Raw genomic sequence first — 286,071 nt, forward strand, 5'->3', positions numbered from 1 at the left:
CATACCCAGCTGCCGTGTTGATTACACCCCCTTCCTGTTTCCCTGAACTCCTTCTTTGGCTAATGCTCTCAGTGAAGCCCTTGTACACATAAGCAACCACAATCAGTTTCAGCAAGAGATGGGCAGGAAAACTGAAGGCCACCATCCATCAGTACCCCAAGTCCAGACAGTCACCAAGAAAGAAGTGGAGTTCGCATGCCCAGGGAATAGGCTTACATAAAATTATAAGGAATTAGAAAAACCAGGTCAGGTAAAGATAAGTGGTGATTACAAAATCTATAGAGATCAAATTATTCAGTTGTAAGGAAAAATGAAATTTGTAAGAAATAGGTGGGCCTGGAAACATAATATTAAGGGAGGCAGACACAAACTGAGACAGGGATAAACAAGACAAAAACCACATGTTCACCCTCATAAGTGGCTCTTGGCTTATAATGGAAACACATTTGCTTGTAAACAATTTTAAGTGTAGATATGGTATTACATTTAACAAGGAGACCAAGAGAGGGGAACAGAATGTAGCCAAAAGGACACATTAGTCATGAAAAAGGATGTAAAGCTAAGATTTCCTACTTACAACTCTGTCATAGTTTTTTTTGTTTGTTTGTTTGTTTTGTCTTGTTTTTCTTATGGTGGATGAGAATTTAACTTCTGGACATTAAAGCAGCAAGGGTCAGTTTTGCATCCACAAGAATCCAGTATGTGTTATTCTTCCAGCAGTGACGGTGGAGGTTGGGCCTTCTTTCTCTTTCTGTTGACCATTAATTAGTATGCTAGGAATGAGAAACCATTGGTCACTAAATGCATTTTTTTATATTGGCCCATTCAGAAAAATTGGCTTTTTAAAAAGTTTTTTTGGAGGAAGGAGTTTTGTAACCCTGAAAATTTTTTTCAGGTTTTTGTAAAACCTGAAAATTTTCCATTTTTGTAACCTATTTAAAAATTATATTATAGTGTTATTTAATTTGTAAAATATTCTCAATATATAAAACAAAATGTTTGTAATTTTATAAGAAAATGAATTTAAATATTATAAAGGAAATCTTGTTTAAAACTTGAAGCATAAAGATGTCTAGAGAGTGTAATAACCTTGAAAAATCATGACCGTGTTAGGGTCAGGGATCATCAGGACCTCCATAACTCAGTCCTAGAATTGGAAAGAGATGCCAGGTCCTCTGGCCAGGAGAATTGGCCCTGCCCATGATTTGCACTGGAATGTTCATCCCTGAAGAATATTGTCCAGCAAATAAAGTGTCAAGGGACAGCAGGTTCCCCTCCCTCCTTGTGACGACAAAGGAGCACAGGAGGTAGCTTAGAAGCTCAACTAGCCAGAGGAAGTAGGTGGTGTTGTCATGACATCTGGGAATCTGGACCTCCCCAAGGAAGGAAACAGGCTGTGGCCTAAGTGAATGAGGCTTGGGTAAGGTTTGAAGAAGGGTGGGCTAGGGGTGGGGCTTGCTTTGCAAACTCGAGGACACTGAGTTTGAGGCTCAGAACCTGCTCTAGGAAGAAGCCACCTTTGGTGCTGGGCTCATCCCAGGGCTGGGCTCAGTGGGTAGCCAGCCTGAACTACTCCATGATCCAGGCCAGTGAAAGTCTGTCTCAAATAAATACAAATAAAAATAAATTAAAATGTAAAAATTAAGAAGGTGGGTGGCATCTAAGGAACAACACTCAAAGCTGTCTTCTGGATCCTCTGTATATACACACAGAAGATGTAGAAGCTGAATAAAAACTAAACTCTTAACCACATGGTCCAAGGTACCCTAGATGAGAGGAAACCTGTTGCTCCTCCCATTGTCCCAGCAAGCCACACCCCAGTTCTCCAGAGATACTCATGAGCCTTTGGACCTTTCAGGTTAACATTGCATGCTAATTGCTCTACAGGTGTATAACCCTGGGGAAAAGAACTTGGTTGAATTACAGGTTCCGCCTTTAGTTTGGTTCTCTTTCTTCTCCTTTTAAGAGGAGCAATGTGGTGCCCTGCACACTTGAAGACTTCCTCTCCCAACTAACCTTATTTGTTGCCTTTCAATTATGTTTTCATAAAATACTAGGATGTTGACATAATTCAACCGAGTTCTTTCCTCCTTTGTAAGAAAGGCGGCCTTTCCGATAGACCCCCTAAGATGCCCCTCGCTATGGACCAGGAGTGCCTCAGACTGGCTGTTTCCTCACATTGCAGTCCAGCATTCTGTCACAAGCAGTTAGATAATCTCTGAGGAGGAAATGACTTCCTACAGGTGCCACCAGAGCCCCCTTCCCACCCCTATCTTGATAATTTAGGCTTTTTCTAGCATGTGGAATTGCAGAACACGGAGAATCGCACAAGGTTTTATAAAAGTAGCTTGGAAGTTACTACTATCACAACAAGGTATCCTGCTGAGCACAGTGTATCTGTGCCAGGCTCTACCCAGGACCTGTTTCCAAAGAGATTTGTCATAGCAACATCCCACTTCTCTGGCAACATCTCTATTGCATCTTAATTTGTTTGCACTGCTGTAACAAAATTAAGAAGACTGGGCAGTGTAGAACAAAGAAAAACTCATTTTCTAACAGTTCTGGTGATTGAGAAGTCCAAGATCATGGTCCTGGTGGGGCTAGTGTCCCACACTATGGTTGCATTCCCCAAAAGAATGAACCCCATGTCGTCATGGGTAGTGGGAACTGAAAGAAAATGAACTCTCTGTTTCCTCCAGCTCTACCATAATGTAGTAATGCAAGACCTCCACTCAATACCAGCATAAGGGTGTGTGTGTGTGTGTGTGTGTGTGTGTGTGTGTGTGTGTGTGTGTCCCCGCATCGTTGTGTGTGTGTCCCCGCATCGTTGTGCAGTGTGATTTATTTAGGCCAAATTAAAGGTGACAGAAACGATTGTGTGTAAATCTGTGCCTAGGCTTCAGGGAAACACAAATGCTTCTACTCGCTCTTTTGTATGTCTCTGGCTTTGCCATAAGAATGGTATGCTTGCCTGTATCCTCTGTCCTACAATAACAGACTATCCCTAGATCAGAGTACACCCAACACAAAGATGCAGAGTGATTCCAAAGGGGGCCAGACAATCCACAAATAAACGCATCACAGTAATGGATGCTTCTTGTTTTAGCCCCTGAGGTTTGGGATGACTTGTTACTCAGCAGAGGCTGACAGACACAAAGCAGAGTCAAATCCTCAGAATTTAAGATTGTAGCTCATATTCAGATTCCTGTAACTTTCAATAACTCCAAATTACTGCACCTCTGTCCATCCAAATCCCGAGACAAATGGCTGGATGGAGCAGTGTCTCAGGGGACTTAAATCTCTTGGTGCTCAAGGCAGAAAGCTTCCAAGAGGATAGCTGCCACCACTGGACCATCTGTCCAGGACATAGATGGGGAGAAACTCCATGGTAAACCTGCACCTCTTTGTACTACTGGGTATTAAACACAGCACTTGGCACCAAACGTGATGTCAGCAATCCAGAAGATGAGGTGATAATCAAATAAAGGTGCTGTCCTCGTGGCTACTTTCATTTCACCTCTGATGAAATCCTTTGTGCTGTGCTCCCCACTCAGCACAGCTGTCATCAGTGGTCCTCATTAACGGCTGCCTCTCTGTGCAAGCTGGTGCCAACCCTTTTCTACCCAGGAAACAGGTGCTCTCTGTCTCTGGATCCTAACTGTCCAGTAAAGACTCAAGCCGTGCCCTGTGTGCTACATGGGGGTTCCCCATGGGGTCCTCCAGGTGCTTTCAAAATACAGACAAACCATATCCCCTGAGTCCTCTTCATCCCCACTTTTGTTTACCCTTTCTGAGAATTTAATAACTAGAATAACTTCCCTTCAGGAAAAGGTCTGTGGTGATTATCTTCTGCTTTCGCTGCTACTATGAGGTTTTGAAATAATACCTGAAAATAGCTTTCATAGTGCTTCGAGGGAATTAACCACTCCATCATTGGGCGGTCACTGTCTTCTGTTTGTAAAGATGAACTCATTTGGGCTCTTTGGATGCCTGAGGTGATGGTATTTTTAATATATATATATATATACATTTATATTTATATTATATATGTTAAATATATATACATTTATATTTATATTTATATTTAGTATGCTGTGTGTAGGGGGTGCTGGTACATGTCAGAGGGTAATTTGTAGAAGTCAGTTCTTTCCTGTCAGTAGTTTCCTGAGTTTTAACACACAACGTCAGACCCAGTGGCCTTTACACACTGAACCATCTCGTCAGCACACTTTCTTTTTAAAAATATTTATTTATTTTGGGGTATGTGTATGTGGTGCGCACGCATGTGCATGTGTGTGTGTGTGTGTGTGTGTGTGTGTGTGTGTGTGTGCACGCATATGTGTATATAAGGGTGTGGGTGTACCATATCACACATGTGAAAGTCAGAGAACAATCTTGGGTGTCAGTCCTCACTTTCCACCTCACTCAAGGCAGGACCTGTCTTGGGCATGCAGCAGGCCAGCTGGTCCATGAGTGTCCAGGAGATTCTTCTGTACCCAGCTCTCGTATCTCTGGTGGAGAGCTGGGACTGTACACATGCACCATGTGTATAATAACCCTGCCACCCGGTTAAACTGGATGAAAGAACCACACTGAGCTTCTGGGGCACTGCAGCTGCTCCATCAGAGCTCTGCCAGTCCCAAGTTTGCTGTGTGTCTGTGTGTCTGTCCTTTCTTCATTTCCTCTCTGCCCCAGTCAGGTCAATCCCTGAAGCCATGCAGGACACAGCAGGACATAATATTAAACCAGCTCCTTGTGACTTACTGTTATACCCATAGGTCAATGCATCTCTCAACCCCTTATCTGAGAAGCTTCTATTTCCAGTAGATTGTGACTAACACGGTGACACATAACTACCCAGGGTACAGAGGACAAGTGTGATGGTAAGAATAGGAATGGCCCCCATTGGCACATATATTTGAGTGCTTATTTACCAGGCAGTGGAACTGTTTGAAAGGATTGGAAGGATTAGGAGATGTGTTCTTTTTGGAGTAGGTGTGGTATTTTTGGAGGAAGTGTGTTACTGGAGGTGGGTTTTGAGGTTTCAAAAGCCCAAATCAGGCACAGTCTCTCTCTGTCTGTCTGTCTCTGTCTGTCTGTCTCTGTCTGTCTGTCTCTGTCTCTCTGTCTCTCTGTCTCTGTCTCTCTCTGTCTCTCTCTGTCTCTTTCTCTCTCTGTCTCTCTGTCTCTCTCTGTCTCTCTCTGTCTCTGTCTCTCTGTCTCTGTCTGTCTGTCTGTCTGTCTCTCTCTCTCAGCCTGTGGACCAGAATGTAGCTCTTAGCCACTTCCCTAGTATCATACATGCTGCCATGCTCTTTGCCATGACGATGACAGACAAAGCCTTTGAAACTGTAAACAAGCCCCCAATTAAATATTTTCTTTTATAAGAGTTGCCGTGGTCATGGTGTCTCTTCACAGCAATAGAACATTGACTAAGACAGTAAGAGACTGTGAAATACTCGGCCCTAAAGGAAACATATATACTGCAATCCCCCACCCCAAGGCTTGTGGATCGCTGTGGAAGAGGGGAAGAAACAGTATGGGAGCCTGAGGTGGGAGCTGACTCTAAGGGGATAGTGTTCCGTAGACACAGCGGGGCAGCGACACGTGAGTTCACCGTGCTTGTGACAGCGTGTAGAAAACCTGTGCAATCCTAAGCTGGATCAAATCCCAACCTCGACGGAGAGCCAGGCACACACCACCCCTAGCTGTGGAACTTTTACCAACTGTTGGCTGCTGGGAGAAGGAGAGGCCATTTTTTCTTTCTGAGAGTGAAGCCTCTGGGAAGTCGACCACACATCCAAGAATATTTGGGCAGCACAAACTGTCTTGAAGGTTTTGCAAACAAAGCACCCAAGTTGGGTTGGTAGGAAGGGGGACAGATGTGGGAGAACTGAGGGAGGAGTGTGAATACAATTAAAACGGGCTGTATAAAACTCTCAAAGAACTAACTTTTAAAATGGAAAAAATACCTTCTGTAATAAACTGAGCCCACATTATTTTGTCTGTATTTGCATGCTTCCTTTTCAACATTTGCAGTCTAATGCACACATCTGCAGTATGCAACATGCTTCAAGGCATTCACATATTGAGCTAATAGTTAGTCCCAAAGATACTTTTCAGCTTTACATTTTTAAGTTTAGTTTGACTTCGGGATGGCCATGAGCCCATGCAGGGTTGAAGTGTGTCTAATCTCAAGTACAGAACGAAGAATATGTACTTAAAGCCTAACTCATTCATGTTAGTCCTTCATTAAGGTGGGCACCTTGGTTGCATATGGCTTTTCACCTGGTAGACTGAGACCAACACCTTTATTCTCGCAAGGGCCTTGCCCATTAGTAAACCTGTCTGGACTGCTGCAAATGTCCATTAACTTTAACTACAGGACAAGATAATGCTAAGAGAATCCCTGAAAGGCCTGCTATTCCAGACACAGTCTTCCTGACTCCACCATGGAGTTTCCCTTTGGTCATCAGGACTGGCCACTCCAGACAACGCAGTAGTAACCCTTCTTTGCCTATTGGTTCAGAAGCTTAAGGAGCCCAGAGTGGTCAGGCAGAAACCTTAGTTCCTAGTTCAATAAAATGTAAAAGCATTACTATATTTAAAACTAAGTCCCCAAAGATAGGACAATATGTATTAGTTACTTTTCTTACTGGAACAAGATATACAATGAAAGGCAGGAAGGGTGTATTTGTGTCTAAGGTCTGAGAATCCACCATGGAGAGGAAGGTGCACAGACAGGCATGTGACAAACCTACAGGCAGAAAGCAGAAAGGGATGAATGCTGCACTCCACTCCTTTGCATTCCGCTAAGGACTCTGCTCATGGGACGATGCCACCTCCATTCAGAGTGAGTCTTCCCTCTCTAGTTAAACTTTCTAGAATCTCCCTTAAAAATATGCCCAGAGGTGATCCCCAACCTAGTCACATTGACAGTGAACATTAAACCATCACAGAGCATGAGGCTGAAGGAACGGCAAACAAAGCACGCTAGTGGTTACTAGGGGGTGACTGGTGCCACTCCCATCTCCAGTCCTCGATTCCGGGCCATGAAATTCAAGCATGTACAGCCTTCTTACAGCCTTGTCCTGGCCTTGTAAGGTATTTCCATCTAGTTGGTACCATAGCTGAGGCCTCCAAAAGCCATACCATAGTTCAGGCCTTGACCTGGTGCACAACCTTCCCTTGCATGGGTACAACTCAAAACTAGCATGTTTTGAGTCATTTGGTAGATGGGCTGGACTAATAGATCTAACTCAGGAATGTATTGCCTTCCACATCTACAGAGGCCCAATAACAATATGGTTCTTTCTTGACTTTCAGAAGGAGACACAGCAACTTATCTTCCACCACAGAAGAGATACCTCTACATTGCCCACACCACTGGCACCTGAGAAGATTACTTACCAAGATAAACCTGGTCCCACCCACTGCTGGGTGTGCAATCTTGCTAGCAGCAGAGAACAAACCTACGTTCTCAGTGTGGTATCACTGCTGAGTGTGACAATCTAGCTTCTAAGCCAGATTACACTGGACCAATTTCACCATGAAAGGAACAACATTTTATAGACACTAATTGCAGACTTACCTTTTCTGAGAGCAATATGTCCATTATCTCTGGGCTTTCAATTCCAGGGGCCTGTAATCTTTGTGGCGTTTCTATCTCACCCTCTGGAACACAAATGCTAACAGTTGCTGCTTTGGACTCACAAGATCCAAACAGCATGAAGTCATCAATGTAATAAATCCATGTAGCATATGTGAAAAGGAGAAGTGATCAAGATACCTTCAAGCTAAAGCATGTCACAGGACTGGACAGTCAGTGCACCTTGAGATGGGATAGATACTGCTGGCCTTTCCAGATTAAAACAAACTGTTTTGATAGACTGTATTAGTAGGGATGATAAAAATGCAGAGGCAGTGAGATCAGAAGTTTAAGTTCATCCTGGACTACATAATGAGCTTGAGGTCAGCCTACTCTATATGAGACTCTGTCTCAAAAAAATAAGAATAGATTTATCAGAAGAAAAGGTATTTGTCAGATGAGTAACTCCGTGCTGTCTAGCTGAGGTCGTGTTCATTTGCTCAAGCAATGGACCTGCCTCTGGTAGGAGCTGTGCTATAGTTGGAGAGTATCCTCTCCAATATTCGGGTGTGCCAAGTGATAGTGAGTGGCAGTTAGGTCATGGGAGCCCCTTCCTCAAGAATAGGACAAAGGCTCTCTCAGAATAGCTTTATGCAAGATTCACTTGGCCATCTGTCTCCCACATGTGAGAGCTCCAGTGGATGTGGCCATGAGGGCCATCTTAGAAGCAGAGAATAGCCCTCACCAGACAACTAAAACTATAGGTGCCATGATCTTGGAACTATAGTTGTCTTGATGTTGGAACTCCCAGCCTTCTTGACTATGAGAAATAAATTTCCGTTCTTTGTAAGTTAGCCAATTTGTGGTATTGTTATAAATACATACCAATACTAAGAAACTGAAATTGGGGCCAACAATTGGATTAGTTTAGGATGGTCTAACACTGTTCTCTGGGGTCTGTCTGTATTCTTCACAGGCCACCCATGCTGTGGATATGGCTATATATAAATAAACTCTGATTGGCCAATAGCCAGACAGGAAGTATAGGCGGGACTAACAGAGAAGAGAATTGAGGGAACAGGAAGGGAAGGGAGAGACTGCCTGGAGCTGCTGCCAGGACAAGGAAGATGTAAAGTACCGGTAAGCCATGAGCCACGTGGCAAAGTAAAGATTAATAGAAATGGGCTGAATATAAGAGTAAGAGCTAGACAATGACAGGCCTGAGCTAATGGCCAAGCAGTTTAAATAATGTAAGAGTCTGTGTGTTTATTTTATAAGTGGGCTCTGGGACTGGCGGGACTTGGTGGCGGGAGCTGGAGAGAAATTCTCCAGCTACACACCCAAGAAAGTTGACAGTGGATATCTGTGAGTCAGCACTAACACATCATCTGGGTCCTCCTTAGTGGCACTGAACTCTGCGCTCCCCCTTGAACTCTGCGCTCCCCCTAGAAATGCGATGTTGATTGAATAGTTTCCTAGGAATAAACACTTGCAGAGGCTTCCACTACCCTCAGCTCTAAGAGTGTGATACCCAGTGTGGGGACTCTGCCAGCTTCTGCTCACATTCATTACCAGATGAATTCTAGAACTGGGAAAGCAACTGCAGGATTGACTCAGGTGGGCAATGAGCTCACTGTGACACATATCTGAGCTGATCTCTATGGGCTACCTGACTTCCAGTGGCATGCCACAAACACAGTGGTACTTGGAGTCCCAGGATTCATGTCGCTCCAGATCCAGTGTCACAGGGCATCTCATTTCCCCTTTCCCCAAATGTAAATTTATCCTAGTTAGAGTCCATAGTCTCCTCTGGGATATGAGATAGATTAATCATGAACATTCTGAGCAATGTTTTGGAGTCTTTTCTCAAGGGACCCAGTGTCTGCTTCTGTATACTTGTTAAAGGCTGAGAATTAAATGAAGAGTTTAACTTTGCTTTTATAATTCAGAATTTAATTGACTTAACCTAAAACTTTTATGCTTAGACAGATTAAGTAAAACTTGAGTAGGGTTCATATCTACCTTCTGAGAATAGTGTTCTAATTATATCTCTGTTGCCATGGTAAACATTCTACCCAACAGCAACTCTGGGAAGGAAAAGGTATATTTTCTCTTACAGGTTTCAACTCACCATTGAAAGAAGTCAAGGCAGGAACTTGCAGGCAGGCCTATTTGACATTCCATGCCATTACCTCTCACCAGGTAACTCAACATAGCCAAGGAAACACAGTAGAACCCATGGAGAAATGTTGCTTGATGGCTCACTTGCAGGCTTGTGCTTAGTTAGCTTTCTTATACATCCCAAGACCATTCTCCCAGGGAATGGTGCCTCTGACAGTGGACTGGGTCTTCTTTATATCACTTGATAATCAAGACAACTCCCCACAGACATGCTCATAGGCCAAACTGATCTGGGAAACCCCTCAGTTAAGACTCCCTTCTCAGATGATTTAGGCCGTGTCAAGATGACCATTGAAGCCAGCTAGAACAAAGACCATGGTTAATGGACCATCAGCATAGATCTTTAGAGGCCAGTCCGTGATGACTGTTGCTTTTGTTCTCACAGGTTATCTTCCCAGGTAAACATGACCTCCTGGCCTTTGGTCTCTGCATCTCTGGGATCCAATGAACCCAACCACTGAAATCTTCACTATAAGACAAGGCCTATAGTGAAGTGACCATGGAAATCTTTGAGGGTGCAAATTTAGTTCACAAAGTACTGTTGGAAGGTATGTCTGACAAACCCCTTCATGTAGATGTATCTTAAATGACAAGTATACTTCCACATTCCAATCTCTCAGCTTTTGAATCCATTCCTCTACACTCAAGCAGAGCATGTCTGGCATTTCTAATTCTCTCTTGGTGATATACCTGTGGTCAAGTTTTAATCAGTCATAAATTTCATTAGAGCCCTTTCTAGCTTCAGTTTCAATATTGAATACAGAGTTTTTGCTTAGTGAGCTCCTATCAGTTAATCCAGCTTGGTCCAATATTACGTTTCTCTTACCTTTATCCCACACCTTCACTGTCTACTTCCAAACATGTTTCCAGATTTGTCTGTATAAATTAGAAAACTGTACTAGTTTTTCTTTCATTTTGAGAGTAGAGTTTACTTCCTCCTGGGTCACAATTTGTACCTTATCTTGATGAGCCTGGGAAATAGTCAAGTTACAGCTGTAGATAAAAAGAATTTCTTTATTGACACACCCTTAAATAATGTTAACCAAACATCTGGGTACTACACAGACATTGAAGTTTACACATAAAATTACTCATCACCAATTGCTGGAGAAATGGCTCAGCAGTTAGCAGCATTCATTGCTCTTACAGAGGACCTGAGTTTGGTTCCCAGCATCCACAGGGTGGATCACAACTGTTGGTAACTCCAGCTTCAGGGGATCCAACAACCTCCACTGGCATCTATGGACACTGCACTCACATAAACACACAGACACATAGAAAATTAAAAATAAAACAATCTTTAAAAAGAAACTGTTTGTTCCCTCCTTATTTCCTGATCCTCGGAGAGCTCCTGCACCATGGATCCTGGGTTTCTGTCTTTTGTGCTTTGCCATATGTATTGTATCGGTGTCCTGTAAAATAAACTTATGCACTGGTAGCTTCATTTGTCCAAAACATCCTGTCAGACCTGTACATGTTTCTAAAGTCAATATGAATTTGAATTTCTTCTCTGCCATTAGGCCTTGGGCAACAAAACCTTTTCATCAATCAATTTCTTTGTCTGAGAAACACAGATAATAGTGCCTAGCTCACTAGATAGTGGTGAAAACTAAATGTTTATTTCAAGCTGAAGCATTCAAAGGAGAATCAGGCATATCTAATAAGGTTTAATAGATGTTAAGTATTATTCATAAAAAGTAAAATGTGTCAACATAAATACACAGTGAGTTTGGTTTAAACTGAATAACAAGACCTTCAAATCATATTTTGCATCAATCACAAATTTTTGCCAGAAAAATTACTGAATCAAACAAAATTTAAATATGTACCAAAGAAAAACATTTAGGTGCTTTTGCCTAAGCATTATTAGGCTAATTTTAAAAACTGGGGTATAGACTTGAAGAGCTCATTGTTTTCATAACCTATAGAAGTATTTATAGCTGAGGAAGAGTAATTATAAACCACACTGCATCATACATTTTAATTTGCTTTGATAAAATGTACAAGAGTAAGTTTCTAGGTGAACTATTTGTTAAGTACATGTCTTTTCAGTTATTTCTAATATTTTGCTTATAATTTGAATGGATTAATTTTTACCGAAGAAAAAAATGTATGGCAATTGTTTTTTCCAGTAGAAATATTAAAAATAATAGTGGACAATTCTTCCTACAAATAAATCCTAGTCCAACAGGTGTCCTTGTTACTTTCTGGTTACATATCCATGGCTGTTTCTTCACACACACACAAAGACACACATGCATACACACAAAAAAAACATACACACTTGTATTTAAGCACATACAGTCACACAAGCTCCAGAGTCTGTACACGTGTATGTGTGTGGTGTGTTTAAGAATCTGTTAATCTTTCTATCTGTGTCTCTTTCTGGCCTTCTCTCTTTAATTCTCTTATTCTACTCTACCTCAGTCCACTCTTCTCATGCTCTTCTCTCTGAGTTAATGCACAAATAAAACAGCTCATTAATTTTCCAAGATGATGTTTCTAAGAGGGAAGAAGCAAGAAAGAAAACTCAAGAGTTCACATGTGTAAAGAAAGCATGCCAACCACTACCAGCAGAGCAGGGCAAGAGTTTTCTCACACAATGACCTGGGACATTGAATGGAAGCTTAAGTCGTGCTAGTTATGTGTTTATCTACATGTTCAGCAGTGCTGGGGGCTGAGCAGTGCTTTGCACCTGTTAGACAAGAGCGCCCCCTCCTGAGAAACTTCCCAAGACTTTGCCTATTCTTTACTTGGAGACAAGGTCTCACCAAATTCAAGTCTAGCCTTGATTAGTGGTCTCAAAGCCTCTGCCTGTAGTTGGAATGACAGACCTACACCACTGGGCCTGACGGATGTTTATCTGGGGGTGAAATATAAGATGAAAATATTCAGATGTCTATGAGTAGCCATTTATCTGTGATCACCATCATGGTGTAATCATGGTAGGATCCACCATTCATCACTCAACACACTCACTTGTAATGAGAGAAAAAGTAGTCAAGCCCATTGCATGGAATGACAGAACATTCAGGAAATAGAGTTTTACTAGTTCTTCTGTAGGGAGATTAATTGGTTGTTGGCGTGACATCTACATCTTAATAAATGTATATTGAATGAATTTGATTCTTTTATACCATGTCAGTCATCTCCAATATACCCATGTTATCACAAAACTGTACAATTTATTAATGGATACTAATGGCTTTAGTGAAGGCAGAAAGCAGCAAAGAGCACAAATAACAGATTACCAGTGGTGCTTTCCTAATTCTCTAGTCTTGCTCAAATCTTAGCCTATATTGACTTACTAGCTGTGTTTATCTTTATAAAATGACAAATATGCATGCACAGGTCTGTTTAATGTGGACTGGTGTCTAGTATTCTGTCCAAAGAGATCTAAATGACAAAGGTGCAATTGTGAGAGACTTGGTGACCTCAACAGTAAGGTCTAGAACAGAGTGAACGCACCTCAGGCACTGCCTCTTGGCCTGTGTCAGGCCTTTCCAAGCCCCTGGACTCTGCACATATGCTTCTCTCTGCTTTTGGATGCTCTTTCACACATACCTGCATAGCTCTTTGCTCAGTTGTCATTAGAAAAGGCACTCAAACATCAACAGCATCCCCTGTCTCTTCCATTCCCGCTTCACATTTCCATTGGGCTGGACCATATCTATTTTGTTTATTATCACCTGTCTTCTCCATGAGAATTTACTTGTTCCCTTTGTGTATGTTTGTACATCTGTGTGTGCTCCTGTGAGTGTGGGAGCCAGAAACCAACCTTGAGTGTCATTACTCAGCAGCTAGCCACCTTGATTTTTGAGACAGAGTCCCTCATTCTCATTAGCCTGGAGCTTGACAAGTAGGCTAAGCCATCTGGCTAGCAAATTCTAGGGATTCTTGCCTCTGCCTCCCTAGTGATGGGACTGCAAGAATATATCATGATTCCAGGCTTTTATAGCATTGGTTCTGGGGATCAAACTTAGGTTGTCCTGCTTCTGAAGCCACATTTTACTGCTGGGTTATCTGCCCCCCCCCCCAAGCTTTACAGGATCCTTTTGTTTACTGCTTTCCATAGCCCAAGAAGAGTATCTGGCTGGAATTCCATAAATGTTTCTTGCTTGATTAGTAGTTAATTATAAAACATTAGCATCATTTATTGAGACTAATATTATCTCAGTATCATAGAAGGTCATTTTCTGAAAAGAAAGGTAGGTTTTTCCTGCAGATATGTATCATCTATTTGGTGAGATGAGCTCATCACATATTAGTTTCCCATTGATGTACAGCAAATGAACCCCTGACAATAGTGGCTTAAGTGGCATTTATTAACTAACAGGGCTCCTGAGGGTCAGAAATCTGAAAGTAGATGCTGAGGGATTCTGGCTCAGCCTCTTTTAGGTGCTTGCATCAGGATGTCAGCCTGAGATCTTGTCATATGAAGACTTGACTGTGGCTGGCTGATGGCCTTCCCCAAAAGCAAACCACATGGCTCTCCAATGGTACTGACTAGGAGCAGGAGGCCTCTGTTTCCCCGACATGGACCTCTCTATATAGAATGGCTCACATGTACTGCTGTTGTGACAGCTGAATTACTCAAAGGCAAACACAGTGGAAGCCAGCAACAATGCCCTTTATGACTAAGCATTGGAGACTACCTGGCCATGTCTTCCATATCTTAATGGTTTGTGAAAGTCAGTGTTATTCACTGTGAAAGGAAATTGATTGAACATAGCATGATATAAATACCAGAAGGTGAGAAACACTAAGGAGACTGGCCATGCTGCACTAGACTAAGGAATGAGTCACAGAGGACCACATGCAGGTAAGAACTAAGTTGCAAACAGCTCAAGGTTTAAGCACTGCTGAGAACTTGAACTTTTATAACTGGGGCCCCTGAGTTGATGAGATTCAACCATTGTTTGTAGTACAACATCTATTCCAAGAATCAATAACAGAGACTGTATTTGTTCATTTATTCAATGATTCTAAAATTACACAGTCCATAAAGTGAACCACCTGACCGGAAGGGAGCAAATCTGTATTAGTCAGTGTTCTCTAGAGTCACAGAATTTATGGAATGAATCTCTCTCTCTCTCTCTCTCTCTCTCTCTCTCTCTCTCTCTCTCTCTCTCTCCCTCTCTCTCTCTCTCTCTCTCTCTCTTCTCTCTCTCTTCTCTCTCTCTCTTCTCTCTCTCTGTCATATATATGACATATATAAAATATATAATGTGTGTGTGTTTGTTCGTGTGTGTGTGTGTGTGTGTATGTCTGAAGATATGTGTGTCTGTGTGTATGTGTGTGTATGGGGATTTATTGGAATGACATACAGACTGCAGTCCAGCTATTCCAACAATGGCTAGCTATGAATGGAAAGTCCAAGACACAGTCCCACAAGGCTGTGTGTCTCAGCTGGTCTTCTATATATGCTGGAATCCCAAAGAAGCAGGCTTCAATGCCAGTGAAGGAATGCATGTGCTGGCAAGACAAAGACAAGCAGGCAAAGAGAAAAACTCCCTTCTTCCACGTCCTTATATAGGTTTCCAGCAGAAGGTGTAGCCCAGATTAAAGGTGGGTCTTCCTGCCTCAAGATCTGGATCAACAATGTTTTTGAAAAACACTTAAATACTGGGCAAGGAATGGGACTGTGCCTCAGAAAATAAAACCCCCAGATGAAGGCTTGTGTGGTGGTTTGAATAAGAATAGCTCCATGGGCTCATGGGAATGCTTAGTTGCCAAGGAATGGAACTGTTTGAAGGAATAAGAAGGATTAAGAGGTGTGGCCTTGTTAGAGTAGTTGTGGCCTTGTCGGAGGAAGTATGTCACTGGGAGTAAGCTTGGAGGGTTCAAAACCCAAGTCAGACCCAGTCTCTCTCCTCTCTCCTTTCTCTCTCTCTACCTGAAGATCAAGATGTAGCTCTCAATGACTGCTCCAGCACCACGTTCCCTGCAATGGTGATAATGAACTAAGCTTCTGAAGCTATAAGAAGACTCCAATTAAATGCTTTCTTTTATAAGAGTTGCCTTGGTCAAGGTGTCTCCTCCCAGCAATAGAGCAGTGATGAAGAGAGCTTGGGAAGCAGCCCCAGAAGTAAAGTGCTTCTCTGACCTTCTCCTGAACCCATCTCTTATGTCTTGTTTTCCCTCCATGTAAACAGCAGAAACCAGAATCCCTCTTCCCAGAGTGGACCTGAATGCCTTCTCCTCAAAGGCAACTACAAGCTTTAAAAATATTATCCCAACCACCTCTGTTCTCTGTGGAAGAGGTAGCCATGAAAACCTTTCTGGAGTAGGTTATGACACTTCTACTCTAGAAAAGGCCCTGCCTCAAACCCAGAAGACTGCTCAGAGAGGCCACGAAGTGTCTATACAGAGGTTTGCTGTAACCCCCAATGCAGCCATTACCACTAGATCACATACCTGTCTAACCATGTTTCTACATTTGGCATTCTTCACTAGATCTAACCATAAAAAGTAGTTTTCCCAGAACTTTGGCTCTTCATTATGGAAGCTCCTTGGTCACATAAAACTGTGACTAAATACACAAGTTGTGTTCTTCTCCTGCCAGCTTGCCTTTGCTATTGGGGGTGTTGGCCATGGTTTTCACAGTCAGGAGAGGGGTCATACCTTCCAACGCCAAAAAAGGAATAGATCACTCAAAGCCAGGCCTTACGAATAGAAACTACAAAAACACTAAACAAGCATGTACATGGATGGAAGAACAGATGTCACACTTCATTATAAAAACTAGCAATGTAACCCAGAAAAGGTGGAATTTAATATAAAACACTCATTGATTAGGCTCATGCAGGAGAAAAGCTGCATAATCACCTGAGTCAAAGGAGTCAGTAGAGTGATGTGACTCTCTAAAGTGCTACTTCCCTATCTATACCTGTTGTTCAAATCTTAGATGGTCTTATAATTAAAAAAAAAAAAACAGAGCCAGATATCAGGGTGAAAGCTGAAAGATCAGAGAAGCAGAACAGCCAGCCACTAGTTCTTACCTCTGTGAAATTCTCAGCCTAAAGAGAGTGAGTTCCTGTTTCCTCATGCCTTATAAACCTTTCTCTGCCCTGCCATATTACTTCCTGGGATTAAAGGCATGTGTGCTTCCCAAGCAAAGGCATGAGATCTCAAGTGCTGGGATCAAAGGTGTGTGCCACCACTGACTGACCTCTATGTCTAATCTAGTGGCTGGCTCTGTCCTCTGATCCTTAGGCAAGTTTACTAGGGTACACAATATATCACCACATACACCCAAATGGAAAGATTACAAAATTCAATCATTCCACCAAAATGTTTCACAGAGCAATGACTCTCCACTAATATTTCTTCACAATGACTTACTGAAAATGCATGTCAGAACTAAAACAAGAGACATATCGTTTCTGCTAATATTTCATTTCATCCCTGTTGACCATCTAACATACTAATCTTATATCACGTATTTTTCTCTGAGCTATGCTGATGCTCATTTTTGGTCCATTTTGACCACTCTTTAGGGAATTAGCAACAACAACAAAACCTCCACCCACCTCATAAGTAATCACTTTGTTCAGAAACAGATGAACCCATGTACATCTGATTTAGCTAATAAAACACTGGTGGACACAAATAATCCTAAAATTGTACATTGGTACTGGCCTATCAATTTCTTTTGCAAGAAAGACTAGGAAAACTGTGTAGATGCATGCAAGGATTAAATGGCAGATTTTTGTGCAAAAGTGGTTTATAATTGTGAAAATATAGAAACAATTTGAATTTCCACTAAGAGGCTAATTCATTGTGTGAAAATAAATAGAATAAAATACCAAGCAATTAGTAAAATCATGTTGCAGGACAATTTTATAGTATGCAAATATTCACATTAACAACTAGGAAGCAAAAGAAAAGGCAATGGAGATTTATTTGGCTATCAATTCATAAATGTTTTTTAAAAATCAATATTTACTTGAAATTAAGTTTGCAAGGATTTTTCAAATATCAACAGCAATTTATCTACTGTTCATAAGACTGCAAGTGACTTTCATTTTCATATTTAAACAGTCTCCTCTTTAATGAGCTGAGTGGCAGGTGGTCTACCTATATCTGTATCCATGCTCTTTGGTGGCACGTTTCCATTTGACTGGTATGAGCTTTGTGACTTGATTTGAACAAAGGGATGTCAGTAAAGAGGATGCAAGCAGAAGCTTCCTTCCTTGTCTGATGCTGTCACTGGGATCTTTCTCTGGACTCTTCCCAAACTCCTGATCTTTGTGCTCTTTATAATCCAGACAGGATTCAGTGTTATGTAGAATATATGTAGAAGTTGGATCAGAGTAACTTGAACACATTCTTGAGGAGTAAGAGTGGATGTGGTGGTCTGAAAGAAAATGACTCCCAAAGGGAGTGGCACTATTAAGTGGTATGGCCTTGTCAGAGGAAGTATGTCACTGAGAGGGTAGGCTTTGAGGTCTCTTTTGCTCAAGCTTCTTTCATTGACAGTCAGTTGACTTCTTTTTCCCTCAAGCCAAGATGTAGCTAGCACCATATCTGCCTGTGTGCCACCATGCTCCTGCCATGATGATAAGGGACTGAACTTCTGAAACTGTAAGCAAGCCCTCAATTAAATGTTTTCCTTATAAGAGTTGCCATGGTCATGGTGTCTCTTCACAGCAATAAAAACCCTAAGACAGTGAACAATGGCCAAGGGACCACTGTGCTGATCTACATCTGAGGCAGGTTTTATATTACTTCTAAGGTCTCTAGAATAAGCAACTCTTAGGGAATATAACTTTGTCCTGGTGATTGACAGGCCCATTTGGATTGATTCTAACAGGAAGAGAAATTATCATATGTCCTTGAATCAGAAAGCCCACTGCTAGATGGAAAGCTTGTAAGATGTGGGATGTGGGGGCCGGGCGGTGGTGGCACACACCTTTAATCCTAGCACTGGGGAGGCAGAGGCAGGTGGATCTCTGTGAGTTCGAGGCCAGCCTGGGCTACAGAGTGAGTTCTAGGAAAGGCACAAAGCTACATAGAGAAACCCTGTCTCGAAAAACAAAAAAAGATGTGGGGCTCCAGAGCCAGGTTTAGTTATCTATTAATGACCTTCTGGGCAGCTGAGGATGTCACACCTCCTCCCAGGGCCCAAGACAGCAATTAGAACTCTGCTGCTCCAGTCCTTGGCTTTATACATTCTGCATGTTATGAGGGAAAGGGGTCTACCCTCTGTCCTCCAAGCCTGTTAATATCTTATCATCTGTCTCACAGTGAGGCTCTTTCTTGCTCTGGTTGCTCTGATGCCTCCATGAGGACAAGGCTGGGCTAGCCTAGGTCAAAAGGAAAAGTGAAACATGAAGCAGAGTCAAATTCAGACTTCCCCACCTAGGATGCTCTGGGTCACCAAGAATCTGTCTGCTTTCCAGACAAGTGAGGGAGCCTAGAAAGATCAATGGAGCCATGGCCAAGCAGATTTGAAGCTGACCACAGACAAAAGTGAGACTCACTGAAATTGGCCAAACAAACAAACACCACAGGTTCACACTCAAGGTGACAGAAGTACACAAAGTGCCAATGTTCCTGCTAGATTGTCAGAAAACGTCAAATCAAGATGAAAGTGATAACTGTCAACATTCAAGTCAGGGACTCTGCTATAGCCTAGGCAGGGAGGTCATAAAGTGGAAACACACATAGCCCTCACCTCTAGGAACCTACACAAAGAATGGGGTTTCCTGCCACAGCCACTGCTCTCAGACAGTTAGCAGCAGCTGTCTGGATGTACTACAGACCAGGCCTTTCAGTTGCTTGAGCTGGTTAAAAATGCATTAGCTCCTCACCAACAGGATTCTGAGAGCAGATAGAATAAAGGAAGCTGCTCCAGCCACCCGATGAACTTGAAGTAATGAGGTCTATAAGTTGACTTGAACAGACGGAAATGATATTAAGCTTTCATTGAGGACAAATGAAAGTATCTACCTGTAACATCCCTGACATGCAGAGACCCTTTGCCATTTAAAACTTTGCTGCTGTGGTACATTATTCCCAGGCAGCTGAGAGTTTAATAAGACTTTGTGCAGACACCTAACCTGCCAGTTCTGGCTGCCTGCTGGCAACCCTGAGGCTCTTGATGTGGAAGCTGACAATCTGAGGTAACATCAGGGCAATGATTCCCTGAGACACAGGGGCACAGGCTGGCACAGTAACGTCTGTCTGCTGCCCTCTCATGCATGCCAGTCTCAGAACGATCTGATTCCAAGTCAGCTTGGGTGTTTAACTCTACACACACTGAATCTCCTGCACATAGAGTGCTTCCCTTTGCTGTGATGTCAAGGTCTTCCTTGAACAAATCTTGCCTGCTTTGTCCAGCCTTAACTCCCTTCATCCCCACCCACCCACCCCCACACCCCCACCATGGCCCTCCACTTACTAAGGTTACTTACCTGCTCCCATTTCTCTCACTGAAGGGCTACAGCCCTTCAGCACTTCCTTTTCTCTGTCTCAGAGTCAGGCCACACCCTCCCTGAAGTTCTCTCTAGAAGAGTTGAGAACAAGGCAGGCTGTGCTGTGGCCTTGTAGTCTCCCTCCCACTAGCAGCGGAGAGCAGGCTCAGCTCCCACTTCCTAGACCAGGGACAACCTTAAGTCACAGTTAGTCTATATCAGAGCTTCTTGGTTTGTCCCACACAGGATAGGTCAGACAGAATCACAGGGATGAAACCTACCCACCTGTCTTAGCATCTATGAGTCAGAAGCCTTTGTCCTCTGGTCCTGATGGGTCTGTCTGTCTGTCCTTTCAGAGTTTATTGTGTGACCATGCAGCTACTTTCCCAGGACTTTCCCTCTTCAAGGCCTGCTCACGGTTGCCCATGGTTTGAGGCTCTCTCCTAACAAAGCTCATTCTGAGGGTAATTTTGTGTCAGCTCTTTTCTGTGAACCTACATTACATTTCTAACACCCACCTCTGTGTTGCTCTGTGGCTTTTATCTTCTCAGGTGGCCCACCATTTTATCTTCAAATACAGCCAGCCACTGAAACTGTTCATGGGATCCTATCCTTGAGGCATGATGCACATTTTACTCCTCTACAGCACTGGGTATTTCATACAGAAGAAGTTTAACTTCTCTTGCTGTACTTTGAGTTACATGCTCCAACCTCACCTATAGAGATACTGAGCCAATAGGGAAGTGTCCAGGACTCTAATATTCCAAAGATCCAGAGATGCTGCTGTTTGGGAACCATGTTGAATAATAATACCTGTTTCTAATACAATGAGACAACTGACATTTTTGTCTTTTAAGAATTCTCAAACTTTATTATATGACTATTTTTTAAATATTTCCTTATAACTTAAAATATTCTAGACAACTACAAAAACACTTTCCACATGTGTTACATTTAAGTTCTCTCTGAGACTGGTAACAGAACAGGCAGCCATTTTAAGAGTCACATTTGAAGAAGGGCCTAAACACTTATTGTACAGCACCTGTTTATGAGATAAGTTTCATAAAGAATTCTAAAAATCAAGCAAACAAAAAAGTCTACAATACAAAAATCAAGACTTTAAAATTCTACAATTTTAACACCCTAACTTAAATGTCACTTGATAGGCTCCCAAAGCCATGGGCATTCACAAAGTATAAATTTATAACAAATGTCAGTTTTTAATGCCTCTTTCACTAATGTTTGACAGGAAAATATAAAGATTTCTAGTGTTTTTATAATTAACTTTTGGAAATACTTGAGTAACATCCTAAAATTCAGATATTAGGGCATCTATCTTTTTTAAATTGTTAGTTATGTTCTCAATACATTCTCCAGCTTTTAGTCCTGTCTCATGGTAGCTCTGAATACAGTCTTCTTCATGGTAGCTCTGAAATGGACTGCCTGTGGGGGCTTCCAGGCTGCATTGAGACAACTGCAAAAAGAGCCATACAGTTCATCACAACTACAGAAGGTCTGCTATACAGTTCATCACAACTGCAGAATTCACTATGCAGTTCCTCACAACTACAGAAGGTCTGCTATACAGTTCATCACAACTGCAGAATTCACTATGCAGTTCCTCACAACTACAGAAGACCCGCTTGGTTACTGAGAAGGTTAGTTCTCCTCCAGCAGAGCGGTACACATGGTTTCCTCCACAGGTGGTCAGGGGATAAGATTTTCATGTAGTATGATGTCTATTAAATATACTTGTGTAAGGCTAAGTGGTTGCTTAGGTTCTGTCTCTTTTCTCCAATGCCACCTACTTACATTTCTAAGTTTATACCTTGGGACAGTATATTGGTTTGTTTTTGTAAAAAAAACTATTATATGGAATATATATTGAAATAGTTTCAGTCTAATAATCTGTGGTCAGTCTTTTATAACTATCTACATTATCCACACACACACACAAAAAAAAATCCTTTCTGTAGCTTAGATGGGATGGGCAGTAGTGAAACATTGTGCCCACATACATAATAACATGAGTTTCACTTTCAAGGTTCACTATAGCTAAACCATCTTCTCATGCATTTGAGAGACAAGAATATGCATGTAGTTCAAAATAAAATATGTACCTTTTAATCCAAATACTTATATAGTAAACCTCCTAATTTGCATATGAATTATCTATTTAAAAATGAGGTGGATTTATAAAAATCTGATTAATGTCTCCATTGTTGCCAAATCAGACATGGCCTGTAAATGGTGCTAATATTAGCTAAAGAAGAGTATGCTTGGGAAGGGGACTCAGGTGAGGAGACCCATCTGCCAGAGCACATAGGAATGAGTTTTGACGTCTGTGAGTGTGTGCTCTTTCCATCTTCATCACTGCCATAAGTACTCAAGAAATCATCAGAAATCTGACAGGCAGCAATGAAGGGAACAGCAAACTTACACCTCTGAAAAAGGGTTCACACAGTATCTGCTCAGAGTCAACCTAGTCTGGATTTAAAATTATCTGTTGACTCTCTTTGGTATGTTTAGCTTATCAGAGGGCACCTTCTATACACACACACACACACACACACACACACACACACACACACACACATTATACCTCCAGTGTTAAGTTGAAGTCATATTAATTCTTTGCAGAAACACTGAAAGAAAAAAAGAAGGAAAAACAAAGACCCCGTGGTGTGTGTGATTATCTCTTTGCTTTTAAGGAGGAAGTTGCTACCGCTTCAACGGCTGGTTTCATGGCTGCTCTAGTTATTAACAGTGACCATGCCCTAAGCATCCCGGGCCTGTCAGGAGCTACTTGTAAGCAGCCTGGAGGAGGCACTCACCTGGCAGTAAATTAAAACAAGTTAACTTCCACAGTTCCTAAACACCTTTTGAAAGCACAGAACAATACAAGAGTCTAAAACAAAAAGAAGGCTACCTTGGGCTGTATTAAAACTGTATATTTTATCATAAGAAATAAAAACCAAAAGTGATTCCTATTCCATCAAGACACTAATTCTAATGACAAACCAGAAGCCAATTCCGTGGCTATAAAAACTTCAGGATGTCACTATAAACACAGCCAGGCTGTATTTTTGAAACAACAAACTGCTAATACTGCTAGGGCTGAGAGAGAGAGAGAGAGAGAGAGAGAGAGAGAGAGAGAGAGAGAGAGAGAGAGAGAGAGAGAGAAGAAGAAGAAGAAGAAGAAGAAGAAGAAGAAGAAGAAGAAGAAGAAGAAGAAGAAGAAGAAGAAGAAAAGAGAAGAGAAGAGAAGAGAAGAGAAGAGAAGAGAAGAGAAGAGAAGAGAAGAGAAGAGAAGGAAATCAACCAACCACAAAACACATTGCATAACTTTAGACTGACAGCTGTGGAACCTGCATGGGCCCAGACTAGACCCTTGCAATTGGGAGACAGTTGTGCAGCTGGGTCTGTTTGAGGGGCCCCTGGCAGTGTGATCAGGATATATCTCTAGTGCATAAGCTGTCTTTTTAGATCACATTACCTATGGTTGGGCACCTTGCTCACACTTGAGGCGGGGGTTAGGGGCTTGGTTCTACCTCTACTGAATGTACCAGGCTTTGCTGTCCCACCATGGGAGAACTTACTTTCTTAGAGGAGGGGATGAAGGGTTGGTAAGGGAGGGAGTTAGGCAAGGATGGGGTGCAGGAGCAGGGATGAGTGGGGGATCTATGTTTGGTATGTAAAATGAATAAAATTTTTGTTTTAAATAAAAAAATTAAGAGATAATCTTAAACACATTGCATAAAACCATGCAGTGTTCAACTAAGCACATAATTGCTAGAAAGGAATAATTTTTATATTAATTATACATATGTAAGACCCATGTGACCAACCTATACAACTTGTTCTACAAGCACAGCCCATACATGGGAAGAACTTATCTATAAAGAAGCTGCAGTGGAGAAATGGCATTTCTAAGCTGATTCCTAACCCTGTAGGTCCAGGCAGAGTTGTGCTGTTGGAGGTGATTGAGAATACTTCCCATACTTTCCAACTCAGAAAGAGCTGATGTTCATTCCCTCTAACACATTAATCTCTAGGATGATAAATTCTGTATGCTTTCCTTAATTTTTTGATTCATCTTTAGCTGGGCATGGTGTTGAACACCTACAACTCTAGCACTCGGGAGTTAGAGCTGAGGCAGGTGGATTAATGTTTGAGGCCAGCCTCTACTACACAGACAACCTATATTACCAAGGGAGACCCTATCTCAATAACAGATCCATATCTTCAAACGTGCTAAGGATCTAAATGAAACTGGCAGGCTGACAAAATGTATAAACTACCTGCCCATTTCTAAACCTATCTCTGAGAGAAGAGATGTACTATCACTGGTGGGGATGTAGTGGCCTTAAGAGAGACTGTGGGAAACAAGAGATGAACTCTTAGAAGAGTTCATTTTCTCTTTAAACTACTACTGCCCATTGTCACCTCTGACACATAGCCCCATTTGTCTTATCTAATTCTTAAACAGTCTTCTAGATCGGGAGATGAACAACTGCCAAGTGACACAAGTCCTCAGTAGCAGAACCGGCATTTACATTAAGTTTATGTTATTTTTTTTAAAGGAGCTCTGGTAAAGTTTTATTAAAGAAACTTTCCTGGTTTACTTTTCACCAGTCTGTTCTGGCATGCTTCTAATAATACCAGAATCACCTGGGTCAATGATAGCCAGTGTGCATACTCTGTAGTATTTTCCACATGCTGTGCCCAATTCAATGTTATTGCCACTGTAGTGATGAACACCAGTTTTAGCCAACATGGCATAGTATTCTATTTCAGATTTCCTCAAAGCTGGACAGTTGTTGGCGAGGATAACCAATTTCGCTTTGCCCTGTCTGATCATCTTCAGAGTCTGTTTGTACCCCAGCACATACTTTCCACTTTTCATAACAAGTTGGAGCCTAGAGTTGATTGACTTCAGAGACTTTTTCGTCTTCTTTGAGGCCACCATCTTCCTGCCTTAGGTGCGGGACAGCTCCCAACCAAGACCAGCCGCCAAAATCAAGTTTATGTTATTAATAAATAATAATAAAGCAATGAAAATTCAGATGATTACATTGGGGATTCAGTTGGTGTGCTCTCTGACTCTGGGCACACTATGTATTTGAATGAACTAATGAAACCTATGTAACGTCTAGCTGCCATTTATGTTCTAAATACTTAGGGAACAACTATACCACAGGTTAAAGTGTCTGCCCTGAGATGATTTTTATCACACTCATTGACCCCATGCTTCCCTTTATAAATGGCCTGAGCTTTCTTTCACAAACCCTCACTTCATTTATGCAGATATTGAACAGTAAGAACATATGGCTTTCTGAGTCTAAGAGCTAAAAACAGGAGCTCTAGCTCTGCTCTCTCAACACTGAGGTTTTGCCTTACAGTAGTGAAGACAGGCACCTGTCTCAGTGCATGGACTGAACAGGGGAGGGTCTCATCAAACTGCTCCCCTTTCTGGGGACCTGCTCCTATTGTGCTCCACTTCTTTTACCTGGAAAGATCGCAAGCATGGGAGAAGTCTGTTGCTGTTAAATTGTCAACTTTGCTGAATTAAGAAACCACCATAGAATTAATGACATTTAGAAAGCAGGTGTGTCAGCTTGGGCATTCCTAGGGACAGTTAGATCATGGGGGCTCTGAGCTAACCAACAGATAAGTACTATGACAGACTCATAACACAGTTGACCTGATCAGGTCAGAATCCAAAGGTGCTATTGGGAGGTAGTTACACGTAGGAGGTGAGGCCTAGCTGTAGGAAGTAGGTCACTAGGAGCATGTCCATAGGGCTCTATCTTGCCCTGGCTACTCCCTGCATTCTCTTTCCTCTGTTTCCTGTCTCACCAGGCTATGAAGTGATCTGAACCACCAAGACCTCTGTGCCATGATGACCTGGTCTCTCTTTTGGTTATGTCTTTCAGGTACTTAGTCACAATGGCCAATATAAGGTCTCTCTACAGTGGTCCACCTCAGCCACAGGAAGCCTCTCCATCCTCCATCCCAACCTAAAGACCTGAAATTAAAGACCATCTCTGCTTAAACACAAACTTCTCCCAGGAAAGCATGTATTCTGACAGCTCAACAGCTACTAGTTTGTTAGCATCATGACAATCAATGGCTCAAATTTCAGATGTGAGAAAAGGTACCTTATGTAATTAAGCTGTATAGCCAGTTACAGACCCTGAAGCTGTGAAATGGTAACTCTTCATACCAACCTGTTCTCGCCCTGGTTCTTCAGCTCTTGCTGTGGGCTCTTGTACTTGCTGCAGCATTTTCTCCAGTTCTTTCAGTAAACACTCCGTCTCAGAGACAACTAAAATCATGAATACAGTCAAAGCTACATCTTTAATTAATTTCATCTAATTCATAATCTTAACCACTCAGAAAGAACTCTTCTAAATACTACAGGATTAAAAATAAAAAATAAACTTTCATATTTTTAAAAAAATTTTTAACTTTAGTTTACGTAAAAATAACAGATTTCTTCATGGTTTTTTCTTACATACTTAGTTTTTGTTATCATATGGGTTTTATATATGAATTCTATTATGAATTTCCAGGTGAAATTTTCATAATTCTTTGAAAGGAATAGGTAATTTTCTTGATATGTATAGAGTATAAAATACCTTTGAAATATAAGAAGCTCATTAGAAGTTGTTGCATGCTTTTTCTTAATTGGGTCCTGTAGTGGTATTTGCTCCGCCCATAACCTTGGGCTATACAACCAGAAGGAGGCGGTGCTTCTTTATGTTGTAGTTGTACCTGACCTCTTAAAAAGAAAGGGAGAGGGGTCATGAGGCCCCTTTTCCCTGTTTCCTGCTGCCTGGGGTGACCGAAGTGTGTGGTGGATTTGCTCCCAGTCAGGTCAGAGGATGACTTCAGCTGTCTACTCGGTTCTGTATTCATGAGCGTATTTCCTCAATTGATATCCTAATAAATTCTCCAGTATTCCTTAAGCAGACTCCCATGAATTTCTTGCTTTAGGGTCTCTCAATTTTGTTTGTAAAGCAGACATCACAACCAAGATGTTGCTGGAGAATTTCTCTCCAGCTCCCGCCACCAAGTCCCACCAGTCCCAGAGCCCACTTATAAAATAAACACACAGACTCTTACATTATTTAAACTGCTTGGCCATTAGCTCAGGCCTGTTATTGTCTAGCTCTTACTCTTATATTTAGCCCATTTCTATTAATCTTTACTTTGCCACATGGCTCATGGCTTACTGGTACCTTACATCTTCCTTGTCCTGATGGCGGATCGCAGTGTCTCTCTCTCAGCCTTCCTCTTCCCAGAATTCTTTTCCTTGTCCCGCCTATACTTCCTGCCTAGCCAATGGCCAATCAGTGATTTATTTACTGACCAATCAGCAACACACTTGACATACAGACCATCCCACAGCACCAAGGGGCTATGGACAGTTGATAGAAGAAGTAAGTTTCCTTTAAAGGGTGTGGCCCTATAGGTCCACCATGCTCCTGTAAATGGCACCACACCCATCAGCATTTGGCCTGGACTACTGGATTGTTAAAAAAAAAAAAAGGACACAAAGTTAGGAGAGCAGGGACATAGGGAATGTGGTGATGAAGATGACTGAAATGTCTACTAAAGAAAAAGCCATATTAAGGGGCAGGGCTGAATGCAGACTCCTCCTTCTTTTCCTTCTCTTTTTCCACTTTCCTGTGTGTGGGGCCCTGTGAGGGAGGGACCACCTCTCTGGGGTGAGCATGCACTCCTGTGGGTGCCTGTGGAGGTCTGAGGTTGGTATCAGGAGTCATCTTCCACTGCTCTTTTACAGTATTCATTGAGAAAGGCTCTCTCAAGTCAAGCCCAGAGCTCCCTGATAAAGCTACTCTTACTAGCCAGCTTGAGGCCCAGGGACATTTTTCATGGTTTCCAGGGATCCCTTTGCTACTCACACTTGCATGGCAATTAACCACTGAGCCCCACACGGTTCATCCATTCCTAATCCAAATATGTTAATTGTCTAGTCTGATTTTAAAAAGAAAGCACTATGCTTATAAATGTCTTTTTTATATTACTATGAAATAAGTAGGAAAGGTGTTTTTACTTCATTGAATATATTGAGATTAAAATAATGACCCTACCACCACTTAAGAAAGACAGCCTAAGATAAGGATAGAATTGAGTTCTAATGAACAATATGTATTTGAATTCTCCACCTAAATAAAACGGCGTTTTTACTTGACACAGAGTCTTGCTGAAGCAAAGATCAAAGAAAACAGTACACAAGTAGCTTGCTGCATGGCACCAGAGACAGATGAGCCATCTGAGAAGCCTGTCCAAAGACAGCATTACCTGGAGGAAATGCCATGTCCCTCACCTTCCACTCTGACCCCTGCATCTGACATACCACCTTCTATTCTCTGTCATTTTGACAGGTCACCAACAGTCACACCACCCAGCACAGCTGGTATTTCAAGGAACATTTAAATGTACCCAGGCAGGATATAAGAAAGGGAATTTTAAATCCTGATAAAGCACTACTTTGTTCTGTTTTATTTTGTTTTGTTTTTCCAGACACCGGTTCCTCTGTGTAACAGCTCTGGCTGTCTTGGAACTCTCTCTGTAGACCAGTTTAGGCTGGCCTCGAACTCACAGAGATCCATGATAAAGCACTATTAATAGCAGTACTGATTGATGTCATGGCAGTAAGGAAACAGAAAATCTTCCTGTTGTTGTTGCTACAACACAGAAAAATCACTTTTCCTTTTACATTTTCCACATTACAATCTGCAGGAATATGCTGGCCAGCATCTCTTTGCCTATGCATCTTTGTGTTCAATCAACACATTACTTACAGTGAATCTATTGTGAAGCAGGAACTCAGCAGAGTCAGTATAGACCAAGGAGCCTCCTCACCATGACCTCTGCCCAGCCAACCTTAAGTTGACCAGTCACAAAACTAGTCTTGAAACAACCTGAAAGAAGCTCCTCCCACAGTTGATTAGCTTGAACTGTTTGGGAGGCATCCAGGCAGTGGGGCTGGGACCTGTGTCCCTCATGTCCTCAGTGCATGAGCTGGCTGTTTGGAACCTGGGGCTTATGCAGGGACACTTAGCTCAGCCTGGGAGGAGGGGACTGGACCTGCCTGAACTGAATCTACCAGGTTGAACTCAATCCCCAGGGGAGTCTGCCTTGGAGGAGATGGGAATGGGGGTGGGCTGGGGGGAAGGGTTTGGGGGGGGGCGGGAGGGGGGAGGACAAGGGAATCCTTGGCTGATATGTAAAATTAAATTAAATTATAAAAGAAAAAAAAAGAAGCTCCTCCCACCCTCGGGAGTAAGTTCTCTGCTTAAAAGCAAAACAAACAGAAACTGCAACTGACATGTTAGTTACCTCCCTAGATCACCTGTTTTCTTTAGTAATCGCTGAAGACAATGGAATGTTCCATTCTGGGTCAGAGTACTCAAGAGTTTGGTGAGCCTAAGAATCACCTGGGTAATTCACTGAAACATAGATACACCATGTTTACTGCACCCAAACTAGAGGAATTTCTAGAGGAATGTATGCTTGTACCGAAGCTTTTCGAATGGAATTAACATCCAATGTTAATATGTATTTTTTCTTTTTTTCCCATTTATATTTACGTGTATGTGTGTGCACACGCACGCGCATAGGCTCACAGGTGCACTCAAGCACACAAGTGCAGGTATACCAGTGCCACAGTGTGCATGTAGAGGTCAGAGGACACCTTGCAGGAGGTGCTCCTCTCCTGCCTGGTTGAAGCAGGGTCTCCACTGTTGTTTGTGCATGCAGCAAACTCTAGGCTAGCCTCACTCTCCTGTCTGTACCTGAGTCTCTCAGTGGGAATGCTGTGATTCCTGATGTGCACCATCTCCTCCAACTTTTACTGGGTTCTGGGAACTCAACTCATGTTGTCAGGCTTGAGCCACAGTGCTCCTGCCCATGGAGTTACCTCCACAGCTCCAATGTTGGTAGATTTCTTTTTCATAACCTGTTCATTCATGGGTAACTAATTGTGGTTACCCTTAGACTGACTCTCTAGTTCCCCTCACAGTTTTTTTTTTCTATTTTACATTTTGAGTCTATGGAAACTGACATTGAAATGTAAGGTCCTGTTGAAAAGATGGATTTTAAGCTATGCTATAAAGGAAAATGGCAAACAAACCTCTTTGTAGTTCTAACATTAGACTAAAGCCCAGTCAGGTTATGATGAGGTGAGTCACTGCCAAGTTCACTATGATCTCTGTTTGCAAGCAATCTGGAAAAGTGTCTGCACTGCCTTTTGATCAAAGGGTTGACAGAGTAATGGAGGACCTCATCAATTGGCCAGGACGCTTAACAGCTTGACAGATGTTGATTTCTACTTCCAAACAACAGGAGGCTTGCTTTTCTATAAGTATTCCTATACTGTAAGCTGAAATTCAAAAATAATTCTCATGAAATGGCAGTTCCTGTAATCTACAGACTCAGTTATCAGAATTGGTCAATGATATCCTCCAAAGCTGGAGACAGAATGAATGCCTTCGCTAACTGTGCAACCAATCATCTCCTATCTGTGATGACTATCCTGTAGTTTCCTGACTTGTTTCAATTTACTGTTGAGAATAGAAAGGGAGAAGGAGGGAGATGGGGATAGGGAAGGAGGGAGGGATAAAGAAAGGAAGGGAGGGAGGGAGGGAGGGAGGGAGGAAGGGAGAGAGGGAAAGAGAGAGAAAGAGAGAGAGAGAGAGAGAGAGAGAGAGAGAGAGAGAGAGAGAGAGAGAGAGAGAGAGAGAGAGAGAGAGATCCTATCTAGAATAGTACATCTGAAGCAGGAAGATAAGCAATTGTATCATTTGAGTGTGCAAGACAATTGAGGCCAAGAACTCGGGCACAGGTTACCTTCTAGTATAAAAGCAGGACTGACCCCACCCTTACTGAAAGCCACTGCAACAGTGGCTCCCTTGCACTTGGCACTGTGCAAGGTTATTTCTCTTCCCTTTGCTTGACATCTTCTAAAGAGAAGTCACACTGAAATGACTAAATGGGCAGAGACTTGCTAGCTTTAGAGAGAATATAAGGATTGTATGTCCACAATTAAGGTGTTAGCTATTAAATAATCCTCTACATTAATAGACCCCAGAAGCCTGGTTTCTTCAGATTACACCACACTATGAAATGATCCTCCTTGTTCTTTAGTTCTATGGATCAAGTAACACAAAGCCTGTCACTTGCTATGAAGCTTAATTTGTAGAAAAGAATGACTAGCTATGGAGCAAAAGGAAGTAGCTCCAGAAGGCCAAGGACCAGTAATGCACCAGCTAGGGAAGAAAAAAGGAGACATGTACCCTTGAACGAGAGGCCACTTGGTATCAGAAGACAGCCGTCACAGGAGCGCACTGGCCCATCTTGCCCTCTCTAATAAAAGCTCTGTGTATATCTGAGTTCTCTAAGTGGATGCTTTGATGCTGGAATACCTTGATATTTATGGATTGGCCCTTGAATAAACGTGATTTTATTTCCCTCCAGTTCTCGTTTCTGAAGAATTGGCTTTCAAGCAACAAGTACTAGACCTGAGATCCATAATACTATAAAGAAATGGGATATGGATGTTTGGAAAGAGAGGTTGCTCTAAAGTGTTATCCTTTGAACCAAACTGTTGCAATATTCATGGGATCATCATGCCTTCTTATAAGAGTCTATCACTATGAAGCCTGTTGATGTTGGCACTCCCTCTGGAAGGAGGGGTGGGACGGGCCATTGGATCTTAACTTGAGTGTCCAGCCATTCCATCCAGGCATTTCTACATAATGCTGCCCTAACTTCACATGACCCTGGAGTCTCAGTATATAGGCTGGAGAAAGACCAAGGGTGGCCATCCTCAGTGTGTCCAGGATGACAGCTTTGGAGTCACCCATGCTCCCATCAGTAACCCCTTACCCATGCTCTGTATGAAAGCTCAGTCAATGCATTTCTTTCCCGGGGTGAATTAGACTTTGATTTGTTAAGACCTTTGGAGGCAGGAGTAGCATTGTTCACATTACACTCACAACAAGGGAAGGAATTTTAGCAATAGGGATCCACAGAAATATTGATAGAAACTAAAGTTTGAAAAGTATTTTGTTGTTCCTTGCTTGCTATTGGGTATTTATTTTTATTTGCTCATTTTTTCTCATTTTCATTTGTTCTTTGAGAATTTTGTACAATGTGTTTTGATATAATCCACTGCCTCCCCACTCTGTACAAATCTATCTCACCTTTCTACCTACCCAACTTGCCATCTTTCTTTCTCTTTTTTTAACCAATTGCTGCCTATATGCTCTGGTTTGTGTAGCCTTCACTAGAGGATGGTGTCTACCCACCCTGGCCACACCCTTAATGAAAACTGAATCTCTCCCTCCCAGAGCTGTCAGTTGTTAGAGCTTCTTAGCTAGGAGTGAGACTTCATGCCTCCCTTCCCTCTACATTCTGGAATTTTGTCTGTCATGAACCTGTACTTGTCTATGCATGATGTCTCAAACTGCTGTGAATTCGTAAGTCTAACTATAGGTGGAGGTTTCTGTGTCCCTGAAGTTGCTCCCAAATAACAAGAGACTTGATATAAATTATCAATGCTTGGCCCATAGCTCAGGCTTATTATTAACTAGCTCTTATAACTTAAATTAACCCATTTCTATTAATCTATGTATTGCCATGTGGCTCACAACTTTACCTGTCCTCCAGCATGTCTTGCTTCCCCTGTGTCTACTGGCAACTCCTCTGACTCTGCCCTTCCTCTTCCCATCATTCTCAGTTTGGCTTTCCCACCTAAATTTATCCTGTTCAGCTATTGACCACTTAGATTGTTTATTAAACCAATCATAGTGACATATATTCACACAGTGTAAAAGAATATTATTAGTCAATGAGAGTAACACATATTCACAGTGTACAGAAGGATTATTCCACATGTAACTGCCCAGCTTTATCCAGGAAAGTTTCCTTGTAGTCATCCAGCACCTCTGGCTCTTGGGATTTTTCTGTCCCCTCTTCCACCATGATCCCTAAGCCTTTCTTTCATGCATGGGTGTGGTAAAGATCTCAGTTAGGGTTGGGCATTCCACAGTCTCTTAAGGTTCTTTTTTTTCAATGGGTGGTGATTACTCAGGTTTTGACACAGGGTCTCATGTATCCTTGGCTTTCTCAAACTCCCTATGTAGCTGAGGATGACCTTAGAGGCATGTGCCACCATATCAAGCTTATGCTGGGCATGGAATCCTGGGCTTCATGATTGGTAGGTGAACACTCCACTAATGGAGCCATATTCCCAATCCCAAGGAATGTTAACAATGAGAAGGAACCACTGTTTGCTGAGAAAGAGCAAACGGACTGGTCTAGCGATTAATGCTCTTAATTGTTGATGATGAGATGAAGGAATAAAATGGATTAGTTGAGTGTTTTCACATCTTTACAGGGAAATCATGCCTGATAGTGTTAACTTAGCCAACTACCATGGCTACTGAGGTCCTGGATCTTAGAGGAGAAATTACTATTACTACTTTCCTCAACCAATATAATTCCTAACTACATTCTAATACTTATCCCTATATCCACAGATAAGGGTACCTCTCAGTGGTATAAAAAGAAGCTTTCTTGATGACAAGACTGAGCCTTATCTTAAAAGTGATGCCTCCCAAGACCCATACAGAATGTCTAGGATGGTCATGACTGGAGCAAAGCCTTCCTGGTGTCAGCAGCCATGTTCCCTGTTGCTAGAGTGAAATGTTACTCATGATGCTGGTGGAGGATTTTGAAGTAACTGGGCTGTCTTAGAGGCCATCTGGTTGACTGCCAAGGCGATATCTGGCTGGCAGTTCCCACTTGAGAAGGGACCTGACAACTGTTACTTGGATTAATTTTTTTATTGTTGTGACATCATGCCCGACAACAACACCTTATGGAGCAGAATTCAGCTCCTGCTTGCTTGGCCTGGTGCTTGGTAAAACATCACAGCAACTGAGGGATGCTGCAGGACACACATGCTCACTGCAGGGCCGAGCAGGGATCAGAGTGGGACTAGGACTTGGAAGCTAGTACAACCTTCCAGGGCACATCCTATGGCTCTACTTCCTCCAGATGTACCCTCCCCAAAAACTTTCCACAACCTTCCAAAACAGCACTACCAACTGAGGCTCAGCATTGGAAACATTAGCCTCTAGGGCCATTCCATATTCAAGCATAGCATTACTCCAGTGCTTGAGTAACTTGTTCAGAGAAAAAAAAAACTTATTAATGTGTGTGTGTGTATGTGAAGGACTTACCATGAAATTAACATCCTTTATAGTGCTTAATGGAGTTTCTTTTGACAAATGGCCCTAGGAAGGGCTGGGTTTCTCTAAGCCTTCTTCAATTCATATCCCAATTTGCATCCAAAATAAAAGTTGGTTGTCACTGACATTTTTCTATATTTTCACATTTATAGTACAAATATTGCTTCTACTTGTCCTGTTACAATCCCCACTGTCAAGCCTTCATTCTGTCTCTGTTTAGGCTGCTTAGTGTTGGGTGGAGGTGAAGCTGTGGATTTGAGAATGGAAGGTCTTGACGTGATGAGCTCTAAACAGGACTGCAAGTAAGCATCATCCAGCCTTTGAAAACTCAAGAAGATGGAAGAATCAATCAGCAGCATGAGAGCCAAACTCTCTGCTTGCCTTCCACATCCACTCTAATGTATCTAATACTGTGGTGGCTTGAATGGGAATGACCCCACAGGCTCATGTATTTTAAATCTTCATCCCTAGTTGGTGGAACTGTTTGGGAAAGATTAGGTATGACCTTGTTGGAGATGGTGTGACAGTGGAGGTGGACTTTGAGGTTTCAAAAGACTCTGTGATTCAAAAGACTCTCTCTGCCTCCTGGTTGTAGATCAAGATGTGAGCTCTCAACTGTCCTTTGCTCCACTATCATAGACTCTAATTCTCTGAAACTATAAGCGAAATTAAACACTTTGCCTTGGCCATAGTGTTTTATCATAGCAATAGAAAAGTAACAAAGGCAATTAATTCAGCCTAGGCCCCAGGCTGATACTATGTCCATTCCACCCCCCTTTCTTTGGATTCCAATAGATTTGGGATGAAGAGGTCTGGGTTGATGCACAGTTGCTAGCATTTTCTTCTACAGCTATTAGTACTTTATTGTAAAACATTAAATATCGGGCAATTTCAGAGAAATTTTAATTAAAGTGACAGAAACTTAAAGAAAATTGAAAAGTTCCCATTTGACACCAAAAAAACCTTAACCTTTTACTCATATACATGTATAATAGCTTTTTTTAAAAGCAGCCAACTATACTTTTTATTCTTTCTCTTATATAATATATCCTGATCGCAGCTTCCCCTCCTAGCTCCCAGTGCCTTCCCACCTCTCCTTTCTTCCAGGTCCATTCCTCCAGCCTGTCTCCCCCTAGAAAAGAGCAGGCCTCCCAGGGACACCAACCAAACATGGAACAAGATACAAGAAGACCAGGCACAACCCTCACATCAAGGCAAGGTGAGGGAACCCAGTAAGAGGAAAGGGGCTCCAAGCGCAGGCCAAAGAGTCAAAGACACCCCCGCCCCCACTGTCAGGAGTTCCACAAAAACACCAAGCCAATAACCATAACATAGGTATATAGGACCTAGTACAGTCCTATGCAGGCTCCCTGATTTTTACTTTAGTCTCTCTAAGACCCCATGAGTCCTACTTAGAACTACACTTTTTGAAATTATATCCAGGCAAAGAAACTAAAACTATCCCAGGCCTTCACATACCCATGTTTTCCTTTGATAAGGCTTCATCAGAACAAACATTTTCAACAGAACATTTTAAAGCAGCATTCCTGAAAAAGATTTTGACAGATTTAGTTTCAAACAAGTGACCCCATGCATAAGGATATGCACATACACATACAGAGGCATAAATATGCATGCAAGCATATATGCACATACAAACACATGTATACATTTTACTGTACATATACAAACTTGTATCTCTTGGTAACTGAATTCTGTGACTGTATGTCTCAGTCTTCTGGTGTTTTTCCTTGATTGTCTCACAAAGCACAATTCGGTGCAGAAAACAGGGAACAAATACGACCTGCGCTCTAAGTAGCTACAAAGCACCGAGAAGCTAATCCAACAAGTACTTGGTCAGGTAATCTTCATGTAATTATTTTCCAAAAACATATCAAGTAATTTCTGTTCTCATTATGTAAAGAAGTTGAGGAACTGGAGCTACAAGAGGAAATTAGAAGTTTGGCAGCATAGGTAAACCGCTGACCATGACAGAACCTGTTCTGTCATATGGCAAAGCCATACTTCCCCATCACACTGTGCTCCCAACAAGAGACAGAAAACATCTGTTGCCAATCAAAAGTTCCCAAGCCATGACTCGTCATCTCTTAAATGGGGATAACTGTAAATGCCCTAAATGTGTGTGACATGATTACTGTGGTGTATGACTGAGATAGGGAAATCAAAGTCCATTTTTAATTAGTTATCTAGCCAGGTAATGGTGGTGTGCACACCTTTAATCCCAGCACTCAGGAGGCAGAGGCAGGCGGATCTTTGTGAGATCTAGGACAGCCTGGTCTACATGGAGAGCTCCGAAACAGCCAGAGCTACACAGAGAAACCCTGTCTTGAAAATCTAAAAAAAGAATCAGTTATCTAGTGGGTGGAGATACTTTTGCATAGGAATGACAATCTGAGCTCATTACCAAGACCCTATAAGGTGGCAAGAGAGAACTGACTCCTAACACTTGTCCTCTGACCTCCACACATGTACTACGAATGCACATGCCCCACATACATCATACATACAAAACAAAACAAAATGAAATAAATACGTAAATAAATAATTTTAAAAGTGGCTTTCTTTTGCAAAGACATGACAAGAGGAGGACTATTAGTGTTAGTCTTTATCTGTGAATGGGAATCCTAGTACAGTCCCAGTCACATACTGAAAAACACATGTGAAGGCTAGTTCAATGAGAAGCATTGAAAGTTATTATCACTTTATCATGGAGAGTTGACCCTGGCTTGTCTTACCTATTTTAAGCTAAAAACCATTTTTTACATGGCTGTTCAAATAATAATAATCTCTAAAAGTTCTGGGTTAACATGTTTATAGGACTATTAACACTTCCTCAGCCAAGTACAGTAGCTGTAATCCCAGCATCTGAGAGGCTGAGTTAGGAGGGTTGTAAGTTTGAACTTAGCCGAGGCCACATAGTGAAACCCTGTTGGAAAACCAGACCAAGCAAAATAAAGCATAACTTTCTCTGTACTTCTAACTTACTAATTCTTTCAAAAATGTTTAAGCACAATGTTTACCCAATGAAGAAAAAAATCAAGGAAAATGTCATACAATAATTAAATATAATTTATACATCTTAATTGTATCCTAATACTTTTAATTTCACAAAACATACCTTTTCCTCTTTCTAACCTTGGGCTTTTTCTTATTATTTTTGGAATAATATTTTTCAATATTATTTTTGGAAACTTGCATCTATAAAGAAACATCAAAAATGAATTAGTTCATTGCTCTAGATCTGTTCAATATACTAAAATGGGTTTTATGTGGTTTAATAATTTAGCTGAAGAGAAACTTTGGCCTATATCCCTAAACAAGACCATTCTGTCTCACCCTCCATTGCACAGTCTCTGTAAAGGCATTAATCTGCCAGCCTCCAGGAATAGTAGGATGGCCAGACAAGGAGCTGCTAGTTTAAATATTCTTATATGCACCTTTACCCAACCATAAAAATAATAGGATCTTTTTTTTAAAAAAAAAACTTTTACAAACATCTAGGTTTAAGGAAAACAGAAGTATGTAGAACGCAAAGGTGCATGGGTGGGAACTGATGTAGTAAAACCCCTGCCCCAACAATTTGTAGTAAGGCACCACTGGGGAAACACGGCTGGCTTTTTATGGCTAGGCAAAGACAAATCCTGTGCTCTGCTGTGTCATGGTCAGATAGGGCCTGGAGACAACAGGATTTTTCTCACTATCAACAGAAACAGGCGAACTTTCCTCAACAGAGCACAAATGCAGGTGTCATAGACCTGGCCTGCCGGATGAGATGGCAAAAGCAGTGATCCTGAAATAAAGAGAACATCCAGCTGAACCACTGAAGTAGAAATCCAAAGGTATGTCTCTGAGAATGGGTTTCCAAATCAAATACTCAACACAAAGATTCTCCTAGGATTCCCAAACTAGGAAAGGCAAGAGCAATTGATGTAAAGACTCACACAGGATCTCATACACACATTCACTAGTCAAGAATAACTAAAACTGAAAGCATGCACAGGAAAAGTAAACCCTGTAAAACAATGCTTTCAACATTTAGTTCAGTTGATGCGAAGCTCAAAAGCAAGCAAAATGAATGGACAGGCCTAGAAATCAAGACAGCGTCTGCTCTTGGAGTACTGACGATCAGCAGCAATAGATGCCTTATCAAAGAGCAGTGCACAGAAAAGTTTTATCAATTAAGTTACACCCCAAACTAGTATGACACAAGTTGGAGGCTGGGTCTATGTTGGCTGAGGCTATTGAAATAATTCAGCAAGGAAACTTTGGAATTGTTTGCTTTTATCAGTTGTTGAGTTCCCTAATTATCAGAAAATCATTAAAACTTTCAAAATAAAAGGGAATTTAAAAAATACAATTCTTGTGAAGGAGCTACTAAACGAAATGCTACAGAAAAGATTTAACCTAAAAGAAAAACCAAAAATGAGTGAAGATAAGCAAATTACTAAACATGATCTACATGTAAATAAACTCAAGACCCATGCAGGCTTGAGCTAGACAGACCCCAGCACAGAGAGGGGAAGAAGGCAAGAAGTCCCCCTTCCACATGACGAGCTGTGTGCAATCAGTGGAAGGCCACACATCCGAGTGTATACACACATACCAACTTGATGGTTTAACAAAATCCACAGTGACAAATAAAAGAGGGCAAAAAATTGCACAGGCAGATAAGGAGTTGATATGGGAGGAGTTGAGGAAGGGGTGAATATGATCAAAACAAATCATATAGAAATTTTCAAAGTACTAATAAAAAAAAGGAGAAAATAAATATATTAACCATGATCCCTCCTCCCTGCAAAGCCCAATTGAGGCTGGGTATAGAGCTCAAAACTAGAGTTTTTATACAGCAGACACAAGACCTGAGTTGGATTCCTAGCACTGAGAAAGATTTTAAAAGAAAAAAACCACTAATTTGTATAGAAGTGAAAAACAAAGAATATTCACAATCCAAGATAATAAAATGGAAGAGGGAAAGGAATCAGACCAGGGTGAAAAGTAAATAAATGATATTGAATTATTCACAAAGAAAGAGATATAATTAGGACATTTATGACCAACAGAAGAATTTTAAAAATAGCAATACAGGAGCTCCAGAAAAGTAATTGAAAATTAATATGTTCACACATAAGAATAACCCTCCAAAGAAGAGGACTGCATTATATAACATCTAGATTAGTTGGAAGAAAAAGAGGGAATTTCAAAAACATACAATCTGATAGAACCTAGGAAGAGACACAGAGAAGAAAAAGGGAAAAAGCATTGTAAACAGAAAATGTAAATTAGATCTTATCCAGACACATTTCTAATAAGAAGTGATACAAAGAGATTCAAATTCTTAGACTGCTTTAGAACAAATGCATACAATTTAAGCTAAAGGGCTCTAAGACATACAGCATGCCCGTCAAAATGCTGAGTACTTTTCTGGACAGAAATCAATCATCAAAAACCTTAAGTGGAAATGTGAGGTGGTATAAAACAGTCAAAATGGTCTTGTAAAAGAACCAATTTGGTCACATTGTCTGATTTCAAAACTTATGATAAGATCCCACATTCAGGACATGACCAATGGAATGTAGTAAGAAGTTCAGAAATGAACTCTTATATTAATAGTCAACTGATTTTCAGCAATCAGGCTAATGAGTCTGCAAGAAAAACTGTCCTTTCTGCAAATGGAACCAGCTGAGTACCCACATATAAAATAATGAAGTTCAACCCCTACTCACATCACATATAAAAACTAATTTTAAATGGATTAAAGGTTTAAATGCAAGAGACATCACCTTTAAAAAGCTTGGAAGAAAACACAGAAGTAAATCTTTATAGCTTTGGTGTCTTCGTTATTTTTTTATTGTTGTGAAGAGACACTAGGACCAAGGCAACTTATAAAAGAAAGCATTTAATTGGGGGCTTGCTTACAATTTCAGAGGGTGAGTCTGTGACCACCATGGCAGGAAACATGACAGCAGGCAGGCAGATACGACACTTGAGCAGTAGCTGAGAGCTTACATCTGATCCACAACCATGAGGAAGAACAAACTGGGAATGGCTTAGGTTTTTGAAACTTCAAACTCCTTGCTCCAGTGACATACCACCTACAGCAAGGCCACACCCCCTAATCCTTCCTAAACAGTAATCTACTAATTAGAGACCCAGTAATCAAACGTATGAGCTATCGGGGCCATTCTCATTCAAATCACCCACTGATTTTAGTTGGTAGTGTTATATGTAACATTAAAAACATAAACAACTAAAGAAAGAATAAAAAGGATGCTATCAAGGTTAATGACTTCTGTGATTTTAAAGGACACTACCAATAAAGAGAAGATAGCTCATAAGATTAGAGAAGATATTTTCAAATTATGTATATAATAATCGAACAATAAGAAGACAAGTCAATCAAATGTGTACAACATTTGAATGGACATTTCTTTAAGGAAATACAGGAATGGGCAATAAGAACATGAAGAGATGGTTAATAACATTAGTCATCAGAGACATTAAAACCAAAATCACAATGAGATACCACTTCATGTTCAGTAGGACAGCTAGAAAGAAAGACCTACCCAAAGGTTGACAAGTGTGTGGTGAGAGATGGAAAACTAGCTGGCTGTGAATTGTGAAGGTGTGCAACAACTGTTGAATAGTTTGAAAATCCCTCAACCTCATGAATAAAGTTACTTAGCAAGCAGTTCTACTCAAGAAAAATAAAGGCATTCATCTTCCCAAGAATTTATACACAATGTTTCTAGCTCCATTATTCACAACAAAGTAGAAATAATCCAAACGTCCATCAACAAATGAGAAAAGTGTGATATGCTAGTGTTTTCCTTTATTCATAACTTTGCTTTCTGAAGTTTCACAGTAACTAGTCTGAAACTATTACATGGAAAATTTTAGAAGTAACTTATAAATTGGTATAACTTTTATTACATAAGGTTGTTTCGATTTTTCTATCTTATTTATGTTCTTACTCATGTTCTTTTGTGGCAAATTTATAAATTAAACTTTATCATAGGTATTCAGGTATAGAAAAAACATAGCTATCTTGAGTACTATACTATCTATAACTTGAGTCTTTCACTAGGGTCTCAGAATATATTGCCAATAAATAAGGAGGGATGGGGGAGACTACTATATATCCATATAACAGAATACTATCCAGCCACTAAAAATGATAAAGTACAAATACTATGTGAATGAATTTCAAACCATTACACTAAGTGAAAAGTGAGAAGCCAGACAAAACTGCTATAATGCTATTTGCCACCTTTTATCTGAAATGTTCAGAGATGGAAAATCCAGAGACAAACAGTTGATGAGTGACTGCTGGGAAATGTCAAAAGCAGAAGATGGACAGACTGCTAATGTCAATGGGGCTTTAGGGATGAAAATCAGTCTAAAATTACATAGCATTGTTGATTACACAACTGTAAATATATGAAAAACCACTGCATTTACACTTGTAAATAGTGACTGATATGGCATATAAAGTATAAATTAACAAACATATAACTACAAAATTCACGTCATGGAAAAGTTGAAAGGAGCTAGAATATAATATATTCATAATTATTAATATTGCCCAATTTGGTGATATTAATGCCAGGACAAAAGTAGATGTGAATTCAAAAAGCATAATTTAAGGAGAAAGTTTATTACTCAATGTTAAAAGAAAATCTCAGTTTTAAAAATCTTAGCTTCAAAAAACACAAAGTAAAACCATACAAAATTAAGTAGGATTTAAGTTGTTCTAAAAATAGAAAAAGGGTGTGGTGGCACATGTCTTTAGTCCCAGCACTGGCAAGCAGAGGCAGCTGGGTCCCTGCAACTTCCAGGCCAGCCAGAGCTGCATAGAGGATCTCTTTCTCAACAACAACAAAACCAAAATTAAATAATTAATTAAAAACACATAATGGGAAAAAATAACAAAGAAACAGAAGAAATCAAAACAGAAATAATTTTAATCAAGTTCAAACATGTTGAACCTAACATTGTAAGGAATATATACTGTTTGCAAATCAAAAACATCTACAAATTTGACTACTAAGTCAAAAGGAAATGATCAAAAAATAAATAGAAATCTCTATTTTACACATGTATTTCACTGAGTAAAACTGATATATGAAAGCAAATCCTGCATGGCAACTAATAAAATATTCAACTGGTAAGTAGAGGAGGGGTCATTCTCTCGTGAACCTTTCTATAACAAGCTGTCTGTCATCTATGTCATTGGATCACATAGTCTAGTGATTTGCACACCAGGCTTTTCCTCTTATTAGATAATACAGACTTCCTGCCATGCCTTGCAAGCTTATAGATATGAAATAAATTAGTAAATAAAGGTTAGAAGAAAAGTAGCATAAACATGAGCATCAGTACAAGAACAGGAAGGCTAGTGATACTGCAGCTTTAGAGATACCTTTTTTTAGCTGTTGGTATAGCTCAGTGGTAGCACATATGCTTAGTATGTGCAAGGCACTAGGTTAAATGCCCAGCAACTTTCCTAATTCAACTTGGCCAGATGTGGTGGTGCATGCCTTTAATCCCTACACTAGAGAGGTATCTGGGTCTACACAATGAGTTCCAAGACAGCCAGGGCTACAGAGGGAGACTCTGTCTCCCCAAATAATAATAATAAGATAAGTATTTTTGATTTGGCCACTTAATGTACTTCATGAAATTGACCTTAAACTGCTGTGCAGAACTTCAAAGTGGTTCTCTCTTGAAATGTTTGTTGGCATCTTTGCTTCTTGGCTTTTCTCTTTGATCTGTCAGTATGAGCAGCGTCTTAGACCATATTGTCTATTCCATTCACTGTTTCGCCAACTTTGATTTTACTGATTTTAAATCAACTGCAAGAATAGATCAATTTTAAAATCATACACTAATTGTTTGGCATCTAGAGGTACCATTTACATTGAGCATATAAAAGCATTAGTTGTAATAAATGAAGATTTAATTAAAATAAGTCTGAAAGTACTATTAGGTAGCTCAAATGAGTTAGTAATCACTCAAGGCAACTTGACAGAGGACCTGGGGAGTTCACAGGACAATGTTAAAGGGCAAGGGGTCTCCTCACAGTAATATTCAAACATTCATTCCAATACTCTGCTACCTAAGTTATTGATCTGCATCTTCAAAGACACCATAGAAGTGTTATTTAATGAGACTATTATCAGCTTAAATTATCTATATTTGAATATGAAATAAAGAGGTTACTGCAAGAGTAAATAAGACTACTGTAACAAAATAAAACTACTCTATAGGCATCAATAGGAAGAAATCCCATTAACCAGCTACCACAAAGTAGGAAGGTTTGTGTTAGAGATAGTAAATTGCTTTCCCACTTTAGTAAGTGCTCCACAGCACTGTCTTACTTCCTCTTCTTATTGCTCTGAGTATCTGACAAAGCAATTTAAAGGAGGAAGGGCTTGTTTTCTTTCATGATTTGAGGGGTAGAGTCCTTCACATCATTCACAGCAGGGTGGTCATGATGGCAAGTGGCTCCATGTCAGCAAGAATATGGAGCTGGGACTCCTGATCCCCTCATATTTCCGGCAGAACAGAAAGCAGAAACTTAAGAGCCCTTCCTTCCCCGTTGAACCACTTCCTCCAGCAAAGCTGTACAAACTAAGGTTCCTCAATCTCTTGACACAGTGTCACCAGTTGGGGACCAAGTGTTCAAACATATGAGCCTATGGGAGACATAACACATTCAGACTCTAAACCGAACTTACTTCTGGTGAGCCTCTTGGCCACTCTGATATCTAGTTAACATCTGACAGTGTCATCCGTTCAAATTTTACTTTGAAATGGTAACTCTGCATGTGGGGGAAGATTAAATCAAATCACATGTCAGCAATTATTTACCAACTGAACTTTCCAGTTACTCAAATATTTAACATTAGGCAAGGCTCTGAATTTTATCGCCTTTGTTTATAGAATAGAACTGAAGGAACTTAGCATTGCAGTGTGGTGGGTCTGAGGGCAGCAGTATAGTTTCCCAAGGCTATTGCCACCAAAGTTGGTAAAGCAACAAAAGTCTGGTAGTTTGGTCTGTAGGATACAAGTTCCTCTCCTCTGAGGACACTCATCATTACATTTAGATATTACCTAATCCCAAGATCCTTTCTGTAATTACCCCCAAACAGGTCCCATTCTGTTGCTCTGGGTAGATGAATCTTTGGAGGCCTCTATTCAAGACACTAGAAATAAACACTGAAATATTTATGTATCCTGTCTCTTCTATTTCTGTCTCCACTGTTGGACTGCTAGTCCTCTTGTTGTACAGACTTGTGATATTTAGAGTAAAGGACACAATGGCACTGAGATAGCAACACCTGAGAGCTTGTTACAAGTATACAAATCTCATACCCATTTAGGCCTATTAAATCAGAAACCTTGTTTAAATAAACCTTAAGGACTCAAAAAAAACCCACCCACTAAAATGTAAAGTACATAAGTGCCAATGACTTTAAATAAGCTGAGGTATTAATTCTTTTCTTGCTGTATATAAAAAAACAAGTAAATATATGCATACAAAGAATATGAGCTAAATACTAAAAAAGAAAAAAAAAACCCGAATATCTGTCCACAGATACACAATTAGATTTGTTAACTAGAATGGGAAATGGTAGAACTGCCTTTAACTCTAAATGGAAGAAAATTCTTATGAATTGTGCTTACATTAACTTTATATACTCTGACTCAACACTGTCCATTTCGCTAAGCCATTTGACATCTAAATGAAAATTTGTTAGCTACCTTAAGTCTGAAGGTGTAAAGCATAGATCTAACGTTTCGTTCTTATAGGAGGCATAAGTATGTATTACAACCTTCTCTTGAGGGTAACTGTCAGTCAGTAATCAATCACTAAAGAGCTAGCTACCTTGACAGACCTCCCAAAGGTGCATCTGCAAGCTTTGAATAATGTAAACAAACTTTTTCCAAAGATATCCTATAGAAGTTTGCAAAGCCAGCATGCCCATTTCCCTTTGGAAAAGATGCCAGGGAGGTCTGCATGGAGGAAGGATGAAAACCAGCTTCCTGAAGCAGGTCTAAATGAGGGTCATAGCTGAACCTGAGTATCTGCAGGGCACAGCTAATACATTCCAGTCTACACAGACTACCCTTAGCATTTCCTTGAGAGGGAAGAGGACTGAAATCTCATTTTCTGTCCCTATTTTAGATGCTACACTCTTAAAGTATATGATTCTATTGTTTTCTACATATACATTACTCAGTTATCATATGCTAGCCAGTCAATTTTCAGTAGAGTTTGGAATTCCCATGACCTCTGGAAGGAATCAGAACCCAGTGCTTGGCAGTGTGACACATCAATACCTTACTGCCTCTGCTCTCTGCAGCTGCAGTTAAGCTCTGTAGATTTCCTTGGTTGGGGGTCTTACCAGAAGGAACACTAGAATGCATATCCAAGCAGTGAACAGAGGCACAGAAGGGAATCCTCTCTAAAAATAGAAGCTGGCTACCGGTCCCCCTTGAACAGAAGCCATGAAGGATTTTCTATTAGCATCTCCAACTGTGGCTAAGAATGAGACTGGCATAAAACTTTTATGATTCAGTGTTTCACTCAGAGATTTTAAAGTCTGTATTTAAATTTTCTAAAAGGTCTGTTCAGGCACTGAACACAAAAATTCAGGGTGACTTTTCATTCGTATTTCACTCACATCTATAAAACACTTAGGAGTGCTAAGGGTTAATCCCAACAAGGCACCCAGGGAGGAAAGAAAGCCATGGAAGCTGGATTTGTGGCACAGCTGCTCAGCTGACAATGGAGCCAAAGATCAGACTGTCTGACCTCTGGCTGGAGGTTCTGTGCAAATCCAAGTCAGCTGCAAATACTTCCTGTTTCTGTGCAGTGTTTTTCTAAAACCATTGGCCATTTCAGCAAGGAATGCTGGGAGAGGGGGGCATGATGTTGGCAGAGGACACTGTTTCTAGGGAAACTTCCTGAAATCTACACATTAAATTGAATTGTTAAAACCTGATGTATAGAAAACATTTAACAGTTATAGTAGAGTATTATACTTCATTATGAACAAAGAAATGAATGTTCAAAATATCATTAGGTGTTTCACCATTTTTTTCTACTATTAACCTGAACAGTAAGAATATTCAGTAATTCCTCAACCTGTGGAGAGATCACTGTCAAGTATTCTAAGCCTAAACCCCACCTTAATATAGAAGAACTTTTTTGGGGAGAAAGGAATAGACAGAATCTCTCCAATTACACAATAAAAAGACACAGTCTTAATCATTTTGTGAGGATCAAATACTTACATGCAACTCTCTGATAATCCAGAGAGGGTACTCTGCACATGAGTTTATGAGAGGGCATGATTCCCTGTGGTTTGGTGACTGTGTTCTCCAGTGTACACTGGTGCAGGGATTTCTGCTGTGTACCTTATATGAGAAAATTATTTTTGAAACATTTGAACACCTTAAATATATAATTAAAAAGAAAAATGGTACCTCAAAGTTATTAGTAGACTTATACAGAAGCCAAATGTTTATAAACCAGAATATATTATAAACATGAATTCTGTAATAAGTCAGTTCTATTAATTTTCACTGACATTGAACAGTAGTTGCTAAATTGAGCACAAAAAGATCATTTAATATCTAGGGACATAGCTACAATCTATGAAACATAAACTCATTACTCAAATTTCTATTTTATGTTTTGCTAATAACCATTATTGATTTCAGTTTTGATGGGATGATGCTGAGGAAGGAGGTGGTAAATAGAAGTATCCCCAACAGACAAATTAAAAAATATTTTCTACCTATAGCTAGTTCAAGCCATGAATGCAAAATTCACAAATTTACAGGGTAAATTTTATTAATTTACTCAAATTATAAGTGAAGCAATAAGTAAATCTTTAAGTGAGTATTATACAGAGAAGAACAAAAGTAAAAAGGAAGTTATTCTTATTATGAAGGTGATTTTCAAAAAGAAAACTTTTTTATTAGTAATAAGGACTAAAACAGTTTTTACAGGCAGAACCTGGTGTAGTCCTGGCTGGGCTCAAACTCGCTATGTAGCCAAGGATAACCTTGAACTTCTGACCCTCCTGCCCTGCCTCCCAAGGCTGGGATTACAGGTATGTCTACCTTGCCCAGTTTAGGCAGTGCTGGGAAATAAATCCAGGGCTTCATGCATGCTAGGCAAGCACTCTACCACCTGAGCTTCATCCTCAGTGCCAAGGCTGAAAACAGTTCTTAAAAGAGAAAATTACTGATAGCTGAACATTTATTTCTTTTTTTCATAGGCCAGATCCACAGAACTAAACCCTGGACTCTCTCAGTGCTGCACTAAGACAAACTTTAGTTTAAGACAATAATATATGATGCATCTCCATCTCCATCTCCTATAGCAGCTCACATATGTGCAACCTGAACCACAAATGGCAGCACAACAGCCTAGGAAAGAAACTGCCCCTGATAGCCAGCTGCTGCCACAAACCCTTTTCACCTGTGTACTTGAAGAATGGCATGGCTCTTAGGCTCACTAACTGCCACCTGTCTCCAGGGAAGAAAAACAGGAATTGTCACCATTCTGCTCTCCCACTGCCCAACTCGTCTCAGTTCCACTCACCCACTCCAGTCACCCAAAGAGAATTAGAAGAAAGACAGAACCATGGGCTGAAAGTCAAATGTAAGCAAAGGTTAAATATGTATAAAAGAATCCAAGAAGATATTTTTAAAATTTTAAAATGGCAAATATCATCATTGAAACCAGGCATGGGTATTTTGAGGCAGCAAATTTTTGCCTGCCACATTGGGCTTAAAAGGCTTTGGAATCTGAGAATAATTAGTATGTTGTCTAATCTTAATATTTTACTACTAATTATTATTCTATAGAATTCCTGTAGAGAAGCCACACATCTTGCAACACTTAACCAGGTTTCATTATTGAGGCACTAAGAGTATCCTGTCCAATAATCACTCCTCTAGAAGGCTGTTTAACACTGACTGCCAGTGCTGTAGACAAGGACTGAGGTCAGTATGAGCCTATTAAAGCTTCACTGATGACTTAGAGTGACAAGAACACAATTTTCTAATAATACATATTTGTTTTTATATGTGTTTAGAAAAAGTAAGTGCACATCTGATGGGCAATGTTGTTCTGTATGCTGTGAATATGTGTTGCTCTGATTGGTTGGTAAATAAAGCTGTTTGGCCAATGGTGAGGCAGAATAAGGTTAGGTGAGACATTCTAACTAGAGAGAGAGAAAGGAGAAAGACAGAGAAGAGGAGACGCTATTAGCCACAACCAGATGAAGCAAGATGTAAAGTACTAGTAAGCCACATGCCATGTGGCAAAGTATAGATTTATAAAAATGGGTTAATTTAAGATGTAAGAGCTAGCTAGTGAAAAGCCTGAGCCATTAGGCCATACAGTTTGTAATTAATATAAGCCTCTGTGTGTTTATTTGGGCCCAAGTGGCTGTGGAATTGTGGGGCTAGGGGAGCCAGGTAGGACCAGAGAAAACTTCCAGCTACATTTGGCATACCAAAGCAGGGCTCTCAAATTTCTATAAGGCCTAAAAGAGTTTAAAAAGGGCTTCTAAACACACAATAATGGAGCCAAATTCAGCTTTCTACTTCATGTCTCATATGGGCTGAGATATAGAGATGCCCGTATGGTGTGTGGATTTGAGCTTACAGTATGGCAGATTTACAGCATATGTATGAGCTTGAGTGCTGTGCAGTGCACTGCGTGGTGGATTTAGCTTTTGCTAGTACAGACCAAAAAAAAAAAAAGGGAGTTTTGGGCTACACACTGCTTTAATGGAGGCACAGACCCACTGCTTCCAAGAGTTGACGGTACACATGGCCCAGAGCTGGAAGTGAATTACCTCCACCATGTTGAAAAGCTAAAATGGGTGGAATCAGCAGCCAAGGCTGCTGCTTTTTGTCCTGGTCACACAGTTTAGCAGTTTAAAGTCTCTCCTGGCCAGAGAAGGATTATAGATTCAGAATAAGACAGATTCAGATGGGATAAACCCTAAACAGTTTACAGTGTGTGTAAAAATGTACACAGGCTTGGAAGAGACAGGAAAAGGAATATAGACAGTTACATAAAGAAATAGAAAGTTTTAAAAAATAAAGTCTTTCAAGAGAAAGTAAAAGTAATATAAAAAATAAGCCACATAAAGATGGATATCACACAGAGAGTCTGGATTATGTTGTCTTTAGGATTTTTAACTGCAGAGAGACATTTGATTGTAAAAGCTGCTGGGTTAAATCAATATATATTTTAAAAATATCTTGATTTCAAAATCTATGTCTAAGGATATGTTGCTTTGGAAAAGAGGTTCTGCTTTTGTTTCCACAAAAGATGAGAACCTATGAATTGCTTCCAGGCTAATATGATTTGATCAAGGAAGACCCCCTTGAGAGGCCCAGATGATCCAACATCCAAACAGCTTCAAAGAAACTGGCTCAAAAAATACATCACTGACTATTCCAGTCAGGACTTGACCATAATTCTTAATTTTCTTAGGCTCCCCATAATAATACAGCACCCTTTATCAGCAGGAAGTAGCCCAGAAAACTATGTCCACACTCCCAAAAAAATGGATTATGGATGTTTGTCTTTGTTTAGGTTGTTGGTTACAAACTGTTATTGGTCATAGTCAATATCTTTCAAAAAAGGGGGGATATGATATGGAAATATAGGATATAGATATGATAGGATTAAAGGGTAGATTGTTGAACCTACTTTTAAAGAGCAACTTGTTTAAAATGTTTTACATTGGTATAGATTTTAGTTTATTGATACAAATTTAAAGTTAATTTTGTCATACTGAATGCATATTTCTACTCTTGTTTAAGGTATTATGTTCGTGCAGTTCATTTAAATTGTAATGGATAATTAAGAAATACAGATTAATAATTAGTTTTCTATAATAGTCAAACTTATAGTCATGTTAAATTTTCTAGGTATACATAGATATATTTCAATTAGGTAGATAATCTTCAAACACTTCAAAGACCTACAGATATGTCATTTAAAGTATTTTAAAAACTTAGACTTTTCCGGACAATGAGACACATCTGCTCCTGGCAGCAGCGATTTACTTCAGACAGAAAGATGGGCGTCAAACACACTCCATATGGAGTTTATCTTCCTCTTGGCAAAAATAGCCATTTGGGCAAGAAACTGTTCTTGCCTGGACTGCTTGACAAAATGTTGTATCGAATGGAAATGCAGGACCCAAAGGAAGGTGACCACTGAACTTTGCAAGGCAAAATGGTCCTTCAGGTTCCTGCTTCACAGAAACTGTCAGACATTCCACAGGACATAGGAAGAAGTGATTGAAAGACTCTAGGCCTGTAGGCTGAAGAATGGATGACCCAACATCACAGAGAAACCTTGGGTGATTGTCTAGGCAGCCAGCTATCTCTGTCATTCTAGATTTTTGGAAGTTGCTTACAATGTATTTCCTGTTTACTTAGGTAATATTATATCCTTCTAGGGGCTTTGATGCAGTTGAAGACTAGATAGTTATAATTATGGTTTTCCTTTGTTATGATAAGAGATAAGGTAGATATGAAACCTTAGACTCACAAGTATAGGATAGATAGGATATCTTCTTTAATTTTGCCAAACACAAATAGAGTAGATAGTATAACTATAACTCTTGCTTGATAACTGTTTTGTTATATGTAATTTTACTATGATGAAGTTAAAACCTTCCTTTTGAATAGAAAGGGGAAATGATAGGTGATATCATTCTGTATACTGTGAATATGTATTGCTCTGATTGGTTGATAAATAAAGCTGTTTGGCCAATGGTGAGGCAGAATAAGGTTAGGTGAGACATTCTAACTAGAGAGAGAGAAAGGTGTAGCTGGAGAACTTCTCTCCAGGTCCCACCAAGCCCTGGCATTCCAACAGCCCACTTATAAAATAAACACACAGACGCTTATATTATTTAAACTGTTTGGCCTAATGGCTCAGGCTTCTAGCTATCTAGTTCTTATATCTTAAATTAATCCATTTCTATAAATCTATACCTTGCCACGTGGCTTGTGGCTTACCAGCGTCTTCACGTGCTGCTTGTCATGGCGGTGGCTGGCAGTGTCTCCTCTCACCTTCCTGTTCTCTCAATTCTCCTCTCTGTTAGTCCTGCCTATACTTCCTGCCTGGCCACTGGCCAATCTGTGTTTTATTTATTGACCAATCAGAGCAATTTGACATACAGACCATCCCACAGCAGAAAGGAGAAAGACAGAGGAGACGCTGTTAGCCACAGCCAGAAGAAGCAAGATGTAAAGTACTGGTAAGTCACATGCCACGTGGCAAAGTATAGATTTATAAAAATGAGTTAATTTAAGATGTAAGAGCTAGCTAGCAAAAATCCTGAGCCATTAGGCCATATAGTTCATAATAAATATAAGCCTCTGTGTGTTTATTTGGGTCTCAGTGGCTGCAGACCAAGCAGGACCCAGGAAAACTTTCAGCTACACACATCAAACATGCATACTTATGCTTTAAAACTCCCCTTGAGAAACCTTCTGGAGTAAAAGATCAGTCTCCATTTTTGACTGGGATTGTGACAGTGTCCATCTGAAAGGTTCCCCACAAGTCCATGTCTTTGAGATTCAGCTCCCATTTGTGGTACCATTTTGAAGGCAGTGAAGCTTTTAGGAAGTAGAGCCCAGCTGGAATGGGCCTTTGAGGGTGGAAACTGCTTGGGGTTCTATCTGCCCCCTCAGCTTCCTGTTAGTCACCAATGGACAAGCCTCCCTGGACAGAGCAGCTTACTCTGCATCTCTCCTGAAACAATGGACCAACAGTAAATCTTCTCTTCCTTAAGTTGTTCCTGATACGAATAAGTAATACAGTAGTTAGGTAGATGCACTTCTGTTTGTTTCATTGTTGTAGTTGGTTGTTTTCTTATTCTTTTGGCCCTTTGCCCTTTGGGGACCCACCACACACACACACACACACACACACACACACAGGCTTATTCTTATTTATAAATGCCTGGCCTTAGCTTGCTTATTTCTAGCCAGCTTTTCTTAAATTATCCTGTCTACCTTTGCCTCTGGGTTTTTCCCTTTTCTTACTTCTGTAATCTTACTTTCACTCTTACGCCATGGCTGGCTGGGTGGTTGGCACCTTCTTTTCCCACTTCCTTCTATTTATTATTTCTGCCTGCCAGCCCTGCCTATTTCTCTCTCCTGCATCACTATTGGCCATGCAGCTTTTTATTAGACCAATCAGATGTTTTAGACAGGCAACGAAACACAACTTCATAAGAGTTAAACAAATGCAACATATAAGAATACAACACATCTTTGCATCATTAAAGCAAATGTTCCACAGCATAAACAAATGTAACAAATCTTAAAATAATATTCCACAACATTTCCCCCTTTTGTCTAAATAAAAATGAAAGGTTTTAACTTTAACATAGTTTATGTTATATAACAGTATATAACATGTTTATATACAATAAAAACAATTATCAAGAATTACATTTACAATAATCAGTCCATTTATATTTAGCAAATTCAGAAAAAACACTCCATTATCTATCCCATCTTACTGAGTCCAAAGTTTTATATCTAATTTACTTTCTATCATAATCAAGGAAAACTGCAACTATAATGATCTAGTCTTCAACTCCATCCAAGACCCTAGAAGGATATAATATTACCTGAGTGTAGTGGGTAGCTATTATCACCATTCCCTGAAGCACCTCCCCTAGTGAGGTAGCAGGTAACTGTTACACCTGCCAATGACCCTGAAGCACATGCCCCTGGGGTGTGACTGTGGGGCCCCTTAAGACCTGGGATGCATGTATGCAGCTTTCTCTTCACTACCTTGTGGTTTTGGATGCTGGGACAGACCAGGGAAGATTTCACCAGAGAACAGCATTGGACAGTGCCTCACCCTTCCAGGGTCCTGTGACAAATTACTTTATTCTGTCTTGTGAGTTAACCCTCAAATAAATTCCTTTCCTTATTAAGCAGGCTCCATGGATTGCTAGAGATAGAATCACAATACCTGAGTAAACAGGAAGTGCTTTGCAAGAAATTTCAAAATTCTAGAAATGACAGAGACATTTGGCTGCCTGGATAAACATCCAAAGCTCCTCTGCAATACTGGGGCATCCATCTTCAGCCTACATGTCTAGAGTATCTGGCAAACTTTTCAGTGAAGCAGGAAATTTGAAGGACTGTCTTGTCTTGTACTAGCAAAGTTCATCAGTTGCTTTCCTCTGCATCCTGTAAAATGTCTGGCAGACTCTTCTATGAAGCATGAATCTCAAAGGACTGTTCTACTTTATTTTGGCAAAGTTCAATAGTCACTTTCCTATTGGTCCTGTACGTCCAATCTGCACAGCACACAGTCAAGCAGTCAAGGTAAAGGCAACTTCTTGCCCAAATGGCTAATCTTGCCACAGTGAAAGCAAATGCCTATGGAGTTTCTTCCATGCCCATCATCCTTTATGAAGTATATTGATGCTGCCGGGAGCAGATGTCTCTCATTGTCATGACCTTATGTTATTAAATAGCTTAAAGCCATATTCTGTAGATCTTTGAAGCATTTGAAAATCATCTATTGCAAACCAATCATCCCCTGAGGCACCAGTGACTACCAGAGCCATAACCTCACCCTGTACAGATTGGGAACAAGTAAAGGCCCATCTCTGGACTGGGCAGACCAGGTCTCTAGCCCCTAGGCCCCAGGGGCACATTTTGTGTCCCTCCTCCCATTCACTGGAGCACCAGGGACCAGGAAGCTGCCTCCTCCCCTGGCCCCTCTCCAAGACAACCATTCCCTGAGACACCAGTGACCACCAGAGCCCATAAGCCCACCTTGTAGTGATTGGGAACAGCCAACCATCCCCTGGGGTACCAGTGACCACCAGAGTCATGAGCCCACCCTGTACCAATTAAGAGCAGTGACCACTAGAGCCATAAGCCCATCCTGCACCCATTGGGATTAGCTGCTCCCTGAGACAGAGCCCATCAGCGCCAACTGGACTAAGATCTGCTCCCTGAGACACAGAGTCTATCAGCACCAATTGGACCAAGAGCCCCAATTAGACCAAGAGCTCCCATAGGACCAAGAGTATCAATCAGACAAAGAGAGGCTCCCTGAGACACAGACACTGCTTGTACCGAATGGAGAAAGAGATGGGTAGACGCCAGTGCAAAAATACAGTCAACAACATAAATACCAATATGGTACCATCAAAACCTAGTGGTTCTACATCAGCAAGACCTGAACATCCCAACACAGAAGCAGAAGAAATTGACCTTAAAAATGATAGAGGCCTTTAAGGAGGAAATGAAAAATTGCCTTAAAGATATTGAGGAAAAGACAAACAAAAAATTGGAAGAAATCAATAAATCCCTTAAAGAAAGCAAAGAAAACCAAGAAAAACCAATCAAACAGGTGAAGGAAACAGTTCAAGACTTGAAAACTGAAATAGAGGTAATAAAGACGACACAAATTGAGGGAATGCTGGAAATGGAACTACAAATGCAAGCATAACCATGCAAGAGATGGAAGAGAGAATCTCTGGTGTTGAAGATACAAAAGAGGAAATAGATACATCAATCAACGAAAACACTAAAACCAACAAAGTCATAACACAAAACATCTAGGAAATTTGGGACACAATGAAAACACTAAACCTAAAAATAATAGGGATAGAAGAAGGAGAAGAATACCAACTCAAAGGCACAGAAAATATATTCAACAAAATCATATAAGAAAACTTTTCCAACCTAAAGAAGGAAATGCCTATGAAGAAACAAGAAGCTTACAGAACACAAAATAGACTGGATCCAAAGTCCCCTCTCCACATAATAATCAAACCACTAAACATACAGAATAAGTAAAAAAATATTAAGAGCTGCAAAGGAAAAAAGCCAAGTAACATATAAAGGCAGACCCATCAGAATAACACCTGATTTCTCAATGGAGACTCTGAAAGCCAGAAGGTCCTGGACAGGCGTTATGCAGACACTAACAGACCATTGATGTCAACACAGACTATTATACCCAGCAAAACTCTCAATCACCATAGATGGAGTAAACAAAACATTCCATGATAAAGCCAGATTTAAACAATACCTATACACAAATGCAGCCCTACAGAAAGCACTAGAAGGAAAAATCCACCCATGAAAACACAGGCAATAGATAATCCCGCACTAACAAATACCAAAGAATGGAAACACACAATGCTACCAACAAAAAATAACAGGAATTAACAATCACTGGTCATTAATATCCATTAATATCAATGGTCTCAATTCACCTATAAAAAGATATAGGCTAACAGAATTGGTATGAAAACAGGATCCAACCTTCTGCTGCATACAAGAAACACACCTCATCTTCAAATACAGACACTATCTCAGAGTGAAAGGCTGGGAAAAGACTTTCCAATCAAATGGACTTAAGAAGAAATCTGGTATAGCTATCCTAATATCTAATAAAATGGACTTCAAACTAAAATCAATCGAAAGAAATTGGGAAGAACATTACATATTTATTACAGGGAAAATCCACCAAGATGAAGTCTCAATTCTGAACATTTATGACCCGAATACAAGGGCACCTACATTTGTAAAAGAAACATTACTAAAGCTTAAATCCTACATTAAACCCCATACACTAGTAGTGGGAGATTTCAACACCCCACTCTCACCAATGGACAGGTCTGCCAGACAGCAACTTAACAGAGAAATAAGGGAACTAACAGACATGACTCAAATGGAATTAATAGGTATTTACAGACATTCCACCCTAACACAAAAGAACACACCTTCTTCTCAGCACCCCATGGAACCTTCTCTAAAATTGACCACAGGCTCAGTCACAAAGTAAATCTCAACAGATACAAAAAAAAATTGGAATAACCTCCTGTATATTATTGGACCACCATGTCTTAAAGTTAGATTTCAACAACAACAAAAATTACAGAATATCTACAATCTCATAGAAACTGAAAAATGCCCAACTGAGTCACCAATGTGTCAAGGAAAAAATAAAAAAAAATTAAAGATTTCCTAGAATTCAATGAAAATGAAAGTACAAAATACCCAAACTATGGAACACCATGAAAGTAGTGCTAAGAGGAAAATTCATAGCACTAAATGCCCACATAAAGAAAATAGAGAGATCTCACACTAGTGACTTAAGAGCACACCTGAAAGCTCTAGAACAAAAAGGAGCAAACTCACCCAGGAGGATAGATACCAGGAAATAATTGAATTGAGGGCTGAAATCAATAAAATAGAAACAAAGAGAACAATACAAAGAATCGATGAAACAAAGAATTGATTCTTTGAGAAAAATCAAGAAGATAGACAAGCCCTTATCCAAATTAACCAAAAGGCAGAGAGAGAGAGAGAGAGAGAGAGAGAGAGAGAGAGAGAGAGAATCCAAATCAACAAAATCCGAAATGAAAAGGGAGATATAACAACAGACAATGAAGAAATTCAGAGAATCATCAGGTCATACTTCAAAAACCTGTACTCCACAAAATTGGAAATTCTGAAAGAAATGGACAATTTTCTTTATAGGTATCACAAACCAAAGTTAAATCAAGACCAGATAAACTATTTAAACAGACCAATAACCCCCAAGGAAAGAGAAATAGTCATTAAAAGGCTCCCAACCAAAAAAAGCCCAGGACCAGATGGTTTCATCATAGAATTCTACCAGATTCTCAAAGAAGAGCTAAGTCCAATACTCTTCAAATTGTTCCACACAATAGAAACAGAAGGAACAATCACCAAACTCTTTTTATGAGGCTACAGATACCTGATACTGAAAGACAAAGATGCAACAAACAAAGAGAATTACAGACCAATCTCCCTTATGAACATTGATGCAAAAATATTCAACAAAATATTGGCAAACCGAATCCAAGAACATATCAAAAAAAATTATCCACCATGACCAAGTAAGCTTCATCCCAGGGAGGCAAAGGTGGTTCAACATACAACAATCTGTCAATGTAATACACTATATAAACTGAAAGAAAAAAATGACATGATCATCTCATTAGATGCTGAAAAGCCTTTGAAAAAATCCAACACTCCTTCATGATAAAGGTCCTTGAGAGATCAGGAATATAAGGAACATACCTAAACATAATAAAGGCAAATTACAGCAAGCCGACAGCCAACATCAAATTAAATGGAGAGAAACTCAAAGTGATTCCACTATAATAAGGAACAAGACAAGGCTGTCCACTCTCCCCATATTTATTCAATATAGTACTTGAAGTTCTAGCTAGAGCAATAAGACAACAAAAGGAGATCAAAGGGATATAAATGGAAAGGAAGAAGTCAAACTTTCACTATTTGCAGATGACATGATAGTATACATAAGTGACCCCAAAAATTCTACCAGGAAACTCCTACAGCTGATAAACTCCTTCAGTAATGTGGTAGGATACAAGATTAACTCAAAAAATCAGTAGCCCTCCTATATACAAATGATAAATGGGCTGAGAATGAAATCACAGAAACATCACCATTTATAATAGCCACAAATAATATAAAATGCCTTGGGGTAACTGTAACTAAGCAAGTGAAGGACCTGTATGATAAGAACTTTAAATCTCTGGAGAAAGAATTGAAGAAGATATCAGAAAATGGAAGATCTCTCATGCTCATGAATAGGTAGGATTAACAGTAAAAATGGCAATCTTACCAAAAGCATTCTACAGATTCAATGCAATCACCATCAAAATCCCAACACAATTCTTCACAGACTTAGAAAGAGCAATACTCAACTTCATATGGGTAAACAAAAAAACCAGGATAGCTAAAACAATCCTTTACAATAAAGCAACCTCTGGAGGCATCATGATCCCTGACTTCAACCTCTACTATAGAGCTATAGTAATAAAAACAGCTTGGGACTGGCATATAAAACAACATACAGACCAATGGAATTGAATTGAAGACCCTGACATTAATCTGCACACCTATGAACACCTAATTTTTGACAAAGAAGCCAAAATTGTACAATGGAAAAAAGAAAGCATCTTCAACAAATGGTGCTGGCATAACTGAATGTCAACATATAGAAGATTTCAAATAGATCCCTATCTGTCACTATGCACAAGACTCAAGTCCAAGTGGATCAAAGACCTCAACATAAATCCAGTTATACTGAACTTGATAGAAGAGAAAATAGGAAGTAGTCTTGAACTCATTGGCACAGGAGACCACTTCCTAAATATAACATCAGTAGCACAGTTACTGAGAGCAACAACTAATAAATGGGACCTCCTAAAACTGAGAAGCTTTTGTACATCAAAGGACACGGTCAATAAGACAAAACTACAGACTACAGAATGGGAAAAGATCTTCACTAACCCCACATCTGACAGAGGGCTGATCTCTAAAATATATAATTCAAGAAATTAGACATCAAAATACTGAACAATCCAATTAAAAAATGGGCTACAGAGCTAAACAGAGAATTCTCAAAAGAAGAATCTCAAATGGCCGAAAGACATTTAAGGAATTGCTCAATATCCTTAGTCATCAGGGAAATGCAAATCAAAACAACTCTGAGATACCATCTTACACCTGTCAGAACAGCTATGATCAAAACCCCTGATGACATCTTAGTTTGGAGAGGATGTGGAACAAGGGGAACACTCAGCCACTGTTGGTGGGAATGCAAACTTGTACAGCCACTCTGGAAATCAGTATGGTGGTTTTTCAGAAAATTGAGAATAAGTCTTCCTCAAGACCCAGCTATAACACTCTTGGGCATATACCCAAGGAATGCTCACTCATACCACAAGGACGCATACTCACCTATGTTCAAAGCAGCATTATTTGTAATAGCCAGAACCTGAAACAACCTAGATGCCCCTCAACCAAAGAATGGATAAAGAAAATGTGGCACATATACACAATGGAGTACTACTCAGCAGGAAAAAAAATGATATCATGAAATTTGCAGGCAAATGGATGGAACTAGAAATATCATCCTGAGTGAGGTAACCCAGACTCAGAAGGACAAACACGGTATGTACTCACCCATAAGTGGATACTAGGTGTAAAGCAAAGGATAACCAAACTACAACCCACAACTCCAGAGAAGCTATCTAACAAGAAGGACCCTAAGAAAGATGCATAGATTACCCAGCAAAGGAGAAATAGATGAGATCTACTTGAGCAAACTGGGGGTGAGGGGGGTAATGGAGGGCAAGGAATGGGGGATGAGAACATAGAGAAGCTGGAGGTTTGAGCTAGAATAGGGACAGAGTGGGAAAGCAAGGAAAGAGATACCATGATAAATGAAGACATCATGGAAATAGGGAGAAACAGGGTGCTAGGGAAGTTCCCAGGAATCTACAGGATGACCCCACCTTAGACTACTAGCAATAGTCGAGAAGACGTCTGAACTGGCCTACTCCAGTAATCAGATTAGTAAATACTCTGTCATCACAGAGCTCTCCATCCAGTGACTGATGGAGGAAGATGCAGAGATCCATGGCCAGGTGTCAGCCCGAGCTCCAGGAGTTTAATCAATGAGAGAGAGGAAGGAATCCATGAGCAAGGGACATCAAGATCATGATGGGAAAATATACAAAGATGGCCAGCCAAACTAGTGTAAACACATGAACTGTGGACCAATAGCTGAGGAGCCCCCACGGTACTGGACTAGGTCATCTGAATAGGTGAGACAGTTTTTAGCTTGAACTGTTTGGGGAGCACCCAGGCAGTGGGATCAGCATCCATCCCTGGTGCATGAGAGGGCTTTTTGGAGCCTAGTGCCTATGGTGGGACACTTTGCTCAACTTTGGTGCCGGGAGTAGGGGCTTGGACCTGCCTCAACTGAATGTACCAGGCTCTGCTGACTCCCCATGGGAGACCCTGCACTGGAGGAGGTTGAAATGAGGGGTGGATTGTGGGGGAAGGCTGGGGGATGGGAGGAGGGAGGAGAGGGGAATCTGTGGTTGGTATGTAAAATGAATAGAAAATTTCTTAATAAAAAAAGAACTGGAAAAAAAGAAAATCATTTATCTATCTAAAATATACCTATTTAACCTTGAAAACATACTTAATATGACTACAAGTTTGGTTATTTTAGATTAACTACTAACCTCATTCCTTAACTATACATTGCATTTTTAAATGAGCTGCATAAGCACAATACCCCAAACAGGAATAGAAACATATTCAGTGTAACAAAATTAACTTTAAATTTGTATCAGCATTCTAAAATCAACACCAATGCAAAATATCTGAGATTAATAGTTGTCTTTTTGCTGGGTGGTGGTGGCGCACACCTTTAATCCCAGCACGTGGGAAACAGAGGCAGGTAGATCTCTGTGAATTCAAGGCCAACCTGGGCTACAGAGTGAGTTCCAGGAAAGGTGCCAAAGCTATACAGAGAAACTCTGTCTCTAAAAACAAAAAAAAATGTTGTCTTTTTATCCTATATTCTTATATTCCTCTAAATTATAACAAACATCCATAATCCCCCAAATAACCAACAGCCACCCACACCATTTATTGGGAATGTGAATGTCATTTTCTTTAGACTGCTTCCTGTTGTCTGTGGGTGAAGCATCTTTAAGGGTCCCTGAGATAATTTGAGATAATGGCCAAGTCCTGGGAAGACCAGCTATAATATTTGTTGATAGATATCACCTTCAAGATTCAGAAGGTCTCCCCTTATCAAACCTAATCCATCTCATTCCTCAAGGAATTCACAGTCTCTCATCTCCTGTGGGAACAAAAGCAAAACCCCTTCTCCAAAGCATTTTTGATTTCCCTTTGACAAATGCATTTTTTAAATTATTTTTTAAAGTTAAAATAGCCTTAAAGTATCGAGGTTGATTCAATTTTGCATTCCTGTCCACAATCCCATGTCTGTCTGCAACTGTCTCTTGCCCATCAGCAATCAAAAAATTCAAATCAACACAATACTATACAGGATTCAGACTCCCTGTGTATCTCCCACCCTATGTGGCTTTTTTCTTTTATATTACTCTTACTCTCTCTTTAAAGACATTATTTTTTAAACTATTTCTTTCTATGATTGCCCATATGTTTAGAGGTTTTCTCCATCTGGATCTCTTTTACTGCCTATCTTCTAGCCTTTTTTGACTACCCAAGCAAACTTTAGACTGCTAAGCTACAACTTGTATATAAATTACAACTCAATAAGAATTAAAAATAAATTAAAGATCAATCAAAGGTTAAAAAAAATTCCTGTGTGACCATTTTTTGTGGACTGAGTTCCTTCACTAGCCTCCAAAGAACAGATCAAACCAGCAGGTGTGGCATCACTTGTGAGAGGAGCCATATAGCATGCTGAAGAAGCCCCCCGCTGCTTAACCACACAAGGAAGACAACTTTTAGAGTCTGGGGCTGACCAGACTGGGAGACAAGTGGGATCATTCTGTCACACACAGATGACATGCTGACTGGCTCAAGGATCATTAATGAAAGACAATTAGATCTTCAAACTCAATTTGTTGAAAAATTGTCTTTTAACAACTAAAAGAAAACTATAGTAAGCAATAATGCAGAATAAAATAGTGACAGGACACCCCAAATAGCAAAGCTTAGGAAACAATGATCTATGGAAAAGTGTACACTGTGCACCAAGTAGAACAATAAACAAACTGCGTAAGGTTTAAAGGCTGACTGTGCCTGCACAGGCTCACTGCTTGGTGCTGCTCATCTGGAGATCTTCCTCTGGCTGAGACTAGATGCCAGCAGTGAGTACTGGTCATGATATTTGTCTCTGGGGGGAGATTCACAGAAAGCTAAGTAAATGCAGTGAGTTGTAGTGCACAGATTCCACATTAACAACTATGAGCTTAGCAAGTCCCATGCAGGGTCAGGGATATAGTCATAAAGTGTTTCAGGTTGTCTTACTAACCAGGCTGATGCAGAGTGTCTGATTTTTAGGGAGAATTTTGGAACAGGTTTGGGAAATTTTCTTCATCAGGAAATGCATAGCCTAAATTATTTCATTATGTATGTATCAGAAGAGAATGGTCATTAGCTTTTTCTCAAATTATTCAAGTTAAATTCTTAGTATTAAGTATTAGGAAAAATACCCACATGCCTAATGTCTGTATGTAAACAAAAAAGAAAGAAAGAAAAGACATTGGTAGAGGGGATAAAGTGAAAAGGAAATTCTTTCCAACCAGTAAAACTTAGGTGGTTTCAAGTTAATTAGGAGCATAAGACTATTCGTTGGAAACTAGAGAAAGCTGAATGAGACAAGTTAGTTTCTACACGAATGGGTTTTGTACAGTAAACACACTTTCTCCACAATAGCACATATGATTTTTCTACAATACCAATCACCATCTCAATAGGATTCCTCTGACTAATTCTTGGCAAAATAATTTTAAGGTTCATCTGAAAAGTCAACAGGCAAGAATAATAAAAATTTTTGAAAAACTGGGGTAATAAAAGGTCACTACTAGTTCACATATCAAAGAAAAGACAGAGAATAAAGCAGTTTGGAACTTGCTTAATGAATATAAAGAATAGGTATAGAAATATATATTTTAACATATCAAATGCCTGTGTTAAAAAGAAGACAGGTCATGAAAGTGGAGAATGGAAAAACTGCTTACAATCCAATCAGAGCATTGGGATAGCTGATTAGGAAGCTGCAGATAGCATTTTGTACCCTGTGTTCACACAACATGTGAAAATAAATTCATGTTCCCTTAGCAGCTAGCATCTACGAAGCATTACCCTCACTCAAACCACTGGATGGTGAAGTAACACAGTCAAAGAAACTGCTCTGCAATACTTTCATTCTCACGTAAGAAGAAACCAGGAGATTAGAGAATTAAGCAGCAAATATGGCTCACTCTGCCAGCAAGCGATAAGACTTGGAATTTGTAACTCATAGTTTAACTCTAGATGCCATTGCTATCCTTCCCACCATGCTATCCCCAATGCATTTTAATAGTGTAGTAATCAAAGTTGAGAGCACACGTGTCCACATACAAAGGTTCACTATTTACACTTCTAGGAAGGAAAAGCATGTGATACAATAGAGCAAAATCTGAGAAAAAGCGAATACCTTTATTGTTAATATATAGACAGTTCATGTAAATTTGTATAAAAAATACTAAGAAGTCAAAAGCAACTAACTTTGGAGAAATGCAAATTAGAACAACAAAATATGACAAACGGGCAAAGCCATCTTTGTTATGCTATTTGTTGGTGACAGTTGTGGCATTTGCTGGTGAGAAAGAACAACATGGCATTTCCCCAGGAGTCTCTAATTGTCCTAAAGGAAGTGGCCTGGACATGAGGCAGCAGGGGAAGCAGTACTGGTATGTGCCTCCTCATTGTGGCTAGAGCAACAGAAGAAAAACAAAGTCAAGCACAAAATGTGGTTTGTGCAAATGAAGTGACAATATTTCAAAGCAGGCCACAAAAGCCTGGAGATTTCAAGACAAGAAAATTACCTGAACTGCTAACTGTTTTGACGAACAATTGAAAAACTAATAACACACTGATAAACTATTGATAACTAATGAGTGAATCCATGTTTACAAATCAATTAGGAATAATATAAATCATGGGGAGAGAGGAAGTGGGTAAAGATACAGATAAAGTTTTCTGAAGAAATATGATGTCTAATAAATATATGAAAAATAAGTAACAATAATTAAAATGGAAATGATAGTGACAAAGATGAGATTGAGGATATCTAAAGGGAGCCAGAGCTTGAGAAAGAAGTACTCAGGGCCAGTGAGACGGGTCAGTGGGTAAAGATGCTTGCTGCCAAGCCTGACTGATGACCTGCATTTGATCCAGTTGAATATGTAGCTGAAAATGTTACAGTATATTGAGGAAAGCAAACCTTTCAATAACTTCACGAATAATGTCTAGTCTATGTTAGTTTCTCTTTCCATAAAAACACTTCTAAGCACTTTGTCTGTTGATGTAATATAAGAAGTTTCAGTACTATTTTATTAGTACACTATGTACATTTTGAAGTTTGGCCATCCACAAGTCAGTCCAAGTGTTAGGCACTTCATGCATAGTCTGTTCCATGCAATTCAGTGTCTAATGCTCCAGGCTCTTCCCAATAAACTTCCTTGTATTCTTTAAAACTAATATAACCCAAAGTACCTACAAAAATTCCTAATATCTCCAATTTTGCTTGAACTAGTATTTCTTCTTTGCTTGTCTGTGATTTATGCTTTTATAAAGGGGATTTTCTGAGAAAAATAAAAGTTTTAAAAGCCGTCAACAGACAAAAATGGCATCTTTCCTGGGTCTGAATTGTAAAGAGCAGATTAATGGAAAGGGCCTGGGGTGAGCCTCTAGAGACCTGGGGATGGAACCCAGTGAGATGCTGAAGCTGTCACAGACACCTGTGAGCCTCAGCTCATAAGGTTTTCCACCTGAAAGGGCCTTAGAAAGAGCCCCGCCTACCTATTTCAAGAGGCTTGAGAAACAAGAGGAGGAGGGAATGATATATTCATCATATGTGCTGAGCAAGCACTAGCATCACGACCATGCAGGGGCTGGCAACTGCTCAGAGGAAGCATGTAACTGGTAGCATGGGAAATACTCCCTGTCAGTCCTGTAAAAGGGAGTCTGCAACATGGAACTAACCAGACGTCCACCCCAGAGCCCAGCCTTCAATCCTCATCAGGAAAAGTGGATGGAGGAGTCAGAGCACTGGGTAAAGCAGGAACTGACTCATTTGGCCTTTCGAGACAGACATTACATTTTTCTCCTGGTTTACTTTTTATCATTTGTTTTTTATTAATAATGTTTTAATTTTATAAGATTTATTATTAAAACCTGCAAATAAGTAAAAACATTACACACTAAAATGAACCAGTCCCAAGGCATCTGAACAGAAGCTGTAGAGCCTCACACTAAATTTATATTTTCAGTATCAAATAAGTTTTATGTACTTATCCGTGTTTTCAAGACATTTTACTAGTTAGTTGGATGAGATAATGTGTTTCATTTTTTCACTCATATTTATAATGAGTGGTATTTACCTAAGTCTAATGTTGCCCTTCTGGGGATAATGCTAAATGTAAATTATACACAGAAATAGTTAATGTCTTTATAACCTTTTATTCTATATGTGCATTAGAAGACACTGAAATAACTAATTCTGTCCACACATGCAGTGACAAGGCTGCACTGCCTTACACACTCTGCCAACCCACAGTGTGCACACAGGACCTTCCCTGGACTCTTACAGATGGCAGCTTTGTCTTCTGTGACACCAAAGTCCTTCCTGCACAGAAGTAGCAGACTTGCTTTACATGCAAAGACAAGATCCCTCTTATAGGCCCAAAAGCAAAAGGATAACAATTTTAAAATGTAACAGGGTGAGGTATTACACCCCTCTAATTCCAGCACTAAGGAATAAGAAGCAGGAGTTCCAGGCCAATGAGTCTGGGGCCAGCCTGAGCTATCTACCAAGACCCTGCCTAAAAACAAAAACCAAACCATGAACATTGATGAAAAAATCAAAATCTGATCTTCCAATAATTCCTCTCTCTCCCTCTCTCTCTCTCTCTCTCTCTCTCTCTCTCTCTCTCTCTCTCTCTCTCTCTCTCTCTCTCCCTCCCTCCCTCCCTCTCTTTCCCTCTCTCTCTCTCTCTCTCTCTCTCTCTCTCTCTCTCTCTCTCTCTCTCTCTCTCTCTCTCACACACACACACACACATACACACACTTTAAAAGTGATACTCATCTCATAGACAAATGATCTCTAGACTCATGCAGAATAACCCTTTCTGTCCTACCAGAGTCCACTTGGCTATCTCTGATCTGCCCTCTCTGAGCTCAACCACGAACCCAGGCAATCACAGCACAGGCTCTTCTTTCTGATTTCTTATGTCACTGATGCATTATGTGTCCAAGTGTACATTTAAGCATCCTCTCATTTTCTACTTCAGGGATGTCCTTTAATTGGACACTGTCATCTGAGAATGCCAATATCTTAATCATATTTTGCACAGTAAACAGAGTTCAACACTATTCCACATATAACATTCAAAATAATGTATATTTTTAAATGTACTTGGCTTTAAAGCTTCCATCAAAATATTCTATCCACAACTTATTTATTTCTTCAATGTTTTTCTCTACTTAAGTTTAAGCCATATTAAGTTATAGACTTTAACTGTTTAAACTTTCTAGAAGAAAATTAATTTTCTCATGTGTTACAGTAACACAATATATATAAAACATTGTTATGAGTGTATATGTGAAATATGATTTAAATAAAAGTATTTTCTCCTTTGTCCATTTGTGTTTTTATTGCCCTAATTCCATAAAATTAACGGAAATCATCACAAATATTGTTTATGGTCAGCCTAAGAAAGCAAATGCATATTCAACTAAACTTTAGAATAAAAAATCAGATTACATATGATTTTTCTTTTTAGTAATTTATCTTTCTTTGAAAAACAGAATTTGAAGTTAACTTTGAAACATGGGCTTACCCTTTTCTTGGCCACCACAGCAGCTTTAGCCCCTGCTTTGGCTCTATCTGTAAGATAACACAATATGTCTACTTTAAAAAAGAACTCAGCCTTCTGTTAGAATAGGTACACAAGTACAAAACTAGAGTTTTCTACTTTGTCACACATTAGTAACAGGACTGTTTCAGTGGCCCTTTGAACTAAATACTAATAAATTTACCTCCTCAGAGGTGAGGACAGCTCAGTAATCCAAAAGCCATAAAATGAAGAAGGAACTCTTATCTGATGAATGTCCTTTAAATTTTATTAGCTAGCATCCAGTCTGCCTAATTTCTGGTTTCTGGTCATTCTGTGCATTCTAGAGTACATAGACTCTAGAATTAAGTCCATGGTATCTCTACTTGCATACCTGTTATATGCTGGATACTGGATAAGAGTATCATATAAACTGTATATAACATTTAAAGGCATGCAGTCCATGTTCCTTGTACAACTGAGGAAATCAATACCCAGCACACTGCCTGTGGTTGCATTGGCAGAGTAGACCCATTTGATTACAAGCCCTTATTCTGCCCAGGGTGTCTGTTGCCTCCATTTGGGACCACTGAGGTACCAGCACTGCATCAGCTAGGATTCTACAAGAAAGTGAACATTGGTACCATTTCTCAGACTACCACTGAAATCAGAATATTTAGTAGCCAACTAGCTCATGAAAAATATTCCAGGATGTTATTTTGGTATATACAATATACATGTAGTCCTAATATTAGGACTACAGAATGTATGTGCATATGTTGGTAAAAACCTGACAGAGAATCATTCTTCTCTGAATATGTGGCCACTGGGAGGTTTCCTATGCCCCGTGGATGGCCTACACCCATGCACTTATGGGCAGCACTAATTGGACATAGTGGGCCATTAAAGGAAACATGTTAAAGGAGAGAGATGTTGGGACATACAGGGGCAGTTGGAGGGGGAAATAGGGAATGTATGTGTCATGTATCATTGTACACATGTATGAAGTTATCAGAGAATATTAAGAACTGGCAGAAAATAAACACCCAGGGAAGTATGTTGTATTTATACGTACCACTGGCTTCCACATGTGAAATGCCCTCTTTCCTGTATCCCCTAACGCTTATGATAACTCTCCTCCAACAAACACCATTTTCCTTCATTTAAAAACACACAGGCTGGGTGGTGGCGCACGCCTTTAATCCCAGCACTTGGGAGGCAGAGCCAGGTGGATCTTTGTGAGTTCAAGGCCAGCCTGGTCTACAGAGTGAGATCCAGGAAAGGCGCAAAGCTACACAAAGAAACCCTGTCTCGAAAAACCAAAAAAAAAAAAAAAGAACACACAGACTATTTATTCACCATTACAGGCAACTCCTCCAACTAGGAGGAATCTCCACCTTTTTCTGATATTTTGCATATGCCTAAACGTCATGCAAAATGGGGCTAGTCATCAAAGTTAATAATAAAGTTTATATGCAGTGGCTGTTTAATACCATCCATGACCTTTATAAAATTGTGACTCTAAGCTTCTTTAAGTGTGGCAGCTGAAAGTGCCTTCTTCCAAAGGTGAAAGACAGGCCAGCTTCTGGTCAGGCACATAAGGAACGTAAAAGTTGCTACACCTCATTATGTTAAGGGCTAACTGAAAATCCATAATTAGATACATGAAAGAAGAGAGGTTCTTGGGGCATACTTTTGCTCCCAAATCTGGGAGAAACAGATCAATGTAGAGAATTAGGATTTACCTGAGCAGAAACATGTAGACAGAATGTTACATGACAATCAGTCTAGGGATAAGAAAATCTGAACCCTAATTGGCACAGCCCTGGAGACTAAATGTGGACAAAGCTGTGAAACAAAACCCATCACGGACAGGGTAGGAGGAACTCTTCTGTGAGTTCTTCCTCCTGGAGAGCCACCAAGATCTCATGGAGAAAGCTGGAGAAAACTCACCCAGATATCTGGCAGATGTTCTTAACAAGATATGCCCACAAAAGAAGCTATCTTCCTACTGTCCAATGCATTTGAATGTTTTCAGAGCCTCACTCATTGTGGGGGAAGTAAAATACACAACTGTAGCCCTCTGTAGTTGTCCTCTACCACATAATGAATGAAGAAGAAAAACACGGGGAAGAGTCTTGTCAAGTTCATAGCCTAGAACTGAGACTTAATACTAGGACTACAGAATGCTCCCTCAACCCCCACACCTCAGCACTGTCCAAGTGACTAAAGGCCAAGCTTAAAGTTCCTGTTATACAGTATACCACACTCACCTTTCAATAAAAGATTACAGGTCATGCTTAAAGTCAAAAAACTAACAACTTTGAAGAGAGATTAAGAAATGGATGGATAGATAGACAGAGAGGCAGGCAGATAGAACCTATATGGTCGGTGTGGTAGAGTTATCAGATGATTAATGTGAAATAATTATGTTTATCATGCTAAGAAATCTAATGTTAAGAGCTAAAGCAGCAAAAGCAGATGGTGATACAAAGAAACTTCTAAGAGTCAAAAAGAAATGCTAAAGGATGGAAGGCACCGCGACAGGATGAAGAATGTCTTTGTTGCTTGATCAGTAAAGAGGGTGCAGTCTAGGGAATGAAGCTCTAGGCTTGAGACTATATTAAGAGAAACTAACCAAAGTGAAGAAAGACAAGAAATAAAAAAGGAAGGGAGGGGTGGGAGGAAGGTTAGGTGGGCTGGGCATGGTGCTGCCTTCCTATAACCCCTACATTTGGAGGCTAAGGCTGAAAGATTGCCATATAAATAAATAACCAATGGCCAAAAGACCTGAAAAGACACTTCAGCAAAGAAAACACAAAGGAACAAATATGTATATGACAGTATTGAGCACCAGTGAAAACCAGGACCCTCAAAAACCACATGAGATGAGACCCACTTCAGAGAATGTCAATTGTAACACAGTGCTGAGAGTATGCAGAGCAAGAGGGATTTTTCAGTCACTGCTAACACAGCGTTGAAAACAGCACGTTTTCAACACAGTATCAGCAACCATGCTTCTTATTATTTATTAAAGGGGGTTGAAGTTTCATGGCCACCAAAAATTACATTTATCAGTAATTACTGAGACTTGAAGCAATCCTGGTGTTTCTAGGTAGATGAATGGTGGAAACTGTAGTATATATAGAAGTAGAATATTACTCCACACCAAAAGGAATGAGTTACAGACTCATGCAAAGACGAAACAAGGGTATGTTACTATAGGAAGGAAGCCAATGTGGAAAGGTGATTTACTTATGATTCCAATCATGAGACATTCTGGAAAAGGCAAAATTGTGGAGACAGTGATAGGAAAAGTGGCTGAGTGTTGGCAGGGAGAAGAGATGAATAGCTAGGACACCAGGATCTTTAAGGCCATGAAATTATCGTGTGCAGTAGGACAATGATGGACACATGAGACTATAGCAGTCAAACAGAGTGTAAACCTGGAGTGAACCCTCAGGTACACTATGAACTCTGGAGATAACTAGGATGTGTCAAGGTAAGTTCACTAATTACAACAAATCACAGAGTGTGGGGTGTAACTGGGAGAGAGACTGAATTCTGAGTGGACAGAAGGTATAGGAAACTGTACTTACACCCAATTTTTGTGAGCCCAAGGCACTCTAAACATGAAAGTCTATTTTGTAAAAACATGAGTAATTCTGGGGGGAAACTTAGAAATAGGCAAATTCACTCCCAAATGTAGAGCACAGGGCTAAGCAGGTAATGTACTGGTAGTATTTACAGTTGCTAGGTAGTGCCTAGCAAATGTGAGTCTTTCGGTATTTGATTTACTCAGAGAGAGAGAGAGAGAGAGAGAGAGAGAGAGAGAGAGAGAGAGAGAGAGAGAGAGAGAGAGAGAGGGAGGGAGGGAGGGAGGGAGGGAGGGAGGGAGGGAGAGAGGGAGAGAGGGAGAGAGAAAGAGAGAAAGAGAGAAAGAGAGAGGGAGAGAGGGAGAGGAGACAATCATCAAGTTTTCAAGCTTCAGTAAAAGAATTACTAAGTTGGAGTGTTAGTTAAATAAAACAAACAAACAACAACAAAGGGGGCAATTAAATCAGAACCTTAAATTCACTGTCTGAGTCCTTACACATCATCTAATGACCATGAACATTTTAAATAAAGAAGCTGCATCAAAAACTATAGAGTGCCAATTGTTACAGATCAAAAGAACATAGATTATTTAAAATAATTAGTTCTAGGTTAAAGTATAAACTGTCAGAGGAAAGTCTCCAAGTGGCCTCTAAGCTACTTCCCATAGTGAAATACCTAAATGTTGGCTAACCTCTGAAAACTGTTTCTGGATACAATAAGAAGTTAAATACTATACCCAACTCCACACTGGGTGCTAAGCAAAATCAGAGATTGAATCAACTATTTTTGAGTTGAGGCTGCAAGTTTAGAAGAGCAATCCTGTGTTGGCAAAGACATAACCCTTAGATATCTGTCTCTACCTCCTGCACTGGCTCCTTCAAGGACAAAAAGGGGTCCTAAGGTCATGGCTCTCAAAAGTCAGGCTGAATTACATCAAATTCTGCATATAAAAGTTATGAGACTTTTAGCAAGAGAATTCATTTTTGCTACAGAACAAACCAGAGAATTATTGTTCTTGAGGCTCTTGGGACAGGGGAAATGTCAAAGAGCAGGAAACAAGTACCCAGCATACTGATGACCAAGACAGTCCATCCCACCAAGATAGCACGGTAGCGCTAGTGGAAGAGATGCAATCCTCCTTCCGTTAAGTGACTATGTTATTTAAGGATAAAATGTTTTCGAAGCCTGTGTGGTTGAACAAGAAAACTGACTGCACAGGGGTAGGGCTGTACTTTGACAACACAGCGAGTTGACCTGTGCTGTTGGCAAATGGCATTTTCAGTGTAAGGAATGAGTCATGTCTGCAGAAGTCAGTGTCTCTTCTGGTCTGATAATGAACTGGATGACTTTAAAACCTAAACTTAGGTGGTTTAGCTTCCCATACAAGTTTACTGAGCATATACATGAAGCTTTTCCAATGGAGAAAAAGCTTCATGATTACTGTAGGGTTCAGTTGAAGGTCTGATCTTCCTACAAAGGACCCTGCTTTCAAACTTAAGGTAATAGACACAAGGCTGTGGGGAGTATAAAATTACTGCAATCACTGGACAAAAAATATTTTAAAACATATTTGAGTTTATTATAATTATTTTATGGAACAATCATAATCTTAAGTTAAGTGTGCCATGCCAACTGAGCCCTCACATGAGTGAGTTTAAAGGCTATGCAGATAAACCATAACATCTATGATTCAAGAACATTTCCTGAAAATTGAAAGCATTAGAATTATGCTTATAATATAATTTTTAAAGCAGTTTGAGGAGGCTATTGCCACTGCCCTTGGTTGCTCACCAGAAGTTGATGGTAAGAATCTATGGCAGAAAATGCCACATGCTTTGGTCACAGGCTGGTATCAACCTAGAAGCCTCCCTCCTTAAGGCCAGCTTTTCATAGTGCTATGAGGTGCTAGGCTGTAAGATAAAAGTTACCAACAGTCTTGCCCAGTTGTGAACCTGTGGGCTCCTCTGGCAAGTTATACCCATTGGCATAATTGCAGCATGAATGTCTTAGGGGATAACAAACAGCTATCTAATTGGATTTAAGGACTGATCAACAGAAGGAAACTCACACCTGGTACAGTAAACCTGGCCCAAAACTTGCAGCTTGAGAGGTCACAGATCCTAGGGGAGAACCTACTACTGTCATCTTGCTAAACTGATACAGAATCTAACTGCCTTCTAAACACTTCCACTCATAGGTAGTCCAGCTCAGTCCTCCATCATCAGAGAAGCTCCTTTTTGCAAACGACTTAGGTTAACAGAAAAAACACAAATGATGTAAACAGTAACTACTGTGGACTCCTTATCCCTAAATGAGACATCTATGTCACTGCTCCTCCCCCAAAGTTCTGAGAACATAATGGCCAAGGGGGCAGAGGTAAAAAGATTTTAAGAGGACTGTTACAAAATAGTGTCTTCTGGATGTGACAGGCAGCTGTACTCATAAACTCTAAACAGCTGTGAACCTGCACAAGATCAACCTAGCATGAAGTGGGTTGATCACAAGGCCCTACTCTTAGTTGAGAAGCTACAGGTAGCTGACAGATGCCAGGGGAGATAAAATTAGTTTTTGTCAAGGGCAGAGACCCTACAATGGATAGCCCTAAATCTCTGTGTATGTGGGCAGCACTGACTGACTGAGTAGGTATATAGATAGATAGATAGATAGATAGATAGATAGATAGATAGATAGATAGATAGATAGATAGATAGATATAGATATATATTATGATATATATATCATATAAAAATACATATAAAATCATAAAGTTGGGAGGGGAATGGGAAGGAGAGACCTGGAAGGAGTTCGATCAGATGAGTGAGGAGGGATTTTCATAAAAGTAATATGCAGTTATGTATGAGGAGAAAATCATTTTAATTAAAAAATGCTTGTGAGCCTGTGACATGGTTCAACCAGTAAAGACACTTGCCTTTTGAACTGAGTTGGATTGATCCTTAGGACGCAACTTGCTGTAGATATCGCTCTATATAAATAAAGCACTGATTGGCCAGTGACCAGGCAGGAAGTATAGGCGGGACAAGGAGAGAGGAGAATTGAGGAAGGAGGAAGGAAAGAGAGACCAGCTGGAGCCACTGCCAAGACAAGGAAGATGTAAAGTACCGGTAAGCCACAAGCCACGTGGCAAGGTAAAGATTAATAGAAATGGGCTGAATATAAGAGTGAGAGCTAGACAATGATAGGCCTGAGCTAATGGCCAAGCAGTTTAAATAATGTAAGAGTCTCTGTGTTTATTTTATAAGTGGGCTCTAGGACTGGCGGGACTTGGCGGTGGGAGCTGGAGAGAAATCCTCCAGCTACACAACTGATAAATAAGTTAACTGATTCTCTCAAGTTGTTCTCTGACTTCCACAAGCACACCATGGTCTGTCCATAATAGATAATGAAAAATAGAATAAAAACAATTTTTAAATTGTGAGTATATAGCTCACCCCTGCTTTGAATTTATTTTAAAATCAAGCATTTTGAAAACACTGTATTGTCAAAAACAAAACAAAATAATAGAAAACCCAGCATACCCATGTAAAATTATCATACTGGGAATACATTTTAAATCTATGGTTCCTAATTTTTGAATTATATGTTTTGAAATAATGGCCTATTGCTGTGGGATGGTCTGTATGTCAAATGTGTTGCTGATTGGTCAATAAATAAATCACTGATTGACCAGTGGCCAGGCAGGAAGTATAGGCGGGACTAACAGAGAGGAGAATTGAGAGAACAGGAAGCTGGGTGAGAGAGACACTGCCAGCCGCCACCATGACAAGCCGCATGAGAATATCCCGGTAAGCCACGAGCCATGTGGCAAGGTATAGATTAATGGAAATGGATTAATTTAAGATATAAGAACAGTTAGCAAGAAGCCTGCCACGGCCATACAGTTTGTAACTAATATAAGTCTCTGTGTTTACTTGATCAGGTCTGAGTGGCTGTGGGACTGGCGGGTGAAAGAGATTTGCCCTGACCGTGGGCCAGGCATGAATTCTAAGAGTAAATAAAATACCAGGATGCACTAATTACAGTGCCTGTGTTTAAACAGAGCTTAGTCACAGGGAATAATTTTGGAGGACAAGATATCGCTGTTAATTCATTTGAAAATTCTTTTACAATGAACGGAAACAACATTTGTATTTGAAGAAAAGACATGGATTTTTAAATGTGCAAACATGTCTTAGAATACATACATCTAGGAGTTCTGACTGGATGGTAAGAAAGAAACTGCACATACCCCGTTTTGATAGGCAGCACACCTCTAGTCTTTGCTCAGGAGAATGCCTGTAGAGCTGGTACGCCTCCTCAAGGGCACTTCTATACCACCTCTTCCTATGTGTACATTCTGCCGTCTATATAAATGCATAAATCCAGACAATGAATAATGTTTATTTTTAAATATTAATTTTGTTTTAGAATCTACACTTTATTTAACTATTTGTTGGAACTGAGCCTAATTTGAGCACTGTACAATATTATCACTTTGGCATTGGTATCTGACTATTATTTCATTGTTTTAAAACTTAGCAGTGTTGTGAGAATCTTGCAAGTTAATAACCAGTTTATTAAGATCATATGATGTATCTCACATGCTCCCAAGGTAAGCAGGCAGTCAACATGAACACATCTGACTGAACTAACACTAACCTCACTTTATGTAACAGAATGACACCAGAGTGGTAGAAAATGACAAAGCCATCTTTGCAGTGTAAAAACATGAATTCTGTTTGCATTTGGGCATTGTAGCAGACCTACACACACACACACACACACACACACACACACACACACACACACACACACACTTTTTAAGCTTTTGTACCTCAGCCTCTCCATCTATAATATGTGAATATGAGCAGCTAACACCTGAGTTTTCATGAGTATTAAGTGAGACAATAGATGATGGTTTTTTAGAATAAGAACTCATTGTGTGTTATTCTAATAAGACATATCACATTTCCTAGATGTTTAAAAATAACTGAACAAAAGAATCTGAGTTAAAAATATCAATCATCTAATACAGCAATTTTTCCAAAGTTTCTTAATTGCTAGGAAGGTTTTCACGTCTTTCAATGTTACAATTGATAAAATGCATGACATAATTTTCTTTTTGAAAATGGCATCAAGGGGAATATAGATATTCATTTGACAAATACATATTTACCACTTATGCATAAGGGTCTTAGGCTTGTCTTTGATAAAAGGCATAATGCAGTACTTGCACAGAAATTTCAACCTCTACAACATTGCCTCTCAATTCATAGAATGAAACTGTGTACAAAGCCCTTTTCAAATGTCATATTATTTTGTAGTCCCCAAACTAATATCAACTATCTGTTCCAACTATGCCCAGCATTGTCATTTAATGATTTTTTACATTCTGACATGTGTCATAGTTACATGTGTCCATGACTGTCATAATCAAAGGACCATGAAGACAGTGTATATTTATCTTTGTATCTTACACAGTACCTCTGGCCTGATACCTCACTGAGTATTGTGAACATTCGGAAAATATTTCTCAACTGTGGTTCTGGGCAATTGCTGGTACAGAATTAAAGCAGTAAAAGAATATAATCAAATAAAAATATACTTTCATACACACAATATGTAAATTTCATTCATTTGCTAAGTTATTTCTCAGTTTAAAAAAGATGAAAATGTAGGCAATTCAATTTGCTAACTGTAATCTGTAATGTTTACATTCATGTATTTTGTGTGTGTGAGCCATAGCACATGTGTGGAAGTTGAAGGATGACTTAAAGGGCCTGGTTCTCTCTTCCCACCATGTGAGTTCGGAGGATCGAACGGGTCATCAAGCTTGGAGACAAGCATCTTTACCCACTGAAACATGCTGCTGGCCTTCATACTATAAATTATAAATTAAGAATATCTGGGTGGGCATGGTGACACACAACTTTTACCCCAGGAGGCAGAGGCAGGTGGATCTCTGTGATTTCAAAGTTAGCCTGGTCTACATAGTGAGCTCTAGGCCAGCCAAGACTATGTAGAGGGACCTTGTCTATAATATGTATGCTAGTTTTTTTATAGTTAAGATCTCTCTGCATGATGTTAAGAAGCTGTACAGTGAAGAAAATCTCCACATAAAACTGAACAGATGCTCTATTATCTATAAGGAAATAGCTCAGGATTATTAGTGACAATGAGCTACAGAGAGCTAAGGGAACTGGAAAGCTGTGACGTTGTCAGGGCTTCTTTAAGAGCTTACAGTAGATACAGGACACCTTGTGGCTGAACAAATGAACACTTTTGAAGGTGCTCAATAGCTGAGCCTCAACTTTATGAGGAATTTTTAATTCCAGAATTAGGCTCAACTGTATACTGTACATTTTAACAAAGAAGCAACAGGTTCAGGCTCTAGTGGTTTTGAATGCACCATTCCTCTTATTCTGTGAACTCTTTCTCTAAGTCAACCATGATTAATGCTTCTGCTATTCTTCTACAAGTATAGTATGCACTTACAAGCACTTGAAAAAGTATAGGCATTTATTTTACATTGATTTTATATATATATATATATATAAAACCCCTTTATTTTTCCAATTTTCTCTCTGTGTAATTTATTAATTGATTCAACATAATATAGCCACCTAGAATCTACTAGTGAGTAAACAAAACTCACCAATGATCTGTTGTATGAGAAGGAACACTCCACCACATGAGAGGAGGGAGTAAGGACAATCACCCACACCAAGTGAGAGAGAAAGGACAGTCAGAGGAATGTACTGAAATTTGACTCTTAAAGACTTGAAGGAGGTTGGGGAGTTAGCCTTTAGCTATTCAAGGAAACAAGGTTTCTGGAGGAGATATCTTCTAAAGTAGAATATGGGTATATTCAAGATGCATCAGAGAACCCAGCATGGCTCAGAGACCACAATGAATATTCAGAGTGCCCTAAAATTACTCAGGGCCAGGTTAGGGAGGCCATGAAGCCAGTACAGGTGTCTGGTTAGTATGTACGGTGAAACAGGTGCCACGGTAGAGCTCTCATGGAGTTGTTTCTTTATTTGAATGCCCTCCCCCACATTTTTCCTTTTTGAGACTTAGTCTTACTACATACCTCAGGCTGGCCAGAACTTGCCATCTCTCTGTATCATTCTGAGCACTGGAATTTCATGTACCACCATACCTGGCTTTGTTTCATACCCCCAAACAATCATTCTTACTACTTTGATGAGGTCAGGTTATGCAGAGCTAACTGTAGCCACAGGACAGCTACTTAGCCAGCTACTGCAACAGTCTAGGCAGGAAACTACAGTCATGGGGACCAGGGAAGCCACTTTTGACTGTATGCACTCTACGATTCCATTAATTAAATTCACTTAGTAACAAACTGCTTTGACTATTCAAGCTTTTATCATTTATACCTTGTGTATTTTATGGGCTTAATATCATCACTCTTGATTCCACTTTCCTACAAATACTATAATTCATTTGTGCTGCCTTTTGAATTGAGATTCTGTTAACATTCACTTAAATTGACATCTCCTGAGTTAAACTTCCCATAACAAAAAGTAGATTCTGTATTTTTATTTTCTTGGGTTTATTTTCTATCTTTTTAGTAAGGTCTTGAAGTTTTATTTAGTAGGCTTGATGCATTGCTGATTTACTCTAGGGTATTTTATAGGATTTGGTGTTAGTAAAAATGAGTATAGCAATTCTTATTTTTCAAACTGGTCATTCTTGTATAGCAATCATATTAGCTGAGATGTAACTGAATTTTTCCATTTTTAATATTTTTCTATTATTTATAAAAGCTTTGTTTATAACAGATTTTCCATTTCAGTGCCACTGCTTTGTCAGGCATAGAACCATATCATGTTAACATGATTTTGGAGCTGGAGAGATGGCTCAGTGGTTCGGCAGAGTACTCTATGCTCTTCCAGAGGACCCAAGTGCAATTCCTATCATTCATACAGTTACTCACAACTGTTTATAACTCCAGTTTCTATACACATAAAACACAAATTTAAAAAACATTATTTTGCTTTTTGCTTTTCTGTCTATGCAATTTTGCTTCCCTTTTGGCTAATTACATGAACAACTAGAATATAATAATATTAAATATTAGTATGTAGGAAATTAACATACTTTAAAAAAATATCCCAACTTCCTACACAAATGACTAGTTTCTCCTCTAGTCAAAATACTCAATCAATCATATAAGTTCATGAGCTTTTGAGAACAGGAACTTAATTGAATCACTCTGTAGAGGATTTCATAAATAGTATGTTTGTAACCATCCTTGCAAACCACTCTCCTAGACACTGTTTATAATCATTCACTTGGAATCTTCCAGGCAAAGGCTTCCAGACTGTCAAAAGAGGCTCAGTTTCTAACTAAATTGATTCATTCCACATCCTTGCTTACTAGGTTAAAGTTCATCAAGAATGAATAAACATTTTTTAATGTATTGCAGTCGTAACATTGTGATTCATTTTAATTCAAAAGACTAATATCACTAGTGTGGTGTTATACACCTTTGATTGCAGCACTCAGGAGGCAGAGACAGGTGGAACTCATGAGTTCCACACCAGCTTGATCTACATAAGTCCTAGGCCAGCTAGGGCTACACAAAGCAACCATGTCAAATAAAATGTCCTCCAATTACCATAGCACTCACAAAATTAATCAAAGCAGTGTCCACTTGAGTGCTCAAGAAAATTCAAAATTTCTTTTCAAGTCAGCTCTTGAACTTCACATACAAGAAGCACAGCTCAAGCTACCAGTGGCTCCCCTGGACCTCAGACCTCTCATCTCCCTAAATTTCCTGGTCCTCTGGTATTAAAATGAAATAGAAAAGGAGCTAAAGAAAATAGTTTTTGTTGGTCTGCTAATATGCAATGTTATAGTTGGTACTTTATAGGCTTGAAGAAATTTTATTTTTCATGGTGTTTTATTTTTTAATAAATTTATTTTTGAGATTAATTAAAATAATTACACCTACCCTTTCCTCCCTCCATACCTTCTCAAGTACCCCCCCTTGCTCACTTTCAAATTCATGAACTTTCTATCTTTAATTGTTGTGTGTGTATGTGTGTATGTGTGTGTGTGTGTGTGTGTGTATTTCTAAGTATAGAAATACAACCTGCTTAGCACATACAATGTTACTTTATTTGTAGTATATTTTTGTATATATTTGTAGTATATTTTCAGGGCAGATCATTTGGCATTCAATAACCAATTGGTGTGCTCTTCCCTGGGGAACACTATTTTCCCACTCTCAGCATTCCTTAGTTGTCTGCAGTTCTTTGTCTAGCTTTGAGACCTTGTGAAATCTTCCCTTCTATGTAAGCATGTCTATTTGTGTAATCCTTGTTCAGGTCATATTCTCTGGACTCTGTGTCCAAAGTGCATTATGTCTTTGGCAATAGGGACTTACCTTGAAGGAATTTACTTATTTTTTAATTAATTTTTTTCACAAAATATATTTTGATCATGTTTTTCCATCCCCAACTCTTCCTAGAATCTACCCGCCTAACTTTATGTTCTCTCCCTTTCTCTTTCAAACACACACACACACACACACACACACACACACACACACACACACAAATCAGACCAAACAAGCAAAAGACCAATGAGACAAAATAAAAAATGAAAACAAAAAAAATGAAGTTTGTTTTGTGTTGGCCAACTAGTCATGGGGATGGGGCCTACCCTGGAGTATGGTTGATATACCCAATGTCACTTCATTAGAGAAAAACTAATTTCCCATTTGACCACAGGTAACAATTACAGGTAGCTTTTTGGTTAGGAGTGGAGATCCATGTCCAGTTCCCCATCTCAGTGCTGAGATTCATCTGGGTTGAACCCAGTCTTAAGCATGCTGCCACAGTGTCTGTGAGTTCAGATGTGCAGCATTCTTGTGGAGTCTGGAAGACACTGTTTCCTTGGATCATCGCCTCTGGCATTCAGAATCTTTCTGAGGCCCTCCTCTTCCACATAGTTTCCTGAGCCTTGGGTAGAAGGCAGGAGGGTTTGATGAAAACATCCCATTTAGGACTATGTGTTCCAAAGTCTTTCACTCCCTGCACATTGTCCAGTTGTGCATCTCTGTGTTAATTTCATCTCCTATGAGGAGCTTCTCTGATGAGTATTGAGTGAGAACACTCATCTTTGTGTACAGCAATATGTCATTAGGAGTCATTTTATTGCTATGTTCCTTTAATAAAATAATAGTATCAGGTTTTCCCCTAGGCCCATGACCACTTCAGCAGTGTCAAGTATGGGCTCTATCTCATGGATTAGGCCTTAAGTCCTATTTGTTTAAAGTGGTTGGTTACTCCCATAACATTTGTGCCACTGTTACACTAGTAACATCTTGCAGGTAGGTTACTATTGTAGGTTTTAGGGTTTGTAGCCAGGTGAAATTGATGATTATCTTTCTTCTCCAGTAGTGTGTATAGCATCTTCTAACACCATAAATCAGCTAGTCAGTAGAGATGAAGCTTCTACTTAGGCACAGTTTGACTTCAGTATTTAGTAATGCAAGTAAGTATTATTTGAAAGAATTTTTTGTTGCCAGTGTTTTGTGATGTATTAGTTTTTGTTTGTTTAGCTTTTGTTTGTTGTTGCTTTGGCTTTTGTTTATTTTGACTAGTATGTTTGGTAGCACCTCCCTTGACAGAGTAGTGGCTTCCATTTAGCAGTTGCTATAAACACATATCTCCTGCTATTTTCCCACATCTTTCTACTTGGGTGGCATGGGGACTCTTTGTCACACTTCTGCATCATCATCCCTAAGCACATTCAGAGTACTGACAATTCTCAGTAACTTCATCTCTCTTCAGCTGTGATGACCAGAAACCCTCTCTCTATAGATTTCTCAGGGAACAATGACCAACAGTAAGTAGACTGTTACTCAGGCTCTTGGGTACATGCACTACATATTCAAACAACCAACTTGTATTTTGCATGAGGTAAGGAAAAGCAACCACTCTTCTTTTTCCCTATATGAGGAAAAGAGAGTAGGGAAACTTCCACAGCATTCTGATGGCTTCTCTTATGAAACATCTGCACATGGAATGTCAATTTTTTTAAAGACTTATGTAAACTGAGCTAAGTGTTGGCAGCTCTCTGTGTTCTGCATAATCTCTCTCTCTCTCTCTCTCTCTCTCTCTCTCTCTCTCTCTCTCTCTCTCGGGGGTAGATGCATACATGGTGTATGTGCATGTATGCTATGGGATGGTCTTTCTGTGTGCTGTGAATATGTGTTGTTACCACTGGTTAATAAAGAAGATGCTATGGCCTATGGCAAGATAGGTTATAGCCAGGCAGGAATCCAAGCAGAGATACAGGGAGAAGAAAGATGGAGTCAGAGGAGATGCTGAGGGCTGACCAGGGAAGCAAGATGTAATGCAACACAGATAAGTCACAAGACATGTAGCAATACATAGATTAATAGAAATGGGTTAATTTAAGATTTAAGAGCTAGCTAGTAAGAATCCTGAGCCATAGACCAAATAGTTAGTAATTAATATAAGCCTGTGTGTTTACTTGAGACTGAACAGCTGCGAGACCAGGCAGGACAGAAAACTCTACCTACACATGTATGTGGCAACACGCATGCATGTCTGCAAGTAAAGAAGCCAGAGAAGGATAGGTGTCTTGCTCTGTCACTCTCCACCTTATTCCCTAGAGACAGAGTCTCTCACTGAACCTGGGGCTTGCTTACTTTGGGCTAGGTTGACTGGCCAACAAGCTCCAGCAATCTTTCTGTCTTGGACCCCTATAGTGCTAGGATTACAGGTCCCAATCAGGCTTGATTTGTTCATAGATGCTGAAACCCAAACTCAAGTCATCATTCTTGTGCAGCAAATGCACTTAGTCACAGAACATCTCTCTGGCCAAGTGTGTGTGTGTGTGTGTGTGTGTGTGTGTGTGTGTGTGCATTATTGTGTACTTTTATGCCTCACTTTGTAATGTGGAAATACTATTTTTGTCCTCATTTTATAGTCCTAAAATCTTACACAATTTACTGAAACATGGCTATATATAATGTTTATTTTTAAACTACCTTTGCTTCATAATAACACAATTTTTTTCAAATATTTATTTATACTTTATGTTTACAACTGTTTGCCTTCCCACATGTATGTCAATGAACCATAGGTGTGCTAAATGCCTATGGAAGCCAGAAGGGGATATTAGATCCTGTGGTGATATTGTGTCCCCCAGTATATTGTGCACCCTAATAAACTTATCTGGGGTCAGTGAACAGAACAGCCACTAGACAGACATAGAGGCCAGAAAATGGTGGCACACACACCTTTAATCCTATCACTTGGGAGGCAAAGACCCATCTGGATCTCTGTGAGTTCAAGGCCACACTGGAAACAGCTAGGCATGGTGACACACACCTTTAATCCCAGGAAGTGATGGCAGGAAGCAGAAAAATATATAAGGTGTGAGGACCAGAAACTAGAGGTTTTTAGCTTTTAAACTTTTAGGCTTTTAGCAGCAGTTCAGCTGAGATCCATTCAGGTGAGGACTCAGAAGGTTTCAGTCTGAAGATTCGAGGAAATAAGATCAGCTGAGGAGTTGGTGAGGTGAGGTTGGCTGTGGCTTGTACACTCTCTCTGATCTTTCAGAATTTACCCCAATACCTGGCACCGGGATTTTTATTAATAAGACTGTTTAGTAATTCGTCTTACAAGATCCCCTAGAACTGAAGTTACAGACAGTTGTGAACCACTATGTGGGTGCTGGGAACTGAATCTGTGTCCTTTTAAGAGCATCAAGTGCTCTAAAACAGAGCCATCTCTCCAGCCCTCAAAGACGTGGCTTTTAACATGATGTTTACAAAGGAAATGTTCAAGCTCATAACATGGAGGGTTAAGTCTAGACATGGACTCTAAAAAAATCCCATACCTTTCATTACTTTTGTATTATCCAGGCAGCTGCACTGTCTCAGTCACTGTAATTCAGGGTAGAGAAGGGAAGTGGCACTGGTCACCTTGGGCATAGTGGGTTATGCCTTGTAATTCCAGCTTTTGGAGAATGTAAGACAATAAGACTGCTAGTTGAGGACCAGCACAGACACCTTAGGGAGACTCTATCTCAAAATAAAATTTCAAAACTTAACTCATTAGTTGAGTATTTGCCTAGCAACTATAAGGCCCTGGGTTCAATCTCTAGTATGACAGAAATGAATTAGTAGATATACAAATAATAAAAAGAAGTGGTCACGGAAATAGAAGGGAAACAATTGAAAACTAAGATGATCTTACTAATATAAAGAAGATGGTTCTGAAAAGTTGAGTGTGCATGACAATTTCCAGAGTCAGGAAAAGCTTGAGACTGAACAGACAGATGGACAGGGACAGGCGACACACTATGTCAGAGAAAATTCATAGGTGTATCCAAATTTTAAAAGTTTATAAGCCACTGTCCCATGTAATCTTCTTTCAATCAGGTGCTATTGGCCAACTGAAGGCTTTTTATCACATTCCTCCATTTCCCAAGGCTTTAGGAAGAAGGTAAATGTCCCTTCTTGGTGACATTTAATACACTGAATATGGTTTTGTTTTTTTTTTGCTGTTGCTTTATGCTGATATGAAGGGGAAAACTGAAGGAAGAGATGACATGTGTTTGTCTGCCCAGTATGGTGGGTGGAGTGAATCCTTTAGTCTGGCACAAAGTCAAGTTTCTGTTGCCTTGTATCTTAAAGATCTTTTGTTCACCAAAGAATTAATCAAGCTGTGATAACCTGGAACTCTAAGAAGATAAATCTCACACCTTAGGTTCTGGCTGCAACAGCAGTGTTATATTACCTTATTTTGTGACATGTTTCACCCAACCACAATGGGAAATTTGATCACAGTCATTTTGAGGCCATGTTATACATGAATTGGAAAGACATGCATAGCCTTGCAAAGCCACATCAGGTCATTATCTTCCCCCACCATGGCAATATGAATTCACAGCCCAAATGCTTTTCTGCCACACCTGGACACAAGGATCTTTCCACTGGTCAAGTACCTTTGTGACAGGGGCTCAGCTCCCTGAGTCACTGTGCTATTCTCCAAGGTTCTGCCATTTACCTAGGGCACGGGCAAGACAGTCTTTCATCTTCCTTCAAGTAGAGAACTATGTCCTCTGTCACTGCCCCAGTCTGTCCCTTTCACGGACACTGGACTCTAGTAACAGTTCACCCTGCCCACCAGTGAGGAACTCAGTGAGGAAAATGGGAAAGCCCAAAGTTTGACCCAAGGAACAGAAAATTCATCTGTATAGGAAGACAAAAAAACCTAGTTACTTTTGGGAATGAAGAAGAAGAAAAAATAGAATCCAAACAAGAACTATTACTGACCAATCAGTGGTGCCAGCAGCTGCAGGGAAAAATGCTGTGCTTCTGGGATTTGGACACTCTCACAAGTAAGGCAGGGCTGTGTAGCACGAATCTTAACAGTTCTTATTAATAAAAACAAACCCAGGGCCTGGTATTGGGGTGAATGCTGGAAGGTCAGAAAAGCAGAACAAGCCACAGCTACCTCACCTCACCAATTCCTCAGCTGATCCTGTTTCCTCAGACTGGAAGCCTCTAAGTTCTCATCCAGAATGAATCTCAGCTGAACTGCTACTCAAAAGCCTAAAAGCTTAACCAGGCTCTAGTTCCTCATCCTCACTCCTTAAATACCTTTCTGCTTCCTGCCATCACTATCTGGGATTAAAGGCTCTTGTTACCATGCCTAGCTGTTTCCAGTGTGGCTTTGAACTCACAGAGATCCAGACTCTGGAATGCTAGGATTAAAGGTGTGTGCTATCACCGCCTATCCTCTATGTTTAATATTATGGCTGTTTTGTTCTCCGACCCCCAGATAAGTTTATTAGGGTGTACAATATTTTGGGAACACAATATCACCACAGGGCTGAGTCTTCCTCCCCCTCCTTGGTCCCCTACAACTTTGTATTCCCTTTCTATGGCTGTCCCCTAATTCTTCTCTATTGCACTGATACACAAGTAACACATATCCTTCCCTTATTTGCTTACTGTGTCGTGTCTGCTAATTTAAGTCTCACAGGGGCACTGAATTCATGTTTTATTCAATACCATATCTTTAGGAGTCTTCAGTATGAGAGTTCAGTAAATACTAAGTATTGTAAAGATATATTTTGTTAAAGGTGGCATTGGTAAACCCTGCCCAGATGACCCTGAATGTAAAATAAAAGACAAAAACAAAACAACAACAAAATCTGGTTACATTTTGTCACCTACGAAAGTTAAAAAAAAAATGAAGCAGGATGATGGCATTACTTCTAGATGACACAGAACCTCATTTTCATGTGCACTGCAGACCTACAAAGCACTTTACTGATGACTGATTTACCTCAGGGTCTATGATCTTAGGAGCACTTATTTTTAAAATTTATTTTATTTTATTTTATGTGTATGAATGTTTTGCCTGCATGTGTGTCTGTGCACCACGTGTGTTGTTTGTGCACCCAGAGGTCAGAGTGTCAGAACTCCTGGAACTGGAGTGATGTATGGAGTACCATGTGGGTGCTGAAAATTGAACCCAGCTCCTCTGTAAGAGTAACAAGTGATGTTATCCAGTGAGTCATCTCTTCAGCCCCATTTTTTTTCCTTGTAAAAGGTATTTTTTCAAAAGCTAATGAAAATAGAGTGCATAATTTTAAAACTAAAAAAATGTAATCAATTGCTTTTAATACAATATTTTGGGGCATGGTAGACTCTCATTACAATTCATTAGATACAGTCAGAACCTCTATAATTTTAAAACTATTAATTCAAATCTTATTAATATAAATATTAAAATAACTATAAATATAAGCATCTGAGACTTAGAAAATTTATCCTTCAGACAATAAATAGTAAGTACAGTACTAAAAAATCTGAAAAACTAAAATCATATTAGAAACTGCTTTATTTATCCTCCTAAATTCACCCAAACAACTTTGTTCATTTGTTCACTCATTCATTCATTCATTGAAGTGTTGGGATGGAATCTCAGGTATTGTGAATGCTAGACAAGTGTTCTACAACTGAGCTATATCCTAAAACCTTTGTTTTTGTTTTGTCTTTTGAAATAAGGTCTCATCAAGTTCCTGGGCTGGCCTCAAACTCACTCTGCAGTCCAGGCTCAGTTTAAGCTGCCTATCCTCCAGTCCTAGTAGCCAAGATTACAGGTATACTAACTCATCTGGCTTTGAACATGATTTTATATTATTTCCTATGTATTATAGCTTTAGAAACATACAGATATAAGCCCTAGATTTCACAATCTAAAGAAATACAAGTGGCTTTTTAAAAGGCACCCCTAATAAATATTTGACAGCATTATCACTATTATAAGATGCTGCTTGGCCTGAAAATGAAAGGCAATGCTGCTCCTCACATCCTCAAAGCTGCAGCATAGCTCACTGATGCTAACCATGTGAGGTACCGCTCCACTCCACCACAACTTCCATCCTTCCCTTCTGGTGGACTGACCAGTCGCAATTAAAGCAATCCAGCACAAAGTTAATCACGAGGGGGCCCTGTCTTCCTTAATGGATTTCTACCACAGTGCTGAAGCCTCTGAACAACAGCAGCATTCTTGGTCCTCTGATGTAAACCAGAACACAGTCACATCATCTCATCTCATGTGCTCAGAAGCCACACTGCCGGTCTCCTTAGCTTTCTAGTGATGCCTCCTTCTGTAACCTGCCATCTTTGATGGAAGGTTATTTCATATAATCAAGGCTTCATTGCTTAGAAAGTGTATTTAAGTTATTGGCTAGTTGAAACAATCGTTGCTTGTAAAATCTAATTTACCTGTGTCTTGGTCTAAACATAAACACAAATTTTACTAATTCTGAGTAGGATTTAAAAATCAAACCAATTTATGTTCTTCACTTACATACCATTGCTAAGTGTGAATCGGTTGATAAAAACACCAAGCTGCATTTACTGTGATATTCTATATGAGACTGGGAGATAATGAGGATGCAGTGAGCACTAGAGGATAAATGGAAACAAAATAAGAAAACCTGAGAATACAGTGCGTTTTCATTGTGTGCCTTGAAATACTGAAAATCACACCACCAGGAGATCTCTTTCCCTTCTTTACAAAGTGCTTCCTGTAACATTAGAGGTAGGGCGGAGGAGACAAGCCCTGCAATAGCACACGAGTGGGTACAGGAGACCCCAGCTCCTGGCTGGGTGGTCCTACAACAGTAGAAGTGGAGGTGGAGGAGTAGGAAGGTAATTTAAATAAAATTAACCAAACAGACAGATCAGAAAAACCCCTGGGTACTAGATTTCGTTAATGTAGACTTCAACATACATTTACCCAGTGTTTGGGATACCTTCGAATCTGTCACATCAAGATGAAAGTGACAACTGCTATATGCTATGGTTCTCTGTTCTTAAGAAACCACATCTGACACTACAGGTTGGTCTATCATCTGGAGTGGCATGCTCCAGAAAACAACTTTTATACCAATGCATGACTGCCATTAATTTAACAGACTTGAAAGTGGACTGAAGTGAGAGACAAAGAGATCCCAACTGCACAGTAGGGAGAAAATCAGATTCCTTCATAGAGACAACTATGTTCAGAAGGGGAAGGCAGTCTTTCTTTTCAATTTGCCTAAGTTGTCTGGCTTCTGTAGCCCCAGAGCCTCACAAGCCCATCCACTATTCCACAAAGTTAATACAAGAAACATAACACACACTCATCAATCCTGTCTGCCTGCCTCCATTACACAAATAGAAAAGCTACTTAACATGGGGATTATCTGCTATAAACTGGTTCTTGAGGTTCATTGAGACAGGGGAGAGCCAACCTGGTGAAACTACAGATATGTGCATGAGTCCCTGGGAATCAGGTTCAGGATATCAATTTTGGGAGCTTTAAATGGAACATGGTATACAGAAAGTTTGGAAAACAACTATGAAGAACTATGACAAGCAAACTGTAGTATCAGAACTCCATCACTTGTATTAATAATGACAACTTATTGCTAATATGATATGGAAATTAAATAATTGTGGCAAGCAGCCGCATGTTGATGAAGAGGAATGGTATGCTAAGGGGAAGAATCGGCCTCTCATAACCCTGATTACCTTGGAAAAGGAAACTTAAAGTCCTTAATCAAGTTGACGAAACTAAAAACAACAGACAGATTTGGATTTTTTAGTTGGCAGAGAATAGTTCATTATGAGTTCCATATGCTTATGAAGACTAGCAGATAACACAACACAAATTTCAAGTAGGCTGACAGATTCTGAAAACCTGGAGTTGGTAGTCATCACACCTGGGCTGAGGCCTGGCTGTGCTGCCATGCAGCTTCAGGTAAGGGATCTAGCTAGAGCTTTGGTTACCTTAACAGAGTGAGGATCACAAGAGAAGACAGTTTTAGCCTCTACAGTCCCAAAAAAATGAGACAAGAAATCTTCACACTGGGGAGAAATTGACTGAGTGCATATTTCATTTATAAAGAAGTTCTATTATTTATAGAGCCTATTACTATTTTTTAATTTACTAACCTATCTAAAGCTTATGTAGTTTCACCAAGCACCATCCTAAACACTTCACAAATGACTCATTTAATGAGTCCCTCATAAGCATGTGAGGGATGTATTATTACACTTCAGAGATAAGGAGGCTGAGTTTACAACTTGCCATGTCTGCATAGCTATTAAGACAGAGCTAGAATTAGGATGCAGGCAACCCAGCTCCAATGTCTGTATGCACTACAGAGTGATGGCAGCTCCCTGTGAGCACCTTGTTGCCTTAAAGACAGTGTTGTCGTGTTTTATGAGGAGCTCCTAACATGTGTTATGCAAGATAAGTGGTGCTAGAAATTATAAGATACATGATAAGCTGGAAATTACAAGAAATTACAAGATATATATGATAAGTGTCATATGGTACCTTCCAAACGACGCTTTCATATTCCTAGGGAAAATGTTCTAGGACTATTAATCAGTAGTTAAAAAATTAACCATTGGGCTGCACATTAAATATAGCTAAATTGATAAATTTTATGTTATGTATGTGTTAATACAATTTTAAAGGGAATTTTAAGGCAAGCCAACAAGTCAACTTTAGTGTGTACAGTTTTAAGTATGTTATATACTCAGATTTCAAGTTGTAATGTTTTTATTTTATAAAATTAAATTAAGCCCATAGCAAGAAAGCAATTATAAACATTGCTATATAAACTGATAATAAAGTAGTAGTAATATATTAATGAATGAAGCAGAAAGAAAATCAACACTGGGCCAGTAGGTAATGTTTTTTAAAAATTAGACTTTTATGAGTGTTTTGCCTGCATGTATCTACGCACCACCTGTGCATCTACTGCCCATGGGGGTTAGACCCCTGGAACTGGAATTATGGATGGTTGTGAGCCACCATGTGGGTGCTGGGAATCAAACCTGGATCCTTTGGAAGAACAAGTGTTCTTACTTGCTGAACCATCTCTTCACCTGCTCCCAGGAGGTGATGCTAAAGGCTAGTACCCAGCTAGCCTGAAGCTCTCTCCTGCTGCTGTAGAGGCTGACTGGTTGGCAGGAATGCTGGGTAGAACTGGGTGACATGGAAAGGCTGAAATGAATCCTGAGAACAAGTGTGTGCTCATTTGTTCTGAGTCTTTAAAGAGTCAGGACTGGCCTGACATGACTAAAGTAGCAGGATTATTGGATAGCAAGGTATCGGTCTAAAACAACAGTAACATACACGGCCACTGTTTCCTAACCTACACCAGCTTGGCTTTTTATGAACAATGTATTTCTGGACAAACACCAGTAATAGTTATCACAGACAAGTACTCAGATGGTGTTTAATTAATGACATTCAAAAGAGCAGTGGAGACAGTGAAGAGGACAGTTAACCATGCAATGCATGGACATGTTCTCTGAGCTAAATAGAGAAGTGGTAGTTCTGGCAATTATTTTCAAAATTCATCCAAAGGGCCTTATTTAGGGTTTAAGGATCATAGGTTTTGTTGAATTCATAGATAGATTCCAGTCCTTTGCCAGACTATACCTCAAAAATAAAACCCAGAAGGGAATTAAAGAAAAGAAAGTGAAAAGGATATTAATATATCCAACTGTAACTTAGGGTTACATGAGTTTGGGGCTTCACCACTCCCTAATTGTAGATGAACAGTCTTATTAAATAAGAAACACAGAGCCAAAAGCAGAGTTAAAAGCCCAAGAGGTCAGAGCACTAGCTGAGAGCTGAGAATTAAAACCACCTTCTTACCCTTCCTGCCGCTGCTGTCCTTCCCCTCAGCAAGAGACCTACTTCCTGTGTATCTGTCTTTTTATTGACTTTCTGCTCTGCCTTCTCATTGGTTGTAAACCCAACCACATGACCTCCTTGTCACTGCCTGTCTATACAGACCTCCAGGTCTTCTATGGTTGGTATTGAGATTAAAGGTGTGTGTCTCCATGCTGGCTGTATCCTTGAACACACAGAGATCTGTCTGTCATGTGATCTGGATTAAAGGTGTGTGCACCACCACCGCCCGGCTTCTTCTATGGCTTGCTATTAGCTCTGACCCCCAGGCAACTTTATTTATTAACATACAAATAAAATCACATTTCAGTACAAATAAAATATCACCACACCTAACGAAAGAATGTCTCAATCAGTTAGTTCACAAGTCTTCCTTACTCTAAGAAACCCCCTGGAAGACTCGCTGAAAGGCAGCTTCACTTTACCCATATGGGGTTATAATTCTGAGGGCAATTTAGTGAGCCTTATATATTGGGAAAGGTAGCCATCTGTTCCATACTTTATAAACTTTCTAAACAAAGTTGCTCACATTGCTTGGATTTGAACTTTTAATGCAGTACAAGTTTACAGCTATATTTATCTCCTATTCATAGGAGATAAAGTAGAGAATTTATTATTTCAGCAGACTCAGCACATATAAATATGAGTGAATCAGAAAAACTGAATAGATAGAGAAAAGGAAAGTAGCTTCTCTCAATCACAAAGAAAGTGAGAGACAGTAGTTCTTGTCCCCTTACAAAATCCATCAAACAAGTCCCAATGTCTTTGAGGCATTGCTGATGGTGGCACCTTTCATTCATCATGGAATCAGATTGTGAAGGTTCTAATTTACCTCCTGGTTTCAACAGTTCCTAGCACTCCTGTCTATACTACAGTAGGAATGTGCTGCAGCTATGTCCTCAAAGAAGATCATTAGCTCTATTTCTCTCCATTTTTAATAAAGGGTATTCTCCACCTAATTGTTCCTTCTGTCTCTTTAGAACTTCCTCCATACATACAGGGTTCTATGGAAAGACTGTGCAATTTAACTTCACATTTAACTTGACATTAAAGGAACAGCTAACATTTACTGAGGGTCTACTAGAGGACCAAGTTCTATGCTAAATGCTTTACATACTATCTCAGTTTGTCCCCACCACTACAGTCTTTATTGACTACTCGATTGTCCCAACATGCACCGAAGAGATTAATGAAGCACAACTCTAACTGTGAAGGCATTCCAGAAGGGAGTAACTAATGGAGAAGATCCATTCTGAGCATGAGTAACATTACCCCATAGGCTAGGAACTCAGATGGGGGAAAAAGTGTGTGTGTGGGGGGAGGTAAAAAGCAAAAGCATTCTCCCTGTGTTTCTCGTCCTCTGTGAGACAGTGGTCTGTTACATACTTCTGCCATCAATGATGTTCTGCCTCATGATGGGCCCAGAATCAACAGAGAGAAAACTGTGGTCTGAAACCATGAACCAAACTATTTAAATCAGAATTTTTGTCACAGTGACAAGATGTCTAACCCAGGACAGTGCTATCATAAATCTCTCTTTTACTGATGAGGACCTGGGATTGGTTAGATTTGACTGTTGAGTCAAGTGCTTTGGGCTTGACAGTTAGTGGTTAGCTTCACTGTTTACTCTAGTCCTCCAAAGAAGAACACGGAGCAGCAAGGGAAGAAGAATGAGTTGGCCAAGTACTGCCATCATGCAACATGTACATCAAAATGAAAACGTGAACATTTTCCTCATTGTAGGGCAAATGTGACCAAATATTCAACAATAAAACCAACCACTGCTTGAACATGTGTGAATTGACAGGATGTACAAAGAGAGAAGAATGGGAGCTTTGATTCACACATATCTACACTGTCATTTAGCACTTGGCTGGCCCTGTAGACACAGTCTGAACCTTAGCTCTATAAATCAAGTGCATCAAGCAGTGAGGCTGTCTATGGTTGTTGAAAGACTGCATGTACAAAATGGATGTACTGCTGGGCAGTAATGGCACATGCCTTTAATCCCAGCACTCAGGAGGCAGAGCCAGGCAGATCTCTGTGAGTTTGAGGCCAGCCTGGTCTACAGAGGGAGATCCAGGACAGGCACCACAACTACACAGAGAAACCCTGTCTTGGAAAAACAAAAAACAAAATAAAAGTAAAAAAAAGAAAGAAAATGGATGTACCATTCCTTGTGTAGACATAGTCTCCCCCCCACCTCTATTTCCCTCCCTCCCTCCTACTCTCCCCCTCCTCTTTCTCTCTCCTTATTGGAATTATCATAGTACATGTTGCCATCCGAACACTTGCAGGAGAGCAAGTCACAGAACAAGCTATATTTAGTGCTCCAATCATTTTGGTAGTTTCATTTATAGAATTCTTACTTGATAAATTACTATGGAGTAACAAGCTATGTTTATCGACAGGGAAATTAGAAGCAAACGATGAGTTATTCAGCCAAATTCTGAAGAGATTACAGGAATGGCCTTTGAGAAGCAGTACGATTAATGGTGAATCTCTCATAGTAACCCTGGGAGCTTGACACTATAAATGCCTTTATCTTTTGTGCACTGCGCTGTCCGTTATGTGATGATAGGGAGCTTTAGTTTAATGTAGTCAGGCAGGATCCTGGCCAAGGAGATGGAAAAGCAACACCACTAACATAACCAGTCACTACCACAAGAGCTGTGAGTTCAGTTCCCATATCCAAGGGATCTACGCACTCTTCTGGCTTCTGTGGATGCTCACACTCACACATACCACAAATAAAAGTAATAAAAATAATATTTAAAAAAATTCAGGGGCTGGAGAGATGTCTCAGGGGTTACAAGCACTTGCTATTCTCACAAAAGACCTGAGTTTTCTTCCCAGAATCCCTACTGGGTGGCTCACAACTTCCTGTAACTTCAACTTCAGGGGATCTTATGTCCTCTTCTGGCCTTTTAGGTACTGGAATCATTTTCATCTACCCACACACAGGCGCATACACACATACATAATTAAATAGAATTGGTTTAATGATTTCCTTTCAGGTTGTTTATAGTTAAGTGTATAGAAATGCAACTGACATTTGGAGGTTGAATTTGTGTCCAGCACTTTGCTTAATCCATTGTTTCTTTTTTCTGTTTTTTCTTAGTTTCTTTCTTTTTTTGGTTTTTCAAGACAGGGTTTCTCTGTGTAGCTTTGTACCTTTCCTGGAACTCACTTTGTAGACCAGGCTGGCCTCGAACTCACAGAGATCCGCCTGCCTCTGCCTCCCGAGTGCTGGGATTAAAGGCATACACCACCACTGCCTGGCTTCATTGTTATTTCTAGTGTGTGTGTGTGTGTGTGTGTGTGTGTGTGTGTGTGTGTGTGTGTCCCATGGAAATCTGTATTAATTTCATACCCTCTGTGAACAGAGATGATTTCCCTGTTCCTTTCCAGTTTGGATGTTAACTAGAATGGGTAAAAGAGGACACCAGCCTCCTACTCCTGCCTTTGCAGGAACAGCCTTCAGTCTCATCAGGGAGCATGATGTTTACCACAGTGTTTTCATAAATGACTTCACTATGTGGAGGCAGTCTCCTTCTACTCCTAATTGTTGGGTGTTTTTTATTACAAAGGGTGTGGAACCTTGCCTAATAGTTTTCTGCATCGGTTAAAATTATGTTTCTTCTTCATCCTGTTAATATTGAACACTGCCCTGATGACTGTCATATGTGGATACATCATTGCATTCTGGGATAAATCCTACTTGGATATAATGACTAATTCTGGCAAATGTTCCCTATACACACGGATAAGACAAACCTCAGCAAGTGGTAAACAATATCACACAGGATGAGGATGCGGACTGCCAGGCCATCCACCCTTGCTATTTATCTTTTTAGCTGTTTTCTTTGTGAGTAACATGGAAAGTATATTTAAACCCTGAATTGCGGGAGCTGGAGAAATGGCTCAGAGGCTAAGAACACTTGAGGCTTTTCCAGAGAACCTGGGTTCAGTTCCCAATACCCAGATGGCAGCTCACAACCATCCTTAACTCTAGTTCCAGGGTTTCCAGGACCCTCTTCTGGCCTCTGTGGGCACAAGGTACCCAGACTGTGCACTTATATACATGTGGACAAAACACTCATAAATATAAAACAAAAAATAATTTAAAAATTCTGAGTCCTGAACACCAAAATTTAAATTTACAACAGCCTATCTTTGGCAATACACAAAAGCTTCAATCCTTCAAGGGTTCTACCCCAACCCTTTCGATTCTTGAGGGTATTAAAATTACTTTTTTATTTTAATTCAGTGTAAACAAATTATTCTTTAAGTCAATTAGTCTCTTATGCACATAAAAATGTGAATAAAAATGTTTCATTTGGTTACTGAACTTGTCTGCTCCAGTATTTCCTTTTATGAACAGAAGGCATTACTCATTGGTAGAATACTTTGCCAGCAAGCTTGAGGCTGAGGGTTCTATCAACACCATCATGTATGTCTGCATATGCACAAACATACATGTACACAAAGAGAAAGAGAGACAGAGAGAGAGAAAGCGACTGAGAGAGATTTTGTGTTTGCTTCTTGGTTTTCTATCTCCTTATTGATATTCCCATATACCCATCTCTATGACATTTCATAGACTCAATATCTTCCTTTAGTTCTGTAAGCATCTTCAAGGCAGTTGCTTTATAGCTTGTCTCCTGTGTCTTTCATCAGGTCTTTCTTTGGGGTACTTTTTGTTAATTATTTCTCTTTAAATGGGCCATAGTTCCCTATTTCTTTACAGCCTTAAGAATTTTCGTTGAAAACTGGACATCGAGCTCCTGGGCGATGAAAGCAGTGATGGAGACGAGCTCTGATTCTGGCTTTAGCTCCGGCTCTGTCACAGACTCCCAGTCTGGGTCTACGGTAACCTAGAGACCCAACACGATTTTTTGACTCTCCAGTGGTGTCCTGCCTGCGAACTGGCAACTGTTTTGGAGCGCTTCAAAGAGAGTTCCCGCTACATCCCGCCACCACCTCTTCCCAAGGATCCTGCTCCATGGCTGGCCTGTCCCAGGCAGTTGAAATAAGTTAACAATCATTAGCCTGGGTTGCAACTGCAGGTGGCACTGGAAACTGACTGGTTCCTGGACATGCCCAGTAGAAGGAGAGATCCTAGTGAGCAGCAGCTAAGCCAGTCAGCTTTACCTTCTATACAGACTGGTTGGTGGTGGCTGTGGCAATGGAACAGGCTTGAGAAACAGCAATGGTAGTGCTATTGGCCTTCCAGTCCTACCTATCACAGCCTTAACCACCCCAGGTCCTGTTTGTCATTGCCAAATTCCTGACTAACCAGTAGATTACAGCCTGTTCTTTGAGTTTCTTTTCTTCATCTACCTGCTGATTGTTCTGTTCATTCAGTACATCACCATCTAGAAGACCATGTGGTGGTATCCATCCAATCATCCTGCAGCTTGTACTTCACTGATTATTCTGTTCATTCAGTACACCACCATCTAGAAGACCATGTGGTGGTATCCATACAATCATCCTGCATCTTGTACTTCACTGATTGTTCTGTTCAATCAGTACACCACCATCTAGAAGACTGTGTGGTGGTATCCATACAATCATCCTGCATCTCGTACTTCACTGAATTTTCATTTCATTGATTATCACCTGGTATCATTCATCACAGCAATGTTTGTCATGAGGCTCGTGCCGGCCCTCATTTCAGAGAAAGGATCCCTACCTGAGAAAGACCAGTCATTTTTAAAGACAGCATCTATGATTCACTACACAGCTCTGATACTGGCCTGCTTGGTGCCACTTACTCTGTGTGGATGGGTGCTTTGCTGGACCCTGGTTAATCTCTTCTGAAGCCATTCAGTCCCCAATCTCCTCTTCCTTGGCTATCCATTTGGTGTTTATGTTCCTCTCTGCTGTTTCCACCAAGATAGTAAACCCATCTTCTTCTCACAGACTATGTGGTTCAGCATCAGGCAGTACAGAAAGGTGCTTCCAATGTGGGCAGTTTGGCCACATCCAAAGATTTCCTCTCCTTATTGCTGGAGTCTCTAAAAGAACAGTTTAATAATGCTACACCTATTCCCCACCCACAGCTGTCCCCTATCTCCTGATCTCATTTACAATGAGGTAGAATGTTTGAAAGCAGATTTCAACCACAGAATCAAGGAAGTTCTCTTCAACTCCCTCTTCAGTGCCTACTATGTTGCATTTCTCCTGCTGTGTTTTGTGAAGGGTACCCAGTATTACCACATGCACTAATCATGTGAGCATTTCATTATGGTGTGGATCAATGCTTTTGACATACTCACCATGCAACTGCTACCATCCAAGTACTGTGATTTGCTACATAAATCAGCTGCTCACCTGGGCAAGTGGCAGAAGTTGGAACATGGGTTCTACAGCAATGCTCCACAGTATATTTGGTCAGAAAACACAATATGGCCTCAAGGGGTGTTGGTGCGGCACAGCAGATGTTTATATAGAGTCATGGGACCTTACAACGTGGCATTGCTGTCAGATGTATCCCATGCCCACTTTTATTTCCTGTTTCATTGTCCGTTAAGGCTGTTCAACCTGCTTATCCTCATTGAGGGTAGTGTTGTCTTCTACCAACTCTGTTCCTTGCTGCAGTCAGAGAAGTGGAACCACATACTCTCCATGACACTCATCCTTTTCTGCAACTACTATGTTTTATTTAAGCTCCTCCAGGACAGAATAGTCTTAGGCAGAGCATACTCCTACCCACACCCAACAGTTATGAACTCAAAACAAATTAAGCTGCCTCTCAACATGAGGGAGAACTCAGATAAAAATATCTTCATACAATCTATTTTTTCTTGTGATTTTTATAATATTTAAAATATTTTATATTTTGTATACTATTATGCTATGGATGTTGCTCTATATAAATAAAATGCTGATTGGCCAGTAGCCAGGCAGGAAGTATAGGCAGAACAAGCAGAGAATTGTGGGAACAGGAAGGCTGAAAGGAGATGCTACCAGCATGTGAAGGTGCCAGTGAGTCATGAGCCACATGGCAAGGTATAGATGAATAGAAATGGGTTAATTTAAGATATAAGAACAGATAGCAAGAAACCTGAGCCACATGGCTATACAGTTTGTAAGCAATATAAGTCTCTGTGTTTACTTGGTCAGGTCTGAGCAGCTGAGGGACTGGCAGGTGAGAGAGATTTGTCCTGACTGTGGGCCAGGTAGGACAAGAGAAAACTCCAGCTACACTATTATGTTTTGAAAGTTGGGAAGGGCAAGGGATATTAAATGTATCCATAAACAAAGTGATGTTATCTTTCATGTGTTAGTATATTTGAATATTATACATGAGAGATCACCCCTTCAGTAAAAGATTTTGTTTAAAAAAAAAAAACTAGACATCTGAGAACGATGTAACTCTAGGAACCAAATCCTCTCTTCGTCAGAAGTTGGCTTCTGTCTGTCTGTTTTCAGTTGTGGTAGATGTAGACTTACAATAGCTATTAGGGGAGGATATATTAACAAGGGAGATGCTTGTGTCCCTCCCTCTGCTATTAGACTGTGGAAACAATGGAGCCATGCTGGAGGAAGTGATAAAAGATTGAAGCCCTGGTGTCAGCCAAAGGATGGACCTGCATTCCAGAAAGCAAGTTCACATGCTCTGGGTTCTGACAACTTAAAGTAACATATATATATTTCCTGGCTTTTATTTTGTCTCTTATAAAACTTTAACACTTACATAAGAGGAGAAAAGAAACTAGAAATCTCTCTCCCTAGTTTGGCCAGACTATAAATTAATTTCCTTCATTAATTTGTCTGCTAATTTCTTTTAGGAAGCAGTGAATTCATGAATCTAAGCACCGTTATAACAGGCTTTCTCCCAAAAATTAGCCTTCCAGGCTGGAAAGACAACTCAGCAATTAAAAGCACTGGCTGCTCTTCCAGAGGACCCTGATTCAATCCCAGCACCCACATGGCAGCTCACAACTGTCTGTAACTTCAGTTCCAGGGGATCTGACACCTTCACACAGACATAAGCAGGCAAGACATCAATGCACATAAAATAAAAATAAATTATTTTTTTAAATTAGCTTTCCATTTAACTGCAGGCATTTTCTAACTTCCCTGTATGTGCGGTTGCTCTCTAGAATCTTAGCATTCTTATCTTTAATGTCAGGCCCCTAAAAAGAGAAGGGAAAGGTGGGGTTCTCAAGGTGAGGAACAAAGTGTCTTGATCTCTTACCACACTGGGAGCCACTTCAGCTCAGGAGAAAAGAGACTGCAAAATGGAAGGGGAGCAACCTCAATTGCCATCATCTTTGTTGTATGCAACCTTGTGATCATAGACAATGCTGAAGAGAAAACATCCCCAGTGCTTAGGAACACAGCCTTTTTTGGTCAGCTGACCTTGAGATGTAGTCAAATGATTTCCTGTGCCCACAAATATTTCTCACCCTTCTTACAGGACCCCACAGAGACACTGTTGCCCCCTAAAGAGCAGGAAGTAATTCTAAGAAAACTATGCCCCCTCTTTCAAAGTTTCATTTTTCTCAGGGTTATGAATGGATGGTTATAGGGTTGGGGGTGGAGCAATAAAATTTAGACTCAGTATTCTGTTTTAGAAAAAAAAAGGTGGGGAATAGATAGGTATAGGATATTAAGGTAGATTATTGTATGGACTAGTAAACTGATTTAGCAAACTATCAGTCTTGGATAATTTGCACTGATATGGATTCTTGTATATTTGATACAAATGTAAATTATTCCTATATTCCTATTTAAGATAATTTGTATATTGATATAAATACAAAACTATATTTATTATATTGTACACAGATTCTTACTCCTGTTTGAAATATTTTGTATATTGATACAAATGTAATATTATATTTATCATACTGTATGTATGTTCTATCTCTGTTTAGGATATTTTGCATATTGATATATATCAAGGATATTGTTGTCATTGCATATTGCATTATACATTTCTACCTCTGTTTACAATATTTTGTGTATTGTCACAATTTTAAGGTCATTGTCCTTATACAATATATCTGCTTACGGACTGTTTACCTTGTTAATGTGAAGCCTTAGTCCTTAGGTTATTTAGGTAGATAAGACTTACAGAACTATAGTCACGCATGCTTGTCATTCCTCTAGTTATGTTAGTTAAGTTGTCCAGATTTAAAGAAACATAGGTCAGATGGATAGGTAATCTTCAAACACTTCATAGACCTAGAGAATATGACATTTAAATGTTTTGATAACTTAGAATTCTATTGACATGAAATATGATTGCTCCTGGCAGCATGGATCTGATCCTGAGAGAATGTTGGGCTTCTAGACATTTCTGTTTGGAAGTTTGTCTCCTTCTTGTTTCAAAATGGCCTGCTGGACAAAGAACTGCCCTTGCCTTGACTGAGTACAGATGAACGCTTGTCCAGAAAGGACACAAGGAAAAGCAACTACTGAATTCTGCCAAGACAAGGTAAGATGGTCTTTCAAAATTTCTGCTTCTGAAAATTGTCTGTCAGATATTCTAGGCCTGTAAGCCAAATTGGATGCCCCTACAATGCTGAGAAACTTTAAGTGATTGTCCAGGCTGCCAGCTGTCTCTGTCTATTCTCACAAGAATTTCGGAAATTGCTTGCTTGCATTTTCCGTTTTTCCAGGCATTATTTTCTTTCTCAAGTCTTTGATGGAGTTGAAGACTAGATAGTTACAGTTACAATCTTCTTGCATCTTAGCTAGAACATATTAGTACTAGAGTTAGAATCTTCAAGATAGGACAACTATTGAAGTAATCTCGGTAATTTGCCATTTACCTGTGCTCTGGACATTTCAGGACATTTAGCATTTCTTTCTTGTTTAATGTTATTCCTGTTGGTGGTAGTTCCATTTTTGTTCATGTTATTACCCTTTGTTTTTCCTCGAAAATACTTGATAATCATTCTATTGTATATAGTTTGCATTAAGTTTAGAACCTTCTTTATTAGACAAAAAGGGGAAATGTAGTGGTATTTGCTCCGCCCATGACCTTAGGATAGGGCCCGAAGGAGGTGGTGCTTCCTTCCTTTGTATATGACCTCTCAAAAGGAGAGGGAGAATGGTCACATGCCCTTTCTCCCTGCTCATGGATTCGCTCCTGGTCAGATCAGAGGACTACTTCAGCTGTCTACTCTGTTCTGTATTCGTGAGTGTATTTCCTCAATTTACCTTAATAAATTTCCCTAATACTTCTTAAAACAGATTCCCGTGGATTTATTGCTTTATTGAGGGCTGTGTAAGTTTCTCCAGGAACTGTGTAACAGCTGCCTGATGCAGGGATAGGTAAGGGACCGGTAGCTGCTACTTCACTAAAACCATAAGCTAACTAAAATTAACTCTATATAGCCCAAGCTTTCCTTGGAAGTCACAAATCTTTACTATATGCCAGAGATCAAACTAGTTATACTGGACAGATCGACCATTGTGGTTACTGTCTAGATAAAAACAGACCCTTAATGTCTCCCAGTTCATCATCTCAGAATCTTTTTCCCAAACCCTTAAGAGAAGGAAGTGTTCTTTAACATGGGAGGAATGGATTTTAGGTGTCTGTACTAATGAAGACTATATGAATACACTGGTAGAAATTATAAGTCTACAGTCTAAACTAGGAATGGTGACATTTTCCAGTACTTTAGAGATGATATGGACTCCAATTTATAATTTTGTCGTCCAAATTTCTCAGGGATTTAATATTTTATGGTTGTCCTGGAGCTCCAATATCTTGAGATGCTAACTCTATGTTGCCTTTAGCTCTTTTTGGAGTATACCTCAATGTATCAATAAGTGTAATAATTATTGGTAAGGAAAGCCATCCACTTGTATGTAGAGGCAGTACAGCAACTGAGTATTTCTGTGAGCTCAGCAATTAAATAAAGTCAGCAGACCCGTAAACAATCATGAACTGAAAGAATTATTTTTCATTATATAAAACAAAAAGTTTCATTTTCTGATAAATGCATATAAGACTGCCTTTCTAGACAAATTTATTTCTACCTCATGTTATATAGGTACTACAAAACGTATAGTCCATAGTTAATGGAGATTCTAAAATATTTAATCATCTGTTGAACCAAGCTATGAAATAAGATTTTACCAGCTATAGACAGAACAATCTATGGCTAGACTCCTTCACCTGGTATCAGAAAAAAATCTGATCAAACACCTTGTATAATTTACATTCCTCTTCCCCACGCCCTAGAAGGAATTTTAAGAAAGCCTGTATTGTCTATCATCCATTATTTCAGAACCAAGGTAGCACAATGTAGAGTTAGCACTTCATTATCTAGGAGCTGTGGTATGGTGATATTTTATTTGTATTAAAATGTTATTTGTATGTTAATAAATAAAGTTGCCCGGGGGTCAGAGCTATTAGCAAGCCATAGGAAAGCAGGGCAGTGGTGGCGTACACTTGTAATCCCAGCACTTGGTAGGCAGAGCTGGGTAAGTCTCTGTGTGTTCAGGGATACAGCCATTATTGGATACACATGCCTTTAATCTCAATATCAAGCATGGGAAAACCTGGAGGCCTATACAGACAGGCCGTGACGAGGCGGGCATGTGGTTGGGTTTACAACCAATGAGAAGGCAGAACAGGAACTCTATATAAAGACTTTAACAAGGGGTAGCTCTGGTTCGGAGAGGCAGGACCACTGCAGGAGGAAGGGTAAGGTTTTAGCTCTTAGCTCTGACCTCTTGGCTTTCTTCTTTGTATTGGTTCTGTGTTTCTTATTTAATAAGAAGGTTGGTTACATCTACACTGTGGGGCAGAGTAGATCACCAAACATTAAATCCCGGGGAGACTGTGGCAATAACATTGTAAGTTGGGGTCAGTATCATCTATGACTCCAAAAATACTAGAAAATGTCACTTATTCCTTGTTTGAAGTTAATCATTTTCAACCAATTTCTCATATGCATTGTTTTGGGATGTTTTTTCTACTTTGCTTATCAGCCTTTCCAAAGTCGATCTTGCATTATTTCCTAAGCAACTGAAACAATAAGGCCTTTGTCATCCCTCAGTTTCCCCTTCCTAGTAAGCATAAATCTTTAGATAACCTAGAGTGGGAATCTGGGCCCAGTAGGAGAGTTTGGCATATAACAGCTGAATTTGAGGAACTTGATTTTGCAAATGAAAGAGACCCACAAAGGCATCCTCATTCTATCTCAAAGGTTCAAGTGAAGAAAAAGGTAGGGAGGGATAGGAGAGCTAAGGGCAGAAGCGGAGCCTGAATGACAGTCAAGGAAAGAGCCGAGAGCCTGTAGGTATCTAGCAAGTCATCCACACAAATCACCAGCTGGGGACTTGGAAAGGGAGAAGGGAAGCAGCCACCCTTCCCAGCCTCACTTCCCATCCTCAATCCACGCATCGTCAATTTGCATTTGCAGCTCTGAATTCCTGATCTTTGTATAAGGATTTCTGCTGAAGCCTTTAATAGGTTAAAAACAAAAACATACAGCTCTTGATTCCAGAAGATTTAGCTATCTTCTCTATCAGAATTTTCCCTAGCCCAAGGGATTGATAGTAAATTAATCCTGACAAAATTTCAACACTGAGGATTGTGTGTATTCTGATAACTTACAATACACTTTGACTTTTGTGCTTACAATTAAATATAGCATTTTAGAAATGCCTTAGTCTTACCTGCCACACTGTTAAACACTAGCATCTGCATCTAACTTTGTGGGCAGCTAGGTGTCCCCACACTTTAGAAGGAAGGAGAGGACAAGGAAGACACAGTCCTCACTTTTGTCTATGGTTACCAGCAGATCTGTCTAGAAATACACCCAAAAGGAGAGAGCCGAGAAGGGGCTTCATAGTGAGGTGGTTGGTTAACTAACATGAAGTAGGTCAATGTGGTGGTCTGTCATGGTTACAGATTTACACTCAGTTTCTTTCTAACTGCTTTCCAACTGAATTGTACAAAAATGCTACATATGCCAAAGATAAAGTAAAACTCATTTAAAACAATCTCAAATTACCACAGATTTAATTTTACTGAGATTGATTACATGATTTACCTACATATATATTGAGGTATAGACCTGAATATATCCTTCTCACTATTAAAAATAAAATCAAAAGTGAGTTAAAGATATCCATATTTATGACTCCTGCTTTTTATCAGGTTTTTAATGACAGCATGGTTTGTAGATAAAACACTTCAGTGTTGGGCTTAAGCCCAGGTAGCTTAGCTGGCTTGTGTACACTATGGCTACTCCTTGGGAATGGGTACAGCTCATCTCTCATTCCTAGCCTGAGAATCCAATCTATAAATTAATTGTAATGTGCAAATTATTTTTGCACAAAAAAAAAAGACACCAAAGGAGTTAATGTAATGAAATACTCAGTTTGAAATACGAAAAGCTTGTTGTACTCCATAATTAATTTCCTGTGACTGATGCAGAAACTTCGTCTCAGGAGAATTTAAAAAATGACAATCTAAAAAAATCATTTAAAAAGTGCATTCCTTAGTTGATTTTACTACATTGCCATTGGAAAAGCTTTAAACTCCCATGGCTATTTTATATCCACAATTTATTTGAAAAATATCGTATTTCGATTTAAAAGCATACTATGCATTGTTCTGTTTTCATAAGTCCAAATGTAACTATGTTTTAAAATCTGAGATACAAAACTTACAAGAAGTAAGAGAAACTGCAAAAAAGAATAAAGTTTTTATGTCACTGTACCTACCTTTAATGTGAGACTGTAATGTCCAACAAATGTTGCACTTATCCATGCTGTTGAGTGGGGGTCACCCAGAAATTCTATGTGATACTTTTCAACATTTCCATCCTGGTCATAAGTCACATATTTTCCTTTGAAAGGATCAGGACAAAGTATTCCTGGCCAACTTTCAAAAAAAAGTTAAAATAAGTTTCATTCCTTTAAAAAAAAAAAAGTAACTCATTGACACATCTGTCACAATCAAATACTGAACTTATTTCTTTAAATTTTAACAACTTCTACAAACATAAATTTATTCCTACTTACACCTTTCAAGGATAATAAACAAGTAATAAATTGTATCTTTGTAGCAATAAAATGTTTTGATACTGTCACAGACAAGATGAAAAAGAATTCTAAAAGAAATGATACCCAGAATCCATATGAAACATTTGGACACAACTGACAGGCAAAAAAAGGGAGAAATGATACATTAAATTCTCTGTAGAACTGAATAAATGCTAGCCACAAAAAATGATGAGTTACCAAAATATTAACCATTGACATGGCTTCTGCCAAAGTGAGAGAAAGCTATGTGGATGGATGATAGATGATAGATAGATAGATAGATAGATAGATAGATAGATAGATAGATAGATAGATAGATTAGATATTATAGACAATAGATAGAGGAGAGATACATAGATAACAGATAGGTGATAGGTAGACAGATAGGTGATAGGTAGATAAGTGATGGACAGATAGATGATTTGCCAGATAGACATAGATGATAGCTTATAGGTAAATGATAAATTTTAGATAATAAATGACAGAGAGTTATAAAGCAATGACAGCCTAAAGATAAATGATAGGTAATAGATTATAAATAGATGATAGATACATAACTATAGGCAAATAGATAACAGATAGATTAACAGGTGACAGGCAGAAAAACAGCTCACTGCTCCAACAGTGTTAACACTGTAGCGGACAGAAAAGGAAGAACTTTAGCTCCAGCAATCTAAACTGTTCCTCCCCTCAATCTCAGTTGACAAGTCACTACTTTGCTAAAAAAAATTCAGAACTCTAAGTAAAATTTTATTTTAAAAGATCTTTAAAGATATGTTTAGGAGCTGGAGAGATGTCTCAGTAGTTAAGAGCACTGGCTGCTCTTCTAGAGGATCTGGGTTCAATTCTCAGCACCCACACGGCAGCTCACAACCATCTGTTGGAACTCCAGTTCCAGAGGTTCCAATGTCCTCTCTCCTGGCTTCTGCAGGCACCAGGCACACAAGTGGTACGGAGACAAAACACCCACACATAAAGTAAAATTTAAATGTAATGTTTATTGGGACAAAAACCTCTATAGAGCTCATTTTTCCCTTTGGACACTCAGTTCCCACATCTATAGCTTTTTATTTTTCTACTTTCTATCTAACTTTGATTTCTTTTAATCATTGCTTTTTAACTATAGGTGTGTGTGTGTGTGTGTGTGTGTGTGTGTAGGTGCAAAAGCACTGTGTACTCTTAATTGCTAAGCCATCCCTCCAGCCCCTGATTTTTCTTCTCTGCATCAGCAGCCAGAAGTTCAAGGCCAGGACAACACTGCTAAGCAAAGGCTGAAAACAATACCCCATCTGGAGTCCAAATGGGAAATTAGACAGCAAGTCCTGAAAACTGCTGATGTGAGAAAACCCATGCCTGCTCTACTCACTTTATTTATTCAATTCCATATCAAAAGGAAGCTGAAACAATCATCTTGAAATTTCCTGACTATGAATATAAATGAAAACAAAGTTAGGTAGGGAATGGTGGCACAGGCCTCTAATCCAGCACTCACAAGGCAGAGGCAGGCAGATCTCTGTGAGGTTGAGGCTAGTCTGGTCTGTGTCTAGTTCTAAGCCAGACTGGCTACATAGTGAGATCCTATCTCAAACAACAAGCAAATTTAGCACTGACTAAGAAAACTGAAATTTTCAAGTACTGTATTTTCTCAATATTTAACAGGAAGTAGATGTGTATCTCAGGAAGGCTACTTTTTGCCTTCAGATAAAGCATGCTAATTACTGCTATGTGTCCTATTTATCCTGTGTATTAAATTGACATTTTCTTACACATTTCATATATTACCTTATATGAATTGACTATCTTAGAAAACTACACCTCTGAAATTCAAATGATTATTTGTATTCAAGTGGTAAAATGTAAATTGTTAGCTTGAAATGCTATGTTAAGGATACAATCCATATTTTATCCATGGCAAAAATTTTATACACACACACACATACACACACACACACACACACACACACACACACACACACACACACACAAACATTTAATTTGTTTCCCCTTCTGGCCTCAAATGATCCTCCTGACTCATTCTCCAGAGTGCCAGAATTACAGGTGTACCAGCATTCCCGATTCTAATTAAGTTTTAAATATTTTACCTACATTCCAACATCTGGCCTGCCACTCTGACATTAAACCAAGAAGGAAAGACAGAAAATAGAGTGAAGATCTCATGATAAAGAATCATGGTAGAAATCTGACAAAGGTTTACAGCTCAAGATCTAGATTGTGCACATCTAGCACTGTAACACTGAAAATTGTACACTTGCCCAGCTCTGGGTCGTCAGCAGCTCTGTAAAGTAGGATAGTTACTAGCAGTCAAGTGAAGAAACTCATGTTCTCACTCTGCCTTCTACCAAGTGGCCAGCTTTCTGAAGGCATCTAGTTCTTGCTATGGTTCCTAACGTGTTATAAAGTGCAAATAAATGTATGATTTATACATTTTTGTCTTGAGAAATTAGAAGTCCGTCATCATCATAAGGCTGAGCTGTGTCATGACAAATTTAGATGTTAAAAACCTATTTTCCAGTATCTCAGAAGGTGACTGTATTTAGAGAAAGGGCCTTTAAAGAAATAACCAAGAAAGCTGGACATGGTGCAGTATGTATGTACTCCTTGCACTCAGGAGGTAGGGGGAGGAAGATCAGAGTCCAAGGTGAATTGAACAACATGGGAGCCTGCTTCAAAACAACAAGAAGTAACTCAGTTAAAACTGAGCTCGTTAGGACAGGCTCTATGTCTAAGACAACCTGTGTCATGAGAAGAGATCAGGACACAGACATGCGGAGGGAAGAGCATGTGAGGACATGGCAAGAAAGCAGCATTCATAAGTCAAGGAGAAAGAAATTGTCCATGGGATACCTCCATCTCAGGACTTGGAGCCTGTGGAAAGCACATCTGCATTATGTAAGCCAGCTAATGTGTGCTGTTTTCTTATGGCAACCAGAGAAGCTAATATGACTATGTATATGTAGAATAACTGGTGCAGCTGAAAAGAAGAATGATTTAGAGATATATATCTCCCTTTATTTAGCAAGAGGCTCTGTGTTTGCCTTTTAGAGGTTCCTAAGTATGTGGTATACCAGAATGTGGGAGAAAACTGACTATGAGACCAATAGACAAGTACTACTCTCCTGAGAACTGTTTGCTTTTATTTAAAAAAAATAAATAAGCATTTCTAGGTCCTGCATCAGTTTCTCTTTAACATTCTTGAATCAACTCATTTGAGCAACAGACACTCTGGATGCTGGCAAGATGGAGTCTCTAACCTTAAGAACTGCCTATAAAGCCATAGGTTAATACAATCTACCCAGTGAGTACTCTGCTGTAAGCACTTCTGCAGGTAGCAGCTGTCTTTGTACTTTAGGGTCTAGAGTATTGCTTAATTAAGATCAGATTTTTGACTGTTTCTTGTGGGTTAATTCTATCTTTACATTTTACTATTGTAATTTATCTTGTTATTATCATTCTATACATTTCTGCTGTTGAATAAACAATGCAAGTAGATTTCAGTTTCTTAATTTGAAATTTAAATTTGTGCTCAGCTTAGCTTATAAAGAGGAACATAAATGATACACAGTCAAATGCGTTCTACTCTCTGAAGAAGGGGAGATGCAGCTGTTTTTCAGGCATGTCGATGACAGTAATCACAAATTAAAGATAATTTAGGAACTGGATTAAAACATTTTTGTATAAATTTTAAGTTCTTTGCCTTAGTTACTAATTCCTAGTGAAATTTTCTGTTTTTCAGATATATTGATTGATAAAGTAAATTTATTTCTTGAGTTACAGTTATTGAAACTTCAAATTTCCCATTTGGAAATTGCTTTCAAAATGCATTTTTAACTGTGCTTTCAAAATGTTTGCTTTAGAGATGGAGAACTATAAATCCCTTTGTGATAATTTCAGTAAATGCTCATATTATATGTCCCCTAAAATATTGGATCTTATGTAGCCAATTAATGTTCATGTTAATTATAATATGGGAGGGAATAATACTATTTACAATGTTGTCATTTTGATTCCCAGAAAAGCCCTCATTAAAAAAAGGGCACAGAGGTCACAAATTTGTAAAGGCAGTGAGTGTATGAGTTTGTTAGGGCTGTTACAATGCAATATCACAGGCTTGATGGAAGAAGCAAGAGAAATTTACTTTCTGCAGCTTTTATAGGCTAGTAATCCAAGACTGAATATGAACAGTTTGTTTCTTCTGGTCTCTCTCCCAGGCTGGCAGATGCCCCCTTTCTACTGTATTTTCAGTCTTTCTGTTTTCCATGTGCATGCCCACACCCTGTCTTACAAGAATACCAGATAAATAGAATTAAGGCATTCCTTAATGGGTCTGATTTGTAATTAATCACTTCTTTAAGGGTCTTATACCCAAATATGGTCACATTTTGATGTTTTAGGAGTTATGGCAGCATTCAACATATGAATGTTTAGGGTTCATAATTCATCACAAAATAGTGAGAAAGCAAGAACCTAAATCTACATATTGACTTGAAGGTCTATTACACACATGTGCATATCAGAACAGGCCTGTTATAGCCTCTCTTTTAAGGTTTGATTCCTTATGGTCTTCATAGAGAACAAGACAATAAGTTAATATACTTGAGTTTTGTAATGTAAAAGTTTACAAAACTAGTAAATGATTCTGAAAGAGTAGTATTGTGGTGATACACACTCAGAGTCCTGTACAATTTCTTCATAAATACAGGTAGAGTGAATACAGCAGCACTACACTTGCCATATAGCAGCCATAATTAAGCTTAGTAATTGGCTACTGTATATGCACCAAAACAGGATCAGTAACTACAACTCCCTAGGAGACCTAGCAAGATTGGTGTCTGTGAGAGAAAAGAAGGGTGGGTGGGAAAAGCACAGGCTCATCGGACAAATTGGAGAATGAGAACTTCAAAATGGTAGCAAGCTTCATGGGCGAGTCCAGCAGGCTGAACTGACAGCAACAGGCTAAACTGCAGCAGGGCAACAAGCAAGTCTGAACACGCTGGAGCACTGAGGATCCCTGGAAACATGAAACCTAAGAGGGATCATTTCCAAGAACACCCTTGACTCTGATAAAACCAACAGACAATGGACTGCTGGGAGAAAAGTCAAGTCAAAGATGACAGGATCGATAAGAAGAGCAGAGGAACTTGTTTTGTTGCCAGATTAGTCTTCCCCTATGGGACTCCAGGGAGCACAGAACTGGGCTAACAGAGAAAAGGGACACTTATAGTTCCAACAGAGGTGCCATAACAGCTGTAAAGCATGGCGAAACAAACCAGCGCACACAACAGTAGGAGCCAGTCCTCGGTGTCCCCTCTGCTCTCCAGCGGCCAGGCAGAAGACACCCACTGCTTCCCTTGTCACATCCTGGAGTGCAGTAGCCAGGCACCACTGGAAAAGAGATCCCTTGTCTGGGAGTAGTAGGTAGTCACTGAAAACAAGGAGCAGTCACAAGTTAGGGACCCTAGGAACACCCTGCCATGGGTCTGGGTGGGAGATGTCCACAAGAAGTACCCTAGGAGACTGAGAGGTTTAGGCAGCAAGGACCTGCAACTGAGGAGAGCAGTGTTTGGGGGCCTCTCCCTCTATGGTGAGGCACAGACACCTCTGTTAGCTGGGACTGCTTGGCCTCCAGGCCTGAGGCTTGCTGCTAAGTGGGACTGAGAGCTCTGAGGCCAGGTCAGTCAGACCACACAGCAAATCACTTACTTCCCCAGCCTCCTCCATTCCCACAGGATCACAGAAGAAACTAATACTAAGTTAGTATGGTAAAAATAGTATGAGACAAAAATACCAATAGATGAAAGCTTGCCACAGAGGAATGGTTGTGAAAGAATAAGATTGTAATCAAGATTTCAAGTTGCCCTAACAGAATTAAAGAAAATAATGTAGATACAATGTACATGTGTGAACTAGAAAAACATTTAAAATGAGTGATTAAGGATTTGAAAAAACTTAAAATGAAAACCTTTTAAAACTTCAAAAATGAATGATAAATTGGAAGGAATAAAAAACAACTGGTACCTTCAGAAAAATAAAATATGTAGAGGAAAAATATTTTTATTTTTAAAGGGCTAAAAAGATGAAAAAGTTCAAGAAAAAGAAATACCAAAGACAGAAAGGATTACCTAAGTTACAGAATCATGAAGTAAAAACCCAAACTCATATGATGGGACAGTGTAACTGTCTTTAAGTTGAGAAAGTTTAACTGAATTCTAAGTCTTGTATACTGAAAACACATAGTACATATTTGAAAAAATTCGACCCATAATACAAAACTCTGAAATATAATAAATCTACATAAATTTAATGAAAAATATTTTAAGCATCTATGGAATAATTAATATCCTCAAATGTTTGTCATTTAGAAAAGCACTTATAAATAACCCATTTCAATAAAAATTGGCAACTATTTTAAGATCAATAGAATACAATGTTTATCACAGTTCTTGGAAGAGATTTTGTAGCTTTATGATGAAAAAATAAGAGATGAATTCAACTACCTAACACTCACTTAAGGAAGCAGAGGAATGAACACAACTCAGATGACAAAGATGGTATCAGAAACTGGCAATTAAGGACCACTGGGACAGCTCGGCAGGCAAAGGCACTTGCCAACAAGCCTGATGACATGAGCTCCATCCCCAGGACCCACATGGTGGAGGAAGAGCTGATGCTGGAGATTACACCTGTCAAGACACAGAGTGTAAACCTGGAGTGAACCCTCAGGTACACTATAAACTCTGGAGATAACTAGGATGTGTCAAGGTAAGTTCACTAATTACAACAAATCACAGAGTGTGGAGTGTAACTGGGAAAGAGACTGAATTCTGAGTGGACAGAAGGTATAGGAAACTGTACTTACACCCAATTTTTGTGAATTCAACACGCTCTAAACATGGAAGTCTATTTTGTAAACCATGAGTAATTCTGGGTGAAAAGTTAGAAATAGGCAAATCTACTCCAAATGCAAAGCACAGGGCTGATCATATAGCTCAGCAGTAATGTTAGCCTAACAAGTGTGAGTCTCTTGGGATTTGATCTACTGGGATACACACACACACACACACACACACACACACACACTCACTCACTCACTCACTCATGCATACAGACCCACAAAGACACATGAAAATAAGTAACGTAATAAAGAATTAAAGAAATCAGTAGTTAAGTAGTAGTTAATTTATTAAGTAATAGACACTAACTAAATCCCTTACCTTGGCCAATTCTGTAATTTTACCAATACCAAGCTTCCAAGAGGAAGCTGTGAATAGACAATCTTATACCCGCTTTCCAGGAACTGAGACTCTGCAGGAAAATCCTCCTCAGAAACCGAGCAGCTGTTGTAGCTGGAGTCAGTGTTCATGAAGCAGTACCAGGGTTCACTGTGCTCCACCCTGGCCGCAGCCTCAGCAGACAGCATCCTCCATTTCAAGCAGCCTTCATTCTCACACTGGACCCACATTCTGTTCACAAACTCACTGCTCTCCAGGGCCGGGTCCATTGAGTTGCTACTGACCACTCAGCTAGCTTGTTGTTGTTTTGGGGTTTTTTTTCCCCCTCAGAAGTTAAACAAATCTGGAAAATAAAAAAAAAAAAATACATATTCAAGAGTAAGAGATAAAATTTAAATCATGAGAAAAAGTTCTTTTCTATTTTCTGCCTACTCCTGTGTGTCTGGCATGTGTTCTGGTGACCCACAACAATAACATAGCAGACATGTAAATTATGCTAACAACAACTGCTCTGAAATTGAAAACCGGACAAATCCACCTTAAGATGAGAGTCTAGTTCAGCACTGTCTATTACTGACACTCACTATACACAAGGTATTGTTTTCCTTTTTGAGACAATCCTATGCTGTAGCCCAGGCTGGCCTCAAACTCTCCACACTTTTGCCCAAGCTTCCTGGGTGGTAGGATGAGCAAAACACACACAGAGATACCAGGTGTCAGGTCCTAACTGCCTTATGCACACAGCTCACATTATACCCATTCTGCCAAGGAAACTGAAGCTAAGAAAAGCATGTTTAAGCCCCAGGCACAGTACTCTGTAGAGCTGAGGTTTAAATGCAGACATCTGGGCTTTTAATTCTATGGTCTTGTCCTTAGATGCACTGCTCTAGAGTACACAACACCACACACAGCATCATGCATCGTTCTGTTCTTTTTCTAAAAATCAGGAAAACCAAATACAGCAAATGTTTCACCTCATGAAAACTATAATGATTTAAAAGTTAGATGAGCAACCTGTTCCTTAGGAAGTTCTGCCCCTTATCTCACTAACAAAGCACCTTCTCAGAGCTTTATTATGAGGCGTTTACATGTATGAATAGAGTTGTATGTTAAAACTCCCCAAATTCAGCATCAGTAACAATACGGAAGGATATACTAATAATGTAACTACAGATGAAACTAAGTATTGACAATGTATTTCCCAATAGCCTACTTTTAAAAAACAGAAGGAGATATGGGAGCTGGCAAAATGGCTCAGTGGACAAAGGGACCTGCTGCCAAGACTGGTGAACTGAATCTGATCCCAGAACTCACATGGTGGAAAAAGAAAACGGACTTGCATAAGTTTTTCTCTGATCTCCACGTGCATGCCACAATAAATGCATGTGAACACATACACACACACATGCACACACTAAGTAACTAAATAAATAAGTGCAAAAATATTTTGGTATACAAGAGTGATTAATCAGTACAACAGGACTATCCAAATACTAGCACCATTCAAACAGGCCTTTTAATTCACAAGTTAATCATAACTTATTTACTCATCATGTTCCTTACTTGAGCCCCTACAAATTGCATTTGAAATAGTCAATATATGCATTAGCCATTGATTACTATGTTTTAAAATTTTAACTTTTTTATTAACTGCATTTTCATTTTTAAACTTCCTATGAATGTTTTGAACTTTCCATTGTATATGGTATAATGTCTGTTACATAAGATCATTTTCATACAAGTAGATACTTTATGTTGAGCATGCTCCCTCATAACCTTCTACCATGGCCTTCCTTTTTCACCCACACTCTCTCCTGTTAGTCCCATTATCTCCTGACAGTCTAGTTTCACTTTTATATTTATGTCATACATACATTTATAATTTCCCCTATCTACAGAAAACCTAGAAACCATGATTCTCAAAAACATTTATTTTTTCTGAGACTGCCTTAATTCACTTGATATGATTATCTCCAGTTACATACACTTTCCTAAAATGATCTAACTTCACACTTCTTTATGGGTGAAAAAATTCCATTGTACAAACACACCAGATTTTTCTTCTCTATTCCCGTTGTCTCTATGTTGCTGGAAATCTAGGTTGGCTCCATCTGAACTATTGTAACCCGCTGCTGCAATAAATATTACTGTGTGAGTATCTCTGTGATACGTTGTCTTGGAGCTCTTTGGGGAAATATCCAGGAATGGTATAATTAGGTCACATGGAAGACAACCTTCTCTTTTAGAACCTCTATACCAATTTCCATAATGGCTGTACTAGTTTACACTCCCACAGGCAGTGGAGGGTCCACTTTGGTTCACATCCTCACCAGAATTTGTTGTTTTCTTAATTACTGATATTCTGGCTGGGGTGAGATAGAATCTCAGTGCAGTTTTAATTTGCATTTCTGTGATAGAGAAAGAGGTTGAACTTTTTATATGTGTTTACTGAACAAATTTGTATCTCATTATTTGAGCACTACCTGCTCACTTAGTCATTTACTGACTTGTTCGAATTCTTAGTTTTTTAGCTATTTCTACATTCTAGATATTAATCACATCATATGTACAGTTAGCACAGATCTTCCCCCATTCTCTAGGCTATTGGTAAACTCTGTTTATTGTTTCTATAGTTCTGCAGCAGTTCTTGATTACATGAGGTCCCATTTGTCAGGAAGTTATTGCCACTGCCTAGGTCTTGAAATAATTCGTTTTTTCTTCTAATGGTTTCAGAGTTTCAGGTCTTATGTTAAGATATTTCATTCATTTGAAATTGATTTTTTGTACAATGATCTAGTTTTATCTTTCTACATGTGAATATTTACTTTTCCCACACCATTTGCTAAAGATGCTGTCCAATCTCTAATATATATTTTTTGGTATCATTATCAAAAAAAATCACATGACTGCAGATGTGTGGACTTATATCTGGGTCTTTTATTTCACTGATTGACATATCTGGTTTTTTGTCTATACAGGGGTGCTTTTATTGATATGGCTCTGTAATATACCTTGAAATTGGTTACAGTGACACCTCCTGCATCAATCTTTTTTGCTCAGGATTCCTTGTAGTATCTGGGGCCCTTTGTGCTTCTGTGTGAATTAGTATTTTATTTTCTACTGCTGTGAAGAATAGCATTAAGATTTGGATGAAGATTACGTGGATTGCTCTTAGTAAGGGCACTTCCGTAATACTGATTCCTCCAATCCCGGAGCATGTGAAGTCTTTTCAATCTAGTCTCTGCTTCAATTACTTTCCTCAGCGTTTTAGGTTTTCATTGTGAAGGTTTTTCAATTCCTTCTTTGGGTTTATTCAAAGAAAATGTTTTTTCATGAGGTAAAAGTAAACAGAGTAATGGGATTGTTTCTCTAACTTCTTTATCAGAATGTTGGTTATTGTCATACAAACTCTATATTCCCATCCTCCCTTCTCTATTTCATAGTTTTTCCTCTTTCATTTAGCATCCAATGTCAATTCAGCATGATATCTCTGTCCCACCCAGGCCTATTCCATAACTTGACTATTGTGAGTAGTAGTATGACAGACACATGTATGCAGGAATCTCTATAGAAACTTGGCTGTATTCCTTTGGATGCACATCCAAAATTGTATAATTGGATCTAGTGATACCTGTATCTTTAATTTGTAGAGGAATCTGCATGCTGACTTGGATGCTGTATTAGTTTATAGTGCCACAAAGAGAGTACAGTATTCCTTTTCACTCACTTCTCACCAGCATGTGTTAACTGCTATTCTTGATAATAGCCATTCTGATTGGATGAAATGGACTCCCAATAGATTTTTAATTTGTATTTACCTGAAGCAATTAAAATTCTTGTTATTCTTTCCTGAGTTGTTGGAGCCTTATTCAGAAAGTCCTATGCCTAGATCTTAAACTGGTCTCCCTATTCTCTCCTTTAGTTTCAAAGTTCCAGATCTTACATTTAAATCATTGGTCAATTTTGAATTGATTTTTGTGCAGGTGAGACATGGCAATCTATTTCTCTCTTTTACCCATGGATTTCCATTTCTCCCAGCACCAATACTGAGTCTGTTTCTTTTCCAACCTATGTTTTCGACCTCTTAATAGAAGATTAGATGGAGGTGGCTGCATAGGCTTGTTTCTGGGTCCTCTGTTTTACCTAGCCACAGGCTTGGTTTTAATGCCAGTATTATACTGTTTCTATTACTATTTCACTGTATTAAAATTTGGTATCGGGCATTGTGATGCCTCAATAGTAACTTTAGCTCTTCAGGGTCTTTTGTTTTTCCGTATTAATTTTTTCCTAGTTCTGTGAAGAATGTCATTGAAGTTCTCCCCCCCCCTTGGTGATAGAAAGCACCTAATGTATTTAGATGCCTAATTTATTTTTTTATTTTTTTTATTCTTTTTTTTTTATTTTGCAATACAATTCAGTTCTACATATCAGCCACGGAATCCCTTGTTCTCCCCCCTCCTGGCCCCCTCACCTTCCCCTCAGCCCACCCCCCATTACATTGAATCTGTAGATCACTTTTAATAATACGGCCATTTTCTCAAGACTAAGTCTGCTAATCCATGAACATGGGATGCCTTTTTCATCTTCTACTATCTTCTCCAACTTTTTCCCTCAGATATTGACTGCTTACTTTGTTATTTATTGTGATTACTGTTAATGGGGTTGTTTTCTTTTTTCAGAAAAACAAATGTACATAGGAAAGTTCTTGATTTTGTGTGTTGACTTTGTGTTCTGCTACTCTGATGAAATGTATATTGGATCTACAAGTTTTCTTGTAGTGCTCTAGGGTCTTTTATGCATGAGATCAGATTGTCTGCAAATATAATTTGACTTCTTTCTTTCTTTTTGTATCCCTCTTATTTCTTTTCCTTGTGTTATTGCTATGGCTAAGATTTCAAATACTATATTAAGTGAAAATGGATACTCTTGTCTTATTCTTGGTCTTAAGGGAAGTTTTCAGTTTACCTGCATTCAGTATAATGCTGGTTATATATTTGTTGTAAATGACTGTTCTTATATTTAGATATAATCCTTCTATTCCTATTAATCATTTCTTCAGGGCTTTTCTTTTTTATTAGAAAGAGACATTAAATTTTGTTACAGGCTTTTTTGCTGCACCTATTGAAATAAAATATATGGTTTCTATTCTACTAATGTGCTCTACCGTGCACATACTAAAGTTGATTTCATGCCAAAAATGTAAGAATGCAAATTGAATTTGGCTTGTAAAGATTTTGAGGATTTTGCTTTTATGTCTATCAAGAATAATTATCTGCAGTTTTCTACTGTATGACATATTTTATCTTGGTTGAATAAATATAAAGGTATTCTTTCATTTACTATTTTACGGAACACACTGACGAGTACTGGTGTTACTTGTTTATAGGTATGAAAGCATTCAACAGTGACTTAATCCAGGCTTTGGCTAGTTTTTGTTGGAACACTGTTACTGCTTCATTGTTACTGTTTGTATCTATTTAAATTTTTATATATTCTTCGTTCAATTTTGGCTCAAGTTACATGTGTCTAGAATTTTATTCATTTCTTCTAGATTTCCATTTTTTAGTATAAATTCTTAAACTATCTCCTGATTATACTCTTGGTTTCAGAGGTATACACTATAATATGCTCTTTTTATCTCTAATTGTATTGGTTGACTGTTCTCTTTCTTTTGGCTAGCTTGGCTGAGGACTTGAGTATCATGCTTATCTTTCCAAAGGAGCAATTCTTTACTTCAGTGAATCTTTTTATTCTTTGTTTAATCATCATTTTATATCTGCTCTTATTTTTGTTTCTCAGCCCTTCAGATGTATGGATAATTTAATATCTCTCCTTTTTTCTCCATATAGATACTCATCTCTACACACTTCCCTCTTATAGCTATTTTCTTTAACCCAAATCTGGATGTTTCATTTTCATTTGATTCTAATAATTTTTATTTTTCCTATGGTTTCTTTTTTGTTGTTGTTGTGTTGTTTTGTTTTGTTTTGTTTTGTTTTGTTTTGTTTTGTTTTGAGACAGGGTTTCTCTGTGTAGCTTTGCGCCTTTCCTGGAACTCACTTTGGAGACCAGGCTGGCCTCGAACTCAGAGATCCACCTGCCTCTGCCTCCCTAGTGCTGGGATTAAAGGCGTGCACCACCTCCACCTGGCTCCTATTGTTTCTTTAGTGACTCACTATTTAAAGAAGTATTGCTTAGTTTGTAGATGTTTGTATATTTTCTGTAATTTCTCTTGGTTCTGCTAATTTGTTTTATCAAATTATGATCCAATAAGATACAAGAAATTATTGTCAATATTTGTTTATATTTATTTAATAACTCTTTTCTTAATCTTATATTGACCACTGAATAACTCACTTTCCTTGCCTCCTTAGAACTCTGAAATCATGACTACCATACTGCAGTTCCTAAAAACCCCAAATCAACTCTTTTACATTTGCAGTTTCTGGCAATGTAATTTGACAAATGTAAAGTAATCAAAAGGGGATACCACATTTGTACAATAAATAAAACTTTAATTACATTATCACAACTTGAAACTTTTATAGGCACTGAATTCTCCACTTTATTTTTAAATTAATCTTAATATTTGAGTTTATGTGTATTGAAAGAGAAAATTATAGCTTAGCTCAAACTTGGCTCTATTAAAGTGGTTCAGCTCTAATTAAATGGCTAATACAGCAGAAAGGTCCTTATACCCTTCTAGTTGCATCCAAACTGTCTTCTACCTTATGAACTTCGCCTTAATGCTAGACTTTTGTTTGTTCTCCTTATTTTGTTTGAGTTTATTTACTAACAAATAGTTGTTGCATTTTTGACTGTCATGTTCACAATAATGGGTCAGAACTGACCAAATACATACTGGAAGAAATAGTCACCTGGTTCTAAAGAAAAGAAGTGAGTTTTCCTTTGCGACATAATGAAGTTTGTCATCTATGCTTTCTGAAGAAGTAACAGTTTCTAGACTGACTTGATATTTTTATGTCTTTCATGGCTTTAATTATTTAAATGGGCTTTTATTAACAACTGCATCTTCCAAATATGATCAAATGTTTAATTTTCCTAATTATTGATAAATTCTTTCTTATTTTACTTATATCCTTCACATAAACTACCCTCACATACTACATTATCTGCATAATCATGTTTCTAATGTAGACACAGAATCTTTTTGTGATTATATTTCTTTGTCTCATAGGTACTTTCTGAGGGCAGTATATCAAATCATTTCACTCCTATGAGCTTTATACAGCATAACATTAAACCAATGCAGCATACATAGTATGACTGACAAATTTAGTTAAAAGGCCTCTGAGTTTAGGGGGGTTTTGTTTGTTTTGGGCTAGAATAAATAATACTATAACAAATACCATTGCATATTTGTCAATTCATGTATTAGATCATGTATATGTCTACAACAGAAATGCTACATTAAAAGGTATGCCCATTTTTAAGGAGACAACTCTAAATGGCCCCTGGAAAGCTATTCTAATTTTCAATTTCCAGTAACAGTTTATAAGTACCAATTTCCTCATCTGTGTATCAACAATAGGTATTAACAACGACTTTTTTCAAATCTAATTAACAGAGTTATCTTACTTTAGTTTTAATTTACAGTTCCCTGACCACTAATGAGATTTTATTGACTACTTGTGTTTCCTTTTATTGGAAAACATTGCTCCTATTTTATACTCAGGTTTTATTGTTTTCTTTACAGAGATTTGGTAGAGCTCATGATATATTATGGATATATGTTGGAAACATCTTTATATAGTTTGCCATATTTTTTAACTTTATATTTTTATCACAAGAAAGTTAAAATTTTATAGAATTTGAATTTATTCTCATTAAATACTGCTTACTTACCCCCAAAATTTTAAATAAAATCTTCCATATATTTCTCTCAATTGCTTTGTTTCACATTTAGGTATTTAACCCATCTGGAATATTTTGTGTGCTCACAAACATTGAAATAGAAAACTCTACTTTTACCTGTATAGCCAATTATCCCAACAGCATTCATTTAATTGTGCATTATTTTATCATTAATCAGAAATGGATTTTATTTTATATATGCACACAAATCAATTTGTGTACAGTAAATTTTACTTCTTCTCTTGTGCCAATAAAGTATTTTGGTTTGTTCCAACATCTGATACAACCATTCCTCCTTGCTTAGTCTAACTTAAATCTCTTTATATTTTAAATTTGATAAATTTTATCATGGATGATATAATTCATAACAAAAACTAATGCTTGTTTTCAAAACAATTCCTTCCTTCTTCACTAAATCTTCATTTTGAAGACAAGCTTTTATTCCATCCAGTACATATTAGTTTATTTTCTTTGGTTTTTACTATTTCTAGCTGGATTATACAAGTCTCTTGAAATTTTCGAATAACATGCCTCCAAATATTGACAATGATGTGCATATTTAATACTAAAATTGTATTTTGAAACTTTTACATTGGCTCCATGAAGAACTTATATAAATACTGGACATGTTTTTATCTTGTTGTGATACAAGATTTAGCAATATTGTGGCATCAATTTGACCATCAAAACTAGAAGATATTAACTTATTTTTGCCAAGATATTCTTCCAGTTGTAAGTTCCAAACGTTATCAGCCATCTTTAATAAGCCCTCACAACAAGTTGTAAACAAGGGAATTGAAGACTACAATGCTATCTACTAGAACATGGGTGCTAACCCAGAAGTCAAACATAAAGATGGATACAGACAATTCTAGATCTAAGGCAGGTACTAGGAGACATTATTGCTGTGGGATGTTCTGTATGGCAAATGTGTTGCTAATTAGTCAATAAATAAAACACTGATTGGCCATTGGCTAGGCAGGAAGCGTAGGCGAGACAAGGAGGAGAATAAAGCTGGGAAGTGGAAGGCTGAGTCAGAGAGACACTGCCAGCTGCCATGATGACAAATAGCATGTGAAGATGCCGGTAAGCCACGAGCCATGTGGCAAGGTATAGATTAATAGAAATGGATTAATTTAAGCTGTAAGAACTGTTAGCAAGAAGCCTGCCACGGCCATACAGTTTGTAAGCAATATAAGCCTCTGTGTTTACTTGGTCGGGTCTAAGTGGCTGTGGGACTGGCGGGTGACAGAGATTTGCCCTGACCGTGGGCCAGGCAGGAAAACTCAAGCTACACATTATGGCTAACTGAACTGAAGGATAAGCATTGGGATATAATTCTAGAAGGAATAACAGTATCATGGTGATTCAAGGGATTGCTATGACTATTTATTTCATGTGTATGAATGTTTTGTCTGTATATATGTTTGTGCACCATGTACATATCTGATGCCTCTCACAGATCTTAAGAAGGCACCAGATTCCCTGGAATTGGAGCTATAGATGATTGTAAGTCATCATGTGCGTGCTAGGAACAAAACCTGTGTCCTCTTACGAGAGCATTTGGAGATGGCTCAGTGGTTGAGCACTAGTTGCTCTTGCAGAGGACCCGGGTTCAGTTCCCAGCACCCATGTTGTAGCTCACAACCATTTGTAACCCCAGGTCTCGAGGGTCCAAGACCCTTTTCCAGCCTCTGCAGGCACTTCATGAATGTGCTGCACCAACAGAGATGAGGCAGAACACCCATATGTGTGTGTGTGTGTGTGTGTGTGTGTGTGTGTGTGTGTACAATAAAAATAAATTTTAGGTAAATTTTTAAAAGAAAAAAATGGGCTTGTATTAATATTCAACACCAATTGATACTTGAATCCTATATCCTGAATGAGTGATGAGGTGCCCCACCAGCCATGTTGGAAGTAACATAATTAAGTGCTCAGACACACCCTTCTGTCACTTACCTTTGCCACACTGCAGTGTACTGGAGCTGTATTTGACCAGTGAGTTTAACAGGATTAGAGATCAAATTAGATTAAACCATTCCTCACAAAATGGAGTCACTTAAAAATATTTACAAACAGAAATACTGGACAAAACTAAACAATACTAATAATGCAAGCAGAGCAGTGGAGAGCATGAAAGACAGCAGAAAGTCAGTAGTGTCAGTTGGCTACCCTGGACCCTGCCCATCTTACAAGCAGCCCACTGCCAGAGCAGTGAGCACTCTACATCTGCAGCAGGACGTGACTGGAGAGCTTGTGAAAATCCTCTACGATGCCTATTACAAAACAGAAGGGGATTAAAAGATTACTTTTAACTGGTAGATAAAGTTTCTCGATTTTCTTAGGAACTTCAGGCCCACGGTGGATAATACCAAGAAGATAAATTAACACTAAGAAATGTCATTATTACTTGGTGGTAGTTTCAATTCCATCTAACTTAAACCTCTTAGTAATTTGGATTTTATACATTTTTATCCAGCCTAATAGAATTCATAATACAGATTATAAAATCTTCCATTCTTCTCAAAATAGATTCTCATTGCTTCTGTTACCTTTTCTCACACATTTTGCTTGTTTTCAAACTTATTGCCACATCCAGAATACACAATGATAGAAAAGAAGATAAAGTCATCCTAAGAATGCTAGACACTTTGAAGGGGTCCCTATAGTCATACCTAAATAATCCAAATTTTAGAGGCCTTGACAAGGGCAAAGCTGTGCTAATAATATTTGCTTTCCTAAACCCATTTTTAAAATTTCATTTCACAATTTAACATATTGATCCAGATAATTAAAAAAAATTTACAGTTTAAAAGATTGTAAACACTATTAAAGTTCAGCCTCAAGCTCAGGGTTCTGTTCAAGTTTATGATGGGTGTATTCTCACTATCAGTCTTATTTATAGTGTCTCTCACTGACTCTTCACTGACTAGGCTAGACTGCCTGGCCAGCAAGCCCCAGGGAACTTCCCAAGCTGGGGACAAAGGTGTGCAACTTCCATGTCCAGCTTCTTCTGTGGGTTCTAGAGAGTCAAGGGGGTAGGTCCTCATGCTTGTACAGCAGGCACTTTACCAATGGAGCCATCTTCCCAGCCCAAAATGACTTTTACATATGAAGAAGTTTTCCAAATTCCTTTACCATTGCTTTTCTCCGCCTTTCAGCTAAAATCAAGTGAAGAATTTCTTAACCAATTCACTTCATTTCTATTTTGCTTATTACATATACAAAGTGAGATGTAAGACTGCAAGTCAAAATTGGTTCAAAGAAACTTTTAAATAAGTCTAAAATTTGTTAGGAATTAACACAGTGTATTATAGTCCAACTCAGCAGATTTTCTTTTGTTGTTAAGGACAGATAAAATAATGACACAAAATATGGCTAGTTTAGTGCTGTCTGCTATAGCCTAGCAGGTGCTAACAACTCCTCTATGAATGTGTGCATATGGTGAAACATGATGTACTGGGAGGTGAGGCCTTTGGGAGCTTGCCATAAATAAGGTACAGCCCTCATGATGGAATTGGTGCCCTTACAAATAGAAATAACAGAGATCACAGTGTTCCTTTCCCACAGCTTGTCATCATACAAAACATAGTAAGAAATGTCAACCACCTCAAAATGAGGAAATGAGCCCTCCCTAGATATGGAGCCTGCTGTCACCTTACTCATAGACTTCCCACCCTCTATACCTGTAAGAAAGAAACATTTGTTGTCTAAACCACACCATCTATTGTAATTTTCTATAGCAGGCCAAACTGACTAAGTGTCTTACATTCAATTTAGTGCTGCAAAAATACAGCTCTAGACCAAAATAATGTAAAGTGCAGAGAAATTAGAAGCAAGCTAATCAGCTAGTAAGACAACTTCTACCGAGGATATACAAGCAGTGACAAGGACTCCTTTGGAATAGTAGAAACGACGTTGTCTGAAAGAGAGGCAAAGGAGAACTTTCTAAAAGGACAATGGCAACAAACTGATAATCCACTGTCTCAGTTAGGTTTCTATTGCTGCGATGAACACCATGACCAAAAACCAAGTTGGGGAGGCAAGTTTATTTGGCTTACACTTCCAGATCATCAACCATCATAGGAGGAAGTCAGAACAGGAACTCAAGCAACGCTGGAATCTGGAGGCAGGAGCTGATGCAGAAGCCATGGAGGAGAGCTGCTTACTGGCTTGCTCCCCATGGTTTGCTTGGCCTACCTTCTTACAGTATGCAGGACCAACAGCACCACCCACTATAGCCTGGGCCCTCCCCCATGGATCACTAAATGAGAAAATGCTTACAGCTGGATCTCACAGAGGCATTTTCTCAACTGAGATCCTTCCTCTCTGATGACTCTAGCTCATGTCAAGTTGACACACAAAACCAGCCAGTACAACTGACCCTTGTCAACTTGACACACAAACACATCACTATTAAGCCATTACCCTTCCTTTTTTATTCATTCCCAAGATCTCACATTAAAATCATAAATAATTTTAAAAGTCCAACAGCCTTTATATATTCAAACACATTGAAATTTCAGTCTCTTTAAAATAATACAATTTCTTTTAAAAGTTCAAGTCTTTCATCTGTGGGCTCCTTTAAAAATCAAAATCAAATTAAATACCTTCTTCAAGAGGGAAGAACCAGAGCACCATAATAATATGAACCATGCAAAACCAAACTCCAACAGTATAAATAACTAAATGCCCAATTATCTGAGATTCACTCATGATCTAGACTTCTCCAAAGGGCTTGGGTCTCTTCTCTGGCTCTGCCCTCTGCAGCACACACAGCTTGTCTTCTAGGTTCCAGCTGGCTCCACTCCATGGCTGCTGCTGTTCTTAATGGTCTTCCCATCATACTGACATCTCTAAAGTGCTGGGGTCTTTTGCTGCAACTGGGCTGCACTTTCACCAATAGTCTCTCATAGGCTCTCTTCGTGGTGCCAAGCCTCAACTTCTTTGCATGAACCCTTCAGTCCTGGGTCATCAACTGTCACTGAGGCTGCACCTTCACCACTGACCTCTTCTGCCTCCCACAAAGCCAACCCTCAGCTGATCTCCATGACCTCTTCATGCTTTCAAAACCAGTACCACCTGGGTGACTCTTACACAGTACCAAGTCCTGCTGCCAACATGAGGTACAACCATGGCCATCTCTGAAACACAGCTTCTCTGTTCTCTCAGAAAACACTTCTCAGAAGATTTCACCTCAGAAATGCTGGTCTCTTCTTAATCACTGCTAATTTCTTAGCTCCAGTTAACCAGCATCAATTGTCCCAGTAACGTAAAGGTTTCACTTTAGTAGTTCTGGTATCTTGTTAATCAAAGCTGATTCTTCAACCCCAGCTAACCAGAAACACCGAGTCTTAAATCAAAATAGCAAATGGCCCTGATAGGGTCTCAAAACTTCCCTCTGAAATTCCACAAGCCAGACTTCCATCCTCTGCACTGCTCTCAACATGCTTATCTTTCAAGCTCCTACAGAACATCCCACTGAGGTCTCAACACTCAATGGCTTTTCTAGCCCAAAGTTCCAAAGTCCTTCTACAATCCTCACAAAAACAGGGTCAGGTCTGTCACAGCAATACCCCACTATGCTGATACCAACTTGCCTTAGTTAGGGTTTCTATTGCTGCAATGAAACATCATGACCAAAAAACAAGTTGGGAAGGAAAGGGTTTATTTGGCTTACACTTCCAGATCATAGTCTATCATGGAGGAACTCAGAACAGGAGCTCAAGCAGGGCAGGATCCTGGAGGCAGGAGCTGATGCAGAGGCCATGGATGAGTGCTGCTTACTAACTTGATTCCCATGGCTTGCTCAGCCTGCTTTCTCACAGAACCAAGGACCTGGTTTCTATAAGTTGTTCTTACAGCAACCCAGGGATGGCATCATCTACCATGGGCTGGTGGGCCCTCCCCCATTGATCACTAAATGAGAAAATGCCTTACAGCTAGATCTCATGGAGGCATTTCCTCAACTGAGGCTCCTTCCTCTGATGACTCTAGATTGTGTCAAGACCAATCAAAACCAGCCAGTTCATCCATCATGTGAATGTGGCCTTTGGAATGTGAAAGACAGTCCCAAACAGCTATGTTTTTCTCCCTATGTGATCTTCGGCCCTCCCCTTTCTATCTTTACTCTGGTCTTTACATCATTCTGCTTTACATTATAGTAATGTATGCACCACTGGACCACAGGCTCTTTAAGAGCACAGACATTACTTTTGTATATCCAGAAATGAATGCACTGATTAGATAGACATGCTGTTCTCTAATGAACTGACCTGTAAATACCTAAACAGTGATTTATATCCTAGAATTTACTGATTTTTTTTTCTCCCACATTTCTGTGCAGCATCTGGAACTGGCTAAATACTCCAACAGAGAGCAATTTTTTATTTATAATAAGCATTATTAAACTGAATTTATTAAAGGGACCACCAAGACCTACAGAGTCACTAACAACTTAATCTAGTATATTATAGAAATCTATAATCTTCAAATAAAATTCATGAGCCAAGTAAATCTATGTAGATTTTATATAAAAAATCTCCAAATATTTCTGTATTCCATGAGCATTACTTTAAATTGCAGCAGATTTTGAAAAAATCAGAAAATATGGTATTCTTGAGTTGAAATATTATATAGTCCCATTGTTGAATAGAATAAGCATGTTTTAAGATGGAGAATCGCCAAGGAAATTCAGTGAAGCATCAATTTTTATTACAATGTATATGTATTTCGTGACTGATGTATCCCAGATGGTGAAATTACAACACACCCAAGGAGTTCTAAAAAGCATCAGAATTTAATGAGACAGTATGAATAAATACATACAGAGTAGGAATGAAGATAAATGACTGCTTATAATAGAAATAGTTTTTATTATTTGTGTGTGAATGAAGAAAATAATGATTGTTCTTTCAAACTGGAAAAAAAAAGAGAGAAGAAGAAGAAGAAAGGTGTCATTGTACTATCTCAGCACTGTGGTTAGAGGAAGTGTGCTGTTTTAGTTCAGCCTCTCACAGATGATTCATCTTTTCTGGGTTGGATAAAAACAATAGTATCCATACCAATTCTTCAGAGTTGGGCTATGTTAGAATGTTCTGTCTTTAAGTAGAGGTCCCCTATGTAACTCAGGCTGTCATAGAATTCAAGATGCTCCTGACTCACCATCTTAACGCTGAGATTGTAAGCATGCCCCTTCCCAAAGCACACAGCTTTTTTGAATTTCTGTCGTTTTCAATTTCTGGATAATATCTCACTTATAATCAAGACTATAATTCTGAACGTACAATGCATCTTCAGTCATTCATTTTAAAAAATAAAATATGCCTATAGTGCCATTTAGAAAACATAAGCAACACTACAGGTTGCCTATTTCTGTCCTGCCTACCTCCAACGAGAACTTAATATATGATGAATAAAATACATTTGATGTTATGCATTAGATTCCATAATACATTAGAAACAGCAGAAGATCAGGACTTGGTCAAAAGCATAATGGCTGACACTGAAGAAAGGGGAAAACATCTAAAATATGCAAATTCATAATCATAGAAAGTGTCTACGGGTTTGCTAGGCCTTCAAGCACTACACAGTGCATACAGAAAAGGTCTAGAACAACCGAGAATGGGAGACAGACTCAAGGTCTGCATCCCTTGTTTAGGAAACAGGGATGATTACTTTCGTGAAGTGAAGCAGAGACAGTTGATGTTGGGGTATGTGGTGGGATTAACCAAGTTCTTCAGAAAAATCAACAGTTGCTGGAGAGCTTTAACACCCAGAAGTAACTGCCTCACTCTATGGAGGCCTTCATAAACAAAGAATTCACAAACAGGCTGACAGTGATTCTTAAATACACAGATGGTCACCTGATAATAATAATCAAAAAGAACAAACAATGCAAGACAGGAAACACAATAGAAGGAAGAACTCATATCCCTATTAAAATACTGTTTTAATAGGGGGACACTGTAGAATATTCATAATTATATAACCTCAATATGAAAAGAACATAATATTGTGGAAATTTTAAATCAGAACATTAAAACTGTAAATCAATTCCAGTGTTATTGAAAACGTAAAACAAACAAAAGTCTTATTAAGGAGGCTCAGTTTAGTTATGGGCCAGCAAAGAGAGGTAAGTAGGGAAAGGAACTTGCCACCAAGCCCGAGGCCTGTTCTAACCTCAGAGCCAACATGGTGGAAGGAGAGAACTTACTTCTGCAAGTTATCCTCTGACTGCCACACATATGCCATGACACATGTGCACACACACATATACTCACATGCATACATGCACATACAAATAAATAAAATTTTAAATGTAATTCTTAAAATGCAGCTAAGAATTTTTCACAGGACATATCCCAAACTTACGAAATGGACTTATAAGAGAAACATGCAAGCAACTGAAAAGCAAACAGAGAGCAAATAAAGTTGATCAATGTATTAGTCTACGATGGCCACCTTAACAATCTGTCAAAGAACAGGCTACTTAAATAAGAGACATTTCTTTTTTTCAGTGACGTAGAGTCTAAGACATGAGTTCTATTGGCTGGTTTTCTGGTAAGGATTCTTTCAGTTAGGAGACCAAGACTTGCTAATTTCTTATGTGGCATTTCCTTGGTGTGTGCAAGAGGAACCAGAATGAAATCTCTAGTGTGTCTTCTTATGAGACACTGATCCTGTAAGGACTTTTATATTCTCTCTCAAAGGCTGTGGGAGAATTCACTCACTTTACTAAGTAGAGTGTACACATGGTGGTGTATAACCTGTTTTTTTTTTCAAGTAAAAGAACCATACAATTTTAAGTTTAGATAAATAACTATAAAATTAGAGGTTACAAGTTGGGTGTGATGGCACATACCTGTAATCCCAGCGTTTAGGAGCCTGAGGAAAAATGATTTTTTATGAATGTCTGAGGTCAGCATAGGCTACATTGTCCCTGTTGTTAGATAAGATTTCATCCTTCTGGGGTCTTTGACGGAGTTGAAGACTAGATAGTCATAGTTGTCCTTAGTAATGACAAAAGGTAAATTAGGTGTAAAACTTTAGAGTCACAAAGATAAATAATAAGAGTATTTTCTCTAAATTTGTCAAATACAAATGGACTGGATATTGTAACTATAATTCTTACTTAATAACTTCTTTATTGTATATAATTTTAGTATGTTAAAGTTAAAACCTTCATTTTTAATTAGACAAAAAGGAGAAATATGGAATATTCCTTTACATTGTGTGAATATATGTTGTTGTGATTGGTTTAATAAAGAAGCTGACTGGCCAATAGCTGGACAGGATAGGGTCAGGGGAAGAGCCAAACAGAGAATGTGGGGAAGAAGGGGGAGTGAGAGGAGTCTCAAGCAGATGCAGAGAGAAGCAAGATGGGTATGCTGTACTAAGAGAAGGTACCAAGCCACATGACAAAGCATAGGTTAAAAAAAAATATGGGTTAATTTAAATGTAAGAGTTAGCTAGTAACAAGCCTGAGCTACTGACCAAGCATTTATAGTTAATATTAGGCCTCTGTATGGTTATTTGGGAGCAGCTTGCAGGACAGAAACGTCTGCCTATACTACATAATAAATTTCAGAACAGCCTGGGCTACATCATAAAATCCTATCTCATAAAATTGAAAAAAAAAAAGATTACAAAGAATGGCTGCTTACTGTTGGTATTATCCAATTTTAAAGCCTAATTTTTAAGAAACAAGCAACAAATCAAAATTTTAAGTAGTAGATAAAATACTTTTCCTCTCATTAGAAAAGTCTGAGTTGATGGGTTTTTTTTTTTCCCCCTGAAACTTTAGAAAAGTAGAAACGATGGTTTTTTGCTTTGGCCTTATATAGAAGAGGATTTTAGTGAGGAACTCTAACATTCAGGATTCATTAACCATACAACATCTGAATGCCCAAAAGCCTGACTAAAGGAAGCACCACCAGACCTAATCATTCAGCATGAGGACATGTGTCTTTGTTTCTAACAGAATTTTCTTTAAATATAAAGTAAAGGGAGTAAACAGTCCTTGAAAACAAGCCAAAGGTCATTTTATTCAGGGAAAACATCCACAAAGACCAACTGAATCCATAGCTAAACCCAAATCATGCAGTTTACAGCAAAATCACCTGTCATAAGACTATAAGTCATTATTTACACACATGGAAAGCCATCTAGACATATACCCCAGGAAACACTGTCTACTTTCTTTTCTGAATACTGTAATATTTTAATAGTATATATAGCTACTGCATGGCTAGTGCTGGATTCTATGTACCCAAGACCCTTTTATACTTAAGTTCTGGTTCTTCTTGAAACTGTATATTAATTAAACACTATAGAATATTAATATATGGGGAGGTGACACACAATACCACACTGTTAAAGTGACTTGCTTGTATATTTAAGAACTAACTCCCTCCTTTGTGTATTAGGAATAGCCCAGTCTGCTCTGACTAGTATTTTGGTGGTCAGAAGAGTTAGTGAGCAGAACTTCAGCAAACTTTACCTCAAAATTGCTAGTCATTTCAGTGTAGGGTCTGTACGTTTGAGTTAGTAAAGATTTGTTATTAGGAAAAGTCTTAGTTAGGGTTTCCTATTGCTGTGAATAGACACCATGACCACAGCAACTCTTAGTTTTTTTTAAAAAAAAGAACATTTAATTGGTGTGTTCCTCACTAAAATCCTCTCCTATATAAGGCCAAAGCAAAAAACCATCGTTTCTACTTTTCTAAAGTTTCAGGGGGAAAAAAACCCCATCAACTCAGACTTTTCTAATGACAGGAAAAGTATTTTATCTACTACTTAAAATTTTGATTTGTTGCTTTTTTTTAAAACAAATCCAATTGGTGTCATTACACAAGAGGAAATCAGAACACAGACATATACATAGAAAATGTGTGAAGGAACAGGGCAAAGACAGCCATTTAACCCAAGAAAGGTCTCAAAGACATCCTAACCTTGTTGACAGCTTGATCTCAGACTTTTAGTTTGTTCAACTACTTTACATGTCAACTTGACTGGAGCACTGGACTTACCACTAATTTCAGAGGTTCAGACAGACATGGTGCTGGAGCTGAAAGTGCCACATCTTGCAGGCAACAAGAAGTCAACTGACTCACTGGGCAGTATCCTGAGTATAAGAAACCTCAAAGACCTCCCCCACAGTAACACACTTCCTCCAGCAAAGCCACCCCTCTTAATAGTGCCACTCCCTATGAGATTATAGGGGTAAATTTCATTCAAACTACCACAGAATAGAAAATAGGCAGTTTGAAAAATGCTTCTCATTATAGAGAATTACATATGGTCTGTCATTCTATGAATCCTGTTTCTGTTTCCTGAATTTTACTTACTGTCATTCATTAGAAAAGGATTTTAAGGGCTGGAGAGATGGCTCAGAGGTTAAGAGCACTGGTTGTTCTTTCAGAGTTCCTGAGTTCAATTCCCAGCACCCACATGATGGCTTACAAACCATCTGTAATGAGATCCAATGCCCTCTTCTGGCATGCAGGCAGAACACTGTATACATAATAAATAAATAAATCTTTTTAAAAAAGGATTTTAAAATATTTAAGAGCATTCTATAGCAGTAGCCAGTATTTCTTTAAAATATACAGTGTCTTAAATGGTTTATGCACACACACACACACCCTTTTTTTTAATTAAGCTAGACATTAGCTTCATAGATTGTGAAAGGAAGGGGAATAAAAAAAACATTGTGGAACTCCTCTTCATCAGAATAACAAGTCAAGACTGAACTATACCCCCCTATTCCCATCCACAACCATCAAATTCATATGCTGAATTGCTAGTTCACCAGTAACCCAGAATATTACTGTATTTGAAGACAGGGTTTTTGAAGAGCTATATTCTGGTCATCTGGGTGACCTAAATCCAATTGGTGTCATTACACAAGAGGAAATCAGAACACAGACATATACATAGAAAATGTGTGAAGGAACAGGGCAAAGACAGCCATTTAACCCAAGAAAAGTCTCAAAGACATCCTAACCTTGTTGACAGCTTGATCTCAGACTTTTAGTTTGTTCAACTACTTTACATGTCAACTTGACTGGAGCACTGGACTGGTTAGATAGTAGTGGTAGTGGTAGTGGTAGTGGTAGTGGTGGTGGTAGCAGTAGTAGTAGATATGTATAAATTTTCCCAGAAGACATCAGCATTTCAGCTTGTGGATGGATAAAGTAGATGGGCCTCCCTAGAAAGGTGGGTATCACCTAATCTTGGCAGCATCAATAGAACAAAATGGCAAAGGAGGACTGAATTCACTCTCTTAATGTTTGAATTAGGACATTCTCATTCTTTTCCTATCTCTCCTGATTTGGGGGCTTTCAGAACCTATAATGAAACCTGTAACATTGGCTAGTTGGCCTTCAAATTATACCACTTCTACATTGGCTTTCCTAGACTAAGCTAAAATTTGAACTATGATCCAGCTAGGTCATGTCTGGGTATATAGCTGAAGAATCTAAGTCAGTATACAACAGAGACACCTGAACACCCATGCTCACTGCAGTATTATTCACAATAGCCAAATTACAGAGTCAGCCTAAATGCCCACCAACAAATCAGTGGGTAAAGAAAATGAGCTATATATACACAGTGCAGTATTATTCTTCCATAAAAAAAGAATGAAATTATGTCATTTGCAGTAAAATGTTTTGACTGGAGCTATCTTACAGAGCAAAAATAATAAATATTTGGAAAGACAAATACTATGTTTTCTCTTATATGCAGAATCTACATTTTAGAAAAGAAAACACGAAGGTAGAAAAGAACTTATTTATGGATGATGAGGAACCCAGAGGGAGGGTAGATGGGGTCAAAACAATGTGAAAGAGGGGTCAATTTGTTCAAAGTACACAGTTCATGTGTGTGAATATTATGTTGAAATTCATTATTTTGTACAAATAATATACAACAAAGATGCTGTGGGATGTTCTCTATGCTGTGAATGTGTTGCTCTTATTGGTTGATAAATAAAAAGTTGATTGGCTAGTATCCAGGCAGGAAGTAAAGGCGGGATAAGCAGAGAGGAGAATTCTGGGAAGAGGAAGGCTGAGTCAGAAGATACCAGCCCGCCATCCAGAGAGCAGCCTGTAATGGCATACAGGTGAAGCCATGGAACACGTGGAAACATTATAGATTAACAAAAATGGGCTGAGTTTAAGTGTAAGAGCTAGTCAGTAGTTAGCCTGAGCTAATGGCCAAGCAGTTTGAATTAATATAAGCCTCTGTGTGTTTACTTGGGTCTGAGCAGCTGTGGACTGGGTGGGACGCAGAAAAATACTCAGCTACACAAAGAAATTAATTTTTTAACTATTTTGGTTTAATAAAAATATAGAGAAAAATCAAAGAAGACATCTATATACAAATGTGCACACACATGCATGTACTCAGACATTCACATGCCTACATGTGACCATGCATAAACACAGACACACAAGCAAAAAAAAATAGTCTATGAGAAAACCCCATTTTAGTGCTTGGGATACTGAAGAATCAATAAATGTGAGATTTCTTTTTTAGACTCCTTTTAAATGTAGTTAAGAAAATTGAAATATGCAAGAACAAATGCAGAATGAGAACACTTTAATTATCTTGTCTTTCATGAGTTTTTTTCTCAAATGATGAACTTAAATATTTAGTTTGCATCTAATCTTTAAAGTGCATTTATCCTTAATCTCCTCTATGATGCAAATTTAACATTCACTGTTCATTCATTTACCTAATTAACAAATTTGTGCCTATAAGTCAACTTTATACTACACTTAATGATTCAACAAAAGCTTATTAACAGCCTATTATCTGTGTGAGACTCTCATTTAGAGGCTAGTTTATGCAGATACTGCTGGATAGCTTCTAGCATAGTTCTAAGACACTTAAAAATAATTTTTCATCTTGTTCAGTAGTGAAGATCACTGGTGGATTTCATTCTGTTTGAGAAAACAAAGTAGCAGGGAAATAAAATTTATTGACATGATTAAAGGCTAGGTTTCTTGCAACAGCTATATTCTACTGCTTTAGAAATTTTCAAGGAGTAGCTGGAGCAAGTGCTCAGTGGTTAAGGGCATGTACTGATTTTGCAGAGGACTGGAATTCAGTTCCCAGCATCCACACTGGGCAGCTCACAACCACCTATAACTCCAGCTCCACATGATCAGAATCCTTCTTCTGGCCTCTGTTGGCACCCAGACTCATATGCACATGCCCACATACATACACATTCATACCATTAAAAAATAAATCTTTAAAAATTTTTCCAAGGAAAAGTAAAAACTAATAAAACAAAGAAAATAATCATAGAATGTGGTTGATATATTGTGCACCCTAATAAACTTATCTGGGGGTCAGAGAACAGAACAGCCATTAGATTAGACATACAGGCCAGAAAATGGTGGCACACACACCTTTAATCCTATCACTTGGGAGGCAGACATCCATCTGGATCTCTGTGAGTTCAAGGCCACACTAGGAAAAGAGCCAGGTGTGGTGGCACACGCCTTTAATCCCAGCACTTGAGATCTCATGTCTTTGCTTGAGAAAGACACACGCCTTTAATCCCAGGAAGTGATGGCAGGAAGTAGAAAGGTATGTAAGGCATGAGGACCAGTAACTAGAGGCTTTTAAGCTTTTAGGCTTTTTAGAAGCAGTGCAGCTGAGATCATTTGGTGAGGACTCAGAGGCTTCCAGTCTGAGGAAACAAGATCAATTGAGGAGTTGGTGGGGTGAGGTTGGCTGTGGCTTGTTCTGTCTCTCTGATCTCTCAGCTATCACCCCAATATCTGGCTCTGGGTTTTTTATTAATAAGACCGTTTAGAAATTTATGTTACAATAGAAACTTCATAAACCACACTAAATGCCGATTTAAATCTTAGTAACCCATCTCTATACTATAGACGTACATGGGACAGCTGACATTGAGGGACTGTTTTGATCTCATGTAAATGAAAGCATGTAGTTTTTTGTCTGTCAGTACCTGGTTACTTTAAATAACCTAAAGTTCTCATTTTCACCCATGTTTTTGCAAATGCAGAGTTTCCTTTTGTAAAACTAGACAATATGCCACTGTTTGGATTGCACATTTCCATCATCCAGTCCCGTTGGGCACATCTTTAGGTGTTTCCACATCTTAACTCTCAGAACACCATGAAATTAACATACCTCTTCCAGATCCCATTTTCAGTCTTTTTGGGAAGAACATCCTGCAGCAGGATTATTTGGTCATGTGTTAGTTCTAGTGTTAATTTTTTGTTTTATGTTGTTTTGTTTTGAGCTAGGTGGTACAATGAAGGTGGGTTGGAGCTCACTGTGCAGCCCCAGACTGGCCTAGAAGCCTTGAGATACTTAACCTTTACTCCAGCTTGATTGGCATTAGAATCACACAGAAATAGATATCTGGCCAAGAAGTTTTCAGATTGGGTTAACCGAGGAGGGAAGACCAACCATGTTTGGTACCCTCCCAAGGGTGAGAGTCCTTGGCTGCAAAAAAAATTTAGAAATTGAGCTAAGTTCCAGATTTCATCTCATTGCTTCCTGACTGTGGGTGAAGTGTAGCGGCTGCCTCAAGCTCCTGCCACTATGACACCCTCCAACTGTGAACTAAAATCTAAACTAAACTTTCTTCCGTTGCCTTTGTCAGGCATTCTGTCACAGCAGTGCAGACTGTAACTGTGGCTCAAGGGGGTCAGAGGACACTTTCAGTTGGTAGCAGAACTTGGCAGTACTGCCCCTGTGGTACTTGTTTGGCAGGTATAAAAGATGCAAGATTGAAGGGGACATTTCAGAGAGCCACTGGCCAGAGCATGAAGCTGTGAAGGTAAAGCCTAAATTACAATGGAGACCCGAAGTTGTATAATTGTCAGACAGGTTGGCTTGTCCCTTGAGGAAAGCTGCCAGTACAAAGTAGAGATGGCCCAAGAGAGAGGCCACATTGCTACAGGCAGCAGAGCTGGTTGGGATACTTAAGCTCTTTCAGAACACAGATGATTCCATCACTAGACTCAGATGTTGGGCATGGAGCTGAAGGGTTTGGTGTTTACCATGCTGGGTTTTGACCTTACTTTGGTGTGACTTTTCTTTATTATACCCCTATCCCTTCCTTTTGGAATGGAACTATTTTATTCTGTGTCATTATATGTTAGATATAATGTGTTTCGTTTTCTGTTTGTTTTGTTTTAATGTAAAGGGGATAGATGTTATAGATAAATGATTTGGTCCCAGAAGAGATTCTGTTCTTACACTTTTGAACGATGTTGGAACTGTTAAAGACTATGGAGACTTTGGTAGGTAGAATAGTGTATTTTTCATTATGAGATGAAAATGAAACACTAGAGGACAGGGATGGAATGCTATGATTTCAAGTGACATGTTTATCAAGTTGCCAAGGGATGTGTTGGTTAATCATTATTGTCAACTTAATGGAATTTTAAATCACCATGGAAACAATCCTCTGGACATGTCTGTGAGGGGTTTCCAGATCGGGTTAAACAAGGAAGGAAGACCTATCCTAAATGTGGGTAGCACCACTCAATGTGCTAGAACATCAGACTCCATAAAAATGGTGAAGGAAGCCCACACTAGCATTCCTCCCTCTCTGCTTCCTGACTATGGCCACAATGTGATCAGCCACCTGTTTCCATGCCTTCCCTACCATGATGCACTGCACCCTTAAACTGTGAGTTCAAATATCTTCCTTCCTTAAATGACTTTTGTCAAGGATTATTTGCTATAGCAATGAGAAAAGTAACTTATACATCAAGTTTTCTTATGTACCAAGTTTTCTGCTTTTGGCAGTATTTTTAAACTGTTTTACTATTTAATATTTTTATTAAAATCATGCCCTCCCTAAAGGCCTATACATATGACATGTAGAGAGAATGCTTTTAAAAACCATACTCATAGCATGACATTGAAGGTGGCATTAACATGAAGACTCAGCTATTACAACTTAGCAATTCTGACACCTTATTCTGTTCAGCTGACACTTAAGAATCACATCTAACAAAGTCTACAAAGAATACAGTATTCAGAATATAGAACAAACCACAGAAAATATGATCCAGGGAGTGGAATGGTGAAATTTCAGTATACAATTTACATCTAGAAACTCATTTAAAATTTTATTTCTCTAAAAAATATGTTGTTACTGATTCATATTAGAGTATTCTTCACAGATGCAGCACTTAAAAAAATAAAAATAAAAAAGCTGGCGCTAGAGAGAAGGCCCAGTGGTTAAGAGCACTGCCTGCTCTTCCCAAAGACCTAAGTTCAATTCTCAGCACCTACAGGGAGGCTCACAACTTCTGCGACTTCTGATGCCAGTGATAAAGTACTCTCCTCTGGCTTCCATGAGCACTGCATGAACACACACACATATATACAGGTAAAGCACCATACACATTAAAAACAATAATGTTTTAAAAGTTTTTTCATTGCTCAAACAAGCTAATTAATCAAAATAAGACTTGTAACAATCCTAAAAGTAAATATTTGTCCCAAAGAGAACTAAGCCACAGTCGTAAGTTACACCAGGGTCCTTATTTTTTGCTTGTCCAAATCCAAATCTACTCCAGTTAAAAGGATACCTACCCAGAGGCAATATTATATACCGAAAGATCTTCCTACAGAACACTGACAAAATTTAAAGTTTCAGTTGACAAAATAGTATTTAAGAATGTACCAAGAAAACATGAGCATTCCTAGTTGGAAGTAAACGAACATTAACTTTCTATAACTATGACTTTCACATTTAACCAGAAATAATCTAGAGCCTGTGGGGCTTTCTTCTGTCTGTGACTCCTCTAAGATTCTAATTAATTCATCTATGACTAATCATACAATTCAATGTCTTCAAGAGAGGCAACTAGGTAATGCTTGACCACCATGCACAAGACCTTAGGTTCAATCTCTAGTACTGTATTATAGTTTGCTAATGCGTATAAATCCAGCACCTGGGGGATGAAAGCCAAAGCCGGAGGACACGAAACTTAAGAGTTTGAGGCCAGCCTGGGCTACTTGAGACCCTGTTCCAAAAAAAAAAAAAAAGGAAAGGAAGAAAGAGAAAGAAGAGAAAGCAAAAAAGAGGGGGGGGAGAGAGAGAGAGAGAGAGAGAGAGAGAGAGAGAGAGAGAGAGAGAGAGAGAGAGAGAGAGAGAGAGAGAGAGAGAGAAGGATTTAGTCAGCTGTATACAGCGAGAATTATAGATGCTCATTCTTCACAGGTGTTGGAAAGAGTGTGTTTGTAGCCATCCTGGTGGGGCGTAAAATCCTGCCTCAAAAAAAGGAGGGGCTATCACCTAGAAATAACCGAGATGGGGGGACAACTCTAAGGACGCCAGAACAAGCCAAAAGTTGTCCCCTCTTCTCCTACTACACTGAAAAGTATCCCGGAACCCCAACTGAGTCAGTGAGGGGCCGTGGGAACTACACAGCGGCCTTGCTTCAAAAAATACCCAGGGAGATCACCACGCGACCCCAAACACGGGGCCTGCGTGGGTTCCAGGGACCCGGACGCACAGCAGCTCTCTAGCAGCCACCAAGCCCGGCGCTGCCAAGCGGAGCCGCACCGACCCACCTTACGGAACCCGGGTGGCCGCTGAGTGGAAAGGACGCGCTAGAGGGCGCCCCGAACGCGGGCCTCAGCCCAACAGCAGGCGGTCTGCGACGCTAACTCAGCTCCACTCCGCCTCCCCGCGGCCGGCGGCGACGCCTCATCCCTCTCCTGCCGCGGAGACCACTGGGACTCGTAGTGCGCCCCGCCCACCGCAGAGACTCATGGGACATGTAGTACGCCCCGCCCATCCCCGCCAGAGCGCCGCTTAGCGGTGCCCTCAGAGCCTTCGGGTTCCACTTCCGGTTTCGTCGCGCTGCGCTGGCACACAGCCTGTGTGCAGCGGCGGCACCTTTGTGGGCTGCGGGGCGTGCGTGGACCCTTCTACAACCCTCTCGGCCTCGCCGCCCCGAGGAGGGCAGCGGGCGCCGGCGGCCCCGGTGCTGGCGCGCGTGCTGCTGGGTAACGGGCCTGCTCCGGAGGCCCCGGGCCGCTCTTGCTCGGCTTGACTGTGACCTCCGGGGCTCCCGACTCCCGGCCCGCGGAAGCCGCGGCCGAAGACATGGGACTCTCTCGGTGCACCCGTGGCGGCCACCGTGACGGGGGAAGCGGTGGTGTCTTCGAGGAAACCGGAAGCCCGTGGTGACCCCTGGCGACCCGGTTTGTTTTCAGTCGGTTTCCAAACACTGGGGAAGCGAAACCCGGTGGCCTTGGGGGCGGCCCTTCGTAGCCAGGGTTCAGGGTGAGTGGATCGCTCGCTCGCGCTCGCCAGGAGGGTGCAGACAGTCGGGACCGGCCTAGTGGCTGTCGCCTGGCCAGACACACGTCGCCTTCCGTCCCCGGCGTCCCTCTGCGGTACGGAGCGGCCCACTGTAGCATCCCTCGGCCCTGCCATCCCCTTCGCCCCGGTACCACAGGCGTCACTGTCCGTGGATTGCTCAATTTCTGTCGGTGTTCTGACTGACTGGGAATGCTTTCAGTTTTATTTCCTGCACTGAGGTGGCATTTCTATCGGGAAGGGAAAGAGGGACGTGGGTAGTGTCGATGGCGTCTGGGCAGTGACCGTCAGTCTAACTTGTGTTTCAGTCCCGTTTTTCGGCTGTGTTGGAAGGTAGGCTAACACTCTAGTCCTCCTCACGAGGAACTCAGTGCTCAAAAGTGAGATAAAATACCCATGGAAGCTACTAGAAATCAGAACATAAAATTGCTCAGAACAAAATAATGTAATAATCAAAAACATTGACGTATTGGGGTTTACTTGACCTCTACTCTTTAAATGCAGAAGACAACCCCCCCGTTTGAATTTTAAATTGGATTGAACAAAATCTTAAAACAGTTTAATTTCTAGTTCTTCAAAAATGTTCTTGTTACCCAGTCCGCGGTGATCACTCCATCTTCTCAAGTTGGGAATAGCTGGGATTATTCGCTGGATGGCTACAAAATACTGAATGCCCTAAGGTTTATAAATAGTCGTTCTCATGCAAATGCAAGAGTTTAATATCTAAGATCCATCATGCTGTCATGGGAAACGTCAGTGGATTAGATCAAAAGCCTTGGGATGTAGGCATTGAATTTTCCATCTGTTCACTTACACGAGTTAAAGGTTAAGCCTCTTACTCTTGGCTTCCCCCTTTTTTCTTTTGCTGAAGTACAGTGCTCACTTTCCAGATACAGTTTCCAAGAGCTCTGCTGGCTCTGAAGTTGGCAACCCGTTTGCATGTTTAATTACTTCACCTGTAAATTGAGACATGCTTACCCATCTGAGTGTTTTTACACTGATTTAAAGAATTTTTAAGAACTACCTAGTTCATTAAAAGATGAAGCACACATTGGGCATGATGGTACATGCCTTAAATAATCCCAGCACTAGGGAAACAGGCAGGCTGATTTCTGAGTTCCACATCAACCACTGCTACACAGTGAGAGCTCTTCAGAAAAAGATTAGGTGAAGCCCAGTGTCTAGAATATAACTGCCTCTACCAGAAGTGTGCTTCATCAATGCTAACACAGACTCAGTGCTTACTGAGTGAAATAATGCAATTAAAAAAAAAAAATCTCTGAATGGGACCAACATAACTTTAATGTCACTTACCTGAATTAAAGTTATGTTTCATTGTTAGAAAATAATTATTAATAATATTTAATGTAGGTGCTTGGTTGCATGAGATACATTTATTTTAGAGGAGTAAAAAGAAGGCTGCTTCATACTATGCTATACTTGAATCTTTAGATTCCTCAGCCATAGCTGGGCGGTGGTGGCACACGCCTTTGATCCCAGCACTCAGGAGGCAGAGCCAGGCGGATCTCTGTGAGTTCAAGGCCAGCCTGGGCTACAGAGTGAGTTCCAGGAAAGGAGCAAAGCTACACAGAAAAACCCTGTCTCAAAAAAAAAAAAAAAAAAAAAAAAAGATTACTCAGCCATAAAAACTGATCTCTGGACTAAGATTCCTTAGCCATAAAAACTGATCTCAGTGAGTCAGGATCATAAAAATGAAAATGACATTTTTCATATTACGTATCTGATATTGCTTAAGCTTTTGGACACTTAATGAGTTACAGAGCATATGATTGATGAGGTACATAGATTAAGTGTTGGCATCTTTTTAAAAGGGCACTTGAGAATCCCTTTTAAAGAAGCAGAAGCCATTCCTGCCCCTAATTATTTAAAGTGAGAAAAGGAGTAATATGTTATTTCCTGGTTCTTTGCCCACTGTTTAATTGACCTATATGGAGTGGGTTCTCAAATATCCTAACTTTTCAGAGATAGAAAGCCACTGGAAATTCTAAACAGTATTCACTTCGGAAGGTAATGCACAATAGGCCTTAATTCAAATCCCAGTTCGGTCACATGCCGCAGGTATGATTATAAACAAGTTTACTCACCTCTTTAAGGCTCGGTCTCCTTGACTGTGGTGTTGGCAGCTCTTTTCTTGCCAAGTTTAGTGTAGCTATATTTAACGTATCAGCCAGTTTCTGGCACAACTGTGAGTTTCTTTTTATCTGTTCAGGTTCCCGTTCTGTAGCTGGATTAAAAAGTTGCCTTCACAATATAATGAGGTGGTCTCTTCATGATATATCCAACTCTGCCATGTATAGGTATTGAGGTTCAGAGAGCTGAAGTGACTAGTGTGTAACCAGGGTGATAGATGATAGACTAGAATTTGAGTTTCTGAATCTTATAGGCCATTGTCCATAGCGTTTGACCTTGGCCAGATTCTTACTGGGAAAAATTACAATCACAACATTCAGAGTGTTTATAAAGAACCTAGATTTGGCCTGACCACTAGGTCCATCTCCCACCATCTGCCCAGCTCCCAGTGCAGGCAGGTAAGAGCTTCCCAATCCTCCCCAGGTCCAGACCACTCAACTCAAACTCCCCCATTCTACCCTCTTGAGGGCATGGGCAGATCTGAGCTTGTCTCAACCTTGGTCAGAGAAGTTTCCTTTTGCAGTGGCCAGCAGTCACTGGAGAGATGCATACTGTGTCAAAGTAATGAGAATAAGAGACTGAGTGCTCAGCCCTGCGTGGGACATCTATATTAATCTCAGCACCAACAAGGTGCAGAGAACAACATGGTAAAGAGGAGGAAAGAATGGAAGAGCCGAAGAAAGGAGAGGAGGGCTGTGAAATGCTGCCTTTTAGATGCAATCATGATCTCCTAGCAACTGTTACCACCTTACAAGACTTAATCCCAGTATGGATGGGGGGGACATAATCTTTAGGCTTTACCCCACACTCAGGTGGAGAGTGACAGGGAGAGACAGAATCGATTTTTACTAAGGATATGGCCATTGTTCCAGTGGATGGCCCACATGTATGCACATATGGACAACACGATTGCACTTGATGGGTTATCAAACAAAAAAAGGACATGAAGTGTGAGCATGTTGAGGGATATGGAGAGAATTAGAAGGGGAAATATGGGTAGATAGTATGTCATTGTATATGCATACGTGTGGGCCATCCACTGGAATGAAAGTGCAAAAAGCTCAGGTCTTTAAACGTATCTCTTGCCTTTGTGAAGCAGTTTAGTGTTTGGTTTTAGCTGATTTTAGAAAATACTCAAATTCAATAAATTCTATCCATTTAGGGTAAGATTGTTATTTAAATAAGATGAATAGTGTGGATACTGTTTTTACCTCCCCTAAAATTAGACTGCATTGCAGCATTTATATACATATATATATAGTTATTATATATAATGTCATATATTATATACATATATATAAAAGGTTCTTTTAGGTAAAATAGTAGTTTACAGTTTTTTTATTTAGCTAGGGATCCAGCTCAGGACTTGATACTTGCTTGGCAAATGTTCTGCTGCTAAACCATACTCCCAGTCTAATTTCACACCTTCATAGAACTTTATAGTAATGGATCTAAGTGCTTGATCTAGAATTATTTTTCATCCTTTACACTATAAAAGTGGTTATTAATATTTCCTGAGCCTTAACAACTTACCCACTAAGTCACACTACCCCTGAACCTTGGATTAGAACCTGGATAGCTGTGCTTATAGCAATTGCCCTATGTTGCCTTTAAGATTTTTCCAGTATTCACATTGCAAATAGACCTTTTCTTCCTGCTCATCGACCAAGTGACCTTCCCCCTCTCTCATCTCCATAGCTGCCATGGACACACTAGTAGAAGATGACATCTGCATTCTGAATCATGAAAAAGCCCACAGAAGAGAGACAGCGACTCCACTCTCGGTGTACTCAGGAGAGGAATCTGTTGCTTCACATTTTGCTCTTGTCACCGCTTATGAAGACATCAAGAAGAGACTTAAAGATTCAGAGAAAGAAAACTCTCTCTTAAAGAAAAGAATAAGAGCTTTGGAAGAAAAGGTAGTTTTTGGTTTTGTTTTCGTTTTTGTTTTCCCTCGTTTGATTATGTTTGACATAAAAAAAACCCAAATATTTGATAATTTAACTATTTTCTAATCTGTCTTCCAAGACTAAGTAAGAGTTCCTAAATTCTTTACCATTAAACTATGTTGCATCAGCTATACCCTGTGCTCAGTGATATTGTAGAATAGGATTTAACAACTTGAAGGTTTTCTGGTCCAACATTTTTTTCCCTTTTTTTCAGATTGACTACTGTCATTGCTATGTATTGAGGCCAGTTTTTTCCCTTGTTTCCTTGTTTTTGTTTTGTTTTGGTGTGTGTGTGTTGCACATGCATGTGCACCTGTGTGTATTTGAAGGTCAGAAGTCAACCTCAGGTGGTGTTCCTCAGGAATTGTTCACTTTCTGTTGGAGACAGGCTCTCACACTAGGTCATAGGGGTTACTAATTAGACTAGGCTGCCCGGCTAAGAAGCCTCGGGATCTCCTGGTCCCTATCTCCCTATTACTGGGGTATAAGTACACTTCACCACATCAGGGTTTGAACGTGAGGACTGAACTCAGGTCCTCATGCTTATGCAACAAGCAGTTTACCAAAAGAGCAGTTCACCCAGCCCTGGTATATGTGTGTAATTAGAATTTCAAGTCTGTACAGGAGAATAACATACTAGTGATGAAACTGTCAAACCAGAACCTTCTTTGACATTGCTTCACTGTGTTTAGTAAGCTCTTCACCAGGACCGGACCCTTTACTTCTGTATTCTCTTGGATTTCCTCAGAAAGGAGGAATAACACTTTAAGCTGACAATGACATGTGCTTTTCCATGCTGAATGTTACATTTCTGAATATTATATGAGATAGCTAAAATGCAGTCTAAATCATCAGATTTAACTTGATTTTATATGTTGGAATTTTTCTTGGTTGCCCATTTATTTATGGCATTTTAAGGTTTTCATTAGTTTATATTTCATATTTCTTCAAATCAGATTTGTATTTGTATCTTACAAAAACGAGAGTTTCTACAAATGGTAAAAGAAATGAGTTAAGAAATTTCTCTGTATTTAAAAACTTGAGGATGGGTGTTGCTAGAATTTTTTTTTTTAGGAATTTTTTTATTCATTTTACATACCAATCACAGATCCCCCTCCTTTCCCTCCTCCCGCCCCTCCGCCCTTTCTTCCCCAACCCACCCCCCATTCCCATTCAATAGAGGCAGGTCCAAGTCACTCCCCCTGCATCAAGGCTGTGCAAGGTAGAATTTAATTTGTTGGAATGATAAAACTAAGAAGTCATTTATTAGTATTATCATAATTTCTTCTCATTAATTTTAACTTAGTAATTAAGTATATTTGTCATATATTGAGATAAATTACTAAAGGTAACTTTACAACTCATAGTTAAGCTTTTAAAATTCAATAGAATCATGGAATTTAGTACGTAATTAACATACAAAATCTGTACATTGTGATCATCAATCCTATTAATTTCAATTGCTGGAATAATACAGGGTTTAATGAAGTGGTATATCTAGTCCTTAAGAAGTTGACTGATTTGATCCTTTTCTGATGATAGAAATTAGATACTGTAGACTTGGAAAATACTCAGACACTTCCAAGACAATATACTGTATTACAGTGTGATGATTAAGTTTATTATAAAGCAAATAATACAAAGCACAGATTACTGATGAGCAAAAAACATGTGTTGGTTTTTTGTTTGTTTTTTTTCTGTACTATTTGTCTTGTTGATGAAGATTGTGTGGGAGTGAAATATTCATCTAATTATAGGTAAAGGTAGGCTTTCTCCTTACATTGCAGTAATTAGAGTAGAAGGTAGAGCCACCAGAAGATGGTCTTAGTTGGTTCTGCAGAATACCCACTGAAGATTTCTCCCCCTAATTTCATACTATTAGCTTGTTGGAGCTCGAGTAGATGAAGAAACAAGTTCTGTGGGACGAGAACAAGTGAATAAGGCCTATCATGCATATCGAGAGGTTTGCATTGATAGAGACAATTTGAAGAACAAATTGGAGAAAATAGTAAGTTAATTTGAAAATAATAATTTATATTTTAATTATTTTGTCTTGCAAGAAGTTTAGAATTAAAGGGTTAAACATTTACATTTATTAATTAAACAAAATATACATGTTCATGGCATATAGAAAATTTTAATAATTATATTTTCCAGTAATATCCAAAAATAAATACTTAGTATTTAATAATGTTAAGGACTTAAAGCCTTCTGAGAACCACTAACTTACTTGGAAAAAAGTCATGGCAAGGCTGATTTACTCCTTGTGGGTGTTCTGTTTGGTTTGGTTTGGTTTCTATCCAGTGGGCAATGATGTCACAAGAGAGAAACAAAAGGTTAGTGAGAATCAGCGTTCATCTTCCCATCTTACTTTTAAAGTTAGACTGAGGTTTATTCACCATTGACCTAAAAAGTAAGCTATGAGACAAAGCTAGAGAGTTTATTGACTGTAATTTGGATTTTCCCTACTTAACCAGAATAAAGACAACACTGAATCTTTGAAAGTATTGAATGAACAGCTACAGTCTAAAGAAGTAGAGCTTCTGCAGCTAAGAACAGAGGTGGAAACGCAGCAGGGTATGCCACTTACTTGTTATGAATGTTCTCATAGAATTCATCCATCTGTGCATTTGTGTGCTGTACTCATAATCAGTTTCCTATGCCTGTAGGATAAAGGCTTAATTTTTTCTGTTCTTTTTTCACACAATATCTTATTAACTTTTCTTTAGCTGAAAATTGTACTTTTCCCACAGAAGATGTCATGTTTTTATTCAAGGGTAGTGTATGTGATGGATAAAGTAGAAGAGGAAAGAGAGAAACCCCATCGTCCCCAAAGCTCTCACCCACCTCTATCTCCTGACTTGGCCTTCATACTAAACCTATTGCCCACAGTTAAACACCTTATCATGGAGTAGCTTCATTGTCTCTTAAATTTTTTTCTCCCTGAAAGTTGATGAAATGTATAGATGAGATACTGAAATGGAAATTTTGTCTGGGAGTTAGAGATAATAGTCTTGTTCCCATCAACAGTCTCATGAGACAACCAAAAGAACTGCCTGTTGAGAGGAGACTGTTTAGTAGAGAATTAATGTGCGATCTTTCCAGGTAAATGGTTGGGGCTTTTTGGAGATGGAGAAATAACGGACTAAGTCGAAAATAATGTAGGATCCAGCTGTATTAAGTTTCCATAGTCAGGTGTTTATGAGTAAAATTGTTTCAACATGCATTCTAGACCTGTCCATCAAATTGCAAAACTTTGATGGAGTGCATGATGCTGAGCCTTAGTAGCCTTACATGTTTTGTACTGGTTATTTATTGACATTTTACAAGTGTCACCTAGGAACTGTAGTTGGTATAAAAAGCAAAGATAACTATTTTGTTGTCTATCCTTTTTCTAGTAATGAGGAATTTAAATCCACCTTCATCAAACTGGGAAGTGGAAAAGTTAAGCTATGACCTGAAGATCCATGGTTTGGAACAAGAGCTGGAACTAATGAGGAAAGAATGCAACGATCTCAAAATAGAGCTACAGAAAGCCAAACAGACGGTACTTCAGAGTCATTCAATTGAGAACTTCCTGTACTTTGGGCATCATATATAGGTTTTGTCACTAAGTACTAAATCATAGGTCTATAATTATAACCGTAGAATGTTCATTGCAACTACTATTTCATATACTCTATACATTCATTCTTACCCCAGAACATAGTTTTAAGACTTGATTTAAAATATATGTTGGATTATATATTAGTTACTTTTCTATTGTTGTGACAAGGCACCATTACCAAGGCAATTTATAAAAGAAAGCATTTAATTTGGGGGCTCAAGGTTCCAGAAGGTTCAAATCCATGATCATCATGTCCAGAAATATAGCAGTAGGCAGGCAGGATGGTGCTGGAGCAATAGCTGAGAGTTTCCATTTGATTCACAAGCACAAGGCAGAGAGCTATCTGGGAATCCCATGGGCTTTTCAACCTCAAATGCCACCCCCACCTCACCCCCAGGAGCACACCTCCAACAAGGCCACATTTCCCATTCCTTCCCAAACAGTAATAACAGCCGACTCAGCATTGAAATATAAGAGCCCCTGAGGGCCATTCTCATTCAAGCCACCACAGGTTATTTTAATTTTTTCAAAACTTCCTTTCCTTAGGGTTTCTCTCATTTTGAATGTGTCTGAAAATTTTAAAGAGAACTTAGTTTTAACTTTTGCATTTTATTTAACCTAACAATTTGGTTAGTTTAGACATAAGAGACAACATTATAGAATTCTTGGGTTGGGGGGTACTAACAAAGGAAGCCTTACATAGCCTGTTTATTGTCAGAAGACTCAGAAAACATTTGAGAATTCAAGAACATCAAACTGGGAAGTAGAAAAAAAATAAATGTTTACATTTTATACATGAGAGTTTTTCACTGTAGAGTGAGAAACAGTGCCATGTGATCATGGGAATTTGGCTTATCATTGTGTTTTTATTAAATATGGAAATTAGGAATGTCTTTTAACTTTCAGGAAATTTATTTTCCATGGGCATTAAATATCTCTGTTTTCCTAAATGTTAAGTTAGGGGTTGTATAAAGAGGTTAGCATAGCACCTGGACAGAGTATATTTAGTACATACATTAACACAAACAGAAACGTATTTAGAGTAATTCAGGAAGGCAGTCTGTGTGTGTGTGGTGGAGGGGTGGTCAAGTTGTGGTTCTTATTACTTATTCTGTTCCACTAGGTGGTGCTAGGGAATAAATATGCTTTTAGTTTATATCTATCATGCTAGCAGTTCATAGAAACAGTTTATTAGAAGTACAAGAAACTTTTAAAACCATGATGTTTTATGTACTTTTAAATCTGATTAGAATCTTCTTGGATATAGAAATCTAAGAATGATCTGAAGAAAGAAGTTTCTGTTCACATGAATAACTTGTATCTACTTGGCTGTGTTTTTTAAATGCTAAGACATTATTTCATGTGACATACTTAGAGGTATGGTCATACTAGTAGCACTCTGCTTTTGACTGTTACCAGCAGACTTGGCTACTGGTGTTTGTTGTTAGGAAGATCAGCAGCATTTCAGAAGCAGCTCTGCTGGGGCTTTTCCAACCCCTTATCCTAGCCATCTACATTCAGAACAGTTGATTCTGAGAATTCAGACAACCAAAGTAGTACAAAAAACAGTAGATCAAAATAAATATTAGTGTGGAGTCCTAGTGTTGGACGATGTATTAAAGGTTCCAGGAAGGCTATATTGCTGGGACATGGGGAACCTGAAGTGAATTCCCAGAGTGTGGTCTTCAGAACAGTGCAGCCTGCTTACTTGCTATGAGGAGTTTTTGCATGTTAGGGACAATCCTTTTGAGGATTTTAATTTTTGCTGGTTTGGATTCAACTTTTCTGCCATGTCAGTAAATGTAAAACTACTTTCTTATCCTAACAAGATTTATTTTGTATTGTCAGCTCTAAAGAGAAGGTTTCCAGTAAACATATGTGTTTTAAGTATACACTGAGGCCCCTATTTTTTTAATTAATGATATAAACTAAAGGGGTTCTGAGGATAGTTTTATTTCCTCTGGATACCAGTAAAGAACAACCCCAAGCATGCCTCCAATGCAAGTAGTCAGACCTCCCTGATTAATTGCTCGTTCTGTCTCTCCTCCATAGGCTGTCCACACTGCAGTTTATCACAGGAAACTCAAGGGACCCAACTGTTTTCAATCCTAGACTGTGATGCATCAAATGTGGGATGTGTGGAAAGTCCTAACAGATTTTCATTGTTACACTAAAACATAGTATTTAGGTGGTAGTTTTTGAGACAGAGCCTTACTCTGTATCCCAAGTTGGCCCAGAACTCACTCTGTGGCCCAGGCTGTACACAAACTTATGATACTCCTCCTCAGTCTCCCAAGTATTGAGATTATGAGAGTGAGCTACATGCCTGGTTTATAATTTATGTTATGTAAGTAATACTGAATAGTAAATTTTTTTATTTTTCAGCTTATACCAGCAGTTCCTGCTGATAAATTAATACCTGTGAGATTAATGCTTGTTATAGGCTCTTGATTGAAAATGCATTGTGAACAAGTATGACACAGAAGATCCTGAATATATTAGATTTATTTAAAAGTATCTTATATAGGTGTGAGGGTTTTTTTTTTGGTTGGTTGGTTGTTTCGTTTAGTTTTATTTTGTCATACCTACAATATAAATAATTAAAACTGTAAAGGGTTTGGGGACTTTCAGAAGCTCTTGCCAAGGCCAGACCTTAAAAGGGAGTGTGGGAAGCATAATCCTGAGCTGAGATGACACAGTGCCAAACCCCAAATCAAACTCTCTGTTATCAGTGAAGAAACAGATGAGAACAGGCCCAGTGGAGACAACTAGAAACCTCTGCTCCATTTACTGAAAATGGTGCTTTCTAATGTAACACAGTGTTTGTTAAAATAATACAGTGTATGTAACCTACTCAGTCGCTCCTCTTTGCCCACAACTAGAAAAAGTAAAACCAGTGGGTCCATATGCATTTCATGAAAAATAAAACTCAATAGCATTTATCAAGTGAGAACACTATTCAAGCATAGTTCATGGTTTTGTTTTGCTTTTTAAAGATATAAATACATTTCCTGAAATTGGAATCAATTGCTTGTACAGTTTTTGAAAATAGACTAGAATATTTGGACACACAGGAAAGTTCTTGCTAGGTCAGTCATTTTATGAGGAATGTATGCTGTCTTAAAATAGTAACTGGTTAAGAGCACTGACTGCTCTTCCAAAGGCCCTGGGTTCAATTCCCAGCACTACATGGTGGGTCACAACTGTCTGTAACTCCAGTTCCAGTGGACCCAACAGGCATATATGAGGCAAAACACCAATGCACATAAGATAAAAGTAAATAAATTTGGAGCGGGAGAGATGGCTCGATGGTTAAAACAGTAACTTGTCTCAATTTTTTGCTGTTTTTTTTTTTTTGAACAGAAATAAGAAATACCAAAGAAACTCCCATTTTCCATAGAATCCATGCAGATATACCTTAAACAGTAATGTGATGGCTATGTTACACTTCTGATATGTTCAAAAGTTATGTTTATAGGATTCCAAACTCACGAAAACATGTTTTAAAGAAAATGAAAGCATGAACACTCCAATAACTGAAAGTGATTTAGCCATTTTGGGGATAGGTGGCAGTATTTCATTAAAATTGACTCTGAAATCTAGTCTTACACTTTATACAATTATAAATATATTCTGTATATGTTAAAACATCTGTGATGATGAAAAAAACTGAGAAAATGGAACTAATTCCTTTGTTTTCTTTGCTAAACACATGACAGGGGCCATCTCAGGAAGACATTCTGCAGGACAGAGATCTCACCAGACCGAGCTTGCCGAGAGAGGAGCATGTCCCACACGAGGGCCTTCTCCACAGGTCTCCCGTGTGCTTTCTGCCTTTAAGATGTGGTTTAACTTGAAGAGCAGCAAATACTCTGGTGCTGGCTCTAATCTCTGGTCATAATATATTCATAAAAATGATTTCATAGTTACTTACCAGTAGGCTTGACCTGATCTGCTGTGCTATACTTATCAAAAATATTTGAAAGACATTTGTTTTAGAGAAATTACAGTTGTCAAAGTACACATCTTTTAATTCTGTAACGAATACCATACTTTAATTTTAATTCCTTTAAGGCAGTGGTTCTGAACCTTCCTAATGCTGCGACTCTTTAATACAGTTCCTTGATTGTGGTGACCCCCCAACCATGCAATTATTTTGCTGCTACTTCTTAACTGTGATTTTGCTACTGTTATGAATCATAATGTAAATATCTGATATGTCAGGACTCCAAGGTTGAAAACCGCTGTTTTAAGGGAATGTAGTAAATTTTCAAAGGCTAAAGAAAATTGTGTGTGTGTGTGTGTGTGTGTATATATGTATGTATGTATGTATGTATGTATGTATGTATGTCTGAAGTAGAATCAAAGATGAGTAGTTTTTGGTTTTGTTTTTTGTTTTTGGTTTTTTTTTTTGGTTTTTTTGTTTTTGGTTTTTTTTGTTTTTTTTTTCCATGAGCAGGGTTCATTTCATTTACAAAAAGGTTGAGAAATAGTGTTGGTCAAGAGAACAGGACTTCACAGTATTCTCTAAACAGGACATATAATGCTTTCTTAGGATGCAGACAAATGAGTTCCAGAATGCCAAAGATAGAGGGGTGAAAGTTTGTACTCAGACTAAGCATATTTGTGTGGGTCATCAACCATTTTATAAGTACTTTGGTGTAGATATACTGACAATGCCTGTAAGAAAATATGGTCCCCTAAAAGGGCAGTGTGGTAGAGTAGACAAGTAAGACAGCTTTGAAAAAGCAACCTTGTGGAGTTGACTCCTGAACCTGTCTCTTCATGTATAATTTCCCATCGTCCTAGTTAGGGTTACTGTTGCTGTGATGAAACACCATGACCAAAGGAACTTGGGGAGGAGAGGGCTTATTTGGCTTATACTTCCACATCACTGTTCATCATCAAAGAAGTCAGGACAGTACTTCAAACAAGGCAGAATCCTGGAGGCAGGAGCTGATGTAGAGACCATAAAAGAGGCTGCTTACTGGCTTGCCCCATGGCTTGTCTAGCCTGCTTTCTTACAGAACCCAGGACTACCTGCCCAGAGGTGGCCCCAACCCACAATGGATTGGACCCTCTCACACCAATCACTAATTAAGAAAATGCCTTTCAACCTGACCCTATATGGAGGCATTGTTTTCAGTTGAGGCTCCCTCCTCTCCAATAACTCTAGCTTGTTGTCAAGTTAACATAAAACTAGCCCACACAGTCATTTTGCCAGGATGGTATAAGAATATGGTTAAGTGCCTAGCACATAATGAATGCTTAGCCATCATTATTCTGTGTTGTTTTTCAGGGCTCTCAAGTAGAGTGATGATCATTTTAGTATGCAAACTGCTATATAAGTTCTTTAGAGACAACTATATACATGAAATTTTTTTTTTATGTCATTTAAAGCAAGTTAGCTTTACACCCCCATTTAAGAAAGTAGGGCAAAATGGTAGGCAATCCATGCGTAGCCTCAAAAACACTTAGATAAAACACCCAGTACTCATCAGGACTGCCTGGAACCCTATTAGGATCTTAAGAGATAACTTGCCTTTTCATTTCTTATTTAATGGCTTCAACATTTATTCACACACATAATTACCAATCATTTTCACATACTTTAAAGACTATAAGACTTTGAGTTGTTATCCACAAGAGGAAGAGTTGTAAATAGTAATAATCTTAGCTATTGGGGTGGTGGTATGGACATGTGCTACAGAGCCTGTGTGGTGGTCAGAGATAACTTAGTACAGTTCTCAGCTTCACTCTCACCTTGGTTCCAGGAGGTAAACTCAGGTCACTTGCCAACCCATAATTTTAGGGTTTTAAAATGTATCTTTTTATGTGCAAGTGTGTTGTGTGAGCCTGCATGAATTTATGGCGATTATGGGTGTGCAGGAACCTATGGGAGCCAGAGGGAAGGCATTGGGTCCCTGGAACTGGAGTTACAGGTAGTTGGATGCTAGGAACTGAATCCTGATCCTCTGCAAGAACAGTAAGCACTCTTGAACTACTGAGCCATTTCTTAGGTATTTCTCGTGCACAATCTTATGTATCTTTTTAATCTGTAATTTTAGTGTAGGTGACACTAAAAGCAGAGGACACAAAGGTAATTTTGGTGCTCTAGTTTCACCTTGTCCAAATTTTTAAATAATCTTCATTAAATTGAATTTTTTAAATGTACTTTAGGTATTGATACTAATGCCTTTATAATCTTTTACTTGACATGTATTTGGTGTTTGAGTACCCAAGTGTCATCATGAATATTTCTTTTTTTAAGTCAGGTACAGATTCACCATATTATAACAATAATAAATTATTTCCAAACTCTATTATTCATGATTGTGTGCCTGAATTAGCACATGTACAGTACTTAACTTGCTGCTTTATGATATGAGTGACTCTTTGAGAAGCATCCAATGCCCAGAATTGTACATGGAACCAGCAATTTTCTTCACATTGTAGAGACTTCATTATGAAACAGTCATTGTAAAAAGCATCTCCAGTGGTTACTGTTTCTGAAGTAGAGCTGGTTAAATATACCAGGGGTTAACCAGTGATACTTAAAATACTAGATTTTTCAAAGCAGTATAGTTTGTTGTACTGTTTATAATACAAGAATAGCAGTCCAAGTAGGATAGAAATAATCCATCAAAGAGGTAAAAATTTACCTCACATGATTTAACCTAATTGTTTTTAAATATCTATTGCTTCCGTAATTAGATACTAGATTCAGATTTCGAAGTTATTCCTCTTAAGTTTAAGTTGTGTATTAGATAGAAAAAAAAATTGAAGCATGTTTGTTGAGTTTTATTTCCATACCATTTACATTCTTGAACCTGTAATAGTGGTGGTTCTAATATTATGAAGTCAGTTCTTATATTGACTAATTCGTGATTACTGTGCAGTAAAGCAAGAGTATGTGCTGAAGATTTCAGTTCATTTAGTTGGCAATTAAGAACCTAAAGAAAATCATGAGCCTAAGAGGATTTAATGGAAAATAAAAGCTTTTAAAATTAGATCTAAAACAGTTTCAGATTCGGAGGTAAAATCCTTTTAATTATAAAACTATGGAAAGGCATTTTGAAGTTTTGTTTCCTATAATCTGCTTCTCTAGCTGCTGCTTAGTTATGAGGAAATCATGTGACTCCTCGTGTCTTGTGCTGTCATGTCACATTGGTTTAGAACCAACAGTATGAGACAGCCCAGTCAGACATAAAGAATGTAATGCATGAAACCTCAATTTTGTCTTAATGTGGTCTTGGGTATCTACTCATCACTTCATTTCACAGTGTCAAAACAATCCAAAGATAAAGACGAATTCAAAGACCATATATGAATGAATGCAATTTTATTCTTGATCAGATTGACAAAGGAAGAACATACTCCTTACTAGTTACTAATTATATTAACAGTACTGCACATTATTGGCTAAAATAAATCCTTGGTTCTAAGAGACAGTAAGAAACTCACTGGTTAGTGTTTATTATAATCTGTTTGTTATAGTAGTTATTGCTTGAAATTGAGGCAGTGTTATTTCTAGGTGTTTTTCACTTACATTCCAATTAATTATTTTTTAGTTTCATTTATATTCTCATAAAACAATATAAATATAACCCTGCTTATTTGTATTGTTATTCCCCTTTAGGCATAAAAAGGACCAGTGCAGTATAACTTGTTTTTAAAATTCCATTGCAGTGATAATATGCAGCATGCATACTGGGAACTGAAGAGGGAGATGTCTAACTTGCATCTGGTGACACAAGTGCAAGCAGAGCTACTAAGAAAACTGAAAACCTCAGCTGCCATCAAGAAAGGCAAGTCACTGCTGGCTGGAAGTGCTCAGTCCAGCCAGACTGCCTGAAGAGCAGCTAGCTACTTTATCTTATCAAAACCTCATCCTGTGACTTCAATACGCAGTCTCTACTGCACACCCATTCCCTGCTTTGGCTTCAGCCTCTAGCTGGTCAGCTTCACACATAAAAGTGTTGCTGGTATTTTTTCTTCAGTACTATATTCTTTTCCCCTTGTGGCTTTTCTCAGCCAAGTGTTGCTTATATGTGTAAGGCCAAGGTGTTAGGTTTGCTCTAGTTGGCTTTTTACCACAACTATCTATATTTAAAAAGAACTCCAGACCCAAGTTTCATTTCAGTACTATCAAGTATACCAGAGACCTAGCTTTTTATTTTCAAAACAACTCCGATTCATTTAGTTCTTGACATCTTTTTATAATAGGCTTTCCTTTCCATACAGGATGTCTCAACCAAAATTTTTCATTGCTTTCTTTTTATATCCAGTATTTGACTAAAGCTTTTGGGTATTATGTTAGCTAGTAGCGTGTCCTTTTGCCAGCGCTGTTTTTGTATCTTAGAAAACAATGAGTGTGTTTGCACCTCACATTGCATAATAGGTTTACATCTGAAACATACAGTATGCATTTAATCTTAAATTTGACTTTTCAAAGGAATGTGATGTCACTTTGAAAAGTGACCAGCATCTACTTTAAAATTGTTATTTGCACCTCTGATTGTCCTAAAGAAGAAAAAGAAAATTGTTTTATAAATATTCTCGGGAGTATTTGTAAGGGAAAATATTTCACACTAGGGAAAAAAAAACGCACACATAATTTAAAGTTTCTTTTGCTTTCTACAGTGTTGGGTACTTAAGAATCAGGCAAATTAATGTGGTGTTAAGCAAACACAGCTCAATTTATGGTTCACCTAGCCCTTGTTTTTCAGTAGTTAAGATTACTTATGAAGATCCATAGGTGGATGGCAGAAATAAGACTTCTCCTTAAACCGACTCAGCTATTGTGGAGCAAGCTGTTAGTACAACTGCTCACACAAATAGTGTATTCCAAAGCATAATAAAGAAGGGATCTTTCCATCCTGTCTTCTATTGTTGGGAATACAGAGTCGTATTATTACTTATGAATGTCTGGCCTTAGCTTGGCTTAGTTTCTTGCCAAATTTCCTTAACTTATTCCAACTACCTTTTACCTCAGGGCTTTTCCTTTTCTCTAACTTCTGTAAATCTTACCCTTATTCCATGGCTTGCTTTATACCTGGGTGGGTTGCCCCTGGAGTCGTCCTCCTCCTCTGGCTGCTAGATCTTCGATCCCTCCAGAAGTTTTCTCTACATATATTGTCTGCCTGCCAGTCCCTTCTATTCTTTCTCCTGCCTTGCTATTCTTTATTAGAAAAGAACTTTATTAGTTTTTTATTCTATACACAGGCACAGTAACACAGCTTCACAGTTAAACAAATGCAACATGAACAAAAGTAACACACCTTAAAATATTCTACTACAGTCTTCCTTCTTAATTGGCTGAGAACACAGACTTTTGATGCCTTTGCACTATCAGTTTCTAGAACATTTCCTTGGACAAAGTCAAGTCTAAGGGACCAGTAGTCACCAGTCCCTAAAGCTGTTTTTAGTAGAAGGGGTTATGGCTCACTTACTCTTGACCTGCCCATCACTATTGTCCAGAAGAATTGATTACTTTCAGTTTTTTCACTCTATTTACCCTTCCTACCCAAATGTTACAATTTGTTTCTTCTACAATTACATGAGTGGGCACAGCAAGTGGAAGGGCTCACCTACAAGCGTGAGGACCTGTGTTCATCTGGAACTCATAGTGGAAGCAAAGAACCAACTCCAGAAAGTTGTCCTCTGGCCTTTATGCTCATGTGTGTACCTGCATTCTCATGCTCACAAACATACACACGTAAAAATAAAATATTAGGTTGCATAGAGCCAAGCCTTCAGTACACATGGTCATCCCTAGGTTAAGAAAAAAATGTAGCTTTCATCTGTGGCAAGACTGAATGAGAATAAAAGATGCTACTGTTGCCTGTACACTGGCTGTAGCTAAATAATAACCTCATAGCAGTCTTTTCTAAGCCACTGTATGTATGAAAGACCTTCTAATTTCCTTTTTAAATTGACCAAAGCAGAATTATGTTTACCATTAAATTTATTTTAAGAAATTGAACTTACAGCTTCTATTTCAACTACTTTATCCATAAAAGCCTTCGAGTATATGTTAAAATTTCATTTGACTCTTAAGAATTCAAAGTATATTTATAAAAATAAGTTACTTTTGGACCCTCTCCCGTAGGGAAGTTCGAATAAGCAAAAGAATATATTTAAAACCTACTAATTTCTTAATGACTTTCTCAGTTTCCACTAACACCAATATGATCTAAAACCCTCACTAGCCACATTAAAGGCCAAGAGTTTTTCTTGCCTTTGCCTTGTAAAGAGATGACACTTTTTACACCATGTAGACTCTTTATCAGCATGAGGACACAGCAGGAAGGGATTCCTACATCCATTTTGCAGATGAAGCAGTTGAGTGAATGACCTTGAGTCAGTGTCAGTAAGTATGTGATCTATCAGAATTCAAATGTTAAGTATCTCCAAATCAGTTTCCCAGTGATCATAGTAAATTAGAAAATGTTCATTTTAGTGTCAATTGTAAAATTGGTATGTGACATGTTTACAGTCACAAATGGTAGAAAACTGACACTCAGCCTATGCTTGCTTTTTAGCCTGCACCCCAGCAGGATGTGTTGAAGACCTTGGGAGAGACAGCACGAAATTGCACTTGACAAATTTCACTGCAACATACAAAAGACATCCCCCTTTGTCACCAAATGGCAAAGCTACTTGTTATGCTCCATCCTCCCCTTTAGCGGGAGATATAAAGGTTTTATCAGACAAAGCTGTTCTTCAGTCATGGACAGATAACGAGAGACTGATTCCTAATGATGGGATGGACTTTCAGGAGCACAACTCTTATGGCAGAAATTCTCTGGAAGATAATTCCTGGGTGTTCCCAAGTCCTCCTAAATCAAGTGAGACAGCATTTGGTGAAAATAAAAGCAAGACCTTCCCTTTAGCCAACCTGCCACCACTGCATTACTTGGATCAACATAATCAGAACTGCCTTTACAAAAGTTAATTGGATGAGACTCTTGATTTGAACATGAGGAGGACAGTAACTTTCACTGGTTATCCCAAGAGATTATTCAGATTGGAAGTGGACTTCGATTACAAAAATCCTGCAGAGTTCGCCAGTATGTACATTTGTACATTCTATACAACATTATGTAGTTGGATTTCTAGTATGAGAACCTCCAGCTGTACCTTTGGTAACAATTAAAGGATTTTGCTTCTTGGATTAAGAATGGAAATGGAAATTTTAGACATGGTTTTATAAAGTATGTCACCTGCCTAAATACCTATTCACTAAATAAAAAGCAGTCTTTAATACAAAAGAAAAACCATGTCTGCTGGTTCAGATTGTATTGAGAAACAAATGGGCAGTGTGAATAGGTTGTGCTTCTGTGACTTCCTGATGCATAAAGATTTGAAATATAATGGAATAAAAGTAGGTTATTACATCTCTATGCTATTGTCTTTTAAGATTTAAAATCATTTTTAAGTAAAATGTGTATACAATTTTAAAATGCAATTTGAATTCTAAGACTTGAACTAACAACCATTGAAGCCAACTTTCCCCAGTATATTCAAATCCTAAATAGTTAAAAATGATATGGTATGTGAATAAACTATATAAACTTACACACGTAGTTAAAAGTGGAAAGAGCATCTCACAGGGCAGTCTCTTCAGTGATTCATAATGAGCTCCACTTGTGTCGGTGTGTCGTCATTTTCAGCAGGACAGTTGTGTTTTACACAGAGCAGCTTGTACACTGTTGGATTATGACATCTGAGAAAGTGATTTTTAATTAACTGCATCTAGAACTAAATTTTGTGCTGTCTAATTATGAAATGTCTCCAAATTCATTCTAATTGGCAAGTCACTTGTAAATAAGTAAAGAATAACAAAGATGGCTTCATGTGGACATTCATCTAAATTCCTTCGGATTGAAGCATTAAGAGTATTAGTAATCATGTATTACCTGTTTGATGTAAGACTTTATCCTTTTCTAAATAGTATTTCATATATCCTGAATTTAAAGGATCTCAGATCTCGTGTGTATGAATATCATACATAGCCCAACAGTGTTCACTCTTCACCAGTTATTTTTGTATTGGTATTATCTCACTCACTTATTCATGCCTGTCCATGATTAATGGAATTGATGTCAGATGCTGGAATGTGTTCTGACCAATGAATACAGCTGACTCAAGGGAGTACAGGCTCCTGTCAAGTAATATAACAAGACCCAATATGCATAAAACAAATAGGAGACTCCAGGCTCTACCTGAAGGAACTAACTACCTGTGTAATAAGAAAGCAGATTCATTTCTCATGTGGCTGCGGAGGCTGTCCATCATCTCATGTCTAATGTAGCTTACTGGTTTGCCTTTTTTTAAACCAAGATTAGAAGTTTTCCTTTGTAAAGAGAGTCTTATAATGTTTTGAACAATGCCAAGAAATTGTTTTAATTAAAATTATTTTTGTTTTTAAAATGGAATTGGATGTGAAATACTGTCCTTGCCTATGTATATTTCCAAAATCTAGTATTTTTATTTCTCAAACATATTGCCTCTACCCAGTAGTAACAGTTATCAAAAAGGAATGCTAGAACAGTTTGATTGATGTTCTTAACAGTTAAATTGTTAATGACCTGTGTAAGACTCCATAGCTAGAAAAGATGAACCCCAAGATACTTTTACCTCGTCAGAAAATGTTTAAGTATACACTCAGTCAACCCTGTGGTTGAAGAGGTGGCATCTGTATTTTGCGATTCATTAAAATTGACATTTTTGTTGGCCCTTTTCATATTAGCTAACACTCCAAAGAGCTTCCCTTAACATTTTCTGTAATAGCTGGATTTCTTTTGGTGAGGAGATCCAGTTAAGCACAGCTGTAACTCAGTAATACAAAGAATACAATGAACAGCCACCTGTTCCTTCCTCTTGATCCCTTATTAGCCTGAGAAAACGCTTACATATCTAAAGATTCTTGTATTGACTTGAGGCCAAAATAAAACTGAATACATATGTAGGTCAAGACTAAACCTGCCCTATGAGCATGTAACAGTTGAAACTCAGTATACCAAAGATACATCTGCAGCAGGTCCAAGAGGTAATGTGAACACAGTTTGTCTAGTACCTATGGCTTGTGTGACACACAACAAAACTTTTGTCACTACTTCACTTGCTTCTTACAGTCACTGCTCTATACTTCTGAATCACTGAAAACAAGAAGTGTAGTCGTGTACATTACAAAATGCACCAATGCCACAGGCCTGCACAGGAGCAACAGGGTTCCTGCCTCTTCCCGGGCTGCAGTCTCTAGACTTACATGTTCAGTCGCTCTGTTTTGGCCTCTGGCCACCTTTTGTTGATCTGTGGTCTGAGAGAATGGATTCTTTGAGTTTCTAACAAAGTAAAATAGTTCTTTGGTGAGTACTGTGTAAAAATTAACATGCATTCATAGCTCATTTTATTTGAATGAGAAAAACTGTTTTCATGGGATTGGAGCAAAAGCTAACTCTTCCTGTTTAAGAAAATAGCTTAAAAAGGCAAGGGGGGGAGGAGGTAGGCCCAAATTAACACACTGGAGCAAAAACCACAGTTCCTCCTGAATCCCCAATGTTACAAAACACAAGTTCACACTTAACATGACAACATCTTAAAATCAAAGATTATACAAAGTTGAAAAGATCAAGAAACATAGTGCAGAAACTTTGCCATCAAAGGTTTCAGAAAATTAATTCACCCAACCTCATCTATGTTTTCAAATAAGCCCATGTCAAGCCTGAAGCCCTGCCTACATGCCCCATATTCTGACAAAGCTGAGTAAGTTGTAAGTCACTGAAACTGATGTCCACAGTAGCATACTAAGAGCTGGAGTGAATAAGAGCTCTGGCTCACAGCTGTGGTGCTCTGTATGAGAGGGTTGAAGGCTGTTGGTTCCTTTGCTTTAGTACTTTGGTCCTGCACTAGCCATCAGCCTGCATAATCAGAAGGTAATGCACATATGAAATTCTAAGACCACTAGCACTGACTGCAGTTACAGTTGTGGAAGGACTTGGTTTAAAAAAAATTTTTTTTTCAGGAAAACATTCCTTTTAGTTTTCCTCCTATCCCATATTTAATAAACTAGAACTCTGAAATAAAGATTTTTTTATTTCATAAAAAATAAGTATTTTCATGATTAGGGTGAGCAAACATTGTTTCAGTCCATCATTTTTGGCTTATATTACAAGTGGTTTCCATTAAGATGTGACTTCCTGGACTCATTATTGACCTACATGCTTGTAGGAAGCCTCTGCAGCCTCTTCTTAGTAGGAACTCCAGTTTTTCTGAATTCTTCCCTTTCCTTGAGATATTCCAGTTTGCATTCTTCATAGAAGGCTGGATCATTATAGCTACAAGGAGTAAATTAAAATAATTCAAAATAGATACAATATAAACCTTAATAAAATTCAGATATTCATGAGATTAAATTTTGAGAAGTTGACATTCAGTAATAGTCGGCAAGGCACAATAAACATTAATGAACTAGTAAGAAAAATAGAACTAAAGATTTTTTAAATGTGTAATTAATAAAATGTATAGTAAGTTTACTCTTATCACAGAATAGAACAAATAATGCTACATTCCAGGAGCCAAAGGCTTAACAGGCAAAGGCTGAACTAACACAAAATATAAAAAGTACAAAGATGGATATGGAAACATGAGGAAGGGGAGGTGTCACAAAAACATGCTTGAGTTTTTCAGGGACACAGAAACACAACAAAAGGGCATGTTGAAAAGTGCATGTGAAGGCAGAATGATATGCATAGGTCACTTCAAGTGGACTGGTACTCCCATAGTGAATTATGCACACAGCAGAAAGAACCCAAGAAACAGAGTGCACAGGGACCTAATTATGATGAGCCACTTATGCCAATCTACAACAATCTATCTCAAAAGCAATAGGACAGGAATAACTGCAAACAGAAGACTCTTGAATGACTGGTGGTGTATGGCAGGTAGGTTGAAAGAGACAGAAAGGTTTTTAAAGTTGGATCACTAATATTATTCAAGCAAGAAATGATGAGGGCTTCCACTAGCCCAAAGGAAGAGATGTACGGATGCAACAGGGGAGGAAAAAAAACCTGATTTGGTAAATAGCTAGAGTTAGTTAGGAGACAGACGACTCTAGACTATAGAAAACTATAATTCAAGCCACATAACACAGTCTGAACCAAAAAAAAAAAAAAGGAAAAAGAAAAAAAGTTCTATTTAGGACATGAGGGAAAGCAGAAAAATGAGATCCGTAGTTATTTAATCCATGGGTAAAAACTACACTTAGATTTAAAATTCTTAACAGAACCCAACTTTAAGGAACAGCTTAAGGGAGACAAGATTGAGGCGCGGAGAAATGTGTGGCCTGTTGCAAGATATTTGTTTACACTGTGAAGATATGTCACTGTGATTGGTTTAATAAAAAGCTGAATGGCCAGTAGATAGGCAGGAGAGGTTAGGCAGGACTTCTAGGCAGAGAAAGGAACTCGGGATAAATCTAGGTGCACAAGGAGACACCAGACAGACAGGAAGATGGACATACAGAATGGAAGGTAAAAAGAAAAACGAAGATTAATAGAAACAGGTTAATTAAGTTATAAGACCTAGATGGGAACAAGCCTAAGTTAAAGGCCAAGCTTTTATAATTAATAAGTCTCCATGTTATTATTTGGGAACTGGCGGTCCCTAAGAGAAAGTCCGACAATAAAGTCCAACTACATTTGGCACTCCAACACATGCACAACCACACAGAAGAAGTCAAGCCAGCACCACCAAAGTCACTACCTGACTGCCTTGGCCTCTCCACAAGCATTCAACAATTGGCTGCCACTAGCAGAGACTCTGCTCAGCAATTTCCCAGAGCTGGGATGGTTAGGCACAGCTGGGACACCTAGCCCTCAGTGCCTATGGACCCAAAGGGGGCAGAGGCAGCTGCCAGTGCCATGTGCTAAGCAGAGCTGCGAAAGGAGCCTGCAGATGCACAGAAAGGTTTTACAACATGTTCCTAGAGCCATAGTCCATAGTCTTTCTGCATGCAACTACCCCTTCTTGTCTGGTCAGTCACTTTAAGGCTTGACTCACACAGTCAGAGAACACTGCAGTTGCACAGTAAAGCCAGGTCCAGACCAAAAAAAGAAACCTCTGAACAAGTAGGTACAGTACGCTTTAAAATGTGCTTAGGTGCTTGCTGTGGGAATGTTCTGTATGGCAAATGTGTTGCTAATTAGTCAATAAATAAAACACTGATTGGCCATTGGCTAGGCAGGAAGTGTAGGCAGGACAAGGAGGAGAATAAAGCTGGGAAGTGGAAGGCTGAGTCAGAGAGACACTGCCAGCCGCCATGATGACAAACAGCATGTGAAGATACCGGTAAGCCACGAGCCACGTGGCAAGGTATAGATTAATGGAAATGGATTAATTTAAGCTGTAAGAACAGTTAGCAAGAAGCCTGCCATGGCCATACAGTTTGTAACCAATATAAGTCTCTGTGTTTACTTGGTTGGGTTTGAGCGGCTGTGGGACTGGCGGGTGAGAGAGATTTATCCTGACTGTGGGCCAGGCAGGAAAACTCCAGCTACAGGTGCTAAAAAATTAAAAAATAATAAAGTGAAAATGGATATAGACAGTCATTTAAAAAATAGTTTAAAAATAATACTCTTTCAAAAAATAATATAAAAGGAATAAGCTATGTAAGGATGGGGAATACACAGGGCATCTGGATCCTGTATGGTGCTTTGTTGACTTTGAATTTTTTTAATGCTAATGAACAAAAAGTGGCAGCTACTAAGAGAGAATGGATTGTGGGAAAAAAAAAAAACTACTGAATTAAACCAGCCTATATATTTTAAGAATGTCTTAACTTCAGAGTGGAAGTCAGAAAATGTGTTGTGTTTGGATTCCTTCAAAATTAATAAAGATCAGATTTGACCAGGGGAGACCTCCTAAAATTCTTGGCTGCAGACATGAAGGAAGGAACCAGAAAGGACTACAGGAGAGGTAATGTATATGCTGATCCCTTGACATGGAAACAGCTCTGAGACTGGATGAGACATAATAAATCTTGTTGGTTACAGAGTCCTCATGACTTATTACATGCCATCCTTCCATATGGTATGGATACAGATTCATATTACAGCTAGGTTATACAGTCCAAACAGATTTATAAAGTTGACAGATGTCTTCCACCTGCTCAAACAGAACAGAGAATCATCTTTAGATGATTTGTGCACACCACACATTCCATACTTGTGTTAATGCAGATATGTACGTTACCTTTAAAAGTTAATGTGTTTTCAGAACAAAAAGACCAGACACCAATGAGGACAAGTTGCCCAGGTGATCTAGCCTCTCAGAATGTCTCTGTTACAGCTTCCAGTAAAATCTTCATCCAGAACAACTTTAAAGCTACTAGCTGAGATGGTCCAGTCTCCACAGACTACTCCAGCCAGAACTTTAGATAAGCCCTACACTTTCCCATCACACCAAGACTAGACAACAGCTAGCTCTCCCAGGTCTTGACCTTTATCCCAATTTTCTCAGGGTCTCCTAAAGATGCTGTCACCCCCAGACAACAAGTAGTAGTAGTTTTAAGAATACAACACCCACATTCCCAAGAGGTGTGGTGGGTATTTTTGGTCATTCGGCGGATTATGGATATTTATCATCATTTTGGGGGACTGGTTGCAAGTTGTCACTGACCATGGTCAGGGAGGAAACTAAGAAAAGATTAGCTTTAGGAATCTCCTTCTGAAAAGAAAAAAGGGGGAATGATAGGAGAAAGGGTAGATTATTGACTCTACTTTTAAACTAAAAAAAAAGCAACCACTATAGTCTCAAATATTTTAAATTGGTATGGATTTTTGTATATTGATACAAATTTAAGGTTATTTTTGTTAAAACATACTGTATATATGTTTCTACTCTTGTTTAATGTAGCTGGAAGTTTTCCTGTGTCCTGCCTGGCTCGTGGTTGAGAAAAATCTCTCAGCCATGACCCATAGCCGTTTATAAAATAATCATTCAAAGGCTTATATTAATTACGAACTGGATGGCCTATGGCTCAAGCTTCTTGCTAGCTAGCTCTTATAACTTAACCCATTTCTATTAATCTATAAGTTGCCACGTGGCTGTGGTGTCACCAATCTGCTGGCATCTAGCTGCTTCTTGGGCGGGGGCTGGCATCTCCCCCACTCCGCCATTCTTCTCTCTGTATCTCTACTTGGATTTCCTGCCTGGCTGTAAGCTTTCTTGCCATAGGCCAAAACAGCTTTATTTACTAATCAATGGGAACAGCATATATTCACAGCGTACAGAAAGACACAGCACAGCAGTTTCAAGTATTTTTGTATATTGATACAAATTTAAGGTTATTTTTGTTATACTGTATATATGTTTCTACTCCTGTCTAAGGTATTGTACCTATGCAGCTCATTTAACAACATAATGTAAAATTATAGTCCTTGAAAGTTATTATTACAAACTATTTAGGGTAATTAAGAAACACAGGCTAATAGTCATCTATAACAAGCAAACTTACAGTCATGTTAGATATATTTTCAAGGTCAATCAGAGATATTTTAGATATATAGATGGTCTTCAAACACTTCAAAGATCCACAGAATATGGCATTTAAGGTGTTTTAATAACATAAGGCTTTTCATGACATTGAGACAGATCTGCTCCTGGCAGCACCAATTTACTTCAAAAAAGGTTGGTGAGCATCGAAAAACCTCCATATGGAGTTTGCTTTCTTAGTGGCAAAGCTAGCCATTAGGGCAAGAAACTGCCCTTGCCTCAATTGCTGACAATATACTGTCCAAAATGGACAAGCAGGGCACAAAAGAAAACAACTGCCAAACTTTGCTAAGACAAAGTAGGCAGGACAGTCCTTCAAAATTCTTGCTTCACAGGAAAGTTTGTCAGATATTCTAGGCTTGTAAGCTGAAGATGGATGCCCCAACATTACAGAGGAACCTTGGGTGACTGTCCAGGCAGCCAGCTGTCTCTGTCATTTCTATAGTTTGGAAGTTGTTTGCTCTGCACTTCTTGTTTACTCAGGTAATATTATATCCTTCTTGGGTCTCTGATGGGGTTGAAGACTTAAGACAGTTATACTGTTTTCTTTGTTACTAAATTCAAAAAAGAAACTTACAAAAGAGATGTAAAGTTTATAAGGTTGAGAGACATAAAAGCTTAAATTATTTATCTAAGAAAATGTTTTAAGGTCTAAAAAGATATTTTTAGGTAGGCAATAGAAGTTATGATAGAAGGTGGTTTAGGTATGAAACTTTGAACTCACCAAGACAAGATAGATAATAGAGTAATTTCTCTGAATTTGCCAAATACAAATGGACTAGACATTGTGAATGTAATCATTACTTGATAATTGTTCTTTTTTTTTTTGTAGACAGAGTTTCTCTGTATAGTTTTGGTGCCTGTCCTCGATCTCGCTCTGTAGACCTGGCTGGCCTCAAACTCACAGAGATCCACCCCCTGGCTCTGCCTCCCAAGTGCTGGGATTAAAGGTGTGCACCACCTCTGCCCAGCAAAACCTTTCCTTTTATTTAGACAAAAAGGAGGAAATGTTGCATGATATTTGTTTGCACTGTGTGAAGATGTGTCACTGTGATTGGTTTAATAAAAAGCTGAATGGCCAGTAGATAGGCAGGAGAGGTTAGGCGGGACTTCTGGGCAGAGAGAGGAACTTGGGATGAATCTAGGCGCACGAGGAGACACTAGCGAGACAGGGAGAGTCAGACATAAAGAATGGAAGACAGGTTGACAGAGGCCAGCCCTGGCAGTGGCAAGGTTCCAGAGAGGAGGTAAGGATTTGGTGAGGGAAGGATGAGCTAGGCATGATGGTTGAGAGAATCTTGTAGCCTGACTGACTAGCAGTCAGAGTGCTTCTTTGTTTATACAGAATTCAGAAAACAGGGATAGATTCATGTGTTTCAAAACATAGATCATAACATTTTTGTTTTCAGACATACGTTTAACTTTTCTTCTTGCACATCTGGGTTTATAAGTTTAGTCATTTGATGAACCGTGACAGAACAGTTATCTTTTACAATCAAGTTTAGTCATCATTGATAAAGAGTTACCTTTTACAATCACTTTTACTCATTAATCTCATAACCCAATTTTTAAATATCTAGAGGCATATGACAGCTCATTCTCAGGCTGCCTACTTTTGTGTCTTTAAGGACGCTAGATAGAAAGAAAATCTCCAAGCCAGCCCAGGCAGTTTGCCATGTCCTAAGTAATGTATTATTAACTCTTAATAGCCAGAGTGCCCAAAAAAAATCTTCACGTCAAAGCTGCTGCAGTTATTATTCAAATTCTGGCATAATACAATGTTTACATTTTATAACTTTATAGAATTTATTTATATGTTTAATCCTGGTATTCTTTTGTTCTTTGGTCATAAGACACTACAGTGGCTTTACATGAGCTAACTTTTCTAACAAAGGGAGGTCCTGACACCTCATCCTTTTATCATCTTTCCACAACATTCTTTGACCATCAATATAAGTTTCTATGAGGGGCTGAAGTAACTTCAGCTAATCTAACTTTGTTGCTGTGTATGCCACATAATGGCCTGAGTATATAGTAAAAAGAGACTTGTAATCTCATCTGCGACCAACTCCTCTAGCTCATCGAATCTTGCTGACCTTTTTAAGTTTACTTTGCTTTGATTATCTTGTTCCTGAGTAACTATGGTGACAGATGTTTTAAGAATATATCATAGCTTCATAAAGAGACCTCTGGCTTTTGTTTTGTTTTGTTTTATTTTTAGAGACAGGGTTTCTCTGTGTAGTTTTGCGCCTTTCCTGGATCTCTCTCTCTGTAGACCAGGCTGGCCTCGAACTCACAAAGATCCGCCTGCCTCTGCCTCCGGAGTGCTGGGATTAAAGATGTGCGCCACTACCACCCAACACCTCTGGCTTTTGTATGTGTGTCACAGCCTCCAAGGAAGAAAAAGACCTTCAAGTAGATAAGGGTATCTTCCTAAAGTGGGAGGGGTAGTATGCTCAGGACCTTCTTGGGGAAGCTCAAAAGCAGTGCTCCTGGGAGAAGGCACAAATGACTCATATTTCCATCAATCCAGTATCCTCAAATTGTACAAATATAAAAGTCCCCAAGTATACAACATGCAAAGATCGAAAACAAAAGTGGTTTGGAGGCCATTGTGCAGCTCAGCTTTGCTGGATCTTTGTCAAACAGCTGTGGTGGCTTTATGACTTTTGCTGTTTCCATCAGATATGACTTCGCCAACAGGTAAAAAGTCACGTGGCAAAATGTAGATTAATAGAAGCAGGTTAATTAAGTTATAAAAACTATTTGGGAACAAGCCTAAGCTAAAGGCCAAGTTTTTATAATTAATAATGTCTCCATGTCATTATTTAGGAGCTGGTGGTTCCCATGAGAAAATCCGACAAGAAAGACCAACTACAGTGGCTAACGAGACATCACTGCCAGGGAAACTATCAAAAACTTGAGTAAAAGAGGAAGGACTGCTTATGGGTTTGGCCATCGGGAGCACATTAGTCTTCAGTAGTTTTGGAAGAACCAGTATAGTGGTCACAGTATAGTGAAGAATGAGGATGAGAGGCGGGAATAAAGGAGCACCTCGCCAACTCCTCAGCCTACCCTGTTTCCTCAGACTGGAAGCCTCCGAGTCCTCACCCAAAAGTGTCTCCACTGAACTGCTGCTAAAAAGCCTAAAACCTTAAAAAGCCTCTAGTTCCTTGTCCTCACACCTTATATAACTTTCTGCTTCCTGCCATCACTTCCTGGGATTAAAGGCGTGAGATCTCAAGTGCTAGGATTAAAGGTGTGTGCCACCATGCCTGACTCTGTTTCCAGTGTGGCCTTGAACTCACAGGGATCCAGATGGATCTCTGCCTCCAGAGTGCTAGGATTAAGGGTGTGTGCTACCACTGTCTGACCTCTATGTCTAATCTAGTGCCTGCTCTGTTCTCTGACCCCAGATAAGTAGGGTACACAATATATTGGGGGTACACAACATATCACCACAGAGAATGGCCCCCATAAGCTCATGTGTTCTAATGCTAGATCCCTCATTGGTAGAATTGTTTTGGGAAGGATTGGGTGTGGCCTTGGAGGAGGTGTGTTACTGGAGGTGGGCTTTAAGGCTTCAAAACCCCATAGCAGGCTCAGTCTGTTTCTCTCTGTCTCCAACTTTCAGATAAAATGTAAGCCCTCAGCTACTGCACCAACACCATGCCTGCCTGCCTGTGCTATGCTCCCTGGCATGATGGTCATGAACTTGCCTCTAAAACTATAAGCAAGCCCCCAATTAAATGGTCATGGTGTCTCTTCACATCAATAGGACAGTGACTAAGACACTATTTGATTAAGGTTTTGTAGCCAACTCTCATTCTCCACTATCCATCAGTCTTCAGCACAGGCCAGTTAAAGGGAGATGTAGAAGCCACCACCCTGCATCATTCAAGTCTTTGATGGTGACACTAATTTCTACCATTCCTACAGGGATGTGATAGCCTTTGGTTCACTACTTTTGTTGACAGAGGCAGCTCTAAATGGTTTCCATTTGGCCTTTCCAACCATAACAGCTCTCACTCCACAGTTATGGGACCAATGTGAGAATTCTGCCAACTTCTATCTATCCCAATTATGTATTCTAGAACTGGAAAATAACCACAAGCTGATTCTGGGAACCCATCGTACCTACTGTGAGTAGGACATTAGCCAAAACTCCATTAATTACCTGCCTTCTATAAGTCCATCCTTTAACTAGAGGGCCACAGTGCTTCTTGGGGTCTCCCAGAATCACTGCCAATTCAGAACCTATATCCAATAGACCTTGGAAAGTCTGATTACTTCTTTTCCCCAGTGAACAGTTGTAGGGGTGGTTGTTTGTGCTTCACCCCTGAAGCACCGCCCCTAGTAGGCAGCAGGCAATTGCTAGGCACCTGCCCCCTTCCTGGGGCATGGCCAAGACGGGGACCCCTTAAGACCTGAGATGTGTACATGCTCGCTTTTTCTTGGCTACCTCATGATCCTGGATGCTGGATGCTGGACCGCAGACCAAGTCAGAGTTCTCCTAAGAACTGCATTGGACTGTGCCTCACCTCTCCTGAATCCCATAACCAACCCCTTTGCTTGCTGTAAGTTTACCCAATATAAACCTCTTTTGACTATTAGATAAACTACGTGGAATTGCCTCATTAATTTCCACTATAAACAGTTATCTTTGTAAAGGCTTTAGGTCCATGTGGGAAAAGATGGGAGAAAGACTAACAGTAAAACTCTTAGGTATTTGAAAAATATATAACGCATTTAGTGTTATACATGGGATAGTTATATCATGTTAAGCATCATTATGGCCTGGTTTTTGTTTTGATTTAGAAACTAAAAATAATATAAGGAGAGGTGATTATGTGTCAAGTTAACAAAGGGAGGGCTTGTGATGGCTAATCTTGGTTGCCAATTTGACTACATCTAAAATCAACTAAAATTCAAGCAGCTGGACACACCTGTGGGGGATTTTCTTGATTGTATCATTTGAGGTCAGAAGACCCACCCTGAGTCTGGGCCACACCTTCTGGTCGCAGCCTATATAAACAGACATGGTAGAAGGAAGAATTTGCTTTTTGCCTGCTTGCCCTCACTCTCCATGCTAAGTCCATCTATCCTGCTACTGAGGCTGTCATTCACTGGCAGTAGAACATACTTCTTCAGGATCCAACACAGGCCAAAGACCAGCTAAGACATCCAGCCTCTGGGAGCCCACAACGGTTTCCTAGTGAGATCTGAGTTTGCTTTACCCAGTAGGTCTGCATAAGGGGATGGATTGACCACGTGCATGGTTATCAGGTGTTTGGAAAGGTCTGTACTTGTCTGTGCTGGGGGAGGTCTTTTGCTCCACCCCTTGGCATTTCTATATAGCCCTTTAGAAGAGACAAAAAGGGCTGGTGGATAAGGATCCAGGTCCTCCAGAGGATATTCTGTGTTTCTATCTGTCTCTCTCCCCTCTATATTTCTATCTAAATATTTCTTACTTCTCCCTATTCAAGAGTACCCTGGGGAAAAAGTGGGGGTGGGTCCCCCACAAGCCTCAAAGACTGAACATCTACTGATGTTGGCCCTTCTGTCAGAGATAGCCACTGATAGACTAGCTGGACCACAACCTGAAAGCTATGCTTGTAGCTAAAGTTTTCCTGCCTGGCCCACAGTCAGGACAAATCTCTCTCACCTGCCAGTCGCACAGCTGCTCAGATCCGACCAAGTAAACACAGAGACTTATATTGCTTACAAACTGTATGGCTGTGGCAGGCTTCTTGCTAACTGTTCTTACAGCTTAAATTAATCCATTTCTATAAATTTATACCTTGCCACGTGGCTTGTGGCTTACCAGCATCTTCACATGCTGTTTGTCATCGTGGCGGCTGGCAGTGTCTCTCTGACTCAGCCTTCCACTTCCCAGCTTTATTCTCCTCCTTGTCCCGCCTATACTTCCTGCCTAGCCAATGACCAATCAGTGTTTTATTTATTGACCAATCAGCAATACACTTGACATACAGACCATCCCACAGCATATGCTAATAAATCCTCTTTTAATATAGAATCATTCTATCAATTTTGATCCTCTAGAGAACCCAGACTAGTATATATATGTACAATAATCTAACAATTTTTCAAATTTGAGCCACTGAGCATTTAAGACGTTTACCTATTCATCATGCTTCTCTATCATGATCGAGTAGAAATCCCCCATTGTAACTTTACCAAACCCAAATCTCATGACTAAGATGTGGTCAGATTTTTGACTTGTATTATTTGTTTTAATAGCAGTGTTTTGGATAAGCAACAGCTATTCCAACCCCTACCTCCTCTCCATTTTTTTGTTAACATGGCTACCCAAGTACTACTCGGGATGGTTTTATAGTAGTCAAAACAACTCCTGAGGGAAATATTCATTTTGTAATTTCTGTAATAAATGGATTTCATGAATGGCTTCCCACATACATTTTTAAAAATTTTTCTTGGGCACCCCCCAACACCAAGCACACATTTCCAGAATTTTACAATGTAGCCTGGACCAGCCTTGAACTAGCAGCAATCTTATGTCAGCCCTTTAACTACTGTGATTATAAGCATGCATCATCATGTTTTACTCTCTAGCATTTTCACTTTTGGAGAAAAGTTAGAGATTCTAGGCTGAGAAAGTGTGAAGGATTTCTCTGATGAGGCAAGATAGAATGACATCAGACATGGTTCCTCCTCCAGGGTGAGAGCAATGACACTCCGTGGAGCACAGGCATCATATGTCCAAGGGACATCCCCCACTCCTTCCATATTCCCAACATATCTGGAATGGGCACTGTGGGAGAGGAAGCAACTGTTATAATCCTGTGTGACATGAGAAAGAATGGTCTCCTGGCCAAGGTTAAGACAATCACAATGGGAGCAAATCTTTATTTTTCATACCCATGAAAATTCCGGATTGATTGCAAGGCTTTGCAGGTGCTGGCCTGTTCTGTGTACTACCTTCGCCTATGAAAACTGGTTGAGAGTCAAGTGGTCCTTGACTCTCCCACTGCTGTGCACATCATCTGAGGAAGTCTAGGAAAGGCAGCTGCAGTTTGTGGGGGAAACTTGGTTTTCACAGGCATCACCCGCAGACTTAACAAAGGTGACCTGCTACTGTAGGGGTGGATTGCAATACACTTCTCAAACACCTTTTCCTCCCACCGAAGGGCTCTGGTGCCTTTTATAAGGTCACACAGGAAGCACACACTGGCACTGGCAGTCACCAGGGTGAGGGAAATTTGAGGTTCATGGAAGAAATTCCAGCTGGCTCATAACCAGGTTCAGTGTTCAGGCACTAAGTGCTGAGCAGATGGTCTCCAATACATGAAGCATTGGTGTGCTTGTCACCAGAACTGCACATTTGTAGTTTTCTCTAACACTGCTCACCAGCTTCCTGAACAGAGATAGGAAGAGCCAGTTTCTATGACCAGCAGATTAATCAAGCTACACTGGGATGCTCTCCGGCCTCTGCAGATGAGCCTATGTGGCCAGGAACCTCCCAGGTTGGGAATTCTGGCTGATCACCTAGACCTGGTCCCCATGTGGAGAGCACAAAACTGCACAGTGTTTTGTTACGGGCTGTTTATTCACTGGAAGCCTTTGTTATTTTGTGGGCTGATCTTCAGTCATCTCAGGAGGGCTTCCTGTCACTCTCAAGGACAATACACAACAGTGAGGAATAAGGTCTGTATGCAGTGTAGCCTTCTGAGCTATGACAGAAGGTAGGGCTGCATTTTGAGGAAGAGGAGGCACAAAGGTCTCCCTGTCTTCGGTTTCCTAAGGGTTCCAGCTGGAGTGAGAAACACAGATGGTTTCAGCACAGAGGACTCCCGTGGGAAAAGCTCAGAGGCATCGGGATTCAAGAGTCACCTGTGGACCGGGGTGGCTGGAGGCAGAGAACAGCACACTTTGCTGGGTGTGATGTAGCAAGGCAAAGGCATGCGCCCCTTGCAAAACTGAGGCACTTAGGATAAGGGAGCTACTTATTTTCCACCTGCCCAGAAAGTGTGGGGCTTGAGTGCTGTTAAGGCTGTGCAATGCCATCCTCCTGTGGTCTGTAGACCTCTGGGCAGATCTCTCCATTCTCTCAGTATAGCATATTTTGATCTTGCAGGAAAAAGGTCTGTTCAGCAGGTGCTTTTTGTGTGAGGCTTCCCTACGCACTCCTGTTTACTGTAGGACTCAGTACTCTAGCCAGGGCAGATCCTACTTGAGTCATATCCATGTCGTCTCTTGTGAAAGCCTCACTAACAACACTTGTCAGAACCCAAAGAGACAAGGGACAAGTCTCCCTCAGTACCTGTGGCTCCTCCCAGCACTTCTCATTGGCCAATTACCCTAAACCCCTCCCTCCCATGGGCCAGGCTTAGCTTCCCCTCCCCTAGTTTCTCTTCCCTACAGAACTCAGCCATTTTGGTAGTGCTCTCTTGGCTCCTGGCTGGCTCAGCTCCTAGATCTCTCTTGGTCTGTTTGCCCCCCCCTCCCGCCCCCTCTTTCACGGCCCAGTTCAATCTGGACCCTTCCAGATGCCTCTGGCTATGCTCCTTCCTATCTCAATAAACATCGCCCACCATACCAGGAAGCAGTCAGGCCCTCGTTTTTTTCATTCAACTTTCACTAGTCTGCACCCAGGACAGCCTGTGGGTGGTTCTCCCGGCTGGGCTCATCTCTATTTCTTTCTTTTAAACGTGCTTTACTGTTGCTTTAGTGTTGCTTTGGCTTACTGCACTTCTGTAAAACATTTGTGTTCCTACAAAAGCATACGTTTAAGAGAAAGAGAGACTTATCTGAGAGGCACACTAGGGAGCAGGACCAGAAGGCACTCCTCCATAGTGACGGGCTTGTGCCAGCGACCCTCACAGCTGAGACTGTCTCAGAGAAAAGCATACAAACTGTTGGTGGCTTTTCTCATCTCTAACTGCAGAGGTGGGTGACGGGTTTGGATAATCCTGTCCCTCCCAACTGTGGGATTCTAAATTAAAATTTGTTCTTAAAAACAAGTAAGGGATTCAGAAAAGCATTACTTTTTAATTCATTTTCCTAAGAAATATTACACCACACTCATATTTATGTTTCAAGGGCTGCATTTGGAAAAACGGAGGGAACAACAGCTTGCCAAAATTAAAATCTCACAACTATCAATTAACTTACTAAAATATTTTGGGATAATTGTCAATAATGTATATAATAAACCCATATGGAGATGAAAACAAAAGGGGGCTGGAGAGATGGCTCAGAGGTTAAGAGCACTGGCTGCTCTTCCAGAGGTCCTGAGTTCAATTCCCAGCAACCACATGATGGCTCACAACCATCTATAGTGGGATCTGATGCTCTCTTCTGGCATAAAGTTGTACATGCAGATTAAATATGTACATGCACTTATATACATAAAATAAATAAATACATCTTTTAAAAAAAGAAAAAAAGCACTTGCATTCAATGAAATCTGCTCCTTCCTTTCTTCCTCCTTTCCTTCCTTTCTTTTTTTTCTAGACAGGTTCTCACTATGTAGCTCTGAATGTCCTAGAACTCACTCTGTAGATTAGGCTGGCCTTGAACTTACAGAGATCTCCTAACACTGCCTCTTGAATGCTGAGAGTAAAGGCGTGCACCACCACCCTGAAATCTGCATACTCTCATTTAAAGAATTAAAGAACTAAGCTGAGATTGGTAGCTCCTAAGTATAATTCTAGCCCTCAGAAGGTAGAGGCAAAAGGATCAGGCTAAGCTCAAGGCCAGCCTAGACTACACAGTGAAGTCCAAGCTAGCTAGAGCTACACACCCAGACCTTATCTTAAAACCAATAGCAAAGAGTTGAGAACCGGTAGTGGAGTACTCATCACTATGATATTAAATGCTGTTTCAAAAGAACTGATTAGGGCAGATGAGATGGCTCAGCAAGTAAAATCCTATGACCTGAGTTCGATCCCCAGATCCCACAGTGGAAGGAGTGAAGGAACCAATTCCTGAGAGTTGTCCTCTGACCTCCACACACGTTGTGATGTGCACGCACTTGCACATACACATCATAAACACATAATTTTTTTTATTTGATAAGCTTGAGAAATCGAAATTTACTTTTATAGCTTTCATATCATTTGCTTCAACTTTCCTAGGAGTTGAAACAACAATTCAGCAAGTCAATCAACAGGCTGAAAAGTCCCTAAGGATTATCTAGTTCAGCAGCTTTTCATTAGAAGAACTAAAAAGCAGGCTATACTAATTCTATAAACCAACCTGTTGTAGAAAGAGGATTTGTTAAACCATGTGGAAAATCATACATATAATTCTGACAAATGTAAATTCAAAGAAATTCCTTCCTAAATGTCTTTTTCTCTTTTAGAATAACCTGTAACATATTAATGTCTTAACCAATAATATGAAGCACTTGGTGGAGGAGGGACAGAACATATCACAGGTAATGAACTAAGTAACATTCTATGACCAACAAGCACTGAGGTGACTACTTACTAAGCAGTTAGACAGTCTTTCAATGCAGAATTTTCTTTCCGGCATTTTACTACCATAAGGATTCCAGAGTCCTTGCAACATCTGGTAAAATCTGAAATTTTAAAAAAAAAAAAAAAAAATACATTAATTGATTTTAGAAGTTCTAACACAGTCTCTCACTTAGAATCCATTATCCAGACTGCACATATTCTGTGCTCAATAGAAAACATGCCCCCAGTAAAGGGCAGACTTCAAGGATTGCTCCCTTTGTAGAAAAGGATCCGAGAGGAGGACCTGTGAGAGACAGGCAGGAAGGCTGCCTAGAGACAGACTACAGTGACCTCATAGGATTCCTAGTGGGAAAGAAGCACATCCAAGGGAATAAATAATGGGATAAGTTGAGACTTTTCCCAGGACCAGGTATCTGGTGTCCATCTGTTTCCTCTAAGCACATGGCAGAGCTGAAGACTTCCCTCTGACACCCTAAAAGCCTCCACCTTCTGAAGAACACTGCAATGTGCCTTAACTTCTAGTAACAGGGCTCTCATTCATTACCAAGACCTATGATACCATAGAAATTACAAATAGGTTTCTGTTTCATTTCCATCCTGGGAATCTCACCTTTTACATTGCACTTTTAGTCTCTGGGGCCACACTCTACCCACAGCCAGGCCACTGGCCACTCTGCCTTGCAAATGCTTTGCCTCAGATGCGGCTGCACCCTATTCTCCCCACAGGCCAATGCACTTTGCCCTGACTCTTTGCAGCAGTCCTGACTGCTATGCTACTTTGTGGCTACTGTGCTTCTAGTAGTTCCAGGTTAAGCTGTGAAGTAACTATTTTGCTGTCAAGTATCCAGCCATTACCCCATCAGGTGTTAAACATGACATCAGCCTCACAAAGAAGCTGTAGGGGTACAGTCTCAATGTTTTTATAGTTCCCGTAGTATGACTTATCAAGGTTTCCTCTTCCTTTGAGCCATGTGCTACTTTCCAATCACTAAGGAATAGAAGTTACTTATAATTAGCTTAAAGAAAGCAGATAATTTCAGGAATCTTCATACAGCTACATACCTATAATATGTGATGAAATATTTTTAAATCACAGAACCAAAAATGACTGAAATAAATTAAATATGTACAAATCTTACTGGAGTGGGGAGGACTTGGCCAAAACTAGAGCCCCACAGCAGACACACCTGTATCTACCACAGCAGCATGCTTAGACTCTGAAGAGAGCTGGCAGAATAGGAACAAGGACCAAAGACACAGAGATCAAATGAACTTAAATAATGCATAGGATGTGAGCACATGAAGAGTGCTCTGTTATGTCCATCACAGCCCACAGAGTGAGTGGTCTTAGGTATCACCCCTCCCACCATCCCAACTCCATCTAACTGTTTAGTCTGAACATTTCTTCCATCACTCCATTTCTGTTCTCTATACAGATGAGCTGGGTATGAGGGATAGTCAAACCAAATGAACTTAGTTTGTGTCCTTTGGCCAAGGACTTCCAACAACTCAAATCACAAAGCAGGCTTAAGGTTAGCCCATTATCAGTGGATACACTAAGGGGCAGCCACATGGATGTTGAGAAGCCCTTTACTTTTGATTTTAGAATGCCTATTGTGGTGATATATTGTTTAGAATCTAAGAAATAAAGCTTGCCTGAAGATCGGAGGACAGAGCCAGCCACAGAATTAGCCAAAGAAGGCAGGCAGTGGTGGCACACACCTTTAATCCTAGCATTTGGGAGGCAAAGGCAGAGATCCATCTAGATTTCTGTGAGTTCAAGGCCACACTGGGCTACACAAGATTAATCCAGTCTAAAAGAGAAACAGAGCCAGGCAGTAGTGGCATATACCTTTAATTCCAGCATTGGGATCATACGCCTTTAATTCCAGCACTAGAAAAGTTGAGACAGGAAGTGATAATGGCTCAGTAGAGAAAGGAATATAAGGCGGGAGGAGACACAAACTCACACTCTTCAGGCTGAGGAGTTGGTGAGGTTAAGAGGTGGTAGCTGTGGCTTGCTCTGCTTCTCTGATCTTTCAGCTTTCATCCTGATATCTAGCTCTGGGTTTTTATTAAGACCAATTAGGATTCGTGCAACAGCCTATTTTTCATACACATTTGTTGTTGAACTTGGAGCACTATGTTAAGATACCATCACAATTAAAAGACACAGGCAGTCCTCAAAGGGAATGTGTCCATACAGTTAATGCAGAATTGACCACTTTGACTAGAGGGTTCTTTTAAGAAAACTGCCATGTTCAACAGTGGTGATAAAAAGTAAGCTAGACACCCCTCCACTGTGCCCTACTGTGACCTCATCACACCCACGCCAAACTGGTTCATTCGGATAATGGCTGGAAAAATCATCATTGCCATCCTGAGTTCTGCCTGAAAAAAAATACCATGCTAGTTGGCAAATTCCCAGACCTTTTTGGAAAACACAGTGGTTACACTATCAAAAGTTTAATTCATAAATTGAACAAACCCAACATTATTTTAACTAGGAAAAAATGTGTTACATTTGTTTATGCTACAGAATATTACTTTAACTGTGTAAAGGTGCGTTACTTTTGTTTATGCTGCATTTGTTTAACTATGTAAAGATGTATTGCATTTGTTTCACCTTGCCTGCCTAAGGCATCTGATTGGTCCAATAAAGAGCTGAACCGCCAATATCTAGGCAGAGAAAGGATAGACAGGGCTAGCAGGCAGAGAGAATAAACAGGAGGACAAATCTAGGCTCAAAAAAAGAAAGAGCAAGAGGAATGAGAAGAAGAGGAAGAGAGAACAAGGGAAACACCTGGAGCAGAAGCCAGGCAGACGCCAGCCAGCAAGATCAGATAAACAATTTAAACAGACCTATGTTGTGGAATAATCTTTTTGTACACTGTGGATATGTGTCACTTGGATTGGTTTAATAAAAAGCTGAACGGCTAATAGCTAGGCAGGATTTTCGGGGCAGAGAGGATGCTGGGAAGAAGGGCAGAGTCCCCAGCCAGATGCAGAGGAAGAAGGACATGTAGAAGATGTGTTAACAAGCCATGAGCCTCATGGCAGCACATAAATTATTAAAAAATGGGTTAAGTTATAAGAGCTAGTTAGAAACAAGCCTAAGCTATCGGCTGAGCTTTCATAATTAATAAGAAGTCTCCATGTGGTTATTTGGGAGCTGGCGAGTGGGACAGAAAAATCTGCCTACAGATCTATAACCCCTAAGGAAATAGAAACAGTCATTAAAACTTTCCCAAACAAGAAAAGCCCAGATGGTTTCAGTGCAGAATTCTACCAGACTTTGAAAGAAAAGCTAATACCAGTACTCCACAAAACAGAAACAGAAGAAACATTGCCAAATTCTTTACACGAGGCCACAGTCACCTGATACCCAAACCACACAAAGACTCAACAAAGAAAGAGAATTACAGACCAATTTCCCTCATGAACATTGATGCAAAATTCTCAATAAAATGCTGGCAAACTGAATCCAAGAACACATCAAAAAGATCATCCACCATGAACAAGTGGGCTTCATCCCGGAGATGCAGGGATAGTTCAACATATGAAAATCTGTCAGTGTAATCAACCATATAAACAAACTGAAAGGAAAAAAAAAAAAAAAAAACACATGATCATCTCATTAGATGCTGAAAGCCTTTGACAAAATCAAACACCCCTTCATAATAAGAGTCTTGTAGAGATGAGGGATACAAGGAACATAACCTAAATATAATAAAAGCAATATACAGCAAGCTGACAGCCAATATCAAACTAAATGGAGAGAAACTCAAAGCAATTCCACTAAAATCAGGAACAAGACAAGGCTGTCCACTCTCTTCACATCTATTCAATATAGTACTCGAAATTCTAGCTACAGCAATAAGACAACAGAAGATCAAGGGGATATACTTGGAAAAGAAGTCAAAGTATCGCTTTTTGAAGATGACATGATAGTATACATAAGCAAACCCAAAAAGTCTACCAGGGAACTCCTACAGCTGGTAAATGTAGCAAGAATCCTAATTAGTCTTAATAAAAACCCTGAGCCAGATATCAGGGTAAAATACTGAAAGAACAGAGAGACAAAGGAACAAACCACAGCCACCTCCTACCTCACCAACTCCTCAGCTGAAAGAGACTGAGCTCCAGAAAGACAAACATGGTATGTACTCAGTCATAAGTGGATATTAGCCATAAAGGACCATGCTACAACCCACAGACCCAGAGAGGCTAGGTAACAAGGAGGGCCCAAAGGGGAACACATTGATCTCCCTGAGAAAGGAAAAAATAGAAGAGATTTGGGTGGAAGAGGAGCAGGTAGGAATGGGAACTTGAGGGACTGGATTGTGGGGTAGATGGAAAGGAAAAGTACTGAAAGAAATGACTGGAAGGGGGGGATTTGGGGGTCAGTTAGAAACCTGATGCAAGGGAAACTCCCACAAATCTGCAAGGATGACCCCAGCTAAGACTCCTAGAAATAGTGGATAAACAGCCTGAACTGGCCATCTCCTGTGATCACACTGATGACTACCCCAATTGTCATCAGAGAGCCTTCATCTAATAACTGATGGAAAGAGATGCAGAGACCCACTGCCAAACATCAGTCCAAGCTCAGGGAACCTTGCTGAAGAGAGGGAGAAAGGATTGTAGGAGCCAGAGGGGTCAAGGACATCACAAGAAAACCTACAAAGTCAATTTACCTTGCTCATAGGAACTCACAGAGCCTAAACCAACAACCAAGGATCCTGCATGGGACCAACCTAGGCCCTCTACATATTTATGACAGTTCTGTAACTTGGACTACTTGTGGGACTCCTAACAATGGGAGCAGGAACTATCCCTAACTCTTTGGCTGGCTCTTGAGAACCTATTCCTCATACTGGATTGCCTTGCCCGTCTTAATACAAGAAGAAGTGCTTAGTTTTATTCCAACTTGATATGCCATGTTTTGTTGATACCCATGGAAGGCCTACCCCTTTCTGAACAGAGAGAAGGAGTAGATTGAGGCAGGAGATGGGGAGCAGAGAGGAAATGGGAAGAGGGGATGGGAGTAGAGGAAGAAGAAACTGTGGTCAAGATGTAAAATAAATAAATAAATTTTTTTAAAAAAAGTCTAGGAAGAACCAGAAGCTTCAGTCTAAGATAGTGGACCAAATAATAATTCATGCTGCAGTTTCCAGTTACTGTGATATGAACAAACTTTGAGTTTCCAATAAGCCATATACTGGGGGAATCTAAAAACATCAAACACTTGCTGGGCAGTAGTGGCATACACCTTTAATCCCAGCACTCGGGAGGCAGAGGCAGGTGGATCTCTGTGAGTTCAAGGCCAACCCGGTCTACAGAGAGAGTTCTAGGACAGCCAGGGCTACACAGAAAAACTCTGTCTCAAAAAAAAAGGAAAAAAATCAGATACTTGATCTTGATCTACATTTTTTTCTTCACTTAATGAGTTTCATGGAACATAGTATTTTACAAATTTAGTTATCTAGAACTAAGGTGCTTATTGAGATAAAAGTTTTAAAAGATACATTTTAAAAAAAAATATTTTATTGGTAGCTGGAAAGATGGCTCAGCAGTTAGGAGTACTTGGTGCTCTTGAAGAGAACCTGGCTTTAGGTCCCAGCACCCACATGGTAGACCACAACCACCTGTAACTCCATTGCAAAGGAATCCAATGCCCTCTTCTGACCTCTGGAGGCACCAGGCAGACACATGGAACATATACATGTACACAAGCAAAACATTCATATACACAAATTTTTTTTTAATTCAAGTCTCTGACTAGAACCACTACTTATATCTCCATTATTTTAAAAAATTAATTATTTTACAATCACTTTTTAAGTTTTTTTTAAGATTTATTTTATTTTTCAGTATGTGTATGTGTGTCTGTGGTTGAAGTATGTCCACATGAGTGCAGATACCCATGGAGGCCAGAAGAGGGCAGCAGATTCCTTGGAGCTGGAGTTAAGGGAGGTTGTGAGTCACTCCATGTGGGTGCTTTTTGTCTTTTTGACATTGTTGTTCACTATCACCACTTCAATTTCAGTTGTGTATAGAATCTGTCCAAAAACAAAGTTAAAAATAAATAAATACATAGCATAAAACTTAAGAGTTTTGTGGAAATTACAAACTTGGAGGGGATAGACTTGTCTGTTTGCTAGACTATAAATGTAATGAGATCAAAATGTAATTCCCAGAAGAAGCAGTCAGTGTGTGTTGCTGGCACACAGACCATATGGGTCTATGGGAGAACAGAGGCCAAAGATGTACTACTGGTATTAAATAGGGGCTTCAGATAACCCTTAATTCATTTCTTCAAAGAAGAAAATTACATGGCCTTTTTTTTTTTATTCTTCTGTTTTCCATGTAATTTCACTATTATTTTCCTACAAGCACTTAAAGTTATTAATAATAACATCAATGGCAACTACAACACGGATTGCTCACTGTGTGCTAGGCACTGTATTAAATGCTTTATGTATATAAAACCTCTACCAAACAGGCACTATTATTACCTTAAGTTGCCAGTTGGGGAAACTGAGCTTTAAATAGGTAACATCCTAATTTTAAGAGCATACAGTGTGGCACAGACTAAAGTAGAACCAGTCTTTTCAAATTCAAGAAAAGTGTCTATAACAACTGGATCCCACTCGCTTCTTTCCATGATGAGAACAAGGGTTGGGAGGCTCACTACCCTGTAGGGACATTCAGACCAACAGAAAAGACTAGCAGGCCACTGTTCTCAAGACCCTAGAGTGGAGAGGCAGTAACTCAGCATGCTCCCTCACTGTCACAGGAGCAGTGAGTCAGGGCTGCCTACTGGGTTCTTACTGAATGGCAACATAGTAGCCACCAAAAATAAAATAGCATCAGATACCTCAGCTCCTGAGTCTAAGTTCTGCAGAATTCTTATATTTTTAAATATTTTAAGTGAGAACTTTACACATTAGAAAGTGGCTTCTCCAAACTGAATATAATGGGCTAAATTTTTTTCATTATATTTATTGTTCCTGTGATCTGATGAGTTTACTTATAACTCCTGATATGAGCACAGGGGAAGGATTATTTATAGGGACAGTGGCAGATCTTTTTGTTGTCTATTTGAAGAGGCAAATGACAATAAATTCACGAATGCAACGATAAAGCCTCTTTCCTTCATAAGCTTCTCACAACCACCCAAAATGATCAAGTCTGCATTGTAGGTTTGAAGTGTGCCATATACACACTGCTGGAAACACAGACAAATTTGTGTTCTTTCCACAAGGTCAGAACCATTATTTTAAAGAATAATAACAAACTCACAAGCTACATTATCAGTATATTGACTGCATTTGCCAAGTGGTCCCAATTTCCCTTGATAGCTGGCTGAGGAGAGATTAATTTCAATCTTAATTACTAATATTAACTCTCAGATCACACACCATGTAGTAATTATGTCTCTGTCTCTGTCTCTGTCTCTCTCTCCCTCCCTCCCTCCCTCCCTCCCTCCCTCCCTCCCTCCCTCCCTCTCGGTATGTCTAGGGTTATAAAAAGGTTAAAGAGGGAACAAGTTCAAGGAGATGGAGGTGGACACAGACACGGGCCCTCTAAACCACTGCAGGTACTTAGATTAACCTAGTCAGTGGAAAGCTAGTTCAGGGCAAGCCCAGGAGTGAGTGAAGCTGCAGAGGTGAGGTAGACAGGACCTGGAGACCTGACAGTTAGGTGCACAGCCAGGTCTGGACACAGGAACAGACCATCACAGGGCAACCTAAGTAGGGGACCTAGTTGAGCTGACACACACAGGGATCTCAGGTGACAGATGGGCTCCCATCTCCATCTCAGTGTTCGGTGTGGAATACAAGTGAGGGTGTCACCTTTCCACAGTCTCAAGGCTCAAGAAGTCCTTGGCCTAGTATGTTTTTAGTATGTCTGTGTGCCCACATGATCCCAATCTCCTTTGTTTCACTTACATGTGGTATTTTTTTATTTTTTATTTTCAGGATTAAGTTATTACTAATCTGTGCTTCACATGTGGGGCTGGGACCTGCACATGCAATGACATGCAGAGGCATCCTTTCTCTGTGTTTGCACTCAAAATAGAGCCAAAAGCTGCTTTGTGAAATGGAGTCATCAGAGCAAGACACAGCCTGAAAGCCAATGTTCCACACAATTTGGAGTAACTTAGTGCACCAGGGAAGCCTGATCTCAACGAAGTGCTGCCAGAATTTGAAAGGAAGGTATGAGAAAGTCAGGTGACCAGCAAAGCACCTGACTATCCTGCCTTTTTTTAAAAGGATCACAGGTAGGAGATTCTCAAATGGCAGCATCCATGAGCATCATTAATGATGAGAAGGGGAGAACTAAGAAAGTAGCCAGGCAAGAGAACCAAAAAGTCAGTGAGTCTATTTTTTCCATTTTCCTTACATATCTCATTATTGGGCCTGACACACAGTCTACTCCCAAGTCAGCATGGTCAGCAGCCTGTAATGAGCTGGTGTGACAAATATTCAACTAGCTGCTTTTACATAGTTCGGTGTCCATAAAAACAGTGAGAGCCTCAAAGCTAACCACAGGAACAGTCTCATTCACCTCATAATAAGATAACTATTAATGTATCTTTCTTAAAGTAAGTTAATTTGTGACTAACCATAAGGAGAATATTACACAGGTATTCATTAAAGGAATAACATACTGATAGCCATAGCCTATCTTCTTGAATAAAAGATGTCTTATACCACCTGCCAAAATGAAAATACTACACCACAAGATAGCACCCAGCATCACAAACAGCACACTGACAGGTATTAGTCTCCAAAGGTCTTTTCATTTTCTGTTTTGAGAAGCCTGTTACCATGGTCAACTTGCTGGGCTCAAGTATCTCCTGCCTTGGTCCCGCCCCCGGAGCTGGACTGCAGCACAGGTAGGCTGCCACTAGCAGTCCTCAGGACATAGAGGGTGTTGGTAATGCATTAGAATATGCTGTGGATGTCCCTGCTCAGAGCAGAAGCACAAGGAGGCTGTGGAAGAATGTGGAGCCATCGCTCAGTTATCTCCCAGCAGGGACACTGACAGTCTGGGAACAAGAGTTGAAGAAACTGTTTGTCTCTGGTTTTGGTACTCTCTAAGCATGGAACAAAGTGTTAACTTAAAAAAGAAGAAAAGTTGCTCTAAGCTGGGAGAGGGGGAAAGGGAACCAGGGGTAAGGAAGTGGCATGAGGAAATAGGCACCTCTCCATTATCTCCTATAGCAACACCTGGCGGGAACCCCACTGAGAGCAAGAACTCCCCATTCATCACCCTCCAGGGCTGTCTCCTTAAATACTAATTGTTCTCAACTATAAATTTAGAAATTCCTTTTTGTGAAATATATGTCTACATGGTTTCATCAAGCGAAAAGCATTATTTCAGGGTAAAAAGACACTCTCAAAAGTCACACTGCAGGCTTTCTTCTAATTTAACACAGTCACACCAACTGCCAAAATGAAAGAAATCTGACAATAATATGTGCTACTTTGGTGGTAAATAAATCCAAATTCTCAGTTTTGAAGAGAAAAAAAAAAATAGGGGAAGGGGCTAAAAGACACAGTGCCTTAAATTTAATTAGTCATTAATAAGTGTTCTATCCCTAGTTAACAAGGCAAATCGATCCTTTTAGTTCTGGCTGCAGTTTATTTAAAGATTTTACAATGTTACTACTTAAGATCAGGTCCTATGGAGGTGTTATCTCACCATTTATATTTTCACAACACTTATGATATTGCTATCACACTCTTAAAATAAATGAAAAGCCCATGCCACATTTCAGACCAACAGAATGATACTGATTCTATTTTTATTTCAGGAAATAAACATTAAAATAATTCTCTACTGCTCACTTCTTTCAATGTTGAACAGTTAAAAAAACCTATATAGGGTTTTTTTTCCTCCTTTTTTTGTTACAAGCATACTTCAGAAGTAGGTATTTAATCACTTGGCTTTAAAATTCAGCTCTAGATAATATATTACAAAAATTGTGACAACAAAAGCATTTTGTGACAAAATTATTATGCTTTTAATTTTCTATTAAATTATGATTTATTAACATTCTGCACTTTAAAGATTAGTCTGTGTATAGAATGAATTTAGTGGTGCATTTAATGAGACAAGAAGATAGAAGGATGAACATGAAAAGATTATTCTATATTGTAGTACATGAGCTGTTTGACAATTCTAGCGCAGTCCAACAGAAAGCTTCTCTCTAGATTGATCACGGCTCAGTTAACAGCACTGAATATCTAATACCTCCAACTCAATTAATTCTCACCTGATTAACATCAGACTGATATTCAAACTAAATCATCTCTCCAGTCAAGTAGAAATCAATATTTCTGATTTTACTTTTAAATTACAATAGAAAATAAAATGCATGCATCTTCAATATGCCAAGAGTAGCTTTCCTAGTCTACCATGGCATGGGTAACACAGTTGATTAAAGTATTATTCTAATTTGAGCACCACTATGTAGCAGGATCTGATTAATCTGAACCCAGAGATGGGGTAAGGTAATTAAATATATCTTATACAGGGCAAATAGAAAATTGACATAAAATAAACTTGACTTCTTTAAAACAAACCTCGCTGTTTATCAGCTCAAGTAGTTAAGAATATAGTTTTATTAGAGATTGGTTACTCTCAGACAAAAAGACATGTCAGGCATATTTCTAACGGGCCAAGAAACAGCGACTCTTCTTCAGATCTATTCCTTCTACAACTATCCTCTCCAAAAGGCAGGCACATAACTGAAACCAACCCAGTTATTTCTAAGTGACCTTTCCAGAAAGAGGAAAACCTAGTGACCCAACCTTGTTGAGTATGGAAATCACTAAGTCCCAAAATAAGAAAACTCTTATGCAAATTTGTAATGTTACTATAAAAGAGAATATGGAATTGACTTCACCCTTCTTCATTTCCTTTAATTTAACACAGAGACAAACTGTAAAGCCAAATTATTTGCTGTGTTTATTGCCCAGAAACGACTGTTTTGCTTATTAGCAAACTCAAAAAATTAGAAGAAAATTAGAAAAAAAGTTCTTAGAATGAAAATTACCAGTAAATGTAGTTTACTAGAGTTGAGAGTTTTCAGTAGTGTAAATCAAAATTGTGCTGTACATACAATGCAGATATATAATAGAACCACGTGTTATAATGTAATGGTGTTATATGCATTTTATATATAAAATCTTATTTATAATGTAAAAATGTACATTTTTATTTTTAAATTTCATAAACTTGCATTTGTAGATAAGAGAATTCAAAGAAACACAAAACAACAAGCTTTACCTTTTTTCTGCTAAATAGTCTATCAAATAACATGAATACAAAGGATTAAATAAATAATTATTTAAAATACTGCTAATGCACTTACAATGTTAGATTTCAGACTAACTATGTGCTACTCATGTGCAAGCATAGAGCATTATGCTAAGATCTAAAAAGTCAAAAAACAGTGCCAAGGAGAGCCTTGAACACTTAGAAGACACTATAGAAAAACATTTCACGTTTATTCTTTATATTCTTAAAAACTTTATTAAAAGACTAAAAAAGAATCATAAGATGTAATTCATCTCAGGTAGAAAAAGTAGCTGCCACAAAGTCTTCTTTGTTAAACTCCACAAAGAGTATTTTTAATTTTAAACTAGAATGTCAACAGGGTTGATTGAAATAAATAGAAATAAATTAATGCTAAATAATTACTAAGGAAGTTTTGTTTATAGAAATGAATAATTCAGTGTTTCACAAACTAAATTCAAGAAGCAGCTGCTTTGCTGACATTCAGCTAAAAAGAGCTTCCTTTAAATGTACAAGCTTGAACAGCAAAGGATCATCATATTTTCCATGTCAAAGAGAGTATGTTATTCCTAGGTCTTCTGGGTTTGGTGTAAAATATTCCACAGTTCCAATACTAACCAGCCAATCATGTAAGGAGTCTCAGCATTATCATTATCATGGGAAGACTCTGTCACATTCTACTTAACTGAATATATGCATAGTTTCTGGCCTGTTACATCTTATAACAGCTGGGAAGAGAGAATAATTCAGATTTCTAACAATCTGTTCATGGCCTACTTGGTCCTGGGTTTTATGGTAATTCCAAAATGAGCCCTAGACTGCCTTTCCACCCAAGGTAGTCTCAGGCTGTATCCTATTCATCCAAAAAGAGCAAGGAAGGGAGCGCCAAGTTAGCAGAGTGAAGAGACACTGTCCTGTTTGCTCTCATTACGTAACACCCGAGTCTTACATATGAGCAGCCACTAGGTATGAAATGTGGAAATGTTTAAAAGGTTACAACTAGCACCCAAGATCAATCTGATGTCATAATAAAACATCAGTAGTCACAAAAGGAAACTAGGTCCTGTGCTTATGTAATTTTTGTTTTAGGTTTATCTGTTGTACATGGTAACTAAAGCTTGCAACTCTTTAGTGGATCATAAAAATATGGTAGACAGAAAACAGTATCCTCTTCTCTGGCTTTAACTAACACATCAAAAAGTGCATATTAACATGCCATTTTAACATATATGTTACATATATAAATATGCATACCATTTGAATCATGTTGAACACAGGCATTTCCTCTACCATGTGTCATATCTTCATGATGAAAACATTCTTCTCTTTTCCTTCCCATTTGGTTTATGAGATATTCTGACAATATCACCCATGTTGGCCTGAACCTTGCTGCGGGGCCAAGAGACAACATGCCACTGGTCTAGTGCATGCTACTTCTAATGCTCTTCAAATTCTCCACATTTAGCTCGTTCTTCTGTTAGGTATGTACTGAGTGTGTCTCTCCCTCAAGCTGTGTTCCAGCTGTGGACTGTATATGTGAAACCAATCAGAAACTCTATGCTTAGAAGCTTATCCTCAAAGGCAGACAAGAAGAGAAACACTGTGGACCATTACAGTGTCTCAAGAGGGGACAATCAGAGAAGAGCAACAGGACACGTTTTCAGTAGGACTGTCCAGGTAGTACCCTCCGAGGGAACTGCCAGAGGAAAAACTTAAAGCAAGGAAACCAACAAGGTAATTTCACAGCCAGTAATACCAAAATGTCTAATTCTGCACATGACAATCCAAAAAAAAAAAAAAAAAACCATTTACAAAGAAAATGAGCAATGAGAAAGATAACAGTAGATGAGACTACTAAATTCCTAAGCATGGCACAGGCCATTCCCAAGGCACAGCTGTCAATGCTAGTATGCCTCAGTCATGAACAAGTCAGGGTTTGTGTTCAAGAGCTAAAAGGAAGGTAAAGATTAAGACACAAGACTTAAACTTAAATACCACATGGTCAGCTCTCAGATCACATACACACAGGCAGCATTGTACAAAACAAGCAGGGTTTTTTTTATTTATGTATTTAGGAATGTACACGCGCGCGCGCGCGCGCGCACACACACACACGCAACAAACAAAAAGAGGCTATTAATTTGAGAGAGTGTAAATGGGATAGATGGGAGGTGCTGGAGGGAGAAAAGGAAAGGAGAAATGATGTAATTATCTTATAATTTCAAAAAATAAAAAATTATAAAAATAAAAATAAAAGGTTTGTAATAAAAGCAATCTGTTGGGAAATATTATTCACTAAGGATATTTCTGGAGTAGCAGAATGTAGAAACTGCATCTTAATTTGCTTTATTTTTCTAAACAAAAAGCAACAGAAACTAAGCATCAATACAACTTCTCCAAGGTAATAAAAAAAATTAAGCAGCAAGCCCTATCTCTAACAGGCTTTGTAGTGAGGAACCTAAGTCCTGGCTTACGGGCTGGAATGACTAATCTAGTAATTACATGCTGTTCTGAGAACCTCTATTTTACCCAAATGAGTGAACACACATATATGTCCTAAAGAGAAGTCGAGGACTGGAAACACAACTCAACGACAGAATACTTGTCCGGCAAGCATGAGGTTGTAGATGATACTTCCCAGCACTGCACAATAGAGGTGGGCAGTATGTATGATAGATGCACGATGGGCAACAGAGAATAGACGGAAAATTCTGATTCAAAGTCTTTGCGCTAAAGAGATTTATTACATTTCTAAAAGTAGCTGAAATACTCTTAACAAATCTGGGGTTTCTGGTGTGGCTGATTTATGCTGGCTTTAACTTGTCTATATCATTTCCATTAATCTCTTAACTTGCAATTAAGAATTTTCTTTGTGCTTGCAAAATAAAAGCAGATTAATTCCTAATTGCCAGTACTCAATGTTTACATACGAGTCCTTTTGTTACACTTTTCACTTGTTTTTGTTAAATAACTCCTTCAGAAAATATCCTATCTGTTGAAGCACCACATACCCTGTGAAGTCATAACCACTTAAGACTTATTGGCCAAGCACCACACTTACTTTCAGGAAACAGGTATTTTGCATGTTGGCTATGTTTCCTTTTACACATTATTTTCAGTTTTCAATGTACTGGGTATAAAAATGAGCATGAAAATACTCCCAAAATTCCCGTTAGATTTAAAGGATTCAACTACAAATAGTACTAGGCTGAGTACTATCATTGTTTTTAAAAAAATCTACATTTCTCTAGAAGTGTTACCTTTTAGTATATACAAAATAAGAAATCTGGTTCACACTCTAAGTATTCAAACTATTTTAAAAACTAAATATTTTCTCTTAAGAGTGTATTAGAAGGAATGTTTTCTATACTCATATCTTAAGAATAAAAAATACACATACAATAAAAAGTCTAATTCAACTTTTAGCCCAGTACAGCATAAGCCCAAGCGCTATGCATAAAGAATAAAAATTCAAGTTTATAATGGAAATGTCAACTGATGGGCACCACTATACTTAGCCAGGAGCATCAGATGGGAACATTTCATAGACAGACTGCATAGAAAACAAATGTTATTGGAGCTATAAATAAGGAACTCATGAGCATGAACACTGCAATAGAGTGTAGGGCCTCTGAAAGTAAAACGTAGGTATGATATAAACCCATCTGATAGTTCCCTGTAAGTCATTTTCCACAGACTTATAAAGCTATGGTTTCACAGACTTTTAAAAAGGGAAAGTTTTCTATGCTGTTGTACGTAGTGGTTTCATTCTATATTCTTAACTACGATGCAATCTTCAAATTTTCTTGCAAATCCAGCTTATCAGGTTTTCAGCCTTTAGGGTTTTGGTAGCCACGTGGAACTCCTGAATAACCAATGATAAAACTTCTGGGTTAATTCCTTGTTCATAAAGCTATGCACAGACAGTTTTCATACATAACCTAGTATCTAAAATTCTTGAGGTCAGTATAGGACACCCCACAGCCTTCTCGCCACAGAGGCACTATGGCCACTGCTCCAAGCTCTTCCTCTTATTTATAAACCCTATTAAAACATTCTCCAAATCCACCTAACAGCTGAAGTGATGAATAAAAATGTATTCGTCCTACACTGTGAACAGGAATTTATTCTACATAACAGAAAGAACAAGCTACCCTGAATTTTGACACATAGCACTCACTATAAGCAAATAAAGCAACTGTATAGAAATGCACACACAGCAAGGGAGGAAGAGCATCTCTCTTTTGCGTCTACAGCCACAAAGACTCTCACGCTCCAATGCCACCCACCTCACTGTAGACAGCATTTGACTAGAGATTTGCCCCACCCACATATGACCCTAACATCCACTGTTTCAATGCACACACACTGGGTTATAACAGACAGGAAAGTCCTGTAACGTGACTACCAAGGTCAAATTTAATCCTACAACTAAATTCAAAGCTGTATTAAAAAGAAAGTCAACATAGTTTTAGAAGGATTGAATGGCCTCTCAAGTTAAAGGAGTACTTTTATTTATTTATTTATTTATTTATTTATTTATTTATTTATTTGCTTGCTTACTTATTTATTTATTTACTTATTTGGTTTTTAAAGACGGAGTTTCCCTGTGTAGCCCTGGCTATCCTGAAACTCACTCTGTACACCAGGCTGGCCTCAAACTCAGAGATCCTCTTGCCTCTGCCTCCCAAGTGCTAAGATTAGAGGCGTGTGCCATCATCTCCCAACTAAAAAGGGGAGTTTGGCCAGTTAGATGGCTCAACTGGAAAAGGTGCCTGTCACCCAGTCTGACGACTCAAGTATGGTATTTGGGACCCACTGTAAGTTGTTCTCTGACCCCATACAATCACCACCCTCCCCTCCCCTATATATAACAAATAAAAGCACTTTTAAAAGATATATTTTGAACCTAGAAGCTAAGACTCCAAGTCATACTTCTCTGAAGGCTGTCTACACAACCACCCACGAACTTAACGTGCCTGAGTTCGCTGCTCTGGCTTCTCCTCACAGCTCCTCTTTTTAAAGCCCATGTCAGGCTAGCGTTCCTTGTGATACTTTACATCACACTGTCCTCTCCCCAAACAGGCCTTCTACTTGCAGCTTTGTCAAAGGAAAAGCATCTCTTCACTACCAGCTCTTCCATCTACCCTGAGCCCAAATATACAATGTACATGACTTCAATCTCATGGCTCTGAGACAGGCAAAAGACAATGGACCTACATGAAATTAAAACATACAAAAGTGAAACTGCTGTGCTTCCCCTCCTACAAAGTTACTATTTATATTAGAGTCCTGGAGGATACCACTACATGCATAATTGCATACAGATAAGACCAAGGAGAGGACCAACTTAAGACTCAAAATAATCCTGAAAGTAACGAAAAGGTGGTGGAAATGTAAAGTGCAACTTCAAGCATAATGCAACTTCCTGCACTGAAGACTTTTAAAACTTAAAATTTTAGAAATGGAGTGTCAGGTGATAAGCTCGACAAGAATCTATGTCTGAAGAAACCTAATACAACAGGAACAGAAACTTCAACATCACTGCCAAATCCCAGAACGGGACACGGTCCATCTGAGTTTGCTTCTGGAAACTCATCTTTAGATGGAGCTTGCCAGTAAGAATAGAGTCCTAGAGAAGGTGGCCAGGGTTTGAAAGGCCAACAGACCACAATGGATAGTATGAACTAAGCAGTCTTACAATCCTCACAGGGCATGTATGGAAAAATACAGCATTTGGCCAAAAAAGGAATGCAACTCCCTTATGGCTTTAAATGTAAGAGTTCAGGCTTGAGCCTACACACAGCGGTGAATGTCACCAAGCAGCATACCCAAGAAAGCTTAACTAGCAACAGGGTTTTCGATGTAACTGGAAGAGGAAGAAAATCTTCCAGATAGAGAAAGACAGTCCATGTGCTAACAGAATAGGTCAGGCGAAAGATGATGAAGATAATTCTGAGTAAAAACTGCAGGATACTACAGGCATAAATCTTTCCTCAATGTTCAATAAAACAAACAGAGCGAAAGGGCAAAAACTGGCTGGCTGCCACCGTACTAAAAGAAGAGTCACATATCACAAATCTCACAGATTCTAGGCAGAGTCAGTGAGCACAGAACTCAGCCCCGACCCCACCTCCTCGGACGTGCTGCCTGCACAGATGCATTAATCTCCTCAGAAGGCCAGGGACAACACTCCTCATCTCAACAGAATGCTGCAGGCACGCATAGAGAAGTCTCGAAAAAGAGTAAAGGGAAACAAACAAAAGAAACCCATTCATTACAAGAGCTTCTACGCACCTTCAGAAGACTTCGGCAGGGCTCAGCAAAACCACCCAGGGTATGTCATTTTTCAGGGATCCACACTTACTAGAGAGGATAAGCCAAATGTAACCTCGTGAGGCAAGAAAAATCCTTCCTAAAAGCTGTTCAACAAAACATCCGCGTTGTCCTCTGCCCCTGATCCCTCTAGGCTTCAGAGTCCACAGAGCACCAGAGCCCTCACAAGAGCCACAGGGGAGGACAGACATCCGAAAAGGTGGCAGAATGTTAAAGAGCATTTGCTCACAGCGCTTCAGAAGCAGCAGGACAACTCTGCAGAGGCGCCTCAGGAAAGGAAACAGCATCGCTCGGATGTCACACTATGTAAGGATGTATTAAAAGCAGAAATTCAGGAAAACTATACTTCAGGAATAGCTGTCAAAAGTGAGAGGAAAGGAGATAAAGGGACTGAAAGCCAAAATAAATCCTGAGCAGTGCTAACAAATACAGCAGAAACGAAAAAAGGATAGCACAGACACAGGTAAAATTCAAATGGAAGGTTTTATAAAATGAGTCCAAAAATCTCAGTAAACAGGAAAGATTTTGTAATCATGATTAATGGAAACAGAAAAACAAAACAAGGTGCGGTGGGCAACTGCAAAGGCGGGCGGGCAGCCTCTAGGCAGCTTCCCAGGGTCCCGGCTCCTGTGCAAATGCCTCCTGCAGGCGGAGGGGAGAGGGCAGGTCAACCTCACGAAGCCTGTGGATCTTGGTATGTGCTCTCTCTTCTGCTACATGGAAAAAGACTTTACTGACAAGGAACTGCCAACAACCAAGGGGTGAGCAGATCCTTCCCAGTCCAGCAGGCTTCCGAAGACAGTGCAGAACTGAAGGCTGTTGACTGGGGCAGAGACTGTAGGGAGTCCTAACCACAGATCTGTTAATGAATGGACGCTGCTGCAAGCCAGCAGCTTCTCAGGGAACTAGAGGTGGAACAAAAATGTCTCAAGTGTGAGTGTGAAGCCTTGTCTCCACGTTCCAAAGATGATCGCCACCTTTAAGGAAGAAAACTCTAAAGCAGAAGAAAAGACACTTCAAATTACAACTAATGTTAAGTATAACTAAAAACTAGAAGTTTTCAGCACAAAGAACTGGTACCTACAAAGCCAAGGGGCATGCATATGTGACAAAAAAGCACTGTGCAAGTCACCCCACTCAAAGATACTGAAAGGATGCTCTTTATGTCTGAGTTTGGTGACGGCCTCAGACCTCCCAGAGCAGCATTCCAGGTCATAAAACATTGACGTGATGTGCACAAAGCTCCGAGGTGGAGAAAGCGGAACTGGATAATACTTATCCACAGTGACACAGAAACATATGGCAACAAGCACTTCTTCCCAAATTTCAGAAAGCAAGCACTCTCCAATCTTTTTTTAGAATAAAACTGTTCTTTTTATTTTGAACTCAGTTCAAAATCTCAGAAAAGTGTGATTTTTTTTTTAGTTCAAAGAATCTTTTAAGATATTGACAATGAAATTCAAGCAAGATGGATCAAAAAAATAGTGAACTGAGGAAGGAGTGAGCAAAGCATTTATGATTTCAAAAAATAATGTAAATATTAGCCAGGCTACAGTTAAAACAGACATAACCACTCAAGCTTACTAAAGGCTTTCATAATATTTTTACGATTGAGGCTAGTAACATACCTTAAATAAAGACAAAAGTGTTAACTGTGCTATAGATTTTATCTGTTTAAACCAAAAAAAAAAAAAAAAAGCAGGGGGGTGGGGGCCTTAAAGCCACCTCAAAGAATTAAACAATTAAAAAGAAAATAAGAGTGATAAAAATAAGCCTGCTCTGAAACACATTCTTAAACCTCCTCGCTCAAGCAGTTCCTATCATGTGTGTCCGTAGACTGCTACAGTTTCCAACCTCTAAGAACTCTTCATTACTTAAGGTTGTGAGTGAGCACACTTCAAACCTGAAAACCATAAAACAACAAGAAGAAAACAACAAGAAGCAAACAAGCCTCCTTGTTTTGTGGTGCTGGGGACTGAACTCAGGCTTTGCACATGCTTAGGATTGTACCACTGAGCTCCACCCTGAGCCAAGAGAAACAAAAGTTACTTTAAAAGCTTCAACACTCACTCTAGCAAGCAGTAAGAAAGAGTCTTATAGATTTATCATGGAAAAATATTAACTGCAATTCTTTTAACACAAACCCACTTTTTCTAGCAGACAGCTAAAGTTTTATTTTTCCTCTTAGCCACAATTAAAATGTTTACATTCCTTGTTTCAACATTCTAACATATTCTCGGGATGTGGCACCTGCAGTTCAAGATTTTTTAATACTAATTATAAAAATTAAAATTATTTTCAATCAGATCCTTGAAAAGACCTACAGCTTTCCAATTAAGCTCTTACTATCTAACGTTCAACTTGCAGTGGTGGAAGAGAAGGGGCCGGAGTGCAAACAGCACAAACACTGACAGTCTTCACAGGACTGGCCTCTTCTTTCTACCACAAGATGGAGACAGTGTAAATGCATTTACATACTGCAAAACTATAGACTATTTATTAAAATACTTGATATCACAGCTCATAATCAGAAACAGTAAAAACTCACAATGCAACTTTGTAGCATCCTTCTAGGGAATAAAATTTTAAATACATACAAATTAACACACACAAAAATCTTCTCCAAATGTCAGTAACTACACAAATTTTCATATCCAATATAGACACGTGCTTAAATATTCAAAACATTAACATATCTGTACACATAACCTCCACTTGTACCACTTACACAGCCAAAGCTTAGTTCATATTTTCAAGAATGTAAAAACAAATGCTTCCCTTCCTACACTCTGTAACTGGAGACACTGCACTGTGAGTCAGCCAGACCTCCAGCAATCCCACCCTGAGTAACCAACCACTCACACAGTGCGGACAGGCAGCAGTAAACCAGAAGAAGTAATCTCACACACCGAGACAACCATACCCATGACAGTGGCTGAAACCAAAGGACACGTTTCCTGATGACACCAACCCCACCCCCACCCCCACTCATATTACAAACTCAATTCCCTGGTCTGTTATGGGGGGTGGACAGTACTAAAAATATTAAACAATGGGTTGGTCACCAAATAATTCTTGAAAATCCGTGACTTTAAAAACAAAGGCATTCAACTAAAATATTACACTTCATTAGGTGTGTTTTCACTTGTAATACTGTAAACAGTTTTTAGTGTTAAATAGTCACATTCTATAGCTAATGACAGTGTTCCTCTGGGCAGACCTCTCTCTTCACAGAGCTCAATAAACCTACTTTTAAAATATAAAAGAAAAAACTAAAAATGGCTGTGTTAAAACTGAACCCTAGAGGGCAATGAAGCTCCACTTTTTACTTCGTAACACACTTCACTTTCAGTTTCTCACCAGCTTATAGACACCATGACCTGTTTCTTTACATCCTGGACTTTGTGCTTTAGAACAAAAAAGAAATGCAAAGAAAAACAAATGGGTTATCTATCCACTAATGCAAATACCAAGGAAGATATTCTTTAAACAATGATAATGATGAGAGAGGGATATGGTACAGAAGCCTATTCCTGAACAACATCACAAATGAATATTTGAATAGTAACACTCAGTAGGAATCAGGTGGCAGATCGGAAAGATATATTTAACAAGTCTATTTAATATAAATGCTTTGCATAACTTTACATTCATTAAATAACATGTTAAAATTTATAGGAAAAAAAGGTGAAGAATCCAATTCCAATAGCAATTAACTCTACATGAGCTACCCAAATATAACTCAGTATAAAGTTCTTCCTCCAAAGAACCAAAAAGTTTGCTGGCTACCCACCAATGAGGTAGCAATACTGACACTCAAAATACTGACAGGAGGAGGAAGCTGTTTATCATTATGAAAGTACAGTACGGCATGTTTTGTAATGCTGAAATACTACCACCCAGAAAGATCACCAACCTTCACAAGTTGCCAATGGTATTTTACAGTCTACCTTTTAAGCACACTCTTAAAAACTAGGCATATATATGTTGTATGATATTTTGTTTGTATTCTGACAAATAAAGCTTGCCTGGAGATAAGAGGGCAGAGCTAGCCACTAGTTAACCACAGAGGCTGGGCAGTGGTGGCATACACCTTTAATTCCAGCACTTGGGAGGAGGAAGCAGGAAGATCAGGAGTTCAAGGTTACTCTGGGCTACATGAGATTAAACCAGTTTAAAAGAGAAACAGAGCAGTGGTGGCTCATACCTTTAACTCCAATACATGGGAAGCTCACGCCTTTAATCCCAGCACTAGGGAGGTGGAGGCAGGAATATAAGGCGGGTGGAGACAGGCTCTCTGGCCCATTCAGTCTGAGGATTCCTAGAGGTCAGAAGTCTCTAGTGGCTGCGGCTCTGCCTCTTTCAGCTTTAACCCTTGATATCTGACTCCAGGTTTTTATTAAGACTAAATAAATCTGAGCTCCATGTATAAGCCTAAAATACACATACCAATAGAGCAGCACAACAGAATGACACAGGAACTAACCCGCACAGGTCCTAAGAACTTGTGAGAAGGTCGTACTTTGTTGTTTTCTGTATTTCTTCTGTGCTGGGATTGAAGGCAGATCCTTACCCATCTAGCTAACTCTATCACTGAGCTATAGCCCTCACCCCAGTCTTCAAAGACAGGACCTCCCCGGATACACCAGCCTTGAACTCAAGTCTCTTTCTGCCTCAGCCTCACAAGTCCTGCACCACAACTCCTGGGAAGCCATATGTATTAAGGCCCAAATGAAAACTTTAAATCACCAACTATTCATTTTATGAGTGTATTTCTATAATATGTACTAGAACAAATTATCACCTAAACCATGAACAGTTTTGAGCTGGGATGGGGTGGGGTGAAGTGAGACGATCACATATTGTTCTCTCCCTTCAGGGAAGCTCAACAGTACCTCCTTATCTCCAAGGGCAGAACCATCTTATAAAAAAAAAAAAAACTGCACAATGTACAGAGGCTAGTTCAACACCCTTCCTCTATGCCACAATAATTTCCTCCACCAGATTTATAAATTATGTACTTACATCCATGTACATTGTGCATACACAAGAAACTAAAATGATCAGAAACCAACCTCTGTTTATTTGATTTGTGCAGGTATACCCATGATGGCCATAACTTCTAGCAAATGAGTGATTACAGAATCAGCTTTTTCAGGACCCAAAGCAGTTGCCCATTGAAATCCTGAATAAGTGTCAATGGTATGGTGTACATATTTCAATTTTCCAAATTCTGCAAAGTGAAACACATCCATCTGCCAGATTTCATTCCTCTGAGTACCATTTGGGTTACATCCTGCTGGTAATGGAGTCTGATTGTAAAAGGAACAAGTGGGGCATTTCCTTAAATTTCCTTGGCTTGTTGCCAGGTTATAGAAAAATCCTTTTTTAAACCCTTACTATTGACATGATGTTTTTTATGAAATTCTGAGACCTCCAGCACATTTCCTATCAATCTCATCATTACCTTGTGCTAGAGGGCCTGGCAGACCTGTATGGGATCGAATGTGAGTTAAATATAAAGGATGCTTCCTATTCCTGATTATATCTTGTAACTGAATAAATAGTAAAGTTAATTCTGACTCATCAGGGATAAATTCTGCAGTCTCAATATGTAATACCACTCTTTCAGCATACTGAGAGTCAGTAACTATGTTGAAAGGTTCTGAAAAATCCATTAATACCAACAAAATAGAATACAGTTCGAATTTTTGAACTGAATTATAAGGACTTTGAACCACTTTACTTAACTTTTCTGATTTGTAACCTGCCTTTCCTTGTTTGTTTACATCTGTATAAAATGTACAAGCTCCAGCTATGGGTGTTTCCCATACAATATGAGGCAAAATCCAATCAGCTCTCTTTATAAGATCAATAAAATCTATCACTTTTGGGATATTTGCTGTTAATCTCTCCCAAAAAAATTACTGCAAGCTCTTTGCCAAGGTTCACTTTCTGCCCATAATTTTTCAATGTCCTCCTTAGTTAAAGGTACAACAATTTCTGCTGGGTCTATTCCTGTTAATTGATGAAGTCTCAATTTTCCATTCAAAATCAAGTCAGAGATTTTTTTCCACATAAGTTTTTAATTTTTTACTCTGTTCATTTGGTAGAAATATCCATTCCAATATAGTATCTTCCCTCTGCATTAAAATTCCTGTAGGAGAATGCCTAGAGAGTAAAATAACCAAAATGCAATCCACCTTTGGATCAACACAATCCACATATCCTTCTTGTACTTTCTTTGCTTCCAAGGCCAATTCTTTCTCAGTATCAGGTGATAATTCTCTTGGACTATTTAAGTCCTTGTCACCTTCTAAGGTTTTGAACAAATTACTCAATTCATCATTTTTTACCCCAACAATAGTTCGTAGATGAGAAATGTCTCCAAATAATCTTTGAAAGTCATTACGAGTCCGTAATTGATCTCTCCTAATTTGCACCTTTTAGGGTCTAATTTTTTTGTAGACCTATTTTATATCCTAAATAATTAATAGAAGAATCTCCTCTTTGTATCTTTTCAGGAGCAATTTGTAATCCCCAACAAAGCAAAAATTTTCTTTACTTCTTCAAACATTCTTTCTAAAGTATCTGCATTTGAGTCAGCTAGTAAAATATCATCCATATAATGATAAATTAAAGATTTAGGAAATTTTTTATGTTCACTTCCAATGGCTGTTGTACAAAATATTGGCACAGGGTTGGGCTATTCAACGTTCCCTGTGGGGGGACCCTCCATTGATATCTCTTAACCAGTTGAGAATTATTATAAGTAGGCACCGTGAAGGCAAATCTTTCTCTGTCTTTTTCTTGTAAGGGTATTGAAAAGAAACAGTCTTTTAAATCAATAACTATAAGAGGCCATCCTTTAGGTAACAAAGTAGGCAAAGGAATTCCGGATTGTAGAGAGCCCATTGGCTAAATTACTTTGTTAATTGCTCTAAGGTCTGTTACCATTCTCCATTTGCCAGATTTCTTTTTATTAACAAATACAGGAGAATTCCAAGGGCTGGTTGATTCTTCAATATGCTGAGCATTTAATTGCTCTTGTACCAGCTCTTCTAAAGCCTGAAGTTTCTCTGTTGTTAAAGGCCATTGCTGAACCCATACAGGCTTGTCTGTTAACCATTTTAAAGGTAGAGCTGTTGATGTCTTTGGAAAATCATCAGTTGTTGTGCCCTGTTCTTGTACAATCTGGATGGCTGGTGACCACTCATTACAATAATACCTTCTAATATTTCTCTCAGAAACATGTGTTAGTTTATGATTTGTTTCTGAGGTTGGAGGGATGTTAATCTGAGTATTCCATTGTTGTAACAGATCTTGTCCCATAAATTCATAGCTATTTTAGCCACATATGGCTTTAATTTTCCTCTCTGTCCTTCTGGACCTGTATACATTCAAGCCATCTTGCACTCTGTTTCACTTGAGATAATGTTCCAATCCCTAACAGCTGAACGCTTACCTCCTGAAGAAGCCAAGCTGGATGCCAAAATTCTTGTGCAATTGCTGTGGGATGTTCTGCATGGCAAATGTGTTGTTGATTGGTCAATAAATAAAACACTGATTGGCCAGTGGCTAGGCAGGAAGTATAGGCGGGACAAGAAGAAGAATTCTGGAAAGTGGAAGTCTGAGTCAGAGAGACACTGCCAGCCGCCATGATGAGCAACAGCATGTGAAGATGCCGGTAAGCCACGAACCACGTGGCAAGGTATAGATTTATAAAAATGGATTAATTTAAGCTGTAAGAACAGTTAGCAAGAAGCCTACCATGGCCATACAGTTTGTAACCAATATAAGTCTCTGTGTTTACTTGGTCGGGTTTGAGCGGCTGTGGGACTGGCAGGTGAGAGAGATTTGCCCTGACTGTGGGCCAGGCAGGAAAACTCAAGCTACAAATGGCGCCCAACGTGGGGCAAGAGTTTCCACCTAAAAACTGAGAAAAGATTCTAAAACAGAGCTAAAAACAGCTTCCTAATTGTCTCTCTCAAATGAGCGGCAGCTGCCGGTTTGAGCTACTGGCGGGTTCCTAACATGCATGCTCGACCTGCAGTATGGCGGAAATGAGGCCTCTTTAAGTGGCACATTAAGCTGCATGGTGGATTTAGCCTTTGTTAGTACAAAACAAAAAAAAAAAAAAGAGGTTTCTGGGCTACACGCTACTTGGATAAAAACATAGACCAACAATAGCTCCCAAAGCTGGTGGAAAACGTACCACTGCCATGTTGGGAAGCTGAGGTGGGTGGAGCCAGCAGCCATAGCGCCCTTTCAGTCTTACAAATGCTGCAGTTTAAAGCAATAGATTCACTGTAAGACAGATTCAGATGTAATAGTTTACAATCCGTGTAAAATATACGTAGGCTTGAAAGAGACAAAAAAGGTGATATATGGTGATATATACAGTTATATAAACAAATACATAGTTTTAAAAAATAAAGTCTTTAAAGAGACAGTAAAATTAATATAAAAAATAAGCCACATAAAGATGAATATTATACAGAGAATCTGCATTGTGTTGTCTTTGGGATTTTTAACTATAAAAAAACATTTGATTTTAAAAGCTGTTGAGTTAAACCAATATACATATTTTAAAGATACCTTGACTTCAAAATTTGGATATAAGGATATGTTGCTTTAAAAAGGAGTCTCTTTTGTTCCCACAGAAAGGCAAAGGCTATGGATTTGTTCCAGATTAAGATACATCAGGTTTGACCAGCCAAGACCCTCTAAAAGGTCTCCGATGACACCATGGCCCAGATGATCCAACATCCAGAATTGTTTAAAGGCAACTGGCTCAGACAATACAGCCTCATGGACTATTCCATAATTCTAAAATTTTCTTTGTGTCCCCATAAGATACAGAGCCCCCCTCCAACAGGAAGTAGTAAGAAAAGCTACGCCCAAATTCTCAAATTATATATAATTTTACTTTGTTAAGGTGAAAACCTTCCTTTTAAAAAAAAAAGGGGGGGAAGTGCTGTGGGATGTTCTGTATGTCAAATGTGTTGCTGATTGGTCAATAAATAAATCACTGATTGGCCATTGGCTAGGCAGGAAGTATAGGCAGGACAAGGAGAAGAATTCTGGAAAGTGGAAGGCTGAGTCAGAGAGACACTGCCAGCCGCCACGATGACAAACAGCATGTGAAGATGCCAGTAAGCCACGAGCCACATGGCAAGGTATAGATTTATAAAAATGGATTAATTTAAGCTGTAGGAACAGTTAGCAAGAAGCCTGCCACGGCCATACAGTTTGTAACCAATATAAGTCTCAGTGTTTACTTGGTCGGGTTTGAGCGGCTGTGGGACTGGCAGGTGAGAGAGATTTGCCCTGACCGTGGGCCAGGCAGGAAAACTCAAGCTACACGCAATTATGGTCAATTCAGCACCTGTGTCTACTAGACCAGAAAACAAAACATCATTTATTCTTATTGTTAATTTTGGTCTTTGTTCAGTGATAGAAGTTTTCCAAAAAATTTGCTTTATGGTTTCTCCTGAATTTTCTATTCTCTCTGCCTCAACTGTTCTATCACTCCGAGCAGCCTGGTTTATTACAATAGGCATTTGGTTATTTAATTGCTCTGAGTAGGAGTTTCTTCTATGATGGCAGGAAAGGTCTGAACTGGATTTGCTGTGGGGGCCTGCCTGAGGCCCCTCTGGGAGTTTCCTGAGGACAGAGGCAAAGGATTACCTTATCTTTCCCTTGTTAATCTACATTCATTGGTCCAGTGTTTACCCTTACCACACCTTCTGCATACTCCAGAAGGAAGGGGCATTCTGTTGCCATTGTTCCTTGAAGAAACACTGTTTCTAGGAATGCCGTTTACAGTCCCTTTTCAAATGACCTTGCTTTCCACATCCAAAACATCTGACATTCCTCAAACCTCTTGAAATTGCTTCTCCTATCCACATATCATCATGGTCATGAGACTCAACATTAATTGTGTCTCGATCCAATCCTCCAAGGGTGCAGATCTTGCCTTTAATGGCCTGATTATTCTCTTGCATGCTGCATTTGTGTTTTCAAAAGCTAAAGATTCAATTATTATCTGGCTAGCTTCTGAATTCAGGACCATTCTATTTACTGCTGAAGACAGTCTTTTTAAGAAATCCATGAAGGATTCTTTCAGGCCCTGTATAACTTTTGTGAATGACTCAATTTTCTTTCCTGCTTCCTCAATTCTGTCCCATGCATTCATGGCTGTCATTCAACATAGAATTAGCATAGAATTAGGGTTTGGTTATCATATAAACATTGTCTTTGTATTTCAGCATATTGGCCTTCTCCAAGAAGCTGATCCTGGGAAATTTCCACACCTCTAGCCCTCCATTGACTTTCTATGGTCATAGCCTCATCTCGGTACCACATTTGCCACTGGAGCTGTGCTCCGGGTTCCAGGACAGTGGCTACCAGTTCTTTCCAGTCTTGAGGGATAATCCTACTACAAGTTGACCATTAGTTTAATATTTGCTTTACAAATGGGGAATGCATGCCATAAGATACTATTGCCTCCTTAAACTTTCTTAAATCTAACATTTCAACTGGAGTCCAATTAGTTTGGGCCTGCACTTGACTAGGTAGCTGCTGTATATTTACCAGATAAATAAAGTTTGATTGTTTGAAAACAGGCTTTCTTTCTGTAACCTTATAATCCAATCCTGAAATAATGTGATCCTTAAATTCTTCTGTCTGAATCTGAATTTCTCTCTATAACTCATTTTAACAGGTTTTGCTAAAGCTTTTCTCCTGGCACTTAAACTGACTATCTTTTTAAATTGTAAAAAGAAGGATACGTAAACTAATAATATGCATAATTGTTGTTACATATATCCCATCAACATTAATCCTCTCATGTAATTGTTCCATTTTCAGACTGCCTAATGTTTTATCAAAGACCAATTTGCTTCTATTGTACAGCTATTACCCATTTTTTTAATGTGGAAAAAATTTTCTCTTTTAAGTAGTTTCTCCGTTTAAAATATCTGATATCTTAATTGACTTTACCAAGTCTTCACAGAACAGTAGAAGTCCGAGGGAATTTCAAAAAACCTAGCTTGGTTGCACGGGGGGGGGGGGGGGGGGGGGGACACGGGATGGGGGGACACACGACACGACAAAGAGAAAGCAAGCAAGCGGGGGGGGGGGGGACGGGGGGACACACGACACGACAAAGAGAAAGCAAGCAAGCGCCTACTATCTACCAAGAGAAAAGAAAAAAGCTAAGTGGCACATGCTCCAGCTTGAGCAGATTTGGGCCTGAGCTCTGGCATCAACCACCTGAGTTGACGATCTGGCCACAGGCAGCTCCAGCTGTGGGTAACCACTTGTAGCTACAGTCAAGTGCAGCTCTGACTGCATGCAGCTGAACTGGTAGCTTCTGGCCGAGCTGGAGCCTGAAAGCCCTGACCAAACCGGAGCCCATAACCACCGATGGTTTTTAATGAATTCTTGCCACGTGGTGCCAAATGTAGATGAAATTCTAAATGGTCAGATTAAATAAGAAACACAGAGCCAAATACAGAGTTAAAAGCCCAAGAGATCAGAGCACTAGCGAAGAGCCTTTCGCTTACCACTCACTGCTGTCACTTCCCCAGAGAGAGACCTTCTTCCTGTGTGACTGTCTTTTTACTGCCTTTCTGTTCTGCCTTCTCATTGGCTCTAAACCCAACCACATGACTTCCTTGTCACTGCCTGTCTATTTAGACCTCCGGGTCTCTATGGTTGGTACTGGGATTAAAGGTTCGGGTCACCACGCTTGGCTGTGTCATTGACCACAAAGAGACTCTGCGTGCCATGTGATCGGATTAAGGGCGTGTGCCACTACCACTGGACTTCTGCTAAATGGCTCGCTTTTAGTTCTGATCCCCACGCAACTTTATTTATTAACATACAAATAAAATCACATTTCAGCACAAATAAAATATCACCATAGATAAAACCTGGTAAATCAAAGAACAAACAAAGAGACTTGGCTGAAGAAAGTGAAGTTTATGTGCTATGAGGCTAATAAAAGAGTAGACATACAATTTCTAAGATAAAAGGTTCATGGTTGTAAGAGTATCTTTGGCCAGCTCACTTACTAAAGAACTTAAAGGCTGGCCTAGATGATCTGTAACTCAATCTCCATGATGAAATAAGGGACAGTCTAACTCCAAAAATCTAGCAACTCTACCTACAACAAAACTAACAGAACAGTCACAACCAAAAGCTGTCCTATGTGTAGACAGCAGTAGCAGTGAAACTGGGTAACTTGAAGACCAGGATGCCAAGCAGCTTGCTTCTCTGGGCCGCTTTATGGAGAAATCAATAAAATGGTTCCTTTCAACCACTGCTTTACTGTTCCTCACTCACATTACCTTAGCATCTTCCTCTTGGTGTGGAAAGATGCTTGTATACACACTGACGGTTTTTGTTGCTGTAGCTGCTTTGAATTCCCACGTAAGTCTATGTACAGTGAAGGATGAGGCTGATGATCTAACCTGCATATGTAAGATCATGAAGACAGAGTAAGTCCTACTGTATGGACATGACGAGTTGCAGCTCACCATCTGAATTCATGTCATCAGGAAAGATGTGGGAAGGAAATATAGCATGGAAAAAATTACACGATATCCTCAACTTGAGCTATTGATTGAAGAGATCTGAAAATCATGGGCATTAATGAAATGAATTATAACTCAATCATGTGTAGTGGGCCATAGTCCAGTTCCTTACGGCCATATTACAAAGAAAGGAATGGGTCATGTTTTTACAACCTCATCAAAAGTATGATTACTGAGACTCTCAATGTGATCAGACAACAATTTCTAAAAATTTTAGTCTTATACACTAAACACAACGTATGCCTGTGAGGTGATGTGCCAAACTACGAATAAGGCACAACTACCTTCAACTTCAGTTTGTGTCATATACTGACACAATTCAGTCTGTAGTGACTGTCTAAGTTCTCTGAAAGAGGGCTTCGGGTTCCCAATGTAGCACTAACTTTTCTAAGCCAGCTTGTTCAGTCCATATGAGTGATTTAAAAGGAAAGAAATAAAGAAATAGCCAAGGCACAGCTATGCCCACATGAGTTTGTACTGAATTGGAATAAAGCTCTTCCTGCTGATCCATTGAAGGTGCACTTTTCCAAAGAACTAGTTTCAAATAGTGTTCTTTGTATTAACCTAGTTTTATCTAAGGCTAACCAATTGCCTACCTTTTGCATAAAGCACACTGAAAAAAACAATGAAGACTCTATGCGTCACTTTAATTCTAGACAAGGTTTGGGTCTTAGGCAATATCACACTAGAGACATGTGAGGAAGGGACTGAACCAGGGAAATTCTCTGTAATAAACACATGAAGTTCACAATGTCAAGAGAAAGTTGACCCTGTGTGTGGTAAGCTAGAAATTCTGTAGGAAGATAGGGTCTACTTTAATCAAGTCACATCAGATTTTCTTTGCCTTTGCTAGTACAAATAGTTGAACTGAGGAAAGACATCTATAAGAGGGGTTCAGAGTTAATTCGTTGTTTTTTTAGCACAACTGTCATTAAAACTGAAGTTCAAAGGTTATGGTAAAGCATCAAAGGGATGAAAAAGTTCAACCTACAAAGACTATTCATTTATTCACTTTACACACAGGTGCTAAAATGTAGATTAAAACTAATGTTAATCAGGAAGGATAGCATGGCAGTATAGATTTTTAGATTACGTTCATAGAAATCAACTGTCCATAACTTAAAAGAATAGTGTAACCCCTCTTTTATCCATGGGAAACAAGTTCCAAGACACTCATGGATGCCTACAACTATGGCTAGAATCAAAACGTATGAGATGCTATGTCTTCTTCTACAACGTCCTGAGTGTTGCTCTACAATACCAGAGTTAACGTGCCTTCCAAAAGTGAGGCTTGCCGCCTTCTCTGCAGCAGCACTCTTGCACTTTGGGGCCATTGTTAAAGGGGCACTTGAGTACAGCACTGCATTGCTATGCTAGTCTGCACACTTGAGAAGAATCCTGAGTACCTCCTGGGTGGGTAGCTTATGACTACACCAGCCAACGGACAATTCACACCCATTCAACATTCGGAATTGCAGCAGTGCGAGTAACTTAAACTCACAAAGTGATAACAGGACAAAGGACTACTGCAGTATGCTAATGTTATTTAGCAATTCTTAAGCCAAGAAGGCTTCTTAGAATTCAGAGACATAAAACACTTCATTTAAAAATCCAACAGATCTGACAGAGCATCTCTTTGGAAAAGATGAAGAGCAACGCACACCTAGAACAGCTATAAAAATTGAAGGCCACACCAACCAACGCCACCTTGCAGCTGATGACATCCTAACACAGCAGCCCAACAATTTCCACCCAAGAAAAGAATGAACCACAGCCCTGGCAAACAAACATCACTGCTGGCCACAACTAATCAACAAAATCTAGCTTTAAAGAATGCACACAGCCAAAATGTAAAGAAATGTTATCAATGTTCAATATTCTGCTATAAAATCAATCTTCTTTCAGCTTATTCGTAAAGTCAGTCTTGGTCAGTACCTGTAATCCAAGCACTTGGGAAGCTGAGTTAGGAGGACTCTGGTTCAAGGCTTCGCTAGGCTACATAACAAGACCATGTCTTTAAAACCAACTCTATTTGTATTTAAAAAAAAAAAAATGCTGGGCTGTGGTGGCACACACCTTTTAGTCCCAGCACTCAGGAGGCAGAGGCAGGTAGATCTCTGAGTTCAAGGCCAGCCTGGTCAACAGAGTAAGTTCCAGGGCAGCCAGCCAGATCTACAGAGAAACCTTGTCTCCAAAAAAAAAAAACAAAAAAAAAAAAACAAAAAACAAAAAACAACTTCAAGTTTTTGCAGTCTTCTGAAGTCAATCTTTCCTTTGGTCTTCGTTTGTACGTTTTCCCACAATTCACTGCTGCTCTAAGCACATTTCTACCCACACCTAGAGAAAGCATGTCCACGCCTGCCTCTGCAGTGCCAGAATCTGCAGTCTGAAATGTTATTTTCCAACTTCCCCACACTTACCCAAACCACTAGAAATACTTAAGGTCCAGGTAATACTTCTACTCAGACCCTGCTTAAGTCAGATCTGCTCTGGCTTTTATTCCCCATAAATTAATATCTAAGTATTCTATTATAAGTTGTTTCATGTAGTGTAGTTCTAGGTAGGTATGTGGCTTCTATTTAATCGACCTGACCATAACATATTCAAAAGCCAATTTCACGTTTTACTTTTATGGCATTTCTCACTATATTGGACAGGTTCTAGGCATTCAAGAAACGTATTTTTTAGTGCTATAAAACACAGTTCAGGGGGACTGAAGAGATGACTCACTCAGTACAGTGCCTTCTGCATAAGCATGAGGAGCAGTCTAATCCTCAACACCTTGTAAAAAGCTTGATACACCTGTGCACTGGGAAAATGGAGAGAAGTGGGTCCAGACAGCTGACCATATCAGTGAACTCCAGGTTCAGTGAGAGAATCTATCAAAAAATGAGGGGAATAATTGAGGGGTACCTAACACTGCCTGATCTCCAGATGCACACATACCTAAACATGCGTGTGCGCACACACACACACACACACACACACACACACACACACACATGTACCTCATGTTTTTCAAATTCTATGAATTAAATTTAATTCCGTGAATTAAAAGCAACATTATATATATATAATATATATATATATAATATATATTTGGCTTTTCAAGACCAGGTTTCTCTGTGTAACAGCCTTGGCTGTTCTAGAACTCACTTTGGAGACCAGGCTGGTCTCAAAGTCACAGAGGTCAGCCTGCCTTTGCCTCCCAAAGGCTGAGGTTAAAGGCATGAGCCACCACCACCCGGCCATATTTTTTAATTAAGAAATTAAAAAATTTACTTGTTCCAGTAAAAGATTGATAAATGTAAAAACACTGCTAGAAAATTTAGAAAACTTACAAATCACCAGTGTTACCAGCACTTAGAAATAACTACTAAAGTTTCCTCATGACATTATTTTTCATAGCATTTATCACAATTATAAGTATTTATCTGACAACCATCTCTTGCCACACCGTGTGTTATATCTCCTGCACACTCCAGAAGAATAAAGGACTAAATCTCTTTCAACCATATTTACGTGGACATTTATATTATGCACATAGCTGTGTGCATGATATATGTTCATTACTAGTTATTTTAATAAACCCTTCCTGCATTCTTAAAAATTTCAAAAATTTGATCAACCTATGGTTAGGAACTTTTCAGTGAAGAGTCTGTATGTCTCTGGCTTCAAAAGTCATGTGATCAACACTGCAAGTGTGTAGCATGAAGAATACATGAGCAGTAGGGCTTCATGTAGAGTCAGCAGCAGAGCAGATTTCCCCGTCAGTGCAGTCATGTGCCAGTTCCTGAATGAAAACTTACTGCTACCACTGGCCTCCCCATAAACCAATGACACTTAGTATGCACTTACTGTATGCAAAACTCCTACCCTATAAAGCACACAACAGGTAGAAGCCTGACAGCTATGCTTTTAGCAGTAATCTTATACATGAGGCTATGTTAGATATCTTTATGAATATTTTACGGCACATTATCAACAAAGATAAAATTCTATTAGAAAAACTACTAGGCTGGGGGATGAGCACATTTGTAAAATTTTATTCTTTTCATAACATTGTACTGACAGTGTAACAGTTCTTTACAGTGTAAACACATTTCTCAAAATCTTGCCAACACTATTCATTACGTTTTCCTACCCACAAAACTCTCACCATGTGTGAATAGTTAAACACTTTTCATCTTTTAACTAGTCAGTGCTGATATGAACACTATCTAGTTAATGAAATGCATAGATCTTAAGTATATACACTACTTGGTGAGACAAAAGCCTGTTCAATACCAATCAGCAACAAGACAACATTGAGATCACTACAGGAAAATCCCTCAGTGTTCCTTTCCAATCAGTACCTGCCCTACTCCCATCGATTAATTCTGCCATACGAACACTGCCTGTCCTGGACCACACTGTTTATAAAGGATGTGCATTTCACTCAGCAAGACGTCTCTGAAAGTCATCTCTGCCGTTGTGGGGAACAGCAGTTCTCTACTAAGCAGTGGCCTACTGCACAGGGGCATTACAATTAGCCAACTCTTTCTCCCTCTGAAAGAAACCTAGGCTCCTTGCGATCTGTAGCTGTTAGGAATACCTAGGATACACTACTGCCTTGGCTTTCGGATCTGTGACATTTCCCCCTCCTGGTCCTGGGTGGAGGTGAGTAAAGTGAGGGTTCAATGATCTTAGCTGCAGCCCGTGGAGCAAGTGTGCCCCTGGGGTCACATGGAGCTTGGTCTTACCCTATGTGCTACAAGTTCTAAGGTTTGCTTCATTTTTTTAATCTCATTTGCCGTCTGTTTTTTAGATTAAATATTTCTAATGAACTTTAGGGTCATGTTTCCTGTAATTTCCATTCTGAAGTTTTCACATGAGATATTTTTCAGTTTTAGCATGCCCATTTTTTACTGTTTTAAATTTTCTGATTAAGATTTCCTACTTTATTTGTTGCAAGAACGTTCTGTGTTATATTCTTCATTACAACTGCTGTTTTAAGACTCTTGTCTGCTGATTTCAGCATCCAAGTTCTCTTGAAGTTACCTGCCTTCATTAAGTGCACTTGAGAATGTGTCCCTGCTTCCTGTGTCTGGGTGTACTGAATTCTTTTGATTGTATTGTAACTGCTGTGGACAGTATGACACAGAAAGAATTTGAGCTGTTTAGTTTCTGTAAAGATTTTTTTGTCTCATTTAAGCAGACAGCTTAATCTACTCTACACACACACACACACACACACACACACACTTTTCAGGGTCTGCAGTTACATTAACCCCTGTCCTTGCCTCTTCAAACTTTCTTAGCAAGATTGAAGAGTCTTTTTTCTTTTTTATCCATTTGGTGCTTTTCCAGTTTCAGCGACCCCAGCAAGTTCACCATGGAGTCGCCTGTCTCTCTTGTTTGACTGCCTCTCGTTTCTGTTTTTGCTAATGCTGAATAGGGGAGAAGGAAAGGGAAAGGCTGGCTTCTGATAATGTCTATTTCATGGCCTCAATGGTGATTATACTGGCATAGTCACTGTCCCAATTCATCCAGAGATACTCTTATGATTTGTGCATACATGATACAATTAAAAAAAGTAACAGGTTTTCATTTTCAACACAAGAAAAGAAGTAACATTGTGTTTGGGGATCAGGATCCCAGTACATACATAGCTCAGGCTGGACCTGAAATTTCAAGACAGCCCACAAGGGCCTTGCACTCACACTCCTTCTCTCTCAACACCCTGAGTACTGATGCTACAGGCACACAGCTCCACACAGCAGGAGCCACTCAGCTGTGGGACTTAGATTTAGATTTATTCTATAAGTCACAATCCCCCACCCAAAAAAAAAAAAAAACACAAAAATAAACTAGAAGGAGATCACTGGGCTACAACTGTAATCTGTAATTTCCCATTTTAAAGGCAGATTGTACAAACGATACAACCCACTTCTACACACTGACTCTAAGAGCAACACAACCAATCGGACAGTGAGACACTTCTATTCACTTCAGGCACTATGGTTTAAGGACTCCACACAAAAGGATGATTTCAAGTAGTTCTCTTTATACTAGTCAATACATTCTAGGGTTTTGTGGAAACCAAATGGCCTCTGTAACATTTTGAACAGACAAGACTTCTATTATACTACACTTCAGTCAAGATACAAAATTTACAAGTGCCAGGCTCTGGCTCCCTAGAAAGAATGCAATCACTGCAGGAGGATCATCAGGTAGCTTAAGCAAAGTGTGATCTTTAACAGATTTTAAATACAAGGGCACAGTACTGTTTAAAGACTATAACTAATTTTGGATTAATTTCTCCTAAGATGAAAGGATTTAAGTTTATTACAAGAAAATAATTAAAAGTTGATGTTTAGGAATACGAGGATAATAAAAACTTGCTAATGAAATAGTGGCATAAAAGCCATGTCATATTTTATAATGATGTTTATTCATTTTAACAAGACTGTTAAGTCTTAAGGCATGCATTTCTTTGCTATTGAGTTCAAATGCAGACTTTCCACAATGAAATGTATCTTCAAGGATTAGCTGCACACATCAGTTGTTTTAAAATATTATGTTCACAGCTGGGAGGCAGCACAGTCAGTAAAGAGCTTGCTGTGCAAGCATCAAGACCTGAGTTTGGATTCCTAACACCGACATTAAAAGGCCAGGAGTGATGCCACATGGCATTAATCCTAGCACTGGAGAGACAAAACAGGAGGGTCAGTGGTGCTTGGGACCAACTAGTCTTACCCAATTGGTGAGTTCCAGATGCAATAAGAAACCATATATCAGAAAACAGGGTTGAAGCCACCTCCATTTCTGGCCTCCATGCACATAACCCTTCACATAGACATGTATACACCACGTAAATACAGAAATAAACAAGTAAACAAGAATTAAGTTCAGCTGCTTAGACAAAGTCCCTTGTTAATATTCTCATTTAAATATTAAAAGCATTAAAAGGTTTCATTTACTTCTGAAATCACAATATTCAAGGATATTTATGTCTAATTACACAGGGCAATCACAATAAGCCAAAAGTCTGACAGTAGAAGCCTGAGTTTACAAATGCAACAACTAGATCAATGAATAATGACCACCATATCTCCTTTCAGTCAGTGTAAAAATTAATTCACTTGTATAAAATTAAGCCTCATAAGAAAGGAAAAATATTGCTAATTAACTTTTATTATGTCCATTCACAGAAAAGAGGTAACAGAGAATACCTGATACTGCAGCTGTCCCTGAAGAGGCTCGCTGTCAAGGCTGGCTCTTAGCTGGCATCTAAGAACTTGGATGAATGTTTTCATCACTATGCAATTGATCAGAGTGGTTACTAAGCTCAAGTTGTTTGTGCAAACAATATGGTTTATGCTGAACAACCGCTTTTCTTCTAGGAATCTGACATCACGGTACCTGTCAGACAGAAGTTGCCCATAGACCCAACAACCAGTAAAACTTCCTATCTATGGATCAAGTCTCTAATAAACTTCCCCAATAGATAACACCTAGCCTGTATTGTCACAATTCCACACTGGCAAAGCTAAGACCATGGTAAGTGACTCTACTGGGAGATGATTCTTGGAAATAATTTTCATGATCCTGACTATATGCTGAGTCCTTACAGCAAATCACTGAATCCAGGAGTGGCTGTAGAAACCCTAATACAGTCCAGTGTGTAAGGGCATGAGCATCAGCTGGACTCTACATCTATCTGTAACTCTTGAACAGCATTGTTATATACATAAAAGATATTAATTGTACTGGCGATTTGACATACAACATTCTCAATACATCCAAGCCAGTCTGAAGCTGTGTTACGGCTCCACTTCAGTGTCAGTTAAGATCGATCGGCAAACTGATGAAAACGGCAAAGACATGGTGTAATTCAAACCACAAGTGAAAGAAAAGGTGTGGGTAGCTTCAAGCAATGCAGTTGGGCAGAGGCGTTTAATCACATGCAGTCTTGTTTCAATGCTCCTTTGCAAATTTCCTAAAGAACATCTCCCATGCTCCTACTTGGATTTTTTTTTTGGGGGGGTCTACTCACACATTATTAGAGTTTGGCAAAAAGCAATGTATTCCAGCTGCATGTGGATGACAGAAGAAGGCAGTCACTTTACAATGTTCCAAGGACACCAACAAGTCAGACTTCTTGTTGCCTTACATTCTGGCCAAAAGATCAAGAGGACTACACCACAAACACAGGCTAAAATAAGGTAAACAGAGATCCCAGGCTAGGCTAAGGAGCATTCTAGGCCACTCCTGATAACAAAACACTTTTTATTTTGATGATAAAAAGGAAAGTCTTACTTTTTTAAAAAACAAACATCATGACACAACACAGCAAATTTATATCAAAAACCAACTGTGCACTGGAAAAAGCCAAGAAACATAACGAGGAATGTAACCTATCTCTTTAATACAAAGTTAGCAATTCCTAGAACCATGAATCAAAGTATTGAGGCCCTCATCACAGCTGTAGGAAGGGGCTTCTGCTTGGGGCGGGAGCGGGGGGTAGGGGGTGGCGGGGGGGTTGGATCCTAGAAATTCAGCCCCTCTGGAGTCTCCCATCAGTGCCATCCTCTGTGTGCTCAGTGAGGTGAAGTAGGCTTGCAGACTTTGGTAATTTGTTCTAGCAGCTTTACTCATAGACACAAACACTACTGGCAGAAAAGGACCGATATAAAGCTGAGTTTTCTTTTGACATAAAAATTTTACAAACTTGTCAAAGTTTACCCAAGTAAGATCAGAATTCTCTATGTATCTAACCTCTATATATACTCCCCTTACATAATCAAATCAAAGTTGCAAAAGATGGTAAATAGTACATTTCTAGTCAAAAAAGAAACACATGCTTGTGTTTCTTATTTTACATATGTATAAAATGCATGCACGTGCACACGCATACATACATACATACATACACACACACACACACACACACACACACACACACACACACACACTCTATAGCACAGGTTAATCTCAAAGACTGGACACTCCAGCCTGCATATCCCAAAGTACTGGGATTACAGGTATTTACAGCCAGGCATGGCAACACACACACATTTAATCTCAGCATTTAGGAGATGTACAGAATCAAATAATTGTATATTAAAGTTAAATTTTATTACTTGGAAATGAAATGGTGAAAGATTTTAAACATTATCTATTGCTTAAAGGCAGTTTTATTATTCTAACCTCAGATGAAATGTGCAACTTAAACTAAATGGGGGTAAGGTAAAACCCAATAGTGCATGGATAACAAAGATGCTGTAGAGGCTGGTTAAAAATCCTAATGGAGAGAGCACTAGTAAGAACACAGCAACCTGGCTGAAACTGATATTCATTAGGGTACTCTTCACATCAATAACGACCATTTGGATTCCGTGGTCTTTATCAGTGCCCCAGCTGGTAATGGTGGAAGGTTAATGCCTTACCCCATTCTGTTCAATTTTCTACCCTAATTAGCCCTCCAAATCTATAGCTGTGAGTACCAAGTGTCTGTGCTCAAAAGAAACTAATTAATGCTAGCAAATTAGATCAAGTCCAAAGATCCAACAGCCAAACTCTTAGTTAAATGCTCCCTGTTAATAGGAAGTGTAGCTGTCAATAACTGCTGCTGGTGACTATAACAAGGCACCCCTCATTCACTGAAAGTGATTTCATCTCTCTCCATCCCTAGAAAAGCTTCCATCTAGCTCCTTCACAAACCTAAGCTGCTGGCAGTCTGACCCAGTTCTTACAACCAGCAGGGTTGAAAGGACATGGAAAAAAAAGTAAACAGAAAAGCTTTCCTACACAGCAATGTTCAGACATTCAGCAGAAAGTCAGATCGCTTATTAAAATTCCTATATCTTTATCTAGGAACCACACAATCAGCATACATAATGCTCCTAAGTGAAATCCTATAAATGTATTAAATACTACTTAATAAAGCAGAATACGAACAGTACATAAATGGCAGTGTCCTGGCTCTGAACTATGACTTACTGTTCTACTTCAGCACAGCCCCAACTGCGGGACTAACACTAGTACACACTCCTGTCACGGGGCAAATGGAGACTCAGGCTATTGTGCGGCAATAAGTAAGATTACGTTCTAAGCACTATTTAGGAACAGTCTTTTAAAAAAAAAGTCAATATCCAAATATTCATAAATCAATTATAGCATACTTTCTACTAATGGAAAAATGACTAAAATAATCTAAATGAATCTCAAATTCTGAGATGCCATAATACATGTTTTTATACTTATTTACTCATTTATTGTGCATTTGTATGCTTTGTGTGGGTGTGGGTATATGTGTCAAGGTGTGCTTTGGGGGGTCAGAGGACAACTTGTGGGACCTGGAGTGGAATTCGGGTCTTCAGGCTTGGTGGCAAATGTCTTTAGCACTAAGCCATCTCATCAACCACCAAGATGCTTCTACTAGTCAAAATACTGTAAATTTAAAACCAAAATCTTAACATGCTGAATAACTTAATTCTTGAGAAAACTTGAAACCGCATCATTTATTTCCTGCCATTATAATGTAGTCATTGTAAAGCACAAATATTTTATACTCTACTCTTTCATCTCAGAAACCAAAAGAGCATCACTTTCTAAAAGCACAGTGCTGAAACCAGAATCACACAGTAACCCTGCATTTTCATCCGAATCTTACAAGTTAACCAGTAACTGAGTTAGCTTGCTTTCTCGCACTCAAGTTATCATAGTAACGGGTTCCAAAACAGAAAAGATGCACTTGTGTTTACCTCTCCGGATTGGAGAGTCTAGTGACAGATTTCCCTAGTAGTGCAAAGTTCTACCCGGATAACTTTATTTTACTTTCAAGATCCCCCCCCCCCCGCCTCCCCTGAACAAGAAGATTGTGTTTTGAAAAGTCCCATGAGGCAAGTGGAAAACCGCCTCTTGAGATTATTAGTGTGACACCTGCCAATGCCAGATGTGCCCTGAACCCTGCAGGTGCCAATGGGCTAATTTCTCCTGACACCTGGGGTAGGGGAGTTGAAGGAAGGTGCCCTGATTAAACAACCAATTTCCAATGAAAGCAAGAGTAATATCATAGAATGACTTTTCAATTACTAATTGACAGAGGATTTCAAATATAATATTCACATAAATCACACAATGCCAACAACACAATGACACCATAGGAACTGTTCCTATTTTACTGCCTCCATTGTATTCCAGAAGTCAACTCAAGAGTTGAAGGAGAAAAAGAAAAAGCATGTTACCCTTCTTGACAGTCACAAAACTAGCTGACCCAACCTGAAACTTGCAGTAATCTGTGGTGCAATTCTCTCACTAAAAAGTATGGTTGTGCTTGGACAAAGGTGACTATGGGGAAAGGGAGCTGGGGTGGGGAGAGGGAAAATAGCCAGTCTCAGCACAGAACAGTAAATAAATAAATAAATAAATAAATAAATAAATAAATAAATGAATGAATGAATGAATGAATGAATAAGGCTTTGTTTATTTTTATTTTATATATTATGAGTGTTTTGTCTACACATACATCTGTGCATGGAGTGTGTTTCTGGTGTCCAATGAAACAAAAGGGGATGTCAGATGGAACTGCAGTTACAGACAGATGACTGTGAGCAGCCATGTGGGTGCTAGGACACCCTGGATCCTCTCTCTCTACAAGAGCAGCCAGTGCTCTTAACCACTGAGCCATCTCCCCAGCCCCATTAGCAAAACTGTACTGCCTTTCTTTTTTTGATTGCCATTCCAAGAGGTCTATAGTTTTTAAAGATATATCTTCAGTAAAGTTCCCACCTACTTTCCTAATAGCCCAGCAACTATAGACCGACGATGGCCCCAGTTTTTAGTTATCATTATCACTTTATTTGTGTTTTTACAAGAATGTTACATATCAATCAACAATATTTCTAAAATTACGATACATAGGAATGGTACTGTAAGATACATTTTCAAAGACATGCATGTGTGGGTACCCCTACATGATTTAAATAAGTAACTTCCACTTTAAAACACAGGACAAAGCAGAGCACACACAAAGCGAGTTCAAGCAAGACTGGCCACTAAGGAAACCATCGCTGTGTGAGCCTGTGTGTGATACATGACAACAGGCTCCAGAGGCACCCGAGGCCCAAATCACACTTGATTCTCTTCTTTCCCTCTCTCTTAAGAACACTCACATCAAGCTTTCCTCTGTAAATATAATCTGGGAAGGACGATTTTTGCTCCTATCAGAGGAATGCTTTTAAATTGTAAATGAACTGCACACTGACTGCAAGTCTGAGAGCGGGAATGCTAGTATCTAGCGGAAGTGTGAGGAGCAGCTCATACATATTAATTCAGACTGCTTGACTGTGAGGCAAAGGATTAAATTCACATCCTATTATTACAAATGAGTTTGATCTTTATATGAATAGATGAATCTTACCTTCAACTTGTTCAGAACACCTCTCTCTGGCCTTTTCTCTCATTATTTTTGGGATCAGAACATCTTTTTCCACATGTCTGAGATGCTGCTCTGGAAAAGAGATTTTATGGTGTCTCAAGTCAATAACCAGACAGGAAAAAAAAAAAAAATACTAACATTCTAGTTTATTTGCCTAAGTAAATATGTTTCAAATGGCTTTTTTACTACTAGATAAAGTTGTGACTACTTTAATTACCATAAATCATTCTAAATATTTTTAGATAAAAGAAAATGGGAGGGTCACAAGCAACATCTTTCTAAAAATATCCCTGTAAATTTTACTAAGTACTTTTCTGACATGGCACAAATCTAAAGTCTGATTCTCATTTTCTTATTAATGTAATTTGCAAATGTTTTGATTTTCAGATACTGAGATGCAGGGACAGATGAAAAGACACAAAATTAAAAGACATATGAGAAGTGTACCCCACCTTTGGTACAAGCAGCCTAAGAAATAAATAACAGGCACAGAAAACCCAAACCTGCAGAGGCCTATGAAATTATATGAGATCTCTGAGCCCTTTAAACACACCATCCACCATGGGCTAAAACTGCAAACCAAGCTTCCTAACAACCTGTGCTTCCTAAATTCTGAGAGCCCTGGAAAGCTAAGGAGTGGTTTCCTAATAAAACCACAAGGAACCCAGAAGACAAAAGGCGGGTGAGACCTGATGAAAGGAGATGGCCACATGTCCATGTGCCCAGAAAAACTGATGCCAACGTGGGTCATGCAGAAGCTACCTAAGGACCAAAGCATAAATCAAAGTCACTAACCCTCTGCTGCCATCAGACCGCAGAGTGAAAGAAAGGTATGTAACCCCAAAGCCCAGGAATTCCCAGGAATTCTCTAAGAACATTTGGAGCCTCTAAACTCTTTCTGATATTGTGTCAACAGCTTTTCGGTATGGGCAGCGATGAACCAAATACATACTTATAGAAAACAGTCTCTCTTGTAGCACGAATCTTAGAAGGTCTTATTAATAAAAACAAACCCGGAGCCAGGTATGGGGTGAACGTTGAAAGATAGAGAAACAGAACCAGCCACAGCTAACCTTACCTCACCAACTTCTCAGCTGATCCTGTTTCCTCAAACTGGAAGCCTCTGAGTCCTAATTCGGAATGGATCTCAGCTGAATTGCTGCTAAAAGCCTAAAAGCTTAACCAGCTTAGTTCCTGGTCCTCACATCTTATATACTTTTCTGCTTCCTGCCATCACTTCCTAAGATTAAAGGTGTGAGTCACCATGCCTGGCTGTTTCCAGTGTGGCTTTGAACTCACAGAGATCCAGATGGATCTCTGCCTCTGGAATGCTAGGATTAAAGGCGTGTGTGCCATCATTTTCTGGCCTCTATGTCTATCTAGCGGCTGTTCTGTTCTCTGACCCTAGGTAAGTTTATTAAGGTGCACAATATATTGGGGAACACAATATTACCTCTCTCTCTCTTTCTCTTTCTCTCTCCCTCCCTCCCTCCCTCCCTCCACACATACACACACACACACACACACACACACACACACACACACACACACACACACATACCAAGCAACCAACACCAAGAACAAAGCATCCAAGAATCATCTTAGTCTGAAGAACAAAGTGACACTGAATAACCAACCACAATTTATAAAAGAGTAATCGACTCCTAAGACAGTTAAAAGCATAAGAGAGAGGATGTTGAAAACATACAATAAAAAGAGAGGAACAAACAAATATACGTGAGTCCTCAGACAGAAGTAGGGCATGACTATCTAAACCCACTTGGGTAAAATGCCTAACCCTGCAAAATGAAAGGCACATTGCCCACACAAGGGAATGACATGGGCATCATGTCTAGCAGAATGTGGAGCAACAAGATGACAGAGTCTCCAAGTCTCTGAGAGGTGCTTTCCTTATACTTATAAACACAAGAGTCAAACCCCCAATTAAGAGAGGTTAAAGACTTTCAGAAATGCAGGAACTAAAATGTTTATTCTGAGTGATCTCCTTATTACTACTGCATGACTTAGAACCACGCTTGTGCTCAAGGATTACAGGTCAGCCAGCTGCTATGCTAGGACTCAATGACTGTTGTTGATTTCAATAGCTGCAAAAAGCTGTGACTGGAGGATTTGTTTACAATGAATTCTTTCTTCATCTCTGAATCTGACATCTGGGCTGGAATGGCACAGGCAGGGCTTGCTTAGCTAGGATGTCACCTACATGTCTCTCTGTTTGGTGTGAATTCTTAAAGTTTGGCAGTCGGGTTAGGAGACAGCAATCTGAGAAGGAATGTCTAGAGGTGAAGCAATTTTGAGACAGCCAGGTGAGCCCCATGTGGCCTTTTATGATCTTGTCCCCCAAACCACATAGCATCATTACATGATTTCAAGTTTTAGGGATACTCCTATTTAGGTGGGAAGGAAATGAACTCCACAGTTTGCATCAAGACCACATTACAAATGAGCATGAGAATGGGAGATAATATAACCTTTGTAAAATAAAATCACAAAAGAAACAATATATACTGATTTAAAAAAAACATACTAAATGGTAAAAAAAATAAATAAATAAGGCATATTACATAAAGGCATATGTAAAGATTCACTTACTTATTACTTTTGTGTATGTTAGCCTGGCATATGCATATGTATCAGTGCACTGGGGGTCGTCAGAGAGGATGTCAGAACTGGAGTTAGCGATGGCTGTGAACTGCCTTGTAAAGAATGAAAACCAAACCTGGGTCCTCTGGAAGAGCAACAAGTGCTCTCAACTACTGAGCCGTATCTCCAGGCCCAAACAGACCACCTTTAATTTTACATTTTAAAACTGTAAAATAGTTTAACATTATCAAATAATTTGATATAACATTTATAGACAACTCCACTTAACAACAGGACATTTATCAAAATAAACTGTAACTTGATGAAACAAATCACTGAACATCTGAAAGAATTCAAAGCACACAAAGCTTGTCCTCTGGACAACAACATAATTAAGTAAAAAGTCACTGACAGAAAGATCTTTGGATGTCTCTAAACATGTTTAAAAACAGTAACATGTCTTTAGGTAATACATTGGGTCTAAAATGATATCCAAAGGGAAATTATAAAATATTTCAAAATTAATGAAAGTGAAAAATATATCAAAAGTCTGATACTATAGCTAAAACGGTACTTGCAAGGAAATGTGTGGTACTGAAAGCCTATGTAGAAATAGGTTTCAGATCAATGTAAGCACCTACCTTGAAAAACCAGAAAACTGGCAAATAAAACATGAAACAAGCAAAGGGAATGATATAATATAAAAAGCAAAACAAAAATAATAAAAACAAAATCAATGAAACAAAGCTGGTTAAGATAATTAAAACTGATAAACCCTAAGACTGATAGGGGGTTCACAAATTTCAAACATGAAAAATACAAATTTTTAAACAAAAAGTGAAGGTCATTCACAAATTTGGAACAGTAAATTTGGCAATTAAAATAAATGACAAATTTCTTGAAACCAAAAAAAAAAAAAATTAAAAATCCAGATTGAAAAGAAAAAAGTACAATTACAGCTATCAGAGATAAATCTACAGAAAATCAGAAACAATCTCTACAAGAAAGCTATAGATTTAGTAAAAGAATTAGCAAGACTGACAGACACAAACCAATATGCAAAATTCAAATAGAGATGGAACAGAAAAAGAGACCCAAGGGATGACTCAGGAAAAGTTATACAATTTCGAAAGTTATTTAGACTGGAAAGAAACTCTGAAAGGAAATTCAGTACAACAGCAATGGAGAAGACTAAGTGTTGGACATTTCTTGAATTTTAAAAATGCTTTTCAACAGAAATAAAACTACTAGCACTCTTCCATTCTTGAGGAGGTATTCTTAAACACAAAGAGATCGTAACAAGCAGTTTTGGTGGGGATTAAGATATCTGCATTCCAGCTGGAGAGCTGGCTCAGTAGTGAAAAGCACTGGCTGCTCTTCCAGAGGACTGGAATTCTGTTCCCAGCACCCACATAGCAGCTCACAATCTTCTCTAACTCCAGTTCCGGGGGATCTGATGTCCTCTTCTGGCCTCTGCAGGCACCAAGCACACATACAGCACACAGACATATGTACAGGCTAAATACCCAAACACATAAAAAATATAAATAACAATAATAATAATAATGTATTTTTTTAAAAAAGGTATCTACATTCCAGCTGCACATGGTGGCAAATACTTGCAATCCCATCATTTGGAAGATTCTAAGCCAGCGTGGGCTACAAATGATACCGTCTCAAAAAGGGGCAGCAGAGGGACATGGGGGCGTGGCTTATACAGTAATGTGCTTACTGTGTAAGCACAAGAACTTCTACCTAGAGTCCACATAGTTTGCCAGCCACGGTGACGTAATGTACTTGTAATCCCAGGACTGAGAAAGGTGAGGACTCACTCGCCACCCAGCGTAACCAAAGTAGTGAACTCCAGGCCAATGAGACAAATCTAGCCTCAAGGGAGATTAACAGCATTCCTGAGGAAGACAACCAAGCATGTGTTTCAGCCTCTGTGCACCTGCACACACATGCACACACATACACTAACACTAACACACACACACACACACACACACACACACACACACTCGTTTTTAGAAAAAAAAATCTACCTACAGATACCTACATTCCACTTGACTGTTAAAATGTGGATGACATTTTATCCACTTTAATAAATTATACACGCATATTGTAATTTATAGTGCAACCACTAAAAAATAAGATTTAAACTTACAAAGTATTATAAATAAAAAAACACTCAAAGTTGAAAGCACAGCAGAATTCAACAATATTAAATACACTCACTTTTATGAAAGTAACAAGAGCATATCCAATTCTGTGAGATAGAAGTAAATCAGTCATTATGTATGGTGGAACCTACTGCAGTCAAGTTCACAGTAAAATGTGCAATCTCAGACCAATAACCTTAATGCTAATTTGTAAAATCATGAAGAGGGAAAAGTGGGTTAGGGTTGGGGTTAGGAGACTAAGAAAATAACAAAGAACAAAACACAGTGGAAAGAATGACAGGAAGACTAATTAGAAAAACAAATGGGAAGTTTATTCTTTTATGATCAACAGAACTGGTCAGGGGAGCTTCCTTGAACAAGTTAGACCAAATATATATCTCATCTGTTGCTGGTGAGAGTGTGAAACCATACACTCAACCTGTGTTCCAGTTCTTTTTTCTTTTTTTTTTTTTTGTTGTTGTTTTGTTTTGTTTTGTTTTTCAAGACAGTGCTTTTCTGTGTAGCCCTGGCTGTCCTGGCACTCACTCTATAGACTAGGCTGGCTTCAAACTCACAGAGATCCACCTACTTCTGGCTCTCGAGTTCTGGGATTAAAGGTGTGTGCCACCTCTATCCAGCCTGTGTTCCATTTCTACGTATTCATTTGGTACAGAAATGAAGCAACATGTCGAAAAACAATGTGTACATCATCACATTAGCCACTGACTTGGCAATAAAAACCTATCTCCTACCACTAACATTATGGATAATGCTGACAACACTTACCAGGGATAAATCTCAAAAAACCTGAGCCAAACAAAAGACAGGCACAAGGGTATTAACCCACATTAATAAAAATTAGAACCATGGCTGTCTACTGGGATTGAGAGGGTCATTTCTGGTAGACAGTCTGGGATATATTTATAAAATACAAGACTTTTACATTTCATTAGCAAATACAATAACAGTTTAAAAAAACAAAATTTGTACTCAGTGTAGATTTTAACATCTAACTATTGGAAGTCAGACAATTAAGCAAAGTTTCATGTCTGTGTCTGTGTCTGTGTGTCTGTTACACAGACGCAAAAAATTTTAAGTACAGATTCAATTTTCTAAGGTCTTCTTAATTATTGTGTCAGCTGAAGCTTAAGTTTCAATTCTCAAGGACACCATCCATCTCGTCCAAAATTTCATGGTAAATATGCAAAGCCCACCTCCCTTTTCTCTTAACTACACCTACAACTATACCCAAATTTCCACTACCTATGTCAATGAAGACAAATCTTTTAAGTAGCAGAGTGTAAATATTTTTTAGCTTTGTAGGCTACCTACTATCTCTGTTCTGTTTGTGTGTTTGTATTTTCTAACGATGTGAAAAATGTCACTAACCATTCCTACCTTGCAGCACTTCCCAGATACGGCTCATGAGCCAGATTCTTAAACTCTATACTATGTATTTATTTATTTATTTATTTATTTATTTATTTATTTATTTATTTATTTATGTGATCTTTTCCCCCCTCAGTTTTCTTAGAAACTGTCATAAGATTAGGGTAAAAGCAAACAGTGATCTTTGAGAAGAAATCTAGAAATAGAGATGGACATTAAAGGACAGATTCAAAGGACCCTATCAGAGCAGTGAAGCCTGAAGGAACTAAAGAAAAATGAAGATTCAAGGAAAGATCCTTGTTCTCTAACTCCAGGTGAAATGATGTGACCACACAGAGAGACAGAATAAAAAATAGGAAGGAGAACAATGCTGTTTTGGACATGCTGGATTTAAAGTGCTTGTAAAATAACTTGAGGGGTGGAAAGCCAGTGTCTGTGGACACATGAAACTAGGACTATCTCTACACACCCTGTATCCATATATACAGTGTAAGTCATAACTAGGCATCAATAATGAACACTGTAACTGTTGAACAGTGCTTATGATTAGGGAGTGATGAGCTACTTCATAAAATCAATTTTAAAGTTTCACCTCTTCCTACATAGTCTTACTGAATAACTGATTTAGTATGTACCCTGGTGAATCCATTCTTTTCTCTCTAAATCCTGCAATCGTTTTAGGCAACTAAGCAACTATTTTTCTGAATCAATTCCTTTGACAACAGCATAACTGTATCTACTGAACCATTTTCTCATGAATAAGCTGTAGCAGAAATCCATCTTTGTTATGAATTCTGGCTTGCAAAAATTCTTTCTCGTCGTTCTTCTAAAACTTCCCAGGGTAAAGAATCAGTCTAGAGTTGCATGAATATCCTTTCAAGTTTCCAAACTCTGGACGTTAAATCAGAAAACAGTAGTGAGCCACACTTGCTCTCTCCACAAGTACTGCTCTCATCCTCATCAAAGCAGCAGCTTTTTGCAGCAGATGGAGACCACTACGGAGAACTGCAACAGGGCAAGATGCAGAGGATACACGACCATGGGCTGTCCAACCCCACCTGATACATCTAAACAAAACCCCTACACAGAAGTCCAGGGAGCATGAAGGAAGAGGGGGTAGAAGGATTGTAAGAGCCAGAGGGCCAGGACACCTGCTACAAGATAGTTTCTTCTGGACAGGACAGAAATGTTGCTCCCATGAACTCTCAGCAATATAACTGACTGCACAAGACATGCAAACATGAAGGGAAATTTCCCGAAGCTATACTCCTAGATAAGAGCTACAGGCAAGTTGATGGCTGCCAAAAGAGGGAGAATCCATTTTGCCAAGGATGAGTCCCTGATTGGTTACGCAACTGTCAGTGGTGAACCCTAAACACATTAGGCAGCACTCCTGGATTCAGTAGGGTTTTTATGGGTTTGGGTGTGTATGTGTAACAATAATAATCACAGAAGAAGGAGTTGTAAATTCTAGAGTGATGTGGGGGACTCTAGAAAGGAGATGGAGTAGCAATGATGTAAATACTGTCTACTCATAAATGAAATTCTAAAAAATTAATTTTAAGTTAAAAAAATTTAAAATAGTTTTAAATGAATATTCTGCTGAAGATTTTTTCACTTGATAGTTTACAAACCATCATATGAATTATTAATTATCATTTTGTATGTAGTACAAACTATCAATACTACAAATACAAAAGTTAGAAACTTATCTCCTGGTGTAAATATTGTGTGCCTATCTTGTATAAGAGCCTACAAAAACTATCAAATTTATAGTTTGCTACAATATAGCCACATAAATGTATACTAAGACAAGAACCAGGATAACGGCACTGTGGAAACACTTCCAAAGCCCTAACTCCTCAGCATTCTATCATCACCTGGAAGTCAATTTTCACCTTTTCCACCAGCTGCAGTTGTTAGCTCGGGTTTTGTTTGGAGGCGCATGTGTTCCTGCAATATGGCAGTGCTAGATTATAAGGCTACTGACAACAGGGCTTGCTATGAACCCACAAGGTAACAGTGAAGTAAATCAGAATACTGCAGAATCTTTCTAGGAAAGAATGTGGCACATAATGGGCCACATCTGTCTTTTCAGTAATGAAAATATTCTGATTTAACTTAGTTTTTTAGAAGAAATTGAACTTGGGTCCTCTGCAATAGCTGCAAGTACTCTTAACCGCAGAGCCATCTCACCAGCCCCCTTAACTTAGTATTTAGAGTAATGCTACCTTTAAAAATAATAATAATAAATAAATAAACCTTTCAAGTTACTCTTATTTGCATCTGGGGACATTTCCATGCCACTGTTTAATCTAGAGGAAAACCAGCAAAATGCCTATAATAATCTGCTAAGTGTTTAATGGGATAACACCTTCTTTTTTTTTGGGGGGGGGGAGGTTCGAGACAGGGTTTCTCTGTGTAGCTTTGCACCTTTCCTGGATCTTGCTCTGTAGACCAGGATGGCCTTGAACTCACAAAGATCCGCCTGCCTCTGCCTCCCGAGTGCTAGGATTAAAGGCGTGCACCACCACCACCCTGGCTGAGACAACACTTTCTATCTTTGGGTCCCTCCTATACTAGCTTCTAAGAAACTCAGACAAGAGCCCCAGCAGGTGAGCTCAGTATCTCATAGTAAGAGCACAGCTCTCAATTAGTACCTCCTCACCAAGTACAGACCAGTTTCCTCCATCCATAAAAATACGGATGTTTGGGATATTGCCAGTCTGCTCAAATTCTTGGGGGGAAAAAAAGTGCAAAGTGAGGAAATACGTTGGGGAAAAACTTAAACTGGGAGAACCAAGACAGTTACGCACCAGTGGTCCTTACGCCATCTTCCTTTCAAGCCACACTTGGTCTGCCTTGAGCTGCCGAGCAGATGAGGCTGCAGTCTTCACAACAGCCCTTAGTATTTATCACACTTTGCAGATGATAAAGTGGAGGCTCACATGGGTGAAACCCATGAAGTGGCAGTATCAAGATCATGTGATCCAGTACCCAGTCTTCCATGACACCATCACACACATGGAGCGGGTACCTACTTAAGGAACTCTGACATCTTGGGAAAAGGCAAAACTGAAAAATTCACAATTCTAGGTTTGATTTTTTTCTTTCTTTTTAAATCAGAAAGTGAAATAGAATTCTGTTTTCTATGAAAGAAGCATTTCAAAAAAGTGAAAGAATAGCAAGAGAAGTCAATTAACTGAAAAACAGGAAATAGAAAACATTCAAAGAGATAAAATATTAAAAGGTAGGTTACCAACAAATTTGTTTAAAGCTCAAGCTTCTACAAAATATGGAAATTACATCAACGAGATAGCTGTGTTTATTTCTGCTTAGCTTCTGGGTCAAACACTCCCACAACATACTTCATCTAAACATCTTTGTCCTGGGAGCTTTCATGCCACCTGCCTACTCACCTATCTGTGCCGTGCCCCAGAAGCACCTACTTCTCGGACCTCGGGCTCTGCAGACTACCAGGGGTGGAACTGTCTTTTCCAGCATTGCTTTAACAACAATGAGGCTGGAAAGGACAATGTACATAAACATATACTGGGCAGGAAACTGACTTCTGTAATGAGACATACCTAATTTGGAAAGGAGCTGTAATCCTCACCAAAACCAAGAATCCTTAAAGGAATTCACAAGTTTCATCTACTTCAACAAAATTTAAAACTGTCTTTTCGTACAAGCATAATTTCCCATTTGTTCCAAGTAAAAAGGACACCAAGCTGAGGGAACAGAAGTAAATATTTGATAAAGGAGTAAAAACTTGTCTGTGGCCTGCTTAACAATCCTCTGCCCAAACGACTTACTTTTTCTCACAAACACGTCTGGGAAAAGCAGACTATCCTCAACTCTGAGAGCTTCTCAAGGTCCTGCCCATGTCTCTACTCTTTCCTTTTTAAACTTGGTAATTTTCATAAAATCCCTATAAAGGACGTGTGTTGCACTCTGCAGTAGGGTAAGGGATGACGGAGAGGTGATGTGCTTACTTCACACAGCCAGCCTCTGTTCAAATCACATCTTCTTGGTGTGGCTTCAGATCCAGATTCGAGCATAACGGGGCCTGTGAGGAAACTTCCTCACTTTGTTTTCTTTTGGTGGAAGGAGACGCACACAGCATTCCCAGATAATCACCTACTACCTATGTCACATTTACCTTTGCTTAAACTGGCTAAGAACCAAAACTTGCCAAAATGATGGTATTAAAATTAACATATTATAAGACCCCTGAAACAAACTTTAAAATGTTTCAAAATATCCTGAAAAATGGTAAGAGTACCAGAAAGAAATTATCAAAGCTGACATGATTCCCTCTAAGGTAATCCCTCAAGATCATTTTTTAAAATATAGAAATCTTTATAAATTTTTGAATTGTCTTGCACATGGGACCATGCTAATCTCTCTGTGTACTTCCAATTGGTGTGTCTATCAATCACCAAGGGCCTGTCTTTAAGGTGTCAGTGCTAATAACCGGGCTCCGGTGCTTGTCTCCATCTCCCTGCACTCTGCTCACATTCTTACCCATCTGTTGGGAATTTCCAAGTCCCAGCAACATGTCAATTTCAACTTAACTTTGAACCTTCATTGTATCACCATCCTAAGTTATAGTAGCATTACCCAGCAATGCACTGGTCAAATCAAGTGCCAGCTCTATCTTCTGCCTTCACTTTCTCTTCTTTGTCACTATCAGGGTTAAATTATTTAAATCTAATTCAGCACTTATGCATCTCAAGGTCCTTCTTGACCACAACGTCCAAAAGGCATTCCTGCTTCCTCTAGCTACTGTGAATGCCGAACATACCACTTTATACTGTGTCATCTTTCTCTCCAGGTAAGTGAGTGGCTGCCATGGACTGAATCCTGTTCTTTACTCTCCTGAGTGTGACTACATCCGGAGACAGTGCTTTTAAACAATGACTAAGGTTAAATATGACCATCAGGCAGGATTGGCTTTCTTAAAGATACAGAGCCCTTTTCTTCCACCATATGAAGATATTTAAAGCAACTATCCACAAGGCAGAAGATCCTTACTAATATGGAAACCAACTGGCACCTTGGATTGCCCAGCCTCCAGAAAGATAAAACAATGTATTATGTCTACTGCTCAAACTATCTACCTAGTCCATGAGTCACCCTGTCTATGGTATTTTGCTAAGCTAGGATGAGCCAACTAAGGGAGATTTTGTTACTCTAAGTTCTTATCCTGGTTCTACCAAAAACCACCGAGAAGGCTTCTCAAAGCTCTGGTGTTGGGCTCTATCATTTATTTCAGAAGGGCAGAAGTATTAAAAGCTCTCCAGATTATCCTAATGTGCAGCTATTACCAATGACAGCATGAGTTATGTTTATTGAAGCTAGAGATTCTCTGGTTGTTCTTTTTTAACTACCCTCAAACTCACAACCAGCACAGCATATAAAAAAATATACAAGGAAAATACCTAACAAATAATATGTAAGAAAACTTCATAATTCAATAGTCATGAATATTTATTCTGTTAATAAATACTTACTAGGCACCATGAGAGACTGTATACAGAATGAGTAATACAGATAAACTTCCTTATTCTGTAGTACAAACATTAGAAAGTCTATATTCTCAATTAACTGTGCTTGATTTGATCTGTAAAAACTCCTAGTAACAGTTCACTATTAGCCAAAAAAAAAAAAACAAAAACAAAACACACACACACCACAATACCACTTCTTCACAAACTTTCCCAACAATTTTACTCTTTTAATGTAATGATCTAATACAGCCCTTTAGGCTAGGAATTTAATTTGCGTATTAATGTTCTTATCTGAGTACAATTTTATTTGGTTCACTTATATATTGAGTACTGGCAAGTATTTCTCATCTTTGACATTTATAAACATATATGTCCACAAATATGCCATTAAATAATGGTACTAATTTAGTTTAATGAATAACATGGGTTTTTTCTGAACTTTCTGTGCTGAGTCAAGAAGCCCTTGCAATTAATGATGAATATTCAGAATCATAAACATTTAAGGCTTGAAGGCACCTTATAAATACCTGGTGTACTTTCTTCTTTTCCCTCTCATCTCGAAACCTAAAATGCCACCTACAGCTGGTGTCACACCTGAAACAAGCAGTCAGTCTCCCATCTTCCAAACCTGGTGAGGAGTCAGTCCATGACCCAGCACAACACGGGTGCCTTCGAGATGGACCATCTCCTACTGCCTGGGCCTAGCCCGTCATTAAAACAACTGCTGTTTACCACACAGCTAAATCGTTTACTCTCTAAATCAAGCTTGCCTTTATCTCCAATTAATCTGAACAAATCACATCTTTAGACTTAATATTATTTCTCAAAAAAAAAAAAAAAAAAGCTGGATCTAGAATGAGAAACACCATACACAGTCTACATTATTTTTTAATATGATTTTTTTGGAGGATGAGTTTCTATTATTTTTTTAAAGACTGAAGAGGGAGGAAAATTGGGCAAGCTTCTTATGAAACTTTTAAAGAAATGAACAATGAAGAATGAACAAGAGAACAAAGACAGATTTGAGGATGAAGACAACTGAAAATGAGTAATTAATATATAGTATGCAGCATGGCCAATGTTACTCGGTTTCTTACTACAACCCTGAAATACATTCCAAAGTACAGTATATTTGTGTAAATACCCCTTCATATCTGAGCATTACTATCCAAACTAAGATTCCTGAGCGCTTCAGATAAATTAGTTCTGGGGTGGAGCTGCTACATCTCCCATAGCAAGAAATGCCAGTGCACTCATCCTTGCAATCTTCATAGGACTGCCCATGAGCAGGAAACGCGCTAAGCTCTCTTTGCTACTGCCTTCCTCCTAACTCCTGTGGTAACCGAAAACTGGTACCAACATCCAGTGGACAGCTCCCTTGCCTCCACACCAGGACAAACTATGCAGGTTTGGTGCATTCCCTTATACTTCCCTTTCTAAGGGAAACCACATCAATAAAGCACTGTATGTAAAGCATCCAAGAGGAAATGACACGCTGTGACCTTCTTTTCTATTATTCCCAAATAAAAAGAACCAAGGCTACTCAAAGAAATAACAAATTCTATCAATGTGGCAAACCAAAGTCAGTACAGATAAACCATGGATATCTTGTGTAAAGAAAACAGGAAATGTTCAAAAAACAACAGGACTGTATCACAAGGATACAGAGCTAGCATGAAAGAACTCTCAACAGTCAAATCTGAACACAAAAAAATATATATATACAAATAAATTATAAGCCACCAAAAATGGGATGAGTCCTTACCAGTAACACTCATAAAAAATTCAGGAGTAAATTCATAGGAAACTAAGGAGTATCTCTTATCTAGTAAATGCAGAAAAATGCTAAAGGTAGAAAACCCTTTTACCACTAACATTTTATATCATGGCAAACAATGAATAAAGTAAGAACCAACTGTTGCTAAGTCAAAGGGGAACTTTTAAGGAGCAGACATTCACACGGCCCTAAGTGACATTCCCACAGACTAATATATTATGTATTAATGGCAAGAGGGAGGAAAAAATAGTAAAGAAAGAGAAAGCTTTCAATGGGTAATCAAAATTAACACCACATGAAAGACAGTCACATGCCACGTGACTCTACGTGGCCAAAGAAAGACACGTCACTTACACAGTATCAGCTAAATAAAATAAATGTGATCTAATCAAATTTAACTAATCTTAACTAAAACCTTGCAGTACCTTCCCACTTTTCTTGGGATAGAATCCAGAGTTCTTGGGGTTTCCAGGACATTTCAGTATTCACAAGGGAAAGCCCTCAATTGGCATGGGACAGGCTTCTATCTCAAGTCTTCCTTGTGCGTTGTGTTTATTCCAGTGTTTCTAAATTTCTAACAGCAACCCATTAGAACACCATCAGGTTAATCTATTGAGACCAAAACAATGCATTTTCCAGGGCAAATATACTTCTAGATTAGAAATATGCAAAATGCACAAGTTAACTAGTTACTTTTTTCATTCTGGAACACCATGGTCATTCAAGAGACCTATAGCTGGGAACGGTGATACACACCTGTAATCCAGCTTCTGGAAGGCTAAGGAAGGAGATCACCACAAATCTGAAACCAGTGTGGGTTATACAATAATGTCAAGGCCAGCCTGGGTACAAAGTAAGACCCTGTCTTTAAAAAAAAAAAAAAAAAAAAAAAAAAAAAAAACAGGTAGCATAAAGGCCTGGGTTTGACAACTAGCTCCACATGAAATGGGGGGGGGGGGCTGTTTTTCCAGCACTGGAGAAGTGGAAGAGTCAGGAGGAGCAAAAGTTTAGGCTACATAGTTAATTTAAGGCTTGACTAGAATACATAGGACCCTGTCATCAAAGGGAGGGGGGGCAATAATAAAATGGAAATGTTCCAGTCAATGAATAACTCTTCACATAATTAATCACATAATGTTTGGGGGGGGGGGAGAAGATTCTTCAAATATGTAAATATCTAACTTAATGAAAAGCAACTTTTCCAGTAAATATAAGAGGTAGTACTGAGGACAAGCACCTCTAGAGCTATCTATCCATACTCTAATAGGAACAACTGAAACAGTAAGAACAGAGCAAACCAAGCACTTCAAGAGCTGTCACTCCACCCTTCTTCCAAGACACACTTTAAAAACCCACCCACGGAATCAAGTTCCTCAGCTCACTTTCCACCCCACGCCTTAGCACTGTCCCAGCTTTCTCAACTTACCAGATTCCTGGAAGAAACACCAATGCAAGGCCAGGCACAGAAGGACACAGATGGACACAGACAGACACACACCCACACCTACTGTCCCATCCTGCAAAAGTCAGAGTGAAGAAGAAATCTGCACTGAGGTGGGGAGAGAATCCTCAGCCTTGCTAAAAAGGAAGTAAGAGAAAAAGAAGGAGGGCAGGACCATTCCTAGGTGACCAGAAAGCAAAAAACCAAACTTAGGAAACCCAAGTGCCTATGGCTGTCATCTGGAACATAGTATCAGAAAATTTTCCTGAAATACCAGAATAGGCAAAGGTGTAAGTAAGTGGTTTCTTTATACTTTCCGTTACTGGTATTTTATACCTTGTCAGGGTCAGTGGCCAACTTCTAAAACTCTGTCAAGTAGAAATTGAAGAAAGTTTTGAAATGATAGCCCCAAAGAGAACCTGATACAAATTAAAAGTTCTCATCTATGGCCGTAACCTAGAAAACTGTCTATGTATCTAGTCTCTCAAATGTTTTTGGATTAATTTTTACATCTTACTGGTTCCTTCACTAATTAATGAGTTGAGGAAAGTCTTTAACACATATCCATTTTTTTGCATGAGTCATAATTTTACCTTTTTGAAAATTATATTTAATAAAACAGGAATTTTAACTAGGTGATCATAGGTCATATGTTTTTAAAAATCTTTTAAAGTTTCAATCACTAAATTTGACTAGATTTTTCCAAAAATATACAATGTTTATAGAAAGCATTATAAGTTTGTAAAGAACTGTAACTTGAAATAAGATGCACTTAAATCTGAGTATAGGAGAATGAGCTGTTGAACAAACTCTTGTAATATTAAGGTCAAAGGTCCCATTTATGACTGAAGGGTAGAAGGAGAATTTCCTGTAAGAACAGGAACTAAAGTGGGGGGAAAAAAGCTGAGCAATGAGTCAGTAAAACTGGGAGCATGCAGAACACATGTTTTCTGTTTACACGATGGAACTGCCTAAGAAATACTGAAATGTCAGAGGACCTGAGTGCAGTGCAGACTGGCATCAGAACAGAATCAAAAGCTGAGTCTCACTCATAACCACTTTACTTGGTATTCTGTCCTTTCTCTACGCTTTTCCACAAATTACAGTAGAAAATAATGAGTGTAACTGTGTGTGATCAACTCCATGAAATGGAAAGGTTTAAATGAAAAGACACACAAGAATACAGATGCAGTCTACATCTCACTGCTGGATTCAAAATTTGAGGGGAAAAAAAAAAAGAAAGGGAAAAAAAACTTAGACTAGAACGTTATATCACCGTAGAATTCAAGGCCCTAAAGCTGCCAGGTGCTCACCTCAGACCTACTTTCCCAGCCTTCTCCTGACGGCTCTCTTCTGCACTCTGCCCCTCTATCCAGTTCAATGTTTTTTAAGCATTTGCCACTTTGAACAGAGACCACAGTCCCTCCCAGTTCTTTTTTCATGGTCGCTTCTTCTCATCCTTGACATTTTAAAGCAAATGCACTATGGTGATAATTTATTTGTGCTGAAATGTGGTGATATTTTATTTGTGCGTTAATAAATAAAGCTTGCCTGGAAATCAGAGGGGAAAGGCCAGCCATTTTAAGTAAACAAAGAAGTCAGGTAGCACATGCCCTTAATCCCTTAGCAGGCAGGATCTCTGTATGTTCAAGGCCACACTAGAGAACAAAGCCAAGTGTGGTGACACACGCCTTTAATCCCAGTACCAACCATAGAGACCTGGAGGTCTGTACAGACAGACAGTGACAGAGCTGTGTAGGAAGAGGAAGTGAGGTAGCTGGGCTAAGAGCCAATGAGAAGGCAGAAAAGCAAGACATATAAGCATGACAGTAAGTCATGCTCTGAGGAAGCTGAGGAGTTGGTGAGGTAAGGTTAGGGGGTGGCTTCCGCATTTCCCTGATCTCTCTAAGGCTTTAACCCAAATTTCTGGCTCCATGTTTTTTATTTAATAAGATCATTTAGAAATTCATTTACAATGCACTTTTCCATAAAGCTTCTAACTTAGCAAAAGTAGCTCTCTCCTAGAAATCTGCTTTCTTCATAATGTTTACCACAGTCTTAAAGAATATACTGGGTGGGGTCCTTGTTTGTCCTATATGTTACTGTTTCCTAGGTTACAGAGCAATACATGATGTATCCTGGGCCCCAAGAAGTTTATTTAATCAAAACGTACTAAAATAGAGGCATGGTTGGTAGCCTAAGTTGGAAAGTGAATCACTTAGTTTCTAACAAACTTGGCTCTGCCAGGCAATAGCTATGTAGCCTTGAGCACACTATGAGTTCTGAATTGGTTAAGAGTAACTAGAAGAAATTGGTGACAAGTATGAAGTTTTTTTCAATTTGTTTCTTTTTTGTTGTTATTTGGTTTTTTTTGAGACAGGCTTTTTCTGTGTAACCGCCCTGGCTATCCTGGAATTTGCTTTGTAAACCAGCTGGCCTTGAACTCACAGAGATCCACCTACCTCTGCCTCCCAAGTGCAGGGATTAAAGGCCTGTCCCACCACCACTCAGCTACAAACCTCTATCTCAAAAAATATTTACATTATGATTCATAACAGTAGCAAAATCAGTTATGAAGTAACAATGAAAATAATTTTATGGTTGGGGGTCACCACAACATGAGGAACTGTATTACAGGGTCACAGCATTAGGAAGGATGGGAACCACTACGTTAACCTGAATCTCCCTGTTCTCATCTGCATTAGATTATTTCCAAGGTCATGAAATACCAAAATTATATGGACTTTACCTGAACTTTCCTTACCCATCCCTCATTACTACTTCCTACCTTCAAATCAAGGTAGTCACTCTAAAACTAAATATGACACACTATGTTTTACCACATAAATCACTGCCCATGTTGTGTCTTAACTGCTTCAGAGTTCATTCCAATTACTTAGCCTCGAACTGATATGATGGTGTGGTATTCCACAATTGCTTTATGCTTCAAATTATAGAGCTCTTTGATTTTACCACTATCTGCAGACTTGTGATATATACAGATACACTTACAGACTGTGGTCTATTACATGGAAAATAAGCAGGATGCTGTGGCAGATTAACAGAGGTTTGCTTTAGACAGCGATGAGTTCTATGAGAAACTGTCATTAGAATTCAACTCTGATGGACATGAAGAAGCCAGCACTGAACGAGTTAGGGGGAGTGTGTAACAGAAACTTAACCTCGCTCAGCCTGTTTCCTACTCTGTGAAAACAGAAGCAAAAGAACTAACCATGCAAATACTATTGGGACAACTGAATACAGCTAGCTTGATAATAAAAGTGTCAAGTTATCTGTGTGCTACACCTAGTTTTCAGCCTGAGGGTCACACGTGACCTTTCATTTACAGGACCTCCAAAGGTTTGAAAGTCTCTAACTTACCAATGCCTTGAGGTTTTCTATCCACAAAATAAACAGACTAACCCATTACTGTCCCCTCTCTACTCCTTCCCCATTCCATAAATCACCTAAAGTGCAGTGAGTGCGCTTCTGTGAGACTTCCTGAGCAACTGAACTCTACTGCAGACCCAAGTGGAACCATGCAAGTTAAAATGACATGGAAGATGTTTGCAGAGCCTCTCCAAGGAAATGACTCCAGCCAATCGGTCGTGGAACCTTTGTGACACTGGGCTACAAGGCTGAACTTGGGAGGAGGCATAAAATTACCGGAAACAAAATACCAGACTGCACCAGCATGAAACTTGACATTTTTCTGGGGCAACAGTGTCTGCACCCCATACTGTTTAAAAGGAATCTATGCCCCAACGGAGGACCAAAAAAAAAAAAAAAAAAAAAAAAAAAGGTGTGGAGATCATAGAAGTTGACGCAACGAACCCAACGCCCCTCACTGGCCAACAAGAGCCCCAGCGAGCTGCAGAAGGGTGGCCTGTCACAGCGGGAGGACACCCAGCAGCCGGGCTGAGCGAGGTGCATCCGCAGAGCACCGGGCCCCAGGCGCCCGCCGGCCGAGCCCCGCGCCCAGGCCCTCACAACCACGCCGCCCCCAGTACCTGCGGGGTCCAGCGCCATCTCGGAGGGCGGAGAAGAAGCGGGCCACTCGCCGGCTCTGGAGCCGAGAGGGGGGAGGAGCCTGAGCCAGGCTGCGCGCGCAGCCGCCCGCCCGGCTACGGCTTCCCGCAGGAGATCAGGCCACGCCCCCTTTGCCCTGTCCCACTTCCGTTGAGCTTTGCGCCTGCGCCTGACTGCCTCCTCAGGGACTCCTGCTCTAGAGTGGGCGGGTTTCCCAGGGAATGGCCCCGGGAGGGGCGTGGCTACGCATGCTCCCCCTCCAAGAGGCGGCCTTGGTTGTGCACCGCTTGACTTTTCCAAGTAATAGATGGGATTTGGACTTGGGCCTCTTACCTCCAATGTTCTTAATGTCCCGGTCATTGAGTCCTAAGTCCCTCTGTCCATGTCAGGCTGCAGCCTCAGTCTTGAGTGCTAGAGGAAAAGTAATAAAAATCTCCACCCGCTGTTACTGGGAGAAAAGTCCCTGCCCGAGTTCTGCTCAGGAGAACTCTGTGAACACTCCCAACGGGTAGAGTCCAGTGTGAGCGGTGTTATGGATCTTGACTCTCCTGAAAAGCTGTCATTTGTTGCTGTCATAAGGGAAAGGAACAATTCCCCAAAGGCCTCCTCAACAGAAGTCACTTAGGCCTGTTTCCGCTCACTGGCCGACCTTCAGTGCTGAGTCTTCATCGGATCTCCACTTAATGAGCTGCTCAAGCCTCCAAAGGATGAGGAAGGCCAGGGACAGATGTTTGGAAAAGCACGGAGCAGCTGCCTCTTCCCTGCAAGGGATTTGGGGCTTTCAAAATGATCCCCTCCCCACCTACCTGCAGTCCCTCCTTCCCTGCTGCTGCATCTGCCTGGTCAGTTGGCAGAAAAGATGCCATAGTTGAACAGGCCTAGGAAAGTGGGTCTCTGCTCAGCAGGGCTCCCGTTTAAGGGCCTGTTTGGACATAACGTGCCTCATTACAGCTGTAGGCTGCGGTGCCAAGGTGGAGAATTAAACCTTCACTCAGCCAGGCAGGAAATCAGTTCCTTTGCTTGTATGGTTTATGAATGTGCTTAGAAATACACATGAAATCCGCTACGGGTCCTCCTTTTATTTTTCTGGGAGTGCAGGATTTAGAAAGACCGAAACATTTTGTTGTGGCCACTGTTGTTGGTTGAGACCGTCCCTCATGTAGCCCAAGCTGACCACGCTGGATGCGTAGCAGAGGGCCTGAATCTTTTAGAGAGGACAGAGCAGATTATAAAAACGCAACTCAGGCACCCACAGTCAAGTAATCAAACCAAGTATGCAAAGACATAACTATAAAAGGGGTAGGTTTGGTCCTGTTCAGTCAGGCAGAATTCTATGTACCTTCACTTGAATCGTGCAGCCACACCTATTGACTTTGTGACTTGAAAATAAGTTCCAATGATTTTCGGGACTTCACTTTCATTTTCAAGGTCATTTTTAGGAATACACAAAATAGAACGAACCTGAGAGACTTTGAGGGACCACCTGTATAGTTTTTGCCATGACTATGGCTTGAAACATTGTTATTATTGTTTTCTACTTAACTCAATTTACCTCTCAGAATATCTAAACAGTTGCTGTTTGCTTTAGCCTTATCCTAGACAATAATATTTTGGAAAATCTTGATTTTTCTGTGTTCCCTAAACTTGACTACTAAATATTTCATACCATGAAAAGCACAGCAATACACCTCAAATGGCTGGTACTTAAATACCTTCCCATTTTTATAGTAAATGGAATGCTCTGGGGGAAAACAGTCTTTACAATACAAATCACTCTTAAAGAGTTAAGTCCTAGGAAATGAGTTGGCAATTCAAAACAGAAGAAAGGTTCTAAGTTAACACATGATGACAGATGATTTCTTGGACAGTACAATAAGAGTACAAAGAGTAAACATCATCTTGGACATTTGAAACTGCATCTTCTACAACTATGATCCCTAAGGCTGAAACAATGTCTGGCACCTAATAGTTTCACAACAGCCTCTTAAAAGGTAGTGACCCAGGAAACAAAGGAGGTGAATCATCCTTGTACAAAAGCTGAAGCAAAAGCATTAGAGATTCGAGCAATTCTTGAAGGACATGTAGGACACGGAAGAGGTTGACGACCGTGCTGGTAGGATATTGTCAACTTGACACATACCTAGTATGGTGATATTTTGTAGATGTTCTAACAAATAAAGCTGGTCTGAAGATCAGAGGACAGAGACAACCACTAGTTAACCATAGTGGCCAGGCAGTGGTGGCACACACCTTTAATCCTAGCACTCAGAAGGCAGAGGCAGACAGATCTCTGTGAGTTCAAGGCCACCCTGGGCTACACAAGATTAATCCAGTCTAAAAGAGAAACAGAGCTAGGCAGTGATGGCTCACACCTTTAATCCCGTTATTTGGGAGTCACATGCCTTTAATTCCAGCACTAGAAAGGTTGAGACAGGAAGCAATATGGCTGGGCAGAAAAAGGAATATTGGGCGGAGGATACTGAAGGCTGAGGAGTTGGCAATGTAGGAAGTGGCTGTGGCATGTTTCCTCTGATCTTTTAGCATTTATCCAGATATCTGGCTCTGGGTTTTTACTATAAAACCAATATTCGTGCTACACCTGGAGATATCTGAGAAGAGAGACTATTAATGGAAAAAATGCTTCCATAGATTGTCCCATAGGCAAGTCTGTAGGGAATTTTCTTGATTAATGGCTGATGTGGGAGGCTCAGCCACTGGGGGCTGAGTCCTGGGAGGGGGGTATAAGAAGGCAAGCTGAGCAAGCCATGCAGAATGGAGCCAGTAAGCAGAGCTCTTCCATGGCTTCTGGTTCAGCTCTGAGTTCCTGGCCCTGATTTCTCACAGTGATGAAGTATGACCGAAGAGTTGTAAGAGAAAATTTCCTTCCCAGGTTGCTTTTGGTCACGGTGTTTTATCACACCAATAAAAACCCTAACTAAGACAGAGGCCAAACAATAGAATTATGTGAGCAGTTGCACAGGGGTGGGAATAAAATGGCTGGCTGGCAGAAATGCAGCAGGAAGGCCTCAAAACCCATTGAAGGATTTGTAAAGCTCGAGTAGTTATAAATAAGATTATACCAGAAGAACCCAGAAGCTTATAAACATTAGGCTCCAGACTGTATGAACTTGTCTTAGGCAGTATAGAACTTACGCACTATTTGGAGGCTAAAAAATAGAAAAATACCTTTGGAATCAATTTTTTTCTGAAGACGTTTTCATATACTTTTTATTTGTGTGTGTGTGTGTGTGTGTGTGTGTGTGTGTGTGTGTGTGTGTGCGCGCGCGCTCATGAGCACTAATGAGTGTATCTTGCTAGGTGAGTTGTTAACGTAGTTCACAGGTTCACAGATGGGTAAGACTAGTGGTACTTTTTCCCTCCAGCAGCCAGCCTAGCACCTGTGGCACTGTGAAAGCTAACCATCAGGGAGAAGGCAGCCAAGTCAGAACCAGCTTGGTTTCTCCAAGTTTTGTGAGGCAAGTCCATTAGGCTTTTACCCTCAAGTTCTGGTGGGTAACCAAGCACAGTGTCGATAGCCTGTATTGTTTTGGGGACCGCCCCCCTCGCCCCCACCACCCAGCCAACAACTAGAAAGGATGTATCCCATACCTGGGAGTGGGCTTTTGTTTGACGGTGGTATCTGTGAGGAGCTGTATCATCCTGTTAAACTATTTTGAAATATACAATAGAAACTTATAAAATAGGTTTCCACATGAGTCGGCAATTTCTGCCCCCTTAACTTACATGTAGTAATGTGTCTGTTCATTCTCCTGGTAAAATGGGTAAGGGTCTCTGTTTAACCTAAAAATGTAAAACTTAACAGATATAGCTAGTAAGAGATATTTTGGGACTACACAGGGCTACCTGGAAGAGCTCAACTCATTCTTCCTCAGTAATTTTTTTGTATCATTCATATACATATATATATATATATATATATATATTATACAATAAAACCCAAATATTTGTACAGGTGAATGAGTTGTTATGTGTGGAGGTGTCATTGTGTATTAATTGTCTAGAAGATTCCATGATTTAACTTCCTAGTAAAATCCCAGGCCCCAGAAGTGTCTATGTTACTAACTTCTGTGATGATTGATTATATTTGCCAATTCTGAATCTTATCCCAACTTAATCATACAAGATAGCCTTTGGGATTGGCTCCTTTTACCCAACTTCACAGCTGTGAGATTCATCTATATTCCTCTAACTTCCAATGTGGCATTAGGTGAATAACTTGTCCTCAGTTTTCTCATCTGTAAACACATGCCTGCATGAATCATCTGAGCTTGAGAGATGACCCATTAGAAATCCTGACAGTGGCACCTGGGACTCATTATCCCATTCATAATTTAGAGCAGTTGTTACTGTGAAATTTATCTTTTATGAGTTGGGGAGAGGTAGTTTAGAGGTTAAGAGCACTGGCTGCCCTTCGAGAGGTTCTGAGTTCTATTCCCAGCAACCGCATGATTCACAACCATCTATAGTGGGATCTGATGCCCTCTTCTGGCACAAAGTTGTATATGCAGATAGAGCACTCATATACATAAAATAAATAAATCTTTTTAAAAATTTATCTTTTATGTCTTCTATTTTTTTTTCATTTGGAAAACTATTCTTCTGAGCTACTGTTATACTGTGTATACTCTTTAAAATTGAATTACTCAGTGTTAGCCTGCCATCAGGACTAAAATCTAGGCACTAATATTGCTTCACTCAGTATTCTGTGACACATTTGAACAGAGGAGATTTAGCAGTGTGCCCTATCACTTCAAGTGAGAATAAAAAGGTGTGACAAAATCTCTTCTTGCTTCTGCAGACAGCTAGATTTGTGTTTTGTTTGTTGTGTGCATTGTTTTCTGTGTGGCCTCATTTGAGACAGACCACAATTTTTCTCTTAGGTCAAAGTTTGCAGTTCACCTTTAAGAAGTAAGAAAAGGAAACAACTGGTGTGGTGGTGCACGCCTTTAAACCCAGAACCCAGGAGGCAGAGGCAGGCGGGTCTTGAGTCCCAGGCCAGCCTGGTCTACAGAGCAAGTTCAGCCTGGGGAACATAGTCAGACCCTATCTCAAAAGAAATAATGATGGTAGTGATGATGATGGGTGGAGATACAGCTCAGTGACTAAGAGCATGTACTGTTCTTGCAGAGGACCCTAATTCATTCCCAACACCCAAGTCAAGCAGCTCATAATGACCAGTAATTCCAGCACCAGGGATCCAACGCCCTTTTCTGGCCTCCCTGCCAATTGCTAACATGGACATATATCCACACACACATACACATAATTTAAAGTAAAAAAAAAAATAAGTATCTTTAAAGGTAATAATAATGGGGCTAGGAATATGGATCAATGGTAGAGAACTTGCATGGTATTCACAAGGCTCTGGGTTCAATCTCCAGCACCTAAATAATAATAATAATAATAGTGTGGATAATACTGTAACATGAGTTTACTGAACTTCTCTTCAGTCTGGTGCACATGCAATGATCCTTTAAAAAATTCTGATAGGTGCTAAGAACCTTGACAAAGAATGTAATCCATTTTGTTTTCTTCTAAGTCTGAACTAGCAGTGCAGTGACATCGTATTTCAGTGACCAACGGTACTAAAAACATCTCAGGAGACTTTTGCTCCTTTAGAGGAAATGAAGTCCGTGACCCATGCTGAATATCCTGTCACTGTTACTGTGAAAGAGGGCAAGTGACTTCATTCACTTGCTTCTCTCCCAAATCAGAACTTCTCCCATGCCAAGTACTGAACTGAATCCTGGGAAAGTAATAATAAATAAGGTGGTAAAGCCCTTACCCTTAGGGAATCCAATGGTCTCAAATACTCACAGACACAAATATGCAAATAAAAAGTTACAGCACATGATAGAAGGTGGTGTGGGAACTTAAAAAGGAAAGAAATTAACTTTAGAAGGTTTTGTAAAGATATTTATATTTAAATATTTATATTTAAAGTAGATCTTAAGAAATGATTGGGCATTGAACAAGAAAAAGATGGATGCCTAGTTTGCAAACATCACTGTATGAAGTAGATGTGGTATGATGGTCATGACCCATTAATGGGGGGACCTGGCTAACTACTGATCCTACCTAAATTCAATAGCTTATGACTATCTTTGATCTGTGACTTTTCATCAAAACTGTGACAGATATTGCAAACAGGGGCCAAGACTTATGGTCTTGGGTTTCTTATGGTCTACTTAGTGGACAAGGTTAGCTACTGTTAAATTCATTCTTAAAGCTGCTTTATTTTAATTTTGTATGCTTTCATACAAAATTTAAATTGATGTGATATCTAATCACCCTAACATGTTGTAGAATATTATTTTAAGGTGTGTTACTTTTGTTTATGCTGCATTTGTTTAACTCTGTGAAGCTGTCTTACTGTGCCTGTCTAAAACACCTGATGGTCTAATGAAGAACTGAACGGCCAATAGCAAGGCAGGAAAAAGGACAGGCGAGGCTGGCAGGCAGAGAGAATACATAGAGGGAGAAATCTGGGAGAAGAGGAGATCTAGGAGCCAGAGAAGGAGGAGGACTCCAAGGCTCAGCCACCCAGCTATGCAGCAAGCCCCAGAGTAAGAGTAGGATTTACAGAAGTAAAAGAACAGGAAAAGGCCAGAAGCAAAAGGTAGACAGGCTAAGTTAAGAAAAGCTGGCTAAAAACAAGCCAAGCTAAGGCCAGGCATTCATAAGTAAGAAAAAGCCTCTATATTTATATGGGAGCTTGGTGGCGAGCTCCCCCCTAAAAAAAGATAAAAAACAACAAACAACACTAACATCTTACAGAGTTCCTTTTGTTTTGTTAAGTTCTGACTAGAAAGCCTAGCAGACAGTAGTTTTGGTTAGTGTCTCATTCATTAGCCTATATAACTCATGAATCTGTGTAGCTGCCTTCTGTGTCCACCTTTCTGTATGTGATAGCTAATCTTTGGGAAGAGGGAACTTCAACTGAAGAATTTCCTCCATTTATTGGCCTGTAGATATGTCTTGGGGGTATTTTCTTCATTGATAATTAATGTAGGAGGGCCCAGCCCACTGTGGGCAACACCAGGTATGCCTGGGCAGTATAAGACAGGTGGTGTGAGCCTGGGAGCAAGCCAATAGGCTGCATTCTTCCGCAGTTTCCGCTTCAAGCTCTTGTCTTTAGTTCCTGCATTGGTTTCCTTCCATGATGAACTGTAATCTCAAAAATCAAATAAACCCTTTCTTCCTCCATTTGCTTTTGGTCATGGTGTTTATTACAGCAACAGAACTCTACTACCCAAGCTTTGGCCTGACACCCTTTCAGGCTTCTCTGACCTACAATTAAGGTTCAGACTGTGTTCTCTGGCCTTCTGTTCATTCATCTCCCTGAGCTTCTACATCCTATCAGGACAGGACAAGAACTTTGTCTGATCTGATTTGGCTCACTGGTTCCTGGATTTTAAAATTACCTATACCCAATAGAACTATGGCTTATTCAGCTGTTAGAACTGTGCTCTGGGCCCCTGGTTGAGACTTCTCTTTTTCTTGGGACTCACCAGCAAACATTTTTCTGTTGGCTTCAATTTATTCTCCCACAATTCTTCAGTTCTTCTTTTGACTTGCAGGGGACAAAGAGCATGGCACCATGTTTTGTATTTCTGCTTTAAAATATTTAATATACACTCTGAAATCATAAATGGGGGAAAGCTAGGTGGAAAATAAATAAATAAATAAAAATAAAATTTCAAACACAACTCATCTGTAAAATATTGCTAATGACAGTCTCTTCAACTTACCATTAAGAGAGCAATATAAACTGAATTTTCAGAGAGGATGAATAAAACAACTCTTCCTTAATTAGCCTAAAAATATTCCAATTATATAAATGATTAGCCCTGAAAGATTATATACTCTGCTTACTTTCAGGATAAAATATACCATGGATTTGCATATTACTTTTACTTTGAAGGCTGGGTTTAAGTATAAATGATAGTCTATAGCCCACACAAGCTAAATAGGTTTAGATCAACAAAGAAAACCTGTCAAGTTCTGATATAACAGACACAAGTGATAATAACTATGCCAGCATGTCGAGTTTCAAATTAAAAGTTTTAATTGTGCTTGGGCCAAGCAAATTGACTTTGAGAGAAAGTCCTTACACCTGGAAATGATAGTATTTCACAACCTAAGATGTTCAGTGTGGTGTCTACTAAATCAGATTTCTCACACTTGTCATTTTGGATATTCACTAACAATCCAGAAGGTGGCACATGTCCTGATGAGCATTATTCTTTAGAGTTGTTGTTTTGTTTTCTTTTTAATTTTGACTCTGATCTCTTTGTTCCAAAGTTAGAGATCTTTCAGTGTTACAAGTATAGTGATCCTGCTTTCCACCGCTGGGAACCAAACCGTTATTTGTTTGTTTGTTTGTTTGTTTGTTTAAATTTATTTATTTATTATATATACAGTGTTCTGTTTGCATGTATGCCTGCACACCAGAAGAGGGCACCAGATCATATTATAGATGGTTGTGAGCCACCTTATGGTTGCTTGGAATTGAACTCAGGACCTCTGGAAGAGCAGCCAATGCTCTTAACCTCTGAGCCATCCCTCCAGCCCACCAAACCATTTTTGAGAGACTATTTTTTTAAATGGGGAGGCCTAATTTGCTATTTTAAATTTGTTCTCAGTTTTACAGCAGAAAATAATTATGGAAATCCTAATCAGTGCATGGCTAGCATTTGGTGATCAATACATGTTAGATATTCTGTAACTCTTGCTTGTGAGCTTTGAATCTCTGTAAGTACCTTGGGCTTCCATGGGTTGAATCTTAGGAAATAGAAATGCTCATAAACAAACCCTTCATCAGAGAAATAATTTTCCCCATGGAGTGTTTCAAAGAAGAACACTAAATGTGGGAAATGTTCCATCACACACTATCTGTGCTCTAGAAAGTCTTTGGAGGGGAGCTGTGTAGATGTAACCAACTATCTTATTAAATAAGATACACAGAGCCGATTCAGAGAAGAAAGCCAAGAGGTCAGAGCTAACAGCCTCACCCTTCCTGCTTCAGTGATCCTCTTCAGTCAAGAGAGCTCTCCGAAAGGGACCTACTTCCTATGTGTATGTCTTTATATAGTCTAGCTGTTCTGCCTTCTCATTGGTTGTAAACCTAAACACGTGACTGCCTTGTCACTGCCTGTATGTACCGCCCTCCAGGTCCTTAAAGGCGTGAGCCACCACCGCCACGCACTTGCTATGGCTCTAATAGCTCTGACCCCCAGGCAACTTTATTTGTTAACATACAATTAAAATCACATTTCAGTACAAGTAAAATACCACCACAGAGCTGACAAAGTTCACAACCCCAAAGACAAGCATTTTCCACTGCAAAAAAAAAAAAAAAGGATCTGTTTCACTAGATAATGTTTACTGTCAAGACCACAGACAAGCAATAAATCAAACTTACACTTCCAGGAGTATATCTGCACACTGAGGTCCTTTCCTCCCACCAAATTTTTAACCTTTATGTAGCACCTGACCTTATTGTTCACTCTCCTGTCTTTTTTTTTTAATTTATTTACTTATGTATACAGCATGCAGGCCAGAAGAGGACACCAGATCTCATTATATAGATGGTTGTGAGCTACCATGGGGTTGCTGGGAATTGAACTCAGGACCTCTGGAAGAGCAGCCAGTGCTCTTACCCTCTGAGCCATCTCTCTAGCCCCCTCCTGTCTTTTTTTAAACCCTACCCCAACTCTGTTTTGGACTAGACTGAAACAATATTCACGTATTTCTCCTATTAATTCATTATTTTCTGTTTGGCTAGTACTTTCCCAGTTTTAAATTCTTGACCTGAGAATTCAGGTATTCACTAAGGTCTTTTTCTTACAGATGCATTTTCGGGAACACAGCTGCTACATTTTATGAGTTCTGATTTCTCTCAAGTTTCAAGTCTGCATTTCCAGCCTCATTTTGATACTGGTGCTGTTAGGTAGCTTATTGGATAGTCTCAGGCCCAAAAGACACAGCCCTCTCTCATGATCAACATCCCATGTAGCCAAGGATGAACAGCAGGGCTCAAATTACCAGTCAGATGAATGAGACCAGAGTCCTATCTCTGGCCTTAGAGTCATGACATCCTGAACTTCCCAGAATGTCATCAAGAGATAGTTCTCTCCACTTGGTTCTGGAGCCCTATGCAGGCAGTCTTTTCTTTCCCATCCGCCAGTTCCCAAATAACCAACACTCAATATTAGTTAGAAATACTCAGCCGATAGCTCAAGCTTATTACTAACTATCTCTTACAACTTAAATTAACCCATATTTCTTATCTAAGTTCTACCACGTGGCTCATGGCTTGTTACCTCATCTTGTACACATCCTGCTTTCTCTGTATCTGGCTGGCGTCTCCTCAGACTCTGCCCTTCTTCATCCCAACATCTTTAGTTTGGTTGTCCTGCCTATACTTCCTGCCTGGCTACCAGCCAGTCAGCTTTTTATTAAACCAATCTGAGTGACAGATCTTTACAGTATACAAAAGGATTATTCCATAGCAGCCCTAACTCTTACAAGCTTTCCATCTGGCAGCAGGCTTTCTGATAAAGGACAAGGACATACTGTTGTCTCCTCTTGTAAGAATTGACCCAAATGGCTCATGCCAATCACTGGAGTAGGACATTATCCCTTGGGAAAAGCTGTTTGTTTTAGAGACTTTAAAAGTCTTATAAAGCCTGCCTCAGATGTAGATCAGCACAATGATGTCTTTAGCCATTGTCCACTCTTACCCCTTGAGAGTATGCCCTGCTCTGCATCAAACAGTCTTTTTGGCCTTTGTCCATTCTTTGGTCTTGAGAGTGTGGTTTCCAACAGCACATTTGCCCATTCTTACACATACAAAGTATGCATATGCTAATGGTTTCTATGATCATTTTCCGCTCCCATCCGTTCAGAGTGTGTTCCCTTTATTCACATGCTCTGTGGGTCTCATTTGAATTGTTTTTGATGGAGATCATGAGGACCAAGGAGCTGCAGAGAATCCAGACCAAGATCTCTCTAACAATACCTTAAACTCAGCACACTGGGTAAAGACTTTCATTCCTCTCAGTATTTGAAGGAGTGAACTGTTTTAAATATAAATCATCTTTGAACCTAAGTCTTGCACTTCACTCCCCAAATCCAAATCATAATGTGTAATTTTTCATACTGTAGATTCCTCTTCCCTGGGCTCAACACTTTATTACACACTCCATTCCTTCACACTCATAAAACTTTCAGTAATCTAAAAACTTTACTGTCTTTTTTTCTAACACCAACCAAACTTTTTGCCAGAAAAATAACTAAAGGACAAAGAATGGACAGTGATTTATCATCATTTATTGCTTTGATAAAATAATTCAAACTTCAAAGTTGAGTGTAAGTCAAAGTATAATATTAAATATCACTTGATAAGGTTTGTTTTTTGTTTTTGATTTAAAACAAGGTCTTATCTAGCCCAGGCTGTCCTCCAACTCTCTATAGCTGGAAGGTAACCTTGGCCTTATGGTCCTTCTGCCTTCACCTGCGGAGTGGTGTGCTTCCAGGCATCATCACCATGGCCAGTTTATAAGGTGCTGGGAATTGAGCCCAAAGCTTCATGCATGCTGAACAGGCACTGTACAACTGCATCCCCTGCTCCACATGGTGACTCTGCATAGACAGGCACTGCACAACCGCATCCCCTGCTCCACATGGTGACTCTGTATAGACAGGCACTGCACAACTGCATCCCTGCTCTACACTGTGAGTGCATGCTAGACAGGCACTGCACAACTGCATCCCCTGCTCCACACGATGACTCTGCTAAAGAACTTTTCATGTTTCCAGACATTTAATGACGTTATATAAAACATCATCTTTAACAAAATATATTGCTGTGGGATGTTCTGTATGGCAAATGTGTTGCTAATTAGTCAATAAATAAAACACTGATTGGCCATTGGCTAGGCAGGAAGTGTAGACGGGACAAGGAGGAGAATAAAGCTGGGAAGTGGAAGGCTGAGTCAGAGAGACACTGCCAGCCGCCACGATGAGAAACAGCATGTGAAGATGCTGGTAAGCCACAAGCTACTTGGCAAGATATAGATTTATAGAAATGGATTAATTTAAGATATAAGAACAGTTAGCAAGAAGCCTGCCATGGCCATACAGTTTGTAACCAATATAAGTCTCTGTGTTTACTTGATCAGGTCTGAGCATCTGTGGGACTGGCAGGTGAGAGAGATTTGTCCTGACTGTGGGCCAGGCAGGAAAACTCTAGCTACAAATGGCTCCCAACGTGGGGCAAGAGTTTCCACCTAAAAACTGAGAAAAAAGATTCTAAAATGGAGCTAAAAACAGTTCCTAATTGTCTCTCTCAAATGAGCGGCAGCTGCCGGTTTGAGCTACCACCTGCAGTATGGCAGGAATGAGGCCTCTGCAAGTGGCACATTAAGCTGCATGGTGGATTTAGCCTTTGCTAGTACAAAAAAAAAAAAAGGGTTTCTGGGCTACATGCTGCTTGGATAAAAGCATAGACCCACGATAGCTCCCAGAGCTGGCGGTAAACTACCACCACCATGTTGGGAAGCTGAGGTGGGCGGAGCCAGCAGCCACAGCTGCTGCAGTTTAAAGCAACAAATTCACAATAAGACAGATTCAGATGTAATAGTTTACAATGTGTGTAAAATATGCGTAGGCTTGAAAGAGACAAAAAAGGTGATATATGGTGATATATACAGTTATATAAACAAATACATAGTTTTAAAAAATAAAGTCTTTAAAGAGACTGTAAAATTAATAAAAAAAATAAGCCACATAAAGATGAATATTACACAGAGAATCTGGATTGTGTTGTCTTTGGGATTTTTAACTGCAGAAAAACATTTGATTGTAAAAGCTGTTGAGTTATGCCAAAATGCATATTTTAAAGATACCTTGACTTCAAAATTTGGATATAAAGATATGTTGCTTTGGAAAGGAGACTCTGCTTTTGTTCCCACAGAAAGCCAGAGGCTATGGATTTGTTCCAGATTAAGATACATCAGGTTTGACCAGCCAAGACCCCCTGAAAGGTCTCCGATGACACCATGGCCCAGATGATCCAACATCCGGAATGGTTTGAAGGCAACTGGCTCAGACGATACACCCTCATGGACTATTCCATAATCCTAAAATTTTCTTTGTGTCCCCATAAGATACAGCGCCCCCCTCCAGCAGGAAGTAGTAAGAGAAGCTACGCCCAAATTCCCAAATTATATGTAATTTTACTTTGTTAAGGTTAAAACCTTCCTTTTTGAAAAAAAAGGGGGGGGGGAGTGCTGTGGGATGTTCTGTATGGCAAGTGTGTTGCTAATTAGTCAATAAATAAAACACTGATTGGCCATTGGCTAGGCAGGAAGTGTAGGCGGGACAAAGAGGAGAATAAAGCTGGGAAGTGGAAGGCTGAGTCAAAGAGACACTGCCAGCCACCACGATGAGAAACAGCATGTGAAGATGCTGGTAAGCCACAAGCTACTTGGCAAGATATAGATTTATAGAAATGGATTAATTTAAGATAAAAGAACAGTTAACAAGAAGCCTGCCACGGCCATATAGTTTGTAACCAATATAAGTCTCTGTGTTTACTTGGTCAGGTCTGAGCATCTGTGGGACTGGCAGGTGAGAGAGATTTGTCCTGACTGTGGGCCAGGCAGGAAAACTCTAGCTACAATATATGATGTCCAATTGTTTGTTTTTTCATAGAATTTAAGGAATTATTTCATCAAGATGTCAACTGAAAGACAATTTAACATCGTTTTTTAGGACTATAACCTTGTAAATTTTAGTGAATTACTTGGGGGAAGTATAAAGAGGTGATTGTCAGTAATATAATAAAATTTCTTTTTGATGTAATGTTATTTAGAGAATCAAAGCTTCTCAAAACTTATAAGATTCAATATTGAAATATAATCTGTTCTCAATATTTATTCTAGAAATTAGTAATGTTTATCCACATACACCTAAACTAATGGAAAAAACTGGCACTGTGAAAGAATGTGATCTGCACTGAGATGTTGCTCGTTAGTAAGAAGGAAGCTCTCATAAGAAATTGCTTAAGCCGGCCTGTGGTGGCGCATGCCTTTAATCCCAGCACTTGGGAGGCAGAGGCAGGCGGATCTCTGTGAGTTTGAGGCCAGCCTGGACTACAGAGTGAGTTCCAGGAAAGGTGCAAAGCTACACAGAGAAACCCTATCTTGAAAAACCAAAAAAAAAAAAAAAAAAAAAAAAAGAAATTGCTTATATTTGTTTGATAAGTATTTTTGAATGTATAATCTGTGTTGTTTTCCTTGACTATATGTTAAAGGTATGTAGAGCAATAAATGGACCTGCACGATATCATTTCATACCTAGTTCATATGGTTACAGGAATGAATATAAGTCCCAGCTTCTGTTTGTGCTGTGGTATGATAGGGAAATGGGGAAGAGATACTATACATCTGAAGATAAGACCTGTGGGAAAAGTGAACTAGGACAGACTCAAGGACAAAGGGGTAAGTGAACTCACCACTAGAGAAAAACTTGCCCGTGTTTGTTCCTTTGTTTTTTAGACAGGGTTTCTCTGTGTAGCCCTGGCTGGCATGGAACTATCTATACAGACCAGGCTGGCCTCAAACTCAAAGAGATCCACCTGCCTCTGCCTGCTAAATGCTGAAATAAAGGTGAGTGCCACCATACTGACCATGTTCATAAGTTTTTTGTTTTTTGTTTTTTGGGGTTTTTTTTTGGTTTTTTAGAGACAGGGTTTCTCTGTGTAGTTTTGCTCCTCTCCTGGAACTCACTTGGTAGCCCAGGCTGGCCTCGAACTCACAGAGATCCGCCTGGCTCTGCCTCCCGAGTGCTGGGATTAAAGGCGTGTGCTACCACCGCCCGGCCAAGTGTTTTGTTTTTTTAAGAAGATAACAATATCAAATCTTACAATTTATATCAATTGGGATTCCTTCAAAGCAAGGTACATCTAAAGGAATATTCTACAGGATTTTTTTCTGCATCAATGTTTATATTTTTATTTGCAATTACTTGAACTTACAGCAGATATTTTGGTACCAACTTAGAAATGTGTACAAAAATAAATATTTATTTTTCAAAATATATATCTGTATTTCACAAACTGAAAAATCACCTTAATACCTTAATCTGACAACAAACCTAGAAGCCATTTAATACACTGCCTGTGGAGTGCTGGTCTAAAGCCTCAGCGGCTGTATCTGCTCTCCTCCAATGCTATCATCATTTTTTCCAGTAATAATTTATTTAAGAGAAAAACACAGTTAATTTTTTTATTACAAAATCATGAGATAGTGTCCTATCTCCCAATAATCTACAGAGAACTTGCCATGATAGACTTGTGTATTCAGTTTCTCTTCAGATCAGTTTATATTTAAAACGGGACTAATGGAGTTCAGAGGAAAAGCTAACTGACTATTGACTCCATTGTGAGTCTCTTCTCTTGGCTTCCCTTTGCCTGTGGTCTTAGCTGTACCCCTTTCTTCCTTTTTAACCTCTGGAGTGTAAAATGCATAATTAGAGAGGAATCTGAAATTGTCTTAATTCTTTTTGGAGGAGTTGTGTAATTAAAAAGTTGAGAATCTGCTCCAATGTTTGAGGAGCTTGGATTATACTGAACAATCCACCCTTAAAAATTAAATAGAATGTTATATTCATAAATAGCTCTGCCTTGCAGTCATTTCTGTAATTCTATCTTACATTCATATTGTCGTTTGATTAGTTAATCATCCATTTTCAAAGGTGTGAATGTGTTTTCACACTTCTGCTAAGACAGTGTTAACTATGAAACTATAGATAGCAATAGAGATTAATTATCCATTGCACAAGTTCCCACACCTGTGCTTACCAGACAGAGGAAGGGGGTGCACATCTTAACACAGGTGTGATTTCAAAAACTGGGGGGAGAGCCTTGGTCGAATGAGTTCAAGGACTGCTTCCAGTTGACATGCCTTTAAATGTTAACTGCTTTACACTTTTAATTCTATTTCATAAAACAATCGAGTAGATTGGTGCAAGTCTCCGGCTGTGAGTGAATGGAAGGAGGCATTCTACAAATGTGTCAGTCTCTCATGGAATTAGAAAACAGAACAGATATGATATTAGATTTTAACAATTGCTCTAGCTTCAGTAGAGCAAAGCCAGAAATTGGGAACTCATCCTCCAAAACATTAATTAAATACAGTAAGCATTCTAGAAGTTAGGTAACTCAAAATAACAACAACAATAGTTAGAGAGCTTGTAATCATTATAGTTATAATAAGCTTTCTCCAGTTGGCTTTTGATTTCCCCAATGATGAACTCTGTTAATTTAGAATCTGGTTCACTGAGTCTCAGAGGATCTGACTTTTCTGTCTCAATGAATTAGCCTTCACGTGTAGAGTAGCATGCCAGAAGAGAGAAGCTGAGAGCAGAGCATGGTAATGCATGACTGTCATCCCAGCACGAGGAAGATGGCAGAAGGATCAGGAGTTCAAGGCCAGCTTTGGATATGTAGCCAGTTTGAGGCCAGCCTGGGATACATGAGCTTCTATCTCAAAGGAAGAAAGGGCAGGATGGATAAAGACAACGAGGACTTTAACCACAGTCATTCATATAAGCTCAGGTACTCATCTGTCATGAAAGTAAGAGTTCCTAGGCCAGCATTAGCTTTGCTCCTGCACTAACACAGTGGGATTGACACCAGAATGAACTAAAATGTCCTCCTCTTACTCAAATAATGTCTTTCCATGTCAGTGATTTCTTCTCACGGCAGCTTTTTGGGTGCAAGCATGCTCCCAGTGTGACTTTACATGAACTCAAGCAAGTTTTCAGAACTCTGAGGAGATCTTTCCTGTCTTTGATTGTAAATACACAGCCCCAAATCGCTGCTTCTTTCTTGGTTTGGGGTTGACCCTAGGCAAGCAGATGCTAAGTGACCAAGTTTTGCAGAAGCAAGAAAATGTGATGAGAACCAAATAGTGGTTGGCTACATGAGGCCATATCTAAAAACAAAGAGTCAAAGGGTTGGAAGAAAGAGCCTAACATTCTAACATTACTAACTACTCTGTAGTTGTGCCTCCTATGTGGCATCATTGCAAATGGGCTGGTCAGCATATTTAATTACTAATTTAAATTTGTAACATCATGCTAGTGCATAAGATGGCCACCATTTATTAGCATGATCCTGTAGGTCAAAATGTCTACACATTAGGATATGTTAACTCACAGGCATATTGTGAGCTAATCGGACACTTCCCGAAAATGCTCAGGCCAGCAGTACCACTGAAATGTCCACAGTCTCAAAACAACAGCAATGTATAAGGAAAGTTGGCTTAAAATAAGAGTGTAAATTGAAATATGACCAAGACCACAGGCTCCTTTCCGTAAAAGAAATTTCAGGAAAGTAACCTCACCTTCACTACCTTCTGGAGAAAGGAAGTACCTCACCTCATGGACTTACTCCAACCTAACTGCTTGTCCAGCAAGACCCCTGCAAAGGAAGAAGCACCAAAGGGTAGAAGAGACATGGGTGTGGGGTCTGGGACGTCTTCCCTGAAACAGGATTTTAATGCTTTGATTAGCTCCAGAAATGGACTGTGCATCATTAAGCCCATTGCACACACTTTAGAGTGTGCCCAGTAGAACAATGTCTACAGGCCCTCTAATACAGGACAAAATATATTTTTAAGTTACCCTAAATCATAGTTGGCTACAAAAAAAATGACCCCCTGAAGTGTTGAAAAAATGACCTTTCTCCTATTTCCGTGATTCTGGCAATGGAACTCAAGAAGTAGGCAAGTTTTATTCCACTGAATGGCACTTGTAGCCCCAAAGCATATCACAGGCTGGCTGGCAACGAAAAAGTCCTCTTGCCTTATCCTCTTATTGATTGCTGGCATGTATCTGCTGTGGGATGGTCTGTATGTCAAGTGTGTTGCTGATTGGTCAATAAATAAATCACTGATTGGCCAGTGGCCAGGCAGGAAGTATAGGCGGGACAAGGAGGAGAATAAAGCTGGGAAGTGGAAGGCTGAGTCAGAGACACTGCCAGCCGCTACGATGACAAACAGCATGTGAAGATGCCGGTAAGCCACGAGCCATGTGGCAAGGTATAGATTCATAGAAATGGATTAATTTAAGCTGTAAGAACAGTTAGCAAGAAGCCTGCCACGGCCATACAGTTTGTAAGCAATATAAGTCTCTGTGTTTACTTGGTCAGGTCTGAGCGGCTGTGGGACTGGCAGGTGAGAGAGAGATTTGTCCTTACTGTGGACCAGGCAGGAAAACTCTAGCAACATGTATCACTATAGCCGGCCCTATTCTTTTTTTTTTTTTTTTTTTTGGTTTTTTGAGCAGGGTTTCTCTGTAGCTTTGGAGCCTGTCCTGGACTAGCTTTGTAGACCAGGCTGGCCTCGAACTCACAGAGATCTGCCTGGCTCTGCCTCCCAAGTGCTGGGATTAAAGGTGTGCACCACCACCGCCAACCTGGCCCTATTCTTTATAGCAGTGTAAGCCGGAGAAGACATACATCTCCATTGCACCTCTGTGTTTGAAACGTTTCCCAGAATAATACTGAGACCTGATAGAATCACGCAAAGATTTAGGAGTGAAAATCAGTGCCATGCTAATGTGAGCTCACATGCATCAGTACCATTCCAAGTCACTGTTCACCATTTACAAATATGATTTACCTATGTAGTCCTATGTCAAATTTCAATCTTTTGGTCATTGATGAACTGTAAGCGTGGCAATTTTCTCATAAGATTATACCACCTCATGAGGCCATGTAATGACCCATTTCAAAGAGCAGACCCCTTTGTTAAATAACATACAACTGCATCTGAGGGTCAATGACAAAATCAAATTATCTCCATTAGTAGATCTTAGTTCCATCTGTTTTATTGTTATTGTGTTCTACAAATAAATTCTTTGCATTAAGATTCCTATAGGAATAATGGCAAATATTATCACATATTTATATTATTATACTTTTATTGTATTCTGTACTTTGTCATCTGAATTTAATCATCACATCAAAGTAAAATAAAAATTAATTTAATTATCATATCAAAATATTATTTTCACCATTCACAAGATGAAGAAAGTGAATTCCAGAAATCTCAACTTACACAACACAGAAATTGCTCATAATAGCTAAAAAGTGGGGCTGAAAGACAGTTACTGGGGAAATGCTTGTCTGGCCTGCATAGAGCTCTGGGTTTGCTCCTCATCACTATATAAAACCAGAGTGGTTATGTGTGCCTGTAATCATAACACTGGAGAGGTAGATGTGGGAGGATCAGAATTTCCAGATCATCCTCAGTTACACAGTGAGTTAGAGGCCAGCCTGGGATACATGAAAACCCCATCCCACCAAAAACAAAACAAAACTACACTAAAATGTGGAGCGTTCTCCTTTGTGATTGGCTGGGGAATGATGACACACCACACTTCTCACTAGCCTTCATGTAGCATGCTACTTTGTACCATGTATGGTATCAAGCCTCCAAAGATTATCCCCCAGTAAACAATGTATTCTTGTTTCTTCCTACTCTCTCAGTTTCTGTATCTTGCAGCTCACTCATAGCAAACAGAATGTAGCAGCAGAAATGATATTCAATATGTCTTCAAGGCTAGGTCAGAAGCTTAATAACTCCTGCTTTGGTTCACTGGAAGTCTTGGCATACTGGCCCTGCACAGGTTCCTGTTGAGTATTGTTTGAAGGCATTGTTTAAATGTAATTGTTTTTCTTTTTTTGAGACAAGGTCTCATGTAGCCCGGGCTGGCCTCAAACCCACATTGTAGCCAAGGATAGCCTTCAACTCCTGATCCTTCTGCCACCACCTTCTGAGTGTTGGGATTACAGATGTATGCTACGGTGCCCAATTTACATTGTATTGGTTTTGTATGTGCTCTTCAAGCGCTCCACCAACTGAACTACATTCCTCGCCCCTTGACAGAATTTGTGTGTGTGTGTGTGTGTGTGTGTGTGTGTGTGTGTGCGTGTGTGTGTGTGTGTGTGCAGCTATGGTACATGGAAAGGGGTGCTCCTTAACAACAACAACAACAAACCACACACACACACAAACCAAACAAACAAACAAAATACACACTTGATGTGGGCATTGGGAGCCTTAAGGAAATTATAAATGAAAGCACACTTGTTCTTCCTGTTTATTAAAACACGAGAGAGAAATAGAGACAGAGACAGGGAGGGAGGGAGGAAGGGAGGGAGGGAGAGACAGACACACAATGGGAACAAAAACAGTTTAATCTTCAAGCCTATGAAGTCCAGAATATTTTCTAATTCCTCTAAATTTGACTCAAAACTTAACAGTTCCTTTTTCTTTCAACTTTCTCTTGAAATTAAGAAGTCATAGTTAGAAGAAGCCACCAGCTGGCACTGTCTACACTTTGCCTGTGCATCTCCACAGCCAAGTCTATGAGTGCTTTAAGTTGGCGTCCTTTCTGTTCCTAGGTTACCACAGACAGCAGCACGGCCAAAGTGTACTACAATAACAAAGACACCCTTCTCATCCTCCTCAACAGAGCTTTCCTCACCATTGTGATCATTCACAGAAAGTACTAAAGGGATGCTTAAAACAAAGGGGTCTTCTACTGATTCGTAGTAAAACCCCAATAAACAAAGCCACATACTTTTTTTTTTCCCTGAGATGAGTCCTTCATTATCTGAGCCTGCAATGGGATAACAACTTAAAATTTCCCAAAGCCTTCCCATTCAACAGAAAGCTCTATCCAAGTATTTTAGAGAGGACTTTACAGTGGCGTGACTGAGGCATTTGCTCTGACACTCCAGCAGCTGCAGATAACCAATACAACCAGGGTCAGAGACTCGCTCCAGTCACAGCCACTGTAGACTGTAGCTGGAGTTTTCTTGCCTGGCCCACGGTCAGGGCAAATCTCTCTCACCTGCCAGTCCCACAGCCTCAGACCCAACCAAGTAAACACAGAGACTTATATTGCTTACAAACTGTATGGCCATGGCAGGCTTCTTGCTAACTGTTCTTACAGCTTAAATTAATCCATTTCCATTCATCTATACCTTGCCATGTGGCTCATGGCTTACCGGCATCTTCACAAGCTGTTTCTCATCATGGCGGCTGGCAGTGTCTCTCTGACTCAGCCTTCCACTTCCCAGCTTTATTCTCCTCCTTGCCCCGCCTATACTTCCTGCCTAGCCAACGGCCAATCAGTGTTTTATTGATTAATTAGCAACACATTTGCCATACATCCCACAGCAGTAGACAGTGTGCCTGTGGCCTTGGAAAGCAGCATTGCAAGCAAGACAGGCTTTGGTAGACTCTGAATGACCTGCAGCTGCTTCGTCCAAGCCACGGGGGAGCTCTTCCCCTGGTGGACCACAAGTCTTGGGATTGGTGTGCATCTCAGTTCTCCATCTGTAGGAAGGGCTGTGCCATGACCGGCACCAACGCCTTTTACCGCCTCCTTTCTGCCTATGTAAGGAGGCTGACACTCATGTGCTGCTCTCTGCTGTTCCAACATCAGACCCATGAACAAGCTTCTCTGGACTGAGCTTCATAATTACTAGAAAAAGATGAGTTGGTACACGAAGAAGAGATGGCAGAAATGTCATAGGGTGGTAATAATGGTGAAAGCTACAGCTTCATTCATAATGACCTTCAAATAGGAACAATGTAAATCATTCCATTTCTTGGTATATTAGCTAAGAGGGAAGTGCATTTTTGCACCAGTGAGTCCTAACACCAATCATATGACTTAATGGAGTTTATTGCATTGTTGTTTTATGTGTTTTGTTCTCATAGTCTATCTATTCTCGATATTTCACTTTTGACTTTCCTCCGGTTTTGGAATCTATTGCTTTTCATTATCACTTTTATCATCTTTCCATGTCAGCATTTTCCAAATCAAGCTTCGACTCACAGTCTTAACAATTCATAAACAATTAGAGCCATTATTTACTTACAGCATTTGCTGGTACTATACAAATTAACTCTACATAGCACCATCACTTTTATAACTAGAAAACATCACCTTGCCTTATATATTAAATTATATTTCATTTTAAATAGGTAACTTAAGTTTCTTCCTTTTTTTTTGCCCAAGACAACTTTGCTGCATCTTACGTGTTCCAAATTTAAACCCGACACCTAGATAGGAACTGACAAACAGGAAATAACTAAAGGGAGAGGCTCTTCCCACCATGCCTGAGACCGTCAAGGCAGACTTGTTACCCTTTTCATGAAGATTGGGTTTTGATTGGGGTAAGGAAGGGTGGGATGCCACAGTGTCAGTCTGTACATTTGTCTGTGATCTGGCCGAATGTAACTGTGCGGTCTGTACATTTGTCCGTGATCTGGCCGTATGTAACTGTGCAGTCTGTGATCTGGCTGTATGTAATTGTGCAGGTCCCCTCTAGTTCTTGCTTTATAGTTTGGTCTGGATGGAGTTCTTGGCTGTGATTTGGTTCACATCATTTTGCTCTTGTGCCTGTAGACTTAGAAAGCCAACAATAACGAATAATGTTGAAATGCAATGTATTCCTATACAGCATTCTGCCTGAACTTTAGGGAAGAATAATTACGTTTCTGTTTTCTTCATCCCTGAATGAAGAAGCCCAATCAGTGCACATGTGGACAGAGGAGGCATTTGCCTATCGACAAGGCATGACCTTCCAGTAAACCCCTGAAGTATACATGCTTCCACCTGGAAATAGCCAGAGATCTGGTGCGAAGCCCAGACTGTTCTACTGGTAATGTGAAGGCCATCTCTACATTTACTTCTTAATTAGAATTCTTTCTTGTTGTAAGAATAGTTCTTGTCATGAAATTTAAACTGTAGAGGAGCCTCTTGTCCTGTTTCCCTCTGGCTTTAACTCCTTCCCACACAAAGCAACACCATTAAGAACCTGGGGGAGGGACCCTTCCATTTGTCTGTATTTCTTTTTTCTTTCTCTTTTTTTTTTTTTTTTTTTTTTTTTTTTTTTTTTTTTTTTTTTTTTGGTTTTTCGAGACAGGGTTTCTCTGTGTAGCTTTGCGCATTACCTGGAACTCGCTTTGGAGACCAGGCTGGCCTCGAACTCACAGAGATCCGCCTAGCTCTGCCTCCCGAGTGCTGGGATTAAAGGTGTGCACCACCACCGCCCGGCCTGTATTTCTTAGTTAAGCACTGTGTGCATCCAGGCAGCAGATTTTTCTGTACCAGTGAAGTTACACTTTGCACATTGGTCTAGAAAATATTCACTTCACAGTGTGCTGTGGATATCTCTGTCACTTGTCTATGTCTTTAAACAATTTAAAGTAAAACAGTTGTGATTCACTTCTTTACTTTTCACAAATAAATTATTGTCATAAGAAAAATGAAAATATTATAGATGGTATCAGAGTCCCTTGTGTACCTACTTTGAATTTCAGTCCTCATCTTGAAAAGTCTCTTGGAGGTGTGGGCAGTGAGATAGCTCAGTGTATACGGTGGTATTTACCACGAAGCCTGATGGTCTGAGGTTGACTCCTAGGATGCCCATGGTGTAAAGTGAGAACTGACTCCCACAAACTGTCTCTGACTTCCATACGTGTGCCATGGTAAGTGTAAATGTGAGCATGCATACACATACATGTACACAATAAATAAATGTAAAAAAATTAAATATCTTTGGGTCACCATTTGCTTTGTAAATAAATATCCTAAAACTTATTCTTCATATTTACTTGTTGCTACATACAAAATCATAATAAGTCATTGTATTGTTTTGCATAATTGGCTTAAATAGGATCTAAATATAATATTGTACCATGTTTTTTTAACCTCAAAACTCATCACACAGACCAGTGTATGTTAATATTTATAAACTTATATCTATTCTTTAACTGACATTTTGGTATATTTTATTTTGTATTTCCTTTATTAATATTTACATTGTCTGTTTTTCATAATTAAAAATAATGCTTTATACAAATTCCTGCTAATTTTTAACACAATTCTTTGTAATAATAATTATATAAAACATCAGTCATGCTATGTTTGTGAATTATAACTAGTAAACCAGACTGTAACCATGTCAAAGTCACAGTAGAAGGAAGGATGGAACTTTGTCGCTGTTTGACAAAACAAAATTCTTTATTTTGCATAGCAACAATGTAAGTTATGATGAGCAGAGATTCTGAGTTGAAGCTGCATATACTTAGGGGATATTTATTTATTATTTATTTATTTTGAGACATGACCTCACCAAGTAGCCCTTGGCTAGCCTGGAACTCGCTGTATAGACCAGGCTGCCCTCAGACTCAGAGATCTGCTTGCCTCTGCCTGTCACCACATCCAGCCTACATGTACTTTTTTCTGGCTTATATATACTTTTTGCTTCAATAAATACTGCTGAAAATGGCCTTCAGACTGTATAGACCACCCCAGCCCATGGCCTCTGGACCTCCGCAGTACTGCAGAGGGCTAGTTAGTGTTCCTAGTATGTCAGGTCAGAGGAGCTCTCCCCAGAAGCAGCAGTCGCTTCTCTGTAGAATTGCTGACACTGGATATTGTCATGTTCAGTTTATCTTGTCAGTCTTACAGGTGCAGAATATTAATGCACCGATTTTTGTTGCAATGCTCCCATTAGTGATATTCAGCATCTGCCACCATCCCTTCTGTGAATGATACATTTATACTCCATGCACAATTGTGCATGTGTGTAGGTCTCCAGAAGAGGACAATGGATCCCTGGAACTGGACTTATAGGATGTTTTGAGCTGCCCAATGTGGATGCCAGGAACTAAACTCTGGTCCTCTGCAAGAGCAGCAAGGGTACTTAACCACTGAACCCCTACATTTTGGTATTATCAAAATTTTAAACAAGGTCATGGGCATGTGTATGATTCCTGAGAAAAACATCAGTGTGGACTGCAGTGTCCCTGAAACACCCTTTCTCTATTTCCAAGCCAATGGCAGAATGGCTAGGTGTGCCAGATAAGCCTAGCTGCTCCCAAGCATACAGGGAACTCAGCAAACTGTCGCTGTCTTTAGAGAGAACAGGCCTCCCACACACATGCTAAGCCAGTAACTCCTTGCTTATGGAATGCTGATTAGATGCCATTACTTAGTCTAACCTGTAGAACCCTTCTTCTGCTGGACAAGGTGTTCTTGGTCCAGCCTCTTGCTGCTAGGCTTCAGCAGTGCTATGGACAGGGTATTTCTGGCAGAGCAAAGCATTGTGGGAAAAATAAGTGATCTTTGTCCATCTGGTCACCACAAACCTTCCATGAAGTTCTATGGGACCCATATGGTTTCTTGGACATTCTGAGCCATGCTATTGGACGTGCCCATACATCTAATGGATCACGTTAGTCAGTTAATCTCCTCTGTTGTTAAGGGTCAGTTACCTTTATGTCTCACAGGCAAGCTCTGGGTATTTATTTTATTTCATCTCTTGACATTCTGCTCCATTTCCCTAGCCTGGCTGGGCTGCCTGTGTTACATCATAGTCCATATTTTCTTTACTAAATTTTTTAAAAGTACCAGATCTTCTACCCACAGCATATACAGTTATATAGACAAACAACATTTTAATGTATGGATACAAATACCCATGTTGTGCTAAACTTTGCAAGGTTTATACAGACAAGCAAGATGTAGTATTAGTCCTTCTTTGACACAAATGATGGAGGTATACAAAGTATATATACTTTATAATGCATGTCTTAAAGCAGGAATGACTTCAGTGTGGTAGGCAGGTGTCTTAAGTTAGGGTTTTTTTATATTTATTTATCTATTTATTTATTTATTTACTTACTTACTTACTTACTTATTTTTGCTGCGATGAAACACCATTACCAAAAGCAGCTCAAGGAGGAAAGGGTTCGTTTCACTCACAGTTCCGTATAACAGAAGGAAGTTACAACAGAAACTCAAACAGGGCAAGCACCTAGAGGCAGGGGCTGCTGCAAAGTCCATGGAGTGGGGCTGCTTAGCGTCTTGCTCAGCCTGCCTTCTTACAGAACCATGACCACTAGCTCAGGATGGCCCCACCCACAATGGGCAGGGCTGTCTCCTGTGAATCACTAATTAAGAAAATGCCCTTCAATCAGATCTTATGGAGACATTTTCACAACTGAGGCTCCCTCCTCTCTGGTGACTCTAGCTTGTATCAAGTTGACATAAAACCGGCCAACACAGCGTGTAAGAGAAGGACTTAACTCTCTACCATTGGTGGCAGCTGTATGTTTGGGAGAAGGCACAATTATGTTGGATCTTTATAAGCTGTAGTGACATTTAAGGTATGTCTCAATTTTATGAAAGATTGAAAATGGCCATAAGTTATTTGATGCTATGCCTATTAAACCTGGGCTGGCCTGTGACTGCTTGGGCATATCGACAGTGGTGGAAATGACATGTTAGGTTTAGATCTAGCCTGTTAGAGGACTGGTGGCTTTAATCTTCTTCTCCAGAAACACTGAGTCTCCATGGACAGCCTGATAAGCTTGTTGGAAAATGACAGAGAAGACATGGTGAGCCCACTCCTTTGGCTGTCACAGCCAAAGCTCCAGCCATGTGCACAGAGCCATCTTGAGTATTCCAGATCAACCTAGAGGCTCAGTGAATACCACCTAACAACCCGGCTTGAAGCCTGACCCAGAAAACTGTGCAATGTACCAAACTTGTTTATACTTTAAATCAGCAAGTTCCGGGATAATTGCCCATGCAGTGATAGGTGATTGGAACAAAAGCCAGCATAAGAAGATGGTTTAAAAAGAGAAAATTTTGCAGTTGTAGTATATTGATTCTTTAGATGAGAGAACTTACCTTATAAATTCCTTGCAATGTTAATCCTTCATTTAATTTACAACACCACACCATTCGTTCACATGTACTTTTTGCTATATCAGCATACTATTTTCAGAGTGAAAAATAAATTCTCATGTAAATCATCCCAAAATAAGTTGCAGAGTTCTGTACTTGAAATAACTTACCTGCATTCTCTCTCCCTCCCTCCCAGCCCTTTCTCTATAATAATTTCAGTATTGTAGGGAGTACAGAAGGGAGATTTCTGAGGTTTGTTGTCTAGCAGCCTAGCTGCAGGTTTAGAAAGACTCTTTCTCAATAAAAGAAGGTAGAGGATGGTAGAGCAATACCCAAGGTCCTACTCTGTCATGCACATAGGCATTCACACCCTCACACAGATCTGTGTATGCAACACACACACACACACAAACACACACACACACTCACAAACATACCCAAGATCCTACTCTGTCATGCACATAGGCATTCACACCCTCACACAGATCTGTATATGCAACACAAACACACACACACACACACACACACACACACACACACACACATTTCAGACCAAACTTTCTTTTCAAGATAATTATCATGTTTTTTAAGTGAAACAAACAAACAAAAAATCTGACTGAGAAACAAGAAAATGGGACAAAAGGAATTTCCTCATTACCTTTCAATTTTATGACCATAAACTCCAAATGTTTATGGTCATAACACTTTGCTCTGCAAAGGTATCTCATTTCTTTGTGATATAGCAAGGGTATTTCACAGACTATTAAGATGCCTCTATACGTGGCATGAGCTTCCCCTTCCCACCTCTCCTTCCCTTCCTCTTTTCCTTCCTTACCTCCTTTCTTCTCTTCTGTTGGGACTTTTAAAAAGATTTAATATTGATTGCCATGTGTTTTAAGAAAATGTTTTTTACACTTAATTGATACACATTAACTATACATTTATATAGTGCAACATTTCAATTCAGAAAGACGCTGGGAAATAATGTTATATCTGTTGCCTCAAACATTTATCAGTTTCTTTTTGTCAGGAGCATTCAAACTCCTCTCTACTAGCACTTTTGAAATACTCAACTAGTTATTACCAACCACAGTTACCCAGTTGAGCTAAGCAGTCAGTAGTCACCCCTCCCACCCAGCTACACTTTAACCACCCTCCCTCATGGCCTTACCCCTTCTCAGGCTCTGAACACCACTGTCTACACCCTAATTCTATGAGAGATCAGCTTTCTGAGCTTCCACTCACAAATGAGAATGTGTCGTATTTGCTTTACTCGGCCTAGTTCAGTTCACTTCACATTAACACTCTTCTTTTCTTCTTGGAACATTCATTTTCATTTGTAGATCTCATCTGTTAAAATTATAACTGTATTATTGATATGCCTCTTTGGACCCATCCAGTTTTTTTTACTTTCTATTTCAATTAAGAATTTGGGGTTTTAGTGGTTAAACAGCAGTTTGTGGAATGCTCACAGTTTTACCATAGGAGAAGCTAAGACCTCAATAGGGAGTACAATCACCCAGGCTCCACCCTCATAGAAGTCATGGTCTGGCTGGTCACACAGGTGTTGTTAATCAAACAGTCAATCAGGGCCAGAGTCATAAGAGTAAAAGAATGAGATGATGTAGAAATGAAATGGGCATTTGTCTGATGAATCTGTTGTCAACGTGCTAAGAGACGTTTCCTGGGGAAGGAATATTTGAACCAGAATCTAAAGGATTGGTATTAGCTTTCCATTGCTGCTATAATAAATGACTAAGAACTGGGGGGCCCAGATGGATGTAGCCTCGTTTCTGACTGATCTGAGACTCGTCTAAAATGGGTAAGGAGGGATGCATTTTCTCTGGGGGCCCTGAAGGAGAATCTGTTCTTCTGTTTCTCATTCTGCCGCTCACTGTCCTTGTCTATCGGTGATGCACTCTGCATTCTACTTCTGTGGACGTATCTCCTTTCCTCCCCGGACCCTCTTGCAACCCACCTGCATAATTCAACATAACTTCTCGTCTTAGAGTTCTTAATAACATTGAACAGTTCTTAGTGAGAAGTGATGGTGCACACCTTTAAACCCAGCACTCAGGAGGCAGAGGTAGGTGGGTCAAACAAACTTGTTGCAGGGAGTAAAAACTTGTGGCTTGTTATCTCCTATAAACAGTAGCTTCCAACAGTTTAGAAACTATCTGTCCTTGGGTAAGGGGCTTGCAGATCACAGGCATTTTTGTTTCATGAATCTCTAAGGCATAGTAATAAAACTTGAATGTAACTTTGGCTCTCACAGTCTTCCATGTGGTCCTGGTTTTGAAAAATGCAAGACTGATGGAATCATGGAGAGTATCTGAGGCCTAGCACCATGTGGCAGGGTCATAGTCCCTCAAAAGAGACCAGAAGAGGCCACTGGTGTACATGCAACCTCAGTTGTGGTGGAATCCCACAATATTGGAGATAGCAAGACCATAAGGCATCTACCAAGAACAGTGATAGGTGTAGAGTGGAACTGGCCTGAGCCTTTCAGACAAACTGTGTGTGCTGTTGGAGAGGTGGAGTTGCCCCAGACTTTGGGAGCCCAGAAAATCATGAGTGAGTCTAAGATGCCAAACATTGAGCTACAGGATTGATTTAAATTTCTGGATCTGGGGTTTTGCTTTAGTTTAATTGTTATGCTACCCTGGAACTTCCCTTTTGAAATAACAGTTTTTATTTATAGGATCCCACAATTAAGAGTCTTTGGATTTTTTTAATGTGTGTGGGTGTTTTACCTGTGTGTATGTCTGTGTACTATGTGCTTGCCTGATGCTCCGAAGAGTCTGTTGGATCCTTTGGAACTGGAGTTGAAGATGGCTTGTCTTAGATGCCGGAGCTTGTGCATCTCTCTCACTGAAGGCTCTTGTGTTGTGAGGGTTTTTTCCATCTTCTTTTAACTCACTGTTAAGATCCTGGTGTGCATAATTTGGTTAACTGGTTCCATTACATGGCCGTTGCGGTATGTCCCACGCAGATTTGCAGCACACGAAATCTGGCTTCTAGTTCTGGTCATACTACTTAGCAACTAATAGATGCTCCACAGAGACTTAACTAATGAATAAATAAAGTGAACAAACTGTCTTTATACCTTCATAAAGCAAACACAGACACGCACTCTATACTTTCAAGAATAACCATACATTTAGTAGCATCATTATCAGCCACATTGCTTTGAAAAGAGAGCACAACTGTGACATGTGGATATTTTTGATATTTGAAAATAAAGCAGAGTGTATGCAAAGCAGGAGAACAGCAGCTAACACAGCCATCTGCAAGTCAGTGCAAAGAGAGGTGTTAACCAGACTTAATGTACAAATGATAAACAGTGGAGCATTGTAAGTAAAGTTCAGAGGCTCATAAGAACAAAGCATAATTTATATTTAAGTCACATAAGTAACAATGCATTTTACACTGAAGATACATTCATTTCAACTGACACATCCATTGCAGGATGCTCCAGAATGGTATCCACCATCTTCAGGATTCACAGTTTTTATGACATTAGTTTGGTCCCTAGAAGAGAAATAAGTATATTTTTACATTTAGGTATGCTCTTCTCTGATATACTAATATCATACATATGAATGCCTCCCCTAGGGATATAAACACGTCAAAATTAGACTTGGGCTGGAAAGATGGCCCAGTTAGTAAAGTTCAATCCTTAAAACTTCCATGCAAAAGGAAGGAAAAGAGGGGAAAAACCCTACAGGTTGGCGCATGATTATAATCCAGCCCTGCAGCAGCAAAGCTAGGCAGATCTCTGGGGCTTGCTGGTCACTATAGCTAAAATGGCAAGTTCCAGGTCAACGAGAAACAACCTAAAAGTACAAGGTAGACTGCTCCTGAGGAAGGTACCTGAGGTTGACCTCTGGCCTACACACTTATGTGTGCACATGTGTGTGTGCGCACATAAACATGCACGCATAAATGGACACATGCACAGAGGTGTCCTTGCCTGCATCGTCTTTACCTAGTTAAGTTTCCCTGGGGTCCTATTATTGCAGAGTTGTCTCTAAATAGATGTCACCCTCCCTGTTCTGGTGGCAAATATCACTGTATTTTTGTCCCTACTGAAAAATGACTTACTAATAACAGATTTCTAAGTGGTTTTTCGGTTGATCTTATTTGACCTCACCAGCTTGGGCCATTTACCTAAGGAGGAAAAAAAAAAAAAAAAAAACCACCTTCTCAGCACTGGTATACAGCTTATGTGCTATATGTGATTTAAAAACAAAAAAAATGTCTTTTTCTTTCAAAGCTCTTTCAAAGAAGAATAGGAGTGACAGTGTGGACATTCTCAGGGATGGGTCAAAACAGGCTCTTGGAAATCCACAGCTCGCAGTGGGAGAAAACGGAAGTTAGTAAAGAAGTAAAAAGGAATGAGCTTTGGGGAAGACAACATTCTCCTGGGAGTAGATCCTAAAATAATGTGTAGTCGTTTCCCTAGGAAAGGAAATCAGTAAATAATGTGGAAATAGGCCAGTGGGAAAAAGGTAAGCCACTCACGAAGGGTGCTTGCTGGAGTGGGGACGCAGAGTTAATAGAATGCTTGCCTAACACGTATGAAGCCCCAGGGTCAGCTCCTAGCCTTGTGTAAGCTAGGTGTGGTGGCATATGCCTGTAACCCCAGTGCTCAGGAAGAGAAGGAAGCTCAGAAGCTCAAGGTCATCCTCACCTACAGAGGGAACTGGAATACATGTGACTTGTCTTAAAATCAAGGAATCAATCAGTTTGCAGGAGTGAATGGCCGAATCCTCATGTAGCTGGTGAGTGTGGGCTCACTGGACACACAGCCCTGGAGTTGTTGAGGATCAGTCTAGACATTTTCTAACCCAGTTTCGAAGAAGTCACAGCATCTACCTGCCAACTCTCATCAACCATTGGCTGAAGGATGTTCCCACTAGTGTTCCCCCCCATCACTTCCAGCCTTCCCTGAAGGCAGGCCTAAAGAAAGCCCTCAAGCAGAGTCACAAGCACAGGACACAGAGGGATGCCTACAGGATGCAGAAGCTGATGGCATCTGCCACTGCCAACAGCATGCTCTGCTGCCAGCAAGAACTGTTTACATTCATAATCCCATCTTCAAACTTTTAGAACGTCACTAGGAGCCCCCAGACAAATCTAAAATGAATGTAGCCTTCATACCATGCGTCTCATATACACTAACAGTTGTTCCAACCTGAGATCTGGGGAATGAAATCCATGTTTGTGACTGCCCTGGAGATGCAAATGTCAACTCTGGAAACATGTAAGGGCAGAGTGGTCCTGGGGGGAGGCGGGGCGCGACTTGAGCTTCTTCTGCACTTTAACTCCTCTTCTAATGCTGTTTGTTTGTTTGTTACAGATTTCCGTTCTGAGACAAGGTTTTACTTTGTATCCTTAGTTGACCTGCAGTTCACTAAATAGACTGAATAAATGGCCTGAAACTCACAAAGAGCCGCCTGCTCATCAGTGCAGGGATTAAAGGTATACACCACCACACCCAGAGGGTTGGATGGATTCAATGGAAACGCGTTTTAAAATAGGATGTCAATTCTGAAGAACTTTTCAAAGTCACCTTTTTTCTTTAACTAGAAAGATTGAGAGTGTATCCTTTGGGGTAGGACATACACAACATAAGAGATGAAAACCACTCATGTCAGTAACGTGGGGACTGAGTTGTGCCCCTCCCCATTCACATGTAGAAATGGCTTCTGAGGAAATGGGATTGTTGCAGATGTGTAATACGTAACATGGTCAGGGTTAGAAACATGAGACCCTGTGGAGCAGAGTGGGCTTTTCATCCAACATGCCTGATGTCTTCTTCGGAAAAGGATTACCCATGGAGAGATTCCTGCACACAGAACACATGAGCACAAAGGCAGAGACTGGCAGGTTGTGTGAGTAAACCACAAAACACCCAAGACTTTCAGTAAACATTCAAGAGCTGGGCGAGGCACAGAGCACATTCTGTCTCATGGGTCCCAGGAGGAGATAGCGTTGCCCACCTCTGCTCCAGAGCTGTGAGATGGGGTGGTGTTACTTAGCCATCCAGTGGATTGTGGAAGCATTGCAGAACAAGGAAGTAAGTGTCCACGGTGTCTTTATGAGGACATCCCTCTAGATAGAGCCAATACAACGCCTGCCTATGTGTTCAGAGAAAGGACCCTGTAGATGTTGCAACTTTCTTGTGGTCCTGGTCCCTTGTCAGTCATAAATCACCGAGACTGAGGTCACTCCAGCTGCCAGGTTTTTCAGGACAGAAAATTGGTTGAACTGAAAAAAAAAAACAAAACAAAAAACAAAAAAAACAGTCCTACAAGGATGGCTAAGTTGCAAGACACTTTTTTCTTTTGCCTATTAGCCACTTAAGACTTACCCATTGGCTTAATGAGGTGGTGAGACTGGAGACAAGAGGGTGTGAGAAGCAGAGGGAGGAAGCGAAGTCACTCTCCCAACAAGCCTGGCTGTTAAGGATGGGGCTCAGAGGGGATTTCAGTTCCAACTCCAGTTCACCAACATCATTTTAAAAGGAGCCTTTGAACCATTCTGTGAGAAATTGTAGAATCTACTTCCAATGGATGTTTGAAAAATCCAGTGTGTGCATTGTTCTGGAGCTAGAATATGTTGTTTTTAACATTTTCAAAGCGAATTACAAAACATGAGGGTGATTGATAATCACTTGTCAGGTAGGGCTGCATTTTGAAGCAGCATCACTAAAGAACCTCACTGTTTGATTTCTCTCTCTCTCTTTCTCTCCCTTCCTCCCTCATTCCATTCTTTCTGCTTTCCTTTCTATTTTTTTTTTCAGTCCTGGGGACTGATTCAACCAAGAGACTCACACATGAACTGTATCCCCAGACCCAAAAAGGATCTTTTAATTTTCAAAAAGAATCTCATTAAGTTCCCCAAGCCTCATTTTCTGTGCCTCTTCCTTCCTCTACATCCCAAAGACCCGGAATTACAGGCCTGAACCCCCAGGCCAGACTCTCTTTACAGTACTGAAGTTCTACACACCAGGCACTGTGTTCAATGTTTTGTTACTAATACTCAGAAGACAGCCAGGAAGTAACTATTCTGTCTGCTTTGCAAATTGAAGGCGCAGAGAGCTTGAATACATTCTCTAAGGTCACATAACTCAGGTCTTCAGTCTGTTTCCTGTGGTTCCTTTTGCTTTAAGTCCCATCTCTCTATCCAGTGGCAACTTCTTATAACTTGACTTGGGGGCTGTGTATATGGCTCAGCTGGTAGAGTGTTTGCCTAGCATGCATGAAGCCCTGGGTTTGATTTCCAGCACCACATAAACCAGTTGTAGTGACATGCCTATAATTCCAGTACTCTCATCCCCTGGGAGGTGGAAGCCAGAGGATCAGAAGTCCAAGGTTATCTTCAACTCTATTGCAAGTTTAAGGCCAGCCTGGACTACTTGGACTTCAGTGTCTGAAAAGCTTATTGTGGGCATCAAATATTACAGGAAGCATTGGTGTGTGATGTAGGAGGTTGGACAGGGTGAACTCTTTCTCTCTGAAGTCAGGGCTTTCCCTTTCAGACTATCTTCAGGTTACAGCTGAAACATCTTAGGACTTGAGTAAGATTATGTTGTCCTGCTCAAAAGCCCCAAACTGAATAACAAAGTGGGCATGATTAACAACTAAACAGGGCTGAAGCGCACTCACCAGTTATAACTAGGATCATCTTAGACCAGGCTAGGCATTTGGTCAGTCTTCTTTAAGGCCCAGCTGAGCCCTGTGACTTTTCTGACGTCACCCTCGGGCTCCTTCCAGCCACTGTCCTTGGCCACACTGGCCTGAGGGTCTCAGTGGTCGTGCACTAAGGTGTCTGTAGCTATAGTTTTCCTGCCAGGCCCACCTCAGGACAAATCTCTGTCACCCGCCAGTCCCACAGCCGCTCAGACCCGACCAAGTAAACACAGAGACTTATATTGGTTACAAACTGTATGGCCATGCCAGACTTCTTGCTAACTGTTCTTACAGCTTAAATTAATCCATTTTTATAAATCTATACCTTGCCACGTGGCTTGTGGCTTACCGGTACTTTACATCTTCCTTTTCCTGATGGCGGCTGGCAGTGTCTCTCTTACCCAGCTTCCTGTTCTCTCAATTCTCCTCTCTGTTAGTCCCGCCTATACTTCCTGCCCGGCCACTGGCCAATCAGTGATTTATTTAATTGACCAATCAGCAACACATTTGACATACAGACCATCCCACAGCAGGTGTCTACTCAAGCTTCTGCTTACCTCTCTTTCTCAGTTTTTCAGACTTTAGTTCAAAGTTGTCTTCTGCAGAGAGATTGTTCTTTTCCTTTTCCTCCTCCTCCTTCTCCTCCTCCTCCTCCTCCTCCTCTTCTTCGTTTTTTTGGGGGACAAGATTTCATGTAGCTCAGGGCGGCCTCAAACTTGCTGTGCAATTGACCTTGAACTCTCAGCCCCTCCTGTTTCCTGCTTCCTATTGTTGGGATTACAGGTGTGAGGCACCACACCTACTCAATAGTCTTTATGTCCATGTGGTATGAGTTACATGTTGTGATCATTACCTGGCTGTGGTTGTGGTTTTCTGCTAAACTGCCAGCTACTCTGGGAGCTGGGAAGATGGCTCAGTAGGTAAAAGCTCTCTATACAATCATGAAGACTTGAGGTCAAATTCTCAGCACCCATGTAAAAGCCAGGCATGATGACATGCGATCTCAGCACTGGGGGAGCAGAGACAGAAGGATCTCCAGGGATTGCTGGCCAGCACACCTGGCTAGACAGTGATCTCCAGGTCCACTGAGAGATCCTGTCTAAAAATACGGGAGAGAAGGAGAGAAGCAGCTGACATTGACTCTAATCTCCATACATGCTTGTACAGGCATTCAATCACATGTGCGCGCATGTGCGCGTGCACACACACACACACACACACACACACACACACACACACAAGCAAATAAATAAAAAGTGAAATGAAATACCAGGTCCTCAGAAATGGCCATGTCTTTTGTGAACTTCTGTATTCTGACACCTGGGATGTTGTCCATCACACAGGGCTTGCTCAGTGAATGGGAGAGCACACAATGCCCAGCCTTCTCCTTGTTTTTGCTTCACTCTGGCACTTTCTTGGGTTTTTGCATCTCTGCCTTTATCCTAAAAATATAACAGTTCCACACACCAGGCACCAGCACAGGATTTATCACCACCTCCTGATTCATTCTCAATTTCTAGATGTTAGGATAGCCTGCCATCCACAATATCAGTGCCAAGACAAAACCCCCAGCATCTTATTATCTCTCAACATCTAATGAGTCACCATGTGTGGTACTTGTTTAAAAGTGTCTTGCTTTTTTTTCCAGTGCTCAGTGCCAGATATCTGCTTTCTTGTCCCCATCACAGAAAGTCTCCTTATTGCTGTCATTATGGTCAAAATTGGTGAATCCACCTGCTGTCAGATTTTAGTGGATCTCATGGTGTGCGGTCAGCTGTTGTTTGCATTCACTAATGTCAGCGTCAGAATATTGGTAGACTCTCCCTGGCAAACAGTTTCTTAGGGCACACAGAGGCTAGGAGATGATTCTAGAAGCAACCTAGATACAAACAGAAACTGGTGCTGTGTGAAAACAGATACTAAAGCTAAAATTGAGAGCATTATGTGTAATCTTAATCTCAAAGGATAATGAGAAATGAGTATAAACTTGTCACTCTCTTCAATTTGGACCAATAACTGTTTCTAATTTGGTGAGGGGGTGGGGTCTCATATAATCCAGGCTGGCCTCAAACTCACTATGTACCTAGGTTGGCACACACTCGTAAGTGCTAGAATTACAGGTATACACTGCCATGCTTAGCAAGTGTCTAGTCCTCCTCCTCCTTTCTTTGGTTTATTTGTTTGTTTGTTTTTTGAGAGAGTTGCATATATCCTAGGTTGGTCTCAAGCTTTCTCTACCAATGAGGATGACCTTGAAGTATTTATTGCCTCCGTCTCTGGGAGCTGGGATTATAGGTATGTGACTCCCTATATGGGTAGTGCCATGCTGGGGATTGATCTAGGGCCTCTTACATGCTAAGACAAGCACTCTACTAGTGAGCTACAATTATAGCCCGACTTCCTTAATTCTTTAAGGAGATGCTTGTACATACACATCAACCATCTCTTACCATTATAGAGAAACCAGATTGTAAGAGCTCTATATTAGAATTCCTGGAGGTCAAGTCTCAGCTTCAACAATAGTGGTTTGTGGGGAGTAGAGGAAGCCCTGAATGAATGAATGTTGTTGGTGTGAGTAAAGCCATGTCTAGGACCCTAGCCTCAGACCCATGAGAAAATGACAAACTCCCACTCCTGTCCCACCCCAGGGTAAGGCTCAGAGGGAAACGGCAAAGCCTTCTCTTATGATCCATATGTGGATGTTGAGAGAGTATACAGAAAATGTCCACCATAGCTTTCCCCTCTCCCTTGGATATGTACAGCCTGAAGACTGCTCCTATTGTGATTAGCTAAGCATGTCTCCTTGGATCCAACTGTGTACCACAAAGCCTTCCTGCTGTGGAATAATCCTCTTGTACACTGTAAAGATTTGTCCCTTGAATTTGTTTAATGGAAAGCTGACAGGCTGGTAGCTGGGCAGGAAGTGAGGCAGGAAAGCCAAACTGAGAATGATGGGAAGAAGGAGGCAGAGTCAGGAGTCTCCAGCCAGATGCAGAGGAAGCAAGATGAAAATGCTATACTGAGAAAAGGTACCAAGATACATAGCTAAACATAGATAAGAATTATGGGTTAATTTAAATGTAAGAGTTAGTTAGTAACAAGCCTGAGCTAGTGGCCTAACATTTATAATTAATACAAACCTCTGAGTGATTATTTGGAAGCAGATGTGGGAAGGGGGGAGACAGAGAAAAGCCCCCATTTACACCTGTCTGCTTGTTTATCTGTATATAATAACCCTGTCCTGCCCAGTTGTACACAATAACCCCACTTCTCTGTTCAACTGCATATAACAAATATGCTAAGCTTCTGAGGTGTTGCAGTTTCTTCAACAGAGAGCACGGACCACCTGATCCCAGATTTCTGTCTGTGTGCCTTTGTGTTTGTCTTTTCTTCATCCCTGTGGACTAGGCAATGGTTACCCTATAGAATGCTGTTGGACAAGGCACTGGTTACATGACATAGTTGAGTGACAGCTTCCTTGACTAGAAGATGAAGGCAGTAGAGCTGTTGTGCAGGTGACATGCCTAGCCCAAGGCTTGGCATGAACAAGCACTCTTTCTGTCATCATCATCACCATTGAGTTCTGAGTATTATGATTATTATCCAGAATAGTGGACAACACAGAGAAATGCCCACTTGGAAGATATTTTTACCTGTGTAACAAAACAATCAACTCTCATTACACTCAAATAACACTTGTATCTTGCCTAGGGCCAGTCCCCCTTAGAAAAGGATGAAATTATGAAAATCAATCTTCAGACTTTAAAACTGTTCAAAAGAGCCCTGCAGTAGGTCATCCTTTCATGATTCTTTCCCTTGTACCATTTTGCTGAGCTATTCCCCTTCCTCACTACACTGTCTTGGCAGAACACAGTTACATGTGCTCTCTTTCTTAGTCCTTTACTATGAACCAAAGGAGATATGTTTCTTAAATTTTACAATGTGTTTTATTTATTTATCTTGTGTGTAGCTAGGGGAATTGGGGGGAATGCATGTGCCATGTAGAGGTCAGAGGACAACTTGCCTGCTGTGGATTATGCTTATTGTTAATAAAAAACTGATTGGCTGATAGCAGGGCAAGAAGAGATTAGGTAAGACAGCCAGAGGCAGAGAGAATGATGGAAAGAGGAAGGGTAGAGTTAGAGAGTTGCTAGCAAATGCAAAAAAGCAAGATGAGAATGTTGTACTGAAAAAAGGTAACAAGCCACATGGCTAAGCATAGATAAGAATCATGGGTTAATTTAAATATAAGAGTTAGCTAGTAACAAGCCTGAGCTATCAGCCAATCATTTATAATTCATATTCAGTCTTTGAGTCATTTGTTTGGGAACTGGCTGGCAAGAAAGTAGTGTGCATCAACATAGGGCACATACAGTCTGGTATGGATCCACGTAAAACCTGAGAAAGCTTAAAAGAGGTTCTAAATGCACAGAAAAAGGGCCACACTGGGCTTCCTAGTCTCTCATGTCTGCCCGGTGCAATGATGCATCTTCTTTCTAGACAACTGCCTGAGAGATGGAGCTGACCACCAACTGCCATGAGCTAAGTGGTGTGGCAGGTTTTTTGCAGTTTCTCACAGGGGCTACAGTACAGAGAGGCTTCTCCCAGCTCCTGTCTGTGGGCTTAAGCTATCAGCACAAGCTCCGGCAGCATGCTGCATGGCAGGTTTAAGAGTTTTGCTCATACAAACAGAAAAAGTTACAAATACACAGTAAAGATAGATTCAGACAGAAAAAAAAACTTCTAAATAGTTTGTGGTATGTTTAAAAATATATGTAGGCCTGGAAGAAAAAAAGAGTTTTTAAAAAAAGTCCTTAAGAAGGAATAGAGTAATAAGAAAAATAAGCCACATAAAGATGGAAAACACAAAGGGTCCATATCTTGTATGTTATTGTGTTGTCTTTAATTTTTTTTGGCTGCTAAAAAACACTGGATTATGGAAACTGCTATAGTAAACCAACCAATATATTTTAAAAGTATCTTGACTTCAAAATTTAAGTCAAAAGATATGTGACTTTGGGAAAGAGGTTATGCTTTTGTTTCCACAGAAAATGAGAGGCTCTGGATTCATTCTGGATTAAGAAAAATCAGGTTTGATTGAGGAAGACCCCCATAAAATTCTTCAATGGGAGAGGATGGCCCAGATCCAACATCTCAGAGCACCTCTGCTGCAGTTTTCTCTGAGTTCTGCATCCAGAACTGCTGTGAGATGATCCTTCTGTACTCTATAAATATATATTACTCTCATTTGCTAGTAAAACACTGTTTGGCTAGTAGCCAGGCAGGAAGTCAAATGGAACAATCAAACTGGACTGGATGAAGAAAGGTAGGGTCAAGAAGAAATATGAGCCAGTCTCCCAAGAAGTAAGATACCAGAGAACCTATAAAGCCACAGCCATGTGGCAATACATAGATGAATAAAAGTGGGTTAATTTAAATGTAAGAGCTAGTTAATAATAAGCCTGAGCTGACAGCCAAGCATTCTGTAATTACTATAAGCCTCTGAATGGTTATTTGGGAATTGGTGGGTAGGAGAGAAACCTCCACTTACACAGACCAGCTTCAAGGCTGCTGGCTGAGATGATCCAGCCTCACAGTTAGGACTTGACCATAATCCTGAATTATCTCAGGGTCCTCCAAAGATTACCAGCACCCCCAATCAACAGGAAGTAGTCTAGAGAACTATGTCCACATTCCCAAAAGATGGGTTATGGATATTTATTATTATTTAAGGGAGGTTGATTACAAGTTGTTATTGATAATGGTCAGGAAAAAAGCTAAATAAAGGAGATTAAATTCAGGAATCTTGTTCTAAAAAGGAAAAGGGGGCATATAGAAATGATAGGATAAAAGGGTATTATTGAATCTACTTTAATCCAAAACTGTTAATCTCAAAATATTTTACATTGGTATAGATTTTAGTTTACTGATACAAATTTAAAGTTATTTCTGTTATGCTATATGTGTGTTTCTACTCTTGTTTGGGATGTTGTGCTTAAGCAGCTCATTAAAAAATATAATGTATAGTTAAGAAATATGGGTTAGTAGTTAGTCATCTATAATAGTCAAACTTATAGTCATGTTAGTTAGGTTTTCTAGGTATACAAAGATATATTTCAGATAGATAGGTAATCTTCAAACACTTAAAGACCTATGTAATATGGCATTTAAAATATTTCAATAACTTACACTTTTCTCAGCTTGGGATATGTCTGCTCCTGGTGACACCAATCTACTTCTAAAGAGGATGATGGGCATTGAAGAAACTCCTTATGGAGTTTGCTTTCTTTGTGACATAAGCTAGCCATTAGGGTGAGAAACTGCCCTTGCCTCAACTGCTGACAGTACACTGTCCAAACTGGACCAGCAGGACACAAGAAATGTGACTGCCAAATTTTGTCAAGACAAGGTAGGACAGTCCTTCAGAATTCCCTGATTCACAGGAAAGTCTGTCAGATATGCTAGGCCTGTAGGCCAGAGTTGGATGCTCCAATGTTACAGAGGAACTTTGGGTGACTGTCCAGGCAGTGAGATGTCCCTGTCATTAGGTAACATTTCACCCTTCTGGAGTCCTTGATAGAGCTGAAGACTAGATAGTTATAGTTTTCCTTAGTTATGATAAAAGATAAATTGGATACAAAACTTTGGACTCACAAAGATAAAGTAGATGATAGAGTATATTCTTTAATTTTTGCCAAATACAAATGGATTGGATATTGTTACTGTAATTCTTACTTGATAACTGTTTTGTTGTATATAATTTTACTATGTTAAAATTAAAACCTTCCTTTTTAATTAGACAAAAAGGGGGAAATGCTGTGGATTACGCTCATTTTTAATAAAAAAAAAACTGATTGGCTGATAGCAAGGCAAGAATAGATTGGGTGAAACAACCTGACATAGAAAGAATAATAGGAAGGGGGAGGGCAAAGTCAGAGAGTTGCTAGCAAATGCAAAAAAGCAAGATGAGAATGTTGTACTGAGAAATGGTAACAAGCCACATGGCTAAGCATAGATAACAATTATGGGTTAATTTAAGTGTAAGAGTTAGCTAGTAACAAGCCTGAGCTATCAGCCAATCATTTATAATCATATTCAACCTCTGAGTCATTTATTTGGGAACTGGCTGGCAGGAAAGAAACATCTGTCAACACTTGACAGAGTCAGTTCTTTCCTTCTACCATGTGGCTCCAGTAACAGAACTCAGGTTGTAAAGCTTGGAAACAAGCACCTTTACCCACCGAGCCATCTTGCTAACCCAAGGAAAATTACTTTTTTCTTTTTACAACACCATAGGAATAACAAATACTTGTTGCAACAAGTGTAATCCAAGTGGAGCAAAAGTTGCAGGACAGAGCAGCTTTGTTCATTACCATCCTGATCTGCAGAGGTCACTGCTGACAGCAATTTGGAAGGTGGGGAGTATGTCCTTGCACAGCTCCTTAGGCTCTATATGTATATATCTTTCTCTGTACACACAAACACACACACAAATACATTTTGTGCATCGTGTGTGTGTGTGTGTGTGTGTGTGTGTGTGTGTTTTAAAAAATCAAATGTGATATCTTTTAAAAATAGCCTGGGTGCTGTCTATATGTCAAGGAATATTAAAATGGTCCTTATTTTAAGTGGTGCCATGCTATTTTCTTTTTATGTTTAGGTAACTGTTATACTCCAAGTCCCTTAAGAACCACACCTCCTGGCATCCACGCCTTTCTGTGTTTCCCCTACTACACTCACCTTGTTTGTGTTTTGGAAACCTCATCCCCAGCTAGCAGGTTCTGGAAACTTCGGGGTGGGTAGCATGGCTGGCAGAGGTAGGCAACTGGGTAGAACTGAAAGCGCTACATACAGTGAGCCCTCTGCCTCCTGCCCACTGCAGTCGTGTGATCAGCCACTCCAGCTGCTCCTGAACTGAGAGTCAAAATGAACCTGCTTTAGGTGGCTTCTGTCAGATATTTGGCCACATAATGTGAAAGTAACTAATACACTACATTACTTGACTTGACCGATGGAATGGCAGGAACCTAGCGGAAACTCTGACATTGGGACTAGGTGTCTTGGAATTCTTTCTTGGAAGCCATCTGCAATGTGAGCATTCTGATGCTGGGATTGGAGAGGTGGTCTAGCATTATCAGCATGTATTGCTCTCACAGAGCCCCACAGTAGGTTGAGGCCAGCCTTGGCTAAACAAAACCCTAACTGAAAAGTCAACCTCACTCCCCAGAAAAGAAAAGGAAAGAAAAAGTTATGTTGTTAATTACATTTCTTATTCATGTATATCCTTGCTATTTCTCTCTGTTAAGTTTCTAAATTTGTTGATTATGTTGCCATTTTATCTCATTGAACCTTGCTTTTCTCTCTTTCTTTCTTTCTCTTCTGGTTTGCTGAGATAGGGCCAATGTAGTCCAGGCTGGTCTTGAACTCTGATCCTCTTACCTCCATTTCCCAAGTGTTGGGATCACAGTGCACTGCCACTCCTGTCTCCAAAGCCCTTGCTTAGTGCCACCAAGTTGCTTTACACAAAATGAGCACCTAACTGTCTCACTCTGACCATTTTCAGTAGTGTTGTTTGTCTCATGTATATAATATGAGCCTTTTGTCTGGTCAGGCCAAAGCATTTTATGTCAGCCTGGTGATTAAACCACGTGCTGCTGTTCATGATGTCGTCAATGTACAACGGTAACAAAATCACAGAACTTACAAATTGTCCTTCATAATTTCTGCATTTCTTGGCAAACTTTGTGATGATCCTCTCTGAAATAAGCTTATAAAACTTTTACTTTATTGTCTTTTAGATCACTTATCAAAAAAAGATTTAAATGTAAATATAATTTCAAGTTGGTTTGTGGATGGTGTAAAGTAATAGTATCATTTTTTCAAAGCAGATAAACAGTTTTCCCCAAACTATTGAATAGCTTGTCCTTCCTTTCTCTACTCCAAAGGCTACAATGTAGGTTTGTTCTGGGTACTTTATTTTCCATTGAGTTTTCACTTCTCTGTTCATTTGGTAGAATAGTTCTTAAAATTATCATGTTTTCTTAATAGTATAAAGTAAAATATTCTATCTACTCCAAAATTTGAAATAGTAAATTTTATGTGTTACCAAAATATGTTCAAACATATGTGTACATACATGGGCATTTAATATCTATATGAGATTAGATGTTTTGTAAGATGAGATGTGTAGAGGAATGCATCTCACTGTGGAGCCATGACGAGGGGGTCTGGCAAGAAACCACAGCATCTAAGCTGATGGGAAACCTTAAAGGTCACTCTGACAAGTATTTTTCTGATTTTATGTAAAATCAGTTTTAAATTTTTCAACCTAGGAGCTTTAAAGTCTATCTCCCTGCTTCCTTAGACCTGCCAGCCACAAAAAGGTGATAAAATCTACATGGAACTATGAAAGTGCTGCTAAGAAAAGTAAAGCTAGCTGGCAGAAGATGCCAAGAATTTGTCATCCCAGTTATAAACCTGTTTTGGATAACAGTAAGTCGTGGTCATTAACATATCTTCAGTTTGAGGGCTAGGGAGACGGCTCCGTGCTTGAAGTGCTTGCCAGGCAAATGTGAAGAGCTAGGTTCAGATCCCATCACCCGTGTAAATGCTGAGGAGTTGTGGCAGCCCATTTGTAATTCCAGCCTTGGAAGGTGGAGATGCGATCTCCAAAGCAAGCTGGCCATTGAAATTAGGCATATCAGAGACCTCCAGGGGTTGATGGAGAGACCCTGCCTCAATGAATAGTGTTGTTTTTGCTCTTTTAGGGGACCCACCACCCAGCTCCCAAATAAATCACATGGAGAGGCTTATTCTTACTTATAAATGCCCGGCCTTAGCTTGGCTTGTTTCTTGCCAGCTTTCTTTAACCTAAATTATCCCACCTATCTTTTGCCTCTGGGCTTTTCCCATTCTATTACTTCTATAATCTTACTCCGTGGCTTGCTGTGTAGCTAGGTGGCTGACCCCTGAAGTCCTCTTCCTTCTCTAGTTCCTTCTTCCCAGATTTCGCTTTCTATTTATCTTCTCTGCCTGTGAGCCCCACCTATCCCTTCTTCTGCCTTGCTATAGGCCATTCAGCTCTTTATTAGACCATCGGGTGTTTTAGATAGGCACAATAGCACAACTTCACAGAGTTAAACAAAATGCAACATAAACAAAAGTAACACACCTTAAAATAATATTCCACAACATAATATGTGGAAGAGTGAGAGAGGATAATTCCCAACCTCAACTGTGGGCCTCCACACTCATTTCCACAGCTGTACAAGAGCATTTGCACACAGACACACACGTGTGCCCACACACACGCAGAAACATGCAGACATGCCCACACATCATATACACAGCTTATATAAGTGCTGTGGGATGTTCTGTATGTTAAATATGTTGCTCTGATTGGTTAATAAATAAAACACTGATTGGCCAGTAGCCGGGCAGGAAGTATAGGTGGCACAAGGAGAGAGGAAAATTTGGGGAAGTGGAAGGCTGAGAGGGAGAGATGCTGCCAGCTGCCGCCATGAGAAGATGTTAAGATACCGATAAGCCACAAGCCATGTGGCAACTTATAGATTAATAGAAATGGGTTGATTTAAGATATAAGAACAGTTAGCAAGAAGCCTGCCATGGCCATACAGTTTATAAGTAATATAAGTCTCTGTGTATTTACTTGGTTGGATCTGAACAGCTGAGGGACTGGCGGGTGAGAGAGATTTGTCCTGACCCTGGGCCAGGCAGGACCAGGAAAATGATAGCTACACACAAGCATGAAAAAGGAAAGAGGAGGAAAAAATAATCATTGTTTTAAAGCATTTTTTTTTTGCATTGGCCATTCAGATGCTGGCATGGTCACCCTTAACATCATTGGATTTTACACAAGATTAGTTTCTCCCTCACATAAAGGAAATGCCCAGACTTGCCGAGGGCTTATGAAACTCTGCCATATACACTCTGCTCCCATTTTTTAAGGCTTTGGTGTGTTTGTTAGTTTATGTTTCATGAGTTTGGGGTACTCTGGTAAAATCATAAAAATCAAAAAGACCTAAAACCTATTTTCCAGAGCAACAAGGAAGTGTTGTAATAAGATCTTTGATTCATACATCGATTGCAGGCAGCCTGTTGAGCAGTGAGTGCCTGGAGCTTCAGCTGTGATGGCCCAAGTGAACTGTAGCCTTGAACTCATATAAATGCACATATAAATCTCTCTCATCCACTGGTCTTGCAGCCGCTCGGACCCAAGTGAACATATAGAGGTTTATATTATTTACAAACTGTATGGCTGTTAGCTCAAGCTTATTACTAACTAGCTCTTATACTTAAATTAACCCATAATTCTTATCTATGTTTAGCCATGTGGCTTGGTACCTTTTTTCAGTTCTGCCTTCACATCTTGCTTCCTCTGTGTCTGGCTGGCAACTCTTGACTCAGCCTTTCTGTTCCCAGAATTCTCCTTGTTTGCTTATCCCACCTATACTTCCTGCCTGGCTACTGGCCAATCAGCATTTCATTTATCAACCAATCAGAGCAACACACATTCACAGCATACAGAACATCCCACAGCACTGTTGAATATTTTTCTATATATTCTTAGAGTTGTTTCCATAGATTAAATGCTAATGTTCTCACTAGTAATAAAATATATCCCCACCTCTTTTTCTCTGAAATACAAACATGCAGACTTCTTTTATCTTTAAGGTTTATTTATCTTTATTTATGTGTATGTGGGTGTGCCTGTGTAACCTTATGTGTGACACATGCATATAATGCTCATAGCAGAAGAGGACATGGATCCCCAAGAACTAGTATTAACAGGTAGTTACAAAGCACCTGTTGCTTATATACATGTAAGTGTGGACACATGTGTGTACATGCTATGACACTAGAAAGGAGACCATAAGGGGAGAAAGAAGGCACTGAGGAAGGAGGGGAAGGACACAGGATACACATGACAGGGAAGCAGAAAGGAGGCTCTGGGGTGGTGTGTGAAGGAGGGAGCTGGAGGTTGGGGAGGAGGAAGGAGGAGATACAACGGAACAAATTTTGTTCTTAAATGCCACAAGGAAGCCTAAAACTATGTATGCTTATTTTTTTAAAATGCTTTTAGGGCTGAGGAGATGGCTCATGAGTAAAGTACTTGCAAGCATGAAGACCTTAGTTTGAATTCCCAGGACCCACGTAGAGCCAGACGGGGCAGCATGCATCTGGAATGGGAAGAATGCAGGGACAAGAGAATCCCCAGAAACTCACATGCCAGCTATCCCAGCACATACAGCAGTGAACAACAAGGAATTCACGTGCACCTCAGACAGACAGACAGTCATACACACACACACACACACACACACACACACACACACACACACACAGAGAGAGAGAGAGAGAGAGAGGGGGGGGGGTTAAAAATATTTTTTGAAATAGTAAAATAAAGTACATTGCACTTAAATTTTATTGCTTTATATTTGGTGTTTGGGGACACATATACATTCTCTGTTTCAGATAAACTTCTCGAGTACAAGGATAGTCAAGGCTCATCCAAGTACAAAGGCCTCAATTAGAGCTTGTACCAAGCAGATGACTCAATGCCTCAGTCCATGGAGAAGTCTGAGGCAGTCAGCATGGGTAGCCCAGAACCTCATTCTATCTCCTCACTTCCCATCTCAGCTTGGTGCTTTGCTTTCTTTCAAATTGCATTTGATAATGAAGGAAAAATTTTAAAAGATAAAATATGCCCTTTATACTTTTGAAATTGCATCTTATCCTTAAAAATAAGTATAAATATAAAGCTGCAAAGGAAGCTCAAATTGGTTTCCCTTAGGTAATTTGTCATAAGCCTCAGCCTTGGTAAGGGGGAGCATGTTGCTTGGCAAACATGAGTTGTGTGACCGATTCTGAGGCTGACCGTGCACATCAGAGAAAAAGCAGAGGGATGTGCTAACAATTGGATGGTGATTTGATTCAGCGTGGGGCTCTTCTGGTTCCTGGACAGACTGTGGCCTGGAGCAGCTACTCAAGCACTTGCTGAATTAAATGGGTCCGATTATTAATCATTTTCCACCCAATAGTGAGTGAGAAGGTAAACACAAACATTTTTCTGATGTGTTGAGCTTTTAGATACACTAGTGAAGAGGGCACCATTGACAATCTAGAATTGCTTCCCGAAAGAATTCTTTGCATTGAATATGTATGTACATATAGAGGAAAATGTAAGGGGACTAAGATGACTCTATCTACAGCACCAAAAGGAGGGAGAGAAAGGGATACTCATCTGCTGCTTAAAGAAGAAAACTTCCACTCGCCTGTCCTGGTTGCCCTTGTTCCTGGAAGGCTGCTCTGAGCCGGTAGTACAGCTGTCCTGCTCCTGGGTTTCCGGGTGGGTGTTTTCTAACTAGAAAGCTCTGTAGAGGAGCAAAGAGAGGGAAGAAAGAAGGGTGGGTATTTGCTGGTCTAACCCCTATACTTCCTGGTTATGTGAGTTGCAGAAGCCACAGTTCAATTTATTTTATGTTGCTTCAGCTCTAGACTTAATAAATGGCTTCTTCCTTTTGTCCCTGCAGGCCTAGGATAGCCATCAGTTCTAACTACCCATCCCTTGTTAGTTTCCATAAACCTTGTCCACACTACATCAGAATCACTGCAATGGGCTTATGTGGGTATGTGCATGTGGTTGGTGTGTGCATGCATTACAGTGGACTTACATGGGTGCGTGCACATACTAGAGTTCAGCCTTCATTGTTCTTCCTCCACACATCTTCCATATTGTTTTGGTTGGTTGGTTGGTTTGGGTTTGGTTTGGCTTTGAGACAAGGTCTCTTATCTCCCACTGACGGAGGCTAGGCTAGCTGGCCAGCAAGCTCCAGGGTTCCACCCGCCTCCCCTTCCCT

The 286,071-nt window shown here is 39.6% G+C and overlaps 4 protein-coding genes, 1 long non-coding RNA gene and 1 pseudogene across 11 annotated transcripts; 3 read left to right on the top strand and 3 right to left on the bottom strand.

Moving 5' to 3' along the window:
- Positions 1-14,413: 14,413 nt before the first annotated feature.
- On the top strand, positions 14,414-21,015 carry LOC131915511 (uncharacterized). The gene is made up of 2 exons (XR_009380347.1): positions 14,414-14,591; positions 20,739-21,015. It is a non-coding gene; the product is annotated as an uncharacterized LOC131915511 (long non-coding RNA).
- Positions 21,016-21,029: 14 nt separating this feature from the next.
- Positions 21,030-139,017, bottom strand: Zcwpw2 (zinc finger CW-type and PWWP domain containing 2). Of its 3 annotated transcripts, XM_059268837.1 has the most exons (9): positions 138,615-139,012; positions 112,134-112,494; positions 104,581-104,740; positions 74,835-74,949; positions 66,998-67,044; positions 37,615-37,694; positions 35,955-36,022; positions 26,418-26,515; positions 21,030-21,661 (listed from the first exon to the last, which is right to left on the bottom strand). In XM_059268837.1, exons 2-9 carry the CDS (start codon positions 112,418-112,420, stop codon positions 21,497-21,499), a joined length of 1,020 nt encoding a protein of 339 aa, XP_059124820.1. In that variant the 5' UTR covers positions 112,421-112,494; positions 138,615-139,012; the 3' UTR covers positions 21,030-21,496. The 3 variants fall into 3 exon arrangements, with proteins under 3 accessions (XP_059124820.1, XP_059124821.1, XP_059124822.1); XM_059268838.1 differs by lacking the exons at positions 66,998-67,044; positions 74,835-74,949 and having other exon boundaries at positions 138,615-139,017; XM_059268839.1 differs by lacking the exons at positions 35,955-36,022; positions 37,615-37,694; positions 66,998-67,044 and having other exon boundaries at positions 138,615-139,014.
- LOC131915509 (large ribosomal subunit protein eL30-like) lies at positions 24,794-25,171 on the bottom strand. Its single transcript, XM_059268846.1, has one exon. It carries the CDS (start codon positions 25,154-25,156, stop codon positions 24,809-24,811), a length of 348 nt encoding a protein of 115 aa, XP_059124829.1. The 5' UTR covers positions 25,157-25,171; the 3' UTR covers positions 24,794-24,808.
- On the top strand, positions 95,973-97,625 carry LOC131915506 (transmembrane protein 39A-like; annotated as a pseudogene).
- On the top strand, positions 136,532-158,480 carry Azi2 (5-azacytidine induced 2). 5 transcript variants are annotated; one of them, XM_059268845.1, is made up of 8 exons: positions 139,074-139,332; positions 143,218-143,438; positions 145,351-145,476; positions 145,946-146,045; positions 146,867-147,015; positions 150,795-150,889; positions 154,765-154,883; positions 157,620-158,480. In XM_059268845.1, the coding sequence occupies exons 2-8, from the start codon at positions 143,223-143,225 to the stop codon at positions 158,030-158,032; spliced, it is 1,218 nt and encodes a 405-aa protein (XP_059124828.1). In that variant the 5' UTR covers positions 139,074-139,332; positions 143,218-143,222; the 3' UTR covers positions 158,033-158,480. The 5 variants fall into 5 exon arrangements, with proteins under 5 accessions (XP_059124827.1, XP_059124825.1, XP_059124828.1 ...); XM_059268844.1 differs by lacking the exons at positions 139,074-139,332; positions 157,620-158,480 and adding an exon at positions 136,532-136,716 and having other exon boundaries at positions 154,765-155,974; XM_059268842.1 differs by lacking the exon at positions 157,620-158,480 and having other exon boundaries at positions 139,072-139,250; positions 154,765-155,974.
- A 1,958-nt stretch (positions 158,481-160,438) lies between these two features.
- On the bottom strand, positions 160,439-237,773 carry Cmc1 (C-X9-C motif containing 1). Its single transcript, XM_059268847.1, has 4 exons — positions 237,665-237,773; positions 218,754-218,843; positions 176,107-176,197; positions 160,439-161,417 (listed from the first exon to the last, which is right to left on the bottom strand). Exons 1-4 carry the CDS (start codon positions 237,681-237,683, stop codon positions 161,297-161,299), a joined length of 321 nt encoding a protein of 106 aa, XP_059124830.1. The 5' UTR covers positions 237,684-237,773; the 3' UTR covers positions 160,439-161,296.
- Positions 237,774-286,071: the final 48,298 nt, after the last annotated feature.

This window comes from Peromyscus eremicus, chromosome 7 (assembly GCF_949786415.1).
Source record: "Peromyscus eremicus chromosome 7, PerEre_H2_v1, whole genome shotgun sequence".
Classification (NCBI taxonomy): Eukaryota; Metazoa; Chordata; class Mammalia; order Rodentia; family Cricetidae; genus Peromyscus; species Peromyscus eremicus.

Coding starts and splice junctions, on each gene's coding strand:
- Zcwpw2 (XM_059268837.1), bottom strand. CDS start 112,420: ATGGACCCGGCCCTGGAGAGCAGTGAGTTTGTGAACAGAATGTGGGTC. Junction 104,741..112,133: donor AAATTACAGAATTGGCCAAG/GTAAGGGATTTA, acceptor TTTTTTTGAAAG/TTGGCCAGGAATACTTTGTC. Junction 26,516..35,954: donor CTTATCAAAGGAAAACATGG/GTATGTGAAGGC, acceptor TCATGATTTTAG/TTGTCTCTGAGACGGAGTGT.
- Cmc1 (XM_059268847.1), bottom strand. Junction 176,198..218,753: donor GTGTTCTGAACAAGTTGAAG/GTAAGATTCATC, acceptor TTAAAATTTCAG/ATTTTACCAGATGTTGCAAG. Junction 161,418..176,106: donor AAAGACTGTCTAACTGCTTA/GTAAGTAGTCAC, acceptor TACTCCTTGTAG/CTATAATGATCCAGCCTTCT.
- LOC131915509 (XM_059268846.1), bottom strand. CDS start 25,156: ATGGTGGCCTCAAAGAAGACGAAAAAGTCTCTGAAGTCAATCAACTCT.
- Azi2 (XM_059268845.1), top strand. CDS start 143,223: ATGGACACACTAGTAGAAGATGACATCTGCATTCTGAATCATGAAAAA. Junction 145,477..145,945: donor AGAACAAATTGGAGAAAATA/GTAAGTTAATTT, acceptor CTACTTAACCAG/AATAAAGACAACACTGAATC. Junction 147,016..150,794: donor TACAGAAAGCCAAACAGACG/GTACTTCAGAGT, acceptor AACACATGACAG/GGGCCATCTCAGGAAGACAT.